Here is a 258,628-nt window from a genome sequence, read left to right as displayed (position 1 = left end):
CTCACTCTCGAAGTTTGAGTTAAATGTGAGAGGAGAGATATACAATTGAGAAATATACAATATTACAACAACAAACTCCAATGTTTTCATGTTATCATTTACATATCCTGTCTTTGTGTTTGCTGGGATCTTTAGGAGAAAATACATAAAACACGAAACGCATTAATAAGGTACATGAAGAAAACCCAACTCCAAACATTTCCAACAATGGATGACGAGTGAAAGAAAAGAAACGAGATCATGGGAAGGCAAGGCAACAGTGAAGAAGGAAGTGAAAGGATAAAGATGGTACGTTTGTTTGAGGAATCAGCCAAAGTATTTGCACTTTTTATAGTGGCAGTAATGGCCCAGAACAGACTAATATAAAAAATGGCCGCCCGATCTGTTAACAGTGCAAAGACAAAAGGGCCTACGATTAATCTTGATCTTGAGAGACTTATGTCAAGTTCTATTCAAGATTCATCTTTGCCAGTTAAGAATTCTGGACGACTTGGTTTTCAACATCAGTGTGGAATCTAAGGCAATGTGTTTAACAGAATTGTGGAAGGAGACGTCGGAACGTTGTGAAGACGATCATTCTGATCCTGGAACTCCATGCACGCAAAACGTATCTTACTACAGTTCCAGTACATATGTTTATATACAGTACAACCACATCTATATGTGCTTTCTGGACTGTGACAAAGTGGTGTTTTATAGCCTGTTGTATAGATGACCACGCAAACTATATCTGCTCCTCCTCCAACCATTTTTGGAATAAAAAAATAAGAAAATGACAAAAATACAAAATTAAATGTTATTAAGTGTTGCTAGATATAGAAGATTTTACGATGACATCGATCCGCAATGCCATTTTTGGGGGGGGATTATTTAATTATTCATTCCGCCTTTATACATGTGTTCCTGTTGAGTTTTTATACAAATGCCAACCTGATCTAATAGATATATTAACCCGGCCCAGTAGTAACCTGACTTGGTCCTCAAACTCTACCATTCAATGATAATAGTGTACAGCAGAGGCATGGCATGATGATGACATGCAGGATGAGGTAACGTCTCCAGGGTTTCACTGCCTTTCTCCCCATTCCCGCCCCCTCCCAATTGCTGGGGCAATAACAGTAACAGACTGCCTTCCTCCCGATACCTGCCCGCCAAACTAAACCTAGCTACTTGAGAATGAAGACCTATATTCCGAATGATGATGATAATGATGTATGTGTTTCCAAGTGGTCCTATAATATGATTGTCCAGTGTACGCTTGGGCTGACGGAAACAATCTGAAGAAGAAATAAGACAAAGAAGCAACCATTTCAACCGTTTGTGTGTTTGTCCTGTCACTCTAATGTCAATTCTGTTCTGCTTTCCTGACGACCTGATGTACTCGGAATGAGAATGAGGAGAACTACTATGACCTATAAATAATGATGATTATGAATTCTTCTTTGTTTGTTTGTTTCTTCTGTTTATTTCTACCTGTGGTATTTTTTTCTACCGTATTTTATGTTCAAATTGTGACTATTTCTTTATTATTGAAATCAAAGTAAAATTTATTATGGAAAAAAAATAGTTTTGAAAAATTAAATGAACAAATGAAATAAAATATTACCTAAGTGAACTTCGGTTGAGGAAATTCATTAAACCAATGTGTGGGTGCTACGGTAAGATCATTGTGAAGTGAGAAATGTGTATTGTTAATTACTAAATGGGTTAATTGGTTTACTTTTCTGTTTCTTTTTCTGTGTTATGTGTATTGTATTCATGTCAATTCTCTTCATTTCCTAGAATTATCTGTACATTTGATCCTAGATATAACTACTTAGCTAAATTATACACTACTTTATTAATCCATGCATTCAATAACTAGCAACAAAAAAAAAGCTGTACACGGCGTGCCAACTACCAAGTTTAGATCACATTTGTAGTTGACATACTTGTCGTTATTCATGGCCAATAAAACCAATGGGAGCTATAGCATGTCTGTGTCCCAAATGGCACCCGATTCCCTTTATAGGGCTCCTCACTATAAATGGAATTAGGGTCCCATTTGAGAAGACCAGAACATATCTCTCCTGCATAGAGAACACAAAGGGAATGCACTTCAAGGTTAAGGAGACAACACCTCTATGCTGGCCTCGCCACCTTCTGCCCCCTGGGAAGTAAATAGATGAGGCTTGTTATGGAGAGAGGAGAAGGGGAATGTCACATGTAACTCTTAGCAGAAGTACAGCACATGACAGCAACACATGGAGTATAGAGCCTTCGGTTACACTTTCTGACCAATACATTGTCTGACCTGACACAGCACCCCTATCTGTTGGACTGTACACATTGTATTCATATTCTGGAATGCATGGTCCTTCCAGTGTGTCTGACCTGACACAGCACCCCTATCTGTTGGACTGTACACATTGTATTCATATTCTGTAATGCATGGTCCTTCCAGTGTGTCTGACCTGACACAGCACCCCTATCTATTGGACTGTACACATTGTATTCATATTCTGTAATGCATGGTCCTTCCAGTGTGTCTGACCTGACACAGCACCCCTATCTGTTGGACTGTACACATTGTATTCATATTCTGTAATGCATGGTCCTTCCAGTGTGTCTGACCTGACACAGTGTGTCTGACTGTTATGTTATTTGAAAACAACCTCACAGAATTGTTCATTGATCAGTCACCAGTGTAACTCAGAAATCCTCCACTCCTTCCCTCCTCACAGATAGGCTAGCTAAATTAGCAATTTCATACACTGTTATATGATTACAGAATGCATTAGGAGCACATACAGTACAACACATAATATGTATGTGTGAAATTGTTGTGCATGCTAAAACGTAAGTACATTATACACCCTCTGGCTGGAAGATGGAAAGATTACTTCAACAGATAACGTGACGTGACCAAATATATTTGAATCTACTGCTATGAAGAAGCTAAAAAAACGCCAGAGGGAATCCGATTCTCTGCAGATCCTGAATCAGATACGGAACCCTGTGAGTCCTTGCTGTCTCAGTGTCTCCGAACATGCAACCCATGAAGAGGCCTCCATCTTAACCTGGCAGGGATCAATAAAGTTATCATCAAATTGACTTACTGATGTGAGGAAACAGAGATACTGTAATGACGAGATAGTCTTGTATCCGCACTAACAATAGGAGTCGTTGTTGCAAAGGCGGAAAGGCAAGCGAGAGAATTTGAGATCAGGTGGGGACATTCTAGCCAATGAGAGGGCAGATATGAAACTTCAATATAAAATAGTTTTTCTCAAAGTTACCAAGATGCGTAGCAACCTAAACCTTATGAAACTTATATTTGTTCAAATAAGCCTCACTTATCAAATTAGCATTACAATTTTTTTGTTCACCAAATCTGACACTCTCATAGACATCCGTACAAAAAAATACACACTTAGTCTGCTTATCTCTGTATTCTCACATGGACAGATTTGAACAGATTTCTTCACTTCAATCCTCTCTGGGAAGCTTCATGGAGAGGTAGGAAAGGAGGACAGAGGGGGTAGTGAGTGACAGATGCTGACAAGGTCATGAAAGATGATAGGGGCAGCAAAGGACTGACAATGTGACGTGGACCCAAGATGCCTCTGTAATAAGACTGAGAGAGTAACTGAAGAAGGGTATTTCGAATAACAAATGAAATGGGTGAAAGGGAAAGATTTAAACTAGGGTTTTATTATTTACCAGAGGATGAGGAGCGAGGGAGGAAGTCATTTTAGTAACTTGTTTATCCATGCTTCACTCTTCTGTCCTCCGTTTTCCTCTCTCTCTTCTCTGTCGTTGTCACTCCCATGCTCTGTCATTTTCTTTCACTCAGGCTCTCTTGTCCTTCCCTCCTTCGTTATCTGTGCTCTACATACTGTACCAGACGCCTTTCTCTCTCCCCCTCTCTCTCTCTCTCCCTCTCACTCTCTCTCTTTCTCTCCCTCTCCTCTTCCCTGTATCTCTGCCCCTCCTCCTCCCTGTATCTCTCTCTCCTCTTCCCTGTATCTCTGCCCCTCCCCTTCCCTGTATCTCTCCCTCTCCTCCTCCCTGTATCTTTCTCTCCTCCTCCCTGTATCTCTGCCCCTCCCCTTCCCTGTATATTTCTCTACTCCTCCCTGTATCTTTCTCTCCTCCTCCCTGTATCTCTCTGTCCTCCTCCCTGTATCTCTGCCCCTCCCCTTCCCTGTATCTTTCTCTACTCCTTCCTGTATCTTTCTCTCCTCCTCCCTGTATCTCTCTCTCCTCCCTGTATCTTTCTCTCCTCCTCCCTGTATCTCTCTCTCCTCCTCCCTGTATCTCTCTCTCCTCCTCCCTGTATCTCTCCCTCTCCCCTTCCCTGTATCTTTCTCTACTCCTCCCTGCATCTTTCTCTCCTCCTCCCTGTATCTCTCTCTCCTCCTCCCTGTATCTCTGCCCCTCCCCTTCCCTGTATCTTTCTCTACTCCTCCCTGTATCTCTCTCTCCTCCTCCCTGTATCTCTCTCTCCTCCTCCCTGTATCTTTCTCTACTCCTCCCTGTATCTCTCTCTCCTCCTCCCTGTATCTCTCTCTCCTCCTCCCTGTATCTCTCTCTCCTCCTACCTATATCTCTCTCTCCTCCTCCCCGTATCTCTCTCTCCTCCTCCCTGTATCTTTCTCTCCTCCTCCCTGTATCTTTCTCTCATTCTCCCTGTATCTCTCTCTCCTCCTCCCTGTATCTTTCTCTCCTCCTCCCTGTATCTTTCCCCTTCCCTGATTCTCTCTCTCCTCCTCCCTGTATCTTTCTCTCCTCCTCCCTGTATCTCTCCCTCTCCCCCTCCCTGTATCTCTCTCCCCTCCTACCTGTATGCCCCCCTCTCCTCCTCCCTGTATCTCTCCCTCTCACCCTCCCTGTATCTCCCTCTCCTCCTCCCTGTATCTCTCTCTCCCCCTACCTGTATCTCTCTCTCCCCCTACCTGTATCTCTCCCTCTCCCCTTCCTTGTATCTCTCCCTCTCACCCTCCCTGTATCTCTCTCTCCCCCTCACTGTATCACTCTCCCCTCCTACCTGTATGCCTCCCTCTCCTCCTCCCTGTATCTCTCCCTCTCCCCTTCCCTGTATCTCTCCCTCTCACCCTCCTTGTATCTCTCTCTCCCCCTCCCTGTATCTCTCTCTCCCCCTCACTGTATCACTCTCCCCTCCTACCTGTATGTCTCCCTCTTCTCCTCCCTGTATCTCTCCCTCTCCCCTTCCCGGTATCTCTCCCTCTCACCCTCCCTGTATCTCTCTCTCCTCCTCCCTGTATCTCTCTCTCCTCCTCCCTGTATCTTTCTCTCCTCCTCCCTGTATCTTTCCCCTTCCCTGTATCTCTCTCTCCTCCTCCCTGTATCTTTCTCTCCTCCTCCCTGTATCTTTCTCTCCTCCTCCCTGTATCTTTCTCTCCTTCTCCCTGTATCTCTCTCTCCTCCTCCCTGTATCTTTCTCTCCTCCTCCCTGTATCTTTCCCCTTCCCTGATTCTCTCTCTCCTCCTCCCTGTATCTTTCTCTCCTCCTCCCTGTATCTCTCCCTCTCCCCCTCCCTGTATCTCTCTCCCCTCCTACCTGTATGCCCCCCTCTCCTCCTCCATGTATCTCTCCCTCTCACCCTCCCTGTATCTCCCTCTCCTCCTCCCTGTATCTCTCTCTCCCCCTACCTGTATCTCTCTCTCCCCCTACCTGTATCTCTCCCTCTCACCCTCCTTGTATCTCTCTCTCCCCCTCCCTGTATCTCTCTCTCCCCCTCACTGTATCACTCTCCCCTCCTACCTGTATGTCTCCCTCTTCTCCTCCCTGTATCTCTCCCTCTCCCCTTCCCTGTATCTCTCCCTCTCACCCTCCCTGTATCTCTCTCTCCTCCTCCCTGTATCTCTCTCTCCTCCTCCCTGTATCTTTCTCTCCTCCTCCCTGTATCTTTCCCCTTCCCTGTATCTCTCTCTCCTCCTCCCTGTATCTCTCCCTCTCCTCCTCCCTGTATCTCTCTCTCCTCCTCCCTGTATCTCTCTCTCCCCCTACCTGTATCTCTCTCTCTCCCTCCCTGTATCTCTCTCTCACCTTCGCTGTATCTCTCCCCCTCCCTGTATCTCTCCCTCTCCCCTTCCCTGTATCTCTCCCGCTCCTCCTCCCTGTATCTCTCTCTCCCCCTCCCTGTATCTCTCTCCCCTCCTACCTGTATGCCCCCCTCTCCTCCTCCCTGTATCTCTCCCTCTCACCCTCCCTGTATCTCCCTCTCCTCCTCCCTGTATCTCTCTCTCCCCCTACCTGTATCTCTCTCTCTCCCTCCCTGTATCTCTCCCTCTCCCCTTCCTTGTATCTCTCCCTCTTACCCTCCCTGTATCTCTCTCTCCTTGTATCTCCTCACTTGTATCTCCTCCCTGTATCTCTCTCTCCCCCTCCTTGTATCTCCTCACTGTACCTCCTCACTGTATCACTCTCCCCTCCTACCTGTATGTCTCCCTCTCCTCCTCCCTGTATCTCTCCCTCTCCCCTTCCCTGTATCTCTCCCTCTCAACCTCCCTGTAAAGCAGACTCTCAACCAGTCCCTGACTAGACCTCCCTGTCTCTTGCCTCTCTATCTGAGCTGGCTGTACCACATGTCCCTTAAATTCGGCACACTCATGTAATTCTCCTTCTCTGCACTAACCACAATTTCTCCTCTTTCACGCCCCCGTCCCGAAGGCTCGTAGAGCCATGTCCCGGGGATCCTGCTACTGTTTCTCCTTCAGTGCGGCTACCCACTCTTGCAGACATTATTCTATATACATGGATCAATGTACAGTATGGTAATGTTCACATAATCTTAACAAAAATGTATGAAACTGTTTTGGCCAATTATTGATAATACTGGATGATTAGTAGTCTTTGTTTTGGGCGATGTTTTGGCCAATTTTGTAGAAAGTGGGACACGACATAGAATTTTATGTATGGTTAATAATGCACTAAATCACCCCAGTGTGATTTTACTGTTTAGTCAGGGACTGGCTGAGAGTCTGCTTTAGTACTTAATTTGGAGTCAGACAGAAGATACTGTAGACAACCATAAGGAATGCTGAGGAAGACCCAAAGGAAGCATCCTGTTGGGAAGTACTGTATGTAGGTATCAGATGAGTTTGAAAGAAAGTAAGTTACTAAGTAAGTAGTGATCGATCATTTATTCATCTGTCTCTGGCTGAACCTGGACCATTGTAAACAATTCAATTTAGATGGCCCCTCTGTTCTTCACTTCCTGTGAACTGAGTTCCTCCTTCTAAGACATGGAGGATAAAATATGGTGGATGTCTGAAAAATAAAACTGGATGACGGTAGGCTACAGTAGGATTCAGGTGCACAACTTTCACTGGTGACAGGAGGGACATGTCACCCCCTACATTCTGAAATTGCATTTTTGTCCCCCTTAGTTTTATCATTGGAATGTCATACAAAACGATGCAGTGGTGTGCTTTAGGACCATGCGGACCCTCCGAGTGGTCGGGTAGGCTGTTTGGAGTGTTTATCAGACTGAGTAAAAATAAAAAGTTATGTCCCCCCCACTTCTAAAACCAAAGTTGCGCCCCTGGTAGGATTCATATTTACAGAAATCCCATGAGTACCTGGAGGCATGCAAAGCTCCTATAGCCTCTCAAAGGTAAAAGTCTGTACAGAAATCATCAATCGTTATTTTACCACCCACAGTGTTATTGATTACCTAACCTTTATTTAACTACAATTTCATAACCTTTTATTGATACTTACAGTATGTGCTTGCATCCATGGGATCGTAAACCTTTGTTATAATAATAGTACAGTGTATTCGGAAAGTATTCAGACCCCTTGACCTTTTCCACATTTTGTTATGTTACAGCCTTATTCTACAACGGATTGAATATATTTTCACCTATCTACACACAATCTACACACACACAATACCCAATAATGACAAAGTAAAACATGTTTTTAGAAATGTTTGCTAATTTATTGAAAATGAAGAAAAAAAACTCATTTACATAAGTATCCACACTCCTGAGTCAATAGATGTTAGAATCACCTTTGGCACAGATTACAGCTGTGAGTATTTCTGGGTAAATTGCTACAAGTTTTTGCAAACCTGGATTGTACAATATTTGTACAATATTTGCGAGGTTATGAAAGATGACAAGTTGGTTGTTCATCATTGCGAGACAGCAATGTTCAATTCTGGCTGTAGATTTGATTTAGATTTTTCATCTTGGTAGGCAACTCCAATGTATATTTGGCCTTGTATTTTAGGTTATTGTCCTGCTGAAAGATGAATATGTCTCCCAGTATCTGTTGGAAAGCAGGCTGGACCAGGTTTTCCTCTCGGACTTTTCCAGTGCTTAGCTCTATTCCGTTTATTTTTATCATCAACAACTAACCAGTCCTTGCCAATGACAAGCATACCCATAACATGATGCCGCCACCACCAAGCTTGAAAATGTGAAGGGTGGCACTCAAACATAACACTTTGTATTCATGATATAGTCCCTTTCTTTGCCACACGTTATGCAGTTTACTTTGGTGCCTTATTGTAAAACAGGATGCATGTTTTGGAATATTTGTTATTCTGTAGAAGCTTCCCTTTTTTAAAAACTTTTTTTTTAATGAAATCTTTTACTTTGGGGGGTGGATCAGCTTTAATATTGTGGATAGATTGTTGCTTCCACCAATGTAATTGTCTGCATCATTTCCAAACCCAACATATTTTGGGGGTAAGTATATATATCTCTACACATCCATACACATATACAGTTGAAGTCGAAAGTTTACATAAATTCGTTTTAATGACTCCAACAGTGGTGTTTCAACCACTCCAAAGATTTCTTGTTAACAAACTATAGTTTTGGCAAGTCGGTTAGGACATCTACTTTGTGCATGACACAAGTAATTTTTCCAACAATTGAATTCCAGTGGGTCAAAAATTCACATACACTTAGTTGACTGTGCCTTTAAGCAGCTTGGACAATTCCAGAAAATGGTGTCATGGCGTTAGAAGCTTCTGATAGGGTAATTGACATCATGTGAGTCAATTGGAGGTGTACTTGTTTGTGAATGTATTTAAAGGCCTACCTTCAAACTCAGTGCCTCTTTGCTTGACATCATGGCAAAATCAAAAGAAATAAGCCAAGACCTCAGAAAAAACCTCCACTAGTTTGGTTCATCCTTGGGCGCTATTTCCAAACGCCTGAATGTCAGTAAAACGAGTCCTATATCGACATAACCTGAAAGGCCGCTCAGCAAGAAAGAGGCCACTGCTCCAAAACTGCCATAAAACCGCCAGACTACAGTTTGCAACTGCACATGGGGACAAATATCATACTTTTTGGATAAATGTTCTCTGGTCTGATGAAACAAAAATATAACTGTTTGGCCATAATGACCATCATAACGATCATCATAACGATTTATGTTTGGAGGAAAAAGGGGAAGGCTTCCAAGCCAAAGAACACCATCCCAACCGTGAAGCACGGGGATGGCAGCATCATGTTGTAGGGGTGCTTTGCTGCAGGAGGGACTGGTGAACTTCACAAAATAAATGGCATCATAAAGAAGGAAAATTATGTGGATATATTGAAGCTACAACTCAAGACATCAGTCGGGAGGTTAAAGCTTGGTCGCAAATGGGTCTTCCAAATGGACAATGACCCCAAGCATACTTCCAAAGTTGTGACAAAATGGCTTAAGGACAACAAAGTCAAAGTATTGGAGTGGCCATCACAAAGCCCTGACCTCAATCCTATAAAAAAATTGTCGGCAGGACTGAAAAAGCATGTGCGAGCAAGGAGGCCTACAAACCTGACTCAGTTACACTAGCTCTGTCAGGAGGAATGGGCCAAAATTAGGTTAGGGCCAGTTTGCTCTGTTCTGTGAAGGGAGCAGTACACAGCGTTGTATGAGATCGTCAGTTTCTTGGCAATTTCTCGAGTGGAAATACAAAATTGATAATGCCTGCTATATGGACCTTTTTAGGATATGAAAAATCCTCGATTTTATCTAACAAAACGACACTTCATGTTATCTCTGGAACCCTTTGGATGATGAATCAGAGCAAGATTTCAGAATGTAAGTTCACATTTCACCTTCAGAGGTGAATTTATGAAACCTATCGCGTTGAAAAAAAGTGTTTGTTGTTAAGACCTCTCCTCAATCAATTGCATGGCATGTTTTCGCAGTAATAGCTACTGTAAATTGGACAGTGTAGTTATATTAACAAGAATTCAATCTTTCAGCTGATATAAGACTATGTACCAACATTTGTTGTTACTCTAAATCTGTGATCTTGATATAACGCGCTGCATGATTTTCAACTGTCCCATTGATGCAACGCCGATCCTTAATTAATTATCCTCTTGAAGCTAGGGGGCAGGCACTATTTTTATGTTTGGAAAAATAACGTTCCCAAAGTAAACAGCCTATTTCTCAGGACCAGATGCTAGAATATGCGTATAATTGACAGCTTGGGATAGAAAACACTCTAAAGTTTCCAAAACTGTAAAAATATTGTATGTGAGTATAACAGAACTGATATTGCAGGCGAAAGCCTGAGAAAAATCCAATCAGGAAGTGACTCTTATTTTGAAACCTCTGTGTTCCAATAAATCCCTATTGACCATTGAAAGGGATCTCAACCAGATTCCTTTTTCTATGGCTTCCCTAAGCTTTTAGACATAGTTTCAGGCCTTTATTTTGAAGAATGAGCGTGAACGACCACATTACGTAAGTGGTCAGGTGGGGGCTCTCAGAGTGATTTTTGCGCAAAAGAGAGAGGTGGCCATTGTTCCTCCCGGTCCTAGTGAAAAGCCAACTGTCCCTGTTGATATATTATCGAATAGATATTTCAAAACACCTTGAGGATTGATTATAAAAAATGTTTGCCATGTTTCTGTCGACATTATGGATATAATTTGAATTTTTTTCTGCGTTGTCGTGACCGCTATCTCCGGTGGATTCCTGGGCATAACGCACCAAACTAACAGAGGTATTTGGATATAAAACATATCTTTATGGAACAAAAGGAACATTTGCTGTCTAACTTGGAGTCTCGTGAGTGAAAACATCCGAAGATCATCAAAGGTAAAATTTTCATTTGATTGCTTTTCAGATTTTCGTGATCAAGCTTCCTGATGCTAAGTGTACATAATGCTATGCTAGGCTATCGATAAACTTACACAAACGCTTGTATTGCTTTCGCTGTAAAGCATAATTTCAAAATCTGAGACGACAGGGTGATTAACAAAAGGCTAAGCAGTGTTTCGCTATTTTTAACTTGTGATTTCATGAATATTCATATTTTCTAGTAATATTTTGTTGACTGTTGCGCTATGCTATTCAGCGGTTGCTGATGACAAATATACCGGATCCGGGATGGGTAGTTCTAAGAGGTTTTAACAAACGTTACTGTAAGGAATGACGCTAAGAGAAGAGAAGCAGGTACGAGGAGTCAACACTTAATCGGAACAGACATGAAATCAGGACAGGAACAGCGTCAGAACCGGGTAATACACAGACGTAAAAGGAACTGACAAATATAGGGGAGGTAATAAACAGGTGATTGAGTCCAGGTGATTCCATTATTTTGCTGATGCCCGTGAAGAGGGAAGGGAGGTGTTCGTAATAATGGTAGCAGGACTGGGTAATGCAAGGCAGCCTGGCGCCTTCAAGCGCCAGGGTGGGAACAGGGGGAGCAGGTGTAAAAGTACCCCCCCTCTAGGGGCACCACCCGGCATCCCACCTGGGCGAGCTTGACGGGCCGGCTGAGGCACAGGCTCTGGAAAGCCGGCTGGGCGTAAAATCCCGGCGAAACGTGGCAGCCCGATGATCCGGCTGAGGCGTAGCAGCCTGACGAGCCGGCTGGGCATAAAAACCTGCAGATCCAGCTGAGGCCTGACGTGGGTTGGGAACCTTCCGAGCCAACCGGAGCAAGGAAACCTCTCAAGCCGGCTAGGGCATGGAAGCCCGACAATCCAGCTAAGGCACCCCCAGTCCCATTGTCTGCAGCCCCCAGACCTGACGTCACCACCAACCGAACCACTAGCACTCCCTGATGCTTCATTTGATGGCTGCTGCATTCTGTAAGGAATGTCGTTGTAGGAGAGAAGGAAGTACAGGGAGTCAACATTTAATCGGAACAGACATGAGAACAGGACAGGAACATCATCCGAACCGGGTAATACACAGACGTAAGACAATTAATGCAGCAGCAGGGAACAGAGCTAGGGAACTGACAAATATAGGGGAGGTAATAAACAGGTGATTGAGTCCAGGTGAGTCCAACAATTCACTGATATGCGTGACGGGGGAAGGGAGGTGTGTGTAATGATGGTGGCAGGAGTGCGTAATGCAGGGCAGCCTGGTGCCCTCAAGCGCCAGGACGGAAGAGCGGGAGCAGGCGTGACAGTTACTGTGACTAGCTACCAAGCAGTTGATATTGAATAATGTGCCGAGCAAGCTAAGATGTTAGGTAAAGGTTAGACACCATTAATTGAATGTTCCATCTATACATCCAATCTGCTCACTGTTATAAATGTACTCAACATTATCAACGATCCCTTATTTCCATTGCAGACATGGAGCGGCCCATCTTCAAAAAGTTGTCAGATATGAGCTTTGTCCTGAAAGACACCAGCTTCTATAGATGCACCATTGAGATCATCCTGTCTGGCTGCATCACAGCTTGTAAATGCAGTTGCATTGTCCCCAGGAAGATCACCAAGGACTTCAAATATAACTAATGTTGGTAGAGCATGGCGCTTGCAATGCCAGGGTTGTGGTTTCGGTTCCCACGGGGACCAGTAGGAAAAAATAATAAAAGTGTATGCACTCACTATGGTAAGTTACCACTGGATAAGAGCGTCTGTAAACTCTGTAAATGTCATTGTCTATTTATTATTACTTTTCTATTTCTCTGTTCTCTCTTGCTTGGGAAGGGCCCGTAAATTAGCATTTTTACTGTTAATCTACAGCTGTTGTTTACGAAGCATGTGAGAAATACAATTTTATTTGATATGAAATAGAAGTAAACTAACAAATGCAAGCTAAAAGGTTGTAACTAGTTAGAAATATCATCCATGTTACCAGAAAGAGTTGGTGAAGACCAGAAAATACCGTTTGTCCTGAAATAGCACAATAGAACAATGTCTGTCCCACAGGACTCTAGGCTGTCTCTCTTTTGCTCATTTTCTCTCTCTCATATCTGTAATGAACAATCAGGGAGAATAAAGAGTAGTTTCAAGCGCAGAGCATGGCAGGTGTTTATTTCGCTTCGCAGAAACAGGAATCATGGTCACAGGCAGGCAATGGTCATACACAGGTAGGCAAACCAAAACTAGGACTGAAGGCTACAACTGGTACTCACAAACAAGCTTGGAAAAGGCTTAGAGTCAAAACGAAACAATACCTCACACAGGCACAAACAGAATGAACTGAACTAAATAAGGAGCTGATGAGACCAGGTAAGTAACTAACACAGGTGAAACCAATGAACAATAAAATGAAATACAGGGCTACGTTCAAGAACATAAAGGAACGGGGCTACGTTCAAGAACACAATGAAACAGAACACAAGGTCGACTAAGAAAATAAATACAGAACCTTACAATATCACTTATTCTGGTCTTCCACTTCCTCCTCCAAGGATTTGGTGGTGAAGGGATATTAAGAAACATTGTTTAAACTTTTAATTAAAAAATAGAAAAAATAACACCAGTATTGTTTTCACTGTAGTGTTTTTTGTGGACTTTACTGTAGTATTTATAGTTTACTATAGTATAAATACAACAAAAAATAGTAGTATATACTATAGTAAATGCTCTAGTGTTCTGAACAGAGAGTTCAGAGCTTCTGCTCCTGTCTAAAACCATAGGGAACACAATATATGGCATGTAGGTACTTGGTACTCTATACTTGACATGCAGGTTTCTCATTACGGGATGCACAACACAACTATAGTGTTTCATATAGTGGTATTCTACAGTTTACTACAGAATTCTATAGTAAGGACTGTAGTATTCTATAGTAAACTGTAGTATTTTTTTATATGGGTCACTACATGTTAATTGAATGTCTTTTGATGGAGGGATCCATGATGAAAATTGATATGGATTGGCTGATGATACAATTATGTATCAATAGGCTCAAAACTGCAAACACTATCAATCTGTCTTGGCAAACTAAAGCATCGCTCAAATTATTTGAAAAATGTGCTCATCTCCTCCCTGAGCCCAGAGTAGAGTTACTAAGGTCTGGAGCTCGCAGCCAAACCCAGCGGGTGACTGTGACCCTCAGGAGAGGGAGTCAACATGGCAAGAGCACCAAGGGCACCAAACACATTCAGGATGCACGGGTGCCATTTATCATGGCTGACAACCTGTGCCTCTCAGCGCCGTTTGGGTTTATTACCGGCACATTTCTGCCAACATAATGATGTTTTCTTTAGCATTTCCTGGTTCTCCCGAGACCAACCTCGATGAGAGACTGCAACGGCAACATCAAGGTGACAGGGTCGATTTGGGTTTGGTTTTATTTTTGGCAGCCATTTTAGATTAAGTTTTGGTCCCAGTTTCATATGACTTCTAAGTGTTTGGGAAATATGGGAGTAAGACGATGTAAGAAGTAGATATAAGAAGCAGTGAAAGGGCATTCATGTCACCTTCTGCTACACAATGTTAACTGTCATCATGTGTGTCTATAAAACATACAAGATGTGGGTCATTCCAAAAAACGAGAGCCTTTGACTTACCTTTGATATTTTAAGTAGAAATTGTGCATCAATATCAAATTAAAAGCCTGTTATAGTAAATGAAATTCCCTTTAATACAGACCACATGGAGAATTCAAAAATCGGATATTTTATATTAATAAAGACTTGATAAATTGCCCCATGTTCCTCCGTCAACCCTGTGTCACTTCTAGGAAGAGTTTAACCCACAGTTTCACCATAATTTTAAAGCCCTGGCTATTTTGTTGTTTTGACAAAGTTATTACTGAAGATTATTATTGATATTTTTGGCCATTTTCTGGTGTTTTGTGGAGGAGCACTGAGCGGGTCAAGCATAACACGTAAACGCTGTTAAAAATAGATAGACAGGTAAGAATGTTTTTAACAATTCATTATTTTTTTTGTGAAGCTTGCATTGAATTGCCACTCCCTGTTGCACGCAACAAGCTTCCATTCCCCCGGTCATAAGGGGATTTCTGGGTGATTTAAGAAGAAATTGTCAACCCTGTTACTTTATCTGGCACTTACTATAGTCTTTTTTTTCTTATGAGATGGGAACACTAGTTTTTATTAAGTTGAATGTTATTCTATGCCATTTAGCAGACACTTGGAAATGCATGCATACTGTATGTAGCAAGTTAATCTTGTTTCCCTAATAGCATACATGGGTCGTTCCACCAATCCGGTGCCTTTTGAGAAGTGTTGAGAAGACTTGGTCTCAAAAAAGGTTTGATTTCACCAAATGTGTATATTCTATCATAAAGAGCACATACAATATTAACAATATGTATAGACCTGTGTCTGTGTATTATCTAATAATCTCAGTCTGATTATCAGTTCAAGAACGTTCAACATTTTCATTATCCCTAGCTAGGTGATGCTGGTTATGAGGTTTTGATCATAATGATGATGACGATAACCATTGATAGATTTTTGCCAGAGGGTAGTATCACTGTTTACCACATTAAATATGCCCATTTTGCTTAATGTAATTCACTCTCTGCCTTCAGGACCCACATCAGAAATGCTATAATCTATATTTAATATCTAACAGATCAATGTTTTCTGTCTTTTTTATTCCACATCGCCCCTGTCAGCATTTCAGGGTATTATTGTGAATGTACAGTATCTCTCTGTGAATCTCTGACTGTTTTAGAAATGAATTGCCCAATTTAGTGAATGGAGGCCAGGTGCTTGGAGAGATTGCTACCCTGTTCTAACCCTGCAGGTGGTGACGGGGTTAGAGACTGAGAACCAGACCACATCACATTGTATTCAGTCCTCCTTCACAGTTTTAAATACTTCCACAATGTGGAAATAAAATGGATGGAATACAAAAATGGCGTTAGCTCAATCTATTGAAATAAATTATTGAATACTGTCTATATGAAAAATATATATTATGAATAAAGTTGATGTAAAATTAGTTGCAAATGGGCTTGTCTAAACTCATGGCATGGGAAAGAGGATAACCCCTATTTGCGGACTGTCCTCGTCGTAACATGTCCCCTAAGCCTCAGCCCTATTTTCCATCAACAGTTTGGGATTTGGTGACACTTTATTTAGCAGCACCCAGGTCGCACACCGACCTGAATGTGGTCCTGACCTGAACCATATCATTTTTCAGGACAAGGTTATATTCATAATGTGTCTTGTATCTGGGAAACATGGCAGACCACTGCTTGGTTGCTCACTGCTCGCTGCTTTATTTAATTAATTATTTATTTTGAGTTAGATATGCAAGGCCACATCTCTGATCTGTATGTGGACTGACTGGTGGTTCAGCCCTCATAAGTAATCAGACAGCAACGGGCAAGGATGCCCTCTCAACCTCTCACTGATTCACTCCAATTCAGGTAGGAATTTTTAAAGCATATGATAAGGGCAATTCCATGGTAACAGAATGATGTTGAGACTCCGATTTTTCACTTTTACATTTAAGTCAAACAAAAACCAATGATTGCAAAGTTAAACAAACCATACAACTGTATGCACAATGACTACTGTTCACTGATGTTACAAAAACACATTTACTTGAAGAACAGTGCAGATTCAAAAGTGTTGTGCTGTTTGTGTCGTCATTCTGTTATCAAACTTTGTATCTGCACTGTTCTTCAAGTAAATGTGTTTTTGTAACATTTTCAGAGAGGGGAATGCCAGAATGCCTTGAGCTCGTGACGCTCGTTCACGTGAGAGCGAGCTCTGTTCCACCGCAATTCTACAGACAGAGGAATTCTCCGGTTGGAACATTATTGAAGATTTATGTTAACCAGTTAGAGCTCTAGGGGCGCTATTTCATTTTTGGATAAAAAACGTTCCCGTTTTAAGCGCGATATTTTGTCACGAAAAGATGCTCGACTATGCATATTCTTGACAGTTTTGGAAAGAAAACACTCTGAAGTTTCAGAATCTGCAAAGATTTTGTCTGTAAGTGCCCCAGAACTCATTCTACAGGCGAAACCAAGATGATGCATCACCCAGGAATTAGCAGAATTTCTGAAGCTCTGTTTTCCATTCTCTCCTTATATGGCTGTGATTGCGCAAGGAATGAGCCTACACTTTCTGTCGTTCGCCCAAGGTCTTAGCAGCATTGTGACGTATTTGTAGGCATATCATTGGAAGATTGGCCATAAGAGACTACATTTTCCAGAGGTCCGCCCGGTGTCCTTTGTCTAAATTTGTGCGTAATCTTCAGGTGCGGGCATTTTCTCCTGGGATTCAGGAGAGAAAGCATGTGTCCAAGAACGATGTATCAATGAAGAGATATGTGAAAAACACCTTGAGGATTGATTCTAAACAACGTTTGCCATGTTTTCAGTCGATATTATGGAGTTAATTTGGAAAAAAGTTTGCGTTTTGAGGACTGAATTTATGGATTTTTTTTGGTAGCCAAATGTGATGTATAAAACGGAGCTATTTCTAATACACAAATAATCTTTTTGGAAAAACTGAGCATCTGCTATCTAACTGAGAGTATCCTCATTGAAAACATCAGAAGTTCTTCAAAGGTAAATGATTTTATTTGAAGGCTTTTATGTTTTTGTTAATGTTGCGTGCTGGATGCTAACGCTAATGCTAACGCTAAATGCTAACGCGAAATGCTAACTCTAGCTAGCTACTTTTACACAAATGATTGTTTTCCTATGGTTGAGAAGCATATTTTGAAAATCTGAGATGACAGTGTTGTTTACAAAAGGCTAAGCTTGAGAGATGGCATATTTATTTCATTTCATTTGCGATTTTCATAAATAGTTAACGTTGTGTTATGCTAATGAGCTTGCTGATAGATTTACACAATCCTGGATACAGGGGTTTTTTCATAGCTAAACGTGACGCAGAAAACGGAGCGATTTGTCCTAAACAAATAATCTTTCAGGAAAAACTGAGCATTTGCTATCTGAGAGTCTCCTCATTGAAAACATCTGAAGTTCTTCAAAGGTAAATGATTTTTTTGAATGCTTTTCTGTTTTTTTGTGTAAATGTTGCCAGCTGAATGCTAATGCTAAATGCTACGTTAGCCATCAATACTGTTACACAAATGCATGTTTTGCAATGGTTGAGAAGCATATTTTGAAAATCTGAGATGACAGTGTTGTTAACAAAAGGCTAAGCTTGAGAGCTAGCATATTTATTTCATTTCATTTGCGATTTTCATGAATAGTTAACGTTGCGTTATGGTAATGAGCTTGAGTCTGTATTCACGAACCCGGATCCGGGATGGGGAGATCAGAAAGGTTAAAAACATCCTAAAGATTGATTCTATACATCATTTGCTATGTTTCTACGGACTGTAACAGAACTTTTTGACACTTCGTCAGCTCCTAGTGAATGCGCTTCATGAGTTTGGATTTGTTTACAAAACGCGCTAACAAAAGTAGCTATTTGGACATAAATGATGGACATTATCGAACAAAACAAACATTTATTGTGGAACTGGGATTCCTGGAAGTGCATTCCGATGAAGATCATCAAATGTAAGGGAATATTTATAATGTTATTTCTGACTTCTGTTGACTGCACAATATGGCGGATATCTTTTTGGTCTCTGAGCGCCGTACTCAGATTTTTGCATGGTTTGCTTTCTCCGTAAAGCTTTTTGAAATCTGACTCAGATTTCATTAAGGAGAAGTGTATCTAAAGTTCCATGTATAACACTTGTAATTTCATCAACATTTATTATGAGTATTTCTGTAAATTGATGTGGCTCTCTGCAAAATCACCGGATGTTTCGGAACTACTGAACATAACGCGCCAATGTATACTGAGATTTTTTGATATAAATATGAACTTTATCGAACAAAACATACATGTATTGTGTAACATGAAGTCCTATGAGTGTCATCTGATGAAGATCATCAAAGGTTAGTGATTCATTGTATCTCTATTTCTGATTTTTGTGACTCCTCTCTTTGGCTGGAAAATCGCTGTGTTTTTCTGTGGCTTGGTTCTGACATAACATAATTGTTTGTGGTGCTTTCGCAGTAAAGCCTATTTGAAATCGGACACTGTGGTGGGATTAACAAGAAGTGTATCTTTAAAATGGTTTGAAATACTTCTATGTTTGATGAATTTTAATTATGGGATTTCTGTTGTTTTGAATTTGGTGCCCTGCACTTTCACTGGCTGTTGTCATATCGATCCCGTTAACGGGATTGCAGCCCTAAGAAATTTTAAATTGTTCTTCCTCAGCGCTTAAGCTTCGTTGGAGAACTCTTGCCTGATAAATAACATTTGAGCTAAGTGTGGGGTTCTTGACTTGGCATCTACAGTTCTTCAGACTTGAAAACGGTTCTTGAAATGTATGGAGTCCCTTTTTATAGCACACAGCAAATTGTTAACTGGAGTTGATTTTTCAGTGTAACATTTCAAGTGTTGATTGAAGAGTTGAATTAACACTGTAAAGAGGTCAATTAACACTGTAAAATAACCCCAGTGTTGGTGCTAAAAGTGTAAAGTGCATCTAGGAAAAGTTATGGGAATGGAATAGCAAGGTATCAGCTGGCGATGGTCCACTGAGAAATGTGTGATGAAACATTGGTTCACTTAACTGGGGACAACATAGAGTGACATAGAGTGTTGGACCTTCTGTATTTACCATCTATCAGAGTAGACTAATATATTACATAATCAATTGAATTAAAACTATTGAAAAAACTGGTGATGATGGGTGATAGAATGGTTTTCACAGTTTCTGCTTTGCTTTTTGCTTTTTCTGCTTTGTTAGACAGAACTGCTACCTGAACTCATGTTAGATCAAACACACACACACACACACACACACACACACACACACACACACACACACACACACACACACACACACACACACACACACACACACACACACACACACACACACACACACACACACACACACACACAGTCTTACTCCATATCTAATAATAAATAATAATGCCTTCCCCTGCCTGTGTCTCAGTCTGAGAGCTGTGATCAGCACTATCTCCTTAGAACAGAGATGATAACACTACTTTCAGAGATGTACGATCTCAGACGAGAGGGCGGGAGGGAGAGATGGGGGAAAGAGAGGGAGTTGGGGATGGGGTGAGAGATGGGGGAGAGAGAGCGGGTGAGGGGAGATAGAGAGGAGGTGGAGAGAGAGACTAACCAGTACACAAAGTCCTTTCTCTCAATTTAATTTTGAAGCACCTACATTGAGGCGAGGGTGTGTTTGGGTTTGTTGTCTCAATAAGACAAAGGGGGTTTGCTTTGACCCCACCATCAGCAGGTGACAACCGTGAAGGCTACCTCAGTGAGGTATCACAACAAACACATTTCTTATTCATTATTCACCTTTGTGTCTTACATCAAACTTGACTCGATGTGGTTGTTACTTGGGCTGACTGTTGAGCTAGTCAGGGAACTGGATCACAATTAAATATTATGTGACTGTGTCCTTCATGAAAGTCTCATTTGAGACTGACATTTTATTCAGCCACAGCCTGTGCCAACCACAAAGGACTATCCTGCTGTTTGGACGATGTGCCAGCCATTGTTTTCCAACCTTTATTTTATTTATGTAATCAAAAAAACATTTTTAATTAAACATATCATTGATCCTAAAAGCTACTGATCCATCTCCTCCTACTCCACTTCCACCTCCTTTTATTTTTCCTCCCTTCCTCCTCCTCATCTTCCTCCTCCTCTTTCTCTTCCTCCCCTTCCAACAGTCTGCCACCATCATGTTATCTCCACCTTCGACTTTTTTAGCCTGCAGTCCTCCTCCTCCCTCCCTCTCCAGCCTTCCCCCAGTGCTAGCTGTGGTGGCAGGCTGGGTGGCTGGGCGGGAGGCAAGGCTGCACCTTTTGTTGTCAGAGTTTCATCCCTGTCAAGGTCGTCTGCCACGTGACTGGAGTAGTGACAAGAGAGCTCGCTGTGGCAAGTGATTATAGAGCAGTGTGTGCGTGTGTGTGTGTGTGCTTGTGAGTGTGTGAGTGTGTGCTTGTGAGTGTGTGAGTGTGTGCTTGTGGGTGTGTGAGTGTGTGCTTGTGAGTGTGTGAGTGTGTGCTTGTGAGTGTGTGAGTGTGTGCTTGTGGGTGCATGCGCACGTGCGCAAGGCCTCTGCAACATGAAATGCTAGCAGAGATGCTGATAACTCAGGAAATTAAGATCTCTCTTCTTTTTCTCCCTCTGTTTATTTTCTTTATTTTCTTTTTATCATGGGAAAATCAGGCTGTGCCTGCTGGTAGAACGGTAGTTCTAGTTATAACTCATAGGCCCAATATGTAGCTTTATAGTGAACATTTTACAGGAGAGTATTCTGGCTTGGGTGTGTTAAATAATGTATAAAAGTGTTATAGTACAGCCCGCATTGAATTAGCTGACCAGACATTGACATGCAGCAATTTGGGTTGAGACATGGTGTGGACATGAAGCTAGGGTTTGGGTTAGAGTTGGGGCTAGGGTCAGGGTTGAGCCAGCATATGGACATGGAGCTAGGGTTTGGGTTAGACTTAGTGCTAGGATTATGGTTGAGCCAGCATGTGGACATCATGCTAGGTATTGGGTTAGGGTTGATGCTAGGGTTTGAGTTAGGGTTGAGGCTAGGGTTAGGGTTTAGCCAGCATGTGGACATGAAGCTAGGGTTTGGGTTAGACTTAGCGCTAGGGTTAGGGTTGAGCCAGCATGTGGACATGGAGCTAGGGTTTGGGTTAGGGATAGGCAAAGACCATCAGGATCCAGCTCTTGTATCATGGACTGTGTGGTCTGGTTTTAACACCCGTGGGAAGACAAAGACCTGAAGATACGCACCTATCTCTGTGACAACCAAACCAGCCTCACTCTCACATGTCTGTTTGTACACAAATATTTGAACATTGGTTTGTATCTTTTCCGCAAAAGAATGTGACTCATCCATACCAAGGGGAAGGAGAATCTGCTGTAGGCTGTGAAGCTCTAAAGCTGCATTTTACATAACCACACACCCCCCCACACACACACTCTCACTCACTCACTCACTCACTCACTCACTCACTCACTCACTCACTCACTCACTCACTCACTCACTACACACACACACACACACACACACACACACACACACACACACACACACACACACACACACACACTCACTCACTCACTCACTCACTCACTCACTCACTCACTCACTCACTCACTCACTCACTACACCACACACACACACACACACACACACACACACACACACACACACACACACACACACACACACACTCACTCACTCACTCACTCACTCACTCACTCACTCACTACACCACACACACACACACACACACACACACACACACTCTCACTCACTCACTCACTCACTCACTCACTCACTCATTCACTACACCACACACACACACACACACACACACACACACACACACACACACACACTCACTCACTCACTCACTCACTCACTCACTCACTCACTCACTCACTCACTCACTCACTCACTCACTCACTCACTCACTACACCACACCACACCACACCACACCACACACACACACACACACACACACACACACACACACACACACACACACACACACACACACACATCTCCAGTGTGACTCACCCATTCCAAGGGGAGAGGAGAAGGTGCTGAAGGCTGTAATGCTGTGATCCTGCATTTGACATGAAACAAGCCTCTGCTGAACATGCTGTGACACACACAAACACACACACTTCTGTCTCCTGTGCCCTGTTGTGAGTAACCAGATGCATCCCTCTGCTGAGTGACTAACCCTACAGTGGCAGAAACTGCCACACACACACACATACACACATACATGTACACAGACACATACATACACACATGCCAAACTTTAAGGAGGCTGGGAGAGGGAAGGAAGAAAGAAAAAAGCCCTCATTCAAATTGAAAACCTTTAACCTGCAAACAGCAAGCTTAGCCCCACCAGAGATAACAACACAATCACACTGTCATTACATGTGAAAGTCTCTGCCCTCTGCAAATACAGTACCAGTCAAACGTTTGGACACACCTACTCATTCTTTATTTTGACTATTTTCTACATTGCAGAATAATAGTGAAGACATCACAACTATAAAATAGCACATATGGAATCATATAGTAACCAAAAAAGTGTTGAACAAATCTAAATATATTTATATTTGAGATTCTTCAAGCCACCATTTGGCTTGAGGACATATTTGCACATTCTTACACTCCAGGTGAAGCTGGTTGAGAGAATGCCAAGAGTGTGCAAAGCTGTCATTAAGGCAAAGGGTGACTACTTGGAAGAATCTCAAATATAAAATATACAGTATTTTGATTTGTTCAACACTTTTTTGGTTACTACATGATTTCATATGTGCTATTTTATAGTTTTGATTTCTTCACTATTATTCTACAATGTAGAAAATAGTCCAAATAAAGAAAACCCTTGAATGAGTAGGTGTGTTCAAACTTTTTACTGGTACTGTGTATTACCGTCAAAACTCCTCTTCTCTACCCTCTGCTCCAGACAGTGTTTACAATAATGACACCTTCTACTGTCTAAATCATTATGAAGAGGGATTGAAAAAGTGGTCACACTTGATTTGGATACTCCGGATGCTCTACAGATGGCCATACTATTAACAAACTATCTGTTGATAAGCAACTGCTTGCTACGGTTACAGTTAAGGCTAGGTTTAGAATAAGGGTTAGGGTTAAGATTAGGGTTAGGGTAAGGGATAAGGTTAGGGTTAGGGTAAGCGTTAGAACTAGGGTTAGGGTTAGTAGATAGTTAGTTGAAATGTTACTGGTAGTCTGTAAATAGTCTGTAGAGCATCTACAGATAGACTACTCAAATAAAGTGTTCCTTAAAACTGTAAAATGTAAAACCTTCTGTTCATTGTCCAATGTCCGCTGAGTATTGTGAATCGATAGTAATGACTACAGTATATTAAGGATCCCCAATGAGAGGGGATGGTTATATAAGGAAAAACAATCTGACACTAAAAGGGATTCCTCTCATGTTTTCATCTGTAAGACATCTAGGGCAGAGGTATGTGTGTGTGTGTGTGTGTGTGAATAATCTAAATGAATGCTCAGACCTTCAACTGAGGGACCTCCACATCTTACAAACATGTTTGGCTTATCTGAGACCAAGAATGTAGTGGAATAAAATAAGCAATATTCAATATAGCTAAGGCAAAATAAACCAGGTTCAAGGTCTTGTGGAATGCTGTATGCCATTGTTATATAGCATTTTCTATGCCAATGTCAACCAACCTGGAGATGGCCAACATGATTGATGGCTTTGAAATACACATTTTCTTTTAAACCTTGGGTTTCTCTTCTCAGAATGTGTGTGTCCTATGTAGCTGTGTGTGTGTGTGTGTGTGTGTGTGTGTGTGTGTGTGTGTGTGTGTGTGTGTGTGTGTGTGTGTGTGTGTGTGTGTGTGTGTGTGTGTGTGTGTGTGTGTGTGTGTGTGTGTGTGTGTGTACTGTACATATGGTGAAAGTAAATAACAAATAAACAAGCGAGCAGCGAATCAAAATATGACAACGTGGGTGGATGCTGCTGGATGGTGTTTCACTAATCCTATTTATTTATGACTCCGCTTGGCATGTAGCTTCTGCGTACAATTTGGTTACATTCCAGTTTCATTTAAACGCCTGCAATTGACTCGCCGTCTGGCAAACTCTTATGGAGTAAACATTTAAAGCCATACGGGAAAGAAAGTTGGGTCTGTATACCGGTGCATTGAGTTTGGATATACTAAAACATATTAAAACATACAAATGTACTGGCGAAGCTAATAACGGTACGCTATTTACCAGGTATCTGTCTTATTAAAAACAAAAACAATGTTTTAAGTCAGTGGTAGGCATTGGTCTGAAGACAAAAAGGAAAGAATATTCACGACGAGCACCACAATGCCTATTCCACCCATGCTCTACCAAGGTAATACCAAGGTATTCACAATAACAGCACTTACAGTTTCCCGGGGCAGCTATAGCAGGGCAGAAATTTTACAAAAATACTTATTGGAAAGTTGGCATCCTATGATGGTGACACATTGAATGTCACTGAGCTCTTCAGTAAGGCCATTCTACTGCCAGTGTTTGTCTATGGATATTGCATGGCTTTGTGCTCAATTTTATACACAATTTATACAACAACAACTGGTGTGGCCACATACTTTTGTACATGTAGTGTATGTGTGGGCAGGTTGCTTAGGATTCAAACCTTCTCAAACAGCCTAATTCATACTCTTGGAGGAGGTGCTTCCACAATAATGTGATTTGTACAGCATACAAGGTAAAGTATTGGATTTTTCACACACCACAGTAAGACATTATCCCATTATGCTATCTTTTCATGTTTCTTTTTTCAATTAAATAAAAGCAAGCTTTTATACTTACAAGACCATCAGGCTTGAGATGTTTTGTCTTGTAGTAATGTGGTGCATGCCTGTATTTCCTTAAACCTTTATTTTAGCGATGCATGTTATAATCATAATAACTTCCTTTATTGGTCAGCAGGTGCCCAACATAACAACAGTAGCTCAGATAGATAGAGCCTGCCTGCATTCCTGATTTCTCTAACTGTTAGCTTACCTGTGTAATAATGACGTAAGCTCAGAACCACATGTGTTTCAAACATGGTGCTGTTTTATCAATTGCTGTGCTGGTCGATGGACAGCTCATTACCTCTGTCAAAATAATTTATAGTTTAAAGATATGTTTGTACTTGTATGTCTTTGCTATAAAGATGGTGACACAACAATATACACATTTACTATAGGCCTATACAATAAAATATTGCAAAATTATACCAGACAAAAGTTTTTTTAAACTATTTTCTACATTGTAGAATAATAGTGAAGACATCAAATCTATGAAATAACACATATGGAATCATGTAGTAACCAAAAAAGAGTCAAACAAAGTAGCCACCCTTTGCCTTGATGATAGCTTTGCACACTCTTGGCATTTTCTCAACCAGCAGCATGAGGTAGTCACTTGGAATGCATTCAATTCAGGTGTGCCTTGTTAGAAATTTGAGAAATGTCTTTCCTTCTCAATGCGTTTGAGCCAATCAATTGTGTTCTGCCCTCACAATGTGTAAGATACAAATCTTAGCAGACAGCTTACACTCTTCCAATAAATGATCAGGAGGCTTGGTCCCGTTAAGAATCTTTAGTAGACATTTTTTGTTTGTAACTGCAACTGATACAGAAAGTATAACATGGATGAGAAAAAGTCACCATATACTGTATATTGAAACAAATGGATACAAATAAAGAACAGCATCTCTATCACAAGTTAGCAACAAGAAAACGAGCCTAACTAGCCAACATGACTGTGCAGAAATAATGACAATTTACATCACAGGAAAGGTGCCATTTAAATATATTCACACAATATAAGTGTCCATATAGTTTAACAACTATGCTTTAGCTTTGTCACAATAGCTATCTGAACACTTAAAATAGCTAGATACATCCAAAACCCAAATAAGCTCAATTCTGTCACAAAACGATAGCTAGCATGCTAACACACAATGTTAAGTGAATGGGCGATAGTTAGCACAATTAGCTTAGCATCATCGGAAATTAGAAAACCAGAATAAACAAATAAAAAACATAAATATTCTAGAAACACAATTTGAATTAGCAAAAGTATGTCCTAATAACTTGAAAGTACTTATATTTAACCAAGGCCTAGTAAGATGGAAAAATAGAGCTTGTCTGTCTGTTGTTGTCTTCCAGATTGTTCTGACAGGAAATAGCTCTGAAACGAAAGTTAGCAAATTAAAAGCTACAGTACCCAAATTTGCCTGTAGATGACAATATAGGGCAATATAATACATTGTACAGAAGTATACTCCCGCTTGGCATAATGACCTTTAATGTCACTATGTTTACTTTTGGAGGAGTAGGACGACTTCAGAAACAGGTCTGAAGAACACCTTAGATGTGCCCTGTCTCATGACTTTCTCTTCCACTTTCCTGATTTTGTTGTCACCTCTTGGTAAAGTTTTGATGACGAGTCCAACAGGCCATTCGTTTTGGTGGACTTGCGTGTCTTTTAGTATGACTATATCTCCAACTTGCAGGTTAGGTTTGTCCACTTGCCATTTTCTGCATGTCAACAGGTATTCTTGTCTCTATCTTTTCCAGAATGTGTCTGTGAGGCTCTGAACTTGTTTACATTGCTTGCTGTAGAGATCTTTGAGGTTGAAGTCTCCTGGTGTTGCTGTTGTAGTTTCAATATTTTGTGTCAGAAGCATTGCAGTTGTAAGAACTGCTGGCATCTCCGGATCTATGGGACTATGGGTTGAGCGTTGACTTCAGCCATGAGTGTGGTGAGGACTTCATGTGTGAGACAAGTAGAACTAACTTCCAGAAGCATGGCATATAGAATGCAACGAGTGATCCAATCATCCTCTCCCAAGCTCCTCCCATATGTGACGCATTTTATTTATTTATTTATCCGTTATTTTACCAGTTAAGTTGACTGAGAACACGTTCTCATTTGCATGAGGGGGATTGAAAGTCCACGTGCATCCATGGTCTTGAAGGCAAGTACTCAAATCAAATAAAATCAAATTCATTTATATAGACCTTCGTACATCAGCTGATATCTCAAAGTGCTGTACAGAAACAGTACTCATCTCAGAGTCATCTGTTTTGATCTTCAGCTCTTTGCAGGCTCTGATGAAGTTTGTGCCATTATCTAAGCGTTGTTGCTTTGCAGGTCCTCCGATAGAGAAGAATCGTCTGAAAGCATTGATGAAGCTTGGGGTAGACATAGATTCTATCACTTCAATGTGTACCGCTCTTGTACTCATGCAGGAGAACAGGTCGACCCAGCGTTTTCTTTCAGCGCTGCCTCGTCTGGTCAGACGAGAGATGATGTTCCAGGGTCCAAAGATGTTCAGTCCAGCATGATTGAACGGAGGATCAGAGGCAAGTCTGTCTTCAGGTAAGTCTGACATCTTTTGCTCTTCTAGTTTTCCTCTACGTTTTCTGCAGATCACACACTTATGGATTATGCTGGATACCAGTCTTTTACTTCCAATGATCAACAATCCAGCTGACCGGACTGCACATTTAGACTGCGTGAATCAGGCCTTCATGGTCAAATTGCTGCAAAGAAACCACTACTAAAGGACACCAATAAGAAGAAGAGACTTGCTGGGCCAAGAAACACAAGCAATGGACATTAGAGCGGTTGAAATCTGTCCTTTGGTCTGATGAGGTCCAAAAGGATTCTACCCCCAAGCCATAAGACTCCTGAACAGCTAATCAAAGGGCTACCCAGACCCCTCTTTTACGCTGCTGCTACTCTCTGTTTATAATCTATGTATAGTCACTTTAACTCTCCCTACATGTACATATAACATATGTACATATAGCCTCACTTGTTATTTTATTGCTGCTGTTTAAATATTTGTTACTTTTATTTTCTATTCATTTTTTTTTTACTTAACACTTATTTTTAATTGTATTCTTTACTTCTTAAAGCATTGTTGGTTAAGGGCTTGTAAGTAAGCATTTCACTGTTCACTGTTGTATTGGGTTCATGTGACAAATACCATTTAATTTGATTTGATGAGTCCAAATTTGAGATTTTTGGTTCCAACCGCCATGTCTTTGTGAGACGCGGAGTAAGGATTATCTGTATGTGTAACAGTATAACTTTAGTCCGTCCCTTCGCCCCTACCCGAACCAGGGACCCTCTGCACACAGACAACAGTCACCCATGAAGCATTGTTACCCATCGCTCCACAAAAGCCGCGGCTCTTGCAGAGCAAGGGGAACCACTTAAAGGTCTCAGAGCGAGTGACGTCACCGATTGAAACGCTATTAGCCGCTAACTAGTTAGCTATTTCACATCGGTTACATATGGTTCCCAGTGTGAAGCATGGAGGAGGAGGTGTGATGGTGTGGATGTGCTTTGCTGGTGACACTGTCTGTGATTTATTTAGAATTCAAGGCAGACTTAACCAGCATGGCCACCACAGCATTATGCAGCGATATGCCATCCCATCTGGTTTGCGCTTAGTGGGAATATCATTTGTTTTCAGCAGGACAATGACCCAACACACCTCCAGGCTGTGTAAGGGATATTTGGCCAAGAAGGAGAGTGATGGAATGCTGCATCAGATGACCTGGCCTCCACAATCACCCAAACTCAACCCAGCTGATTTGGTTTGGGATGAGTTGGATCACAGAGTGAAGGTAAGCAGCCAACAAGTGATCAGTATATGTGGAACTCCTTCAAGACTGTTGGAAAAGCATTCCTCTTGAAGCTGGTTGAGAGAATGCCAAGAGTGTGCAAAGCTGTCATCAAGGCAAAGGGTGGCTACTTTGAAGAATCTCAAATATAAATATATTTAGATTTTTTTTAACGCTTGTTTGGTTACTAAATTATTCCACATGTATTATTTCATAGTTTTGAAGTCATCACAATGTAGAAAATAATTTTAAAAAATAAAGAAAAACCCTTGAATAAGTAGGTGTGTCCAAACTTTTGACTGCTACTGTATATACCGGTATATATCATTTTAATAGCAGGACACTGTATCGTCCATTATCCCTCTGAAAGGTATGAATTAGGCTATTTCTGGATGTTTGAATACTAAGCAACCTGCCTGCACATAGTTTGAAGTACAATGCCAGCATGGCTACGGTAGTAGGTCAAAGCTGTTTGTTGGAAAACCTTGGTAGAGCATGGGTGGAATAGGCATTGTGGTGCTCATGTGAATGTCTTTTCTTTTTCGGGTTCAGACCAATGCCAACTTTCACTTAAAGTGTATTTATTCAACATTATTATACAACATTATAATACAGCATAAAACAGCAATAAAAGTTAAGTAACAGTAAACAATAATGACAAATGGCTACAGACAAAAATGTACTTGTTATCTTAAAACAACCGAGCAAGCTCCTCAAAAATACACAAATAATCAACATGTACACATTAACTATTTACATAAAAATGAATCTTAAAGTTTACTGAAGAAAGGCCTAGTACTACATTGTCTGTGAACAAAAGTGAGTTTTAACACTAATTGCCATTGACAGTTTTTTATATCGTCTCTTTTTGGTCCATTTAGATTGTTAATGTAGATTATATACAAAAAAAAGTAAAAAATGTAATGGTTAAAAATGTTCATCTTTTACAGTGACTTGTTGTAGGCTCCTAAGTGGACCATAAGGTTAAAAACCAAAGCAAATTAAGAAACTAAACTAAAAAAAACAAAAAACAAAATAAAATCAAAATTAAGTAACTCTGCCAAAGTGTCTCTTTTGGGTCACTTTTGCCGGTCCCAAACCCGGATAAAGGAGGAGGGTTGGAATTGTGACATTAAAAAAAACAAGAATTGACAGAAGAAAGTTCATTTGTAGTTCTAAACATATTTAGGGTGTTTTTTACTCACTTTTTGTCTCTCCCACGACGTTATTCCTCTCTCCAACAGCGTCCATCACAATTACATGCACATTGCAAATTATGCAAATTAGGTGATGACGTCATTTAGTGTCTTTTAGGGCAGCCAATAGCTACTTTCCTTACTGAGGAGTTGGCAACACTGATTTGCACACTTGCAGTGCACAACTGAATTGAGGCTCTATTTAACGTTACATGTGGGGTTATTTATATATTTATTCATTCCATTATTTTACTTTTAGAATTGTGTGTATTGTTGTGAATTGTTAGACACTACTGCACTGTTGGAGCTAGGAACAAAAGCATTTCGCTACACCCCCAAAAACATCTGCTAACAATGTGTATGTGACCAATACAATTTGATTTGATTTGAACCGTTGCCTATATGCGGTTCATACCTAGCTTAATGTATCTTAACAAAGCAATTTATTTTCTCGGCTGTGGTTTGTGAGTGATAAATTATACATTTAATCAAAACTGTTGCCCCTGCAAACGTATTCAGTCCAAAAGGTGGCAAGTCTAATGGTCTTATGGACGCTGTATTCTCGTTCTTGATTACCCTAATGCTAACGACCCTATTAAGTATGTGGTTCTAGGTAACGGATGGATGGCTCATGATGAGAACGTGTTTATTTGCAAATTTTCATTGAGATTGGTGTCATATTGGGATAGATATGATAGTATGGAGATCTGAATTTTAACATTGACCTTCAATCAAATCATATTGCCCCCACAATTGTAATTAGTCCTTTCAGTTTCGTTGGGATTAATTTAATCCAATTCTGTTTATTGTTAATTTTAATGGCACAATTCATTATCAGATAAATACAGTAAATGCCAATAGACATTCTGTAAAATAAAGCATTAAATGACTTACAACTATTTAGAACTCCTTTCTATTTCTGACGCAGATCACGCTGAAAGTCCTGCCTCTCCCATCTCCTCATTAGTTTATAGAAGCAGGTACCCACGTACCATCTCCTCATTGGTTAAACCCACGTGGGTTATTGAAAGACAAACTGTTTTGCCGGTCGTCGTGGTAATACTGACTAGAAACGATTCGGTTGGCCGTTTTATGTGCGGATTAATTGTCGGAGTAGAGGACCTTGTGCATTTCAGGTAAAATAACAACTCAATGTTTAAATCCCAGGACAAATTAGCTAGCAACAGCAAGCTAACTAAATAGGACAAATTAGCTAGCAAGTGCAAGCTAACTAGCTAAATTACCATGCATGTTTAATGCTTTTCGACCTGTCCCCAAATTAATGTCATTGGTTCAGTTTGTGTAACGGTTGTCTTCGGTGGAAGGAGAGGAGGACCAAGGTGCAGCGTGGTAAGTGTTCATGATCATATTTATTTAAACTCAGAACACTAAACAAAATGACAAAGAGAACGAAACTAAACTGAAACAGTTCTGTAAGGTGACGGAAAAACACTAAACAGAAAATAATCACCCACAAAACACAGGTGGGAAAAGGCTACCTAAGTATGATTCTCAATCAGAGACATGCTACTTTTTATGGAAACGTTATCTATTTGTACACAGAAGAAAAATATGAACGTAACATGAAAAGTATTGGTCCCATGTTTCATGAGCTGAAATAAAAGATCCCAGAAAGGTTCCATACTCACAAAAAGCTTATTTCTCTAAAATGTTGTGCACAAATTTGTTTACATCCCTGATAGTGAGCATTTCTCATTTGTCAAGATAATCCATCCACCTGACAGGTGTGGCATATCAAGAAGCTGATTAAACAGCATGATCATTACACAGATGCACCTTGTGCTGGGGACAATAAAAGACTACTCAGTTTTGTCACACACCACAATGCCACAGATGTCTAAAGTTTTGAGGGAGCGTGCAATTGGCATGCTGACTGCAGGAATATCTACCCGAGCTGTTGCTAATTTCTCTAACATAAGCTTCGTTTTAGAGAATTTGGCAGTACATCCAACAGGCCTTAAAAGCGCAACCCACGTGTAACCACGCCAGCCCAGGACCTACACATCCGGCTTCTTCACCTGCAGGGTCGTCTTAGACCAGCCACACAGACAGCTGTTGAAACCTTTCTGAAACCATCTCAGGGAAGGAGATATCGACAGTGAGTTCCAGTTCCCACCAATATCAACCAACTTCACATGGCCATTGAAGAAGAGTGGGACAACATTCCACAGGCCACAATCAACAGCCTCATCAACTCTATGCGAAGGAGATGTGTCGCGCTGCTTGAGGCAAATGGTGGTCACACCAGATACGGACTGGTTTTCTGATACATGCCCCTACCTGCTTTTTAAGGTATCTGTGACCAACAGACGCATATCTGTATTCCCAGTCATGTGAAGTACATAGATTAGGGTCTAATGAATTTATTTAAATTGACTGATTTCCTTTAAGTGAACTGTAACTCAGAAAAATCTTTGAAATTGTTGCATGTTGCGTCTGTTTTTATTTAGTTTATATTGTATGGTTCAATATTTAAAAAAAATAAAGAGTGGACATAAATACAGCATGTTGAACAAATTATGTATGTTACCTACTCAAGAGAGGCATTTCATCATAACATTTTAGACACCTGATATAATATGAATGCCTATATGAACATTTTTCCCAAAGACATTTCCCGATTTTCAGTCATACTTGTGAAACTCAAATGATGATTTCATGTAAAAGGCAGGGAATAATATCACTCACATTTCACATAGGCCTCAGCAATTGATTACACCTTGGAGGTCAATATCAATGCAAATCTTAACGCCAACCATAATGTATGTAACGATTACAGTACAACTGTAGGATACCTATTTCAAAAAGGAAACAGAAGAATTCCTCACAAAAGAATATGTACTGATGCTATCTATGACTGTACTAACGCCTTTGGAAACCATTGACGTTTCTTAGTGATGAACATCAATTTTAAACCTGTTCTTGTAGGCGAGTGGATGCAATGTTAGGGTCTTCTGATTTGATAAGGCTTACAGAGAAGCTATAATATAAACTGAAGCTGTACGTTTTTTTCCCCAGATACACCTACTTTCACTGTGGCATTTCACATTTGTGATGATACCTAGATAAGAGGAAATGGAAAAGGATAATCTCCACAGTATGTATCTGTTGTCCAAGTCTGTGAGCTGAAGCTAACATCTGTGACCCTGTGTCTGGACACGCTGCACCAGACTGTAGAGTGTTAAGATGAATTCATTTGTACTCTCAGCAAGCTGAATACAAATGGAAATAAAATGTATTGACAAAATGGAAATAACATGTTCTAATATTGTAGACACTTGCTTGCCTATGAGTAAAATCACATGAAGAACACTCGTTGCGATAAAACCAAAGACAAAAACTCCATAGAAATACAAATTATTTTAAAATGTAATGAATATTGAATTTCTTATAACTCTATTAAAGGGTGATCAAGGAATTATTTCAAGTCGTGTTAGTGATGGATACCTCAACCCTTCAATGAGTACCTCAACCCCCATGTCAGAAGGCTTGATATTAAAATACACAGAAGATGAACAGAGAAGTGAATGTATTAGAGAATCATCCTGCCCATTAAGAGGTAGTCTAATTGCATAATTATATCTTCCATTAGAAAGGATGAGCGCTAAATGACACAATGTCACTTTGATGAGTAAGTCTGGGTGAATGTGCCATCTTCCTTGCACATTAGCGAGTAACTCCCAACTTAGAATGTGCAAATCAGGAATCAATGTCAAATAGTGATGCCGGCCTTGAAAAAGAATAACAACAACCACAACTAAATTCCACTAATACTGTAAGAATGAGAACGTTTCCTAGCTCCTTTCCCTCCCCTATGATCACAGAGACCTTTCAACCAAAAGAGTTATTAATTGAGATCACAACACAGACTAATTTAATCCCAATTAGAGCATTTCACATTTTTGATAGTATTTTTTCCTCTTTTATTAACGAATCAGCCAGCGGGTGTAGAGCCTTTTCAGGTCTGACTTGGTGTCGTGTCTGGGATAATAATAATAATAATAATAATAATAATAATAACAACAACATTCTGGAGTTTGACATGTTGCTCCTGCATCTCAGCGTCTTTCAAACAGTCTAATTAGAATCACATCTGCAAAATGTTCAACCTTCAGATGTCTACAGTAATAAACCCTTTGTTTTCTGTACTCCTTTGTAGTCCGTGATTAAGTTTCAACCGATAATTCAGTATAAAATGTGCTGTGGGAGGAGACTTCGAACTGTGGAACCTATTTTACAAAGCTCAGCATTACCGTTTTGACATCTGCACAAACAAAACAGAATAATTGTTACTCAAAACTTTGATGAAGGGCATAGCAAACACAATCGATTCCAGGAATTTCAATAACCTTGGTGCAATGTTCACATGTGTGTGGTACATTTTCACAACAAAAATCTAAACAGATCCTCAAAATGGCTCATGTTTCAAAACTAAGCATTTTTTCAATTGATCCACCCAATTGACAAACAAATTCACAAAGTCACTTGTTGACTGCACCAAATCACTCTTTCAATTTGGATGCATATTCAATCTATTCAAAAATGCAAAATTCACTTTTACAATTAACTATCACTTAATCAAACTACTGAACCAAAATGATGTAGCGCCTAGTTAAATATATATATATATATATATATATATACACTGTATATATATATATATAGTTTGATAATGGCTGAACACTGGACATTTCTATATTTTTAGCTTATACAGTAACTGTATCAATGTAATATCAATTTATGTATGAATGTAAAACCAAATCCTTTATGCATGTGGCTGTAAATACTAAATCATCATTCTCCATCAGCCAGTGTGCTTCAATAGGCCAGAGTGGAAAGAGTCACACTATTTGCTACCATTTGGAATTACAGTGTAGTAAACAATACACTGCTGAAATACCTGGTTTGAACAATGAATACAAATATTAACGCAACATGCTACTATTTCAAAGATGTTACTAATTTACAGCTCATATAAAGAAATCAGTCAATTTCAATAAATAAATTAGACCCTAATCTATGAATTTCACATGGGAATACAGATATGCGTCTGTTGGGTAAAGATACCTTTAAAAAAAATGGTAGGGGCATGAATCAGTAAACCAGTCAGTAACTGGTGTGACCACTATTTGTCTCATGCAGCGTAACACATCTCCTTCGCATAGAGTTGATGAGGCTGTTGATTGTGGCCTGTGGAATGTTGTCCCACTCTTCTTCAATGGCCATGTGAAGTTGGTTGATATTGGTGGTGTCATGACTGCCCTGACCAGGTCAGGTTACAGGAGACCACAACCCTACAGATTATCTCTCAACCCCAACAGAGGAGGAGAGATCTAGGGGTCTGAAGATGTTGGGGTTTTATGGCCCCTCACGCCCCTGGTAAATCTCAAACCACAGACAAATTCCTTTGTCCTGTTACTATGGAGAATCAGCCTCAGAACATTAAACATGAAATAAAGGGACTTTGGAAAAATGGTTTTCGTCAGCCACAATGGTGGCCATGACAATAGATGGAATATGAAAATGTATGTCATTTTTGTTCTGTTATTAAAGGTTAATAATTGATGACGTCATTACGAAAACATTGTCATGTGAAGGGTATTCCTATATGTTTGATGTTCATTATACATTGTACGTTGTATGGAAAATAGCCAAATCAAAGAGAATGTTTTGGGGAAGATGAAATGTTAAGTTAGTTGTCTAAAATTAGATTTGAGTCAAATCTGGACCTTGCCTCATTAACTTGGTACGCCCAGAGAATTGCCCCAAAGGCGGCTACGCTGTTACGATTTTCTTCCGTCGAAAGAGAGGAGGACCAAAATGCAGCGTGGTTATTTGTATACATCTTTAATAAAGATGAAAACGAACAATACAAAAACAATAAACGTAACGTGAAAACCTAAACAGCCTATACTGGTGCAAACTAACACAGAGACAGGAACAATCACCCACGAAACACTCAAAGAATATGGCTGCCTAAATATGGTTCCCAATCAGAGACAACGATAAACACCTGCCTCTGATTGAGAACCACTTAAGGCAACCATAGACTTTTCTAGATAACCCCACTATACCACAATCCCAATACCTAAAAAAAAAAACAAGACAAAACACACCACATAATTAACCCATGTCACACCCTGGCCTGACCAAAATAAATAAAGAAAACACAAAATACTAAGACCAGGGCGTGACAGAACCCCCCCCCAAGGACTCCCGGCCGCACACCTAAACCCATAGGGGAGGGTCCGGGTGGGCGTCTGTCCACGGTGGCGGCTCCGGCTCCGGCGCGGGACGTGGACCCCACTCCAACAAAGTCTTAGTCCACTTGCATCGCGTCCTTTGATTGGCGACCCTCGCCGCCGACCTTGGCCTAGTGACCCTCACCAAGGGCCCCACTGGACTGAGGGGCAGCTCGGGACTGAGGGGAAGCTCGGGACTGCGGGGAAGCTCGGGACTGCGGGGAAGCTCGGGACTGCGGGGAAGCTCGGGACTGAGGGGAAGCTCGGGACTGAGAGGAAGCTCAGGACTGAGAGGAAGCTCAAGCAGGTAGATGGCTCTGGCAGATCCTAGCTGGCTGGTGGTTCTGGCAGATCCTGACTGACTGGCGGTTCCGGCAGATCCTGGCTGACTGGCGGATCCTGGCTGAATGGTGGATCCTGGCTGAATGGCGGATCCTGGCTGACTGGCGGATCCTGGCTGACTGGCGGATATGGAAGATCCTGGCTGACTGGCGGATCCTGGCAGACTGGCGGATCCTGGCTGACTGGCAGATCCTGGCTGACTGGCGGATCCTGGCGGATCCTGGCGGATCCTGGCTGACTGGCGGCTCTGGCTGCTCCATGCAGACTGGCAGCTCTGGCTGCTCCATGCAGACTGGCAGCTCTGGCTGCTCCATGCAGACTGGCAGCTCTGGCTGGTTCCGTGCAGACTGGCAGCTCTGGCTGGTTCCGTGCAGACTGGCAGCTCTGGCTGGTTCCATGCAGACTGGCGGCTCTGGCTGCTCCATGCAGACTGGCGGCTCTGGCTGCTCCATGCAGACTGGCAGCTCTGGCAGCTCCTTGCAGACTGGCAGCTCCTTGCAGACTGGCAGCTCCTTGCAGACTGGCAGCTCTGGCTGCTCCTTGCAGACTGGCAGCTCTGGCTGCTCCTTGCAGACTGGCAGCTCTGGCCGCTCCATGCAGACTGGCAGCTCTGGCTGCTCCTTGCAGACTGGCAGCTCTGGCTGCTCCATGCAGACTGGCAGCTCTGGCTGCCCCATGCAGACTGGCAGCTCTGGCAGCTCCTTGCAGACTGGCTGCTCCTTGCAGACGGGCTGCTCCTTGCAGACGGGCTGCTCCTTGCAGACTGGCAGTTCTGGCTGCTCCTTGCAGACTGGCAGCTCTGGCTGCTCCTTGCAGACTGGCAGCTCTGGCTGCTCCTTGCGACTGGCAGCTCTGGCAGCGCTGAACAGGCAGGAGACTCCAGCAGCGCTGTAGAGGAGGAAGGCTCTGGCAGCGCTAAACAGGCGGGAGACTCCGGCAGCGCTGGAGAGGGAGAAGGCTCCGGCAGCGCTGGACAGGCGGGAGTCTCCGGCAATGCAGAACAGGCGGGAGACTCAGGCAACGCTGTAGAGGAGGAAGGCTATGGCAGCGCTGGACAGGCGAGGCGCACTGTAGGCCTGATGCGTGGTGCTGGCACTGGTGGTACTGGGCCGAGGACACGCACAGGAAGCCTGGTGCGGGGAGCTGCCACCGAAGGGCTGGTGCGTGGAGGTGGCACTGGATAGACCGGACCGTGCAGGCGCACTGGAGCTCTTGAGCACCGAGCCTGCCCAACCTTACCTGGTTGAATGCTCCCGGTCGCCCTGCCAGTGCGGCGAGGTGGAATAGCCCGCACTGGGTTATGCAGACGAACCGGGAACACCATACGCAAGGCTGGTGCCATGTAAGCTGGCCCAAGGAGACGCACTGGAGACCAGATGCGTAGAGCCGGCTTCATGACACTTGGCTCGATGCTTACTCTAGCCCGGCCGATACGCGGAGCTGGTATGTACCGCACCGGGCTATGCACCCGCACTGGGGACACCGTGCGCTCCACAGCATAACACGGTGCCTGCCCGGTCTCTCTAGCCCCCCGGTAAACACAGGAAGTTGGTGCAGGTCTCCTACCTGGCTTCGCCATACTCCCTGTGTGCCTCCCCCAATACATTTTTGGGGCTGACTCTCGGGCTTCCATCCGCGTCGCCGTGCTGCCTCCTCATACCAGCGCCTCTCCGCCTTCGCCGCCTCCAGCTCTTCTTTGGGCGGCGATATTCTCCAGGCTGAGCCCAGGGTCCTTTACCATCCAATATCTCCTCCCATGTCCAGAAATCTGGATTTCGCTGCTCCTGCTGCCATTGCCTGTCACCACGCCGCTTGGTCCTGTTGTGGTGGGTGATTCTGTTACGGTTTTCTTCCGTCGAAAGAGAGGAGGACCAAAATGCAGCGTGGTTATTTGTATACATCTTTAACCTGTTGATCCTACTTGAGACGCAGACGTCTCAACTAGGCACCTGGAAATGCAAATGCGCTACGCTAAATGCTAAATGTACTCGTTAAAACTCAAACGTTCATTAAAACACACATGCAGGGTATTGAATTAAAGCTACACTCGTTGTGAATCTAGCCAACAAGTCAGATTTTTAAAATGCTTTTCGGCGAAAGCATGAGAAGCTATTATCTGATAGCATGCAACACCCCAACATACCTGAAGGGGACGTAAACAAAATAATTAGCGTAGCCGGCGCTACACAAAACGCAGAAATAAAATATAAAACATTCATTACCTTTGATGATATTCTTTGTTGGCACTCCTCTATGTTCCATAAACACTGGATGAGCAAACTCCGTTAACAAGAAAGAAACAAAAATTGCGTCCAGCTTAAGGGGGAGATGTGGTACCCCCCTACCTCCCTCCCCGATGGGACAGAGCATGCGTGCCCTGGCGACCCACTCGTACCTGCCACCCCACATGAACTGAAACACAAGCCTCACTAGAGGCCTCCTCAGACAAGCCGGCAATGGGTAGAGGTACGCCAAATACAAAAGAGACGGCAACACATCCACCTTTAGGACCAAGACCTTGCCCATAAAAGACAAATACCTAGCCTTCCACATCGCTAGCTTCCTCTGTACCACTGCGATACCCATGTTCCAGTTTAGCGTCGCTGAGCCGGAGGTCTCAAAATGGACCCCGAGAATCCTCAGGGCCCCCTCACAGAGAGATAACCCCCCGGGCACATCCGATCTACCGCGCCATCTTCCGAAAAACTTAACGGAAGACTTTGCATGGTTCAGAACCGTTCCCGACGCTCGGGTGAAATCCCCAATGATGGCAAGGGACCTTGTCAGGCACGAGTCCTTGCACAGCAGCAAGGAAGTGTCGTCGGCGTACTGCGTCATCTTAACACGCAGCCCACCACTTCCAGGGATCAACAAGCCTTCCACCCCTGTGTCTGCCCTAATGGCAGCCCCCAGAGGCTCCATGTACAGAACGAAGAGGAGAGCCGAGAGTGGGCACCCTTGCCTGACCCCAGACGAGAGGTCAAAAACGTCACCCAAGTGACTATTTACACTATCTCGGCACTCCGCTCCGACATATAATGTACGAATCCATCCTATGAACTTCTCCCCAAATCCTAATCGACCTAACACTCTGAATAGAAAATATCTATTCACGCGATCAAAGGCTTTCGCCTGATCTAGCGCTGCTACCATTAAAGGCAGGCCTCTATCTTCAACCCAAGCGATGGAGTCCCTGATTAACTGTAGGTTCCATCTAATAGAGCGGCCCTCTACCCCGCACGTCTGATCCTCATGGACGACGTAGGGAAGGGCTGTGCGCAACCGGTCTGCTAAAACCTTTGCAAGTAGCTTGTAATCTACGCACAGCATGGTCAACGGCCGCCAGTCTGTTACTTCCCCCAAGGTCTGTTACTTCCCCCTTCTTATATAAAAGTGACAGCACACCAACAGCCATTGATCCCCCCGGGACCCCCGTCTCAAGGATGGCCTTCAAGACTTCGAGGACCACTGGGTCCAAGTATACCCCAAAACTTGAGATAAAACTCAGCCGGCAGCCCATCCACCTTCCCTTTTCCCATCCTCCTAAGAGCGCTCTCAACTTCTTCTAGTGAGATCTGGGTCTCCATCACTTCTCTAATGTCCTCCGGCAACCGCCTGGACAAGTGTTCTAAAAACACATTTCTCTGCTCTACATCGATTTCCCTTTCCTAAAATAAACCTTGGAAATGATCAGTTGTCACACTGACCATTTCCTCTGGTTTTCTAACTGTACTACCATTTTCTTCCCTAACGCCATGCATGTCTGGCCCTAACCGACTTAAAGAACATAGCAGAACAAGTCTCATTGTGTTCTAGAAAGCCACTATGCGCACGCTCCAGGAAAGCTCGAGCCTTCCGCTCCTGCAACTCCCTGAGCTGCGCCTTTAGGGTTGCGGATCTCTCCCAGTCAAACGACCCGCCGAGGTTGCCTGCCTCGTACTCGAGTTCAATTAACCTTTGAATACGATCCACCTCCCTCCTCTCCTCCCTTTTTTTCCTCTTGCAATACCCTATTATAAAAGCCCTAATCCTCACCTTCCCACCACTCTAACACCCCCTCGCACATGGCCCTGAGGCCTTCAAGCCTCCAAAAGAAACGCCAAAAAAGGTCAACAAAAGCCTGCTCCTCCAGCACATCCCGGTCTAACTTCCAGTACCCCCTACCAAAGAGGCAGACTGGCGACCCCACCTGAAGGAGCACCCCGTTGTGATCCGAAAAGAAAACAGGCAACAGCCGCCCAGACAACTTACCCAAAGACCTGGGTACAAAAATATAGTCGAGCCTCCGCGCAATCCTCCTGGAGTTGCGCCATGTAGGACCGGCCATTTTCAGAGTAGTGTGCAGACCATGGCAAGCCATTAGCCCAGTGATGGCGCCTGCACTGCTATCCCCCCCTATTCCTAAATCTGTATTAAAATCCCCCCCTATCACTAATTTCCTATTTGTGACACACAGGGGCGCCAGACAGTCCACCATCTCCCTCCTGTCTGCCACCACCTGTGGCCCATACACCACCACTAATCTAAATTTACAATCCCTTATCGTGACATCCACCCCCATAACCCTCCCCTGCATCACCACAAAAGAATCCTCCACTTTTACCTCCCTGTGCCCACACAAAATCCCTACCCCCGATGAGTGCACCCCCCCAATACCACAAACCGACTCCCCCTTGTCCCACTCCTTCTTAAACCCACTAACATCCCCTCCATCCCTCAGGTGAACCTCCTGTAAAAAACAAAAATCAAACCCCACACCCTCCAAATAACTAAATACTGCCCTCCTCTTAACAAAATCCCTTAAACCCCTTACATTTAAACTAACAAAAGTAAAATTAGACCCCATGAAAGAATAAAATAAAAACATGTAATACACTCAAATACTAAACCCAGACAGAAAAAAAAACAAAAATAGGAGACTCACCCGATGCTCCCCTGCTCCATATCTATCGGTGATAACACCATCCGTACTCCCAACGTCCCCCCCTCTTCCTCCATCTCACCAACCCAGGATGCAGGAATAGTGTTTGGCTCCGGGGTGTCCTGCACCCTGGGTCTACCCCCACACTCCACCCCCTCCCCAGCGCTGCAGCTGGTTTGGAAAAAAATAGGGGAGGCTGAGTCCCCAAACAAAAAACTCCCCACCTCCTCCTGTACCCAGTCCTGGGTCTTGTTAGGTGTGTCCCCACCCAACAGAAGTTGAGGGCCTGGGGAAACCAGCAGCAACCCAGAGGTTTCTCCCACCCCCATCGCTCTCTTGGCCATCCCCTCCCTCTCACTGTCGGCCAATCGCACCCTCCTCTTCATTCTCTTCTTTGGTGATGGCGGCAGTGGAGAGATACCACCCTCCCCACCGCCAGCTCCTCCACCATACCCCTCATCTCTTCCACCAGGGCACTTTCCCCCCACTCCACTTGCTCTTCCACTGTCTCCTTCTCCATCACCCCTCCCTCGCTTTCTTCTCTCTCATGCTCCTCCACTCGCTTGCTTTCTTCCGCCTCTTTTCCTGGTTCTCCTACTCCCGTGCCTTCCGTTTCCTTCTCTCTTCCATCCACCGCTTCTTGCTCCTCCTTCCTTGCGACCTTCCCCTCTGGGCCTGTACTCTGGTCATGAGGTGTGCTTCCTTCCCCTCCTCTTCTTCCCCCATCCCCCGCTCCTGCTCCCCCCCCTAGCCACAGACGCGTATGACCTCTGACGAGCCGGGCACCCCCGCCACAGGTGTGCTGACGAGCCACACCCGTGACACGCCTTAGGCTCATCACAATCCTTCGCCTCATGCTCCCCAGATCCACAAAATCTGTATTTTCTGGCGCTGCACGAGGCGAATATGTGGCCATAGGCCATTGAGCGTCTGCAAAATGGAGGCTGACGTGCATAAAACAACGTCCCCCTGTCAGCCCCCAGGGAGAACATAGCAGGAGGATGGAGTTAGCCACCATGTCCCTTTGGGTCCTCCCTGAGGAGGGCCTGGAAGCCTCTCCTCCCATTCCAAACCCCAAGGGAGTCTTTGAGGTGCCTTGCTGAGGAGACGTTATCCATGTATCTCCCCAGAAAGGCCCTCACCTCTTCGTCCTTAACGTCCTCCCACTGCTCTTGCCCTTCTCAGGATATCATCGTGTTTCTCCTCTGTATATAGTGCCACGTCGTATTCTCCCTCCAACGAGTTGCCTTGGAAGCAAAACACGTCCTTCACCGTCAGTTTTAGAATCCCCATCAAGATTGTCCTTCCAAAAGTTTCCCGTCCTAAAGGCTCCAACTCCTTTTCCTTCCAAGCAAACCGAATCGTGTTGGCCAGCCCAATCCCAGGGACCGACCGTGTTGATGGATTTTGCACCATCTCCACAAGGAGAATGGCACACCCGGCTCACGTTCTCTTCCAAAACAAGGAAAAAAGAAAATCCAAAGTGACTGAGCCTATACTGGTGCAAACTAACACAGAGACAGGAACAATCACCCACGAAACACTCAAAGAATATGGCTGCCTAAATATGGTTCCCAATCAGAGACAACGATAAACACCTGCCTCTGATTGAGAACCACTTAAGGCAACCATAGACTTTTCTAGATAACCCCACTATACCACAATCCCAATACCTACAAAAAAAACAAGACAAAACACACCACATAATTAACCCATGTCACACCCTGGCCTGACCAAAATAAATAAAGAAAACACAAAATACTAAGACCAGGGCGTGACATACACCCACTTCTGACCCAAGGGTATAAAACCTGTGAGTATAGAATTTCCAGCAGGACTAAGTGACACCAGCTGCAGCGAGGTCTAAAAAGTCAACGAACCCAGAACGCAACGCAAGTTTGAGGACAAAGAAATCCTTTTCTACCCAAGCTACGGATGAGTAGCTGTGTCTAAGCTGGTGAATTCAAGTCGAACCACCTAGCCTCCATGTCGAATCGTGGTATCTAAAGGGTTTCATTCCTATGCTGTGAGCTCTGAGCTACATACCTGTCTGTCCTCAGAAGACCCCTTCCAGAGAAAAGGGTGGGGGAACAGACTCTTAAGCCAAAAAGGACACTGACACCAGGAGGACAGCAGGGAGGTGCGCAGGAGAAGTGCATCATCGAACAGCGGAACGGTCCACACAGAGAATCCTCAGAGATCATCCCCACGTAATTACATCATTATATTCTGACCCATAAGAGTGGGAGTTTGGGGCAAGGCTAGGGTTAGAATAGCATAGCTGACAAATTCACCCATATGTATATTTCTCTTGTGTACTTTCTTTTTTTCTCTCTCTTTTGAAATGCTCATTGTGGGTAACACGCTCCATAGTGTGTTGGCCCGTTATACTAAGTTCTAATCAATAGCTTATAATGTGTTTTGTCTATGTGTATCTTTTATCATCATTTTAGCCTTTTAGTAAATAAATATTCAACTAAGATTGGTGTGGTACGAATTCATTGTTGGGACCCGGGTCACCGGCAGATTCACGGGCTATACGACGTTCAGAACGAGATTGTTAGAGGCAACTGGTTAATTAGCGTCTGTTGTAAAATCGATACTCTGATATTCTTTGAGTTAATTTGGGAAATAGAAACTCAATAAAAACTCGTTTTCCCATGGTGCCCCAGGTTAATTAGTTAATAATTGCTTGATTCAGTTAATCACGTAATTAGAAACTTGTAATCATTCGATGAGCAACAGTCGTCACATTAGCTAATACAACGTCACAACAGTGGGAACTGGAACACACTGTTGTACACGTCGATCCAGAGCATCCCAAGCGTGCTCAATGTGTGAAATGTCTGGTGAGTATACAGGCCATGGAAAAACTGGGACATTTTCAACTTCCAGGAATAGTGTACAGATCCTTGCGACATGCGACCAAGTATTATCATGCTGAAACATGAGGTGATAGCACGACAATGGGCCTCAGGATCTTGTCACGGTATCTCTGTGCATTCAGATTGTCATCAATAAAATGCAATTGTGTTCATTGTCCGTAGCTTATGCCTGCCCATACCATAACCCCACCGCCCCCATGGGGCACTCTGTTCACAGCGTTGACATCAGCAAACCGCTCGCCCTCATGACACCATCTGCCCGGTACAGTTGAAACCGGGATTCATCTGTGAAGAGCACACTTCTCCAGCGTGCCACTGGTCATTGAAGGTGTAACCTCTGAACTTGGCCAGATAGGCCTATCACAAACATGCCCTTTAATTTATGTTCTGCACCTGAAATCTGCTCCTGCATTCATCCCAGTCATCAGCAACAGAGCATTGGGTAGGTGCATGTCGGACGTCAATATGTGTGCAATTACTATGCTTATTTATTAGGGTCAACTTAAAAAAATGATATATAAACATAAACATGGTGTTATGGAATGTTTTTCCTGGTGTTGTAGGTTTTGTGGGTTTTGACGCTCTTATCATAACCATAACCGTATCATAACCAGCCATAAAATAATGCAACATATGTCACAACAGGTCTAAATATATGTGTCAGGACAGTGTTATGACCATATTGTAATGGGATATGACAAGTTAGGTCAGCTGTTATGACATATTATGACCATGTCATAACGTGTTATGCTTCTGGGTGTCAAAAAAAGTGTTATCGAAATGTGTGTCTTGCATTTTTTTGCTATTGGATTCAATGGTAGTCAAAATTACTAAACGGAGAGCCTATCATTATATTGGTGACTAAACAAAATATTCTCATGGTATTTCACAGACAACTTTGATTTTACATGATGGACTCAGGGGTGAAAGAAATCCCAATGAATGCACAATCAAAGGTTCTGAACATAAGATAGGGGTCATTACAAGTGTTATCAGTTGACCGTTTTGAAACTATATCACTTACATCTGAAAAATGTGCCAAAGTGATTTAAAAAAAAAGCTGTAACTCACAATGCAACTAGTTATCCCAATAATTTCAGTAGAACACATTTTGTAACCAAGCAAGTGACTGAAATTACTCGACAATCTGGCTGCATAAACTATATATTACTTCTGGGAAGCCCTTGGAACCCTATGGACCCTGGTCAAAAGTTGTGCACTACATATGGAATAGGGTGCCTAGAGGGATGCCCATGGTCTCACAGTTACCTACAGGTAGTTACTGAGGGAACATGGGGCTTTATTTCCGGACCCAGCTATTCCTCTCTCCCTTCTCCCACTTCTATGTCCCGACTGGTAACCAGGCAACTCAAAGCCTTGGTTGGCTGGGGAACCAGTTCTGAGAGCTCACAATGGCAACTTCACAACTTCAGTCAAACTTTTGTTATCAGTACTACCCTCCCTTCCTCCCCCTTTCCATCCCTATTTCTAAAACCTACTTTACTCTGTCTCTCTTTTTTCTCCTCTCCCTAGCTAATAGATTTTTATTCATACTAATTAGATATGTTTTGCTTTTAGCTGTAGCAGTGGAGTTAATTTCTGTTAATCTTCAGACTATTTCACAAATGCCCATATGCTCCTGGCAGAAGCTTCTGCCACAGCAATACTATTATAGTACAGTAGGTCTCTTGTTGTTTTCTTACCTCCCTTGTTGTTTGGGTTAAGGTTTCTAACAGTTTACCTTACATGTTCATTTCATACTGTTTATTGTCCACTGCAATACCTTATAGACAATTGCACACTGCAATAACTTCAACAATATACTAAAAATATTAATCTAATAATCCTTCAGAAATGTTTCAAGGACTGCTATGCTCGTGCTGGCTCAAACATCTTGGGGCGGAATACAGTGTTGTGACTGTATGTCTGAGTCTATGATCCACTTTGTTTTATGGCATCAGCATTGGTTCCGGAGCCAGAACTGAATTAGTTCCAAACCATAAAGTTCTGGACACATTGACAAAGGAAATTAAATGCTTCTCCTCTCCATCTCTCTCCCTCCAATCAGCTTGGATCTAGTAGTTCTTGGCTCTGCGTTTTATTGGTCCTTACTACTGATCTGCAGGGTAGTCAATTGGGGTAAAACAATTAAAACACTGACCCTGGTGGAAGCACAACGTGAGGAGGTACAGGGATGAAGGGAGGTGCTGATGTGGCTTCCCCCTAAGCCAAAGGTTAACTGGAGAGAATAAACCTTCTGACTGGTTCAGTAGAGGCAGGGGTTAACTGGTAGTTTTCCAGGATGCCGCTATGGCTTATGAGAAGTATAGTATAGTCATTTGAGATATCCAGGGTAGTGAACTGAGACCATTGATACTAAGTGTTTGTGCTTGTGCGTGTGTGTGAGAGTGCATGCGTGCTTGCTTGGCGGGGGTCCCTTCTGAGGACTAAGCATTTTAATCCAGCATTCACAAGGTCACTGGACCATGATATTATCATAAGCAACATATTTTTTAAAGATTGCAACATGATATTGTTATCACATTTAAGGTATGACCCAGACAGTGTTGAAGAAACAAAAGTTTATTCCTTAAACTGGGGCGGCAGGGTAGCCTAGTGGTTAGAGCGTTGGACTAGTAACCGGAAGGTTGTGAGTTCAAACCCCCGAGCTGACAAGGTACAAATCTGTCGTTCTGCCCCTGAACAGGCAGTTAACCCACTGTTCCCAGGCCGTCATTGAAAATAAGAATTTGTTCTTAACTGACTTGCTTAAATAAAGGTAAAATAAAAATAAAAAAATAAAAAACAGTGGCAGGCAAACGACAGGTCAAGGCAGGGCAGGGGTCAATAATCCAGAGAGGGTGTAAGGGTCCAGAACGGCAGGCAGTCTCAGGGTCAGGGCAGGCAGGGGTCAAACTGTGAAAGACTAGAAAACAGGAGCAAGAAACAGGCAGGAGCGGGGAAGCAAATGCTGGTAGGTCCTATGAACAAAACAAACTGGCAACAGACAAACAGAGAACACAGGTATAAATACACAGGGGAGAATGGGGAAGATGGGCCACACCTGGAGGAGGGTGGAGACAAACACAGACAGGTGAAACAGATCAGGGCATGACTATTGTAAAATGATTCGTTTTGATTGCATTGATTGAATTCTGCTATCGGTTTATTTACTGAAGGAAATGTCTGTTTCCAAGGACGTCATGCACCAATACCTTTGAGAAGCATGGGTCCATCCATCAGTGTTGGGTTTTCATTACTTGGAAAATAAATAAATTACATATTACTTGTTACAATAAAATAAATGCATTGCTTTAAAATAATTACTTTGCATGGAAATAAACACATTATATTACTCTGTTACACATAAAAGTAATGTTATTACTGTAAAAAAAAGTTATGCATTATCCCTAACACTTACTTTTGTAATGCGTTACAACCAACACTGGTGTCCATAAAACACCATGAACAAAAAGGTAAACCTAGGTAGATCAGTTTGAGAGGTGAGGGCCAGAGGCTATACAGGATTAATTTTATATTCACCACAGCGAGTATCACATCAAACATGGATCAATACACAGACTGGACAGAGGCAATCAAAAGGAATTGAGAGATCCCCCAGGGTGCATCTCAGGAGCCCTTTTGTCTTAATAGGATGTATCTCTCCTCACACTCCATGCTCCAGCCACAAGCTGCTCAGAACGTCTGAACGGGTCAGTGCCTTAATAACCCGTACCGTGTGTGTTCTGTTAAAGACAGAGACAAATTAAGCTGACTTTAAACAGCTTTTAAGCCTCTCGTTCTTTACATTTTCACAGACTTTTTTCCTCTATGCATAATTATAGACCAAAGCTGTAGTTATATCCTCTCCTCTTTCATAAAAATAACCTACATCCTGGACTGTGGCACTCTGTTCCTTATATAGTGCACTACTTTAGACCAGAGCCCTGGTCAACTGTAGTGCACTATATACAGAATGAGTAGGTTTTCATTTAGGATGTACGGATCTGGGACATACGTCTTCAGTATTGATTCTGGGACATAAAGAGAAGGTTCATTAAACTACATTTTCAGATTTTAGATCACATTCCCTTTATAAGTTTCTGAGCAGGGAAGTGGAAAACGTGATCTGATGGACACGTTTGTTTTAGAACACCGAAAAAAATGAATGTGTTGGAGAAAATGACAGATAAAACGGAAAGATTGTACTTTCAACAACTGCTTTCTGGTAACATTATTACACCTGAATATGAGATAGCGATGCATCCCAAATGTCACCCTATTCTCTATATAGTGCACTACTTTTGACCAGAGCCCTATCATTAGGGAAGCAGCTCTCGTTTCCATATTCCACTGGATCCAATGTATCATTTTTTTATGCACATGTTCCAGCCTTTTCAATAGACATTCATCTTTACCCCCATGCTTTTAAAGTGTAAAAATAGGGCAGGAGGCGAGACTGGAAGTTGGCTGAGCTTGATGGTTCCTTTGCTGAGATGTGTGATCCTCACTCTGGAAATACATCTTAATATTTTTTACTTCATTGATATATAAAATATGTCTATTAAATATCACACATGTAGGCTATATACAGCAATATGGAGAACCTGTTGTCTTTACCTTAATGCTCTTTTGTATGTGAATGAAATGCAGACGTTTAAAATGGAAGTAAAAATGCTTGTAACAAAAGCTATAAAAAATGTATAGGATTAGACATGGAATGATGTTCTCACAAAACCTGATGACCCGAGTTAAGCACATGTAAACGGACCATAATTCCCTTTTTATGCGCTTTTCTGTGTGTATTCTGACCTTGAATTTAAGCGTGAGAATAGCATGCTAATCACCCACTATTCATTTGAGGTGGAGCTTGAGCTTGTGAAGGTGTGGCAGAGGTGTGTCTACAGATACACCATATTCTGAATTTGACTTAATTCCCTATTCCGTATCAATAAGGTTGAGTGAACCTGACGGTTCCAAGAGGAAAAAGTATCTACTTGTACTTCTTTTTCCCGATAGAAATAACAGCATTCTCCATGCACTGCAATTTAGAAATTGATAATCGCTATTGATAAGAGCTAAGTCAATAAATATTACATTTGGAAAGGGGATTGTTAATACCGATAATAATTGTTTTAGATTATGTTTCCTTATGAGACGAATATGAAAGAAGCCATATGGAAGCAAACTGAAAATCATATCAACATGACATGCTGAAATAGGATATAAATAGCTGTGAGGTTGTTCAGAATGTTAGTTGTTTGCCTTCATAATTTGCGTGGATGAAATATGTAGACCCAAGCTATAGGCTTCTGTAGGGCTGAACCTGCCGAGTTGATGTATGCGCTGTAGGATGTTGTGATCACATGCCCGGGATTTTCTCCATTTTATTTTACAATTTGTAGCATGTTAAATATTAGCCACTATTTGGAGCCATCGTCAGTAATACCTCCATTCATGTTTTTTGCATCATTTCATTCCATTCTGATTACCTTTCCTCTGTCACGTCCTTGTATATTGTACATGAGTTTCGCTAGCATTTGGTGGATCATATTAGGCTAATGTTGTGCAATAATTTTGGGACATGTAGCCTATTTGAATCATTTTGAAACTCAGACCAAATATAGTAGGTTAAACCTGGAGCCTCGCGCATGGTTCACGACGTCTGGACCGTTGTCATACAGTTCCATGATTAGTGAGAATTAGGGTGGATTTATATGATTACTGTTAAACCCCTATCGTACATGTTTTTCCACCTTCAAATTTGTTATGGCTTGAACTTTCAGGACGAATCAAACCACTGTATTTTTTATTCATACATACTTTCGTAACCCAAAAATTTGCCAGAGGACAGTATTTTTAAATCTACCAGTTGGTGTTAAAATGGAAACTAATATGCAAAGTTGGCTTTCTTTCATTGTTCCCTATATTCTGACCCCGTTTTCTAGATGTATTCTATTGAGTCTGTCAACAAAATTCTAATTAAAAGTACACCATATTTAAAGGGATGGCTTAAGATACTGTAAATGTACTGAAAACCCCATTGAATGAAAAGTCCAAGAGAAAATCTGTTGGCCAGGAAGTGGGAGGGTTTTCAGCAGTTGAATGACGTTTATACAGAGCACACAAGGTAGCCACACCTGCAGAGCGCATTACGTGACTTAATAAGATAAGTCTGAATGCTGAAATGTGCGTTGAAAAGGCATACATTCCTGTGTCGGCATCGGGGCCATAGGCTATAGAAGCAACCAAAGGTTGAAACCTATCTGCTGTTCAGAGGAATTCACAGGGTATTAAACAATAATCAGTTGATACAATGGCATTCACTCTTAGATAGATATATAATTAAAATTCTTAATGGATGAACTCGACAAGGATGACCTGTTTCCACTCATGTCTTTCTATTCCACACACTTATAGCTTCACACAATGGGTACTTTTTTTTTAGCACAGATTGGTTCATCCTCACAGACAAACCAGACACCTCTGTGACAGCCAGTGTACCTGTACAAGTCCTTTTCTAATTCCTTCACCATAAACCCATGGACAGTTTACAGGTTCACTGCACAGGGGGAATGCTGTATTGATCGAGCTGGCTGTCTCAATCTCTCTTGTTTAGTCAGGGGATGATGACTTTTTGACTGATGGCCTCATATACCCCAGCCTATAACTTAATCCACACACAGGTGTTGGCGTACACGGGCACACACACAATCACACACATACATAGAATCATAGCATTAAAATAGCATTGACAACCTAACCACTTCCATCAGGGGCTTCATTAGGAAATGCATCGCCAACGTTGTCCCAACAGTGAAGGTTCGCTGCTTCCCCAATCAAAAGCCTTGGATTAAAACTGAGGTTGGCCTTAAACTAAAGGACAGGGCTGCCACACACAGGGCTATCGCAGACAACCCCGAGGCTATGGCTGAGGACACAAACAAGTACAAGAAGTCCCGCTACAATTGCCGCAGAGCCATCAAACAAGCAAAAGGACAATATAGGAACAAAGTGGAATTCTATTACACAGGCTCTGATGCCCAATGCATGTGGCAGGATGCAGTCCATTAAAGCTCCAGATACTCAACTAGTCTAAAGAAGGACAGTTTTATTGCTTCTTTAATCAGGACAACAGTTTTCAGCTGTGCTAACATAATTGAAAACGTGTTTTTCATGATCAATTAGCCTTTTAAGATGATAAACTTGGATCAGCTAACCCAACGTGCTATTGGAACAAAGGAGTGATGGTTGCTGATAATGGGCCTCTGTACGCCTGTGTAGATATTCCATAAAAAATTAGCCGTTTCCAGCTACAATAGTCATTTACAACATTAACAATGTCTACACTGTATTTCTGTGCAATTATTTTTATTACAATCACAAATAGCCGATGCCAATGGTGACAGCTAGTTTTCCTGGGGTCCAACACTTGACTAAAAACACACAAAGCACACACACACACACATACAGATGGACTGTAATTTACACCAACCTTGCACTTCCACATCAGTCATGTGCACTGTGCACATGTGCACTGACTATGAACATAGATTTATCTGGGGAAGAACTGTCCAAAGTTTTGGTCTTCAGGTCTCTAGGGAGGATCTGAAAAGTAAACACAGTGACAAATAATCAAATGAAAATTAGTAACCTCCAACAGCTCCACCTAGGGTTGAAAAATTCCAGGAACTTTTAATACATTTCGTGGTTTTCCAGAAATCCTGGTTGAAGGATTCCAGATTTCCTGCTTATCCCCTCCTGATTCCAGATGTCCTGCTTATCCCCTCCTGATTCCAGATGTCCTGCTTATCCCCTCCTGATTCCAGATGTCCTGCTTATCCCCTCCTGATTCCAGATGTCCTGCTTATCCCCACCTGATTCCAGATTTCCTGCTCATCCCCTCCTGATTCCAGATGTCCTGCTTATCCCCTCCTGATTCCAGATTTCCTGCTTATCCCCTCCTGATTCCAGATTTCCTGCTTATCCCCTCCTGATTCCAGATGTGCTGCTTATCCACTCCTGATTCCAGATTTCCTGCTTATCCCATCCTGATTCCAGATTTCCTGCTTATCCCCTCCTGATTCCAGATTTCCTGCTTATCCCCTCCTGATTCCAGATGTCCTGCTTATCCCCTCCTGATTCCAGATTTCCTGCTTATCCCATCCTGATTCCAGATTTCCTGCTTATCCCCTCCTGATTCCAGATGTCCTGCTTATCCCCTCCTGATTCCAGATTTCCTGCTTATCCCCTCCTGATTCTGGGCATCCTCCAACTGGGATTTCGGGGAAAACCAGAGAATTTATTGAAAGTTTCTATAATTTTTTCTACCGAGTGGCACAGCTGTCTAAGGCACTGCATCTCGGTGCAAGAGGCATCACTACAGTCTCTGGTTTGTATCCAGGCTGTATCACATCCGGCCGTGATTGGGAGTCCCATAGGGCGGCGCACAATTGGCCCAGCGTCGTTTCCAGGTTTGGCCGGGGTAGGCTGTCATTGTAAATAAGAATTTGTTCTTAATGGACCCGCCTGGTTAAATAAAGGTTAAATAAATGTTAATAAATAAATGCAACCCTAGCTCCACCACAGCAGCTTGTGCCCTTGGACCAAACATGGAAAAGCCTGATTGAAACCCCCCGTCCTCTGTAAATCATTGGAGATTGAGAATACACGTTTCAGGGCAAGATTGTCTCAGTTAGTATACCTAAACTTTCAGTGCCAATGAAGCTGAGAATTTGTCAGGGTTCACATTCAAAATTCAAAAAAATTTGTATGACTTTTCACTTCCCTGATGAAGTTAATTTTAGTTTCTCCATCATAGTGATGACTTTTGAAGTCCTCAAACAGATGTATAAGTGAGACAAAAGTGTAGAATCAGGGGGTTGCTATAGGCTCTTTGTAAAACTGCTCACCATGAGATTCTCCTGCGGTTTTACAATATAGTCATTTGAATAATTACACGCTAAAGTGAAAGAGCCAGCCTGGGAACAAGCCAATTACAGCACTGTTACACTACTCTAGTATTAAAGTAAATGTATATTTTCATAACCAACATGTAGCCTATGTTATGTCTGCTCAGTCATTTATCTATATAATTAAAGGCTTTTAAATAGACTCCATGGACAGTCCAGAGGTCAAAAGATGGAAGTCGAATGAGTACTTACCCTATCAAGCAATGTTGGCCGCTCAGATTACTGGTGACAGCTAGAGAAAACTCCAGCTGAAAGACATACTCTTGGTTAGGATAATAACCATCAGAAAGACTTTGAGAGAAACACCTCTTTCCTCTAATAAATTCTGTTTGCGGTAGCTAAAAGACAAAAGACATATAAAACAAATGATCTTGATATGATGTGTTCAATTAATCACTGATATGGCGGATAGCAGGGCGGCTCAGGTTCTCTCTCGGAGGGCTTGGCTCCACTTGGCTCATGTCTTAGCTGAGAGTTCATTTGAGTCCTCTAATAATGTAGGATCAAACAGTTCCACAGTACCCTTGGGCCATCATCCAAGTCCACTAGTAAAACCTGTCAGAAACTTTGTGGGGATTTTCTCTTTTGATTTTCTAAGATGATAAGCTTCTTAGAAAAATGCATTTGCTAATTATTTATTTTATTTATTTATTTAACCTTTATTTTATCAGGGAGTCATACTGAGACCAATGTCTCTTCTACAGATGAGCTCTGAATTACATAATTTTTTTTTTAAAGCTATAAATACAAAATGCAAGTAGAAAGAAAAATACGGTCATAAAAACAAACACATTCATCGTTAATAAGGTCCTCAATCAGCCTTCTGAATTGCCCTAGAGGCCCCAAAACGTCAAATTAAAGAACATTTTGAAGATTGTTCCACAAATAAGGTGCAAGAAAACTAATATACACACACGTATATATACATACACACACATATACATATATATATACATATATATATACATGTATACATATATATATATACATATACATACATATATGTATACATATATATATATATATATATATATATATATATATATATATATATATATGTATACATACATATATGTATACATATATATATATATATATATATATATATATACATATATATATATATATATATATATATATATATATATATATATATATATATATTGGTCATGGCTCCCGAGTGTCGTAGCAGTCTAAGGCAAGTGCAAGAGGCTTTACTACAGTCCCTGGTTCGAATTCAGGCTGTATCACATCCGACCGTGATTGGGAGTGCCATAGGGCAGCGCAGCGTCATCCGGGTTTGGCTGAGGTAGGCCTTCATTGTAAATTAGAAAGCGTTCTTACCTGACTTGCCAAGTTAAATAAAGGTTCAATTTAAAAGACAACTGGCGGAAACCGCTACGCAATCAATAGGTGAACCTGGCTGGTGCTGAAAATATAGCTAACTTGTTATGCAAGTGTTGCACACCAACAGATGGAGAAAACACCAGTCAAGCAAAAACAATCTTCATTTTAATGTGACTTTACAAACATCAAGAGTGCTTAATTGGAGTCTATTTCTTCGGTGCCTAGACCTATATAAAATAACTTAACTGGCTGAGGTAGGCTATGAGGCTTAGCCTAATAGAAGTAGTTTTTTTATTAGACCTACTTACAATTGCAACCGGTCTCCCATCGGCACGACACAGGGATTATTTAGCTAAATAGCCAAGTACTGTACTGCCAACCGTCACGTTGTACAGTGCCATATTTTTCGTTCCATCTTAACAGAACCCCAGGTTTTTTTTTCTTCATTTTTCATGGAATAGAAAAACCAATATATTAATCAAATTAATTAAGCAAGTACCAGTCAAAAGTTTGGACACATCAACTCATTCCAGGATTTTTCTATATTTGTACTATTTTCTGTAGAATAATAGTGAAGACATCACAACTATAGCAGGAGTAGCCCATCATGCAAATGTTTCCTATTAGCAGGACAAAATACTTTTATAACCCGGCTACTGTTGTGAAAATCCCTCAATATGCAATGTATTCAATGTTTAAGTACTCTAAAGTGTTACATTTCTAACTAAAAAAAAGCAGTACAGTATTTCTTCATCAACATATTTCTTCTTTTGTTAATAAAATAAAATAACAAGAAAAAAGACGTTCAAATGCGGACCACAGGTAAAATCTTGGTGAGATGATCAATGTAATTGTTGCATTGTTGTATCGTCAACTTCTCTAGCCAAAACATCTTGATGGCCTTGACCAGTTCATCTTTGCCTGTCGGCTTGGCAGAGTTACGGATGAATGTTTTCAGTTGATGCCAAACAATTTTGATTGGGTTTAAATCAGGAGACCTACAGTTGAAGTCAGAAGTTTACATACACTTAGGTTGTAGTCATTAAAATGTGTTTTTCAACCACTCCACACATTTCTTTTTAAAAAACTTTAGTTTTGGCAAGTCGTTTAGGACATCTACTTCCGACTTCAAGTGTATATAAAACATGTCTTACCGAGCCTTTCCATAAGTCCACACAAGTTTTTTAAACGATCACCGACTGTAATTAGAGCGATGTTGATGTTGTGCCGTGATGCTAGCAGATTACAGATTGTTCATGAATATAAGCAAGTGATGTCTGCTAAATAATCAAGTTATGTTTCTCCAGAAATGAATAATTCTAAATAACAAACTGGCTTTATTTACAATTAGTGCAAATGTCTCACCCCATGTTCAATAATCGCTCACTCTAGGTTAAATGAAAACGAAATCTCCAAAAATATTGTTACTTTTTAAACAAAGTGATTATTATTATTAATTATATAAAAGCCCCTTAGATATTCTCCGATATTCTCACAGATCCTAATTGAAAATGCCCCTTAGATATTCATTCGGAGTTCTCCAATTCTCTAAATGTAATTATTGGCGGAGAGTCACATCATTGAAAACATTGTTTCATATATATACTGTAGGCTTATCATAGGCAAAATGAGTCTCACTAGTGTTGAGTAATGTGCTGTTAAAAATGTTGTAGGTCTTATTTGTTTAAAGAGCATATTGAAGTTAGAAGCAAAAGCCTACAACTATTTTAGCACCATTTCACGCTGCTCTGAGGCAAGCATGGGGACTGGTCTTGATAAATCAATGAGATTTTTTATTTTCACTTAATCTCCATTTGGGTATTGGTTAGACAAGAATTAGACAATTAGGGTGTCAAAAATCTTATGCTCTTAGTGTAACCTTTATTTAACTCTGGAAGTCAGTTAAGGACAGCCTACTCCTTCCTCCCGTTGTACTGTGCCATATTTTCCATTCCATCCTAACGGAAATCCTGAGGGTTTTGTTTTTAGCTTTTCTCTGAATAGAAACACCATAATATTAATCAAATTAATTAAGCCACATTTTTTCAAATCAATCCCATATACTGTGTTATTACAAAAAAAGGTTTTAAATTCTCTGTTAATGCCAACACGGAAGACTATGAAATGCTTCTCAAAGATGCCCTCTGGTGGTCAAACTAGCAATAACTTGCATTAACAGAAAAAATGGCTGACAAATAGATAACGTGCCACAGAATGCTGCAGCAGCCCGCAAGATGTGCCGCAGTATGACGCAACTTTTAACTTCTTGATACTACCCATCCCGCGTAATCATAGCCTCAAACTAATTTGCATAACGCAGCGGACATAAATCTTCCTAGAAAATCTTCCTATTCATGAAAATCACAAATGAAATATATTGAGACACAGCTTAGCCATTTGTTAATCACACTGTCATCTCAGATTTTATAAATGTGCTTTACAGCCAATGCTAGACAAGCATTTGTGTAAGTTTATCATGGCATAATGCTATGGCTAGGCTCTGCTAGCATCAAGCAACATTTTCACCTAAATAAGAAAAGCAATCAAATTAAATCATTTACCTTTGAAGAACTTCGGATGTTTTCACTCAGGAGACTCCCAGTTAGATAGCAAATGTTCCTTTTTTCCAAAACGATTATTTTTGTAGGCGAAATAGCTCCGTTTGTTCTTCACGTTTGGCTGAGAAATCGACCGGAAAATGCAGTCACTACAACGCCAAACTTTTTTCCAAATTAGCTCCATAATATCGACAGAAACATGGCAAACGTTGTTTAGAATCAATCCTCAGTCATCATTTAGAATCAATCCTCAGTCATCATATTAATCAAACAATGTTACGACAATAGTAAGCAGATGCCTGTAAGTAGATAGACAATCCCACTGGGCACAGACGTCAATTCAACATCTTTTCCAACGACGTTGATTCAACAAGTGTGTGCCCAGTTGGATGTAGACAATTATGAGGAATTGAAAATAGGGCAACAAGCCTTCAAGGAAACTTGTATCATGTTGTGTTAGATGTGTAGTCTTGACAGAGGTTGAAATGCATCTTGTACCTTTCTATGAAAAAAACAGACAAGAGACATCATTGATACAACGTCGGTTTAACTATTGCAGATCTGAGACATTTTGAAAAAAAAATCAAGCACAGCTACAAATGGAGGAAGGTTCTCAATTGTGGACCTACAGTGAGTGAACACAAATTGAATTCACCAACCCTCTGGCTTTTCAATAAAATAAACAATACAGTGTGTTTTGTTTTGTAAAGATTCCTTGTCATTTCCATTGTGTAGATTGTTAACTTTCCATGAGATTTCATTTCCAGTCTTTCATTCTTATCTCTCCCCCCCCCCCCCCCCCCCCCCCCAATGATTTAGTGGTGCTATTTCTGTCAGAGGACTTACTTCTCCAGCTTGTTTTTTTTAAACAATGCATTCTTCCCAATCCTTTTATACCATTTACATAGCTGTCTCTGTCCCCCTCCACATGCAGTGCCGGATAGTCTTGTTTGTGACTCATGCATATTTCAAATCCCATCACAAAGAAGTGAAATCTGACTCCCTGGTCACACAAATAGCTAGTTTGCATCCCAAATGGAACCCTTATCCCTATATAGTGCCCTACCTTTGTCCAGGGCCCATAGGTCAAAGGTAGTGCACTGTGTAGGGAATAAGGTGCTATTTCTGACGCAGCGCTAGAGGTTCATATTGTGGAAGGGGCTGAGGGAAAACAAAGGTGGCAAGACCTTATCGCGTGATTCATAGGGTTCATAGGGTTCTGTTGACACCACACATGCTTTTCTCAGATAAGGAGATTCTAGAATGACGGGGGATTCTAGGGGAGAAGGGATGAAAGACTCCATTCTGTAGGTACAATAGAATCAGGACAAGGTAGCATTGTAGCCCACTGATAATATACAAATATGAAGTTTAATTTTAAGATAAATCTTTGAATAGGAGACTGAGACATTTTGTGAATTTGTGTTCATCATTGTCTCATCTTTATATGGGACCCTACACATACCTCTGCACATCTACTCGGTACCGGCACACTGTATATATGGCCAGGTTATGGTATCTTTACTCATTGTGCATTTAGTCCTTGTGTTATTATCTTTTATTTTATATCATTTCTATTTTATTTTCTCTCTGCACTGTTGGGAAGGGCCTGTAAGTAAGCATTGCACTGTTAATCTACTACACCTGTTGTTTACAAAGCATGTGACAAATAACATTTGATTTGAACATGATTGTGGTATATGTGTTATTGTAAATGTGGCTGTAGCAAAAGGAGTAGCTCAGTTGGTCAAGCATGGCTTGTGCAACACCAGAATAGTGGGTTCGATTCCTGGGACCACCCGTAAATAAAATGTATACACATGACTCTAATTTGTTTTGGATAAAACATCTGCTTAATGGTATATATTTTTTAAAATTATATTAGAGGAAAATCCACTCAAAAACTATGTTTTGGTATTTTTTTAATTAGTCCACTTTTGATACAGTCCACTGTGACACTGTGCCTCTTGAAAGTCCAATATCTTGAAAACATTTTGGGATTGTATTAACAGCGGACTAATTAAAACAATACCAAAATATAGATATTAGCGTATGTTTCCATTAAGCAATGAATAAGGGATGAAGGAGGTAGGAACTAAGTGAAGGAAGTGATAAAAGCGCACACAATAGGTGAAGAGAAGCTACAGGAGAGCACCAAATATATTTACAGACCAAATCAATACATTTTCATTTTCAGGTATGAAGTATATGAATCAGAAATGAGATTGTAACAACAATAATAGGATAAGGTTATGCTAAAAGTCAATGGAAATATTCAGTACAGGAGACTGCACACAACAGCATACACAAAACTCACACAAAAAAACATGTTATTTATTTAATAAATAAAGGAGAATTTATGCAGGACACTACAAGGTGGTTTCCTAGCATCAGCACTTTGTATGTAATAGAGATTAACGCATTTGGCAGTAAAGTGCACAGCAATATTTAGAGAGATGGACCCAACAATCCCACATCAGCCATTTGAACAAGGCCATAGAAGTGCTTACACACACACATGCGCACACAGACACACACACACACAGCCGTTTAAACATGGAGCCATGGAAGCAGTGTCCTTGGGGTTTTGTATTGTTCACTTCGGAAGTCTTAACATTTCCCCCCTGGTGAAATTCTTTGTAAAACAAGAACTGCACTGTGCCATAATACAGTCCTGTCCTGGTCTCTCTCTCACTTTAATTTGTTGCCATAGGCTTTTTGTTGATCATGAAATGGTTGCATTTTCCATAAACCCACTACTACTTTATGTGACCAGAAAATAGAACTGGTAAGTAATTTGACATGCCACTTCCATTTTTTGCTTTGGTAGCTTGAGTGTAAATGGATTGGCCTGATGTGACACTTTCAAAGAACACAAAACATCCGTCTCAAAATACTCCTTACATTTTCTAAATATTCTGTTTTTCTCTGGCCCTCCATCAAATCAGACACAGAAAACTGCTTCCACTAGTCAAATTAATAAAATGCTGTCAATCCTTTCAAAGCTCTTCATGAAGACTTTAGGCTTCTTTGATAGGTTAGGGATAACACTGACTGAGACGTATGTGTTAATATTCTGTTTTATCACTTCATACTGGTAGATGTAGAAAAACAAACACACACATGCATGCATTTTTTACACCCTTTGAGATGAGACTGGCACACGAATCTATGAAAGGGAGTGAGGGGAGAGAGAGAGAGAAAGGGTGAGAAAGGGATGGAGGTAGTGAGAGAGATATAGCGAGAGGTAGAGAGAGTGAGAGAGAGAGGGAGTGAGAATGATTAGCACAAAGAGACACAGTCAGAGAGAGGCCACTGCTATCTGAGAACATCTGACACATTCTTAGCTGGGTCTAGATCCCGCTCCTCAGGGCCCTCGCTGTCTCCTCCACAACCTAATAACAGGAAAGTTCAAGCTGAGATAGAGAACAGAATAACGCCCCTCAGGGGTGCGTGCTTAGTCCCCTCCTGCAGTCCCCTCCTGTAGACCCTGATTACCCACGAATGCGTGGCCAAGCACGACTCCAACCTCATCATTAAGTTTGCTGATGACACAACGGTGGTAGGCCTGATCACCGACAATGATGAGAGCCTATAGAGAGGAGGTCAGAGAACTGGCAGTGTGGTGCCAGGACAAACAACAACCTTTCCCAGACAAAGGAGATGATCGTGGACTACAGTAAAAGAGGGCCGAACACTCCCCCATTCACATCGACGGGGCTGTGGTGGAGCGGGTTTCAAGTTCCTTGGTGCCCACATCACCAACAAACTATCATGGTCCAAACACACCAAGAAAGTAATTCACGTAGTGCACGACAACGCCTTTTCCCTCTCAGGAGACTGAAAAGATTTGGCATGGGACCCCGAATCCTCAAAAAGTTATACAGCTGCACCATTGAGAGCATCCTGACCGGTTGCATCACCGCCTGATATGGCAACTGCTCGGCATCCGACCGTAAGGCGCGACAGAGGGATTTGCGTACAGCCCAGTACATCACTGGGGCCAGCTTCCTGAACCTATATACTAGGCGGTGTCAGAGGAAGGCCCAAAAAGTTGTCAAAGACTCCAGTCACCCAAGTCATAGACTGTTCTCTCTACTGTCGCATGGCAAGCGGTACCGGAGCGCCAAGTGTAGGTCCAAAAGGCTCCTTAACAGCTTCTACCCCCAAGCCATAAGACTGCTGAACGATTAATTAAATGTCCACCCGAACTATTAGCATTGACACCCGTTTGTTTTTACACTGCTGCTACTCGCTGTTTATCATCTATGCATAGTCACTTTACCCCTATCTACCTACTAACCTGTACCCCTGCACTTTGACTTAGTACTGGTACCTCCTATAGCCTCATTATTGTTATTGTATTGAGTTCATTTTGATACGTTTTTATGCTTTTACTTCAGTTTATTTTGTATATATTTTCTTAACTCTATTTTTCTAAAACTGCATTGTTGGTTAAGGGCTCGTCAGTAAGCATTTCACAGTAAGGTCTACACATGTTTTATTCGGCGCGTGTGACAATTTTGATTGATATGATTTGTAGTAAAACTCATTTCACACTTCCTTTGTTCCTCTCGGTCTCTAAGGTCATCAGACATATTGAAAATTATGATTTTTTTTGAACCAGATCTCATTTACAATTAAGCTTTTTCTAAGGCCTTGCTGCAGTGAGAGTCAGTTTAATTCTGTCACACGTTTGTGTATTGCTTTAACATAGTTATACATTAATGTTATTAACCCTAACACTAACCATAACCCTCATACACATTCCACACTCGTCTGAATATCGTCTGAACTCGTCTGAATATAACCAAAAACAAAACAGGAAAGATGTGTTATTTGTTTCACAGAAGAGGACGTTGCCTTTAGTACGTGGATAACCTTACACATTTATAACATGGATATTCCTAGATTTAAAAAATGGGGGCTTGTCCCCTCCGGCCAGCCAACCAGCAACCACCTGGAGAGGGAATACTAACCTGGCATGCTAAAGATGCTCCAGCAGCCATATTTTCCTCATACCGTGGCACTCGTCCAGGTGTTGTTCACACACACACACACACACACACACACACACACACACATGCACGTCCATACACATGCACGTACACACACGCATGCACACACACACACAAACACACTCACTCGTGGTGTTCCCCTGGAGTAATACTCTCTATGATGAATAATGAGACTGGGCCCCATGCATTAATGTAGCAGCGCTGTGGCCCCTGAGGGTGTTTGTGTGAGTGAGTGTGTGTGTGCGATATGTCATGCATTAATGTAACAGCACTGTGGCCCCTAAGGGTGTGTGTGTGTGTGTGTGTGTGTGTGTGTGTGTGTGTGTGTGTGTGTGTGTGTGTGTTTATGACCCCAGAAGGCCCCTAAAGATGCCTGTTAATGTAGCAGTACTGGGGCCCCCGAAGGAGCCTGTGGTCTCTGTTGCAGCGGGAGATTGTTCCTGCCTTGGCGGGACTGTCAGTAAACATGTGCCCCCTGCAGTGTGAGGGGACATTTACCATGTCTCTCTCACACACACACACACACACACACACACACACACACACACGTTCCCCTTCTACACCATAGGCAGTGGTGGAAAAAGTTCCTGATTGTCATATTTGAGTAAAAGTAAAGATACTTTAATAGAAAATGACTCAAGAAAAAGTGGTCACCATGTAAAATACTACTAGAGTAAAAGTCTAAAAGTATTTTGTTTTAAATATACGTAAGTACCAAAAGCAATTGGAATTGCTAAAATATACTTAAGTGTCAAAAGTGAAAGTACAAATCGTTTGTTTAAATCCTTATATTAAGCAAACCAGCATTTATTATTATTTTTGGACGAATAGTCAGGGGCCAACACTCGAAGAATTTGTGTTTCGTGAGTTGGCCAGGTCAAAGGCAGTAGGGATGACCAGGGATGATCTCTTGATAAGTGTGTAAATTGAACCATTTTCGCGTCCTGCTAAGCATTCAAAACGTTTGGGTGTCAGGGAAAATGTATTTGCTTAAAAAGTACATTATTTTCAATTAGGAATGCAGTGAAGTAAAAGTAAAAGTTGTAAAAAATATAAATAGTAAATTAAAATACAGATACAAAAAAAGACTTAAGTAGTACTTCAAAATATTTTACTTAAGTACTTTACACCACAGGAAATATATGAATGAGTCCCTTCTCCTCTCTCCTTTCATCCGTGAGCAGCATGTTAGCTTTAGAACATCCTGCAGCAAAAGTGATTTACGTATAAAATGATAATGTAATGTCGGGAAATGAACCGTATGTACTTTCCTTCTTCTTCGTTTACTGCTTATAAGAAATTAAATATGATGTACAGTAAATGATATAAGATATACAACCCATGCATACCATGCATACCATACTGTATATACCATATATGCCCAATATATACTCCATACATAATGGTGGTGTGCTCATGTGATACAGTTTACCAAGTTGATTGTTACAAAGTATATAATGATGAACCAAAGCGACCTAGCAAACATAGAATAGACCTAGCCTTTCCCTATAAACCTCAACTCTTAACTCTCCATCTATTGCTAAGAGGCTCAAAACGTTTAAAAAGATTGACAGATGTAGCTTTGACTGCCTCAATCACAGAGAAACAACATGGCCATAAAGGCCACTCTGGAACAACAGTAAAGCACCCTATAGAGCTGTTTCAGCACTAGTCTCCAGCCTCCTGTCAATGGGCCTGAACATAACCTTACATCGGTCGCAGCCCATAAAAACTTGAATGGCCACAGACATGTAATTGCGTAAGGATTTTCCAGAGGCTTTTGATCTGCCTGTTATCACAGTGTTAAAGTTGTCATAAATGTCCATTTATATAAATAACAGTGTGTTTCATTCATTTTCTCTGGGCGAGTTGGGTATACTTCAGAAATGTTCAAGCTTTTTCATATAATTTCACTCTTTACTCTAAAATAGAGTTATCTGTCTGTCTGTCTGTCTGTCTGGATGTATGGCTGAGTAGTATGTTAATATTTGTTGCTTACTGGATATGTTTGTTCTAATCAGTGTGTTCTAAATGGTATGTTGTTTTAGTAAGTAGCAGGTAGGACAGATTTCGGACATGGCCATTGACGCCTAAAGTCAACAAGTCAACACATTACATTCAATGAAAAAATATATAATCAGCTGCACCAAAATGAAGGAATAACGGTGAACAAGCGCAACTGTGCATTAGATGACGCCTTCTCAGTATGGATGAGCCTAATAGATTGGTATTTGCTGTTGTCATGACGTTGGCCTGGGGATAGGTTAATGACAGTCATAAATACCTCTTCCCCCCTTTTTCCTCTCTCTACCCTACTGATGTGAAATTTGAAAACCCCTTGGTTAACATAGAGATTCTGGGAACATGAGAAGGTGGGGGGAAATGAACTATATTCTGGTACCTGACCAATTGAACATATGCGGTGGTACTTAATGAATATGATGTCAGTTCGGTTGTCATCTGAGACATTCTCATCAATGATAAGATGACATAAACTCTACAGTGGAATGTCTGCACATTGTAGTTATCAGATTCACATGGAATTGTTGTTCAATTTAAATGTTTGAATATAAAATTATTGGTGAAGAGATTAAATGTAATTTTAGCTTCCAAGAGAGATTTGGGTTTTCATAAGGTTAGGGCTCTGCTCAATCAGTGGCCCGCCCCTGTGAAGGGACATGGGTTATACAACTTTTCAATCACGCCCTCCTCTCCCTTCCTATATAAAGCCTTGACGACAATATAACCTTCTGTTCCAAGTATGTGAGGTCTGCAGCCTCTCCGTTAAAAGGACTAACATGTCAACTACAGAACTAAGCCAACCTCAGCGTGAGCTTTGGTTGCGAATGGTATGAACTGAACTCTTATTCACTACAGAAGTGATACCTCCTAGCCGTTGAGTTAGCAACAGACGCTGCAAACGCGGGCTAGGAAAGAACAGACAGAGTATCCCATCTATCACACAACAACGATACTACAATGTATCCAATTGACCACCAGAGACATTCTTCAAAGGACAAAGGACTCGGTTTGGCAACACGGCCTCCCATCTACGACCAACCTACCGAAGCGCAGCTCAGAGTAAATATTTATTGCATTTTCTTTTTCCAAATGGGCGGTAATTTAGAATGCATAAGATACTGTATTTACAATAGCACAGCTTCTCCCTTTGTCCCTCAGTCTTCCCGCTCTTTCACTCAAACCCAGCCCCTTTTTCTTTTGAGTAACCAGCTGTCTTATCTGTTCCGCCCGCTAGGGACGTTTACCTTTATGACGTAATTTGTAATTAAGGTATGATTCATTCTTTGTATATGTAATTCTGTGTGATTAGTTAGGTATTTAGTAAATAAATAATTAAACCCAATTTTGTATTGCTGATTCAACTTGTTACCCAAGGTTCATGAAGATAACCAAGAATTTACAACTTTCAGATGAGACTGAATTTTAAGGTGACGATTAATATTGACTGCTATTGATGTAAAATATTACTAGGTCTTTAAGAGTTTATACGGAAGATAACAGCTCTATAAATATTATTTTGTGGTGCCCCGACTCTCTAGTTAATTACATTTACATGATTAGCTCAATCAGATAATATTAATTACGGAGAAAGGATTTTGTAGAATAGCATGTCATATCACTTAATCCGGCATAGCCAAAGACACAACACTGTTTACTACATACATTTTGACTTAATGGTATGTTCTAAATAGTATGTAGTATGATTAGGACACAGTATGTTGATTTAGTGAGTAGTAGCGAAGTCAAATTTCAGACACGACTAATGTGCTTCAACAAAGTACTGCGTAATGGATCTGAATACTTATGTAAATGTGATGTGTTTTTTTTATATACATTTGCAAAAATGTCTAAAAAACGTTTTTTGCTTTGCTATTATGGGGTATTGTGTGTAGATTGATGAGCGGAATTTCTTTTTTTTTAATACATTTTAGAATAAGGTTGTAATGTAACAAAATGTGGACAGTCAACGGGTCTGAATACTTTCCGAAGGCACTGTATATGTCTGTCTGTTCGTCCGTCCATTCATCTGTCTGTCTTTACTTTAATTGACCTGCAATGAAATAGTTAAAGCTGGAATCCTTAGTTTTGAAACTGCCATGTCCGTTTCGGATATTACAGCAAAGTCAAAGTTTCCCCCCTCGGACATCCTTGCATGGGCAACAGAACAGCAGAATGTGTACTGAAATACAGTGGCGCTGTTTTCCTTCATTTGGATTCCAACTTTAAAGACTTAGACCTTTAAGTCTTTACTGAAGACTCATAACAATTGCTCCTATGATTGTGTGTAGTCTGGCCCAGGGTTGCGAAGGTGAAGGGCAAAGCACTGGAATGACGAACCACCCTTGCTGTCTCTATTACTGGGACATAGTCACTGGCTTACTAGTGGTCTTCCATGTCATCTCTAGAAGGGGTGTGTCACGTCGTGCTGGGCTTTTTTGCGCTATACTTAACTTGAGTTGTTTGAGTCACTGACATGATCTTCCTGTCCGGTCTTGCGCCCCCTCGGGTTCGTGCGGTGGAGATCGTCCTGCGCTATACTCAGCCTTGTCTCAGAGTAGGAATTTGTTGGTCTGTTGATATCCCTCTAGCCGTATGGGGGCTGTGCTTTGGCAAAGTGGGTGGTGTTATATCCTGCCTGGTTGGCCTTATCTGGGGGTATCGTCGGACGGGACTACCACCTGTCTCAGCCTCCAGTATCTATGCTGCAATAGTCTATGTGCCTGGGGACTAGGGTCAGTCTGTCCTATCTGGTGAAATCGTCCTATCTTATCTGGTGTCCTGTGTGAAGTATTCTCCCTCTAATTCTCTCTCTCTTGCTCTCCCCTTCCAGAGAACCTGAGACCTGGGACTCAGGACTACCTACCCCGATGATTCCTGGCTGTCCCCAGTCCATCTGATCGTGCTGCTGCTCCAGTTTCAACTGTTCTGCCTGCGGCTATGGAACCCTGACCTGTTCAACGGACATGCTACCCTGTCCCAGACCCGCAGTTTTCGAGTCTCCCTCGCTCTCTCTCTCTGTACCGCGCCTGCTGTCTCGACCTCTGAATGCTCGGCTATGAAACGCCAACTGACATTTACTCCTGAGTGCTGACCTGTTGCACCCTCTACAACCACAGTGATTATTATTTGACCCTGATGGTCATCTATGAACATTTGAACATCTTGAAGAATGATCTGGCCTTAATGGCCAAGTAATCTTATAATCTCCACCCGGCACAGCGAGAAGCGGAATGACCACCCCACATAGCCTGGTTCCTCTCTAGGTTTCTTCCTAGGTTCCTGCCTTTCTAGGGAGTTTTTCCTAGCCACCATGCTTCTACATCTGCATTGCTTGCTGTTTGGGGTTTTAGGCTGGGTTTCTGTATAAGCACGTTGTGACGTCTGCTGATGTAAAAAGGGCTGTATAAATACATTTGATTGATTCATTTGATTGATTATAGTATTCAGTGCTAAACTTGGCCTGAACATGCTATTCTTTTGATTAAAGATTATAATCAGTGGTGTAGTGGTGTAAAGCCGTTCACATTTTTGTTTTGCGCTGGTGTTTACCTGTACATAAAAAAAATGAATTGAAAATATGGATTGTTATTTATTCACTGCAAATGGCCAAAAGCGTTTACCCACCTATATTTTTTTTTACCACTACATCACACATTATAATCAAGTAACAAGCTGTCTGAATGACTAATCTAATAATACATTTCATATAATCACATTTAGTGAGTTTGGAGAGTTTGCATGCCACTTTTGGTGATTATTGAAGTATTTTTTCTGATTCAAGTATGTTGTTCGCCATTGCAGAATATACTTCCAAGAAAATAAAACCAGGAGTTTACTTACAACAAATAAAATATTATTTGAATGCTTAAAATGTATTCAAAATGTAAACCTAATTATTTAAAAGGTTGGTTCACCCAAATTACAAAATGCCACTTTGGTTTCCTTACCCTGTGGACAAGGCATGACATCAATCCAACCATTGGTTTAGTTTCCCTGGCACATACTAACGTTTGAGCATTTGAGGCACAAATTCAAGTCATGGGACTGCTCATAGGGTAAGGAAACCAGTAACTAATTTTGTAATTTGGGTGAACTACCCATTCAACAGAGAAATTTAAGATTTTATAGTTTTGTTCGGAAATAATCTCAATCTCTCTCCCTCTCTCTTTACATTTTTTAGACCAAGGCTGGGTACTTTGCACCACAATCTTAAACATTCTGTGAAAATGTTTTGCCTCATCATCCTGCCAGGCATTTTTGTGTGTGTATGCACAATAAAGCACATAAAGAGCTATCAATTCCCTATATTATTATTTTTTGTTTTACCTTTATTTGAACATGGAAGACATTTTGAGATCTAGGTGTCTTTTTAAAATGTGCCCTGCACAATTCAACACAAATAAATTAAATTAAATTAAACACATTAAATCAAATCAAATTGTATTTGTCACATACACATGGTTAGCAGATGTTAATGCGAGTGTAACAAAATGCTTGTGCTTCTAGTTCCGACAATGCAGTAATAACCAATGAGTAATCTAACCTAACAATTCCACAACAGCTACCTTATACACACAAGTGTAAAGGGATGAAGAATATGTACATAAAGATATATGAATGAGTGATGGTACAAAATGGCATAGGCAATATGCAGTAGATGGTATTGAGTACAGTTTATTCATATGAGATGAGAAATGTAGGGCATGTAAACATTATATTAAGTGGCATTGTTTAAAGCGGCTAGTGATACATTTATTACATGTATGGCAGCAGCCACTCAATGTTAGTGGTGGCTGTTTAACAGTCTGATGGCCTTGAGATAGAAACTGTTTTTCAATCTCTCGGTCCCTGCTTTGATGCATCTGTACTGACCTCGCCTTCTGGATGATAGCGGGGTGAACAGGCAGTGGCTCGGGTGGTTGATGTCCTTGATGATCTTTTTGGCCTTCCTGTGACATCGGATGGTGTAGGTGTCCTGGAGGGCAGGTAGTTTGCCCCCGGTGATGCGTTGTGCAGACCTCACTACCCTCTGGAGAGCCTTACGGTTGTGGGCGGAGCAGTTGCCGTACCAGGCGGTGATACAGCCCGACAGGATGCTCTCGATTGGGCATCTGTAAAAGTTTGTGAGTGCTTTTGGTGACAAGCCACATTTCTTCAGCCTCCTGAGGTTGAAGAGCGCTGCGCCTTCTTCACCATGCTGTCTGTGTGAGTGGACCAATTCAGTTTGTCCGTGATGTGTAAGCCGAGGAACATAAAACGTTCTACCCTCTCCACTACTGTCCCATCGATATGGATAGGGGGGTGCTCCCTCTGCTGTTTCCTGAAGTCCACGATCATCTCCTTTGTTTTGTTTTGTTGACGTTGAGTGTGAGGTTATTTTCCTGACACCACACTCCGAGGGCCCTCATCTCCTCCCTGTAGGCCGTCTCGTTGTTGTTGGTAATCAAGCCTACCACTGTAGTGTCGTCTGCAAACTTGATGATTGAGTTGGAGGCGTGCATGGCCACGCAGTCGTGGGTGAACAGGGAGTACAGGAGAGGGCTCAGAACGCACCCTTGTGGGGCCCCAGTGTTGAGGATCAGCGGGGTGGAGATGTTGTTACCTACCCTCACCACCTGGGGGCGGCCCGTCAGGAAGTCAAGTTCCTCTTGTCCAGATGGGTTAGGGCAGTGTGCAGTGTGGTTGCGATTGCGTCATCTGTGGACCTATTGGGGCGGAAAGCAAATTGGAGTGGGTGTAGGGTGTCAGGTAGGGTGGAGGTGATATGGTCCTTGACTAGTCGCTCAAGCGACTGGGGATGCCGCTTGGGCCTGCAGCCTTGTGAGGGTTATCACGTTTAAATGTTTTACTCACGTAGTCTGCAGTGAAGGAGAGTCCGCAGGTTTTGGTAGCGGGCCGTGTCAATGGCACTGTATTGTCCTCAAAGCGAGCAAAGAAGTTGTTTAGTCTGTCTGGGAGCAAGACATCCTGGTCCGCGATGGGGATGGTTTTCTTTTTGTAATCCGTGATTGACTGTAGACCCTGCCACATACCTCTTGTGTCTGAGCCATTGAATTGCGACTCTATTTTGTCTCTAAACTGACGCTTAGCTTGTTTGATTGCCATGCGGAGGGAATAGCTACACTGTTTGTATTCGGTCATGTTTCCGGTCACCTTGACCTGGTTAAAAGCAGTGGTTCGCGCTTTCAGTTTCGCACGACTGCTGCCATCAATTCACGGTTTCTGGTTGGGGAATGTTTTAATAGTTGCTGTGGGTACGTCATCGCCAATGCACTTGCTAATGAACTCGCTCAACGAATCAGCGTATTCGTCAATGTTGTTGTTTGACGCAATGCGGAACATATCCCAATCCAAGTGATCGAAGCAATCTTGAAGCGTGGAATCAGATTGGTCGGACCAGCGTTGAACAGACCTGAGAGCGGGAGCTTCCTGTTTTAGTTTCTGTCTATAGGCTGGAAGCAACAAAATGGAGTCGTGGTCAGCTTTTCCTAAAGGGGGACGGGGGAGGGCCTTATAAGCGTCGTGGAAGTTAGAATAACAATGATACAGGGTTTTACCAGCCCTGGTAGCACAATCGATATGCTGATAGAATTTAAGGAGTCTTGTTTTCAGATTTCAGTTTTTATCTGTAAATTGCCCACCCAATCTATCTACCTCATCCCCATACTGTTTTTATTTTATTTACTTTTCTGCTCTTTTGCACACCAGTATCTCTACTTGCACATCATCATCTGCTCATTTATCACTCTAGTGTTAATCTGCTAAATTGTAACTATTCGCTCATATGGCCTATTTATTGCCTACCTCCTCATGCCTTTTGCACACACTGTATATAGACTTTCTTTTTTCTACTGTGTCATTGATTTGTTTATTGTGATATTGGCTTGTTTATGGTTTACTCCATGTGTTCTTGTCTGTGTCACACTGCTTTGCTTTATCTTGGCCAGGTCGCAGTTGCAAATGAGAACTTGTTCTCAGCTAGCCTACCTGGTTAACTAAAGGTGAAAAAAAAGGAAAAAAAAAATTTGCCTTGTTAAAATCCCAGCTACATTGAATGCAGCCTCAGGATATGTGGTTTCCAGATGACATAGAGTCAAATAAAGTTTGTTCAGGGGCATCGATGTGTCTGCTTGGGGGGGAATATATGCGGCTGTGATTATAAACTAAGATAAATCTCTTGGTAGATAATGCGGTCGACATTTGATTGTGAGGAATTCTAAGTCAGGTGAACAGAAGGACTTGAGTTCCTGTGTGTTGTTATGTTCACACCACGTCTCATTAATCATGAGGCATACACCCCGCCCCTCTTCTTACCAGAAATATGCTTGTTTCTGTCTCCGCGATGCGTGAAGAAACCAGCTGGCTGCACCGACTCCGATAGCGTATCTCGAGTGAGCCATGTTTCCGTGAAGCAAAGAACGTTACAGTCTCTTATGTCTCTCTGGAATGCTACCCTTGCTCGGATTTCATCAACCTTGTTCGTAATGGTCGTAATGATGGTGAGTTGACGTTGCTCCTATATCCAGTAGTTCCTCCCGACTGTATGTAATAAAACCTAAGATTACCTGGGGTACCAATGTAATAAATAACACCCGAAAATTCCTCCACAAATGAGTTCCCAATCAATACTCCAAACTGCCCGAACGGCACCAACACTTTAAGATGAAATGTCTTTACAATTGTGTTCCAGCAATACAGTGCATTAAAACTAAAAGCTGATTTACATAGCTCGGTGGAGACCCTAGGAACCTCAAGAGTTAACCAATCCTGTGAAAAAGTTGGGCAACTCAGGTGTCTATACTTCAACATAAAAGTTACATAAGACTGTTGAAGTATAGTTTATGAAGTAGGGCCTTGTAAACAAAACGGGAGTAATGTAGAGATCTACGGGTCTTGAATGATGTCCAGCCAACCTTTTGATATAGGATCATAATATAATATCACCATAATTAAGAACTGATAAAAAGGTTAATAATAATAATAATAATAATCTGCATTCTACTGAGAAAGGCACAATCTGTTTCCGTGGAAAAAGCCAACTTTAAATCTTAGCCTCTTAACCAGCTCATCTATATGTTTTTAAAACGTCAAATCCATATCAATCCAAATGCCTAAGTATTTATATGCGGGAACACGTTCAATTGGAGAACCATCTAATGAGTGAACATGTAGTTCATCTGTGTCAGAGTCGTGTGTATAGGTGGCAGGGAAGTCAGGCGCAGGAGAGTCAAACTGAGTGTAAAATGGAGTCTTTTAATGAATGTCCACGTAACATGCTCCATAACATGTATAAGAACAGACTGTAAACAAACATGGGTACGAGGACCCGTTGCGCACCTATACAACAAACACAACACTGACAATAAACAATCTCTTACAAAGACATGAGGGGAAACAGAGGGTTAAATACACAACAGGTAATGAATGGGATTGAAAACAGGTGTGTGGGAAGACAAGACAAAACCAATGGATGGCTAGAAGACCGGTGACGTAGACCGCCAAGCACCGCCCGAACAAGGAGAGACATCGACTTCGGTAGAAGTCGTGACAATCTGAAACATTCTTACGAGAGTTTAAAAACATGCATTTTGTTTTGCCCGTTTTAAATCAACATAGCTATAAAATCTGACTGTAGTTTTGACACAGCCAGATGAACAGTCTGGGCAATAATATACATAATAGTATCATCCGCATATAGATGAAGTTAACAATCGTTTACAGATTGACTAATGATGTTTAAATAAACAGTGAAGAGAACAGTTCGACCCGTTGTACACCTTATGCACTTCAAAGAAATTCAGACTCAACCCCATCAATCACGATGGTCTGAGTTCTATCACTAAGATAACCATGAAACCATGAACAGGTGTCAGAGCTCAGGCCAATTGAAGACAACTTATTCAATAAAATAGCATGATCAACAGACAGGTCCACAAACAAAGTAGCACATTCATTGTAGTGTCTAAAGCATTGACAAGATCATTAACAACTAAAGTGGTTGATGTAATACTGCTATGTCCAGGCCTGAACCCTGATTGGTTTACATTCAAAATGCATTTCTAAGATAAAAAAAGAGCAAAGGTGTACATTTACAAATGTTTGTGATTTGAGGTTAAACGCTCTACAACGATGCTTTCTTGGTGTCCAACAAGATTTATCTGCCCTTAATTAACCTTGTTCTGAACACATCCAAAACAAAGGTCATGTGGTTCAGTAAGAAGAATGTACCTCTCCCAACCAGTGTGATTACTACCTCTGACGGTTTAGTACGTGGGAGTACGGCTAGACTGTACACTGTCCTTCTCTCAGCACATATCCAAGCCGCAGGCTAAGGTTACAACTAGTCTTGGTTTCCTCTATCGTAATCAATCAATCAAATGTATTATAAAGCCCTTTTTACATCAGCCAATGTCACAACGTGCTATACAGAAACACAGCCTAAAACCCAAAACCGCAAGCAATGCCGATGAAGAAAGGCAGGAACCTAGGAAGAAACCTAGAGAGGAACCAGGCTCTGAGGTGTGGCCAGTCCTCTTCTGGCTGTGCCGGGTTGAGATTGTAACAGTACATGGCCAAGATGTTCAAATGTTCATAGATGACCAGCAGGGTCAAATAATTATAATAATAATAATATAACAATCACAGTGGTTGTAGAGGGTGCAACAGGTCAGGAACTCAGGAGTAAATGTGAGTTGGCTTTTCATAGCCGAGCATTCAGAGTTAGAGACAGCAAGTGCGGTAGAGAGATGAAAACAGAAGGTCCGAGACAAGGTAGCACGTCCGGTGAACTGGTCAGGATTCCATAGCCACAGGCAGAACAGTTGAAACTGGAACAGCAGCACGACCAGGTGGGCTGGGGACAGCAAGGAGTCATCAGGCCAGCTAGTCCTGATATATGGTCCCAGGGCTCAGGTCCTCCGGGAGGGGAGAGAGAGAGAGAGAATTAGAGGGAGCTTACTTAAATTCACAAAGGACACCAGATAAGACAAGAGAAATTCTCCAGACATAACAGACTGACCCTAGCCCCCCGACACATAATATATTGCAGCATAAATACTGGAGGCTGAGACGGGAGGGGTCAGGAGACACTGTGGCACCGTCCGACGATACCCCCGGACAGGGCCAACCAGGCAGGATATAACCCCACCCACTTTACACTCAATTATAGGACCTGCTGAAGATCAAATTCAATTTTATTAGTCACATGCGCTGAATACAACAGTTGTAGACCTTAAAACCTCTTCAGTCTACCCCCTCCTTTTTCGAACATTCTGTTAAAAATCGCGCAACATTTCAGCGTCCTGCTACTCATGCCAGGAATATAGTATATGCATATGATTAGTATGTGTGGATAGAAAACACTCTGAAGTTTCTAAAACTGGTTAAATCACGGCTGTGACTATAACAGAGCGTGTGTTTCATCGAAAAGCGCAAGAAAAACTGATCACTGAAAACTGAAAAAAATATCCATGCGCCACTTGCATGTATTGTTGAAGGGACACCAAATTAAATAGGGCCGAGATTGCAATTCCTACAGCTTCCACACGATGTAGCCAAAAACGTAATTTTCATTGACAAAAATCCTTTGTGTCATGACAAATAGATCCTTCATTCCGTCCAGCATACAGCAATCGATTTTGGAAGAGAGAAAAAGGGACATTGTTTTCTTGAGTAGATGCTATTGAATACAGATCGCCCAGTGATCAATTTGATCGCTTATTAACGTTTACAAATACCTAAAGTTGGGTTACAAAAGTAGGTTGAAGTGTTTTGTCAAAGAATATAGGCAACTTATATCATTTTAAAAAATGACGTTGCGTGTTGGAAGAGAGCTTTTTTCCTGAACCAGACAGGCTATACAAATTGATATTTTGGGCATACATGGACGGATTTAATCGGGAAAAAGACCCAATTGTGATGTTTATGGAACATATAGGAGTGCCAACAAAGAATATCATCAAAGGTAATGAATGTTTTATATTTTATTTCTGCGTTTTGTGTAGCGCCGGCCACGCTAATTATTTTGTTTACGGGGGTGTTGCATGCTATTAGATAATAGCTTCTCATGCTTTCGCCGAAAAGCATTTTAAAAATCTGACTTGTTGGCTAGATTCACAACGAGTGTTGCTTTAATTCAATACCCTGCATGTGTGTTTTAATGAACGTTTGAGTTTTAACGAGTACATTTAGCATTTAGCGTAGCGCATTTGCATTTCCAGGTGCCTAGTTGAGACGTCTGCGTCTCAAGTAGGATCAAGAGGTTAAACGGAAATGCTTACTTACGAGCCCCTAACCAACAATGTAGTTAAAAAAAAACAGGAATAAGGAATAAGGAATACAGGAAGACAGGAATAAGATATAAAAGTAACAAGTAATTAAAGAGCAGCAGTGAAATAACAATAGCGAGACTATCAATGTGCTATCAATCAACTATCACCGGTTAGCTACATGTAGTATGTACATGTAGGTAGAGTTTTTAAAGTGACTATGCATAGATGACAGAGAGTAGCAGTGGTGTAAAGAGGGGTGAGAGGGGGAGCACTGCAAACAGTCTGGGTAGCCATTTGACTAGATGTTCAGGAGTCTTATGGCTTGGGGGAAGAAGCTGTTTAGAAGCCTCTTGGACCTAGACTTGATGCTCCGGACCCGCTTGCCGTTCGGTAGAAAAAAAGAGAAGTCTATGACTATGGATGCTGGAATCTTTGACAATTTTTAGGGCCTCCTCTGACACCGCCTGGTATAGGATGGATGGCAGGAAGCTTGGCCCCAGTGATGTACTGGGCCGTTCGCACTACCCTCTGTATTGACTTGCGGTCGGAGGACGAGCAGTTGCCATAACAGGCAGTGATGCAACCAGTCAAGATGCGCTCAATGGTGCAGCTGTAGACCCTTTTGAGGATCTGAGGACCCATGCCAAATATTTTCAGTCTCCTGAGGGGGAATAGGTTTTGTTGTGCCCTCTTCACCACTGTCTTGGTGTGCTTGGATCATGTGCGTTTGTTGGGGTTGTGGACACCAAGGAACTTGAAGCTCTCAACCTTCTCCACTGCAGCCACGTCGATGAGAATGGGGGTGTGCTCGGTCCTCTTTTTCCTGTAGTCCACAATCATCTCGTTGTCGGTGATTAGGCCTACCACCATTGTGTAAGGCAAATGTAATGATGGTGTTGGAGTCGTGCCTGGCCGTGCAGTCATGAGTGAACAGAGAGTACAGGAGGGGACTGAGCGTGGCGGATGTACAGTATTGTTACCTACCCTTACCACCTGGGGACGGCCCGTCAGGAAGTCCAGGATCCAGTTGCAGAGGGAGGTGCTTAGTCCCAGGGTCCTTAGCTTATTGATGAGCTTTGAGGGCACTATGGTGCTGAATGCTGAGCTGTAGTCAATGAATAGCATTCTCACATAGGTGTTCCTTTTGTCCAGGTGGGAAAGGGCACTATGGAGTGCAATAGAGATTGCATCATTTGTGGATCTGTTGGGGCGGTATGCAAACTGTATTGGGTCTATGGTTTCAGGGATGATTGTGTTGATGTGAGCCATGACCAGCGTTTCAAAGCACTTCATGGCTACAGACGTCGGTAGTCATTTAGGCAGGTTACCTTAGTGTTCTTGGGCACAGGGACTACGGTGGTCTGCTTAATGCTGTATGTTGATGTTGTCGTCGTTCAGCCACGACTCCGTGGAGCATAAGATGTTCCCGTTTTTAATATCCCGTTGGTAGTTTAATCTTCTGCCGAAATTGTCGATTTTATTATTTTATTTTATTCTAGCAGAATGGAGGGAAGTGGGGGTTTATTCGATTGCCTACGAATTCTCAGAAGGCAGCCCGACCTTCGGCCCCTCTTTCTCCGCCTCCTCTTCACGCAGATCACGGGGATCGGTGCCTGTTCCCGAGGAAGCAGTGTGTCCTTTGCGTCGGGCTCAGCAGAGTCGTGAAAGGAAAAAGAGGATTCTGCTAGTCAGTAGTGAGTAATCACAGTCCTGATGTCTAGAATATATTTTCCGTCATAAGAGACAGTAACGGCAACATCATGTACAAAATAAACAAAAAATATGTTACAAACGCAAATAAACAAGCAAAAAAACACAATCGTCTGGGGGCACATAAAATGTCTGCCATCTTCTCTGACACCATCTTAGCTGTGAGATGAGATGAGTCTTCAATAAAGACTTAAAGGTCAAGACAGTCTGAGTCTCTCACATGGGTAGGCAGACCATTCCATAAAAATAGAGATCTATAGGAGAAAGCCCTTCCTCCGGCTGTTTGCTTAAAAATTCTAGGAACAATAAGGAGGCCTGCGTCTTGTTACCGTAGTGTACGTGTAGGTATGTACGGCAGGACCAAATCGGAGAGATGGGTAGGAGCAAGCCCATGTAAGGCTCTGTAGGTTAGCAGTAAAACCTTGATATCAGCCCTAGCCTTTACAAGAAGCCAGTGTAGATAGGCTAGCCCTGGAGTAATATGCTATTTTTTTTTGTTCTAATCAAGAAGCTAGCAGCCGTGTTTAGCACTAACTGAAGTTTATTTAGTGCTTTATCCAGGTAGCCGGAAAGTAGAGCATTCCAGTAGTCTAATCTAGAAGTGACAAAAGCATGGATGAACTTTTCTGCATAATTTTTGGACAGAAGGTTTCTGAGTTTTGCAATGATTTTTGCAATAGTCTTGATATGTTCGTCAAAAGAGAGATCAGGGTCCAGAGTAACGATGTTGGTCCTTCACAGTTTAATTTGAGACGACTGTATAACCATCAATATTAATTGAACTTGTCTGTGTAGACCAATTTAAGTTTCCAATCTCTCCAAAATAATGTCATGATCGATGGTGTCAAAAGCAGCATTAAGGTCTAGGAGGACAGATGCAGAGCCTTGGTCTGACGCCATGAAAAGGTCATTTACCACCTTCACGAGTGCAGTCTCAGTGCTATGATGGGGTCCAGACTGAAGCATTCCATATACATTATTTGTCTTCAGGAAGGCAGTGAGTTGATGTGCAACAGCTTTATCAAAATGTTTTGAGAGAAATGATTCGATATAGGCCGATTTTCTGGCTCACAGTTTGGCTTTTTCAAGAGAGGCTTTATTACTGCCACTTTTAGTGAATTTGGTACACATCCGGTGGATAGGGAGCCGTTTATCATGTTCAACATAGGAGGGCCAAGCACAGGAAGCAGCTCTTTCAGTAGTTTAGTTGGAATAGGGTCCAGTATGCAGATTGAAGGTTTCTGAGGCCATTACTATTTTCATGAGTGTATCAAAAGATATAGGATTAATAAACTTGAGTGTCTCCCGTAATCCTAGGTCCTGGCAGTGTTGTGCAGACTCAGGACAACTGAGCTTTGAAATACACAGATTTTAAGAGTCCGTAATTTGCTCTCTAATGATAATGATCTTTTCATCAAAGAGGTTCATGAATTTATCACTGCTGTAGTGTAAGCCATCCTCTCTTGGGGAATGCTTTTTAGTTAGCTTTGCGACAGTATCAAAAATACATTTTGGATTGTTATTCTCTTCAATTAAGTTGGAAAAAGTAGGATGATCGAGCAGCAGTGAGGGCTCTTCAATATTGTACAGTACTGTCTTTCCAAGCTAGTCGCAAGGCTTCCAGTTTGGTGTAGCGCCATTTCCGTTCCAATTTTCTGGAAGCTTGCTTCAGGGCTTGGGTATTTTCTGTATACCAGGGAGATAGTTTCTTATGACAAATGTTTTTTGTTTTCAGGGGTGCAACCACATTTAAGGTATTACGTAAAGTTAAATTTAGTTCCTCAGTTAGGTGGTTAACCGATTTTTGTACTATGACATCCTTGGGTAGGTGGAGGGAGTCTGGAAGGGCGTCTAGGAATCTTTGGGTTGTCCGGGAATTTATAGCATGGCTTTTGATGATCCTTGGTTGGGGTCTAAGCAGATTATTTGTTGCGAATGCAAACATAATACATTCAGGATTATAAGGAAAAACATTAAGATCCACAATATTTATTCCACAGGACAAAACTAGGTCCAGAGTATGACTGTGGTAGTGAGTAGGTACGGAGACATGTTGAACAAAACCCACTGAGTTGATGATGGCTCCGAAAGCCTTTTGGAGTGGGTCTGTGGACTTCTCCTTGTGAATATTATCTGCAATGACTACAAGGTCCGATAGGAATTCAGGGAACTCAGTGAGGAACGCTGTATATGGCCCAGGAGGCCTGTAAACAGTAGCTATAAAGTGATATAAAGTGATTGAGTAAGCTGCATAGATTTCATGACTAGAAGCTCAAAATACAAAAGTGCAGACATTTTTATTTGTAAATTGAAATTTGCTGTCGTAAATGTCAGCAACACCTCCGCCTTTGCGGGATGCGCGGGAGATATGGTCACTAGTGTAACCAGGAGACGCCTTATTTAACACAGTAAATTCATCAGGCTTAAGGCATGTTACAGTCAGGCCAATCACATCAAGATTATGATCAGTGATTCGTTCATTGACTCTAACTGCCTTGGAAGTGAGGGATCTAACATGAAGTATCCCTATTTTGAGATGTGAGATATCAATCTCTTTCAATAGTGACAGGAATGTTTGAGGTTTTTATTCCAGTGAGATGTCTAAAGCGAATACCGCCATGTTTGGTTTTGCCCAACCTAGATCGAGGCACAAACACGGCCTCAATGGGGATAGCTGAGGTGACTACACTAACTGTGCTAGTGGCAGGCTCCACTAAGCTGGCAGGCTGGCTAACAGCCTGCTGCCTGGCCTGCACACTCTCTCATTGTGGAGCTAAAGGAGTTAGAGCACTGTCTATGTTCATAGATAAGATGAGAGCACCCCTGCAGCTAGGATGGAGTCCGTCACTCCTCAGCAGGCCAGGCTTGGTCCTGTTTGTGGGTGAGTCCCAGAAAGAAGGTCAATTATCTACAAATTCTATCTTTTGGGAGAGGCAGAAAATAGTTTTCAACCAGCGATTGAGTTGTGAGACTGCCATCACTCCCACTAACTGGGAGGGGGCCAGAGACAATTACTCGATGCCGAGACATCTTTCTAGCTGATTTACACACTGAAGCTATGTTGTGCTTGGTGACCTCTGATTGTTTCATCCTGATATCGTTGATGCCGACGTGGATAATAGTATCCCTATACTCTCTACACTCGCCAGTTTTAGCCTCAGCCAGCACCATCTTCAGATGATCCTTTACATTGGTAGCCCTGCCCCCTGGTAAACAGTGTATTATCGCTGGATGATTATTTTCTAAGTCTAATACCGCGGGTAATGGAGTCACCAATGACTAGGGTTTTCAATTTGTCAGAGCTAATGGTGGGAGTAACGGGTGGAGGAGAGACATGAGAAGGCTTGGCCTCTGACTCCGACTCGTTCCTTAATGGGGAGAACGGGTTGAAAGTTTCTGTCGGCTGAATGAGCGAAACCGATTGAGCATTCCGACAGCATTTCCTTTCAGAAGCCATGAGAAAATTGTCTGGCTGCGGAGGCTGTGCGAGGGGATTTATGCTACTATCTGTACTTATTGGTGGCATAGACGCTGTATAATCCTTTCCTACTGTTGATGCCAGGAGTTCCTCTGGAGGAACACCCTCCCCCCCGTTCAGCTCAAACGGTGGCGCATGGAACGCAAAAATATTCTTAAAAATATTTAACCTCCACACATTAACAAGTCAAATAGCTCAAATGAAAGATAAACACCTTGTTCATCTACCCAGCATGTCAGATTTTTAAAATGTTTTACGGCGAAAACACACCACACATTTATATTAGACCACCACCGAAACAAAGACATTTTGTCCCAGAAAATATAAAATTATAAAAGCAGGATTAAAAAATAAATCGCTCACTAACCTTTTGAAAATCTTCATCAGATGACAGTGATAGGACATGTTACACAGTACATTTTTTTTTTTTCAATAATATGCCATATATATCCATAAATGTCCATTTACAGTGTACTCATGTTCAGAAATTACTCAAAAATGCCCGCAGGAAACCTAGGTAGCTCGGCAAGATAACGTAAATAGACATCATAAACTTTGGCTAAATATACATGTTCTACATATAGTTAGAAAGATACACTGCTTCTTTATGCAACCGCTGTGTTAGATTTATTTTTAACGTTACAGAAATCGCACACTATTTCATATGCTGAGGCAGCGCTCAGTTCCAAGCTACATTTCCACGTAATGTTGGAGTCAACAGAAACACAGATTTAAGCATAAATATTCCCTTACCTTCGATGGTCTTCGTTCAGAATGTTCTGGAAGGGTTCATACTTACCCAATACATCGTTTGGTTTCAAGTCTTGCGTCTTTGTATTAGCTACTGCTAATAACATCAGCTGAAATGCACCCAAAACGTCCTCCGGTCCGGATAAGTTGCGCATCAAAACTTCAAAATTACACATTATATGTCGACTAAACAGGTCAAACTAAGTGCAGAAGCAAGCTTTATGATGTTTTAGACGTGCAAAACAAACTTCAATTCAACCGGGCATCGTTTGCTCTTCCCAGGAGTGCTGGAACAAAGGAATGGCTGTGACCAATTCGCGCCCTAACGCACAGGTTTTTTTATCGCGACACTTACTCCAATCACTCCTATAGGGCCAATTCTCGCGCGATTTGAACGATTGAACGCTCCAAAGAAAGAGGACATCTAGTGGAAGAGATGGAAAGTGTCCCCAGATCCATAAGTGGTCGGGAAGGGTGGGGGCATGACGTCAAAGTTGCTCCAACTTTCATGGCCACAAAAACTAGTTTGGAAGAATGCATGCCCTGTGAGTTCTGCTATACTTACAGACATAATTCCAACGGTTTTAGAAGCTTTAGAGTGTTTTCTATCCAATAATAATTATTATATGCATATATTAGAAATTTTTTATATATTTTTTTTCAGTTTACTAGGGGTACCCAATTTCTCCAAAGGGGGCGTAAATCTGCCATGCCCTCAAAAGGTATTAAATTATTCTTGTCCAACGATTGCGTCTGAAGCTGGGCTTGCAGCACGGTTATCATCACTATAAGGAGATAGTTTTCCTGTATATTATGAATACAGTGACTGCAATTAAATGGCATAATGTTAATTTTTTATTTTTTTATTTCACCTTTATTTAACCAGGTAGGCTAGTTGAGAACAAGTTCTCATTTACAACTGCGACCTGGCCAAGATAAAGCATAGCAGTGTGAACAGACAACAACACAGTTACACATGGAGTAAACAATAAACAAGTCAATAACACAGTAGAAAAAAAATAAAAATAAAAGAGTCTATATACATTGTGTGCAAAAGGCATGAGGAGGTAGGCGAATAATTACAATTTAGCAGATTAACACTGGAGTGATAAATGATCAGATGGTCATGTGCAGGTAGAGATACTGGTGTGCAAAAGAGCAGAAAAGTAAATAAATAAAACAGTATGGGGATGAGGTAGGTAAATTGGGTGGGCTATTTATCAATGGACTATGTACAGCTGCAGCGATCGGTTAGCTGCTCAGATAGCAGATGTTTAAAGTTGGTGAGGGAGATAAAAGTCTCCAACTTCAACGATTTTTGCAATTCGTTCCAGTCACAGGCAGCAGAGAACTGGAAGGAAAGGCGGCCAAATGAGGTGTTAGCTTTAGGGATGATCAGTGAAATACACATTGCTGGAGAACGTGCTACGGTTGGGTGTTGCCATCGTGACCAGTGAACTGAGATAAGGCGGAGCTTTACCTAGCATGGACTTGTAGATGACCTGGAGCCAGTGGGTCTGGCGACGAATATGTAGCGAGGGCCAGCCGACTAGAGCATACAGGTCGCAGTGGTGGGTGGTATACGGTGCTTTAGTAACAAAACGGAAGGCACTGTGATAAACTGCATCCAGTTTGCTGAGTAGAGTATTGGAAGCTATTTTGTAGATGACATCGCCGAAGTCGAGGATCGGTAGGATAGTCAGTTTTACTAGGGTAAGTTTGGCGGCGTGAGTGAAGGAGGCTTTGATGCGAAATAGAAAGCCGACTTTAGATTTGATTTTAGATTGGAGATGTTTGATATGAGTCTGGAAGGAGAGTTTACAGTCTAGTCATTTCCACATATTCTAGGTCGGAACCTAGGCAGAGAGGGTCGGATTAATTACACACAGAGTCTGAGTTCGCGGCTGGGGCCGCCAGATAAAAAATAAATACACAGAATGGAGTACCATGATTAATGGACAGTCCAGCAGGCATCAGCTATATAGCCAAGTGATCATAGTTTCCAGGGGGCAGCAGTAGATGGAACAGGGAAGCCACCACTACGCTAGCGACACAGCGTTTAAAGTTAGTAGCAAGGGGCTAGTAGGAGCGTTTGCTCCGACGGAGGCTGGTTGAAGGCACAGCGGATGGAGTATTCGTCGGCAGACCGGTCGTGGTGGTGCGGCGGGGCGTCGTGTCGACAGAGAATCCAAGCCAGATGGCGAAAGAGGTATTATGGAATTTAGTTTGCTAGCCGGGAGATGCGCCTAGCTCACGGCTAACTGGTGCTAGCTTCGTGGCAGTGGCATTAGCGTTAATGTTACTACTTAGCGTCGGCTGGTGGAGGTTGTGTAGAACCATGTCTAGATAAAGCGTCCGAGGTGAAAAAGTCAAATGAAAAAGGTAGAGCGAGGGAAAAATAAAAATATAAAATGGTTATTAAAATGTAGGAAGTAAAAAACGTAAAGAAAGTTGGCAGGTAGCAAAGTAACGTTAGCAACAAACCGCACAGCAGCATGTAAACAAGTCCACATGTCCACATGTAATCACTCCTCTTTCACCCCAGCTGCCAATGTAACCGGTGCTATACTGCACCGCTGTAACTCTGCGTTGTGTGTGGTTGATTGAGACTATAGACGTGGACTTTGGAGATCAGGTAGTTTTAATCAAGCAGAACTCACTCTCTGCATCCTGCATCTGCATCCAAAAGGAAATAAAACATTTGTAGAGCACATATGTTCTAAGAATTGTCGCCTCTTTCTCTCTCAGTGCATCAAAATTATTTTCGAATACAAAAATTAATACACTCTCTCCTTCTTATACATAACATATTTTACATAGATAAAACCACATACCTGCATCCAAAAGGAAATAAAACATTTGTAGAGCACATATGTTCTGAGAATCGTCACCTCTTTCTACAACAGATGCACAATAGGAGGGACTGGGATCATTCGAGGAGCTAACCATCGTTCACACATACAATAGCCTGCTAATACCTTAGTTAGCTATTAACCACATGTTGAATTCAGAATCTTGATATCATCCTAAAAAGTACAATTACGTAACAATTATTGTTAAGTGCATCTTAACAATACCATCCACTTATGAGTAACCTCTAAATATACATCATTATTCATGAACAAAACACTGTGTGTATGACTTTGTACTTAAAAGAATCAAACTTTTCTGAAGACAGAAAAAGCGTGCCTACCTCTCTGTGCATCAAAATGATTTGAGCACGAGCACGCTGGGCAAAACGTAAGTACACACTCCCCTTCTCCCAGGATGCAGGCATGCATAACAAATCAACACAACATATTACTATATGAACCTGGTGAAATTCACATAGTACTTTAACAACTGTTACACCAAACTAACACTGATTCAGATGACCTTCCTACTCATGCTAGATTACAGAGACATCATTTAGAGATTGGCAGCTAAGGGTGCTCTTGAGCGGCTAGATTTTTACACACATCCCTGGGTCGCTCCTCTTTCAGTTAGCTGCTGCTGGCAACTGGAATGAACTGCAAAAAACACTCAAACTGGACAGTTTTTATCTCTACAGTCAAAGACTCAATCATGGACACTCTTACTGACATTTGTGCCTGCTCTGTGTGATGTATTGTTGTCTCTACCATTTTGCCCTTTGTGCTGTTGTCTGTGCCTAACAAAGTTTGTACCATATTTGTGCTGCTACCATGTTGTTCTGCTGCCATGTTGTGTCGCTACCGTGTTGTTGTCATGTTGCTACCATGCTGTGTTGTTATCTTAGGTCTCTCTTTATGTAGTGTTGTGATGTCTGTCTTGTCGTGATGTGTGTTCTGTCCTACATTTACATTGTTTATCCCAGCCCCAGTACCATGCAGGAGGCCTTTTGCCTCTTGGTAGATAAATAAATAAGAATTTGTTCTTTCTCTGATCATTCAGCAAGTTTCCCCTATCAGCATTCAGCCCAGTATCATTGTGTATAGGCTTAGAAGTTCTTTCAAAGAGATAGCCCGCTGAAATAAAATGGTGATTGAATGCATCAATAATGGCATTATCTTCCGCAATGACGCCAGTGTCTGAATTCATGATATTCTGATAATTCCGGAGTGTACCAGGCATTCGATCTACCTTTAACCCTTAGTTTTTTAAGGGAGCATGATGAACCAACAGTAGCAGTATGCCACACTGAATTGCACTGCTGGCTTGCCTCTGAAGCTAAGCAGAGCTTGTCCTGGCCGGTCCCTGAATGGGAGACCAGATGCTGCTGGAAGTTGTGTTGGAGAGCCAGATAGAGGCACTCTTTTCTTTGGTCTAAAAAAAAAAACAATACCCCAGGGTAGTGATTCATTGCCCCTTTGCAGGGTGCCTTCTTTTGGATGGGACGGTAAAGGGGTGTCCTGACTCTCTGTAGTCACTAAATATTCCATGGTACTTATCGAAAGAGTAGGGGTGTTAAACCTGGTGTACTGGCTAAATTCCCAATCTGACCCTCATACCACCATGGCCAACTAATCATCCCCAGCTTCCAATTGGCTCATTCCTCTCCCCTGTAACTATTCCCCAGGTCATTGCTGCAAATGAGAATGTGTTCTCAGTCAACTTACCTGGTGCAATAAATATAAATAAATTATCCACAATAGTATTGAAGACGTCTGCAAAAAGACTGAATGCTAAACCAGGTTCAGGGATAGCTGAAAAAACAATCAAGGTCACTAAAATAAAGACCATGTAAAAATGTATTGTTGTCTCTACCATTTTGCCCTTTGTGCTGTTGTCTGTGCCTAACAAAGTTTGTACCATGTTTGTGCTGCTACCATGTTGTTCTGCTGCCATGTTGTGTCGCTACCGTGTTGTTGTCATGTTGCTACCATGCTGTGTTGTCATGTGTTGATGCCATGCTGTGTTGTTATCTTAGGTCTCACTTTATGTAGTGTTGTGATGTCTGTCTTGTCGTGACGTGTGTTTTGTCCTACATTTACATTTTTATCCCAGCCCCAGTACCATGCAGGAGGCCTTTTGCCTCTTGGTAGGCAATCATTGTAAATAAGAATTTGTTCTTTCTCTGATCATTCAGCAAGTTTCCCCTATCAGCATTCATCCCGGTATCATTGTGTATAGGCTTAGAAGTTCTTTCAAAGAGATAGCCCGCTGAAATAAAATGGTGATTGAATGCATCAATAATGGCATTTTCTTCCGCAATGAGGCCAGTGTCTGAATTCATTTGTTGTGGCAGAGAGGAGAGGTAAAACCCTACAGCGATTTGACAGTTTTCCCAATTTTAGCCTGGTTCCGAAAGAGCGATTACATGGTGATCAGATTTAGCCTTTCTGATTTTTCTTACACAATGATTCCTAAGTTGTTTTTAAGTTTGCTAGTCTGGGCCTAAGCCTGACTGGCTTAAAAAATATATATATATATTAACCCATCATCCACCCCTCCTCGTCTGAGGACACCTATCTTGTTTTTGTTTTTTTACAGCTTTTCTGCTACATATACATACATTTTACATACACATTTTGCATGGTCATTTTATATAAAGCAGTCACATAACAATAATACATTACAAAACGTAAACTCTTTAATCCCGCCCCTCAGCATCATCTATTTGATGATTGACTTCTGATAATTCTGACATACGGGGAAACAGACTTTTCCTGATTGGAGGCTACAACCTTCAGAGACAATGGTGAACGTTTCATCCCATGTTGGAGCTCTACCTATTTTGCACAGAACCGGGATAATATTGACCGACAAAATTTCCAATGTGAAAAGATTGAACAGAGAATGTGTTACCAGTATGATAGCCAGGAGAGAAGCACCTTGGAGGGGATGTAGTTTCCAGTACAGGCCGGCAGAAAGCCAGGAGGGAGGCGAGTGCTACACCGAGCCGCCGGAGGGTCAAAAAGAGTCAATCCAAGTGGAGTTCAAGTTTGGCAGTAATCGGAAAAACATCCAAGGCACAATGTCAAGTGGAAGGATGAAAACAGCAGTAGGCAGGTGTCTGCTCAGATAATACAGTGCAGTGCAGGCCCCAGTGCAGAGTAGAGTGCCCAGTTATATCAAAGTAGGCCTCAAAAGTTTCAACAGATGTCTCCTTAAAAACTTTGCATGCAATATTGCACTATTGTCCAATGTGTTCACAGCCAGATGAAACAAAGTAAAAAATATGGAGAGTCCTGGGGGACACAGGGTCCTTCATGGTGTATGAGGGACTAACCATCACATTTGACCTTGGCCATCTCCTAGCGGACATCTCAGAAGTGCCTATATTTTGGGTCAGCTTTTTCAAGAAACTTGATTGGAGGACATCATGCAGAAGCTCACAAAAGAGAGGTGAGGACACAAACACCTCTACGTAAAGTATCGTCTGATAGATAGCACTCTTTGTGGAGTGAAGATACACAGCCAATCCTTCCACTATGTCCTACTAAGAACCACATGGATAGGTTTAGAGCTTTCGCAAGGTAGTTTGTGCGTTCAAGACTAAACATTCCATAGCTCTATTCAACAAAATAATGGAGCAATTAACTCAATAAGTTCATTTCAATAATACGTTTCACAAAGGTTTACCCATTGTGCTCAGGGACACTATTTATCTTCTTTCTCACCCTTTGACTTCAAGACATAAATAATGGAAGAGTCTAAATCTCCTTTTGTTTCCCCACGCCCATCAGAGTTTGGGGACCTGTATGTGTTTTAATACTTATTAAAAATCCCTTTTCTGTCTGTATTTCATGTGCAAGACTATAAGAAACAGTATATGATATTCAAAATAGATACTTCCATCCCTTTAGAGAGTTAGGTTCATGTCATTTTCAGTAAAAAGGGCTAAACATGGACAATGAGCTTTGAATCTATAAAAGCACCATGGCAGCATCCTGCAAACCCATTCGAAGCCCATTGCCCCTTAGACATAGAAAGTAACTTAGGGTTCTTGTATTATATCTGTCCTCCCTCCTATCAGCTGGCTATACCCCACAGTATTCTGGCCTAATCTGAAAATTATGTCTGATGAAAAATAGATGCTGTATTACATTCATAATTCATTGAGCATTAGGTCCCAGGAGCCTCTGTTTCACACCAACTGTTCCCAGTTTTTTTCTTCCATGTTCCAAATGATATGGGAAGTCCGTCTAAGGTTGTGTGTGTTTGTGTGTGTGTCTGCAAATGATATGTGAGGGCCATCTAAGGTGAGTAGAATTGATCAGTTGGTACTCTAAGAATGTAACCTAATTGAAGTAAAGGTCCCCTAAGTATTATGTCCAGGGACCTTTAGTTTCTGCACTTGTTGTGTGTGTGTTTGTCTGCTCCATATGTGGTGGATAGAGGGCTAGCTGTATGTCTTGTCATCTTTTGTGTGCTTGGCATCAAGTCAGAGCCCTCTGTAAAGGCTTATAGAGCCGAGAGGGAGAGAGGAGAAATAGAGTCTGGTAGAGAATAGTACATTGGAGAGGAAATTATCCTGCAAGGGATTGTAGCAATTAGATAGATAAATTACCATGGCTTTTAATTAGAACGCTGGCTACACATTCCCCTTCATCATTCAATAGAAACCCAGCTCATCTGCAGGCCAACAGCAGTGGAAAGACTGGATAGCTGCTCAATAAGCACATTGCTTTAGTTAGGGGAGGATATAGTGCTGCTGCTATTTGAAAATATGAATGAGTCAAAGGTCAAAATAATGCTAAGCCAAAAAAACTAGCATAATACAACATCAGGGATGCAAACTGGTGAGGACCCAAAAAGGTGACACGTTTTTTGTTGTTGTACTGAAACATGCAAAAAATCCCTGCTTGGGGGGAATGCAGGTTAACTAATTAAACAACAAAAAATATGATCTACATGATCCGTCTCTGTGTGTAAAATAAAAAGAGGTTAATGCGAACCTAACTGACAGCTTATGCTAACATGTAAAGAAAGCAATCCAATGTTATTTGTTGCCTAGACTTTACTGCAAATGAGAAAGAACAATACACTAATATTGCAGTTAGCCAAGACAGCCTTTATAATGAAATGCTTGTGACCACACACATCTAAATATTGCACTTGGGAAAAAAAACATCTTAAAGTAGAAATAGAATGAAACAAACATGCATTCTATTTTTGCTCTATTATAGTAGCCACTATAGACATTGATCAAGTGCACAAGGCTCCATGTGTGCAAAAATAACGTTCACTGAGTAAGAAATGTAACAATCCCCCCTCACTCACACACAAGTGTTACTATCAAGTTCAACACAACAAAAGCAATATCTTTGGGCTACACTGCACATTATTACATTGAACACTTTCTGCCTGTGGACATCTGTTCTACAATGTGCCAGCAGAGCACGATACCCTTTGTTGGCATAATTGATCTCTTTCAGGCAGAGAGTACACCTGGCATACCCCTTTTTATCCACTGTATTGAAAAAGTGAGTAAGAGGGTCTCTTCAGTCGCATGCTGCATTCTCTTGTTATGTGAACGATTGGCTGAGCCTTGGATACAGCCAGTATTGCTCCAAACGAGCCTCACTCGTTTGCATACAACCAGTAGACATCTAACTTTTCTCTTCGGATCTACACGAATCACGTAGGTCACCCATTTTCAAAAAGATTCAAAACAGCGAATTTCACCGAAAGGTGACTAGTTTGCATCCCTGCAACATACAAGCACAGCGCATAGCAAAAAACATACTGAAAAACAAGAACTGGTCAAAAGAAAGACAGTGACTATGTCCAAATACCCACGCTTGCATCCTAAATAGTTTGTCACGCCCTGACCTTAGTATTCTTTGTTTTCTTTATTATTTTGGTTAGGTCAGGGTGTGACATGGGTGATATGTGTGTTTTTGTCTCATCTAGGGTGTTTGCACTGTCTAAGGTTTTTTGTAGATTTATGGGGTTGTTTCCATCTAGGTGTTTATGTAGGTCTATGGTTGCCTAGATGGGTTCTCAATTAGAGGCAGGTGTTTATCGTTGTCTCTGATTGGGAACCATATTTAGGCAGCCATATTCTTTGAGTATTTTGTGGGTGATTGTTTCCTGTGTCAGTGTTTGTGCCACACGGGACTGTTTCGTTTCCATTTCACTTTGTTGTTTTGTATTTGTGTCATGTTCAGTCTATTCTATTAAAACATGGACACTTCCCACGCTGCGTGTTGGTCCGATCCTTGCTACACCTCTTCAGACGAAGAGGAGGAAATCCGTTACACCGTTTGAATATGGGGAAAAACAATGTTTTCTAGTATGTGAAATATTGAAACTCAAGTATACTTTAAATGCCCGGATGAATTCACTGCACACTATTGATGAAGATAATCGTCTTTTCACACTCCCAGGGTGTTCTTCTACAGCTGATAATCAGAATAGTGGACGTGTTCTACAGAAATTATGAATGTTGGGGAACAAGCACGATTTCTCATTTGACGATGGTTTCTCAGTATGCTTACTGCCTATTATTGAACCTAACAGTATGTTCTAAATATAAATGTAGCATGATTGGTACTAGCGGTCCACCGATTTTAATTTGTCAACGCGGTATCGCTTATTGGAGGACCAAAAAAAGCTGATACCGAGTAAATTGTGCATTTAATAAAAAAATATATATTTAATGTCTTACAGCAATACTGAATGAACAATTTTGTTTAACTTAATATAATGCATAAATAAAATCAATTTACATTGGGGCAAAAAAGTATTTAGTCAGCCACCAATTGTGCAAGTTCTCCCACTTAAGATGAGAGGCCTGTAATTTTCATAGGTACACTTCAACTATGACAGACAAAATGAGAAAAAAAATCCAGAAAATCATATTGTAGGATTTTTAATGAATTTATTTGCAAATTATGGTGGAAAATAAATATTTGGTCACCTACAAGCAAGATGTCTGGCTTTCACAGACCTGTAACTTCTTTAAGAGGCTCCTCTGTCCTCCACTCGTATTAATGGCACCTGTTTGAACTTGTTATCAGTATAAAAGACACCTGTCCACAACCTCAAACAGTAACACTCCAGACTCCACTATGGCCAAGACCAAATAGCTGTCAAAGGACACCAGAAACAAATTGTAGACCTGCACCAGGCTGGGAAGACTGAATCTGCAATAGGTAAGCAGCTTGGTTTGAAGAAATCAACTGTGGGAGCAATTATTAGGAAATGGAAGACATACAAGACCACTGATAATCTCCCTCGATCTGGGGCTCCACGCAAGATCTCAAAATGATCACAAGAAAAAATCCCAGAACCACACGGGGGGACCTAGTGAATGACCTGCAGAGAGCTGGGACCAAAGTAACAAAGCCTACCATCAGTAACACACTACGCCGCCAGGGACTCAAATCCTGCAGTGCCAGACGTGTCCCCCTGCTTAAGCCAGTACATGTCCAGGCCCGTCTGAAGTTTGCTAGAGAGCATTTGGATGATCCAGAAGAAGATTGGGAGAATGTCATATCGTCAGATGAAACCAAAATATAACTTTTTGGTATAAACTCAACTCGTCGTGTTTGGAGGACAAAGTTGAGTTGCATCCAAAGAACACCATACCTACTGTTAAGCATGGGGGTGGAAACATCATGGTTTGGGGCTGTTTTTCTGCATAGAGACCAGGACGACTGATCAAATCAAATCAAATTTTATTTGTCACATACACATGGTTAGCAGATGTTAATGCGAGTGTAGCGAAATGCTTGTGCTTCTAGTTCCGACAATGCAGTAATAACCAACAAGTAATCTAACTAACAATTCCAAAACTACTGTCTTGTACACAGTGTAAGGGGATAAAGAATATGTACATAAGGATATATGAATGAGTGATGGTACAGAGCAGCATAGGCAAGATACAGTAGATGGTATCGAGTACAGTATATACATATGAGATGAGTATGTAAACAAAGTGGCATAGTTAAAGTGGCTAGTGATACATGTATTACATAAGGATACAGTCGATGATATAGAGTACAGTATATACGTATGCCTATGAGATGAATAATGTAGGGTAAGTAACATTATATAAGGTAGCATTGTTTAAAGTGGCTAGTGATATATTTACATCATTTCCCATCAATTCCCATTATTAAAGTGGCTGGAGTTGAGTCAGTGTCAGTGTGTTGGCAGCAGCCACTCAATGTTAGTGGTGGCTGTTTAACAGTCTGATGGCCTTGAGATAGAAGCTGTTTTTCAGTCTCTCGGTCCCAGCTTTGATGCACCTGTACTGACCTCGCCTTCTGGATGATAGCGGGGTGAACAGGCAGTGGCTCGGGTGGTTGATGTCCTTGATGATCTTTATGGCCTTCCTGTGACATCGGGTGGTGTAGGTGTCCTGGAGGGCAGGTAGTTTGCCCCCGGTGATGCGTTGTGCAGACCTCACCACCCTCTGGAGAGCCTTACGGTTGAGGGCGGAGCAGTTGCCGTACCAGGCGGTGATACAGCCCGCCAGGATGCTCTCGATTGTGCATCTGTAGAAGTTTGTGAGTGCTTTTGGTGACAAGCCGAATTTCTTCAGCCTCCTGAGGTTGAAGAGGCGCTGCTGCGCCTTCTTCACAATGCTGTCTGTGTGAGTGGACCAATTCAGTTTGTCTGTGATGTGTATGCCGAGGAACTTAAAACTTGCTACCCTCTCCACTACTGTTCCATCGATGTGGATAGGGGGGTGTTCCCTCTGCTGTTTCCTGAAGTCCACAATCATCTCCTTAGTTTTGTTGACGTTGAGTGTGAGGTTATTTTCCTGACACCACACTCCGAGGGCCCTCACCTCCTCCCTGTAGGCCGTCTCGTCGTTGTTGGTAATCAAGCCTACCACTGTTGTGTCGTCCGCAAACTTGATGATTGAGTTGGAGGCGTGCGTGGCCACGCAGTCGTGGGTGAACAGGGAGTACAGGAGAGGGCTCAGAACGCACCCTTGTGGGGCCCCAGTGTTGAGGATCAGCGGGGAGGAGATGTTGTTGCCTACCCTCACCACCTGGGGGCGGCCCGTCAGGAAGTCCAGTACCCAGTTGCACAGGGCGGGGTCGAGACCCAGGGTCTCAAGCTTGATGACGAGCTTGGAGGGTACTATGGTGTTGAATGCCGAGCTGTAGTCAATGAACAGCATTCTCACATAGGTATTCCATAGGATCCGTGTAAAGGAAAGAATGAATGGGGACGTGTATCATGAGATTTTGAGTGAAAACCTCCTTCCATCAGCAAGGGCATTGAAGATAAAACGTGGCTGTGTCTTTCAGCATGACAATGATCCCAAACACATCGCCCGGGCAACGAAGGAGTGGCTTCGTAAAAAGCATTTCAAGGTCCTGAAGTGGCCTAGCCAGTCTCCAGATCTCAACCCCATAGAAAATCTTTGGAGGGAGTTGAAAGTCCGTGTTGCCCAGCAACAGCCCCAAAACATCACTGCTCTAGAGGAGATCTGCATGGAGGAATGGGCCAAAATACCAGCAACAGTGTGTGAAAACCTTGTGAAGACTTACAGAAATCGTTTGATCTCTGTCATTGCCAACAAAGGGTATATAACAAAGTATTGAGATAAACTTTTGTTATTGACCAAATACTTATTTTCCACCATAATTTGCAAATAAATTCATTAAAAATCCTACAATGTGATTTTCTGGATTTTTCCCCCTCATTTCTTCTGTCATAGTTGAAGTGTACCTATGATGAAAATTACAGGCCTCTCTCATCTTTTTAAGTGGGAGAACTTGCACAATTGGTGGCTGACTAAATACTTTTTTGACCCACTGTACATACATACATACATACTGGATAACTTATTTGTATTGCTTTTAATCCTTTTAAATGAATTTATTATTAACACTTTGTTCTTGCTAGCTATTTGTGTAGGTAGCTATCAAGTAAACCCAATGACATACATACACATACATACATGTAGTTCACTATGCAGTGCTTAAGACCTGTCCCTGTGGTGCTCCCTGATGGATAAAACTATAGTGGTAGAGAACACATTTTCCATTGATGTTGTTTTAATCTGTAGGGGTTCTGGAACAATGTGTTCCAACCCTTCCATTCTGTTGTTTTGAGAATGCATTTGTTACGTGGTAATTGGGGGACAAAGTAATGAAGGGTAGCATATGGCTGGAGCTCAAATAGCACCATTAAATATGCTGAGGATTGGCTTCTGCATTGTTCACCTCATTTTCTACAGACAACTACTTTATTTAATATCAACAACAACATTAAGCTACAACACTGCTGGTAATTAGGTGGGAGTCAATTGATGGCTTTTTAATCACTCTCTGGCTAAGGCAACACAGTGATGAGTACAGGAGCAGTAAAAGAGGAGGAGCCCTCATTCTGTCCCTTTTCTTTTCAAACACAGCACTAGTAGACTCTGGACCTAAAATACCTTCCCTTTAAATGTTACCCTATACCCTTATATAGTGCACTACATAGGTTAAAGCACACAGTGATGAGTACAGGAGAGAGGAGGACCATGTGTTCTGTTCCCGAACACAGCACTTCATTGTTGTTACAGTAGACTCAGGACCTTCTCTATATAATATGTGACATGGCTGTGTCTGAAATGGCACCCTATAAAATGTTATTTGTCACATGCACCGAATACAATACAGTGAAATGCTTACTTACAAGCCCTTAACCAACAATGCTGTTGTAAGAAAATACCTTAAAGAAAGGGAAAAAAGTAAGAGATAAGAATAACAAATAATTAAAGAGCAGCAGTTAATAACAATAGCAGGGCTATACACAGGGGGTAATGTGCGGTGGCACCGGTGTCAAGGTAATTGAGGTAATATGTACATGTAGGTAGAGTTATTAAAGTGACTATGCATAGGTAATAACAGAGAGTAGCAGCAGCGTGGAAGAGGGTGGGGTGGGGGGGGGGGGGCAATGCATATAGTTTGGGTAGCCATTTGAGTAGCTGTTCAGGAGTCTTATGGCTTGGGGGTAGAAGCTGTTTAGAAGCCTCTTGGACCTAGACTTGGTGCTCCAGCACTGCTTGTCGTGCGGTAGCAGAGAAAACAGTCTATGACTAGGGTGGCTGGAGTCTCTGACGATTTTTAGGGCCTTCCTCTGACACAGTCTGATATAGAGAAGTTTTATGACGGTATCAGCAACAATATGTACAAAACAAGTTACGAACAAGGCGAAAAAAACAAACAGAATGGCATGGTTGGTTAAGAGCAAATAAGACGGCAGCCATCCCCTCAGGCGCCATCATGGTTTAGTGAACTCCTTTTGCTTAGTGGTGCTGCATCCAAAATGGCACCCTATTCCCTACATAGAGCACATAGTGCACGCCCTGGTCAAAAGTAGTGAGTGCGTTACATAGGGAAAAGGGTGCATTTTCACATGCACAACCAGTCACTGTTCACTGTGTCAGATATACAGTACATGCTGTATTTCAACACACTTTCATTCCAATTTCTCCACTTCTGACTCATGTTCCCCACACACTGTCTTGTCAGTGTTGTGTTGAAATCTTCTGCTTTCTGTGTTTCCATCACACACACAAAAAAAACTTAACAACAAAGAACAAATGCTGAGTCTGCACTTCTCACCTTGGATTTTCTTCTTCTTGTTTTTTACCAAGGACCAGGGGCACCAGTCGGTGTTGCGCTACAGTAAATTGTCTTCCCAGTACAACGCGTCAATTGAATCCCCAGTTCCCACATCGCCCAAATCGGAAGAGGGCCCAAAAAGGTTAGTGTTTCACTGGGGAGCCAATTTATTGCAGTATGGCTACAGTTCTCTCCATCTATAGGTTGGATATCCCCCTCTAAAGGTCAAGATAGGGGCCTTCTAGATTACCTGCAGAGGACCAAGGGTGAGGAAGGTGAGGACTATGTTACAGTGGTGCAGGTGAAGGGCAGACAGAAAATGATGGGGAGAATTAGGAGAAACCGTGCCACTGCTCGCCCCAGCCCCTGTGTTACTGTTTTTGTTTTGTTGTTCAAATGCAGTAGAGGAGCCTTTGGCAGTGTGGTAAAACAATTGCAGAATATATTCTGCTGTTCTATTGTACATGCAATGGTGTCAGAGGTAAAAAACTAAGTGTTTGTTGTTTGCAGTAACTTCTTTGTTGTCGTAAAATGACATGGCAGTTTGACATGTGTTAGTGTTCAAATACTGGAGAGTTGAGACCAAATCACGGACGCTGGACAGAGTGGATTTCAGTTGTAACAAAAGACAGTTTTAATGAGTCAGAGATATCTTGTCCCGCAGTTTTACGTGCACGGACCTAGTTCACATAACTCGGCAAGGAGCCAGGTGAAAAAGAGGCCTATACAATGGTTACATACATTTTCATACATAGAATAAAGTAGGTGGAGTCTTGTCGTTTCGGTCTTCTTGACTGGTCGGAGGGTTGGAGGCGGGCCTTGCTCTAGCCAGAGCGGGCCCCATTGGTGCACAGCAAAAGTTCTTTGCTCTTGGGACCGGCCAGTTAGAGGGAGATGAGATGTGTGTTTATATAAGGAAGAGGGGGTCAGTCTTATGGCTGGGTGTATGTGTTCTTACGACGGAATGTCTTTGTTTATATGAGCTATGTGTATGAATATTTATATAACAAATGGCAGTTTCAGCAATTAAGGATTCCAGCTTTATTTTTTTATTTAAAAAAATGTATTTCACCTTTATTTAACCAGGTAGGCCAGTTGAGAACAAGTTCTCATTTACAACTGCAACCTGGCAAAGATAAAGCAAAGCAGTGCGACACAAACAACAACACAGAGTTACACATAAACAAATGTACAGTCCATAACACAATAGAAAAATCTATGTACAGTGTGTGCAAATGTGGAAGAGTAGGGGGTAAGGCAATAAGTAAGACATAGAGGCGAAATAATTACAATTTAGCATTAACACTAGAGTGATAGATGTGCAGATGATGATGTGCAGGTAGAGATACTGGGGTGCAAAAGAGCAAGAGGGTAAGTAATAATATGGGGATGAGGTACAGTAAGGTGGGTGGGTGTGCTATTTACAGATTGGCTGTGTACAGTGCAGTAAGGTACAGTAAGCTGCTCTGACAGCTGATGCTTAAAGATAGAGAGGGAGATATATAAGACTCCAGTTTCAGTGATTTTTGCAATTCGTTCCAGTCATTGGCAGCAGAGAACTGGAAGGAAAGGTGGCCAAAGGTAGTGTTGGCTTTGGGGATGACCAGTGAAATATACCTGCTGGAGGGCGTGCTACAGGTGGGTGCTGCTATGGTAACCAATGAGCTGAGATAAGGCGGTGCTTTACCTAGCAAAGACTTATAGGCGACCTGGAGCCAGTGGGTTTGTGGAGCCGACGATTTTGTGGTGAGGGCCAGCCAACGAGAGCATACAGGTCGCAGTGGTGGGTAGTATATGGAGCTTTGGTGAAGAAACTATGATAGACAACATCCAGTTTGCTGAGTAGAGTGTTGGAGGCTATTTTGTAAATGACATTGCCAAAGTCAAGGATAGGTAGGATAGTCTAGTTTTTTTGTATATCTATGGGGTTTTAGTATGTCTAGGTATAGGTAGGTCTATGGTGGCCTGAATTGGTTCCCAATCAGAGACAGCTGTTTATCGTTGTCGCTGATTGGGGATCCTATTTAGGTTGCCATTTTCAATTATGGTTTTGTGGGTTATTGTCTATGTGTAGTTGCATGGCAGCACTCGTGTTTATAGCTTCACATTCGTTTTATTATTTTGTTAGTTTGTGTAGTGTTCTTCGTCTCCTCGTTATGACGAACGTGACAATGACACAAGTAATTTTTCCAACAATTGTTTACAGACAGATTATTTAACTTATAATTCACTGTATCACAATCCCAGTAGGTCAGAAGTTTACATACACTAAGTTGACTGTGCCTTTAAACAGCTTGGAAAATTTAAGAAGCTTCTGATAGAATAATTTACATCATTTGAGTCAATTGGAGGTGTACCTGTGGATGTATTTCAAGGCCTACCTTCAAACTCAGTGCCTCTTTGCTTGACATCATGGGAAAATCAAAAGAAATCAGCCAAGACCTCAGAATATTTTTTTTTAGAAATCCACAAGTCTGGTTCATCCTTGGAAGCAATTTCCAAATGCCTGAAGGTAACACGTTCAGCTGTACAAACAATAGTATGCAAGTATAAACACCATGGGACCACGCAGCCATCATGTGACTTGTGGAGATGCTGGAGGAAACAGGTACAAAAGTATCTATATCCACAGTAAAACAAGACCGATATCGACATAACCTGAATGGCCGCTCAGCAAGGAAGTAGCCACTGCTCCAAAACCGCCATAAAAATGTGGTTTTCAACTGCAGATAGGGACAAAGATTGAAGTTTTTGTTGAAATGTCCTCTGGTCTGATGAAACAAAAATATAACTGTTTGGCCATAATGACCATCGTTATGTTTGGAGGAAAAAGGGGGAGGCTTGCAAAACGAAGTACACCATCCCAACCGTGAAGCATGGGGGTGGCAGCATCATGTTGTGGGGGTGCTTTGCTGCAGGAGGGACTGGTGCACTTCACAAAATAGATGGCATCATGAGGTAGGAAAAATATGTGGATATATTGGAGCAACATCTCAAGACATCAGTCAGGAAGTTAACGCTTGGTCCAAATGGGTCTTCCAAATGGACAATGACCCCAAGCATACTTCCAAAGTTGTGGCAAAATGGCTTAAGGATAACAAAGTCAAGGTATTGGAAACACAAACCCCTGACCTCAATCCTATAGAACTTTTGTGGTTAGAACTGAAAAAGCGTGTGTGAGCAAGAGGCCTTCAAATCTGACTCAGTTACACTAGCTCTGTCAGGAGGAATGAGACTAAATTCACCCAACTTATTGTGGGAAGCTTGTGGAAGGCTACCCGAAACGTTTGACCGAAGTTAAACAATTTTAAGGCAATGATACCAAATACTAATTGAGTGTATGTAAACTTCTGACCCACTGAGAATTTGATGAAAGAAATACAAGCTGAAATAAATCATTCTCTCTACTATTATTCTGACATTTCACATTCTTAAAATAAAGTAGTGATCCTAACTGACCTAAGACAGGGAATTTTTACTAGGATTAAATGTCAGGAATTGTGAAAAACTGAGTTTAAATGTATTTGGCTAAGGTGTATGTAAACTTCCGACTTCAACTGTATATTTCATGCGCATGCTCATCAAAGTCCATGTTAAATCAATGGAACAAACTGTCTAAATTGGCTAGCTAACTAGCCACAAATAAGTGTTATCTATGTTGGAGTCATTATAGGTAGTTTTTTTGCATGTTTAACTAACTGCCTTAATAGATTAATACCATTCACATTTAGCTAGCTGGTCAATTTTATGTTTGCAAAATGTAGTTATATTGTTGTTTCTGCAATTCCATTGGTTTGGCTTGCAGCAGGTTTGAGTTTATGGGTAAAGCAGGGGCAACAACTTGCCCCTGTATTATGGCCTTAATTTTCCACTTTCTTACAGAAATCCAGATTGCACCCATCAAAATCACACCAGCTAGAGGTTGAACTGTAGGTCTGCGATGAATAGGAAGGAATACCAGGAGAGCATTAAGTGTGTAATCGCGATTAGCTTTATTTAACTAAATGAGAAAGCTGCAGAGAAAGATATTCCCTTGGCCCAGAAGACTATACCAAATACACATTTTAATAGCTATTTCAGTGCATTCTCAGAGTAGACATCCTGTATGCAGAAAAATACACCCCTGTAATACTGCCAACAACCACCCCAATAGTTGAGGTGGAAAGCTGTTCATTGCTCTATTTGCCTTTCATTGCAATATTTTTGCTGGAGTTTGATCGCAGTGAAGGGTTTTATTTGGGGTCCGATTTCTTCTTCAAATTAAACAGCAGTTTGTGGTCGCTGTAGGCTGGCAGAGAGACCGAGAAGGAGAGGGAGAGGGAGCGAGAGAGAGACAAGGGATGATGAGATTGTGCTGTGATTTAGTGGGGGAACACTGTAAACCTATCCCAGCCAAACTGCTGCACCACTTTTATTGTACCATGTGTCTTTTCATAGAATAAGTACTGCAAAGCACCAGTGTATTTCTCCAACCTTTGCAAATACTTAACTGCAACTGTGGTGTTTCTTGCTTACAAAAGCATGAGCACTCGATGAATCAATCAAAATCAAATCTAATTTCATTAAAAACATATACAATAAAAAAAGTCTGCTAACACTACAGTTGAGCTATAGAGCAAAATCGAATACAACTGGATGAATCATTACGAAATACATTTTTTTTTGAAAGCCTGGCTAGTGCAGGCAATGGCAAATCTTCTAATATTCCTTTCTGGTGGAGGAGCAGAACAGGTTTGTGTTTGTGTGTCTGTCTGCAACCTCGTCTCAGATCATTTCGTATTATTCTGTACATAAATCCGAGACACTCCATTTAGTATGATATTTTACATTTCGTATGGTATGTGTCTACCAGTCTACCATTTTCTGTTATAATCTCCACCCGGCACAGCCAGAAGAGGACTGGCCATCCCACATATGCTCTCTCTAATTCTCTCTTTCTTTCTCTCTCTCGGAGGACCTGAGCCCTAGGACCATGCCCCAGGAATACCTGACATGATGACTCCTTGCTGTCCCCAGCCCACCTGACCGTGCTGCTGCTCCAGTTTAAACTGTTCTGCCTTATTATTATTCGACCATGCTGGTCATTATGAATATTTGAACATCTTGGCCATGTTCTGTTATAATCTCCACCCGGCACAGCCAGAAGAGGACTGGCCATCCCACATATGCTCTCTCTAATTCTCTCTTTCTTTCTCTCTCTCGGAGGACCTGAGCCCTAGGACCATGCCCCAGGAATACCTGACATGATGACTCCTTGCTGTCCCCAGTCCAACTACCTGTGCTGCTGCTCCAGTTTCAACTGTTCTGCCTTATTATTATTCGACCATGCTGGTCATTTATGAACATTTGAACATCTTGGCCATGTTCTGTTATAATCTCCACCCGGCACAGCCAGAAGAGGACTGGCCACCCCACATAGCCTGGTTCCTCTCTAGGTTTCTTCCTAGGTTTTGGCCTTTCTAGGGAGTTTTTCCTAGCCACCGTGCTTCTACACCTGCATTGCTTGCTGTTTGGGGTTTTAGGCTGGGTTTCTGTACAGCACTTTGAGATATCAGCTGATGTACGAAGGGCTATATAAATAAATTTGATTTGATTTGATGTGTAAACTTGTGGATGTCCATCAACCATTTCGTATGATTTGTTATGAATTACAATTCGTATTATATGTTACGAGTTTGCAAAATGTACTATATTTTACAAATTTGCAAAACGTATGATACAGTATGTTATGAATTCTAACTAGGTGGCTAACGTTAGCTAGGCTAGGGATTAGGGTTAAGGTTAGGGTTATGGGAAAGGTTAGCTAACATGCTAAGTAGTTGTAAAGTAGCTAAAGTAGTACGTAGTTGAAAACATTTTATTTAGCTAAAGTTGGTTGTGATGAGCTTCGAACTTGCCTTCAGTAACCATACCAAATATAACATAACATACTAATTTGAGTTTCCCAGTTTCACATTTACTATGTTATGTCTAGTCGATGAGACCTGGCTGCTGTCTGTGTGGAGCGCACATGATGGAGCAGTGACTTTCTGATGAGGAATGGGCTGTAGTGAGCTAGGTTATATAACCAGCCTACATAATGGGCTGGATAGAAGCATTCTACCATTTTTTTCATTTAACCTTTCTTTATCTAGGCAAGTAAGTTAATGACGGCCTAGGAACAGTGCGTTAACTGCCTTGTTCAGGTGCAGAAAGACAGATTTTTTTGGTTAATGGTCCAACGCACTAACCACTAGGCTACCTGCCGCCCCATCTTCAGAACTGGAAAATAATTACATTATTTGCCTCGTAAAATTAAAATAAATAATATTATTTGCTCTATCACTTATAAAGCTGTGATTGAGAATAGCCTATGCCTAGACTTATTCTATAGCAGGCGTTCCCAAACATGACCCCATTTTGATATCTGAAGATTCTCGTGACTCCAACAATGTGAAGAAAAGTATGTAATTAACATCCAATGTTAACTTTTTTATTTGGGGCTATTTCAGTCAATTGCAAAACATTCTAACAGTATTTCTGATTGTCCTCTCAACTCACGATCACATACTTTTAATGTGGGACTATGACAGTCAACTGCAAATTAGTCTGACATAATGTCTGTTATCTCACCACCACTAATGAGATGGGTTTCCTTGATGTATGTCACATCAGAGCTTCTCAAAGTCAGACGGCGTGGTCAACAATGCACACCTCATCTCTGCTGTTACATCCAACCTGGATGGATATTTGGTTTTAATGCAGGCCAGAGCACTGCTGAATCCAGCTTCACCCAGGGTAAAAGGGTCTCATGAGTTTTGCTCTGAGGGAGACGGCAGGAACCAAAACTCCTCCATAGTGACCCTTTTTCTTTATTTTTACTATTTTCTACATTGTAGAATAATAGTGAAGACATCAAAACTATGAAAAACACATATGGAATCATGTAGTAACCAAAAAAGTGTTAAACAAATCAAAATATATGTTATATTAGATATTCTTCAGAGTAACCACCATTTGCCTTGATGACAGCTTTGCACATTCTTGGCAATTTCTCAACCAGCTTCATGAGCTAGTCACCTGGAATGCTTTACTATTAACAGATGTGCCTTGTTAAAAGCTAATGTGTGTCATTTCTTTCATCTTACTGTAATATGTTTGATCCAATCAGTTGTGTTGTGACAAGGTAGGGGTAGTATACAGAAGATAGACCTATTTGGTAACACTCTTGGCATTCCATCAAACAGCTTCATGATCAGCTTCACCTGCTGGGGATCAGCTTCACCTGCTGGGGATCAGCTTCACCTGCTGGGGATCAGCTTCAACTGCTGGGGATCAGCTTCACCTGCTGGGGATCAGCTTCAACTGCTGGAGGATGCTGATCCACAAATTCATTTCAATTCGTCCAGGTGTTTAAATCCAGTCAGAAATGCAGAAATGTGTAGTAAAAATGGTTTAAAAAATAATTTTGTGTAAAAATGTACTGTTAATTTAAAAAAAATATGCACCCAATATAATTCCTACTTTCAGACACATGACATGGTCCCCCCTGTCTTATCTTTCATGATCATCCTAGATCAGCACTCATAGTTCTGGATAAATTGTAAATATGGGCCCATAAGTACGCAGCATATAAAGAGAATGGGTGAAGTGCGGGTGAAGAACCCAGTTACCAGTATATAATCGACACAAAGTATACAGACCCCTTGACTTTTTCCACGTTCTGTTACATTACAGCCTTATTCTAAAATGACTTAAATTGTCATTTTCCATCATAAATCTACACATAATACCTAATAATAACAAAGCAAAAAGAGGTTTTTGGACATTTTTGCAAATGTATTTAAAATACAAACCTGAAATATCACATTTACATAAGTATTCAGACCTTTTGCTCAGTACTTTGTTAAAGCATCTTCGACAGCAATTACAACCTTGAGTCTTCTTGGGTATGACGCTAGAAGTTTGGCACACCAGTATTTGGTGAGTTTCTCCCATTCTTCTCTGCAGATCCTCTCAAGCTCTGTCAGGTTGGATGGTGAGCGTTGCTGCACAGCTATTAACAAGTCTCTGCAGAGATGTTCAAATCGGGTTCAAGTCCGGGCTCTGGCTGGGCCACTCAAGGACTCTCAGAGACTTGTCCCAAAGCAGGGCGACAGGTAGCCTAGTGGTTAGAGCATTGGACAACGTAAAAGAAATCTGCCATTCTGCCCCTGAACAAGGCAGTTAACGCACTGTTCCTAGGCCATCATTGAAAATAACAATTTGTTCTTAACTGACTTGCCTAGTTAAATAAAGGTAAAATAATAATGAAAAACCTGTTGTTGTGGCTGTTTGCTTAGGGTCGTTGTCCTGTTGTAAGGTGAACCTTCGCCCCAGTCTGAGGCTCTGGAGCAGGTTTTCATCAAGGATCTCTCTGTATTTTGCTCTGGTCAACTTTCTCTCGATCCCGAGTAATCTCCCAGTCCCTGCCGTTGAAAAACATCCCCACAGCATGATGCTGCCACCACCATGCTTCACTGTAGAGATGGTAGCAGGTTTCCTCCAGATGTGACTCTTGGCATTCAGGCCAGAGAGTTCAATCTTGGTTTCATCAGACCAGAGAATCTTGTTTCACATGGTCTGAGAGTCCTTTAGGTGCCTTTTGGCAAACTCCAAGCGGGCTGTCATGTGCCTTTTACTGAGGAGTGGCTTCCGTCTGGCCATTCTACCATAAAGTCCTGATTAGTGGAGTGCTGCAGAGATGGTTGTCCTTCTGGAAGGTTCTCCTATCTTCACAGAGGAGCTCTGGAGCTCTGTCAGAGTGACCATCAGGTTCTTGGTCACTTCTCTGACCAAGGTCCTTCTTCCCCTGATTGCTCAGTTTGGCCGGGCGGCCAGCTCTAGGAAGAGTATTGGTGGTTCCAAACTTCTTCCATTTAAGAATGATGGAGGCCACTGTGTTCTTGGGGACCGTCAATGCTGCAGAATTTTTTTGGTACCTTTCCCCAGATCTGTGCCTCGACACAATCCTGACTCTGAGCTCTACAGACAATTTCTTCGACCTCACGGCTTGATTTTTGCTCTGACATGCACTTTCAAATGTGGGACCTTATGTTGACAGGTGTGTGCCTTTCCAAATCATGTCCAATCAATTGAATTTACCACAGGTAGACTCCAATCAAGTTGTAGAAACATCTCAAGGATGATCAATGGAATCAGGATGCACCTGAGCTCAATTTCGAGTCTCATAGCAAGGGTCTGAATACTTATGCAAATAAGGTAGTTGTTTTTTATATTTTTTATATACATTTGCAAACATCTCTAAAAACCTGTTTTCGCTTTGTCATTATGGGGTATTGTGTGTAGATTGATGAGGAAAAAATAATTGTAATCAATTTTACAATACTGTAATGTAACAAAATGTGGAAAAAAGGAAGGGGTCTGAATACTTTCCAAATGCCCTGTATCCCTGGGATATTTATGTCAAAGAAGGGTAACAAGGAAGCATGGAATTCCTGATTGACCGTACTGCCATGGCTATATACTAAAAAAAATCCAATGAAAGAGAGCCTCTCTGGTGGTGCAGAGGCTTGAAGACCTAGCTTGGGAACTTAACATTGTGTTTACAGTATTTGATAAAATGCTGTTCAGATGAATTAAATTAAAATGCTTTGTGTCTATATCACTTTGTAGTGGGTCTACAATGCACTGCCCAAATGTGATTTGCCATAAATTCCGCAGAGAAACAAAATGGGGATGTATACATTTGCATGCTGAGAATGTTGTGGTAACATTAAGTGACACATATAACATAATATAACATTTTCAAATGTTTTTTAAATTGCATGAAAATCAGTGGAATATTAAATGAATCCTAAAACAAATATGCTATGAACGTCATAAAAATGGAATTATTTGGAAATTGTGCTATTCTGTGTATTGGGAACATATCTCTTGTAATTTATCCACACTGTACTTGTTTGGATGAATAGCTTTGCAACTCTGCAGGATACCTGTGGAGAGATGAAAATGGCCATTCTATGTGTCATGTCATGTTTTGTTGATGTCCAATTCTCAGGAGTTTATTTAGATTTTATCATTAAGAAATTAAGCATCGGAGAGGAATAGAAGGCGCTCAACCAATGTGAGACGAGGTACAACCCAAACGTTATATGAGCATTTGGAAGGAAAAGGCACAACTCTCGCTAGTATTACTTTTTTAATTGTGAACGAGGGTTGCGCCTTTTCCCTCCAAAAGGATGCATTGGGTCACTTGTATCAAAAGCAAGTCAAAGTCAGCGTAGGGTAGGGTCTTGAGGCCGTTTGCATATGTAATGTCTCATCACTGTGTATGTACAGTATCTCTCCTATTTAATGTGAATGTATGACAAGGCCTGTCTCTATGTGAGAGATTTCTCAGTCTAGTCTCCTCGAGTATAATTTCTATCTCTACAGAAGAAAGTGACCCTCTCCTCTCCTCATTACTACTCTCTCTCTCTCTCGCTCTCTCTCTCTCTCACACACACACACGTACAAGCATGCACACACGACTCTCTCCCCCTCTTGTAACATATTCTCATAATGCTCATTAAAAGGATGGATCCATCGCCAAGTCTCACTTTCCTTTATATTGGGAAGGCGTCTCAGTGGGCTTTCTACAGAGTACTGGGCCCATACTCAGGAAGTAATGAGTACAGTTTGGTTAAATACTCATATTTGCAGAGCTGCTTTACTGAGGAAAGTTTTTACTTGCAAAGACTCTGAAATGTGGTTGTTTTATCAACCTTACTTGATTACACTGAGTGTAAGTCACTGGATAAGATGACCTAAACGTAAATACAGCAGAAACTGATCGCTCTCCATACCAACGTACTGAAACCCTAAATAAGGCAGCTGCTTGCTTGTTGCAACCATAGTTGACAATTAAATGTAGACTTCTTTTCCATTCTAACTGATTAAAGATACAGACATATTTTGTGGGGATTGGCTAGGGGATGAAAATGTCTTTGGAGTGTGTGCAGCTCTGTAGCGCTAAATGAGGCTGCAGCATAACCTCCCCTAAGGCTTTGAGAGACCACACGTCTCCTCTGACAATACAACAATGCAGTGATTATAGCCAGCACTGTAACAATTTACAGTAAGGAAACGTACTCTTCTTACTAGAAATTGCTATAGGAATATATACTGAACAACAATTTCAACGATTTTACTGAGTTACAGTTCATATAAAGAAATCAATAACTTGAGAGAAATTCACAAGGCCTATATCTATGGATTTCACATAACTGGGCAGGGGCACATCAGATGGGTGGGCCTGGGAGGGCATACCTATTTGGGTGCAAGGCCCACTCAATGGGGAGCCAGGCCCAGCCAATCAGAATAAGGTTTTCCCCATGAAAGGGCTTTATTACAAACAGAAATACTCCTCAGTTTCATCAGCTGTCCGGGTGGCTGTTCTCAGACGATCACGCAGCTGAAGAAGCCGGATGTGGAGGACCTGGGCTGGCGTGGTTACACAGGGTCTGCGGTTGTGAGGATGGTTGGGCGTACTGCCATATTCTCTAAAATGACGTTGGAGGCGGCTTATGGTAGAGAAATTAACATTCAATTATCTGCCAACAGCTCTTGTGGACATTTTTGCAGTCAGTATGCCAATTACATGCTCCCACAATACATGAGATATCTCTGGCATTGTGTTGTGTTACAAAACTGCACATTTTAGAGTGGCCTTTTATTGACCCCAGTACAAGGTGCGCCTATGTAATGATCATGCTGTTTAATCAGCTTCTTGATATGCGACAGTGGAGGCAGGGTTGAATCCTTCCTACATGTGGAAAACACACACACACACACACACACACATATTGACATACACACGCACGCACATACTCACACACAAACGCACACACAAACATGAGTTAATTTACTGTGAAGTGTTGTCCCTTGAACAGCCCCTGTGGGTGGGAAGACATGGCCAATCTCTGTTTAAGAGGCATCTTCAATGCAGGATGTCATTATGAATAAGGATTCAGGTGAAGGGAGAGAAGGGAACTCTACCTCTAATACTCTGATAAATGTCTGCTGCCTAACCAGAGGGTCTGATCACTGCACTAGGTCTACTTCAATCCGACAGAGGGACTCTATACTCACTGAGAACCATGATCGGATTAAAGATTATACATTCTAATATTCTTCAATTCTTCAATTCTATATTCCATTCAATAATATACACTGTACATATTTTACATAAATGCATGAGCATGGGGCAGGAACGGTTTGATGTATCAATCCCATATATCTAGACGGGGACAGAGTGGTAGAGTGTGGTAGAGAGTGAGTCAATGTTGTATGATGTCTTCTGCTTCAGAGACCCAGCAAAGCCCCTCAAGAATTTATACTTTTGAAGAATAAACACAAAAAAGAATTGCTAACAACCTCGGGGATGGATTGTGTGAGAGAAAAAGAGAGAGTCAAAGAAGAGTGAGTGCGTACGTGCCCATGCGTGCCCATGCATGTGCGGGGGCTTGTGTGTGTGATTTCTGTGCGTCCTAGAAACCGTATCTTGATTAAGAGTATTATCTTTTTACTTGGTGATAGAAGTGTCAGCATTGAGTGTCATGCTAATCATATATTTAGTGAAAGAGAAATATCTCCAAGAAAGGAATTATGAAATAGATGGTACTTCACTGATCATATAATCACCAAGGCATTCACTTTACCATTCTAGAAGAGAGAGAGAGAGAGAAAGAGAGATGGAGGGTTAGAGAGAGAGAGAGGGAGAAAGATAGAGAGAGAGAGAGAGAGAAAGAGATTTGGCAATGTAAACACATTTCCCATGCCAAAAAAGCCCCTTATAATTGAATTGAATTGAGAGAGAGAGAGAGGGGGGGAGAGAGATGGGGTACGGAATTAAGAGCTAGAGAGATATTCAACAGAGATTAAATAAGTTCAACTGATTAAAACATGATTTTTTTTCAACACAGTCATACTGCAGATGGTCATCTCCAACGGCACAGATGTAATTTCAATGTCTAGTTTTGATTTCCTTCTAAAGTGAATTAAATGTGAAATCAATACAAAATGTCACCATGTCATTGGATTTAGATTAAAAGATAGACATCCTTCACCTTGAAGACTGCAAATCCAATCAGTTTTCCACGTTGATTCAATGTCATCACGTTGAGGTTTTTGGTTGAAATGATGTGGAAACAACGTTGATTCAACCAGTTTATGCCCAGTGGGCTATAACACACGCTCAGAAACCAGCTCCTTGTTTTCAGCTCCTTGTGTGTGTGCGTGCGTGTTTGTGTGTGTATGCATGCGTGCATCTGCGTGTGTGTGCAGAGAAAGCAAAGTGCATGACACAATGATGTTGCCTTAAGGGGGCACTGGGGTTGCTCCGTCACATCATATAATCATGAACCCTATAGGCTCGCTTTATGACACTGTGATGTCATGACCTGAGGAGAAAGACTGCTACTGGTCTCCACTGAGCCTCTCTAACCTGAAGAGGAGGAACCCTGCTACTGGCCTGCTCTGAGCCTCTCTAACCTGATCAGGAGGAACCGTGCAACTGGCCTCCACTGAGCCTCTCTAACCTGAAGAGGAGGAACCTTGCTACTGGCCTGCTGAGCCTCTCTAACCTGAAGAGGAGGAACCCTGCTACTGGCCTCCTCTGAGCCTCTCTAACCTGAAGAGGAGGAACCCTGCTACTGGCCTCCACTGAGCCTCTTTAACCTGAAGAGGAGGAACCCTGCTACTGGCCTCCACTGAGCCTCTTTAACCTGAAGAGGAGGAACCCTGCTACTGGCCTCCACTGAGCCTATCTAACCTGAAGAGGAGGAACCCTGCTTACTGGCCTCCTCCGAGCCTCTCTAACCTGAAGAGGAGGAACCCTGCTACTGGCCTCCACTGAGCCTTTCTAACCTGAACAGGAGGAACCCTGCTTCTGGCCTCCACTGAGTCTCTCTAACCTGAAGAGGAGGAACCCTGCTACTCGCCTGCTCTGAGCCTCTTGAGCCCTGAAGGAAGAGTAGTTTGCGTCCCAAATGGCACCATATTCCCTAAATAGTGCAAAACTTTTACACAGAGCTCGAAATGGTCAAAAGTATTGCACTATGAAGGGAATAGGGTTCAATTTAGGATGCAAACACTGGTATGCACTGATGCTCTTTACCCTGGAATGAGAGGAAGGGGGCATCAGTGGGAGACTGTATGACAATATAGATGTGTGTGGGAGTTAGATGTATAAGACCTAATGCAACTCACACTCCTGTCAGATACTCAGGATATAAGGTGATGTATTTAATCGATATGTCAGACACACATACAACAGACACACACAAACGTACAAAAATGCACACACACATGTACAGACAAACACATAAATTGTTTTCCTTCACTATTTGTGTCTCTCACTGACCGGTACGCTGCCTTGCTTTCTTCCTCTAAGGCTCTCTCCCTCTCCACTGTTTCTCTGCATGCTGTGTTTCTTTTGAGAGGGGGCTGGATGCACAGTGACAATGTTCTGTACTCTACTTGGTGGCTGTCACTGTGAGCCAGGCCTGATGAGGAGAGAGGGAGATGTGGAGAAGGGGGAGGGGAAGAGAGGCGAGGCGAGGAAAAAAGTTGGAGGGAGTCCCCTGATGCACTCACCCTTACTTTACCACTACAACACTCACACACACACACTCTTTACCCTCACTTTCACTACTACAACCAGCCTCTCAACAGAACCGTCAGATCCTCTCTCTCTCCACCCTCTCTTTCTCTCTCTCTCTCTCTCTCTCTACCTCTCTCCCCCCTCTCTCTCCACTGCTCTTCCTCTCTCCCCGTCTCTCTCACTCTCTCCCCCTCTCTCTCTCTCGTGCGCTCTCTCTTTTTGTTTTCCTCCTTTATGTAACCAAGGCTTACAGGCATCTGCTTAATGCACTGACAATTACAAAATAAACGGGGGAGAAGACAAAACTGGGCAAAACTGGTTGAAATGACATCATCACAAAATGACATAATCTCAACCAGTTTTGGGATGTCCTTTGAGTAAGAGTGTACCAGGAGTTATTAGGGAATACACGGTGAAATAACGAATGAGATGACAAAAAAACATCAAGAACAGGGATGAGAGGAGTGATACTTTACGTCAGAGACTTGATGACGACAATTACTTAGGCTTTCAAGGCAGGCGCTGACGAGGAAATGTGGGTCACTTTGTTACTCAGGAACACATTTCTTCATCATTTCTGTTAGATTATTAGTCACAATAACAACAAAAGCAATGGATCCTTTGACAGAATGGCAGAGTTTATTTCTGGAGATGTCAATATTTTAGAGGCCTCGGGTAGCTGAAGGACACATAGAACCATGAGAATGGATGCATCACTAAAGGCACACAATTCTCTACATAGTGCACAACTTCTGGCCAGGGCCCGGGTCAAAAGTAGGGCACTGCATAGGGAATAGGGTGACATTTGGGATGTAGACAATGTCTAGTCAACAGAGGCATTGGAATCTATGATAGATCACTAGCTTCCATCTATTAGCATTCAAGCCTATTGATTCTTAGTGACAGAGATGGTCGATGCCATTCTCAGGACATTTGATCTGACAGTGATATCCATAATGAGTGAAGGTGTAAGAGCATTGGATAATAGATTATGTTAATTATGTTACTCTAAGTGTTATAATGATCTATATATCCATACAGATCATGTATTTTTTTATGTTATAATACAAAAGTTTTAAAAAAGGCATATTCACACCCGAGGCCAGCGGGTTTTTAGCTCTGCCATTGTTACAAAGAGACCCTGATGATAAGGTCAAGGTATGTATAGTTTTTTGTGTGGTCCTGGCAACTGGACTATTTTTAGGACAGATCATCAGTAAACAGTAGACATTTGACTTCAGAGGCCAGTTGCTGCAGACTGTTCTAGTGCCCTCTCCAATTCGTTGATATGCATGTTGAAGAGGGTGGGGTTCAAGCTGCATCCCTGTCTCAACCCACAGCCCTGTGGAAAGAAAATGTGTGTGTTTTTTGCACATTTTTACTGCACACTTGCTGTTTGTGTACATGGATTTTATAATGTGATATGTTCCCCCCCCCCCCCCCCCCCCCCCTCCTCCAACACCACTTTCCATAAATTTATATAGCTGACCTTAATGCCAAATTGAGTCAAAAGCTTTTTTGAAATCAACAAAGCATGAGAAGACATTGCCGTTGTCTCTCTCTCTCTCTCTCTCTCTCTCTAATTACCCTACAAGAGGCTCTCCCTGCTAGCCCCTGTCTCTCTACTAGTCTGTCTCTTCTAGCCTGTCTCTCTACTATCCTCTGTCTCCCTACTAGCCTGTCTCTCTACTATCCCCTGTCTCTCTACTAGCATCTCACTACTAGCATGTCTCTCCACTAGACTGTTTCACTACTATCATCTATCTCCCTACTAGCCTCTACCTATTTACTAGCTTGTCTCCCTACAAGCCTCTGTCTCTCTCCCAACCAATGTCTCTATAGTAGCTAGTCTCTATATTAGCATGTTTCTCTTCTCTACTGTCTCCCTAGTAGTCTGTCTCCCTACCAACCTCAGTTTCCCTACTAACCTCTGTCTTCCTACAAACCTCTGTCTCCCTACGAAACTCTGTCTCCCTATGAACCTATTATGTCTCCCTACCAACCTCTGTATCCCCACTATTATGTCTCTCTACTAACCTCCGACTCCCTACTAACCTCCGACTCCCTACTAACCTCTGTCTCCCTACCAACCTATGTCTCCCTACCAACCTCTGTCTCCCTACCAACCGCTATCTCCCTACTAACCTCTGTCTCCCTACCAACCTCTGCCTCCCCACTATTATGTCTCTCTACCAACCTCTGCCTCCCTACTAACCTCTGTCTCCCAAACCTCCCTCTGTCTCCCTACCAACTTCTGTCTCCCTACAAACGTCTGCGTCCCTACCAACCTCTGTCTCCCTACCAACCTCTGTCTCCCTACCAACCTCTGTCTCCCTACCAACCTCTGTCTCCCTACAAACTTCTGTCTCCATACTAACCTCTGTCTCCCTACAAACCTCTGCGCCCCTACTAACCTCTGCCTCCCCACTATTATGTCTCCCTACCAACCTCTGCCTCCCCACTATTATGTCTCCCTATCAACCTCTGTCTCCATACTAACCTCTGCGCCCCTACTAACCTCTGCCTCCCCACTATTATGTCTCCCTACCAACCTCTGTCTCCTTACAAACCTCTGTCTCCCTACAAACCTCTGCGCCCCTACTAACCTCTGCCTCCCCACTATTATGTCTCCCTACCAACCTCTGCCTCCCCACTATTATGTCTCCCTATCAACCTCTGTCTCCCTACAAACCTCTGCGCCCCTACAAACCTCGGTCTCCCTACAAACCTCTGCGCCCCTACAAACCTCTGCGCCCCTACAAACCTCTGTCTCCCTACTAACCTCTGCCTCCCTACTAACCTCTGTCTCCATACTAACCTCTGTCTCCCTACTAACCTCTGCCTCCCTACTAACCTCTGCCTCCCTACTAACCTCTGTCTCCCTACTAACCTCTGTCTCCATACTAACTTCTGTCTCCCCACTAGCCTGTCTCCCTACTAGCATCTGCCTCCTTTACTAGCCTCTGTGTCCCTGGCCTCTCTGTTCCCAGATAGCCCAGTCCCACCAGGTGAGAGATGGTGTCAAACTGGTTCACCCCTGTCTACTGCATTTAGCTCAGTCTCAGTGCCTTGCCACTAGGGAGAATGAGACTCTCACACACACACGCACACACAAACACACCCTGGCTACCCTATCTGTCAGCAGTGATAACAGTCTCAGATATACCTGCATGGCTGCAACAGCTGGAGCCATCTTTCTCTTTCTCTCTCTCTCTCTCTCTCTCTCTCTGTCTCTCTGTGTGTGTGTGTGTGTGTGTGTGTGTGTAACAGAACAGGAAGTGTGAAGGTCATACACACCAAAGTAAGGAGGACAGAAATGTGTCCCTTTAGAGAAATAACCATGGTTCGGTTAGTTAGAAGACTGAATGTTTCCATGGAAGTTAATTTTTTAGAGGCTTTTATCCTCATTTTTTTTACATGCATTTTTCCTGCTTAACACAATTATCATCATTGCACTTGAAGGCATTTGTCTGTCATAACAAGTAAGAAGTTATCACCATTATTCATTGCTTTGAATTTAATCAGGAATAGTGATCATTTAACATGCAAATAATGGATTGACAATTTTAATTATAATTTCCATTCATTTTCAACTTCACAAACTATGTTCTGCCGAACAGTTTGTTCCATGCTTGACATCGCTATTATATAGTGAAATAATCAGTAACACTTTACTTGAACTGTGAAAATATAACTTATTAACAATACTTTATAACTTGTTATAAGCATGTCTGAGTCTTCATAATGTCTTATTATAAAATGAAACAATATGAGTGTCTAAAATAACTGAGTAGAGTTTAACTTCCTCAAAATCAGGTTTAAAATGAGTCCTTTTTTGACAACAGCCACGGAGAAAATCCAGGTAAGTGAACACGAAGAGACACTGACAATCTCAGACAGTGCTCACCAACTTTCCTCTCTCTCGGTCTGGCCTGGTTCAGAACGAAACCATTATGTTGTCTTCATCTTTTGGATGACAAACACTTGTCATCGATTTCTACTTCTGTGACTGATTCCAGATAGAAATCAATCTGCTTTAGCTCCTCTCTCTCCAGAGTGAAAGAGAGCTGAGCAGTCCTTGAATGCATTCCAAATGGCACCCTATTCCCTATATAGTGCATTACTTCTAAGTTCTGACCAGAGTGAGCCCTATGAGCCCTGGTCAAAGGAAGTGCACTGTATAGGGAATGGTGTGGCCTTTGGGACGTAGACCTCTATTCCTTGGAGACATAACAAAGATTGATGACAGGGACAGTTTTTTTGTAGTAAGTGAAACAAAGCCTCATACACATAAATATTTAATATTTTCTTTCTGAGTCCTTCGTTCTGATGAATCTGAATTGAAGAGCCAATATCTTCTTTCTTGTTCTGTTTCTCCCATTTTACAATGCAGACACATTGCATACACAATGGCCAGCAGCAAAGTGAGTGACCCCAGTGATATCCCGCTCTTTAAGATGACACCAAGCCCAAGGGGTCTATTTTAACAAACCTAAAGCAATCGTAAATATTAGTGCTGGTGGTAGGTCTGGGGATGTGTCAGAAATATGTTTGCTATATTCACAGAAGGAATTATGGGAGCAATAGCTGTCGGTGGCGTGAAAGGGAAGGGTTTTGGTGAATAAATAAGTTGTAGGTGTGATGAGGGCTTGACCATTCACTGGCAAATCAACATTGGTCATGGCTTAGTATTGTATGCAGTTGTCTCAAGTTGTGTGTTATTGATATTCTTTGAATTATCATCTATTCCAATTCGTCTGGGGGCACAGAATATTCTCATCCTAGTCCATTGTATATTTGCTAGAGGTAGTTTAACTAGTATTAGCATAATACCTGGAAGTCTACCATACTTAAATGCATGCTAACAGTTTCCATAGACTTCCAGTCATTGTGCTAACGCTAGTTAGCAATTGCGCTAACGCTTCCGTCAAATTGCACGAAGAGACATAAAAATAGTATCCACTAGTGCATGGGGAAATACATCAAATCCTGAGTATCCCATTGGATAGCATAAATCAAACATTTAAATGCAATGTGTTGTGTGTGAGGCACATTCGCAATAAGCAAGATACAGGCCTATCCATCGTTGACATGGCATTATAGGACTGAATCATTTGAATATGTTTAATAACTTAAATGTTTCTAAGTACCAGGGTCACCGGCATCATCTCATCTCTCGTTCCATGATGGGCATATAGACATAGCCTATATGGAGGGGCTTTTACACTCACTGTTTTGCTGCTCCCAAACTTGATCTTTTAATAAAGCTTAGGCGATTAAGAGTTATTTTAAAGAGGTCTGACGAGCCAAACCCTTTATTTATATTCTTGGCTAATTGGCGAATGAATGCATTGTACAGGACAAAAACACAATTCCTCATTGAGGGGAGGGTAGGCTATGCTTGGTTTTGAATCAAATGAAATATAAGGTTCACTAGCATGAAAAGCATATCCCTCTTGTTCCATGTGCATATGTGCACTGTGCGTCATGGCTGTATGCTGTCAAAATCCATGCCCTAACCAACCGTACTAAGATCTGCTTTTCGTGAGTCTTAAATCTCCCTATTTTCTCTGAATGAAATTGTTACTTTTACACTAGTTTTTAAAGGACAACACCTCAAATATTTCCACCCCTCCAACCTCAGCGCAAGCGAGTTGATGTTAGACAGGTAAATTGCCAAACCTGGCGCAAGGGGTAGAAAAAAATGCCAGAGCACCAGATTTGACATGCCGAAATTACCAACTAATGTGCGTTTGACGCAAGTGTCGCCTTAGCGCCAGCCGGAAATAGAGTCCCTAGAGTGTCTTTCCTTTACCCTAACCCCTACTTTGTCTGAAAATTGAAAAGCAGTAGCAGGTGTGAATGAATTGTACTGCACAGTCCAATCTAAATAATTTACTGTCTGCAGTACACTTTATTCATACTAGCTACTGCTTTTCAATTTTCAGACACCCCAGACACATATTGTGGATTTTCTGTCCCCCACTCAATGTCCGGAACATTCAGTTAGTCTAGGGCCCAACTCTCAGGGTCTGCTGGTGCTACTGCTCAGTATATTAACACTGGCCTCTCTCTTTATCTCACTCCCCTCCTGTTGGCAGAGTTACGACTCTGAACTGGCTGTCAGACACACTCGCACACAAGTGCACATACACACAAAGACACACATGCACACGAGTATGCACGCACGCACACATACACACACACAGAACCACGCACGCACGCACACACACACGCACGCACACATACACACGCACACACACATACACACACACACACGCACGCACACACAGAACCACGCACGCACACACAGAACCACACACACACACACACACACACACACACACACACACACACACACACACAGCTCCACTGTAAATTAAACAGAGCTCCATACTGACCTGCCAGTAGGGTCAAACATCAGCCGACATCATAGGCGCTGCGATAACAAACAAACAAGCATTTAATGCAGATTCATGCTACTTGTGTGCTTTTCTCATCTATATTTTCCAGAAGATGTTTATGGTATGATACAGTGTAAGTCCAACACGTGCAGTAAAGGGCACAGAGCATTCAGCATCTGTTTTGATTTAGCCTCTGCATTACACTGTCATGATGTAATAACTTACACAACAAACCACTGGAGTGGTACTAAATGAATTTGGTGGTTGAATACAAACACGCTCATGCTGTAGAGTTGATTAATAACATCACTAATGACTTTCTGCCCACATACTGTATACGTCATCTTTCTGTTGTTGTTTCTGTTGTTATTTTCCTGTGCTTTGGTACATTGCCAGGTTATTTTAAGGCATTGTTTACCGACAGATTTTAGCATCGCAACAATGTCATTTTTTTTACCGCAACAGTGCAGATCAACAGAGCTTCTGCTACGCGTATTACAGAAAGAATACACAATAACGTTTTCTCAGATTATGCATCAGAATTTATATCTACAAAAATGTAAGTTTACAGTTAAACATACAGTTTGCTTGTTTCTGTGTTTTTAAAGTTAACTGAGGAAAAGGATATGTACAAAACAACATGTACCATATTCCACATTGATAAAGAGATCGTTTTCACAGATAGCCAAAGGCGCCAGACCTGCCAGTCAATGATGATCACAAAAGACCTTGGAGAAGTACACATTTAGTTTTTTGACATGCGTGCAGGTCAGTTATTTTATATGAAAGGCTTCCAAAGCATAAAATAAGAATCACACTGATTTTATATTTTTAGACAGAAACCTTTTGGAGCAAGGCATTTTCCTCAAATCATTTATTTTGCAAGCCTGTTTATTTTGTAGATATTAACATGTTGACTTTTACAGTACATTAATCTTGAAATGCCATTGCCACCTACTAAGCATGACACTTGCCTCAAATCATAAAATTTCCATGTATTCCTTCTATCCAAGCCAGTTGTTGAGTGTGGATGATGTCAAATAGCAGCATGTTAAGCTGATGAATGATAAGGGTAAAAAGCTATCAAAGGGTTCTAGATGAAAGGCTAAGGGCAGGGAGGCTGTTCTGGGTGTTCAGGCCACTGCGTTTGATGATGCTCATTCTGAATGGTGTTAGATAGCAGGGGGTAACTTAGTACACACACAAAATAAATTGTTCTAAATAGTGCCAAATAAGGGTTCTTAGGCTTCAAACCATAGTGGATCCCTTTTTGGTGCTATATAGACACTTTTTTTGAAGGGTCGATAAAGAACCATGCTCATAAGGTTCTAAATGGACACATTATGGTGCTATAAAGAACCCTTTCATAAGGCTCTATAAATAACTATTAATAAAAGGTTCTATATAGTTCCAAAAAAAGGTTCCGCTATGGTTACAACTGTTTTTATAGTTCTTTATAGAACCTTTACGGAGAATGTTTGTTAATCTCAAAGGTTATTTGTAGATACATTTAAAAAATCATACATTTTAATTTCATTTAATTGACAAGTTTAATTAGGTGTGGTAGTTCTGGAATAGCTGGGAGTCCCTGGGGAGAGAATTGAGAACCACCGATTTAATTAACTGTTGACATCAGTTATTCACAAGAAACTATCACTGGGTACGCTCATATTTCACATAAAACGACAGATTAGATCAACTGGAAAGACACTTTCACTCACGGTGAAAAAAGAGCACAAGAAGAGCTGAGCACAAACCACACCCCAACCACACCCCTACCTTTTAATAAATAATTAAAAGAGTAAAGAAAACCTTTTCTGAACTGCAAAGAAACATTGAAGGGCTACACAGGGTTGAGGAACCTAATAAGGTTCTTGAGAGAGATGCCATAGGGAATACGTTTTACAGTCTCTGAAGAACCATAAATGGAATGGTTCTTTGAAGAACCAAGAAAAATCCAAGGCCAGAGATGTTTCCGCACTCCAGGACGGGAACTGATTAGCCTTGCTGTAGGGTTTTAAGCATTATTTGCATATTTCACAGGGTGCTTTTCAAGTGAATTCCTAAGGTGCCATTCATACACTTTCAGTCCTGTGGCTCTCACCAAGTGATATCCTAAGTGAATATGTTGTCATTCAAATTAAATTCGGACAACACGCATTTCATTAGGCCTTCATTTGAGGGTCTAGATTTACCCTAATACAGTGGCTTGAACAGCCCTTTCTCACCCGGACAAAAGGAACACCTACAGTTGAAGTCGGAAGTTTACATACACCTCAGCCAAATACATGTAAACTCAGTTTTAACAATTCCTGACAATTAATCCTAGTAAAAATTCCCTGTCTTAGGTCAGTTAAGATAACCACTTTATTTTAAAAATGTGAAATGTCAGAATAATAGCAGAGAGAATGACTTATTTCATATTTTATTTCTTTCATCACATTCCCCGTGGGTCAGAAGTTTACATACACTCAATTAATATTTGGTAGCATTGCCTTTAAATTGTTTACCTTTGGTCAAATGTTTCGGGCAGCCTTCCACAAGCTTCCAACAATAAGTTTGGTGAATTTTGGCACATTCCTCTTGACAGAGCTGGTGTAACTGAGTCAGGTTTGTAGGCCTCCTTGTTCGCACACACTTTTTCAGTTGTGCACACACATTTTCTATAGGATTGAGGTCAGGGCTTTGTGATGGCCACTCCAATACCTTGACTTTGTTGTCCTTAAGCCATTTTGCCACAACTTTGGAAGTATGCTAGGGGTCATTGTCTATTTGGAAGACCCATTTGCGACCAAGCTTTAACTTCCTGATTGATGTCTTGAGATGTTGCTTCAATATATCCACATAATTTTCCTACCTCATGATGCCATCTATTCTGTGAAGTACACCAGTCCCTCCTGCAGCAAAGCACCCCGACAACATGATGCTTCCACCCCCATGCTACACGGTTGAGATGGTGTTCTTCGGCTTGCAAGCCTCCCTCTTTTCCTCCAAACATAACTATGGTCATTATGGCCAAACAGTTCTATTTTTGTTTCATCAGACCAGAGGACATTTCTCCAAAAAGTACGATCTTTGTCCCCATATGCAGTTGCAAACCATAGTCTGGCTTTTTTTATGACGGTTTTTGAAGCAGTGACATCTTCTTTGCTAAGGGCCTTTCAGGTTTTTCTCGATATACGACTCGTTTTACTGTGGATATAGATACTTTGTACATGTTTCCTCCAGCATCTTCACAATGTCCTTTGCTGTTGTTCTGGGATTGATTTGCACTTTTCGCATCAAAGTATGTTCATCTCTAGGATACAGAACGCATCTCCTTCCTGAGCGGTTTGATGGCTGCGTGGTCCCATGGTGTTTATATTTGCGTTTTATTGTTTGTACAGATGAACCTGGTACCTTCAGACGTTTGGAAATTGCTCCCAAAAATGAACCTGACTTGTGAAGGTCTACAAATTTTTTCTGAGGTTTTGGCTGATTTCTTTTGATTTTCCCATGATGTCAAGCAAAGATGCACTGAGTTCGAAGGTAGGCCTTGAAATACATCCACAGGTACACCTCCAATTGACTCAAATTATGTCACTTAGCCTATCAGAAGCTTCTAAAGCCATGACATCATTTTCTGGAATTTTCCAAGCTATTTGAAGGCACAGTCATCTTAGTGTATGTAAACTTCTGTCCCACTAGAATTGTGATACAGTGAATTCTAAGTTAAATAATCTGTCTGTAAACAATTGTTGTGTCAGTAGTGAAGTAGATGTCCTAACCGACTTGCCAAAACTATAGTTTTTTAACAAGAAATTTGTGGAGTGGTTGAAAAATAAATTTTAATGACTCCAACCTAAGTGTATGTAAACTTCCGACTTCAACTGTATGTGAGAATGCTGTTAATTGACTACAGCTCAGCGTTCATCAACATAGTGTCCACGAAGCTCATCACTAAGCTAAGGACTCTGGGACAAAACACCTCCCTCTGCAACTGGATCCTCGACTTCCTGACATGCTGCCCCCAGGTGGTAAGAGTAGGCAACAACCCGTCTGCCATGCTGACCCTTAACGCTGGGGCCCCTCAGGGGTGTGTAAATAGTCCCCTGCTGTATTCCCTGTTCACCCATGACTGCGTGGCCAAACACGACTCCAACACCATCATTAAGTTTGCTGACGACACAACGGAAGTAGGTCTGACCACCGACAATGATGAGATGGCCTATAGGGAGGAGGTCAGAGAACTGGCTGTGTGGTGCCAGGACAACAACCTCTTCCTCAATGTGAGCAAGACAAAGGAGCTTATCATGGACTACAGGAAAAGGCTGGCTGAACAGGCCCCCATTAACATCGAAGGGGCTGTAGTGGAGCAGGTTGAGAGTTTCAAGGTACTTGGTGTCCACATCACCAACAAACTATCATCCAAACATACCAAGGCAGTCGTGAAGAGGACATGACAAAACCTTTTCCCCCTCAGGAGACATTTGTCATGGATCCCCAGATCCTCAAAAGGTTCTATAGCTGCACCATCGAGAGCATCCTGACCGGTTGCATCACTGCCTGGTATGGCAACTGCTCGGCATCTGACCGTAAGGAGCTACAGGTGGTAGTACGAACGGCCCAGTACATCACTGGAGCCAAGCTTCCTGCCATTCAGGACCTATATAATCGGCGGTGTCAGAGGAAAGCCCATAAAATTGTCAGAGACTGCAGTCACCCAAGTTATAGACTGTTTTCTCTGCTACCGCACGGCAAGCGGTACCGGAGCGCCAAGTACCGGAGCTCCTCAACAGCTTCTACCTCCAAGCCATAAGACTACTGACCAATTCATAAAATCACCACCGTACAATTTACATTGACCCCCCCCCCTCCCTTTTGTACACTGCTGCTACTCGCTGTTTGTTTGTTACCTATGCATAGTCACTTCGCCCCCACGTACATGTACATATTACCTCAACTAGCCTGTACCCCTGCACACTGACTCGGTACTAGTGCCCCCCTGTATATAGCCTCGTTATTGTTATTCTTGTTGTGTTACTTTTTATTATTACTTTTTATTTTAGTCTACTTGGTAAATATTTTCTTCTTCTTAAACTGCACTGTTGGTTAAGGGCTTGTAAGTAAGCATTTCACGTTAAAGTCTACACTTATGGTATTTGGCGCCGCATGTGACAAATAAAGTTTGATTTGATTTGAAACTCATAGTTTACAGCTCACATCGGCCCTGCAAGTCACATTACACTGGCTGAAAAAGTAACCTGTAACCTGGATTCAGATTGGCTGCCATACATGTCAAGAACCTTTTAGATTTCTGAAGAACCATAGATGCCACGTCAAGAAGCCCACACTTTACTCTTTATCAGGAAAGGTTTCTCCAAGGAACCTTTTAAAAGCTGAGGAACCACTTAAGAACCTTTGTTTTTTCAGTGTAGATGGCTCGTTTCAGCTGATTTTATCTTCTTCTTGATACTCTGTTGTGTTTTGACTGATGTCATGTCTATGCTAATATGGCTAAATTTCGCTAGCTAGCTAACAAACAATTGCAACATTTGTGTTTGAGAAACAACAACTGCTCATTGTGCAAATGTATTTATGTTTTCAAAAAACATTGGAGAAGAAACATAGTTGAATTGTTGTCAAAAATAGTTTACATGTAAGCCAATCCTGTCTGTTTGGCCCCATTGTTGTGCAATCAGTTTTGTTGCTGAACAACCAAAGCGTCTATAAAAGGGACACATTTTTAGGCTTCCATACAGTTCAAGATCCTTTTAGAATTCTGATGAACCGTAAATGCCACGTTAAGAACCCCACACTTAACTCAAAGGTTATTTATTGGGCAAGAGTTCTCCAAGGAACCTTATGAGTTTAGGGAGAACCATTTAAGAACCTTCATTTTTTATCAGTGTACTTTACCTACATGTAGGTATTAGTAATTGACTTATCTGATATTGTCCGCTTCCCTTAGAAAACATGACATTCAGTTGGAAACAAGGAATTGAGACTCCCTTGGCTACCGATGTGAATAATTCTAACATGTAATTGGGTTGTGACATAGTTACTGAGCAAACAGGTTAAAGGAATGAACATAGGGTATAGTTTGTCAATGATGGAATAATCTGGTCAGATGGCCCAGCGAAATGCTGTGGTTGTATCCTAAATGGCACCTGGTCGAAAGTAGTCAACTATATAGGGAATAGGTTGCTATTTGGGACACAGAGTGTGGATGTCTCCCTGGCCACCTGCTGCCTTCGCTACTGTGTGTGTGTGTGAGTGTGTGTGTGTATGTGTGTGAGAGAGAGAGAGAGTGTGTATGTGTGTGTGCACTGCTGTGAGGTGTCCAGAGACTTGAGTACCTAATGAAATCTGATGGGTGGAAAATGACAGGTGCATTGACATCTCTGTGACAGGGATCTAGAGGAGAGGGGGATGACAGGGAGGAGAGGATTCATAAGTTATCACACCTGTGAACCCCTGCCCCTTTGTTTCAAGGTGAGATGGAGAGACTGGGGAGGTAGATAGAAAGAGGGTGAGGGAAAGGAGAGAGGGGGAGGGGTGGGGAATAGAAAGGCAGAGAAAGAGAGAAAAGGTCTGAGCGAGAAGGAAAAGGAAGACAGGAGAGAGGAGGGAGATAGTTTGGTTTTCGCCAGACATAATAGGACCCATCTCGTCCAAAGAGTTGACTCAAATTTGCCATAAAAGCACCTGGAGGCAGCTGGATGATCATCAAGACTCTTTGAAGAATGTTCTATGGACAGATGAGTCGAAAGTATAACTTTATGGACGACATGGGTCACATTATGCCTGGAAAAAAAATAAACACTGCATTTCACAGTAAGAACGTCATACCAACGGTCAAGCTAGGTGGTGGTGGTGGTAGTGCGATAGTTTGGGGATGCTTTGCTGCCTCATGACCTGGACGACTTGCCTTAATAGAAGGAACCATGAATTCTGCTTTGTATCAGAGAATCATACAGGACAATGTCAGGCCATCCGTCTGTGAGCTGAAGCTGACGTGCAGCTGGGTCATGCAGCAAGACAATGATCCACCTCACACAATCAAGTCTACATGAAAATGGTTCAAATTAATATATGAAACATTTTGGAATGACTTAGTCAGTCCAAACCTAATCCCAATTGAGATATTGTGGCAGGACTTGAAACAAGCAGTTCATACTTGAAAAGCCACAAATTGCTGAATTAAAGCAGTTCTACATGGAAGAGTGGGCCAGAATTCCTCCACAGAGACGTGAGAGACTGATCATCAACTACAGGAAGCTTTGGAGTCATTGTAGCTAGTGGCGCAGCGGTCTAAGGCACTGCATCTCAGTGCTAGAGGTGTCATTACAGACCCTGGTTTGATTCAAGGCTGTGTCACAACCGGCGGTGATTGGGAGTCCCATAGGGAGGTACACAATAGGCCTAGCATCATCTGGGTTAGGATTTGGCCGGGGTAGGCGTCATTGTAAATAAGAATTTGTTCTTAAACTGACTTGCCTAGTTAAATAAAGATTAAATATAGGTGGCACAACGAGTTATCGTGTAAGGGGGCAATTACTTTTTCACACAGGGGCGTTTAGTGTTGCATAACTTTCCTTATGAAATAAATGACATAAGTAAATAATTGTTGTATTTGTTCAGGTTCCACTTATCTAATATTAGGTTTGTGTTGAAGATCTGACAACATTCCATATAAAAAATATACAAATTACAAAGGGGGAAATATTTGTCACAGCCCTATAGAGAGTACCAGAGGAAAGGCTAATTAGCTTGCACAGTGTGCATCGGAATTGTCAGTGTGTGTGTGTGTGTGTGTGTGCATAGTTGTTTGTTTTTTGCACAATAACAATATCCAAAGGCTCATCTTTCTTTCTTCATCATTGATCCTACTCATCCCTGTCTCCCTTCTCCTCTGAACAAGGTGTCACTCACAGATAACTACTGTAACAAGGCCACGATTACCTGGCTAACAATCAATACAGGGAAGAGAAAAAAAAACAATGCCCGAGTCCTTTCCAGCTCAGTCAAGGCTGATAGATTTCTCTTGGTAATTCTTCAAGAGAAGGTTGTTGTTATCTTTTAGAATTGTTTTCCTGCATCTTCATAAATATAATCACATAAGCTCTTATTACCAGAGGGGGAAGAAAGTACTTCTTGAAGATCGTTTTCTCTCTGCTATTACTTCCTATACACGTAAATAAATTAGTTCATATTTTCTTCTGGTCTGCAGATAAATGTTTGGAACAGAAACTAGATCAGTGTTCTAGTTCAATGTGCTTTTCAACACAATAGAGAATCATCATAAAACTGTCCTATAGAGGGGACTTCACCATCAGTTTTACAGACAGAAAAGAGAATTGCATACATAACAAAGATTTGAATATATAGCATCTCTATAGTCTCTTCTATCTTGATAACACTCAGGGTATGATCAAGTTTCAAGATGTGTAACGGCTGTAGGTGGAAGAAGGTGAGGACCAAGGTGCAGCGTGGTACGTGTTTATTTTAACTGAACACTGAATAACAAAACAACAAAGAGAATGAACGAAACCGAAACAGTTGTCTGGTGCAGACACAAAAACCACAAAACCTAGGTGGGAAAAGGCTACCTAAGTATGGTTCTCAATCAGAGACAACGATAGACAGCTGCCTCTGATTGAGAACCACACCCGGCCAAACAAAGTAATCCAAAACATAGAAAATGAACATAGAATGCCCACCCTAGTCACACCCTGGCCTAACCAAAATAGAGAATAAAAGCCTCTCTATGGCCAGGGCGTGACAGTACCCCCCTCCCACAGGTGGGCCTTCTTTACGGCGGCGGCTCTGGTGCGGGACGGGGACCCTCGCCTCTGACCCCCGGACTGGGGACTCTGGCAGCGGGCGCCGGGCAGGCGGGAGACCCTGGCAGCGGGCGCCGGGCAGGCGGGAGACCCTGGCAGCGGGCGCCGGGCAGGCGGGAGACCCTGGCAGCGGGCGCCGGGCAGGCGGGAGACCCTGGCAGCGGGCGCCGGACAGGCGGGAGACCCTGGCAGCGGGCGCCGGACAGGCGGGAGACCCTGGCAGCGGGCGCCGGACAGGCGGGAGACCCTGGCAGCGGGCGCCGGACAGGCGGGAGACCCTGGCAGCGGGCGCCGGACAGGCGGGAGACCCTGGCAGCGGGCGCCAGACAGGCGGGAGACCCTGGCAGCGGGCGCCGGACAGGCGGGAGACCCTGGCAGCGGGCGCCGGACAGGCGGGAGACATAGGACTCACCAGGCTGGGGAGACCTACTGTAGGCCTGGTCCGTGGAGGAGGCACAGGATAGACCGGGCCGTGGAGGCGCACTGGAGGTCTCGAACTAAGGGCCTGCACAACCCGTCCTGGCTGGATGGTGACTTTAGCCCGGCACGTGCGGGGTGCAGGCACAGGACGCACTGGGCTGTGCAGACGCACTGGAGACACAGTGTGCAGAGCCGACGCAGGATATCCTGGCCCGAGGAGATGCACTGAAGGTCTGGAGAGCAGGGCTGGCACCATCCGTCCTGGCTGGATCCTCACCCTAGACCGGAAGATGCAGGGAGCTGGAATGTAGTGCGCCGGGCTCAGAGCACGTATTGGAGATCTGTAGCGCCAAGCTGGCACAGGACGTGCAGGGCTGGGGAGGCACACAGGAGGCCTGGTGCGTGGGGCTGGCACAGTCTTCACCAGACGGCTAGCACGCACCTCAGGACGAATATGGAGAGCTGACTCAGGTGACATCAAATCGCAGACACGCTCCATCAGGCGGATGTCGTGCCTCATGCACCAACACAGCAGCTCTCATTGCTCTCTCCTCCAATCTCCCCATCAGCTCCTTCACAGTCTCGGCTTCGCTTCCTTCGCTCACCTCAAATTTCACCCCATAGCCCGGGGCCTGACCAGTCCCATGATCGCCACGGTAAGCACGGGGAGTTGGCTCAGGTCTCCAACCTGACTCTGCCACACTCCCCGTGTGCCCCCCCCAAAAAAATATTTTGGGGGGGGGGGGGGGCTGCCTCTCGGGCTTCCTTGCCAGTCGTGTTCCCTCGTATCGCCGGTTCCCTTTTCCTGCTGCCTCCGATCTCCTGGCTGCCTGCACCTGTTCCCATGGGAGGCGATCGCGTCCAGCCAGGATCTCCTCCCATGTATAGGATCCCTTGCCATCTAGAATGTCCTCCCATGTCCAGTCCTCTTTTCCATGCTGCTTGGTCCTTTGGTGGTGGGTAGTTCTGTACCGGCTGTTGGTGGAAGAAGGTGAGGACCAAGGTGCAGAGGTGCATCTTTTTTATTTGAACTGAACACTGAACAACAAAGATAATGAACGAAACAGTTCTGTCTGGTGCAGACACAAAAACCACAAAACCCAGGTGGGAAAAGGCTACCTAAGTATGGTTCTCAATCAGAGACAATGATAGACAGCTGCCTCTGATTGAGAACCACACCCGGCCAAACAAAGTAATCCAAAACATAGAAAATGAACATAGAATGCCCACCCTAGTCACACCCTGGCCTAACCAAAATAGAGAATAAAAGCCTATCTATGGCCAGATGTATTGTCACGCACACAAGTACAGTGAAATGCCTTTCTTAATAGCTTTTTCCCAACAATGCAGTCATTAATATCAGTAGGACAAATATTACACTATAAAATAAATTAAAGTAGGACAAAAACTCACAGGAAATTGAAATATGATGAACACGAGAAAGTAAGTAAGCTATATACAGGGTCAGTTCTATTACCATATTTACAATGTGCAGGGATACTGGAGTGGTAGAGGTATATTTGTATATGGGTAAGGTGACTAGGCATCAGAATAAATGATAAACAGAGTAGCGACAGCGTATATGATGATTGTATGTGAGTGTCTGTAGAATGTATGTGCATGGTCTATGAATTTCTAAAACGTACAAAAGCAGATGGTAAAATGTTTAGATGAGGTACATTTGTATGAATACTTAATGAGGGTTCAGTGACTTTACACAAGGCCACCATGCAAAACAGCATACAAATGAGTAAACCCAGCAAATCATAATTGGTTTTCTTCACTTCCAAGCTCTATCCTGCTCTAAGGACCAGGTTCAGGGGGTTTCGTGCATCATCTAGGCATATGCCTTAGTTAGGAGTTTCTCTGGGCTGTCCCGGCAGTTGTCCCTTTCCCAACAGTCAGTAGGCCTACAGATCAGACTGGCCGGTCCAATTCTGCTATCTGGAAGGAGACAGACATCCCTTACTTACTTGACTTACCAACCATTAGGTCAGTGTCTTAGAATGAACATCATCACTCCCCACTCTTATTGGTGTTTATACACAACACACTGCACTTCTGTTGGAGAGGTAAGTGCTCAGGTAGTGCACTCGGTCCCACCAAAGAAGGAAAGAGTAGAGAGAGATAGCGAGAGAAAGATCGAGAGAGTGAGTGAGTGAGTGAGTGAGTGAGTGAGTGAGTGAGTGAGTGAGTGAGTGAGTGAGTGAGTGAGTGAGTGAGAGAGAGAGAGAGAGACAGAGAATGAGTAAAGTAGAGAAAGAGTGGTTAAATCATTCTATTTAGTTTCCATAGCAAGCCAAATGAAAGAAAAAGACGCCTAGCTGTGCTCCCTAATGAGCTAAGCACTTTTAACATTATAGTTTGGTGCAATTATCCTGGGGTTAAATGTGATGTTGTTCACCACTGGTTAGAAACCCTTTAAGGCTTGAATAATTTATTATGTTTGTGTTTGTTGCTTAAAGATTGCACATCATGAAAGTGATCCACAGGGACTGACTGCATTCGAACAATACACTCAGAAAAAAGGTGCTATCTAGAAATTAAAAGTTGTTTTTTTCGGCTGTCCCCATAGAAGATCTCTTTGAAGAACCCTTTTTGGTTCCAGGTAGAACACTTTTGGGTTCAATGTACGCAAAATAGTTCTACCTGGAACCAAAAAGGGTTCTCCTATGGGGACAGCCGAAGAACCCTTTAGGAAATATTTTTTTCTGAGAGCGTATAAAGAGGGAGACTGTAGGGATTACTGAAGAACGCCTACAGTATTTATTATGTTTTTATGGCTACGGTTTCTTGTCAAGCATGAAAAGCTGAAAGTCCTCAATGTTTGTCTAGCTTCATCCTTCAGCTGTTTACCAAAACAGTGGTGGGTGGATGCCTTGTTCTTGCAACTGCAGATTGCCCCTTTAAGTGTTTACGATCTTACATACCAGCACATGTTCATCAAACATGAAACCAATTAATGTTTCATGTCCCTTCTCCAAACTGATGATATGTTTATTGTTAACTCCAATGCCAGAAATAAACCCTCTGCTGCCAGTATATAAACACTGTAGACATATAGGCTAACGTGAATGCATAAAATGTAAGTCATCACCCATAGAAGAGTGATACTCGTCCTGAGACAGTCAGGCCTTTACCACACAATCTGGACACAGCATGCATACTAGACAGTAGTCATTGAACAGACCTTGGGCAGCACAGCACTGTGGCGCTACAGCAGAACACTGTGTCATGTTATTTCCAACCACAATCCACCTCAAGATGCAAGGAATGCACAGTGTTAGGATGCATCCCAAATGGAAACCTATTCCCTACAGTTTTATAGTGCAGTACATTTGACCAGAGCCTTATGGGCCCTGGTTGAAAGTAGTGCACTATAAAGAGAATAGGGTGCCATTTGGGATGGAGTGTTAGATGGCGCAGGTGGCAACGAAAACTAAAAGAGGACGAGAGGGATAATTTATTACTCTCACAGGGCAAAACTTTTTTTCTTAAGATCAGTTCAGAGGATGAAACGAGGCTATAGCTGCCGGAGGAAGTTATTCCAGGGACATTTTATTAAAAGTAGCTCTGCTGAACACTGCTCTGGCACTGACAATATCTCCCTAACATGAAATCATTTTGGGAGGCCTAAGACCAATTTGCTTTTAGGTTGCATCCGAAAGGGCACCCTATCAGGGGCAACTTATCAGAGGGCACCCTATCAGGGGCAACTTATCAGAGGGCACCCTATCAGGGGCAACTTATCAGAGGGCACCCTATCAGGGGCAACTTATCAGAGGGCACCCTATCAGGGGCAACTTATCAGAGGGCACCCTATCAGGGGCAACTTATCAGAGGGCACCCTATCAGGGGCAACTTATCAGAGGGCACCCTATCAGGGGCAACTTATCAGAGGGCACCCTATCAGGGGCAACTTATCAAAGGGCACCCTATCAAGGGCAACTTATCAGAGGGCACCCTATCAGGGGCAACTTATCAGAGGGCACCCTATCAGGGGCAACTTATCAGAGGGCACCCTATCAGGGGCAACTTATCAGAGGGCACCCTATCAGGGGCAACTTATCAGAGGGCACCCTATCAAGGGCAACTTATCAGAGGGCACCCTATCAGGGGCAACTTATCAGAGGGCACCCTATCAGGGGCAACTTATCAGAGGGCACCCTATCAGGGGCAACTTATCAGAGGGCACCCTATCAGGGGCAACTTATCAGAGGGCACCCTATCAGGGGCAACTTATCAGAGGGCACCCTATCAAGGGCAACTTATCAGAGGGCACCCTATCAAGGGCAACTTATCAGAGGGCACCCTATCAGGGGCAACTTATCTATGCAGCTGAACTGTCCTTGAAAAGAACATATAAACACTCTATGGGGTGAACTCAGTGAGATGTCAGCTGAAAACATGGGATTTTGACTGACAGCTTAATACTATACTATTATCTCATACTATTGTATATACAAACAGTAAAGTTAGCCACATGTAGACACATGAGATCAAAATAGAAGACTCTGAAAACAACTGCATTCAGAAACTATGTTATGGTCGTAGGAACAGTATAGCTGAACATGCATATAGACATCATGACAAAAGTCCCTTACTGCAATGGTTCTCAACCAGAGAAGTCTGGTGGGAGGAGCTTCAGGAGGACGGGATCTTTGGAATGGCTGGAATGGAATAAATGGAACGGCATCAAACATGTGGTTTCACGGTGTTTGATACCGTTCCATGTGCAGTGCTGTGAAAAAGTCATTGCCCGCTTTGTGATTTTTTCTATTTTTGCATATTTTTCATAGTGAATGTTATCAGATCTTCAACCAAAACCTAATATTAGGTAAAGGGAATCTGAGTTTACAAATAACAAAAAAATGTGTGCTTTATTTATTTAATGAACAAAGTCATGCAACACCCAATTCCCCTGTTTGAAAAAGTAATTGCCAACTTACACTAAATAACTGGTTGTGCCACCTTTAGCTGCAATGACTCCAACCAAACACTTCCTGTAGTTGTTGATCAGTCTCTCATATCGCTTTGGAGGAATTTTGGCCCACTCTTCCATGCAGAACTGCTTTAACTCAGTGACATTTGTGGGTTTTCAAATATGAACTGCTTGTTTGAAGTCCTGCCACAACATCTCAATTGGGATTAGGTCTGGACTGACTAAGTTATTCCAAAATGTTTAATATATTGCTTTTGAACCATTTTCATGTAGACTTGATTGTGTGTTGTGGATCATTCGTTGTCTTGCTGCATGACCCAGATGCACGTAAGCTTCAGCTCACAGACGGATGGCCTGACATTGTCCTGTATAATTCTCTGATACAGAGCAGAATTCGTGGTTCCTTCTATTAAGACAAGTCGTCCAGGTCATGAGTAACATTCTTCCACAGTAAGAACTTCATACCAAAGCATGGAGGTGAAAGTGTTATGGTTTGGGATGCTTTGCTGCCTCAGGACCAAGATGATTAGAGTTGAAGTCGGAAGTTTACATACACATTAGCCAAATACATTTAAACACAGTTTTTCACATTTCCTGACATTTAATCCTGGTAAAAATTCTCTGTCTTAGGTGAGTTAGGATCACCACTTGATTTTAAGAATGTATAATGTCAGAATATTAGTAGAGAGAATGATTTATTTCAGCTTTTATTTCTTTCATCACATTCCCAGTAGGTCAGAAGTTTACATACACTCAATTAGTATTTGGTAACATTGCCTTTAAATTGTTTAACTTGGGTCAAGCTTTTCAGGTTGCCTTCCACAATAAGTTAGGTGAATTTTGGCCCATTCCTCCTGACAGAGCTGGTGTAAATAATTTTGCACGCCCAATTTTTCAGTTTTTGATTTGTTAAAAAAGTGTGAAATATCCAATAAATGTCGTTCCACTTCACGATTGTGTCCCACTTGTTGTTGATTCTTCACAAAAAAATACAGTTTTATATCTTTATGTTTGAAGCCTGAAATGTGGCAAAAGGTCGCAAAGTTCAAGGGGGCCGAATACTTTCGCAAGGCACTGTATGTTTAGGTGTACAGTAACCAGAACATGTTGAGAACCTTTGTGGAGTAACTCAAAAATGTTGAGAACCACTGGTTTACTGAACTGAAAGACTGAATTCAGATTCAGAAACGTCATTATGTTTTTCTGACCATATGTTATACCCTTCTCCTTTGCCAGATTGTATTCTCAGTCCCTGCAGAGAGGTAATTGGAGTAAGCCTACTACAGATAGGAAATCATTTCAGGGTAGGGTAGCCTAGTGGTTAGAGCGTTGGACTAGTAACCGAAAGGTTGCCAGTTCGAATCCCTGAGCTGACAAGGTACAAATCTGTCGTTCTGCCCCTGAACAGGCAGTTGTTCCTAGGCCGTCGTTCCTAGGCCGTCATTGAAAATAAGAATTTGTTCTTAACTGACTTGCCTAGTTAAATAAAGGTAAAATAAATATATTTCCAGATATATATATGGTGTTTGCCCGCTTATGTTTTCTGCAGGAGGTTCCATTGTTAAGTCGCTCCGGACGGATCTACATGGTTGAACATGGTTGAACCTTGATGAGCTACACCTCAGATGAAAATCTCAAGATGACTGTAAACAAAGAGGGAGAGACAAGCCATGTTATACAGTATATATACACAGTATATGGATCCTAGATGAGCTGAGTTGTCGCAACGAGTCTAGGCAAAAGGTAGCCTGGTCCCAGATGTGTTTGTGCTTTTGCCTACTCCATTGTCAAGCCAACTTTGTTTGGCATGACAATTACATTAGGAGTTTGCAAGAGAGCAGAAACAGACTGGCACCTACACAAGGTGGAATTATGTACTCTCACCTAGGCACGAGTCATAGTGCAAATCACCCAAGCATTGTCAAAAGAAGTGGACCAAAGTGTAGCGTGGTGAGCGTACATTTCCCTTTATTATGGAATGACGCCAACAAAACAAGATAAACAACCGTGAAGCTTACAAGGGCTAAGTGCCACTAACACAAGTCAACTTCCCACACCGACAAAAAGGGGAAAAGGCTGCCTAAGTATGATTCCCAATCAGAGACAACGGATGACAGCTGTCCCTGATTGAGAACCATACCCAGGCCAAAAAAAAAGAAATTCAAAAACATAGAAACTAGAACATAGAATGCTCACCCAAATCACACCCAAATCACACGTGACAAGCATTTCTATTTAGTTTGGCAATTAGGATTAGGATTAATTAGGATCAATTAGGATATAAACAGGAAACTGAGATGTATTAATGTTTATGTAGTAGAGAGCAACATAAACAAATATATCTTTAGTAGAGACAGAGTAGAATCAGTCAATGGGCTAATATGTCTGTCTCCTAAATGGCACTCTATTCCTTATCTAATGCAGTACTTTTGACCAGGGCTATGGACCCTGGTCAAAAGTAGAACACTATAGGGAATAGGGTGGCATTTAAGACGCCAACTATGTCTGTTTTATTATTGAAAGATAAACGGTTAGTTCCTCGATACATGAAACAGCCATTCATCATAAAGGAATTGGGAAACAGGTTCTGCTTTAAAGTGAGGTTATGTCGAAGCAGGAAGCTTACATTTTCATTTCCTTTACTGTTTCTTTTCTCCACTATTTCTAGATTCTACCAAGTATTCCGGGATACTGTTAATTCTCTCTGTTTTATGAAAGAAATATGCAGGTTCTATATATGAGTTTCTCTTTTCTTCCTTACCTTTTTTTTTAAAACATTTTAATTATTTAGAGGGTCATGAAACAAAAGCACAATTGTATCTGACAGAGCGGTGATGAAATATGTGCTGGAGGTTGTACATGTTATGGCTTTCACAACTCTGTGTTGTTGGAAGTGAAAGTGAGGAGATGGGAGATGGGGAGAGAGGATGTACAGGTACAGAAGGTGGAGTTATTAACTATAACTGTACAATTTACTGGCATTAGTGAGAGGCTGAAAGTAGCAGAAGAAAAGATATAGCCCAGCAGGCAAAACTCTTTGCAATGACATCGTAATGAGTGTAAAGCTGAAAGATGTGAAGTCTAAACTGGCAGGCATGTTTCTAAATTAAGTGGTTTATCTACTACAGATTTTGAGAACAAAAAATAATTCAAATGTATGCCTCTAAAATACAAACACAAAGTATAATACTGTAAAGTACTATATGATGGGTCTTATGAAGTAAAAACAAAACATCAGACATTGACAAGATTGGAGATGCACTGAATGTAACACAGCTTTACAAAAATGACATTGGCAAGACAGTGATATCATAACATATGCCATTTAGGTAGCAGGAGCTTTTATCCAAAGTGACAACCATTAGTCCACACATTTTTGAATGTGACCCCAGTGGGAATCAAACCCGCAACTCAGATGTTACTAGTCCCATGCTCTTGCTAACTGAGCCACACAGGCCCACTACAATGCATAAGTAAAAAACAATACTGTAAAATACATTACATAATTACATTACAGTTGTAAGGTGTATGATTGCCATCCCCATGAGTGTGCCACTCGCCTTCAGGCCATGAATGAGGCATGCAATGACATCAATCTAGATCTATGTCAGGCTTGGATTCTCCTTGCCAAAAGGATTTCCCCAGGTGCATGAACAATGAGGACATTTACTGTGATGTCGATGAGAGCCTATGACCAAATGTTCACGACAGGCTTGATTCAAACTAGTACCTTCTAAACGTTATGAAACGTTTGTTTCATTAATTTCATTTGCTTACAGTTTCATTTGTTTCATTTGATTACAGTACACCTACAATGTAATTATATCTGAACAATATATTTATTTGTCACTCCCTGACCTTAGTTATCTCTATTTTCTTTGTATTTTGGTTAGGTCAGGGTGTGACTAGGGTGGGTACGCTAGTTCTTGTATTGTCTAGGGTTTTTGTATGTCTAGGGTTTTTGTATGTCTAGGGTTGTTGTAGATCTAGGGTTTTTTGTATTTATGTTGGCCTGATATGGTTCTCAATCAGAGACAGCTGTTTATCGTTGTTTCTGATTGGGGATCATATTTAGGTAGCCACTTCCTTTTTGTGTTTCGTGGGATCTTGTCTATGTGTAGTTGCCTGTCAGCACTCATTTGTATAGCTTCACGTGTCGTTTTGTTGTTTTTGGGTAGTTTGTTCAGTGTTCATTCTTTAAATAAAGAAGAATGTACGCGTACCATGCTGCACCTTGGTCCGATTCATATGACGAACGTGACATTATTTTATATTTAAAAAAAAAGTTGCATCAACGATAGTGAAAATTTCACACCTTTGCTCACACATGGGATATAAATTATGGAAATTAGAATTTCAGTCAATGTTGATGGGTAGTGCAAGTGTATTGCCTGATGTAAAAACAGTGTAATGTACAGTACTGTAGCGTATTACATTCAAAAGGCAATTTTGACCATTTTTTTGCTTTTGGATTAACTGGTTGTTCAAATAAAATTGAAGATATCATTATGTGATTAGATTCAATGTTCCCCTGGTATTTCACAGTAAACTTAGATTTTGGATCAATGGATGTGTGGTGAAACATGTTTCCATACAAAAGTAATGCAGACTAAAAGGTTTTGAATATAAAAAAACTTACCAGTTTTACCAGTTCGAAGTTTTGTACAAAGAGTTTTGAAAATTCCCCACATAATTGTAAATATAGAACAAAAAGCGATGAAATATATCAAATATAACACAGCAGGAGAAACTGGTTGATATGAGGTGGCTTTGGGTAGAACAAAGTATTCACAGGAGGTGTGTGTGTGTGTGTGCACACACCCCTGTCTGTGTCATTGCCACTAAGCGAGCAGTGATCCATATAGCTCACTATCAAAAGTGCAATCAAGTGTACAGGGGCTGTTGAGTGTGAAATTAAGCATTATTAATTGCCAATAGAAATCAGACAGACAAGCTGTAATCTATTGTAACAGCGGTCGGTGGTGGCATCTGCAATTGCCTCTGTGAGGGTAAACAGTAATCAACTTGTAGAGGAGTCGGGACTCAAACATGGGTTCAAAAACTACTTGAAATCTTTCAGATTCTTAGCCTGCCTAGAGTCCCAAATGGCTGGAGTTTGCAGTTTTAGGAATATTCTATTAGTCCATTAAGCCAGACAAGCATAAAGAAGCACAGAAATTATTTCAAAAAGTATTTGGACCCGGTTTTGGGAGAGCGATGAGGATCACCTACTCTGCCATCTCGCCACAGGTTTTATTCTAACACCTATCATTGATGGACTAATTAGATCACCGGAATGTTCTTCATTTAGTTCATGAAGGGTCCACATGGATCCACTGTTTAATACGGACCCCCGACACAGTAAAGCAGTTAGATAAAGTACATCCCAACTGTTTCAATTAACTAGGAACTTACTGATTTCAGAGAAAGATCACTGTAGCCTATCATTGATGTCTGAATAAATAGAGAGATATGAACTGTCAACAGATGGGTACTCATTGTAAAGAATAGCCAATGGCAAAACGCGTTTGTCTCCCAGAAGGAGTTGATTGGTCAGTTAAAGATGGCATAACATTAGGATGACATAAAGGGGTTCAGGAAAAGTGGTTGCAATGTTATGTATAGATTCTTACAGCAAGATGGCAGCAAGATGGTGCTGACAGATTTGTTATTTCTTACATTATTTGCTCAGAACGGCTCTTCAATTATTACCTACAGCCGAAAAAAAACCTTTGGATAATAGAGTATATATCCAAGTATATTATTCGCTGATGTTCAGTCCCTGGACAATAAAGTAGAGGGAGGCGCCATATAAAATATAATCAAATCAACAACAACAAAAATTGTCACATGCACCAAATACGACAGGTGTAGGTAGACCTGAAATGACCTGAAATGGTTACTTACCAGCCCTTGAACAACAATGCAGTTTTTTTTTTAAGACTTCAGAAAATATTTACTAAATAAACTAAAGTACAAAAAGCTAACACAATAAAACAACAATAATGATATAATATATATACAGAGGGTATCGGTACCGAGTCAATGTGCGGGGGTACAGGTTAGTTGAGGTAATTGAGGTAATATGTACATGTAGGTAAGGGTCAGTGACTATGCATTGATAATAAACAGTGAGTAGCAGCAGCATAAAACAAGGGGGGGGGGGGTCAATGCATATAGTCTGAGTAGCCACTTGATTAGCTGTTCAGCAGTCTCATGGCTTGGGGGTAGAAGCTGTTAAGAAGCTTTTTGGATCTAGACTTGGCGCTAATGTACCGCTTACAAAGCGGTAGCAGAGAGAAGTAGGGTGGCTGGACTCCATGAGTAGGGTGGCTGGAGTCCTTGGCAATTTTTAGGGCCTTCCTCTGACACCGCCTGGCATAGAGGTCTTGGATGGCAGGATGCTTGGCCCCACTGGACCGTACGCACTACCCTCTGCAGCGTCTTGCAGTCGGATGCTGAGTAGTTGCCATACCAGGCAGTGATGCAATCAGTCAGGAAGTTCTCAATGGTGCAGCTATAGAATATTTTGAGGATCTGAGGACACATGCCAAAACTTTTTAGTGTCCTGAGGGGGAATAGGAGTTGTCGTGCCCTCTTCATGACTGAATTGGTGTGTTTGGACCATGATAGTTTGTTGATGATGTGGACACCAACGAACTTGAATGTCTCGACCTGCTCCACTACAGCCCCATCGATGAGAATGGGGGCGTGCTTGGCCCTCCTTTTCCTGTAGTCTTATATCAGCTCCTTGAGGGGGAGGTTGCCATCCTGGAACCACACTGCCAGTTCTCTGACCTCCTCCCTATAGCCTGCGTCATCGTTGTCGGTGATCAGGCCAACCACTGTTGTGTCATTAGCAAACTTAATCAAAGAGCCACCCTTTTTTTCAATTTTCGACTAAAATGACATACCCAAATCTAACTGCCTTTAACTCAGGCCCTGAAGCAAGGATATGCATATTCTTTGTACCATTTGAAAGAAACAAATTGAAGTTTGTGGAAATGTTAAAGGAATGTAGGAGAATATTACACAATAGATCTGGTAAAAGATAATACAATGAAAAAAACTACCGTTCTTTTGTATTTTTTTTGTACCATCATCTTTGAAATGCAAAAGAAAGACCATAATGTAATATTCCAGCCCAGGCGCAATTTAGAAGTTTACATACACTTAGGTTGGCGTCATTAAAACCGGTTTTTCAACCACTCCACAAATTTCTTGTTAAAAAACTGTAGTTTTGCCTAGTCGGTTAGGACATTTACTTTATGCATGAAACAAGTTATTTTACCAACAATTGTTTACAGACAGATTATTTCACTTATAATTCACTGTATCACAATTCTAGTGGGTCAGATGATTACATATACTAAGTTGACTGTGCATTTAAACAGCTTTGAAATTCAAGAAAATGATGTTATGGCTTTAGAAGCTTCTGATAAATCAAATCAACGTTTATTTGTCACGTGCGCCGAATACAACATGTAGACCTTACAGTGAAATGCTTACTTACAGGCTCTAACCATTTCGAAGACCCATTTGCAACCAAGCTTTAACTTCCTGACTGATGTCTTGAGATGTTGCTTTAATATATCCACATAATTTTCCTCCCTCATGATGCCATTTATTTTGTAAAGTGCACCAGTCCCTCCTACAGCAAAGCACCCCCACAACATGATGCTGCTACGCCTGTGCTTCACAGCTGGGATGGTGGTCTTCGGCTTGCAAGCGTCTCCCTTTTTCCTCCAAAAATAACGGTGGTCATTATGGCCAAACAGTTATATTTTTGTTTCATCAGACCAGAGGACATTTCTCCAAAAAGTACAATCTGACTTTACAGACCCAAAACTATGGTGTATCGACATTAGCTAGCTAGCTATCTTTAGAATGCTAGTAATGCTAGTCAGCATAGGCTGCTATATGATAATCAGCCTTTGTTAGCTAGCTAGTGTTAGCTACCTAACTAGTCAGCCAAGCAAGCTTTAGTCCAATACAACCCTGCTGACTAACGGCTAGCTAGATGACCAGTGGTGAAAGTGAAGTCCCTATGAGATTCTAGGCTTCAATAAGTGCCATCGGACTCCAAACATCAAGCTTGTGAAGGGGGGATTAGGGCTGTTGCGGAGACCATATAACTGCCACACCGGCAGTCATGAGTCATGACCACAGTACAATTCTACGTGACCGTTGAGTCACGGTAATCTCCTCTTATGCACTCTGGACATGAGTTGGTAGTACCCAACTTGCTAACGAACATCAGGTCACTAATGGCCTGGTACTCAGGGCTCTATTGTCCCTCTAACCACTCTGACATCAATGCAAATAACATTAAAAATCACATCAAACACATTTTCATAAAAACAGTATGTGCTTTTAAAATTCACCTCACAGAGATTTATCAATTTGAAGAAAGAAGTTCAACAACACGTTGCAACTGAGTGAAAAACATGGTTGTTGTGGATGTTGTTTCAAAGCCTAACACAACAAAATGGACAACACTTTCTAAGGTGATGATTCATTCAAAACTCCCATGAGCTTATTAGAGTTTATGCATAAGTATAGGCCTATATATGAGCCAAAGCCCCGAAAAAATACCTGATTTTAAATATTGATTGTGCCATTATACAATACATAGCCTACTGCATTTTATGCATGGCAGAAAAAAAGATTTAAGATGTCTGGTACATAATTGGTCTGGCTTATACTAAGAAATTAAACAGATTCTAGTAATTGCCTCTGAGTGTGGACTGAATTATTATGCATACTGGATGGACTGGTTACCTTATAAACTTTCTATCCATGAGTCTGGGAGAGAATGTATAGGTCTAGGCGATGCTATTGGTTCATTGGTTGTACAGTGTGGCTTTGTATTTGATTTTGAATAGCCTAGTAATAGGCTGACATTAAATGTAGCTACAGAATATCTCACCACTGTGCATTTCCATCTCATCCCCTCATCCTTCATGACTTTCTCAAGCGCAAAAAGAGAGGGCCTGTCAATAGTTTAATGAAATAGGTTTTGTTGTGAAAAAAAAAAAATGCTTTTGTTGTGAAAACATGTTACTATCAATGTTCCCGAACAGATTTCCCTTGATTTCACAAATTATGCACTGGGTAGCAGCAGGAACAGGGTTGGAGAGCCCACGGCATACAGAGTTCGTGTGGAAAATCACCTTTCGCACAAGGAGAGGCTGCATGCTCCTCAAACAGTGGTTGATGTGTGGAGTGAAATAAGTGGCCTCCATTTGCTATTCCAGTGCATACAGATGACATGTCTTATTTCCCCTGCCCCTGTTCCTGCCCATTTGATAATGGTCATTCTAAATCTAAACTAAATTGACATATTAGTAAGGACAAGATCAAATTGAGAATAGTCTGATGGGTGAAAATATGATCACTTGATGAGGGAACAGCAAGCTTTTTTTGCGACTTTCTCAAATCATCAATTAGCCGATAGTCGCATCATGCAGCCCATATATGTTTTGCTTTCTAAGTCATTCTAGGGTTTGTATCATTCACAACTAAAGTTTCCAAATAATTGTAAATCTAGCATATAGGACCTGTTTCAAATGATCACTTTTATGCTCAATATAGTCACTTCATGTGGGCACTCACTCCGGAATAGGAAAAATGTTATTTATATTTTATTCAGGAAAGTTCAATTATATTGTTCTTAATATAAAATAATATAATATAAAAAAATGGCAAGGGACATATAAGCATATATTGTCTGCTAAATGAACAAGCCTACAGCCTATGGAATGGTGCATAGCCAGATAGCATACAATAGGCCAAATCTTGTGTTCTACATAAATACATACACCAGTTGCTGACAGGTGTATAAAATCTACAGTGCCTTGCGAAAGTATTCGGCCCCCTTGAACTTTGCGACCTTTTGCCACATTTCAGGCTTCAAACATAAAGATATAAAACTGTATTTTTTTGTGAAGAATCAACAACAAGTGGGACACAATCATGAAGTGGAACGACATTTATTGAATATTTCAAACTTTTTTAACATTTCAAAAAATGAAAAATTGGGTGTGCAAAATTATTCAGCCCCTTTACTTTCAGTGCAGCAAACTCTCTCCAGAAGTTCAGTGAGGATCTCTGAATGATCCAATGTTGACCTAAATGACTAATGATGATAAATACAATCCACCTGTGTGTAATCAAGTCTCCGTATAAATGCACCTGCACTGTGATAGTCTCAGAGGTCCGTTAAAAGCGCAGAGAGCATCATGAAGAACAAGGAACACACCAGGCAGGTCCGAGATACTGTTGTGAAGAAGTTTAAAGCCGGATTTGGATACTAAAATATTTCCCAAGCTTTAAACATCCCAAGGAGCACTGTGCAAGCGATAATATTGAAATGGAAGGAGTATCAGACTACTGCAAATCTACCAAGACCTCGCCGTCCCTCTAAACTTTCAGCTCATACAAGGAGAAGACTGATCAGAGATGCAGCCAAGAGGCCCATGATCACTCTGGATGAACTGCAGAGATCTACAGCTGAGGTGGGAGACTCTGTCCATAGGACAACAATCAGTCGTATATTGCACAAATCTGGCCTTTATGGAAGAGTGGCAAGAAGAAAGCCATTTCTTAAAGATATCCATAAAAAGTGTCATTTAAAGTTTGCCACAAGCCACCTGGGAGACACAGCAAACATGTGGAAAAAGGTGCTCTGGTCAGATGAAACCAAAATTGAACTTTTTGGCAACAATGCAAAACGTTATGTTTGGCATAAAAGCAACACAGCTCATCACCCTGAACACACTGTAAAACATGGTGGTGGCAGCATCATGGTTTGGGCCTGCTTTTCTTCAGCAGGGACAGGGAAGATGGTTAAAATTGATGGGAAGATGGATGGAGCCAAATACAGGACCATTCTGGAAGAAAACCTGATGGAGTCTGCAAAATACCTGAGACTGGGACGGAGATTTGTCTTCCAACAAGACAATGATCCAAAACATAAAGCAAAATCTACAATGGAATGGTTCAAAAATAAACATATCCAGGTGTTAGAATGGCCAAGTCAAAGTCCAGACCTGAATCCAATTGAGAATCTGTGGAAAGAACTGAAAACTGCTGTTTACAAATGCTCTCCATCCAACCTCACTTACAGCTGTAATCGCAGCAAAAGGTGGCGCTACAAAGTATTAACTTAAGGGGGCTGAATAATTTTGCACGCCCAATTTTTCAGTTTTTGATTTGTTAAAAAAGTTTGAAATATCCAATAAATGTCGTTCCACTTCATGATTGTGTCCCACTTGTTGTTGATTCTTCACAAAAAATACAGTTTTATATCTTTATGTTTGAAGCCTGAAATGTGGCAAAAGGTCGCAAAGTTCAAGGGGGCCGAATACTTTCGCAAGGCACTGTACCATGCAGCCATGCAATCTCATTGGACAAACATTGGCAGTAGAATGGTCTGTACTGAAGAGCTCATTGACGTTCAACGTTGCACCGTCATAGGATGCCACCTTTCCAACAAGTCAGTTCGTCAAATTTCTACACTGCTAGAGCTGCCCCGGTCAACTGTAAGTGCTGTTTTTGTGAAGTGGAAACATATAGGAGCAACAATTACTCAGCCACAAAGTGGTAGGCCACACAAGCTCACAGAACGGGACCGAAAAATCTTCTGTCCTCGGTTGCAACACTCACCACCGAGTTCCAAACAGCCACGGGAAGCAACATCAGCACAAGAACTGTTCGTCAGGAGCTTCATGAAATGGGTTTCCATGGCCAAGCAGCCACACATAAGCCTAAGATCGCCATGCGCAATGCCAAGCGTTAGCTGGAGAGTTGTAAAGCTCGCCGCCATTGGACTCTGGAGCAGGGAAACACGTTTCTGGAGTGATGAATCACGCTTCACCATCTGGCAGTCCGGCGAATAAATTTGGGTTTGCCAGGAGAACGCTACCTGCTCGATTGCATAGTGCCAACTGTAAAGTCTGGTGGTGAAATAATGGTCTGGTGCTGTTTTCATGGTTTGAACTAGGCTCCTTAGTTCCAGTAAAGGGGAATCTTAACTCAACAGCATACAATGACATTCTAGACGATTATGTGCTTCCAACTTTGTGGCAAGAGGTTGGGGAAGGCCCTTTCCTGTTTCAGCATAACAATGCCCCCGTGCACAAAGTGAGGTCCATACAGAAAATGGTGTGTCAATATCGGTGTGGAAGAACTTGACTTGCCTGTACAGAGTCCTGACCTCAACCCCATCAAACACCTTTGGGATGAATTGGAACGCCGACTGTGAGCCAGGCCTAATTGTTCAACATCAGTGGCGACCTCACTATTGCTCTTGTGGATGAATGGAAGCTTGTCCCCACAGCAATGTTCCAAAAACTAAGCCTTCCCAGAAGAGTGGAAGCTGGTATAGCAGCAAAGGGGGTCCAAATCCATATTAATGCCCATGATTTTGGAATGAGATGTTCAACAAGCAGGTGTCCACATACCTTTGGTCATGTAGTGTATATAAGTGATTAATTGTGATGGTGTATATTAAATTGATTAATTAGAAATGTTTAAATGTAGATATTCAGTGTCTTGTTTGCATGGAGGCCTGGAGATGCTAAACATGTTAATGTTAATTAACGGTCAATTACTGTGTGACTGGCAGGCTTTTGCATGTCAATAACCAGCTGACAAAATGTAATGACTGCCACAGCCCTAGGGGGAAAGTTTTAAGTTCATCGGCGTACACATCACGGACAAACTGAAATGGTCCACCCACACAGACAGTGTAGTGAAGAAGGCGCAACAGTGCCTAAAACCTCACAAACCTTTACAAATGCACAATTGATAGCATCCTGTTGGGCTGTATCACCGCCTAGTATGGCAACTGCACCGCCCACAAACGCAAGGCTCTCCAGAGGGTGGTGGCGTCTGCACAACGCATCACTGGAGGCAAACTACCTGCCCTCCAGGACACCTACAGAACCTGATGTCACAGGAAGGCCAAAAAGATAATCAACGACAACGACCATCTGAGCCACTGCCTGTTCACCCCACTACCATCCGGAAGGCGAGGTCAGTACAGGTGCATCAAAGCTGGGACATAGAAGCTGTTTTTCAGTCTCTATCTCAAAGCCATCAGACTTTTAAATAGCTATCACTAGCACAGAGAGGCTGCTGCCTACATACAGACTTGAAATTATTGGCCAATTCAATAATGTTTACATATCTTGCATTACTCATCTCATATGTACACTACCGTTCAAAAATTGGGGTCACTTAGAAATGTCCTTGTTTTTGAAAGAAAAGCAAAAAAATGTGTCCATTAAAATAAAAGCAAATTGATCAGAAATGCAGTGGAGACATTCTTAATGTTGTAAATGACTATTGTAGCTGGAAACGGCAGATTTTTTAATGGAATATCTACGTAGGAGTACAGAGGCCCATTATCAGCAACCATCACTCTGTGTTCCAATGGCACATTGTGTTAGCTAATCCAAGTTTATCATTTTAAAAGGCTAATTGATCATTAGAAAACCCTTTTGCAATTCTGTTAGCACAGCTGGAAACTGTTGTGCTGATTAAAGAAGAAATAAAACTGGCCTTCTTTAGACTAGTTGAGTATCTGGAGCATTCGGAGAGAGTCAGAAAGTAAAGTAGACGAGCTCAGGGAGAAGATCTGCTTTCAGAGAGACATTAGGGACTGTAACATAATCTGTTTTAAGGAATGATGTCTCTCTCCAGATATACCCTGAGTGTAGAAAACATTAAAAACTTCTTAGGGCTATGCTCCTTTATTCTCAATTTTCGCCTGAATGACGTGCCCAAAGTAAACTGCCTGTTCCTCAGGCTCTGAAGCTAGGATATGCATATAATTGGTACCATTGAAAAGAAAACACTTTGAAGTTTTTAGAAATGTTAAAATAATGTAGGAGAATATTACACAATATATATGGTAGGAGAAAATCCAAAGAAAAACCAAACAGATTTTTTTTTTTGAGAGACCATCCTCTTAGAATGGCCAGTATAAGGGCATACAGAAAATTTGCTCCCTGTCACGGCCGTTGAATGAACTTGACCAAGTTGCAGCATGGTGAGCGTCCATATTCCCTCTTTATTTAGGATGACGCCGACAAAACCAATAAACACTACAAACGCAACCGTGAAGCTTAAGGCAATAGTGCCAACAAACAAAGTTAATTTCCCACAAAGAAAGGAGAGAAAGGGCTACCTAAGTATGGTTCCCGATCAGAGACAACGATAGACAGCTGTCCCTGATTGGGAGCCATACCCGGCCAAAACATAGAAATACAAAACATAGAATGCCCACCCCACATCACACGCATGACACTCCTTTCCTATGATTTCCACAAGGTGTCAGCAGTCTAAAAAATAATAAGAAATATCAGTTTTATTACAGGGACACAGTCTTAGAAATGTGTGTTTGCACGCGCCATGAAGACAGGACGCACCTGCTAAAAGTTTCCTATTGAACATACTTCTTTCCGTAAGTAATATTATAGTTTGATTACATTTTAGGGTATCTGAAGAGTAGATAAAAAATATATTTTGACATGTTGAAACAAAGTTTAGGGGTAGATTTTTGGAATCCCTTCTCTGCACGTTGAACAAGTGGATTACTCAAATTGTTTACGATATAAAGAATGATTTTATCTAACAAAACGACACTACATGTTATAGCTGGGACCCTTTGAATTAAAAATCAAAGGAAGATTTTCAAAAAGTAAGTGAATATTTAAAAATCGGCATTTGCGAATTTATGAAACCTGTGCCGGTGGAAAAACATTTTGATGTGAGGCGCCGTCCTCAATCGCATGGCATGTTTCGTTGTAATAGCTACTGTAAATAGGACAGTGCAGTTAGATTAACAAGAATTTAAGCTTTCAACCGATATAAGACACTTATATGTACCTAAATGTTGAATATCCCTTAATTTGTATGATTATTTATTTAATTGCGTGACCCCCAGTTTCACCGGAAGTTGTCCCGCTAGCAGGATGCCTAGGCTTAAGAAAAAGAACACCTGCTCTTTCCATGACAGACTGACCAGGTGAAACCAGGTAAAAACTATGATCCCTTAATGATTTCACATGTTAATAAAATCCTCTTCAATCAGTGTAGATGAAGGGGAGGAGAAAGTTTAACGAAGGATTTTTAAGCCTGGATACAATTGGGACATTTGTGTATGTGTCACATTCAGAGGGTGAATGGGCAAGACTAAAGATTTAAGTGCCTTTGAACGGGGCATGATAGTAGGTACCAGGCGCACCGGTTTGAGTGTGTCAAGAACTGCTACGCTGCTGGGTTTTTCACTCTCAACAGTTTCCCGTGTGTATCAAGGATGGTCCACCACCCTAAGGACATCCAGCCAACTTGACACAACTTTGGGAAGCATACATTTTGGATTATGTGTATATTGTTAGGTATTAATGCACTGTTGGAGCTAGAAACACAAGCATTTCGCTGCACCTGTGTTAATGTGCACACCTGTCACCATCGTTATGCGCATTAGCGCAATATGTCATTCACCTGGACTCCATCATCTCCTCCATTACCTGCCCTATATATGTCACTCCCCTTGGTTCCTTCCCCAGGCGTCATTGTTTCAGTTTCATGTCTGTGCATTGTTTGTGTTTCTTGTTTTGGATTATGTTACGTTTTTCCTTAAAACACTGACTCCCTGAACTTGCTTCCCTCACAACGTTACAATATTAAAATCTACCCCTAAACTTTGTTTCAACAAGTCAAAATGCATTTGTAATTACTCCTCAGACACCCTAAAATGTAATCAAACTATAATATTTATTCCGGAAAGAAGTATGTTCAATAGGAAACCGATTTTTAGCAGGTGGCAACTTCATCATGGCATGCAATGACACAGATTTCCAAGACTGTGTCCGCATACAAAAACTGTTATTTCTTATTTGTTTTTGAAGTTACAAGCCTGAAACCCTGAAAATAGACTGCTGACACCATGTGGAAGCCATAGGAATTGGGAGCTATTTTATAATATGAGCTTTCTCTTGCATTTCTAAGAGGATGGTCTCTCAAAATAAATACATTTCCGGTTGGTTTTTCTTTGGATTTTCTCCTACCATATCTATTGTGTTACATTCTCCTACATTATTTTAACATTTCTACAAACTTCAACGCGTTTTCTTTCCAATGGTACCAATTATATGCATATCCTGACTTCAGGGCCTGAGCTACAGGCAGTTTACTTTGGGCACGTCATTCAGACAGGAAGGGGAGAAAAAAGGGGCCTAGCCCTAAAAAAACTTTAACATAATAATGAGTGTGAGTTTTTTTCACAACCCGGCTCATGGGAAGTGACAAAGAGGTCTTATAGGACCAGGGCAAAAATAATAATATAATAATAATCAATACTTTAGTTCTTTATTTAGCCAAGACAGGACACTCTGAGCGCAGCCCAATCCAGAAATCTGGCAGTGGCTTCTGATAAAATTTGATTTTCACATAACTCCTTGTTGCAATTTTGATGAGGCTCTTTTGTTCAGATATAGGTAAGTGGATTGGAGGCAGGGCATGAAGGAGATAACGAATCCAGTTGTTTGCGTCGTCCGTTTTGGGCAAGTACCTGCGTAATTGCGCACCCAGTTCACTCAGGTGTTTCGCTATATCACATTTGACGTTGTCCGTAAGCTTGAGTTAATTTGCACACAAAAAAATTGTGCAATGATGGGAAGACCTGTGTGTTGTCCTTGTTAACACAGACAGAGGAGAGCTCCAATTTCTTAATCATAGCCTTAATTGTGTCCTGCACTTTGAATATAGTTGCAGAGAGTCCCTGTACCAAGTATGTTGAGTTCAAATCAAATGTATTTATATAGCCCTTTGTACATCAGCTGATATCTCAAAGTGCTGTACAGAAACCCAGCCTAAAACCCCAAACAGCAAGCAATGCAGGTGTAGAAGCACGGTGGCTAGGAAAAACTCCCTAGAAAGGCCAAAACCTAGTAAGAAACCTAGAGAGGAACCAGGCTATGTGGGGTGGCCAGTCCTCTTCTGGCTGTGCCGGGTGGAGATTATAACAGAACATGGCCAAGATGTTCAAATGTTCATAAATGACCAGCATGGTCAAATAATAATAAGGCCGAACAGTTGAAACTGGAGCAGCAGCACGGCCAGTTGGACTGGGGACAGCAATGAGTCATCATGTCAGGTAGTCCTGAGGCATGATCCTAGGGCTCAGGTCCTCCGAGAGAGAGAAAGAGAGAATTAGAGAGAGCACACTTACATTCACACAGGACACCGAATAGGACAGGAGAAGTACTCCAGATATAACAAACTGACCCTAGCCCCCCGACACATAAATTACTGCAGCATAAATACTGGAGGCTGAGACAGGAGGGGTCAGGAGACACTGTGGCCCCATCCGAGGACACCCCCGGACATATTTTAATGAAAGTGAAACTTTAAGCAAATACCAAATAAAGAATAAACTAACCGTGACGACAATGCAGTGCTAACCAGCAACTAAACATAAACAATATCCCATCACTCACAGGTGGAAAAAATGGGAATCATACACAAACACCAACATAGAAAAATAAACCTAGAACCCCACATAGAAATAATAAACTAGACTAAACACCCCTAGTCACGCCCTGACCTACTCTACCATAGAAAATACAGGCATTCTATGGTCAGGACGTGACAGATTCAGATCTTTCAGGCGAGAAAAAACATCACCCAGATAGGCCAGTTGTGTGAGAAACTCGACATCATGCAAGCGGTCAGAAAAGTGAAAATTATTGTCAGTAAAGAAAACTTTAAGCTTGTCTCTCAATTTAAAAAAAAATGTGTCAATACTTTGCCCCTTGATAACCATCGCACTTCTGTATGTTGTAAAAATGTTACATGGTCGTGGCCCATATCATTGCATAATGCAGAAAATACTTGAGAGTTCAGGGGCCTTGCTTTAACAAAGTATTCCCTTGGCAGAAAGAGCCTTTTGGTGGATGCTGCAGTGTACCCAAGTGGCAACGGGAGCAACTGCTTGTTACCACTCCACTATGTCTCCCTGCCATGGCTTTCGCGCCATCAGTACAGACACAAACACATCTTGGCCACCAAAGTCCATTTGATGTCACAAATCTGTCCAGTGCTTTAAAAATATCCTCTCCTGTTGTTCTGGTTTCCAGTCGTTTGCAGAAGAGGATGTCTTCCTTAATTGACCCCCCATAAACATAACGGACATATACCAGGAGCTGTGCCAGGCCGGCCACATCTGTTGACTCATCCAGCTGTAACGCATAGAGATCACTTGCTTGTATGCGAAGCGGTAATTGCTTCAAAAAGTCTCCTGCCATGTCACTGATGCATCATGAAACAGTGCAGGTGTAGTACTGCTGGTAGTAGCAGTACTACCAGTAGAGCCGGTATGTGTCTATGGAAGAGGGCCTTAATTTTTTTTAACCATTTATCCATTTTCGAGCAAACAGAATTAGCAGCAGCTACGTTTGGCTACATACGGACCATTAGAGGAATTACTGTAGAGAGTAACATTTAATGTGATTGGATGTTAATTATTTGACTAGGCTATTTGTATTTGACATTGTGTTGTTATTTCGCAGAACACTAGATGGTTGAATTTTATTTTTGGCAGTGAAACGAGGCCACTCAGGTAAGAAAAAAACATCACCAAAATGTGTAGCCCTGTTGGAAAATCTAAATGGACTGTTTGAAAATGTGAATCACAATTTTCTTTGGCGTAACTCGGAAGGCATTGTGCGTACCCCCATACGCCAGTTTAGGAATAGCCAATCTACACTACAGGTTAAAGTGGATTTAACAAGTTACATCAATAAGGGATCATAGCTTTCACCTGGATTCACCTGCGCATGGAAAGAGCAGGTGTTCCTAATGTTTTGTATACTCAGTGTAAACTGACAAAAAAATTGTCTTGTGTGTGGGGTTTGACAACTCCATGCGAAGTAGATGTGTACATAAGTAAGCAAACAGATTGTGAAGTGTAATCCATCGTGGGAGCGTTTGGTGTCAGAGTTGTCAGACATACTTAAAACAGGCTTTATCCCTAAGGCAAACATAACGCTAAGACAAACCACTAAACACACTCTCCTCTAACTACCACGGGATCTACCATACCCCACTCACCCCTACCTCCTCCACTTCCACGCTTTCCACATTACCCACTCTCCCTTACTTACACCTCCCTCACCCACTCTTCCCCGCCTCTCCTCTCTCCCCCACTCCCCATACACACACCCTCCCCAGCATATTCACTGTGGGCCTCTGGGCCCTGGCTAAAAGTAATACACTACATAGAGAATAGTGTGTCATTTGGGATGCATTCTGGGACTCCAGCCAGGCTAGTGAATGAAAAATGACAAAGTCTTCCATGACTCTGCATCAAGCAAAGTGTCAGTGGTGAAAGTAAAAGACAAGGATTAAAAGAAAGGGGGAGCAGAAAAGAGGAGATGAATGTGTTGATGACAGACACGGTCAGACTTTGTATGTATACCTGCTGTCAAGTCTGCTATCTGAGATAGGCCATCCTCAGATATCCTTTCAAACGGATGGTGATGCAAAGCTCTGAGTAAAATCGTTTGTTAAAGGGTTTTAGCAAACATAATAGATGATCAAAAGAGTTAGTACATATTTTATTGACCAATTTCAGTGAATAGAGCAGGAGTCTTCAACCTTTTCTTGCCTAGGGACCCAGGGAAAACTGCAACTCAGGGACACCCATCATAAGTTTAACAACAAAAAATCACATGCCATTGTCTTATCATCAAGGGAATGATAATGGCAAGGAGAAGTAATCAACATTTTAAAATTAGTAGATTTGTTTTATAGTTTATTATTTTGACCTCCCCACATTATAATTAGAAACGAAAGCGTAAACTCTAACATAGTATATTAGCTAGAAAGTTAACTCCCAAGGTTATTATAGTAAATTAAAACTGAACATGAAAAAAATGTAACATTTAACAACTATTTAGTCAATTGAAATAAAATAATTAAGGAAAACATTAGAAAAATTAAAACTATACTGAAACTATTGTCATTGTCAACGTAGGGCAAAAATGTAATGGGTTTTTCAAGCTTTTTTTCTAATGCGGTTTTCGTGCTTCTGGGTTGGCGCCCCCCCCCTTGGGTTGTGCCGAGGCAGAGATCTTTGTGGGCTATACTCGGCCTTGTCTCAGGATGGTAAGTTGATGGTTGAAGAAATCCCTCTAGTGGTGTGGTGGCTGTGCTTTGGCAAAGTGGGTGGGGTTATATCCTGTCTGTTTGGCCCTGTCCAGGGTATCATCGGATGGGGCCACAGTGTCTCCTGACCCCTCCTGTCTCAGCCTCCAGTATTTATGTTGCAGTAGTTTGTGTCGGGGGGCTACAGTCAGTCTGTTATATCTGGAGTATTTCTCCTGTCTTATCCGGTGTTCTGTGTGAATTTAACTATGCCCTCTAATTTTCTTTCTTTCTTTCTCTCTCTCTCTCGGAGGACCTGAGCCCTAGGAACATGCCTCAGGACTACCTGGCATGATGACTCCTTGCTGTCCCCAGTTCACCTGGCCGTGCTGCTGCTCCAGTTTCAACTGTTCTGCCTGTGGCTATGGAACCCTGACCTGTTCACCTAATGTGCTACCTGTCCCAGACCTGCTGTTTTCAACTCTCTGGAGACAGCAGGAGCGGTAGAGATACTCTCAATGATCGCTTATGAAAAGCCAACTGACATTTACTCCTGAGGTGCTGACTTGTTGCACCCTCGACAACTACTGTGATTATTATTATTTGACCATGCTTGTCATTTATGAACATTTGAACATCTTGGCATGTTCTGTTATAATCGACACCCGGCACAGCCAGAAGAGGACTGGCCACCCTTCATAGACTGGTTCCTCTCTAGGTTTCTCCCTAGGTTTTGGCCTTTCTAGGGAGTTTTTCCTAGCCACTGTGCTTCTACACCTGCATTGCTTGCTGTTTGGGGTTTTACGCTGGGTTTCTGTACAGCACTTTGATATATCAGCTGATGTAAGAAGGGCTATATCAATACATTTGATTTGATTCTGATTCTGGTGGGAAAATGCTGCCAGTAGATGGCGATGTTTCATATAGACCTAGCTTGTGCATCACTATCACTTGCTACCAGTAACTAAAGGGGAGAAATCTGAGGGCGAGCGCGGTGCCCCTCCTCCAACAAGGCACAGCATGCTTTGCTGAACCTCCATTATAAGCTTAGCAAAAAATTAAACGTCCTCTCACTGTCAACTGCGTTTATCTTCAGCTAACTTAACATCTATAAATTATTGTGTGAACATAACATTCAACAACTGAGACATAAACTGAACAAGTTCCACAGTGGCTAACCAAAATGGAATAATGTGTCCCTGAAGAAAGGGGCGGTCAAAATCAAAAGTAACAGTCAGTATCTTGTGTGGCCACCAGCTGCATTAAGTACTGCAGTGCATCTCCTCCTCATGGACTGCACCAGATTTGCCAGTTCTTGCTGTGAGATGTTACCCCACTCTTCAACCAAGGCACCTGCAAGTTCCCGGACATTTCTGGGGGGAATGGCCCTAGCCCTCACCCTCCGATCCAACTGGTCTCAGACGTGCTCAATGGGATTGAGATCCGGGCTCTTCGCTGACCATGGCAGAACACTGACATTCCTGACTTGCAGGAAATCACGCACAGAACGAGCAGTATGGCTGGTGGCATTGTCATGCTGGAGGGTCATGTAAGGATGAGCCTGCAGGAAGGGTACCACATGAGGAAAGAGGGTGTCTTCCTTCTAACACACATCGTTGAGACTGCCTGCAATGACAACAAGCTCAGTGCAATGATGCTGTGACACACCGCCCCAGACCATGACGGAGCCTCCACCTCCAAATCGATCTCGCTCCAGAGTACAGGCCTCGGTGTAAAAATCGTTCCTCCGACAATAAACACGAACCCGACCATCACCCCTGGTGAGACAAAACTGTGACTCGTCAGTGAAGAGCACTTTTTGCCAGTCCTGTCTGGTAAAGCGACGGTGGGTTTGTGCCCATAGGCGACGTTGTTGCAGGTGATGTCTGGTGAGGACCTGCCTTATAACAGGCCTACAAGCCCTCAGTCCAGCCTCTCTCAGCCTATTGCGGACAGTCTGAGCACTGATGGAGGGATTGTGCATTCCTGGTGTAACTCGGGCAGTTGTTGTTACCAACCTGTACCTGTCCCGCGGGTGTAATGTTCAGATGTACCGATCCTGTGCAGGGTTTGTTACACGTGGTCTGCCACTGCGAGGACAATCAGCTGTCTGTCCTGTCTCCCTGTAGCGCTGTCTTAAGCATCTCACAGTACGGACATTACAGACAGGTTTGCTGGATTCAGAGCAGATCCCCACCAGCTGCAACCTCTTCCATAATCAAGAACTCTACAAATACTCAGCCCTGCAACTTCCACGCTGCCAGATCGTAATCTCTGCTCATTCTGCCCGATCTGACTCTGGTCCCTGTCTCCAGTCCCACATCTCATCATCCTGCTACTCTGTCCTGGATTCCCCACTCTACTACTTCCCTAGATTCCCCTCTGGACCTGCTTACCCTGTCTCAACCCCTCTCACTCCAGCCTCAGCCTCCGCACCTGGTTTCCAGCAACCCGCCCGAGCTTCCCCTGACCTGCACTCCATCTCCCCCCTGTGTTTCAATAAATACCTTGGTTACTTCATCCCAGCCTCCTCGTCTGAGTCTGCTCTTGGGTTCCCCTGTTCCACTCCGCGTAACAACTGTAGTAACTTGTTTGGAGTTACTAACCTTAGTAACTCCAAACACATTTCGGTAACACTTTACTTGACAACCATAATATGTCATAACAGCTGACATAACTTGATCACAACACTATCATGACGGATATATTTACACCTGTTGTGACATATATTGCATTATTTTATAGCTGGTAATGACACCTACATAAGAGTGTCAAAACTAATTTATTCAAATTAGTTTTTTCCTTGCCAAGAAGTTTCCTTTCATTTTAAATCCTTTGTTGCTGTAATGTATTCTGTAAAGTTTGTCTACATGCTTTAAATAACTTGTAGAATATACACTGTCACTGTCATGATGCATTATGACCATCCTGTGTCACTTTACTTGGACTAAGAAAATACACTTTCTGACACTGTCAAGAAACATTATGACCATCGTAATCATATAAGCTAGAAAGGCCTATCACACTCTAAACTGTGGAGTTTTGCCGCACAACACAATGCCACAGACATCTCAAGTTGAGGGAACATGCAACTGGCATACCAAAGCTGTTGCCATAGCCTCTAACGTTGTTTTTTATAATTTTGCAGTAAGTCCATCCGGCCTTACAACCGCAGACCACGTCAGCCCCAGTACCTCCACATCCGGCTTCTTCACCTGGGAGATTTTCTAAGACAAGCCACCCGGACAGCTGATGAAACTGTGGGTTTGGACAACTGAAGGATTTCTGCACAGATTGTCAGAAACCATCTCAGAGAAGATCATCTGCGTGCTCGTCGTCCTCACCAGGGTCTTGACCTAACTACAGGTCAGCATACTTACCGACTTCAGTGGGCAAATGTTCACCTTCGATGGCCACTGGCACACTGGAGAAGTGTGCTCTTCAAGGATGAATCCCAGTTTCTATTGTACCAGGCAGATGGCAGACAGCATATATTGCATTGTGTGGGCAAGCGGTTTGCTGATGTTGTGAACAGAGTGCCCCAAGGTGGCGGTGGGGTTTATTGTATGGGCAGGCATTAGCTACGGACAACAAACACAATTGCAGGGAGTTTTTTGCTTTTGTGTTGGAAGTGATGTCGGGTCCAGGTGTCAGGACCGAGGCAACCGGGGAGGTCTCAGTCAGCTCATCAGGCTCTCACTTCACAGCCTCTTCATCAGATTTCTGTGCCTCAGTGGAGGCGACCGGTCCGCTCCTGATCCCCAGGATCGTCCCTGTGGTTGGCGTCCTGGGGCTGGAGATAAACGCGCTGGGGAGGGGGTACTGTCACGTATGCTCTCACTCCGGGACTCTAGGTCGCCATGCTCCTGCACCTCAGCTGGATCGACAGGTTCCCGCGCTTTAGCAGAGGTGACAGATCCACTCCTGATCCCCGGGATCGTCATCTTGGTTGGCATCCTGCGGCTGGAGACGCGCGTCGGGGAGGGGGTACTGTCACGTGTGCTCCCTCTCCGGCTTCTAGGTCACCAGACTGCTCGTTAACCTCTTGGAACCACCCATCCCGGATCCACTGGAAATAGCAGTCACGACAACGCAGACAAAAATTCCAAATTATATCCATAATATCGACAGAAACATGGCAAATGTTTTTTATAATCAATCCTCAAAGTATTTTTCATATTCAATAATACATCAACCGGGACTGTTGGCTTTTCACTAGGACCGAGAGGAAAAATGGCTACCTCTCTGTTTTGCGCAAAAATCACACTGAGAGCCAATAACAGACCACTTACGCAATTTGGACGTTTACGCTCATTCTTCAAAATAAAGGCCTGAATCTACGTCTAACGGCTGTAGACACCTTAGGGAAGCCACAGAAAAAGGAATCTGGTCGATATCCCTTTCAATGGGCAATAGGGATGCATAGAAAGACAGGGGTTTCAAAATAAGAGTCACTTCCTGATTGGATTTTTCTCAGGCTTTCGCCTGCAATATCAGTTCTGTTATACTCACAGACAATATTTTTACAGTTTTGGAAACTTGAGTGTTTTCTATCCTAAGCTGTCAATTATATGCATATTCTAGCATCTGGTCCTGAGAAATAGGCAGTTTACTTTGGGATCGTTATTTTTCCAAAAATAAAAAAAGAGTGCCCCCTAGCTTCAAGAAGTTTTAAATGGACCCATGAGGAAACCTGGTGGAAACGTTATGCTGAAGTGTTGAAATTCCCACAGGAGAACGTTTTTTCTTGACATTCTCTGAACTATTTGAGAACATTCCCAATGTCAAACCAGTTGGAGAGCGTACCTAGAACATTATAAATATTTTAATCAAATTTAACCATGTTTGAACTTTTGGAAAAAATTCTGTTAAAGTAATAAAATACCAAGAAAATAACTGCAGATGTTATTGCAGATGTAGCAAAATGTTTGCATTCCAAGCTCTAACAGTGCAGTAGTATCTAACAATATGCAGCAATACACACAAATCTAAAAGTAAAATAATAGAATTAAGAGGTATATAAAAATATTAGTATGAGCAATGTCAGAGTCTGGAGTGTATATATATGTGATGGGATTCATGGGTTCTCAGAACGTTATGTGCTAGCTGGGAGTCAATTGATCGTTTGTTGAGCATCTGTGGATGGACGATACCACAACGTGAAGTATTTTGACAAAGCAAGGCAGACTGAATAATTTTGCACGCCCAATTTTTCAGTTTTTGATTTGTTAAAAAAGTTTGAAATATCCAATAAATGTCGTTCCACTTCATGATTGTGTCCCACTTGTTGTTGATTCTTTACAAAAAATACAGTTTTATATCTTTATGTTTGAAGCCTGAAATGTGGCAAAAGGTCGCAAAGTTCAAGGGGCCCGAATACTTTCGCAAGGCACTGTGTACCTTAGTTGCACAGTAGCAAATAATTTTGGACTGTAGAAAAACGTTTTGCAACGGACACTGTTTACTCCAAACAGAAAATATTTTGAAATAAATTTTCTTTTGGACAAAATTGGTTAGGTCATTCCCTGTTTGGTTCCTAGTGAATACACCCCTGGTATTCACTGAGTATACCAAACATTAGGAACACCTTCCTAATATTGAGTTGCACCTCCACCTTTTGCCTTCAGAACAGCCTTAATTTGTTGTGGCGTGGACTCTACAAGGTGTTGAAAGCGTTCCACAAGGATTTTGACCCATGTTAATTCCAATGCTTCCTACAGTTTCTACACACGTGAAACTGTTGAGCATGAAAAACCCAGCAGTGTTGCAGTTCTTGACATAAACCGGTGAGCCTGACATCATGTTACACAATACATGTATGTTTTGTTCGATAATGTGCATATTTATATCCAAAAATCTCAGTTTACATTGACGCGTTAAGTAATGTTTTGATTCGAAAACATTCGGTGGTTTTGTAGAAATACTCATAATAAACATTGAGAAAAGATACAAGTGTAATTCACAGAATTAAAATAGACTTTTCCTTAATGCAACCGCTGTGTCAGGTTTTTTTTTTAACTTTACGGAAAAAGCATAATCTGAGTACGGCACTCAGAGCCCAATCCAGCCAAAGAAATATCTGCCATGTTGGAGTCAACAGAAGTTAGAAATAACATTATAAATATTCCCTTACCTTTGATGATCTTCATCAGAATGCACTCTCAGGAATCCCAGTTCGACAATAAATGACTGATTTGTTCCATAAAGTTCCATAAAGTCCATCATTTATGTCCAAATAGCCACTTGTTGTTAGCGTGTTCAGCCCAGTAATCCATATTCATGAGGCGCGAGCACTTCGTCCAGACAAACTCGAAAAGTTCCGTTACAGGTCGTAGAAACAAGTCAAACGATGTATGGAATCAATCTTTAGGATGTTTTTAACATAAATTCACAATAAGGTAGCCAGGCCAGTGCGGCGAGGTGGAATGGCCCGCACTGGGCTGTGCTGGCGAACCGGGGACACCATGCGTAAAGCTGGTGCCATGTACGGCCGAGGAGACGCACTGGAGACCAGATGCGCTGAGCTGGCCGAGGAGACGCACTGGAGACCAGATGCGCTGAGCCGGCTTCATGGCACCTGGCTTGATGCCCACTCTAGCCCGGCCGATACGAGGCGCTGCAATGTACCGCACCGGACTAAGCACGCATTCTGGGGACACCGTGCGCTCCACCGCATAACACGGTGCCTGCCCGGTCCCTCTCGCTCTCTGGTAAGCACGGGAAGTTGGCGCAGGTCTCCTACCTGACTTCGCCATACTCCCCGTGTGCCCCCCCCAATACATTTTGTTGGGCTTCCTCTCGGGCTTCCAGCCGCACTGCCATGCTGCCTCCTCATAACGCCGCCTCTCGACTTTCGCTGCCTCTAGCTCTGCCCTGGGGCGGCAATATTCTCCCGGCTGTGCCCATGGTCCCTTGCCGTCCAGAATCTCCTCCCATGTCCAGAAGTCCAGAGATCGCTGCTGCCCAATACCACGCTGCTTGGTCCTTGGTTGGTGTGTGTTTCTGTAACGGATCTCGTCCTCCTCTTCTGAGGAGGAGTAGCGAGAAGGATCGGAGGACCAATGCGCAGCGCGGTAAGTGTCCATAATGTTTAATCAAAACACAAAAACAGAACACTGGAACAAAACAATAAACGTGAATTAACGAAACAGTCCTGTGTGGCAACAAGCACTGACACGGAAGACAAACACCCACAACTCAAAAGTGAAACCAGGCTACCTAAATATGGCTCTCAATCAGGGACAATGATTGACAGCTGCCTCTGATTGAGAACCATACTAGGCTGAACACAGAAATCCCAAATTATAGAAATACGAACATAGACAACCCACCCAACTGGCCATACCACAACAAAGACATAACAAAGGAACTAAGATCAGAACGTGACACCAATACTAATAATACTATGCATATATTAGCATCTGGGACAGAGTAGGAGGCAGTTCATTCTGGGCATGCTATTCATCCAAAAGTGAAAAATGCTGCCCCCTATCCCAAAAAGGTTAAAGTAATGTTCTCAAATTGTTCTGAGAATATTAAGAAACAACTTTCTTTACTGGGAATTTCTGTATTTCATCAAAAGGTTTTCTGCAGGTTTCCCCATTGTTCTATTTAAAGTCATGTACTCAGACCAAACTTGTTAGGGCTAGGGTCCTTTTTTCAGAATTTCCGCCTGACTGACGTGCCCAAAGTAAACTGCCTGTTACTCAGGCCCAGAAGCCAGGATATACATATAATTGGTACCATTGGATAGAAAACACTTTGAAGTTGGTAGAAATGTTAAAATAATGTATGGGACTATAACACAATTGATATGATAGGACAAAATCCAAAGAAAAACCAACCAGAATATATATTTTTTGAGATCCTGTGCTCTTACAATGGAAAGGTATGGGTCCTATGCAATTCCAGATCCCAGATTGCAATTCCTATGGCTTCCACTAGATGTCAACAGTCTTTGTTCAAGGTTTCAGGCTTGTTTCTTCCAAAACGAGGAAGAAGTTTGAGTTTTGGTACTGGGAGTCACAATTGGAAATATAAAGAAGGATTTTATCTAACAAAACAAAAATTTTAATTGTATTTTTATTTCACCTTTATTTAACCAGGTATGCAAGTTGAGAACAAGTTCTCATTTACAATTGCGAACTGGCCAAGATAAAGCATAGCAGTGTGAACAAACAACACAGAGTTACACATGGAGTAAAAAATAAACAAGTCAATAACACAGTAGAAAAAAAGAAAAAAAGAGACAATATACATTGTGTGCAAAAGGCATGAGGAGGTAGGCAAATAATTACAATTTAGCAGATTAACACCGGAGTGATAAATGATCAGATGGTAATGTGCAGGTAGAGATACTGGTGTGCAAAAGAGCAGAAAAGTAAATAAATAAAAACAGTATGGGGATGAGGTAGGTAAATTGGGTGGGCTATTTACCGATGGACTATGTACAGCTGCAGCAATCGGTTAGCTGCTCAGATAGCAGATGTTTATAGTTGGTGAGGGAGATAAAAGTCTCCAACTTCAGCGATTTTTGCAATTCGTTCCAGTCACAGGCAGCAGAGAACTGGAAGGAAAGGCGGCCAAATGAGGTGTTGGCTTTAGGGATGATCAGTGAGATACACCTGCTGGAGCGCGTGCTACGGGTGGGTGTTGCCATCGTGACCAGTGAACTGAGATAAGGCGGAGCTTTACCTAGCATGGACTTGTAGATGACCTGGAGCCAGTGGGTCTGGCGACGAATATGTAGCGAGGACCAGCCGACTAGAGCATACAGGTCGCAGTGGTGGGTGGTATAAGGTGCTTTAGTAACAAAACAGATGGCACTGTGATAAACTGCATCCAGTTTGCTGAGTAGAGTATTGGAAGCTATTTTGTAGATGACATCGCCAAAGTCCTCATTGAGCAGCCTGAATGGTCCACGCGGAGAATCCACAGAGAACTTCCCCACGTAATTACATCATTATATTCGGACCCATAAGAGCAGCAGTTTGGCGCAAGGCTAGGGTTAGAATAAGCATAGCTGACAAATTCACCCAAATGTATATTTCTCTCGTGTACTTTTTATTTTTCTCTCTCTTTTAAATGCCCATATTGGGTAATACGCGCCATCGTGTGTTGGCCCGTTATACTTAGTTCTAGTCAATAGCCTAGAATGTGATTTTGTGTATGTATATCTTTTATCATCATTTTAGCTTTCTAGTAAATACATTTTCAACTAAGATTGGTGTGGTACGAACTCATTGGTGAGACCCGGGTCCGTGCAGATTCTCGGATTATACGACGTTCAGAACGAGATTGTAGAGGTAACTGGTAAATTAGTGGCTGTTGTAAAATCGATATTCTGATATTCTTTGAGGTAATTTGGGAAATAGATCCTCAATAAAATGAATTTTCCCATGGTGCCCCAGGTTAATGAGTTAATAATTGCTTGATTCAGTTAATCACGCAATTAGAAGCCTTTTATCATTCGTTGAGCAACAGTCGTCACATTAACTAATACAACGGCACGACATCAGTGTCAACAAAACTCTGTTTATCAGGTGTGTTGGCCGCTCCAACTAATTGGCCACACCTGATCTTAATGAGTGTTTTTTTTCCATTGAAATTGAGTGCTGAATAGACTCAAATGAACAGCTTCGTATGAGTAAAAAAAACAAGCAAGGCATGCTATCCATCCTTTTCGTACAGTGGAATAATTCCATGGATAGGAAATAGAAAATCATTCATTTGAGTTTGACTGAAGCTGTGCCACAATAAAAATGAAATGTGTTTACAAGAATCCAAGATGAAAGAATACATTAATTTCCATGTGTCCTATCTGTGCTTAGAGTTCAAAACAGTTAACCTAAGATAGAAATGTTATTAAAAGTCTAATTGAAACATTCAGTGAACGTTTTAAGGAAGTTATTTAAAAAGCTCCAATTAACCTATAATTTCAGTTCTCAGAATTTTTCTAAAATCTCCCAGGAAAACTTTCAGGGAACTGTAGTAAAATGCTCTCAAACTCCCGAAACCTAAAAAATGGATGTTCCCAGAACAGGCTAAATATTCACTTATGTTCTGAGAACGTTGAAACATTTTCAGTTCTACCGGTCAGGAAATGTATGGCTTTGTTTCCAGAACCAATGGGAAACCAAAAACATACATTCTCACCCCATCCAAGAAATTAAATGTGATAGCTGACTATCAGTAACATGTCAACTGCATGTCTGTGGACAAGGAAGCATCTCAAAAAGTTGAAATGTCAGTCTCCCTTGCTTTGTCAAAAATACTTGATGCTTTGGCACTTGGCACCACAATCCTCTCCCTGGTGCCTGGCTGCTTGTTATCTCCATAGTCCTCCTCTTCTGGTTGCTGGCCTGCTTGCTATCTCCACAAGCAGGGATCAAAGGTGAGTGTTGATGGGATGGACAATTTATTCTCCCCCTGACCGGTAGCGTACAGTCCAGGATGACTATCCATCACAAACCCATCAAACACACACGCACACACACTCTGCACGCACGCACACACTCACACATATAAAAAGACACACACACACACACACACACACATCCATCACATTTTCCATCAAACTGTCAAAAACACTCCTTGATCAATCGTTGGAGGAGACTGAAAGAAGTCCCTTGACTATCCATAAGGTAAAGACTGATACTAGCTTGGGCTGAGTCACAAAGGGCACCCTATTCCCTATATACAGTAGCCCACTACTTTTGACCAGGGCCCATAGGGGTCTAGTCAAAAGTAGTGCACTAAAAAGGGGAATAGGGTACCATTTGGGAGGGGCCCCACAAAAATTGCTGCCACTTCAAAAAGCCACTTCCAGTATTTTTTTGTACTTTCCCACAAGTCATTTCTAGTGAAAGGATTTATTTTCATACAGTAATGGAAGTTTATAATCTTGTATTGCAAGATAATTTTGTAGGAGAGATAATTATCCCTCAGATAACAAACATTAAAAATATGTTTCTCATTTGTTTGATGTTTTTATTTATATTTGTATTTATAATGTCCCTTGTCCACCCACTGACACAGTTTCTGTAAACCTCGTAATGAGGTTGTTGCTTCGTTATCTAAGATACAGCAATAATATCTAAAAAGGTTACACGAGTCATCCACCTACAATCTATGCGTTGGAGAAGACTTACTCAACTTGTAAATACAGCTATTAAAGCTACAGTCTGTTTGGTATACATTTTTCAGCAATACAGCATGCCCACCACCTGTTTTGCTGTAAAGCTGCGGGGTGGGACTGGAGAAATGGAAACAAATTCATATCTGTAGCTATGGAGACAAGGAATGGCAGTCCATGAGTACTACATGATGGCGTTAACCATGTATTGAGGCTCTGTTTTACTTCATTGTTAGCTGTAGAAATCACAGAGCAGGACTTTAAATATGAAAACAGCTCTTCAAAAGCTCATTCATAATCCCCTATGATTTTCTTTTGTTTCATTGCATTTTTTTTCACTCTCCCTCTTCCCCCCCATTACAACAGTGAGTTGAATTCACAAACTGAACATGGGTGGCTACAAATACTGTCCAATTTGTAGGCAGGTCCTTATTCATTGTAAAATGGCAATACCAGCAACACAAATACAATACACAGCCATCGTTTTAGGCCTGCTTATTAAATAGTCACTAACATTTTGAAATTAAAGGATCCAAATTGTGCTTTGAAAAACACAAAAAAACTATTGCAGCTTAGCCGGCTATTAGGAGTGTTATGAACAAATAGCAGATTACTGAGTCATTGTGTATAAAGTACCTTCGGAAAGTATTCAGACCCCTTGACATTTTCTACATTTCGTTACGTTACAGCCTTATTCTAAAAATGATTGATAAAAAAATTCTCAGCATTCTAAACAAAATACCTCATAATGACAGAACGAAAACAGGTTTTTAGAAATGTTTGCAAATGTATTGAAAATTATAATCAGCATACCTTATTTACATATATATTCAGACCCTCTGCTATGAGACTCAAAATTGAGCACAGGTGCGTCCTGTTTCCATTGATCATCCTTGAGATGTTTCTACAACTTGATTGGAGTCCACCTGTGGTAAATTCAATTGATTGGACATGATTTGGAAAGGCACACACCTGTCTATATAACATCCCACAGTTGACAGTGCATGTCAGAGCAAAAACCAAGCTATGAGGTTCAGGGAATTGTCCATAGTGCTCCGAGACAGGACTGTGTCGAGGCACAGATCTGGGGAAGGGCACCAAAACATTTCTGCAGCATTGAAGGTCCCCAAGAACACAGTGGCCTCCATCATTCTTAAATGGAAGAAGTTTGGAACCACCAAGACTCTTCCTTGAGCTGGCTGCCCGGCCAAACTGTGCAATCGGGGGAGAAGGGCCTTGGTCAGGGAGGTGACCAAGAACCCGATGGTCACTCTGACAGAGCTCTAGAGTTCCTCTGTGGAGATGGGAGAACCTTCCAGAAGGACAACTATCTCTGCAGCACTCCACCAATCAGGCCGTTTATGGTAGAGTGGCAGACGGAAGCCACTCCTCAGTAAAAGGCACATGACAGCCTGCTTGGAGTTTGCCAAAAGGCACCTAAAGACTCTCAGACAATGAGAAACAAATTTCTTTGGTCATATTAAATCAATATTGAATTCTTTAGCCTGAATGCCAAGGGTCATGTCTGGAGGAAACCTGGCACCTACGGTGAAGCATGATGGTGGGAGCATCATGCTGTGGGGATGTTTTTCTGGGACTGGGAGATGAAAGATGAATGGTGAGATCCTTGATAAAAAATATGCTCCAGAGCTGTCCGGACCTCAGACTGGGGCAAAGGTTTACCTTCCAACAGGACAACGACCCTAAGCACACAGCCAAGACAACGCAGGAGTGGCTTCGGGACAAGTCTCTGGATATCATTGAGTGGCCCAGCCAGAGCCCGGGCTTAAACGAGATCGAACATCTCTGGAGAGACCTGAAAATAGCTGTGCAGCAACACTCCCCATCCAACATGACGGAGCTTGAGAGGATCTGCAGAGAAGAATGGGAGAAACTTCCCAAATACAGGTGTGTCAAGCTTGTAGCATCATACCCAAGAAGACTTGAGGCTGCAATCGCTGCCAAAGGTGCTTCAACAAAGCACTGAGTAAAGGGTCTGAATACTTAATACGTAATATTTCAGTTTCTGGTTTTTAATAAATTTATTATTTGTTTTATTTTTTTATTATGGTGTGTAGATTACTGACGGGGGAAAAAACAATTTAAAACATTTTTAAATTAGGCTGTAACCTAACAAAATTTTGAAAAAGTCAAGGGGTCTGAATACTTTCTGAAGGCACTGTATATTTGGCATGACATAATATGAACACACACTCACTCACTCAGGCACACACATACATACGAACACACACACACATTTACAAGTGCTTGAATGATTTGTCATTCATATTTTATTTGCTGAAAGGCCTCTATTCTTGATGTGACGTGGGTGGTGGTAGTGAGGAGTTCCCTGCTTCATTTGGCTCCACTAAGGACATTCAATTGCGCCATTGGCCTCTGGTCAAAAGTAGTGCACTATGTACTGAATAGGTTGTCATTTGGGGAGCACACAACTATCCCCAGCCAGAACCACTGACCTGAAAAAAAATGCATCTGCTCCAAGAATGACATATCACTGCAAAATGCATGGGAATAAGAGGTGGAAAATAGATTACTAAAAGCAGACCAGAAAAACATATTGGAAAAGTATGCATTTCAGTTTGAGCCTTTTTGACTCACCAATCCTAAAAATGCACTTCAGTCTTGTTTGAGCTTACCATGCAGCAGTGTGTCAAATACAGTATGTTCCCCATCTAATTCATACATTTTCTGTTTAATCCCAGATCCTCGTTTGCCCATTTTCCCAATTTATCAATGGCTCATCCCCTGAATAGACTCCTTAATAGGAAAGTTATCCAGGAAAGTACTATCATAATGTCACTCTCAATTCAGATCAAATCCAATTGTATTTATCATATGCTTCTTAAACAACAACTGTAGACTAACAGTGAAATGCTTACTTACGGACCTTCCCAACAATGCAGAGAGAAAGAAAATAGAGAAATTATAGAAAGTAAAACACATAATAATAAAAGTAATAATAAATGTAGAATGAGTAACAATAACTTGGCTATATACACAGGGTACCAGTACAGGGGTCGATGTGCAAGGGTACAAGGTAATTGAGGTAGATATGAACAAATAACTAGAAATAAAATGACAGATAATGAACAGTAGCAGCAGTGTGTGATGAGACAAAAATGTTAGTCAAAAAGGGTCAATGCAGAAAGTTCTGGTAGTTATTGGTTAACTATTTAACTAACTACTTCGCAGTCTTATGGCTTGGGGGTAGAAGCTGCAACTACCCTCACCCCACCCCTCTAGCCTCTCTCTCTTTTTCACTATCCTCCATAGAGAGGTGAGTGGTCCATGACAGGGGAAGGCTGCTGGAGGCCCAACCCTTCCCTGCCTCCCCCTGCCTCCTCTCTGCCACTCTATGCCTCCCCCTGCCTCCTCTCTGCTTGTCCCAGCCTGCCAGAGGCCCCACTCCCTGCCTGCCTCCCCCTGCCTCCCCCGGCCTCCTCTCTGCCACTCTATGCCTCCCCCTGCCTCCCCCTGCCTCCTCTCTGCCACTCTATGCCTCCCCCTGCCTCCTCTCTGCCACTCTATGAATCCCCCTGCCTCCTCTCTGCCACTCTATGCCTCCTCTCTGCCACTCTATGCCTCCCCCTGCCTCCTCTCTGCTTGTCCCAGTCTGCCAGAGGCCCCACTCCCTGCCTGCCTACCCCTGGTTACCGCTGGGCTCATACCCTTGTTCCCATCCCTCAGGACTGTCAACAGAGGGGAGTCTGTAGTGACAAGAATACATGGGGAGACAGGACTATAGTTGACAGCGGGGAGGCCTTATCCATGTGACTATGACCTTTTTTTCCTGATATCATTAACATAGATTATTCTACAACCTTATATGATAGAACTACAAAATATATAATTCATTTTCCTGAATAAAAATTGCGTGCCTTGCTTCAGCTGTCTTAGTGTTTTTATGGTAGTGTAAGAAGTTCAACAAGTTTGAGTTTTAGATTCTATGTTCATTTCAGAGTATTCAATGTTCTAGGAAGTTGCTTTCTTTACCAACAGGAACAGGATGATGTAACGTGTGGTTAGATGTACTGTATGTACATCTATTGACAGGGGAAAAAAACTACTGGACATACAATAGGTCATCAACTACTGTAGATTCAGCCACAGGACGATCATATACTTGAGAGGATGGTGTAACGATTCTCTTCTTGTGAAGTAGAGGCGGACCAAAGCGCAGCGTGGTGGTTGTTCATTGTATTTATTGACGACACTATACATGAACAAACTAACGGAAAAAAACAAGAAACGTGAGAACTCAAAACAGCCCTGTCTGGTGCAAACACAAAAACAGGAACAATCACCCACAAACACACAGTGAAACCCAGGCTACCTAAATATGGTTCCCAATCAGAGACAATGACGAACACCTGCCTCTGATTGAGAACCATATCAGGCCGAACATAGAACTAGACCAAAACATAGAAAAACAAACATAGACTGCCCACCCAACTCACGCCCTGACCATACTAAATAAATACAAAAACAAAGGAAATAGAGGTCAGAACGTGACAGTACCCCCCCCCAAAGGTGCGGACTCCGGCCGCAAAACCTTGACCTATAGGGGAGGGTCTGGGTGGGCGTCTGTCCGCGGTGGCGGCTCTGGCGCGGGACGCGGACCCCACTTCGCCATTGTCTCAGTCCGCCTTATTGTCCGCCTCCGTGGCTTACTCACCATGCCCACCCCTCTCAATGACCCCACTGGACAGAGGGGCTGCTTGGGACAGAGGGGCAGCTTCTCGGGACAGAGGGACAGCTGCTCGGGACAGAGGGACAGCTGCTCGGGACAGAGGGACAGCTGCTCGGGACAGAGGGACAGCTGCTCGGGACAGAGGGACAGCTGCTCGGGACAGAGGGACAGCTGCTCCGGGCGGAGGGGCTCTAGCGGCCCCTGGCTGACTGGCGGCACTGGCGGCCCCTGGCTGACTGGCGGCCCCTGGCTGACTGGCGGCACTGGCGGCCCCTGGTTGACTGGCGGCGCTGGCGCTGGGCTGACTGGCGGCACTGGCGGCCCCTGGCTGACTGGCGGCACTGGCGGCCCCTGGCTGACTGGCGGCACTGGCGGCCCCTGGCTGACTGGCGGCACTGGCGGCCCCTGGCAGACGGGCGGCATTGGCGGCTCCTGGCAGACGGGCGGCACTGGCGGCGCTGGGCAGACGGGCGGCACTGGCGGCGCTGGGCAGACGGGCGGCACTGGCGGCGCTGGGCAGACGGGCGGCACTGGCGGCGCTGGGCAGACGGGCGGCGCTGGCGGCGCTGGGCAGACGGGCGGCGCTGGCGGCGCTGGGCAGACGGGAAGCTCCGATGGCGCCGGGCAGACGCGAAGCTCTGGCAGAGGCGCCGGGCAGACGGGAAGCTCCGGCAGAGGCGCCGGACAGGCGGGAGGCTCCGGCAGAGGCGCCGGACAGGCGGGAGGCTCCGGCAGAGGCGCCGGACAGGCGGGAGGCTCCGGCAGAGGCGCCGGACAGGCGGGAGGCTCCGGCAGCGGCGCCGGACAGGCGGGAGGCTCCGGCAGCGGCGCCGGACAGGCGGGAGGCTCCGGCAGCGGCGCCGGACAGGCGGGAGGCTCCGGCAGAGGCGCCGGACAGGCGGGAGGCTCCGGCAGAGGCGCCGGACAGGCGGGAGGCTCCGGCAGAGGCGCCGGACAGGCGGGAGGCTCCGGCAGAGGCGCCGGACAGGCGGGAGGCTCCGGCAGAGCTGGAGAGGAGGAAGGCTCTGGACGGATGGGCCGGAGAGACAGCCTGGTACGGGGAGCTGCCACCGGAGGGCTGGGGTGTGGAGGTGGTGACGGATAGACCGGGCCGTGCAGGCGCACTGGAGCTCTTGAGCACCGAGCCTGCCCAACCTTACCCGGTTGAATGGTCCCGGTCGCCCTGCCAGTGCGGCGAGGTGGAATAGCCCGCACTGGGCTATGCAGGCGAACCGGGGACACCGTGCGCAAGGCTGGTGCCATGTAAGCCGGCCCAAGGAGACGCACTGGAGACCAGATGCGTAGAGCCGGCTTCATGGCACTTGGCTCGATGCCCACTCTAGCCCGGCCGATACGCGGAGCTGGAATGTACCGCACCGGGCTGTGCACCCGCACTGGGGACACCGTGCGCTCCACAGCATAACACGGTGCCTGCCCGGTCTCTCTAGCCCCCCGGTAACCACAGGAAGTTGGCTCAGGTCTCCTACCTGGCGTAGCCATACTCCCTGTTAGCCCCCCCCCCAAGAAATTTTTGGGGCTGACTCCCGGGCTTCCATCCACGACGCCGCGCTGCCTCCTCGTACCAGCGCCTCTCCGCTTTCGCCGCCTCCCGTTCTTCCTTGGGGCGGCGATATTCTCCTGGCTGAGCCCAAGGTCCTTTACCGTCTAATTCGTCCTCCCATGTCCATACCTCCTCGCGCTGCTCCTGCTGCTGCTTTCTCCTTTGCCCATTACCACACCGCTTGGTCCTGTTGTGGTGGGTGATTCTGTAACGATTCTCTTCTTGTGAAGTAGAGGCGGACCAAAGCGCAGCGTGGTGGTTGTTCATTGTATTTATTGACGACACTATACATGAACAAACTAACGGAAAAAAACAAGAAACGTGAGAACTCAAAACAGCCCTGTCTGGTGCAAACACAAAAACAGGAACAATCACCCACAAACACACAGTGAAACCCAGGCTACCTAAATATGGTTCCCAATCAGAGACAATGACGAACACCTGCCTCTGATTGAGAACCATATCAGGCCGAACATAGAACTAGACCAAAACATAGAAAAACAAACATAGACTGCCCACCCAACTCACGCCCTGACCATACTAAATAAATACAAAAACAAAGGAAATAGAGGTCAGAACGTGACAGTACCCCCCCCCAAAGGTGCGGACTCCGGCCGCAAAACCTTGACCTATAGGGGAGGGTCTGGGTGGGCGTCTGTCCGCGGTGGCGGCTCTGGCGCGGGACGCGGACCCCACTTCGCCATTGTCTCAGTCCGCCTTATTGTCCGCCTCCGTGGCTTACTCACCATGCCCACCCCTCTCAATGACCCCACTGGACAGAGGGGCTGCTTGGGACAGAGGGGCAGCTTCTCGGGACAGAGGGACAGCTGCTCGGGACAGAGGGACAGCTGCTCGGGACAGAGGGACAGCTGCTCGGGACAGAGGGACAGCTGCTCGGGACAGAGGGACAGCTGCTCCGGGCGGAGGGGCTCTAGCGGCCCCTGGCTGACTGGCGGCACTGGCGGCCCCTGGCTGACTGGCGGCCCCTGGCTGACTGGCGGCACTGGCGGCCCCTGGTTGACTGGCGGCGCTGGCGCTGGGCTGACTGGCGGCACTGGCGGCCCCTGGCTGACTGGCGGCACTGGCGGCCCCTGGCTGACTGGCGGCACTGGCGGCCCCTGGCTGACTGGCGGCACTGGCGGCCCCTGGCAGACGGGCGGCATTGGCGGCTCCTGGCAGACGGGCGGCACTGGCGGCGCTGGGCAGACGGGCGGCACTGGCGGCGCTGGGCAGACGGGCGGCACTGGCGGCGCTGGGCAGACGGGCGGCACTGGCGGCGCTGGGCAGACGGGCGGCGCTGGCGGCGCTGGGCAGACGGGCGGCGCTGGCGGCGCTGGGCAGACGGGAAGCTCCGATGGCGCCGGGCAGACGCGAAGCTCTGGCAGAGGCGCCGGGCAGACGGGAAGCTCCGGCAGAGGCGCCGGACAGGCGGGAGGCTCCGGCAGAGGCGCCGGACAGGCGGGAGGCTCCGGCAGAGGCGCCGGACAGGCGGGAGGCTCCGGCAGAGGCGCCGGACAGGCGGGAGGCTCCGGCAGCGGCGCCGGACAGGCGGGAGGCTCCGGCAGCGGCGCCGGACAGGCGGGAGGCTCCGGCAGCGGCGCCGGACAGGCGGGAGGCTCCGGCAGAGGCGCCGGACAGGCGGGAGGCTCCGGCAGAGGCGCCGGACAGGCGGGAGGCTCCGGCAGAGGCGCCGGACAGGCGGGAGGCTCCGGCAGAGGCGCCGGACAGGCGGGAGGCTCCGGCAGAGCTGGAGAGGAGGAAGGCTCTGGACGGATGGGCCGGAGAGACAGCCTGGTACGGGGAGCTGCCACCGGAGGGCTGGGGTGTGGAGGTGGTGACGGATAGACCGGGCCGTGCAGGCGCACTGGAGCTCTTGAGCACCGAGCCTGCCCAACCTTACCCGGTTGAATGGTCCCGGTCGCCCTGCCAGTGCGGCGAGGTGGAATAGCCCGCACTGGGCTATGCAGGCGAACCGGGGACACCGTGCGCAAGGCTGGTGCCATGTAAGCCGGCCCAAGGAGACGCACTGGAGACCAGATGCGTAGAGCCGGCTTCATGGCACTTGGCTCGATGCCCACTCTAGCCCGGCCGATACGCGGAGCTGGAATGTACCGCACCGGGCTGTGCACCCGCACTGGGGACACCGTGCGCTCCACAGCATAACACGGTGCCTGCCCGGTCTCTCTAGCCCCCCGGTAACCACAGGAAGTTGGCTCAGGTCTCCTACCTGGCGTAGCCATACTCCCTGTTAGCCCCCCCCCCAAGAAATTTTTGGGGCTGACTCCCGGGCTTCCATCCACGACGCCGCGCTGCCTCCTCGTACCAGCGCCTCTCCGCTTTCGCCGCCTCCCGTTCTTCCTTGGGGCGGCGATATTCTCCTGGCTGAGCCCAAGGTCCTTTACCGTCTAATTCGTCCTCCCATGTCCATACCTCCTCGCGCTGCTCCTGCTGCTGCTTTCTCCTTTGCCCATTACCACACCGCTTGGTCCTGTTGTGGTGGGTGATTCTGTAACGATTCTCTTCTTGTGAAGTAGAGGCGGACCAAAGCGCAGCGTGGTGGTTGTTCATTGTATTTATTGACGACACTATACATGAACAAACTAACGGAAAAAAACAAGAAACGTGAGAACTCAAAACAGCCCTGTCTGGTGCAAACACAAAAACAGGAACAATCACCCACAAACACACAGTGAAACCCAGGCTACCTAAATATGGTTCCCAATCAGAGACAATGACGAACACCTGCCTCTGATTGAGAACCATATCAGGCCGAACATAGAACTAGACCAAAACATAGAAAAACAAACATAGACTGCCCACCCAACTCACGCCCTGACCATACTAAATAAATACAAAAACAAAGGAAATAGAGGTCAGAACGTGACAGATGGTCGGGGGCCGGAATATAATTACAAATCAGTTGTTGACTGCAACTTGACCGCAAGAAGCCCAAACAGATATAACATTTGACTGAAACATAATACATTCAAACCTTGATTACATTTGTATGTGTCTTTCTATTATGTGTAGGAACACTTGTGAACAGATGTCCAAAATGAAATTCCCTTGGAACCGATTTCTAGGGGTTTTTACAATCTTTTATGTCCAACAATGAAAATTCGAAATCGTTGGGGAACCCTGCAATAGGTGTTCATGCATCAAGGCATATCTCTCACATTCTGTGTTCTCTCTCATTCCATTCCCTGAGGATACAAGGGGGTGCAAGACAGAGCCATTCTCAGGCATCCTGTATGGGCTAGACCTGGGATGTTTTGGGCTACCAGACTCACTATCCAAACATCATACAATATTCTACATTTGTAACAATGAAAATAGTGTCCAGCTATGAGAAAATACATGAAATAAGTACACAAATTAGGTGACTATCGAATCAAACTAATTCCCCTTTCCTTATTCCCCCTTGCCTTTTCTCCCTCTTTTTTTTTTTAAAGTGTATTGTGATAAAGTAGTTTAAGAAATTGCACTTTGAATAAATATTAATATTGAAATACATATCTCCTGAAACCTTCCCTACAACGGTTAGTAAATACAATAAAGATAGACAGTATTGCATTGTGTTGGTTTAAGAATGTTATCTCACAATTTGAATGAGGCCAGCTCTAAATAAATTGTCATGCAAAGCAGCATCCCTTAACTTTCCCTAAACCAATAGAATACACTGGACAAAGCCTGGAAGTACAAATACTACAGACTAGAATGCAAAGTCTCCCCCTTGTCATGTATTACATCTCATATTATTTAACTAAAGGATTGATGCTCCTAACAGTCCAAGCTCACGGAGCCCCTTTAGACAGTCCTAATTGTTTGCACTGTAGGGGAACATTGTGCCACAATAACAGTGTTGTTGTGAAGAGCAGTATTAGACATTTTTCAGAAAAGAACATGTCAGCCCATTCAGTGTGTGTTAAATGAAATTGTAAAACCGCACGTCTGTTTAAACTGCATCCCAAATGGCACCCTATTCCCTACATGGTGCATTACTTTTGAGCAGAGCCCCATTGACCATTGTCAAAACTAGGGCACTATAAAGGGAATAGAGAGCCATTTGGGATGTAACCTTGATGTCTGTTTTCTTGCGTTTCCAGCTGAATAAAATAAAATTGACAGACTTCATTTGAGTTCACATTCAGTTGTTATGTACGGCACGATAAACAGTCTCTGCTGCAATCAGTATAATTAGTTACGCATTCTGCATCCTTATATACAATACTGAGGTTACCGTTAACTGTGTCTCCATCCCTAAAGGCAGTGCACACATACAGTGCTCACATTTATACCAGGGCACATACAGTACAGAGGTAGGAGAGGTTGAAGCTGAGAGGGTCACTTGTTTTCAGTTCAATGTGTTGAGATCATTTGGTAAATTAAACAGGATTGAGAAAAGCAACACTCATTTCAAATGAGGTTTCTCGGTATTGTTATGTAATGAGAATTGTACAATACGGTGGATGGAACATACATGCTACTGGAACACAGGCAAAATGTAATGTTCATCATTCAAGACAATGATAAAGAGGAGGTTGGTAAAGAAACAGGAAACCGGGTATATTCAGCAGAAAGAACGGGACTTGATCTCTCAAGTCAACCAGATAAACCGCAAACTCGCTGGCAGGAGAGAGGAGAGAGAAAGAGAGAGAGAGAGAGAGAGAGAGAGAGAGAGAAAAGGAATGAAAGAGAAAGAGAGTCAGAGAGAGAGGGAGAGGGAGCAATAGAGATAGAGACAGAAAACGAGAAATGCATAAAAAGTCTATATCTGTAAAGATGCCAACAGTCGTAATAAATAAATAAGTAGAAATAAATGCATTATTTATGCAGAGGGTGATTTCTGCAGTGGGAGTGAAAAGAGGTTTAGAATGGATGGAAAAGTTGTCTGGCTGCGGTTTGGTAGGTTTACCGCAGTTTATACTGCTCCTTTCCTATCCTACTCCACTGGAGAAGACACGGAGACGAGGGAACACGGAGACGAAGGGACACGGAGACGAAGGGACACGGAGACGAAGGGACACGGAGAGGACACAGCGAGGACAGTAGACAGATAGTAGGGGACACAGAGAGTAAGAGAGGACAGAGAGAGGAAGAAAGGACAGAGAGAGGAGGAGAGGACACAGCGAGGAAGTAGACAGATAGTTGAGGACACAGAGGAGATGAGACAGATAGTAGAGGACACAGAGGAGATGACAGATAGTAGAGGACACAGAGGAGTGGACACAGAGAGGAAATAACAGAGAGAGGAAAAGAGGACACGGGGGAAAAGAGGACACAGGGGAATAGAGGACACAGAGGTGAGGGCACAGAGAGGAGGGGACACAGAGAGGAAGAGAGGACAGAGAGAGGAAGAGAGGACACAGCGAGGAGAGGACACAGAGGGGACAGAGAGAGGAAGAGAGGACACAGCGAGGAGAGGACACAGTGAGGAGAATAGACCGATAGTAGAGGACACAGAGGTGTGGATACAGAGAGGAGAGGACAGAGAGGAGTGGGCACAGAAAAGATGAGACAGATAGATAGTAGAGGACACAGAGAGGAGTGGACACAGAGAGGAGATGACACAAAGAGATGGGGACACAGAGAGGAGTGGACACAAAGGAGATGAGACAGATAAATAGTAGAGGACACAGAAAGGAGGGGACACAGAAGATGGACACAGAGAGGAGAGGACACAGAGGAAATAACAGAGGACACAGAGGACACAGAGAGGTGAGGACAGAGAGAGGAAGAGAGGACACAGAGGAGGACACAGAGAGAGGAAAAGAGGACACAGAGAGGAGAGGACACAGAGAGGTGGGGACAGACAGGAGGGGACACAGACAGGAGGGGACACAGACAGGCGGGGACACAGAGAGAGGAGAGGAGACAGAGAGGATGGTACACAGATGCCCCAAATACACCTGACTAGGAATCCTGCATAGTTTTATCTGGGCATGCGTCCTTATATAGTGCACTCATGTTCTGCAATAATCATTCTTGTTACTATAATTATTGCTATGATATCGAGTGCTTGGATTTATTCTCTCTCTCTCTCCCACACACCACGCACATAATGTATATTACACATAGGCAAACAAGCACACACACACACACACACAGACACACACTGAGCACACAAACTCTCTGTGATTTGACATTTATATGACATTTGCTAATTATAGTTAGCACTTAAGGAGTTCATTATCTTTTAGATTAAATAATTTTGTTTATATTACAGTTAATTTCCGTGGATTTCATACACGTTTATTAGCTTTAGATGGTTTGGCTTATTGGGTGACTTTCAAGTATTCTCCAGACTTATTCTCCAGAATGTCAGGCTTTGCCTTGGTTGAGATCAATACTATGCCAGTCTATCTGGTGTAATGTGATTACTGATAATCGTAGCTTGTCACTGAAATTACGCCCCTAAATCTTCTAATGTCATTTTTATTGACTGATCATACCTATTGATTAGTGCTGTTTAAATCTAGATTCAAACAGAGAGAAAGATTGGTTTTGAATTGTAATTGATGGGAACTGTGAAGTGTATTAACTGAGGAATATTGATTGACAATTCAAATGATGATAAAATAATAATATTCCATTAAATAATGTCAACATTGACCTTTTGCACTGTAGGGACGTGTTGTTAGACCTCTACTCTACCTCATCATGTCAGTGGGATGGGTTGGAGAGCAGGCTCTGACATCTCTGTCCGTGTTACTATGGTTACCTAATCCACAGGGCTCCTCCACTCAGGTCGCACCATCCTCCTCATCCTAAAAAGTACTGAGAAGAGGAGAGGAGGGTGGGAGCTGTGTGTCAGAGTGGGAGCTAGTCAGAGTGTGAGCTAGTTTGAAGGTGGATTGGTGCGGAGACAACAGAGAGAGCAGCAATCTTTCAGACAGTCCCCTCAGTCAGTCAGTCAGTCAGTCAGTCAGTCAGTCAGTGTCTCTCTCTCTCTCTCTTGATATTGCAAGTATGTGTTTTAATCTAGTGTGTGTGTGTGTGTGTGTGTGTGTGTGTGTGTGTGTGTGTGTGTGTGTGTGTTTTAATCTAATCTGTTTTAGTCTTCTATTACATAAAAAAGTCACTGCGGTCTTTTAGTCTAAAATCAATGTGAGCAAGTCTGCCTGGACGTGATCCTGTGAAACCAGGGCATGGGATTGAGAGTGAGCTGTTCCCGACCTCCCACCACTCTAGAGCCCTTCAGAGTGGAGACAAAGTGAATAGAATGTGATGTCACAAAGTAAGAGTTTAGTGGGAATTCTGATGCTCTGAGAGGCCGAAACAAAATAGGAGGCCATCAGCAGTCTAATCAGGAGAAGGAAATGGAGATGGATTGGACACACACTCAGGAAACAGACATCAACCAGAACAAGACAAGCCACTGGACTACAACCCACAAGGAAAAACTAAGCAGGGAAGGCCAAACGATTAGAGATGCGCCACGCTGAGCAAAGAGGGGATCTCCTGGCTAGAGGCAAAAGCCCTTGCCCAGAAGAGAGCGAGGTGGTATTTGGTATTTTATTAGGAACCTCATTAACGGTTGCAAAAGCAGCAGCTAATCTTCCAAGGCTCTATATAATACTGTAAGGTTTCTTGAATTTATTCTGGATTTTGGAACTTTGAAAAGACCCTGGTGGCATGTCTGGTAGGGTAACTGTGTGTAACTAGGTCTTTCCTTGCTGCACTTGGCTACATGGTGCCATGGTGGACACCCTATGTTCCTAAGGGGACAGAGAGGTTAAAGTCACGTAAGTCAAGTAAGATTGTGTGAATAGGAACAACAGAATGTATCAATTAAGGCGACAATGCTTATGATTATTAACTAACCAGCACTTACGTCACGCGTTATAAGAAGTGCTTCACACTTTCAAAGTTTTCTGACAGCCGAGACATTGACTTTCTCTAAGACTCAAATATCAAAATACTCTTCCCTTCTGTTCTCTCTTTCTCTAAATTAAATTTCATTTTAAGGGCTTTATTGGCACGGGAAACATTTGTTAACATTGTTCATTATCTACTTCATTTGCTTTGGCAAACGTGAAATAAACAATAAAAAATGTACAGCAAACATTACACTCACAAAAGTTCCAAAAGAATAAAGACATTTCAAATTTCTTATTATCTGCAAATAGTTCAAGTAAAATAGGGGAAATAAGTAAACACAAATATGGGTTGTGTTTACAAAGGTTTTTGTTTTTCACTGGTTTGGGAATCGGCACTTTTCTGGATTTAAATAATGTGCAGGTTTTGGCCTAATTCTGCTCTGAATGCATTATTTGATGTTTTACATTGTACACAGACAATATTTTTGCAGAATTCTGCATGCAGAGTTTGAATTTGGTGTTTGTCCCATTTTGTAAATTATTGGTTGGTGAGCGGACCCCAGACCTCACAACCGTAAAGGGCAATAGGTTCTATAACTGATTCAAGTATTTTTAGGCACATCCTAATTGGTATGTCGAATTTTATGTTCCTTATGATGGCATAGAAGACCCTTCTTGCCTTGTCGCTCAGATCGTTCACAACTTTGTGGAAGTTACCTGTGATGTTTAGGTCGAGGTGTGTATAGTTTTTTTGTGAACTCTATGGCAACGGAGTCTAGATGGAATATGTATTTGTGGTCCTGGCAACTGGACATTTTTTGGAACACCATTATTTTTGTCTTACTGAGATTTACAGCCAGGGACCAGGTCTGACAGAATCTGTGTCAAAGTTCTAGGTGCTGCTTTTGGCCCTCCTTAGCCGGGGACAGAAGCACCAGATCATCAGCAAACAGTAGACATTTGACTTAAGATTATAGTAGGGTGAGACCTGGTGCTCTCTCTCTCCTAATCGGTCTGGTTGCAAAATTTCTCTGCAAAGTCAGAGCTTGTGTCCCAAATGGCACCATATATTCCTTATAAAGTGCACTTTTGATCAAGGCCTGTAAGGTTCTGGTCAAAAGTAGTGCACTATGTAGGAAATAAGGTGCCATTTGGGATGACCTCAGTTAAGAAGCATGTTGTGTTTTCTATCCTCTCCTGGATAATCTCTGTGTTCTTCTCTGAGCATCTTTGTTTTGTCCCCCCCCCACCCCACCCCACCCCGCGTACACACACACACACAGGCACACACAAACAGACACACACATTCACCCCTCTTCAACCGAGTGCAGGGGTATTAATCAAAGAGACTGCGTTGTCTCTCCATTCCTGTCCCTAATAAGCACAGTGAATGCATGGCTGCCTCTGTCAGAAATAGCAATGAGACCTTGGGATCCATTACCAACGAACAGAGATTGTTAATTCATGAAGTGATTTTCTCTGCCCCTTTCCTTTCCTCTCCTTCGAGGTCTAAGTCTTCAATTCTTTTTTTCTACCTACTGCATTACTTTTATATGTTCTATGGCCTCACTCTTTTAGCCCTCTGTCAGTTCACTTATGTATTAGAAGCTAAACGAAGGACCTCCCTCCATCCCTCCATCCCTCCCTCAATGTGGGACTAGTTATTTCACCATAACATGTCCCCATTCATAATTCATCATTACAGAGGGCCTGGTCGTTCCAGTTGGCCAAACATCAACCAGCCTGAACAGAATTTCTACTGGCCCGGAAATGGTGTAATTAAAACGCATTGGGGTCATGCAGGGCCTATAGGTTGGCATGCTTTCTCTCTGTATTCAGCTAGTAATAGGCTACATTTGGTTATTATATATTATAGTACATATTAAAAAGCGGTGAAGTATAATCTAGCACAGTAAGTCATTACTCTATTCTTTAGAATTGCATTAATATTAATTGCATTCACTTTTGTTTCTAAAGTACAGTATGTTATTTTGAGACTTTTGTCTCAAAATAGGACGCTGACGCTGCGTTTCAAAATAAATATTGATTTAGCTAGCCAAGACGAATGCTAGGTGTCTTTTTGTAGCTTTCTTTATGTAGACTATCAACCGTAGCCAGCATATTGTTAGTATATTTACTATTGAAAGTTTACTTTTGTAAATCAATATCCCAAAAATAAATATGCTCAGCAAGTGGATTGATGAGCCCTTGTTTTTATTCAGGAAAGCTGCCGTGTGAACACATTAACTCATGTACTGTAGGAGAAGTTGTGACTCCAGAGGAGCGTGGTTGAATGAAAGGCCAATCATATTGCTTAAATACAAATAGCATGACTTTTCAGAGTGTAGTCTTCAATGGTTTTCAATGGCAGACTGCAACAGAGCAGATAAATGTCAAACTGGAACAATGAAAATGCACAGAGAAGTTAATGGCCCGGTCAGGCCAGTGACTGACGACATCTACCAGTCCGACACATGTTTTTACTGGCCCCAGGCCAGCAGGGCATCATTAATGACGGACCCTGCCACCTGGGCCAATACAGAAATACATCCTTCCATCCCTGCTTCCCTCCATACCTTCATTTCTCCATTCATCCATCCCACATACAGGGAACCTGTCACGGTTGTGTGGAGAGACGGACCAAGGCTCAGCGTGAATAAAGTTCCACATATTTATTTACGCAAAACTTCCAAACAAAAAAGAAACAAACAACGAACCGTAACATCAGAGGTGCTACAGTACATGCACTAAATCAAAACAAGATCCCACAAAAAAAGGGTGGGGGAATGGCTGCCTAAATATATATATCCCCAATCAGAGACAACGCTAAACAGCTGCCTCTGATTGAGAACCATACCAATCCAACGTAGAAATAAAATAACCTAGATTACCCACCCTAGTCACACCCCGACCTAACCAAAATAGAGAATAAAAAAGGCTCTCTATGGTCAGGGCTTGACAGAACCTAGTGGCATGGTAGGCCAGCATTGAAAATAAGAATTTGTTCTTAACTGACTTGCCTAGTTATATAAAGGTTAAATAAAAACTAAATAAAATGGCCACCTAGACAGAGAGAAATAATAGAAATGCATCCCTCCACAACCAAATCCTTCCTTCCATCTATCCCTCCATCCCTCCGTCATGTAATGGGAGAGACCCTAGTGGCATGTCAACCATAGAAAAAGGAAATTAGCTTTACAATGCAGAATTTGTCACGCGGGACTAGGTGGGTGAAGGAATCAGACACAGAGAGTTCCACTGGGGAAAAGTGCTCTTTACTTCGGCACACAAAATGATAAGCCCAACAATACAGGGAGCGGACATACAACATGACAACCCAAAAAACACAGGGTGCCAAGTTCTGAAAATAAATCCACCTCTACCTTAAATGCACACACGTAACATAAAGACAATCCCGCACAAAACAAGGGCAGGTCTACCTACTAAATATAGGGAAGCTCATTAAGCCAAACAGAAACACAGGTGAAACTAATAAGACAAAACAAACTAAAAAGGGATCGGTGGCGGCTAGTAGGACGGTGACGACGACCACCGAGCACCGCCCGAACAGGCAGGGGAGCCAACTTCGGCGGAAGTCGTGACACAATTATCTTAGCCTCATTTAAAAATGTGTATAATAGCATGAGATTAGCTATACAACTGCAAACAGATATAATGGCCCGATGTCAAAATGTGTATAATTGTAGGAAGTTAGCTGTTTTTAAATCAGATTTTTCACATGGATAAAGATAGCTAAAAAAGTCTCAGTATGTCACTCTCTGCACCCTTTGTGAATTCTAGTAAGATTTTAACTCACTTAAACTTAACATTTTTCCAAGTTTTCATCATAATTGTAATGTAAAGCCCTACAGTGCATTGCAAAAGTATTCACCCCTTTGGTGTTTTTCCCAATTTGTTTTTACATGAAATTTGGATTTCATGTAATGGACATACAAAGTAGTGCAAATTGGTGAAGTGAAATGAAAAAAATAACTTATTTAAAAAATAAAAATTAATTTAAAAAAACAGAAAAGGGGTGCATGCATATGTATTCACCCCCTTTGCAATGAAGCCCCTAAATAAGATCTGGTGCAACCAATTACCTTCAGATGTCACATAATTAAATAAAGAAAGTGCACACAGGTGGAATCTAAGTGTCACATGCTCTGTCACATGATCTCAGTACACCTGTTCTGAAAGGCCCCAGAGTCTGCAACACCACTAAGCAAGGGGCAGCACCAATCAAGCGACACTGTGAAGACCAAGAAGCTCTCCAAACAGGTCAGGGACAAAGTTGTGAAGAAGTACAGATCAACGTTGGGTTCAAAAAAACAAAACAAAAAAACAAGAAAGGCGTGCTCTCGGTCGTGCGCAGTAAACAGGTCTGGGGACATTCCACTATCTACCCACTTAGAGTAGCTTACTCTCTCATTTTTCAGAATACAAGCCTGAAACAATTTCTAAAGGCTGTTGACATCTAGTGGAAGCCATATGAAGTGCAATCTGAGTCCTAAGTAATGTAAATGGCAGTCAATGGAAATATCAGCCATATCAGTTCTGTTATACTCACAGACATTTTTGGAAACTTTAGAGTGTTTTCTATCCAAATCTACCAATTATATGCATATCATAGCTTCTGGGCATGAGTAACAGGCAGTTTACTTTGGGCACGCTTTTCATCCGGAGGTGAAAATAGTGCCCCCTACCCTTGTGAGGTTAAAGATTGCAGTACACCAGCAGAACCCATCCAACTTGAAGGAGCTGGAGCATTTTAACTTGAAGAAAGGCAAAATCCCAGTGGCTAGATGTGCCAAGCTTATAGAGACATACCCCAAGAGACTTGCAACTGTAATTGCTGCAAAAGGTGGCCCTACAAAGTATTGAATTTGGAGGGGTGAATAGTTATGCAAGCTCAAGTTCCGTTTTTTCATCTTATTTATTGTTTATTTCACAATAAAAATATTTTGCATTTTCAAAGTGGTAGGAATTTTGTGTAAATCAGATGATACCAACCCCCCCAAAATAAATTTTAATTCCAGGTTGTAAGGCAACAAAATAGAAAAAATGCCAAGGGGGATGAATACTTTTGCAAGCCACTGTAGTTGATTTGACAAAGTCATTTCTGAAGATTATTATTTATTTAATGCTTGGTGATTCATTTACATCTGTCCCTCATTTTAAGGTAAACCCAGTTACGTGAATTGAACTCTAACCTAACAATAAAAAATACCCATCAAAATCCGTACATTTCCACTAGAGATATCTGTTTTTTTAGCATGGGTTGCGTCTTAATTCAACGCATTCCTCCTATGTCAACGTTCAGCATCTGCAGTGGACGGTGGCCAAGATACAGCAGTGCTTGTCAGACCATGAGACATCCAGAAAATCGGTCTTCTCACGAAAACATCTATAACGTCCGAACGGTTTGGCCTACAAACTATTACCACTCTAAGGAAAGGGGAGACTCTCACAAACACAATGGTGTTCTCTATTTTGCTCTACGGCCTCCACAAGACCCCCACAAGTGGCACCGGACTTGTCTGAAGGTAATGCAGACAAACAAATGGAAGTATGGAGGTAGTTTGGGCCAACAGTAAGAAAACAGTCTCCTAAATATGGGACAAACACTTCGAAACTGTATTTTTTTCTCATTTATGAATGTACTATTCAATGCATTTCTATGGGCTATAAGTGGTAGGAATTTTGTGTAAATCAAATGATACAAACCCCCCACATGACTCCCAAGTGGCGCAGCTGTCTAAGGCACAGCGTCTCAGACCCAGACTGCGTTTCTATCAAAGTAAGTGCCTTATAACGTTATAACAGTTTCTGTATGTCGTGTTCTACTGTAGCTCACTGTGTGTATGGAGCATAATATATTTGTGTATATTCCTTATAACCGCGGACACGCAAGGTAACATTACTAATTTCATAACCTTTATGGTGTTATATTCAATCGTGCTTATGTAGCTAGTTACATTCTTCTATTAGCTCTGTAAAACAACGCTAATTGCGTCAGAGAATTATTGGCTTGTTGTATTTTGAAGCTACCCTGGAGAAATTAAAAAATATCTTCTGATACCACTTGGTCGTTTTCTGAGTGCATTCCAAAAAGCTGTTTATCATGTCCGCCTTATCCACTGCCCCCATTTTGATGTGATAGTCAAGCACGCAGTCTGGTTTGATTTCTCTCTCCCATCAGGTGGTCCACCTTCCCTGTGGCTGACATGGTTGCTGTATGGACAGTGGAGAGGACATGGATGTCTTGTTTGTCATGCCACTTTACTGCCAGCTGTTGACATTTCTTATTTTGTACAACGGGTCATTTAGGATGGCAGTAGCATTGTTGATGAAATGCAGTCTTGGGAAAAGAGGGTGGCAAAGAAGGGAGTTGCAAACATAAAATATGTGCTCCAGCATTCTCTTAGAGAGTTCCTCTTTACTATCCCCATGAGTAGGACTGTCACCAGGAAGGTATACATTTCACGAATTGTGGTTGTCCCCCCCCCCCCCCCCCCCCGCCGCACTCCTGGCTCTCTCTTCTCCTGTAGCTCCAAGGCATAGCGATTGGTCTCTGCTATGTCTTCCACCAGCTCTCTGTCAGAAACAACTTGAAGCACTCTGCCTCAGATGGAAATGGCAAGGGGCGTTGCACTCCAGACTGGGACTCATCAAAGCAAACACCAAGGCCAGGAGGGGTGAAATGGCTGGCGGCCTTCCAGATACCACAGAACTCCTGTACTTCATCCATTGTCAGTCTGCCTCCGTCACCACCAGCATCTTCAAAGGGCCAGTCAAGGGGTCCTCAGATTCAGGGTTCTCAATGGCTGGGGGGCAGCTCCTCACTGTCAGAATCTGATTCCTGACTTTCAGACTCATTGTCAGAATTTTTAAAATCTCCAGAATGTCCGCATTTGTGAGTTGTCTCCTTTTGAAAGACATTGCTAATGCTACAGCTAAGCTCACTAGCAACATACATAAACAATGACACAGAATGGCTCAGAGTGGAAGTGAGAGGTTACTTCCTGCACGTGCCATTTGTATCAAATCAATATCAGAAAATGTTTTGTTTTGTAATTATTGATATATTTACTGTATTCTCATGTTTTTCAATTACCAGTGATAAATCATGCATTCCAATTCTTGCATATATTGTAATGGGCAATTAGTGTGCGTGTAAAATACTTTTTTGAAGGTTGTACTGATTAGGATGAGCTAAGCTAATTCCAGCTATGTGTGTGGAGCCATGTTTGTTGACATACAATGCATTCTGGGTTTTACGTAATCGGACCAAAGATTCTATAACAAAATGAAGTAAGGGTTCACTCATTTTTTTTGATAACTTCAGGAAGTGAATGGTGAGATGTGAAAGATGGTAGATGACACACCCCTTGAACATGCATACTATAAACAGACCAAACTCATCTGGTCTTCTCTTATCTTTGGTTTCTGTGAGAGAGAAAAAAGCATGTCTGCGGCTGAAACTAGTCATCGTTGGATTACTTTTGATTTCTAGAAAGTGTTTTACTCAGTTATTTTGATCAACTGTGAGTTCACCCGTGATGTGATTAATTATACATAGTCATTTATATTTGCTAATTCATATTGTAGTTTATGTCATCTGAGAGTTAGAAAATATGAAATATGACGCTTGTGTTGTGTCAATCTTTCCTCAATTAGCGCTAGGACAAATGTAGCCTACATTTTTCCGGTTAGGATGATTGTGTTATGCTATGGATACTTCTGTGAATATCTGAACATTGCATCCAAAAATAAACTGCTCATATTCTGGACATAACTGTTTGTGTAAATAGTTTCTGAAAAAGTGTGGCCAGCCCAAATGCTGATTGTTGCATCATTCGAAACTGGACGTTCTAAATAAACATTCTAAATAAGCGTTCTAATCACACGGGTGTGATCTTAAGCTTCAGGGACCACTGTAGAACGATCACACCCGTGTCAGTCTTTGCGATGCATTGGAAAACCTTCCTAGTCTTTGTAGTTGAATCTGTATTTGAAAATCACTTCTCGACTGAGAGGCCTTACAGAAATGTTTCTGTGTGTGGTAAAGAGATGAGGTAGTACTTCAAAAATGATGTTAAACACTATTATACACAAAGTCCATGCAACAAAAGTAGACAAAGTATTTTTCACACCTAGTTGATTCATGAGGGAGGCGGGACTTCTGCCTAAGATTTGAAAATCACACCTAGGTGTGACTTCACACCAGTGCAGAAAGCATTCAGAACCCTAGACATTTTCCACATTTTGTTACGTTACAGCCTTATTCTAAAATGGATTACATTTTTTTTAAATCCTCAAATCTACACGCAACACCTCATAATGACAAAGCAAAAACATTTTTTTTAAACATTTCACCTTCCAAAAGTACAATGACCCTAAGCACACATCTAAGACAACACAGGAGTGGCTTCAGGGACAAGTCTCTGGATCCTTGAGTAGCCCAGCCAGAGCCCGGACTTGAACCCAATTGAACATCTCTGGAGAGACCTGAAAAAAGCTGTGCAGCAACGCTCCCCATCCAACCTGACAGAGTTTGAGAGGATCTGCAGAGAAGATTGGAAGGAACTCCCATGGGAAATTTGCCCCTTAATCAACACAATAGTCTGTCACCCCACCAACAACTTTCACAACATTTCTGCAGAAAGGTAATAGGACCCCTGCTCACATTAGAACAGTGTGGTGTGATGTTTACATACAACATGTTGCAATGCGCCGGCCACTCAGAACAATGGTATGATGTTTACATACAACAATGTAGTCATGCCCCAGCCGAAATTCAAATCCTATTCACTCAGAACAATGGGTGTGATACACATTGATACATTGCCAAAATTATGTATACACTTGCTCGTCGAACATCTCATTCCAAAATCATACGAATTAATATGGTCCCCCCTTTGCTGCTATAAATGCCTCCACTATTCTGGGAAGGCTTTCCACTAGATGATGGAACATTGCTGCGGGGACTTGCTTCGATTCAGCCACAACCATTAGTGAGGTCTGGCACTGATGTTGGGAGATTAGGCTTGGCTCGCAGTCGGCGTTCAAATTCAACCCAAAGGTGTTCAATTGGGTTGAGGTCAGGGCTCTGTGTAGGCCAGTCAAGTTCTTCCACACCAATCTCAACAAACCATATCTGTATGGACCTCACTTTGTGCACGGGGGAATTGTCATGCTGAAACAGGAAAGGGCCTTCCCCAAGCTGTTGCCACAACGTTGGAAGCACAGAATCATCTAGAATGTCATTGTATGCTGTAGCGTAAAGATTTCCATTCACTGTAACTAAGGGGCCTATCCCGAACCATGAAAAACAGCCCCAGACCATTATTCCTCCTTTAGTGTTCCCCTGGCATCTGCCAAATCCAGATTAGTCTGTTGGACTGCTAGGTGGTGAAGTATGATTTATCACTCCAGAGAACACGTTTCCACTGCTCCAGAGTCCAATGGCGGCGAACTTTACACCACTCCAGCCAACGCTTGTCATTGCGCATGGCGATCTTAGGCTTGTATGCGGTTGCCCAAATCAACTTCATGAACCTCCCAACGTACAGTTCTTGTGCTGAAGTTATTCTAGAGGCAGTTTGGAACTCAGTAGTGAGTGTTGCAATGGAAGAAAGATGATTTTTACGCACTACGTGCTTCAGCACTCGGCGGCCCCGTTCTGTGAGCTTGTGTGACGTACCACTTTGCTGCTGAGCCGTTGTTGCTCCAAGACGTTTCCACTTAACAAAAACAGCACTTACAGTTGACCGGGGCAGCTTTAGAGGGAGGAAATCTGACCAACTGACCTTTTGGGAAGGTGGCATCCTATTACGGTGCCATGTTGAAAGTCACTGAGCTCTAAAGTACCGGCCATTCTACTGCCAATGTTTCTTATGGCGATTGCATGGCTGTGTGCTCGATTTTATACACCTGTCAGCAATGGGAATGGCTGAAATGGCCAAATCCACTAATTTGAACGGGTGTCCACATACTTCTTGCAATGTAGTGTATTTATATCCTAGGTGTGATATTCAAATCCTGGGCAGATGTCCCACCCCCTCATAGATCAGCAAGATGAGAACTATAATTTGACAGAAAACACGCTACAATAACTATTAACTTATTATTTGAATTGTTAAGTACATTTTTACTTGTTTGTGCTTGCCATAACATAGGGGTTGAATACTTATTGACTAAATACATTTCAGCTTTTCATTTTTTATTAATGCATAGAAAATTTTAAATATCAATTCCACTGTGAGAATGGGGTATTGTGTGTAGGCCAGTGACACAACATTTCAGTTGTATCCACTTAAAATTCAAGCTGTAACACAACAACAAAAAGTCAATGGGTGTGAATACTTTCTTAAGACACTGTACATAAAATGATGTTGTAATCATTACTCAAACCTATTAAAGCCACTGTGATCCTGTAGGGGATCTGGATATATGAAAGAGAATAATTGTACTTTTGAATTCCATTAAGTCACTGTGGAAGAGGTGAAAAAATTATTGTTGTCTATCAACAATGCAAGCCACCGGGGTCTGACAATCTGGATGGAAAATTACTGAGGATAATAGCGGATGATATTGCCACTCATATTTGTCACATCTTCAATTTAAGCCTACTAGAAAGTGTGTGCCCTTAGGCCTGGAGGGAAGCTAAAGTCATTCCGCTACCCAAGAATAGAAAAGCCCCTTTTACTGGCTCAAATAGCTGACCAATCAGCTTGTTACCAACCTTTAGTAAACTTCTGGAAAAAATTGTGTTTGACCAGATACAATGCTATTTCACAGTAAAAATTGACAACAGACTTTCAGCACGCATATAGGGCAGGACACTTAAAAAACACAGAGGGTGTTCTTTAATGGAAGCCTCTCAACAGGTAGAAACAGGAATTCCCCAGGGTAGCTGTTTAGGCCCCTTGCTTTTTTCAATCTTTACTAACAACTAGCACCTGGCTTTGAGTAAGGCTGCGGATGACTCAACACTATACATGTCAGCTACTACAGCGACTGAAATGACTGCAACACTAAACAAAGAGCTGCAGTTCGTTTCGGAATGGGTAGCAAGGAACAGTTAGTCAACAAATTCTAGTGCTGCCTTGAGCTACATGTGAAACAATATTTTGTGCAATATAGAGGAATTCAAAAGGCACTCGCACATCTGAGCTATCTTTTTTGCAAATGCATGGTAACACTTGAATAATATGAGAAAAAAAGAAGAAATCTGCACACTGCTCTTGCTAGAATCACGGCTCTTTAATAAGCTTTACGTATCGGCCTCAAGGCCTTCGTCAAGAGCTTTTTTCTTTTTTTTTAAGCTCTGACGAAGGCCGTGAGGCTGATAGGTAAAGCTTATTAAAGAGCAGTGATACTATCAAGAGCAATGAGCAGGCTTCTTTTTTTCTCATCTTGTCCAATAAAGAGGAAAACAATATCAGCATTTAACTGGAATGGTTCTGGGCACCACTTTTCTGTTATAATGGGCAGCTTGTAGTGTAGTTATAAGGCTTTAGTGGCCAACCATGTTTATGTTTTTATGATATATAAAAAAACAATATGTAAGTATATGGTGTTAACAAGTGTGGTACGTCGTGCCTTAGCCTCCCTGTTGGCCTATCATTCACCTACTGGGATTGGGGGTCCTTACAAATGGATGATCCTCACTTGCACTTTGTAGCCCATAAAGGCTGCATCTCAAATGGCAACCCTATTCCCTAGAAATTTGACTAGTTTTGCCCAGGGCCCATAGAGTTCTGGTCAGAAGTAGTGCAATATAAAGAGAAAGGTTTTGCAATTAGAACACAGGCAAAATGTACGTTGACTGCAATATTTCACTGCTCTCTCAGTGGCCTCCCTCCACCGGCAGTGCTTGTTGAAGTAGAACCATGTCCACATCCCAAATGGTACTCTGGTCCCCACTATGTGGGGAATATGGGGTAATTTCAGACGTGGGGCATGAGTAAGTCCTGGGATAGATAGGGACACATGCCTCAGGGAAGAGGAAAGATGGCTAACAAGCTCACATTATAATGCACGTTGTTTACACACACAGACAGGCACACACACACAGACAGGCACACACACGTGCACAGATGCAGGCATGGAACGCATCTGCACACACACATATACAGTACATGCTCAAACATGCGCACACACAGTTAGACACAATTAGATACACACACACATGCACACATACACTCTGGGCGTTGGCATGCAAACAAGAGACTAAAATGGAGAAGGTGTTAGACAGGGAACTGGTACTGAAAGTGGAATCAGTTTACGTAAGGTATATCTTTGGCACTGATACAGCCTCTCATATTACTTGAATGAGACAATGAGCTCAAAATCAAATCAAATGTTATTGTTCATACACATACACATGGTTAGCAGATGTTAATGCGAGTCTAGCGAAATGCTTGTGCTTCTAGTTCTCAACTAGCCTACCAAGATAAAGCAAAGCTGTGCAACACAAACAACAACACAGAGTTACACATGGAATAAAGAAACATACAGTCAATAATACAATGTAAAAAAAAGTATATATACAGTGTGTGCAAATGAGGTAAGATAAGGGAGGTAAGGCAATAAAGAGGCCATAGTGGCGAAATAATTACAATATAGCAATTAAACACTGGAGTGATAGACGTGCAGAAGATGAGTGTGCAGTGCAGTAACATCTAACAATTCCCCAACAACTACCTAATACACACAGCTCTGAAACACAGGCTGCGTTCCAAATGGCACATTGTTCCCTTAATAGTACAATACTTTTGATCAGGGCCCATAATATAATGTTTAAGGAATAGGGTGACATTTGGGACACAATCCCATTATGATGAGTCATAATCTAAATATAATCATTCTGACAGGTGTGGCATATAAAGAAGCTGATTAAAACACATGATCATTACACAGTTGCACCTTGTGCCGGGGACAATAAAAGGCCACTAAAATGTGCAGTTTTGTCATACAACACAACGACACATATGTCTCAAGTTGAGGGAGTGTGCAATTGGCATGCTGACTGCAGGAATGTCTACCAGAGCTGTTGCCAGAGAATTGAATGTTAATTTCTCTACCATAAGCCTCCTCCAAAGTCATTTTAGAGAATTTGGCAATACATCCAACCGGACTAAAAACCACAGACCACATGTACACTGTCCTCATTGAACTTCCACATCCTGCTTCTTCCCCTGTGGGATCATCTGAGACCAGCCACCCTTAAATCTGATGAATCTGAGGAGTATTTCTGTCTGTAATAAAGCCCTTTAGTAGGGGAAAACTCATTCTGATTGGCTGGGCCTGGCTCCCAAGTGGGTGGGCCTATGCCCTCCCAGGCCCACCCATGGCTGCGCCCCTGCCCAGTCATGTGAAATCCATAAATTAGGGCTTAATTAACTTATTTCAATTGACTGATTTCCTTATATAAACTGTATCTCAGGAAAATCTTCAAATTGTTGCATGTTGCATTTATATTTTTGTTCAGTATACATGTACTGTATATCTGCCACCAAAGACTACTGATCAGGGGAACAGGGGACAGCTTATTTCTGTCTGCAAAAGAAGTGGGAGTCTACTGTACAGTATCTGTGTTCCTCTTTTGCTGATTACCGTTGAAGTCTACATGAGCTCTTTAATTGCCAAAATCTCTCTAACCCTTTAATATCCTGCAACTATACATTGCAGAATCCTCCTCCTGGGTCATCCTCAGAAACGGGTCCCTCTTTCTTTCTTCTGTAAAAGAAGTGGATGGCTAACTATATCTGCACTCCTTCTTTCCTTCCTCCACCTACTACACCATACTCACTGAACCCACTTTCTGAAACAGGATACCTACTGGAGGGTTCAGTGAGGACAGTGTACAGTAGGCATTCTGTTTCAGAAGGAGGGTTCAGTGAGGACAGTGTACAGTAGGCATCCTGTTTCAGAAGGGGTTTCAGTGAGGACAGTGTACAGTAGGCATCCTGTTTCAGAAGGAGGATTCAGTGAGGACAGTGTACAGTAGGCATCCTGTTTCAGAAGGGGGGTTCAGTGAGGACAGTGTACAGTGGGCATCCCGTTTCAGAAGGAGGGTTCAGTGAGAACAGTGTACAGTAGGCATCCTGTTTCAGAAGGGGTTTCAGTGAGGACAGTGTACAGTAGGCATCCTGTTTCAGAAGGAGGATTCAGTGAGGACAGTGTACAGTAGGCATCCTGTTTCAGAAGGAGGATTCAGTGAGGACAGTGTACAGTAGGCATCCTGTTTCAGAAGGGGGGTTCAGTGAGGACAGTGTACAGTAGGCATCCTGTTTCAGAAGGAGGATTCAGTGAGGACAGTGTACAGTAGGCATCCTGTTTCAGAAGGAGGATTCAGTGAGGACAGTTCTCACTGAATCTTTTATGTTTTATGTTAAAAACATCCTAACGATTGATTCCATACATCGTTTGACATGCTTCTAAAGGACTGTAATGGAACTTTTTTAGTTTGTGTCTGGATGAAATGCTCACGCCTCATGAAGATATAGATAAATGATGGAACTTTATGGAACAAATCAGTCATTTATTGTCGAACTGGGATTCCTGGGAGTGCCTTCTGATGAAGATCATCAAAGGTAAGTGAATATTTATGGTGTTGTTTCTAACTTTGTTGATTCCAAAATGGCGGCTATTACTCTGGCTGCTTTGGGTTCTAAGCACCGTTCTCAGATTCTGCTTTTTCCGTAAAGTTTTTTTAAAATCTGACACAGCGGTTGCATTAAGGAGAAGTCTATCTTTAATTATGTGAATAACACTAGTATCTTTTATCAATGTTTATTATGAGTATTTCTGCAAAATCACCAGATGTTTTGGAATCAAAACATTACTGCATGTAAGGCGCCAATGTAAACTGAGATTTTTGGATATAAATATGCACATTATTGAACAATGTGAGTGTCATCTGATGAAGATCATCAAAGGTTAGTGATTCATTTTATCTATATTTCTGCTTTTTGTGACTACCATCTTTGGCTGGAAAAATGGCTGTGTGTTTTTTCGACTTGGCGGTGATCTAACATAATCATATGTTGTGCTTTAGCTGGAAAGTATTTTTGAAATCGGACACGAAGGGTAGATTAACAAGATGTTTATCTTTCATTTACTGTATTGGACTTGTTAATGTATGAAAGTTACATATTTCAAAAATATATATTTGAATTCCGCTCGCTGCCTTTTCAGCGGAATGTTGTCGAGGTGTTCAACTAGCGGAACCCCTGCGCTAGAAAGGTTAACTATATTTTAAAAAATATATAGATATATATAAAAAAGATACACCAACACAACAGATACACAGCTTAATATCAACAGGGCAAAAAAAGGACTTGAAGTTAATTTAATTTTTCATTTGTAGATTCATCCGGAGCATTATCATCTGACCTCTTGTGTTAAAGAAATAAACCACAAAGCTTATTGCACTAAAAAGACAATGAAAGATGATTCACACACAGGTGCAGAGTTCCGTTGTGAGTGTGGTTGTGAAGCAACCTGTATTTGCATCAATTAACATATATTAACATGCATTACCATTTCTCTAGACAGTGGAATAAGTGCTCTCTATCTCTCTTTCTCTTTCTCTCTCTCTCGCTTCCTGTCTCTCTCTCTTCCTGTCTCTCTCTCTCTCTCGCTCCCCTTTCACTGCTTCTCCTGTGAATGAGTGTGAAGCTGACAATCAATACAGTGTTGTCTCTTCTCCTGATGGGCTTCTCTAAGGGATCACACAGGGTTAGAGGATGCTGCTGCTAACACTGACACACTGACAGTCACACACACACAAATAATCGATCTGATGGATAAATAGTTCCTTGGACCAGTACATGGGTTATATACTAAGGTTGAGTTCCAAATGGCACCCTATTCCTTGTATAGTGCAGTACTTTTGACCAGGGCTGTGTGAAAAGTACTGCACTATATAGGGAATGTGGGAAAAAATTGGGACATACCCTGAGTCATACTAACATTATGTTCAAGTGAAAGGACAGGAAAACATTGTTCCTTCTACATTCCTCTCAGACACATGTCAGAATGAAATTCTGAAATTAATAAAGTCTGAAAGTCACCTCAAACCATGTAAGCTCCTCACACTAGAATAGCCAGCCTCGACGAATACAAATAGCCGTCTAGGCCGCGCCCTTGGAAGATCTACATTTTAAATGGCACTAGATGTTGACTCATTTTTTAATAATACCTCCAAACTCTTCATGATGATGTTTAAAGTCACGTCCACCCACTATAGCTCTTCAATGGCATTTGCTGTTGACTCAGTCTTGGCGTGCGTCTGAACTGGCAACCTATTCCCTACATAGTGCACTGCTTTTGACTGAAGCCCAGTTCCAAGGCACTGGGGAAAAAAAGAGTGCAATATTAAGGGAATAGGATGCCATTTCAGTCCCACCTCAAAAATGAGTCACTGTCTAGCGCAATTTAAGAGCTGTAGTGGATGGAACTGACTTAAAACGTCATAATGAAAAGTTTGGAGGTGTCACAAAAAATATATATTCTGGAAACCCAGAACTAAAATGTTGTGTAGTTGTGTCAGATGGTCTAATGTCTGTGTTCTTTTGCCCATCTAAATCTATTATTTTTATTGGCCAGTCTGAGATATGGATTTTTCTATGCAACTTTGCCCAGAAGGCCAGCATCCCGTTGTCGCCTCTTCACTGTTGATGTTGAGACTAGTGTTTTGCGAGTACTATTTAATGAAGCTGCCAGTTGAGGACTTGTGAGGCGTCTGTTTCTCAAACTAGACAATCTAATGTACTTGTCGTCTTGCTCAGTTGTGCACCGGGGCCTCTCACTCCTCTTCTGGTTAGAGCCAGTTTGCACTGTTCTGTGAAAGAGAATAGTACACAGCGTTGTATGAGATCTTCAGTTTCTTGGCAATTTCTCATATGGAATAGCCTTCATTTCTTAATAGACTGATGAGTTTCAGAAGAAAGTTCTGTTTTTGGCCATTTTGAGCCTGGAATTGAACCCACAAATGCTGATGCTCCAGATACTCAACTAGTCTAAAGAAGGCCAGTTTTTTTGGTTCTTTAAATCAGGACAACAGTTTTCAGCTGTGCTAACAATTGCAAAAAGGTTTTCTAATGATAAACTTGGATTAGCTAACACAACGTGCCATTGGAACACGAGTGATGGTTGCTGATAATGGGCCTCTGTATGCTTATGTAGATATTTCATTATATTGTATGCTTATGTAGATATTCCAGCTACAATAGTAAATTACGACATTAACAACGTCTACACTGTATTTCTAATCAATTTGATGTTATTTTAATGGACAAAAAAATTATTTTCTTTCAAAAACAAGGACATTTCTCAGTGACCCCAAACTTTTGAACAATAGTGTAGTCAGAATACAAATGATTGATTTCATTAGCAGTGTTTCTTAAGCAACATATGTTAACGTGGGCAAAAAATAAAATAATCCCAGACCCCCGTCCCTGCAGGAGGCCTTTTTTCCTTTTGGTGGGCCGTCATCGTAAATAAGAATTTATTCTTAATTGACGTGCCTACTTAAAAATATTTTGAGCACTTTCTGGGATGCTTACTTGTTTTCATTGCTTTACAAGGAAGCTTAGCAGAAGTAGATATGCTCATGTTATTTATATTAGAGCAGTCCACATGGTGGACTTCCTCCTAGGGCACACAACCTCAGTGCTAACAGTATAAATATGGTTCATAGGCACATGATTAATGCATACAATAGCTGTGGGATCAGCAGAGGCATTTAGGACAGTTATAGGGACATAAATAAGGTTACTTACATTACGTCTACCAAAAGCCCCTGGTATAATGTACATTTTCTGAAACAATATGACAACTCTGCGTCACAATGGTTGGGATTAGCTGAGCTGGGCTTGGGTCACTGATAAGTCATTGTCTCGACACAGCCTTAATAATGATGTGAAAGGATGGGCCAAAATCCCTTCGAAATTCAAAAGATGCGAACTCCTGCGAAATTGTGATTTGTCCAAATGACAGGGAAAACATCCTTTTTCTAGCTCTGTCAAATTGGTTGTTGATCATTGCTAGATAAGCATTTTCAGGTCTTTTCAGGCCACAGATTTTCAAGTAGATTTAAGTCATTATTCTTGTGTTTCAGGTTATTGTCCTGGTGAATGGTGAGTTAATCTTGTGGAAAGCAGACTGAACTAGGTTTTCCTAGTCTATACTAAGCTCCATTCCGTTTATTTATATATATATTTATTTTATTCTGATAAACTACCCAGTCCTTAACGATTAAAAAGCATATCCATAACATGATGCAACCAGCACTATGCTTGAAAATATGGACAGTGGTACTCAGTAATGTGTTGTATTGGATCTGCCCCCAAAATAATACTTTGTAATTGCTTTGCCACATTTTTTATGCAGTATTACTCTAGAGCATTGTTACAAAAAGGATAGATGTTTTGGAATATTTTATTTTGCACAGGCTGTGGAGTAACAGTGTTGTGGAGTAACTACAATGTTGTTGAACCATCCTTAGTTCTCCCTTCACAGCGATTTAACTCTGTTTAAAGTCACCATTGGCCTCATTGTGAAATGTATTGATACACCAATGTGTAATTAATAACTTCACCATGCTTAAAGGGATATTCAATGTGTTCTTTTTTTATTTTGACCCATCTACCAATAGGTGCCCTTCTTGAAAAACCTTCCCGTTCTTTGTGGTTGAATCTGTGTTTGGACATTACAGATAAGAGGTAGACATTCTAAACTAAAACACTAAACACTATTATTTCACACAGAATGAGTCCACGCAACTTTTTACATGACATGTAAAGCACATTTTTACTTCTGAACTTATTTAGGCATGCCATAACAAAGGGGTTCAATACTTATTGACTCAAGACATTTCAGCTTTTAATTTTAAATTCATTTGTAAAAAAAAATACATGTAAAACTTAATTGCACTTTGACATTATGGGGTATTGTGTGTGTAGACCAGTGACAAAATGTTTGAAATTGTATGAACTTAAAATTCAGGCTTTAACACCACAAAATGTGGAAAGGGTGTGAATACTTTTTTTTTTTTTCTGTAGCTATTGGCTATTTCACTTTTTTATTTCTGTAGCTATTGGCTATTTAACTAATAATTTAGCAATCTTATTGCTTGGGGTAGAAGCTGTTCAGGGTCCTGTTGGTTCCGGACTAGGTGCATCGGTACCACTTGCTGTGCGGTAGCAGAGAGAAAAGTCTATGATTTGGGTGGCTGGAGTTCTTGACAATTTTTAGGGCTGTTCTGACAGCTTCTGGTATAGAGGTCCTGGGTGGCAGGGAGCTCAGCCCCAGTGATGTATTGGGCCATACGTACTACCGTCTGTAGCATCTAGTGGTCGAATGCCGAACAGTTGCCATACCAAGTGGGGATGCAGCCAGTCAAGATGCTCTCAATGGTGCATCTTTACAGTTTTTTGAGGATGAGGGCCCATGCCACATCTTTTCAGTTTCCTGAAGGAGAAGAGGCGTTGTCATGCCCTCTTCACGACTGTGTTGATGTATGTGGACCATACATAGATCCTTAGTGATGTGGACACAGAGGAATCTCTTGACCTTTTCCACAACAGCTCCGTCGATGTGGATGGGGGTATGCTCGGTTTCTTGTAGTCGACGATCAGCTTCTTTGTCTTGCTGATGTTGAGGGAGAGGTTGTTGTCCTGGCACCATACAGCCAGGTCTCTGACCTCCTCCCTGTAGACTGTCTCATCATATTCGGTGATCAGGCCCAGAGCTTGAGATGATCTGCAGAAAATAATTGTAAAGACCCGACACTGGAGATGAGAAGCAACTACAGGAAGTGAACATTTAACGGAAAATGGATATCAAACAAAACAAGAACAGCGTCTGGACGGGGGGAACAAAACAACATGACGACAATAATGCTGACACGGGGAACAAAACTGAGGAACAAACAGATATGGAGGGGGCAATCAACAACGTGAAGGAGTCCAGGTGAGTCCAATGAGTGCTGATGCGCGTAATGATGGTGACAGGTGTGCGTATTGAAATGCAGAGCAGGAGAAGGCGTGACAGTACCCCACCCAGCATCTCACCTGGGCGAGGCTGACGGGCCGGCCGAGGCATGGGCACTATCTGGCTGAGGCATGGGAGCCCGACAATCCAGCTGAGGTATGAGAGCCCAACGATCCGGCTGAGGAGTGGTAACCCGACGGGCCGGCTGAGGCATCGTTACCCAACGAGCCAGCTGAGGCATGATGTGGGATGAGAGCCTGCCGATCCAACCTTGGCAGGAAACCTCTCAAGCCAGCTAAGGCGTGGAAGCCCGACGAGGCAGCTGAGGCACCCCAGGTTCTATCGGCGGCGGTGCTCGGACGTCATCCCCCAAACCAAAAAATTAATTCCCTGACAGCTTCAAATAGTGGTGTCAGCATTCTGTAAGGACCAACCCTGGAGACGAGACGCAAGTACAGGAAGTGAACATAATGTAAAACGGACAGCAAACAAAACAAGAACACCGTCTTGACAGGGGGAGCAAAATGATATGACGACAATAATGCTGACACAGGGAACAAAACGGAGGAACAAACAGATACAGTGCCTTGCGAAAGTATTCGGCCCCCTTGAACTTTGCGACCTTTTGCCACATTTCAGGCTTCAAACATAAAGATATAAAACTGTATTTTTTTGTGAAGAATCAACAACAAGTGGGACACAATCATGAAGTGGAACGACATTTATTGGATATTTCAAACTTTTTTAACAAATCAAAAACTGAAAAATTGGGCGTGCAAAATTATTCAGCCCCCTTAAGTTAATACTTTGTAGCGCCACCTTTTGCTGCGATTACAGCTGTATGTCGCTTGGGGTATGTCTCTATCAGTTTTGCACATCAAGAGACTGAAATGTTTTCCCATTCCTCCTTGCAAAACAGCTCGAGCTCAGTGAGGTTGGATGGAGAGCATTTGTGAACAGCAGTTTTCAGTTCTTTCCACAGATTCTCGATTGGATTCAGGTCTGGACTTTGACTTGGCCATTCTAACACCTGGATATGTTTATTTTTGAACCATTCCATTGTAGATTTTGCTTTATGTTTTGGATCATTGTCTTGTTGGAAGACAAATCTCCGTCCCAGTCTCTCAATACACACAATCTAAAGTAAAGGTATGGAATTAGAATATATAAATATTTAAACAAGCTGTTTAAACAAAACTGTTATCCTGCTGGCCTTCTTCTGGAGCATCAGCATTTGTGGGTTGTATTACAGGCTCAAAATGGCTAGAAACAGAACTTTCTTCTGAGACTTGTCTGTCTATTATTTTTCGGAGAAATGAAGGCTATTCCATGCAAGAAATTGCCAAGAAATTGAAGATCTCGCCCTTCACAGAACAGAGCAAACTGGCTATAACCAGAATAGAAAGAAGAGTGGGATGCCCCGGTGCACAACTGAGCAAGACGACAAGTACATGAGTGTCTAGTTTGAGAAACAGATGCCTCACACGTCCTCAACTGTCAGCTTCATTAAATAGTACTCACAAAACACCCGTCTCAAAGTCAACAGTGAAGCGGCGACTGCGGGATGTTGGCCTTCTAGGCAGAGATGCAAAGAAAAATTAATTTCTCAGACTGGCCAGTAAAAAGGAAAGATTAGGGTGTTATGCAAATTGTAGTGGGTCTAGGGTGTTGGGTTAAGGTGGAGGTGATATGATCATTAACTAGCCTCTAAGAACTTCATGATGACAGAAGTGAGTGCTACGTTGCGATAGTCATTTATTTCAGTTAACTTTGCTTTCTTGGGTGCAGGAATATTGGTGGTCATCGTGAAGCAAGTGGGGACAGTAGACTGGGATAGGGAGAGATTGAAACTGTCCGTGTCTGATCTGTGTAATTATCAGATCAAACCCCCTGGTTGCCACAAGTGGTGGAGAATGAGGGCATTGAGACCTACCTCTGCATGTTCGAACAGACAGCACTCCGGGGAGAATGGCACAAGGTGAAGTGTGCGAGTCTGCTGGCCCCGTTCCTGTCCGGAGACGTCTAAAGGGCATATTATTAACTCAAAACTGAACAGGCAATTAACAACAACAGTCTCAAGAGGGAGGTACTCAGCCACTACGGGTAGAGCCTGGCCTGTCAGGCCCAACTGGTCCAACTGGCTGAAGCTTCCCCCCGAGACCAGGCATGGCTCTTAACTGACGTAGCCACCCTCCCTGTTCTTGACAAAGTGGTCATGGATCGCTTCTCACAGGCACTACCTCACGACATGAAGAGGGCGGTGAGTCTACGTGCACCCCAGACCTTGGAGGACCTCTTGGGAGCTGTGGAGACGCACCACAATACCAAGACCCTGCTGAAAGAGATGCAGACCGAGTCCGGGAGCCGTCAGAGGGGACGGAAGGACGATCCCACCACTGTACTCCCCAATCCGACAGTCAGCCGAGCTAAAGGACTGCAGACCTGCGGAGAGTTAGGCGAGTTAACCCCAGTTGGATGAAGACCAAAGGAGGTGTTTTTAGTGTGGCGCCCGGTGACACCTCGCATGGAATTGCCCGGGTCGAGAGGAGTCAATGCCATCAGTGGGCCTGTAATGCCAAATAGTGTCACCCGGCAAAATAGTTTCCCCCTCTGTGTCACAATGGGATTCAATTAGTTATAGCTTCTGTTTCTAGCATTGTTGCTGGAACTTGCAAACTCTGACCATATTACGTAATGAACCAAAGTGTCCATTGCTATGCTGGTTGCTTGCCTCTATTTTCCTTCATCTTCCTTCATAAGGAAGGAGGATGCAGGCAGATCAATTGCATTTATTCCTGTTATCAATCAAGGTGAGACTGAACATGGACAAGGTACAGGAGAAACAGAAGGATAACTACCGGAGCAGAATCAAAAAGGGGACCAAGTGCTAAGTGAATTACTTGGTATGGAAGAAGATCGAAAGGAAGGCGAGACCTGGGAAACCTCGCTGCTCTTTAGCTCTTAGCTGTGGGCACCATCTCTTAAAGTTAATCTAAAAACAGATAATCAGATAACTGTTTGCATTTGCGCACAAAATACCTGCAGGTTTTAAACTTCGAGAGGTGCTGTTGCTGCCCCGTCGATACTTTGAAACCGTTCTTTAGCTGGCCTACACCCTTTTGTTGGGGGCACATGTGGGAATGGAGAAGACTCGGGAATAGATCGGTCATGGAAGATTATTGCCGCTGCTCACCAGAGTGTCAAATCACCGCCCCAAAAACACCCTTCCGTAACCCGCTGGTTCCCCTACCGATCATTGGAGTGCCATTTGAACGCTTCACCGTGGACATAGTGGGCCCCCTGGTAAAAATGTCCAGAGGACACTGGTACATCCTTGTAATGGTAGATTATCCCAATATCCCGAGGCCATTCCCCTATGGGCGGCCATCTCCAATGGAATCGCCCGGGAGCTATTCCACCTCTTCAGCCGGGTGGGCATCCCAAATGAGATCCTGTCCGACCAAGGTATCGAGTTCATGTCCAGACTAATGAAAGATTTGTGTGCTCTCCTACAGATAAAGCAGATCTGGACCTCTGTCTTTCATCCCCAGATGGATTGGCACGTTGAATGGTTCAATAAGTTGCTCAAATAAATGCTGCGGAAGGTCATCGAGGGGGACGGGAATAACTGGGACCAGTTACTACTTCCCCTAATGTTCTCAAACCGAGAAGTGCCCCAGGCCTCTCTTTTTGAACTGCTCTACGGGAAGAGACCACACAACCTACTGGATCTCATCAAGGAGGTGTGGAAAGCCCAGCCAGCCCCATTACGATGCGTGGTGGAACACAGAGACGATGAGGGAGCGGATGACAGCGATATGGCCAGTGGTAAGGGAACATATGAAGAAGCCCCAGTATTCCCAAGCCAAGGTCTACAATCGGGGTACCCAGCCCAGAGAGTTCCATGTGGGTAAAAAGGTGTTAGTTTTAACCCCCTACAACAGAATGTAAGTTCCTGGCAACATGGCACGTGCCATACGAGGTGACAGAGAAGCTGGGACCCGTAAACGTGTACGGCAGTTGGGGAGACTGCCTTTGCTGTGGTCAAAACCCGGGACGTTGACAGGACCAGTGGTTGTCCCGAGCAATGAGGACCTAAGACAGGCCAAGAAACAAGTGCTCTGGTAGCTCATTGATCCCTGAGGCGCGAAGGAAGGCTGTGAAGCAGGATGTGGAGGCTATGCTGAGGATGGGAGTCATTGAGGAGTCCCACAGCGCATGGTGCAGCCCCATCGCGTAGGTGCCTAAACCAGATGATAGTCTGCGTTCTGTAATGAATTTCGGGGGGTGAACGACATCAGTTTGTTTGACGCCTACCTCATGCCGAGGGTGGATGAGCTCATCAACCGGTTGGGAAAGGCCCGGTACATCAGCACCCTGGACCTGACCAAGGAATATTGGCAGGTACCCTTGGCAGCCTCCTCCCGGGAGAAGATTCTCGACACCGGACGTCTTATACCAATACCGGGTCCTCCTGTTCGGTCTCCATGGAGTAGCATCCACGTAACAGCCCATCATGTACATGAGCCGGAACTTTATACCCAGAGAAAAGATGTACTCGATTGTCGAGAAAGGGTGTCTAGCGGTGAAGTAGGCGCTCAACAGTCTTAAGTATTACCTGTTGGGCACCCACTTCACCCTGGTCACAGACCATGCTCCCCTGGCCTGGATGGCCAGCGGAAAGGACACGAACGATCGAGTCACCAGGTGGTTTTGTCCCTTCAACGAGAAGGGAGATGCACATCGCACTGACGACCACCCCCTCCACGACAAGGCGAAGGGGAGGGGGGAAGACAAGACACCAGGGGGAGACTCAATGAGGCCTGGTGACAGACGGAGTCTACATCATGCGGCGGTGGCTCCCTCTGCTGGACGTGCCAGGTTTTGACAGGTACGGCCAGGAATAATTGTGGCTTTTTGAGGTTGGTGAGTAATCAAGGGGCTGATTGCTCTCTAACCATACGGGGCCCATAAAGCTGCCAGGAGGGCAGCACACAGGAGGGTTGGAGTGAGAGGTTGTTACCGGATAGACATCCTCACAGTCTACTAGAGCCAAGGGGCTTGGTGTTCTACCCTAGAGGAGACAGCATTCCTCGGAGCCCAGGAGGCCTGGAAGAAAGCCCTGTTTCTTTTCTTTTCCTTTATTGTTTTAAATTAACACCCTTGAAGTTGTCCGTGTCTGATTTGTGTAAACGTCAAGATCAAACCACCTGGTCTGCCACAAGCTTTGAGGACGCGGCTAGAGATTCAGTCTAGGCCATGAGGAGTTCTGGTCGCCACAAGTATAGTTAAACATGTCCACACACACACACACACACGGCAGATAGCCTAGCTGTTAGAGCGTTGGGCCAGCAACCAAAGGTTGCTAGTTGAAGCTGACTAGGTGAAGTCTCTGTCAATCTGTCCTTGAGTCCAGGGTTACTGTCCATAATGGCTGATCCCTGGTTGTGTCCCCATTTTATATTTTTTATTTAACTTTTATTTAACCAGGCAAGTCAGTTAAGAACCCCAGTCAACCCTAACTCGGACGAGGGTGTCTGCAAAAGAAAAAATTATTTCACACTTGTACATGTGTGAAACAGGACAAATAGAAGTACCCCCTAATTGACCTTTTGACACACATTCCACAACTGTCATTTATCCATTGTTGTTTCAATCAGTTTAATGTTTTCAGAGAGCAGGTTTTTCAGTTTGACAAGGATGATTGGTTGTTGTTTCCGATTCCTCTCATATTTTCTTGTTTCAAAATCCAGATTTTGTGGCTAGACCTTAAAATAAACACCAGCAACATACCCGTGATGCCCACACCTCACCTCTGAGTTGTCATGGAAACACCTTGACTCTTAAAATAGAGGTGGAAGAGTATTGAAGCGTATTGGAGGGTAGGCTGTTGCTTAATAAATATGGCTGGCTGAGGGGTGTCTGAGGGAGTCTGACACTGCTGCTGCATATGGAAAAGTTACCAGTGACAGATGGGTGCATTACAGTCAGTGGCCACTGTTAGGGAGGTATGAAGGGGTGAGGGATCCCAAAACAGAAAACACCGTACTGGTAAAGGAAGTTAGAAAGAGCACATTTTCTGTTGACTATCTAATAGCAACCACACACATATTGTCTCGTTGTGTGTGTGTGTGCCTGCTTACTTTGATATCCCATAGGATCTTATTTTTATTTTAAATTATTAATAAATTGTCCATGTTTTTCTGTTGCTTATCCAATTATAAGTGATTGGCAGGAGAAGAATGTTAGGCTCAAGTAGGAGGGAGGCCCTGAGGTTGTTTTACAATCTGCATAAGGTTTGGTATATCACGCTTAACAGAGAGCGAGAGAAATAAAAAGAGAGAGAGAGAGAGAGAGAGAGAACACAAGAGAGAGATGAAGATAAAGAGATGGAGAGCAAAAGAGGGAGAAAAGGAGAGACAAAGACCTTAATGTCACTGATTCCAGTCTTTTTTAGTTTACTTACAGGTGTTACCTGAACTTAACATTTTTAGTTGGCCCAAACTTCACTAGAGAAAACTTAGGCAAAAGTTTCAGCCAACTTAAAATGATGCGTTTTCTCAGCGTATCTCATAAGTTCATTCAATCAGGAATTATTATTTATGAAACGTAACTACAAAAGCCTGTGCAACTGGTTACACAAACACACAAACAGGGCTTTTAACAATGTTTTCAACTTACATCAGGGGCCGACTGGGACAAGATTATGGCCCTGAATTTTATCCACACCAGCCCACATCACTGGGGGCGTCACTCCCTATACACACAACCCGATTCAGGCAGTAGTGCTGACACATAACAAAGAGATGGGTTTTCCCGCATTTGAAATGTTATATGATCAGAATGCATTTCTCTCGAGCACGTGTGAGGACAGCAGTGGCTCGCTCATCACAGCAACAGGCCCCAGAAAGGGCACAGGGCAGACACTTTCATTACATAAATCATGAGGATAATGCAGTTTACTGTTTAACCAAATCATGGTTTTAGCCTCCCAAAGTAATAGGATGTTTTGATTGAGGTGACAATGTAGAATATGCTCTTTCTACATTTATAGGCACACTTTGTTTTTTACTACCCTTGATCTTGGCTGTCTAACTGATGACAGAGTCAGATCTGGTCTCTTTGCTAATGCTGCATTTTACTTTTATGTATTTACATTTATTTATTTAACTAGGCAAGTCAGTTAAGAACAAATTCTTATTTACTCCACCATGGCCTATTTATTGCCATACCTCCCTTTTCTTACCTCATTTGCACACACTGTATATAGACTTGCTTCGACTGTATGTTTTGTTTATTCCATGTGTAACTCTGTGTTGTTGTATTGTCCAACTGCTTTTCTTTATCTTGGCCAGGTCGCAGTTGTAAATGAGAACTTGTTCTCAACTTGCCTACCTGGCTTAATCAGTGACGCCCGATCCCTTTGAATGAGTTTGCGTGACCTCATCTCAGTCTATCAGAAAACCGGGCCAGCTTATCTTGGCATGGGGGCCGGCCATTGCAGACTGATCAGCCAAAGGCTCATTATAGATTGGTATAACAATTGCGAAATTGCGGGGGGAAAAAAAATGACAAAACATCTTAACACCAGGCATGATACCTTTTTCATGGTTTTATTTTTATATAAAAAACATGTTTTTGTGTGTGTCAGCCCACCCAACAACAAAAAATGTCCAGCCCATCTGGCATTTGACAGAATTGTCAGATGGCCAATCTGCCCCTGAGGGGGACCATGTAGGAATAAGAGAGGCAGCTTGGAGACCAAGTGGGAGTAAGTCAGACTGCAGGGCCAGACCGAGGCTAGGCTGCTACTCCCCAGGGGAGCTAAAAGGGGAAGTGGTGTCTTCCACGGTAAACACATTAGCAGACTGTGACAAATGGCTTGGTCTACTCTGAGCTCTACAGTACCTGGCCTCTGAACAGCATGATGCTTCTCTTCCCTTGAGACTCACAGCTTTACAACAAGATAATCAAAGTCTCATATCGTTGCGGTCTGATTTTTATTACATTTTTTATTTCACCAGGTAGGCTAGTTGAGAACAAGTTCTCATTTACAACTGCGACCTAGCCAAGATAAAGCAAAGCGACACAAACACAGTTAAACATGGAATAAACAAGCGTACAGTCAATAAAACATTAGAAAAAAAGAAAGTCTATATACACAGTGTGTGCAAATGGCATGAGAAGGTAAGGCAATAAATAGGCCATAATAGCGAATGTATTACAATTTAGCAAATTAACACTGGAGTGATAGATGTGCAGATGATGTGCAAGTAGAAATACTTATGTGCAAAAGAGCAGAAAAGTAAATAAAAACAATATGGGGATGAGGAAGGTAGATTGAATGGGCTATGTACAGCTGCAGCGATCGGTTAGCTGCTCAGATAGCTGATGTTTAAAGTTACGTTTTTGCAATTCGTTCCAGTCATTGGCAGCAGAGAACTAGAAGGAAAGGTGGCCAAAAGAGGTGGTCTTTGGGGATGACCAGTGAGATATACAGTTGAAGTCGGAAGTTTACATACACCTTAGCCAAATACATTTAAACTCAGTTTCACAAATCCTGACATTTAATCAGAGTAAAACGTCCCTGTCTTAGGTCAGTTAGGATCACCACTTTATTTTAAGAATGTGAAATGTAATAATAATAGTAGAGAGAATGATTTCAGCTTTTATTTCTTTCATCACATTCCCAGTGGGTCAGACGTTTACATACACTCAATTATTATTTGGTAGCATTGCATTAAAAATGTTTAACTTGGGTCAAACGTTTCGGGTAGCCTTTCACAAGCTTCCCACAATAATGAATTGTGAATTTTGGCCCATTCCTCTTGACAGAGCTGGAATAACGGAATCAGGTTTGTAGGCCTCCTTGCTCGCACACACTTTTTCAGTTCTGCCAACAAATTTTCTATAGGATTGAGGTCAGAGCTTTGTGATGGCTACTCCAATACCTTGACTGTGTTGTCCTTAAGCCATTTTGCCATAACTTTTGAAGTATGCTAGTGGTCATTGTCCATTTGGAAGACCCATTTGAGACCAAGCTTTAACTTCCTGACTGATGTCTTGAGATGTAGCTTCAATATATCAACATCATTTTCCATCCTCATGGTGCCATCAATTTTGTGAAGTGCACCAGTCCCTCCTGCAGCAAAGCACCCCCACAACATGATGCTGCTACACCCTTGCTTCCGGGTAGGGATGGTGTTCTTCAGCTTGCAAGCATCCCCCTTTTTCCTCCAAACATGACGATGGTCATTATGGCCAAACATTTCTATTTTTGTTTCATCAGACCAGAGGACATTTCTCAAAAAAGTACGATCTTTGTCCCCATGTGTTGCAAACTGTAGTCTGGCTTTTGTATGGTGGTTTTGGAGCGGTGGCTTCTTCCTTGCTTCTATCCTGGCTTCTAACCTTTCAGGTTATGTCGATATAGGACTCGTTTTTGCGGTTGGATATAGATACCTTTGTATCCGTTTCTTCCAGCACATTCACAAGGTCCTTTGCTGTTGTTCTGGGATTGATTTGCACTTTTCGCACCAAAATACGTTAATCTCTAGGAGACTGAACACGTCTTCTTCCTGAGCGGTATGATGGCTGTGTGGTCCCATGGTGTTTATAATTGCGTACTATTGTTTGTACAGATGAACGTGGTACCTTCAGGCCTTTGGAAATTGGTCCCAAGGATGAAACAGACTTGGAGGTCTAGAATTGTTTTATTGAGGTCTTGGCTGATTTATTTTGATTTGGGAACTGTGGGAACAGTCTGCTGTATATATCACAATACCTATGTGAGAATGCTGTTCAGTGACTACAGCTCTGCATTCAACACCATAGTACCCTCCAAGCTCGAGACCCTGGGTCTCGACCCCGCCCTGTGCAACTGGGTACTGGACTTCCTGACGGGCCGCCCCCAGGTGGTGAGGGTAGGCAACAACATCTCCTCCCCGCTGATCCTCAACACTGGGGCCCCACAAGGGTGCGTTCTGAGCCCTCTCCTGTACTCCCTGTTCACCCACGACTGCGTGGCCACGCACGCCTCCAACTCAATCATCAAGTTTGCGGACGACACAACAGTGGTAGGCTTGATTACCAACAACGACGAGACGGCCTACAGGGAGGAGGTGAGGGCCCTCGGAGTGTGGTGTCAGGGAAATAACCTCACACTCAACGTCAACAAAACTAAGGAGATGATTGTGGACTTCAGGAAACAGCAGAGGGAACACCCCCCTATCCACATCGATGGAACAGTAGTGGAGAGGGTAGCAAGTTTTAAGTTCCTCGGCATACACATCACAGACAAACTGAATTGGTCCACTCACACAGACAGCATTGTGAAGAAGGCGCAGCAGCGCCTCTTCAACCTCAGGAGGCTGAAGAAATTCGGCTTGTCACCAAAAGCACTCACAAACTTCTACAGATGCACAATCGAGAGCATCCTGGCGGGCTGTATCACCGCCTGGTACGGCAACTGCTCCGCCCTCAACCGTAAGGCTCTCCAGAGGGTAGTGAGGTCTGCACAACACATCACCGGGGGCAAACTACCTGCCCTCCAGGACACCTACACCACCCGATGTCACAGGAAGGCCATAAAGATCATCAAGGACATCAACCACCCGAGCCACTGCCTGTTCACCCCGCTATCATCCAGAAGACGAGGTCAGTACAGGTGCATCAAAGCTGGGACCGAGAGACTGAAAAACAGCTTCTATCTCAAGGCCATCAGACTGTTAAACAGCCACCACTAACACTGAGTGGCTGCTGCCAACACACTGACACTGACTCAACTCCAGCCACTTTAATAATGGGAATTGATGGGAAATGATGTAAATATATCACTAGCCACTTTAAACAATGCTACCTTATATAATGTTACTTACCTTACTCAACTTAGGGTATGTGAACTTTTGATCCACGAATTGTGATACAGTGAATTATAAGTGAAATAATCCGTCTGTAAACAATTGTTGGAAAAATGTCATGCACAAAGTAGATGTCCTAAACCGACTTGCCAAAACTATAAATTTGTTAACAAGAAATATGTGGAGTGGTTGAAAAACGAGTTAATGACTCCAAACTAAGCGTATGTAAACTTCCAACTTCAACTGTACCTGCTGGAGCGTGTTGTTATCATGACCAGTGATCTGAGATAAGGCGGAGCTTAACCTAGCAAAGACTTAGATGACCTGGAGCCAGTGGGTCTGGCGACGAATATGTAGTGAGGGCAAGCCGACGAGAGCATACAGGTCGCAGTGGTGGTTGGTATATGGGCTTTGGTGACAACATGGATGGCACTGTGGTAGACTGCGTCCAGTTTGCTGAGTAGTGTTGGAGGCTATTTTGTAAATGACATCGTCAAAGGATTGATAGCATGGTCAGTTTTACGAGGGTATGTTTGGTGGCTTGAGTGAAGAAGGCTTTGTTGCGAAATAGGAAGCGGATTCTAGATTTCATTTTGGATTGGAGATGTTTAATATAAGTCTGGAATTAGAGTTCACAGTCTAGCCAGACACCTAGGTATTTGTAGTTGTCCACATATTCTAAGTCAGAACCGTCCAGAGTATTGATGCTAGTTGAGCGGGCGGGGGTGGGCCGCGAACGGTTGAAAAACATGAATTTAGATTTACTAGCGTTAAAGAGCAGTTGGAGGCCACGGAAGGAGTGTTGTATGGCATTGAAGCTCATTTGTAGGCTTGTTAACATTGTCGAAAGAAGGGCCAGCTGTATACAGAATGGTGTTGTCTGCGAGGTGGAACAGGGAATCACCCGCAGCAAGAGCGACATTAAAGATATATACAGAGAAAAGAGTCGGCCCGAGAATTGAACCCTGTGGTACCCCCATATAGACTGCCAGAGGTCCGGACAACAGGCCCTCTGATTTGACACACTGAACTCTGTCTGAGAAGTAGTTGGTGAACCAGGCGAGGTAGTCATTTGGCCAGGTCGATGAAGACGGCTGCACAGTACTGTCTTTTATCGATGGCGGTTATGATATAGTTTAGTACCTTGAGCGTGGCCAGCTCGGAAACCGGATTGCACAACGGAGAAGGTACGGTGGGATTGTAAATGGTCAGTGATCTGTTTATTAACTTGGCTTTCAAAGACTTTAGGAAGGCAGGGCCGGGTGGATATAGGTCTTTAACAGTTTGGGTCTAGTGTCACCCCATTTGAAGAGGGGGATGACTGCAGCAGCTTTCCAATCTTTAGGGATCTCGGACGATACGAAAGAGGTTGAACAGACTGGAAATAGGGGTTGCAACAATGGCGGCGGATAATTTTAGAAAGAGAGGGTTCAGATTGTCTAGCCCAGCTGATTTGCACGGGTCCAGGTTTTGCAGCTCTTTCAGAACTTCTGCTATCTGGATTTGGGTGAAGGAGAAATGGGGAGGCTTGGGAAAGTAGCTGCGGGGGGTGCAGAGCTGTTGGCCCGTGTTGGGGTAACCAGAAGGAAAGCATGGCCAGGAGAGGAGAAAGGTTTATTGAAATTCTCGATTATCGTGGATTTATCAGTGGTGACAGTGTTACCTAGCCTCAGTGCAGTGGGCAGCTGGGAGGTGGTGTTCTTTTGCTCCATGGACTTTAGTGTCCCAAAACTTTTGAGTTAGGGCTACAGGATGCAAATTTGTTTGAAAAAGATAGCATTTGCTTTCCTGACTGACTGAGTGTATTAGAGGTCGACTGATTAGGATTTTTCAACACCGATACCGATTATTGGAGGACCAAAAAAGTCGATACCGATTAAAATCGTCTGATTTAAAAATATATATTTGTAATAATGACAATGACAATACTAAATGAACACTTATTTTAACTTAATATAATACATCAATAAAATCAATTTAGCCTCAAGTAAATAATGAAACATGTTCAATTTGGTTTAAATAATGCAAAAACAAAGTGTTGGAGAAGAAAGTACGTAAGAAAGCTAACGTTTCAGTTCCTTGCTCAGAACATGAGAACATATGAAAGTTGGTGGTTCCTTTTAACATGAGTCTTCAATATTCCCAGGTAAGACGTTTTTAGGTTGTAGTTACAGGACTATTTCCCTCTATACCATTTGTATTGCATTAACCTTTGACTATTGGATGTTCATATAGGCACTTTAGTATTGCCAGTGTAACAGTATAGCTTCTGTCCCGCTACTCCCTCCTCCCTGGGCTCGAACTAGCAACACAACGACAACAGCCACCATCGAAGCAGCGCTACCCATGCAGAGCAAGGGAAACAACCACCAATGCTCAGAGCCAGTGAAGTTTGAAACACTATTAGCGCACGCTAACTAGCTAGCCATTTCACTTCGGTTACACCAGCCTCATCTCGGGAGTTGATAGGCTTGAAGTCATAAACAGCGCAATGCTTGACGCACAACAAAGAGCTGCTGGGAAAACACATGAAAGTGCTGTTTGAATGAATGTTTATGTGCCTGCTTCTGCCCACCACCGCTCAGTCAGATACTTAGATACTTGTATGCTCAGTCAGATTATATGCAACGCAGGACACGCTAGATAATATCTAGTAATATCAACCATGTGTAGTTAACTAGTGATTATGATTGATTGTTTTTTATAAGATAAGTTTAACTAGCTAGCAACTTACCTTGGCTTACTGCATTCGCGTAATAGGCAGTCAGTCTCCTTGTGGAGTGCAACAAGAGAGAGGCAGGTCGTTATTGCGTTGGACTAGTTAACTGTAAGGTTGCAAGATTGTATCCCCCGAGCTGACAAGGTGAAAATCTGTCGTTCTGCCCCTGAATGAGACAGTTAACCCACCGTTCCTAGGCCGTCATTGAATTTAAGAACGTGTTAACTGACTTGATAGATAAAAGGTATAACATTTTTTTAAAAATGGCAAATCGGCGCCCAAAAAGAACGATTGTTAAGAAAACGGCCCTAATTAATCGGCCATCCCGATTAAGCGGTCGACCTCTAGCGTGTATATTGGTTCCTGACTTCCCTGAAAAGTTGCATATCACGGGGACTATTCAAAGCTAGTTCAGTCGGCCACAGGATGTTTTTGTGCTGGTCGAGGGCAGTCAGGTCTGGAGTAAAGCAAGGTCTAGCTCAGTTCTTAGTTCTACATTTTTTGAAAGGGGTGTGCTTATTTAAGATGGTGAGGAAATTACTTTTAAAGAACGACCAGACATCCTCGACTGATGGGATGTCGTCAATATCCTTCCAGGACACCCGGGCCAGGTCGATTAGAAAGGCCTGCTCGCAGAAGTGTTTTAGGGTGCGTTTGACGATGATGAGAGGTGGTCGTTTGACCGCGGACCCATAGAGGATGCAGGCAATGAGGCAGTGATAGCTGAGATCCTGATTGAAAACAGCAGAGGTGTATTTGGAAGGCAAGTTGGTCAGGGTAATATCTATGAGGGTGCCCATGTTTACAGATTTAGGGTTATACCTGGTGGGTTCCTAGATAATTTGTGTGAGATTGAGGGCATCTAGCTTAGATTGTGGACATTGGCAAACATTTTGTTACAAGGTTTCATCACTGTTGTTGCCTCTTATAGACCCGCCCAGCTCCCAGCTGTGCTCTGGAATCCATATGTGAATTGATTGCCCCCCCCCCCATCTATCTTCAGAGTTCGTTCTGTTAGGTGACCTAAACTGGGATATGCTTAACACCCCGGCAGTATTTATTGAAATCAGCAACTCTCCTTAATGCACCCTGAACATTATGACTCTAGGACCAATATATTGTATACAAAATAGCTTCTAAAGTGTCATAATTGTATGTTTGTTAATTGGCATCATTTACTTATGGTCATTTTTCAATTTCCTGAAAAAAAATGATCTTCAGTTTAAAGTTAAACAAGAACTGTTCAATCAACCAACAAAACACATTCCGATGTGACAGGCTTAAAAAAAATGTTTTTTAAATAGTAATACATTTGAAAAAAAAATACAATTAAAATAAAGAAATATGTTTTTTATTTATTTTTTTCCCTTGGTGCATATATATACACACATAAATACATACCACACACAGTTTTGAAAATAAGAGGTAGGCAGGATGCTTGCGTCCCACATGGCCAATAGCCAGGGAAAATGCAGAGAGCCAAATTCAAATACATTTCTATAAAAATAACTTTCATTAAATTACACATGCAAGATAGCAAATTAAAGCTACACTCGTTGTGAATCCAGCCAACAACAGACTTCAAAAAGGCTTTTCGGCGAAAGCATAAGATGCTATTATCTGATGATAGCACAACAGTAAACAATAAGAGAGTAGCATATTTCAACTCTGCAGACTCGACACAAAACGCAGAAATAAAATATAATTCATGCCTTACCTTTGACGAGCTTCTTTTCTTGGCACTCCTAGATGTCCCATACACATCACAAATTGTCCTTTTGTTCAATTAATTCCGTCGATATCCAAAATTTCCATTTATTTGGAGAGTTTGATCCAGAAAAACAACGCTTCCAACTTACGCAACGTCGCTACAAAACATTTCAAAAGTTACCTGTAAACTTTGCCAAAACATTTCAAACTACTTTTGTAATACAACTTTAGGTATTTCTAAACATGTATATAAATCAATCAAATTGAAGATCTGTGTGCAATACAGGAGCAAAACAAACTGACGCAACTTTTCTGGTTAAGCGTCTATCGTTCTGAGCAATGGTACTTCTTCATTAGACAAAGGAAAAATCTTCACCAATTTCTACAAACTGGTGACATCCAGTGGAAGTGGTAGGAACTGCAGGAAAGTCAATTAGAATTCTGCATTCCCCATGAAAACATATTGAAAAGACAGTGACTTAAAAAAAAAAAAATCTGAATGGTTTGTCCTCGGGGTTCGTCTGCTAAATAAGTTCCGTTATACTCAGACATGATTCAAACTGTTTTAGAAACTTCAGTGTTGTCTATCCAATACTAATAATATGCATATATTAGGATCTGGGACAGAGTAGGAGGCAGTTCAGTTTGGGCACACTATTTATCCAAAAGTGAAAATGCTGCCCCCTACCCCAAACAGGTTATCAGACAGTGACAATATGCTCAACATTGCGAAAGGGGCCATCTGGGTCACTGTCAGGCAGAGCAGCACAGTGGAACCCAAGAGCAGACTCAGACCAGGAAACAGGGATGAATGAAACAAGATTTATTGTACACAGGGAGAGATGAAGTGCAGATGCAGGGAAGCTCGGAAGAGTTGTAGGAAAGCAGAAGTGGAGGATGAGGTTGGAGTGAGCTGGGTTTGGACAGAGGAAACAGGTCTGAATCGGAATCCAAGGGAGTGGTGGGTCCAGAACAAGGTAGCAGGGTGATAAGGTGTGGAACAGGAGACAGGAGCCAGAGTGGAAAAACTGCAGTGAGAGGATAAACAGCGTCAGGCAGGGAAACCCGGTACAGCAGGCTAACAGGATCTTGAATAATTATGGCTAGAAGCATAAACTGACTGAGCAGAGATTACGATTTGGCAGAATGGAAGTGGCAGGACTGAGTTTGTAGAGGTCTTGATAATGGAATGAGTTGCAGCTGGTAGGGATCTGCTCCAACTCCAGCACACCTGTCTCCAACCACACAATCAGAAAGGGAGGGGGAGAGAGAGAGAGAGAAAGAGTACTGGGGAATGGCTGCAGGTCAAGCAGACACCGTATGATCACTATGGGGTGTGGCAGGAGCAGATGTGATACAGCCATTAATTTGCTTTATTTTTTGAATTTTAGATCACTCCTTTTAATTAACAGAGATTACTGTAGTCTAAGGTAGCCATAGCGTCTTGTTGTCAAATGGCTGACAAGATTACAGCACAGCCAAAGCAGGGGCCATCTCTGCTACATTTATAACATAGTTGTGAAAGTAAAGACCCAAACTGACATTCCTGCCGATCTAAGCCTTCTCTGCAGGACTATACCAGTACAAAGGGTTGCATAAATGTGACGCGCACTGATAAGCTTCCACATTTTTTATGTACTTATGTCAACCTTGAGCACAGTAAGAGTTTGTCTGTGTTAGGAAATAAAATGTATCTTTATCTCTTGGCCCTTTAAAGAGAGTTGTGTCTCACTAGGTAGCAAGATAAGGTGTATTGTCTGAACCAGATTGATAATAGCCTACTTGTGATGCCATATGTCTACACTACTGGAGCACCTCTTGGAACTGTTGCAACTGGAACCTCTGGCTGGAAATGGAACATTATCTATCATACATCACTATCATCAGGACGCTTGTATTGCATATTACCATAGAGTAATGGGTTGACTTACTATACAATGCAGGCATATGTTCAGGAAAACAGCCACAGTTTTGCTCTGTGGTCAGATGCCACTAGATACTGTAGCCATGTCAATGCTTTAGGAATAGATCTATGGGGAATGCCAAGAGTAATGCTATAATTATGTATGCCAGTTTGCATATGCTCTTATCTAAAGACACAGTACAGTGAGTGCATTTCTCTTTAGCATGTACATGATCCTGCGGGAATTGAACCCATGTCTTTGGCATCGCTCTGACCCACACAGGATTTATGAAGAGATTCATTGCCGATACCAAAAGTCTACTAGTGTTCCATGTGTTCCAACACAGTTATCTAGTAAGTGAAGTACAGGAACAGGAAATTAGGAAGCATGGTATGATTGATGTAAAGGACTCAATGGTAATGTTTGTGTGTGTGTGACGAATCCCTTTGGCCCGGCAGTCTAGGGAGGGGGGGGGGGGAGCGGGAAAGGGGGCTGAGCTGGACCCAAGGAAAGAAATCATAAGCACCCCTAAGCTAGTCTACTTGCTTCAACAACAGCTAGCAGTTCTAAGTAGTGTATTTAGACAAAGTTTACCTACCAGTAGTGTATGCCCATGGGCAACTTGTCTTGGTATCCCCTTTCCCCACCATCAAACAAACACCATAACAAAACTCACAGGATATCAGACAAAGTGAATTGTAGTTGCAAAAAACAAGAGAGATCTCTGCATACAAATAGAGATGGAGAGAGACAGATTGAGCTCCAGAGAAAACTGAATGGGTTTTTAAACCAAGGGAAAGGGGATGTGATTGCTTAATGGAAACAGGTCTCTTCTGATTGATGATTGCCACCTGTGAGGGGAGAAGGAGAGAAAAGAAACAGGACACACAGGATACCTGTACCCATAACACTCCCACCCTTAAAAGAGCGACCCTAGGGGGGAATTGAGACCACAGTATTTACAAAACATACCAAAAATCATATATATATACACACACACACGAGACAAAGCATCTGCTAATACATTATCAGAACCATTTGTGACGGATCTCCAAATTATAATTTTGAACAGTGAGAGCCCAACGCATAAGGCACTGGTTCTGGTTGTACATCCGGTGGAGAAACACTAAGGGGTTAAAACCTCTTAGAGCTACCCCCCTACTTTTTTCAATTTCCGCCTGAAGACGTACAAATCTAACAGCCTGTAGCTCTGGCACAGAACCAAGGATATGCATATTCTTGGTACCATTTGAAAGAAAACACTCTGAAGTTTGTGTAAAGGTAGGAGAATATAACACAATAGATCTGGTTTAGATAATACAATGAAAAAAAATGTTGTTTTTTTTATATCATCGTTAAAATGAACAAGATAAAACAAATATTCAGATAGGATGATGGGGACAATTTCAGTGAAAAACAGGAGGGCAACAGTACTTGTGCAAATTTTCAGAATGATAACTTCCAAAATGTGTGCTACATGGCATTTATCATGAAGTCACCCAGGTGTCCCACACAAGTAGCCCAAATGTACCCAAGTGGCCAAATTGGTGAAGGTATACATTTTGAAACAAATAACTATATACAAAATACCAAAATGGTATTCTAACACACCCTCCCAAAAAATAAGAAAAAAAGATATACATTTACAAAATAACATGGGTAACTATTTACACACTTTCAATATTTGGACCCTCAGTCCTCTATCAAATCAAATGTATTTATATAGCCCTTCGTACATCAGCTAATATCTCAAAGTGCTGTACAGAAACCCAGCCTAAAACCCCAAACAGCAAGCAATGCAGGTGTAGAAGCACGGTGGCTAGGAAAAACTCCCTAGAAAGGCCAAAACTTAGAAAGAAACCTAGAGAGAAACCAGGCTATGAGGCGTTGCCAGTCCTCTTCTGGCTGTGCCGGGTGGAGATTATAACAGAACATGGCCAAGATTTTCAAACGTTCATAGATGACCAGCAGGGTCAAATAATAATCACAGTAGTTGTAGAGGATGCAACAGGACAGCACCTCAAGAGTAAATATGAACAGTTTAGGGTTCCATAGCTGCAGGCAGAACAGTTGAAACTGGAACAGCAGCAAGGACAGGTGGACTGGGGACAGCAAGGAGTCATCAGGCTAGGTAGTCCTGACGCATGGTCCTAGGGCTCAGGTCCTCCGAGAGAGAGAATTAGAGGAAGCATACTTGAATTCACACAGGACACCGGATAAGACAGAAGTACTCCAGATATAACAAACTAAATTTGGGCAGATGAATACCACTTGTGGCAGGAGCTGGATGAACCAGCTTCCGTGGGGGATGGACACCTTGACCCTGGGGGCTGCCATTCGGAGTCAGTGTCACTGTGAAAGAAAATGTTCAGTTAGAATAGTTTCACATATGTGCTCTGTATCAACAGGTTTAATATATTATGACAGACCAGCTAGATCTACTGTCTTTATAATATTACAACAGACCAGCTGTATCTACTGTCTCCATTTCACTTTGGCCATTGTTGTGGGCCTGCCCTCCCCTCAACAGCCTCAAATAGGCTATTTCATGTGGGTTGGGGTGGGGCGGCAGACACACGTATCTCACATTTCATGACATTACATGTTTACATATTGCTTCTAAAAAATAAAATTAAAATCAAATAATATTTTAGATTATTAATTTCCAACAACTGCATTAGCATGAGAAGAACTTACCAGTCCAAAACGATGTCCTCTCCCGTTCAAAAAATATTCCTCCACAATCGCTAAATGAATCGTCCTACAACAATCTCTGTCTCACTTTCCCAATCAATTTATTCTAAAATTGTGTGTACATCTGTATATCTAGACTTAGATTTAGCTAGCCCTGACTTAGTCGCCATAATGATTGATATATAAAAAGCTGAATATGCGAAACAACGCTGTGCGTAAAATGTGTTTCTCCTCTGAGCACCGTTCCAAGATTATGCTTTTTCTGTAAAGTTTTTGAAATCTGACACAGCGGTTGCATTAACCTTTCTAGCGAAGGGGTTCTGCGCGACCACATTCCGCTGAAAAGGCAGTGCGCGAAATTCAATTTTAGAAATATGTAAACTTCACATTAACAAGTCCTATACAGCAAATGAAAGATATACATCTTGTTAATCTACCCATCGTGTCCGATTTCAAAAATGCTTTACAGCAAAACATATGATTATGTTATGTCATAGCCAAGTCAAAATAGCCATTTTCCCAGCCAAAGATAGGAGTCACAAAAAGCAGAAATATAGATAAAATGATTCACCAACCTTTGATGATCTTCATCAGATGACTTATAGGACATCATGTTACACAATACATGTATGTTTTGTTCGATAATGTGCATATCTATATCCCAAAATCTCAGTTTACATTGGCGCGTTACGTGCAGTAATATTATGATTACAAAAGATCCGGTGGTTTTGCAGAAATTCTCATAATAAAGATACAAGTCTTATTCACAGAATTAAAGAGACTTAATGTGGCACACACAAGATTGGCGTTTTCTATCAGGAGTTTGAAGCACGTAATAATAAAGGACCAGAGAAACAAGCTGACAGTGAAGATCCTGGAATAGGCAATAACACCAGTACTTGGTCACCTGGCTGTAGTGGACGAGAAAGAGCCTGTTTATCAAAGTGTCTTTTCATACTCCTCTGTGAGGAGCTTCCTTTGCGAGAGCACAGGCTTGGTGTAGGCGCTCACGAAAGCGACTAACGTTGTCCAACACATTCTCATCTCTCCCACACAACTCCTGGGACAAAAACTGTTCTTTGAGGACTTTCATTGGTCCTCTCACTGTGTGACCAAACACTAGTTTAGCCGGGCTGAACCCTAGGGACTCCTGTACAGTTTCACGAGCAGCAAACAAAACTAGAGGAACTCCATCATCCCAATCTTTCTCAGATTCCAAACAATATTTTAGTAGCATAGACTTCAGTGTCTGATGCCATTGTTCAAGCGCACCTTGAGACTCTGGGTGATAGGCGCTTGCCACACGGTGCGTAATTGACAAGGATTTTAACACCTGCTTGAAGAGCTTTGATAGGAAATTAGTACCTTGGTCACTGTATACCACCTTAGGTAACCCGAATGTCATGAAGAATTTAATTAAGGCTTTTACTCACTACCGGAGCTGTAATCCTTCGCAGAGGAATGGCCTCGGGGTATCTTGTTGCCATACACAACCGTTAACAGAAACTGATTGCCCGATTTTGTCTTCGGTAACGGTCCAACACAATCAACCACTACTTGATCGAATGGTTCACCTATGACAGGTATTGGACAAAGAGGAGCGGGAGGAATAACCTGATTTGGTTTTCCTGTTATCTGACATGTGGCATGTCCGACAGAACTGAGCCACATCTTGTTTTAAACCTGGCCAAAAGAAATGTCGAAGGATCCGATCATAAGTCTTGGTGATTCCTAAATGACCAGACCACTGGTGATCATGAGCAAGGGATACATTTTGTCAAAAGGCTGTAGGAATCACTATTTGGTAAACAGCATTCCAATCTCCGTCCGTGTCAACATGGGATGTCCATTTACGCATGAGGAGATTACCATCAATGAAGTAAGCCACGTTCTTCTTCTTTACCTCTTCCAATGAGACAACCTTAGAAAAACATTTAGCAAGCTTGTTGTCAACCTTTTGGTTAACAATCAGCAGCTCACAAGTGACTGGTAAATGTATTGCATCAGCAATAAGTTCAACATTCTTCGATTCTTCCCTGGGCTGTTTGTCAGAAGTGATCAGCTTCCCAGAGGTAGCACACAACCCATCCTCTTGAGCAACCTCTTTGAAAAGAACAGTGTTCGACAAATCTATTACGTCACCCTCGTCGTGCCTGAGCACGAGTGACAGCACAAGCGGGGAACACGTGGATAACTCTGTGCCAGTTCATTAGAGAGAGAGTGGTCACTTTTATCCATTACGGGTACTACCTTTCCTCCGGAAATATCGTTTCCCATTATAAAGGTCACACTTTTTACTGGCAAAATAGGACGTACCCCCACTCTAAATATTCCACTGATTAACTCAGTGTACACTCACAAAGTGCAATGGCACTGGGACAAAACCCATTTCAAAACCCTGAACTAACACACTGGAACCACAGTATGTATAATCGGATAAGGGCAACACAGACAATATAAACGACTGTGCCGCACCAGTATCGCTAAGGATTTTAACCGGACGCTGAGTCATTCGGTAGGGACACAAACTCCTCCAAAATGAACGGTTCATAACTGCGGCCGGGGTCTGGGACTTTCAAATTACAGTTACTCTGAGACACCGGTTTCGTTTCAGACCTCACAACCGTACGAATTAGCCCAACACCTGTTGGCGGCTTGGCACGAAGAGGAAGCCCTTGTTTGCGTTTTAGCAGGAAGCAATCATTAATCATATGTCCCACGTTATGGCAATAGAAACAGGGACGCTCATTTTTCTGGCGTGCTTGATATACTGCTGGCCGACTAGGGCTAAAAGTAGGCAACTCAGTGGCTCTACTCAGTATGAGTCGAAAACACGCTCTTGTGCGTCACAAACTCGTCTGCTTCTGACAGGGAAGATACTTTGTTTTTTAAAGTAAACTACAATGTGTTCAGGTAAGCAATTTTTAATCTCTTCCAACAAGATTTACTCCCAGAGAGAGTTGAAATCAGTTACCTTGCTAGCAGCATGCCATTTATCAAACAGATTTCCCTAGTCTCTAGCTAATTCCACATAAGTCTTACTAAAAGACTTTCTATGAGACCTAAATCTCTGTCGGTATGCCTCAGGCACAAGCTCATAGGCGCGAAGAACAGTAGCTTTGACCACTTCATAATTCAAACTGTCTTCAAGCGGTAGCTCTGACAAAACCTCTTGGGCTTTACCAGTTAATTTACACTGAAGTAATAGGCACCATATCTCTTCAGGCCATTTCAATGCTACATGTTCAAAAACAAAAATAGGAGTCAACCTCTGACTCTGAACAAAGGTACTAAGGCAATCTGCCTACTAATGTCAAAAGTGTTGGAAGCTACAGCTGGTGAGGATGCCTCACTAACAGGCACAGCAGGAACGGAGGCTAGCCTCGCTGTCTGCCTCCAGTTCCATCTGGCGCATTTTGAACTCCATCTGACGTTCTTTTTCTGCCTCAATTTTACACATTTCCAAATGCCGCTGTTCTTTCTGCCTCAATTTGACACATCTCCAACTGGAGATTCTCTCGCCTAATTTGGGCTCTCTTCCGCCTCCAGTTGGAACTGTATTGAACGGAAATCCCTCTTGGCATCACCGGTTGAGAGTGGGGAGTGGGGATAAAACGGGGCAATGTGGCTGGAGCTTTAGCCTCGCATTCTCAGACACCAACGGGCTTACAGGAGCAGCAACATCCCCTACATGGGTAGAAGGCTCAGGCAGCGGTAACACAAGCCCCTGCTCTTCCAACAAAACATTTAACACCAGCTGTTTAACCTCCACCTTAACTAAACACTGCAAAATAGATACTGAATAATGGTCAGCCAAGGTCAGTAAATTAACTCTATGAAATACGTCAAAAACCTCCCACGTAAGGTTATCCAAAAAAATATTTCAAATCAAAAGTAGACATTTTGAATAACCACCAAAACACAAGAGCCAACAAATTGCAAACACTAATATTACATCAGCTATGACGCTCAACACTGAACTAGACCACTAACAATCTGCACGAGCGTCATGGGTGTCAGTAATGACAAATCCCAGATGAGCCCCCACTTATGTTACGAATCCCTTTCGCCCGGCAGTCTAGGGAGGATGGTAACGAGACCCGGAACATAACTCATGCAAAGTATATTAGTGAAAAAGTAACCGTGAGAACATAAACCACAGAGAACTAAATTACCGTCAAAAACGCATGGTTTATTTTTAAACACACGGTAAAGAGGAGCTGGAAAAGGGTCTGAGCTAGTCTACCTGCTTCAACAGCTAGCTAACTAACCAAAAATACAGTGGGTGGTCCGACCAGTTCTAACTAGTGTATTTAGACTAAGTTTACCTACGGGTAGTGTATGCCCATGGGCAACTTGTCTTGGTACCCCCTTTCCCACCATCAAACAAACAGTCAAACACCATAACAAAACAATACTCACAGGATAATGGACAAAGTGAAATGTAGTTGCAAAAAACAAAAGCGAGATCTCTCTCTCTCTGGAGAGAGAGACACAGAGAGATTGAGCTCAAGAAAACAACTGAATGGGTTTTTAAACCAAGGGAAAGGGAATGTGATTGGGTAATGGAAACAGGAGGAGGTGTGTCTTCTGATTGATGACTGTTGGGGAAATAATCCCAAATACTACTGTGTGTGTGTGTGTGTGTGTATGTGTGTGTGTGTGTGTGTGTGTGTGTGTGTGTGAATGCGTGTACGCCTTCTTGCTTTCATGCATGCATGCATGCGTGTGTGATTGATGTAAAGAAAACAATTGAATGTTTCCTCAGGTAAATGATGGGTTTCCCCCAGGCTCTGCTCTGTATCCCGTACTGTCATGATGAAGCTGCCATGAACACATACCACACTGGTAAAACAATCCTCTGGGGAGGCGCTTGGTTTTAATTCAGATGTCCATGACAGAATTGTATGGTGAGGATTGCGGAGTGGTCAATGTTCATTCTGGGAATGCAGTATGAGAGAAAGCTTTGAGAAGTCTGTTAGCAAATGTAAACTAAAGCAAAAAAAGCTAATTTTAAGGATAAAGAATGTATTTCATTTGATCATTACACATTGATTAATTTGGTTGCCAATTAGTATAAGGTTGACAATTAGCATGCAATCACAGAGTGACTGTAGAATGCTCGCTAAAGTGAGACATCACCAAATGAAGATTCTGTTAGCAAATGGTCAGATAAAGCAGGCAATTCTAATTATACTGATAGATCATGTATTTCAGTTCATCAATACGCATTCAGGTTGACAATTAGCATGTGTGTAGTCACAGAAGCAGTGCATATTCGTTAGTACGCAAGCTTGCTAAAATTAGTCGTCAACCACATTACTATACAATCTGTAGTAAGCCGTAGTAACAGCTTTGACACAAAACATGAATTTGCATGAAAATACATCTTCGGCCTATCTGAAATTTGTTGGGCCGGGATTCAGTCCAATCGTGAGTTGTACACAATGCAGCTTTTAAACGCTATGCTCCCGCATTCGCTGAGATTGCATTCACAGTAAAACGCTGTATACGTCAACTCAATTAGAAATTACCTTTAAAAACTGCAGTGTCGGCTGTCTAGCGTGTTGTGCTATGGATAGAATACTGGCCTTAATTTGGCTTAAAATAAGATATAATAAACAAAAGTCCAGTCAAGTGCTGCACAACGTTTTTATAAGTAGCCTCGATGACCAGGGATATTTAAGCAGATCATGGCGCTACTGGACAGACTCCAACTGAACAACAGGACGTAATTGTTGACATGTGGTGTCCACTCTGGCCTGTAAACCCCCCCAAAAATGTCAAATTAAAAATAAAATAAAAGGAAGAAAGAAAGAGGGACAGAGGGAGAGAGAGAGAATGGAAGAAACACTTAGAAAGAGAGAGAAATTGAGACAGAGAAAGAATGAGAGAACAATAGACAGACAGAACGAGAGTCTTCTTCACTGAGCCTTCCTTTAATGCTGTTATTAAAGTGTAAATATCGACCGGAACGTTAGCCTCCTTCACAGTCCAGTGGGTTTGGCCCTGCTGCTCCCCTCCACTCTGTCCCAGGCTCCCAGCCCACCCTGCCACCGTCATCAAATCAATCAGCCTGGCTAATTAAGTGCATCCAAATGAGACGTCCTCTCCTCTCTTCTTCTCTCTTCTCATCTCCTCTCTCCAACCCTCCTCTCTTCTCCTCTCTTCTCATCTCATCTCCCCAACCCTCCTCTCTTCTCCTCTCTTCTCATCTCCCCTCTCCAACCCTCCCCTCTTCTCCTCTCTTCTCCTCTCTTCTCCTCTCTGCAACCCTCCTCTCTTCTCCTCTTGTCTCATCTCCTCTCTCCAACCCTCCCCTCTTCTCCTCTCTTCAACCCTCCTCTCTTCTCATCTCCTCTCTCCAACCCTCCCCTCTTCTCCTCTCTTCTCCTCTCTTCTCTCCAACCCTCCTCTCTTCTCATCTCCCCTCTCCAACCCTCCCCTCTTCTCCTCTCTTCTCCTCTCTCCAACCCTCCTCTCTTCTCCTCTTGTCTCATCTCCTCTCTCCAACCCTCCCCTCTTCTCCTCTCTTCAACCCTCCTCTCTTCTCATCTCCTCTCTCCAACCCTCCTCTCTTCTCCTCTCTTCTCCTCTCTTTTCCTCTCTTCTCTCCAACCCTCCTCTCTTCTCATCTCCCCTCTCCAACCCTCCCCTCTTCTCCTCTCTTCTCCTCTCTCCAACCCTCCTCTCTTCTCCTCTTGTCTCATCTCCTCTCTCCAACCCTCCCCTCTTCTCCTCTCTTCAACCCTCCTCTCTTCTCCCCTTTTCTCATCTCCTCTCTCCAACCCTCCCCTCTTCTCCTCTCCTCTCTTCTGCCTCCCAAAAGGTCCCAGTTGTCTTTCCACATCGGCTCTTGTACACGCGAGGCGTGTTATGCTCCTTATGCTTCCTTATCTTCCAGGCTACAGGATCAGTCTTCTGTTCTTGCTTCTCCCCAAACCATTCTAGTCCACCTCACAAGGCAAGCTGTAAGGACCCGGTTATCTGAAGGAGGAAGAAGCCGTAACATCAAATCTCTCACTGAAATGTAAATAGTGTAACAGGAGAACTACTGGTTGTTTTGTTTGCCTGTCTGTGGTGTAAGGAAGGAAGGGATGTTGTTATTCAATGTCTGACTATGAAGGCAACGCAATCATACACAAAAAACAGCTCACACAACAACATCTTTCCATCGAATAGCAAAAGTAGATAGTGAATGATTGAAACTCAGGATTTTAATATCCAGGCAACAGGAGTCAATTCTGTATGTCCCAGCAATGCTTTAAACTCCACGTCAGGTGGTCTACATGCTGAAGACTCATCTCGTGCAGTAATTAGATATTGTTGCATCATGATACACTGTTCTCTCCATCCTGATAACGTTCCAAGCTCCCTCTTCCTCTCTCTCTCTCTCTCTCTCATTGTGTGCTCATCGTGTCACTACTGTGGCTGTACTGTAGCCTGCACACATGTGTATCTGTCACAGTAAGCGATCGTACATAAAAAATGGATGCTTCAGAAAGTATCCCTTTGAGGGCTCTGGAGCGAACAGCTGCTTAGCTGTGCGCATCTCTTTCTTTCTCTCTCTCTATCCTCTCTCTCTTTATGTGCTGTATAGCTGTGATGGGGTTGAGGCAGAGAGAGGAAGGGAGCTGGGGCTGTGATGGGGTTGAGGCAGAGAGAGGAAGGTAGCTGGGGCTGTGATGGGGTTGAGGCAGGGAGAGGAAGGGAGCTGGGGCTGTGATGGGGTTGAGGCAGGGAGAGGAGAGGAAGGGAGGTGGAGCTGTGAAGGGGTGAGGCAGGAAGGGGAAGGGAGGTGGGGCTCTGATGGGGTTGAGGCAGAGAGGGGAGGGGAGGTGGGGCTCTGATGGGTGTTGAGGCAGGAAGGGGAGGGGAGGTGGGGCTGTGATGGGGTTGAGGCATGGTGAGGAAGGGAGCTGGGGCTGTGATGGGGTTGAGGCATGGTGAGGAAGGGAGCTGGGGCTGTGATGGGGTTGAGGCAGAGAGAGGAAGGTAGCTGGGGCTGTGATGGGGTTGAGGCAGGGAGAGGAGAGGAAGGGAGCTAGGGCTGTGATGGGGTTGAGGCAGGGAGAGGAAGGGAGCTGAGGCTGTGATGGGGTTGAGGCAGAGAGGGGAGGGGAGGTGGGGCTCTGATGGGTGTTGAGGCAGGAAGGGGAGGGGAGGTGGGGCTCTGATGGGGTTGAGGCAGAGAGGGGAGGGGAGGTGGGGCTCTGATGGGGTTGATGCAGAGAGGGTAGGGGAGGTGGGGCTCTGATGGGGTTGAAGCAGGAAGGGGAGGGGGAGTTGGGATGGGGTTGAGGCAGGGAGGGGAGGGGGAGTTGTGATGGGGTTGAGGCAGGGAGGGGAGGGGGAGTTGTGATGGGGTTGAGACAGGAAGGGGAGGGGAAGGGGAGTTGTGATGGGGTTGAGACAGAAAGGGGAGGGGAAGGGGAGTTGTGATGGGGTTGAGGCAGGAAGGGGAAGGGGAGTTGTGATGGGGTTGAGGCAGGGAGGGGAGGGGAGGGGGAGTTGTGATGGGGTTGAGGCAGGGAGGGGAGGGGAGGGGGAGTTGTGATGGGGTTGAGGCAGGGAGGGGAGGGGAGGGAGAGTTGTGATGGGGTTGAGGCAGGGAGGGGAGGGGAGGGGGAGTTGTGATGGGGTTGAGGCAGGAAGGGGAGGGGAGGGGGAGTTGTGATGGGGTTAAGGCAGGGAGGGGAGTGGAGGGTAGGGGGAGTTGTGATGGGGTTGAGACAGGAAGGGGAGGGGAAGGGGAGTTGTGATGGGGTTGAGGCAGGAAGGGGAGGGGAGGGGAAGGGGAGTTGTGATGGGGTTGAGGCAGGAAGGGGAGGGGAAGGGGAGTTGTGATGGGGTTGAGGCAGGAAGGGGAGGGGAGGGGGAGTTGTGATGGGGTTGAGGCAGGAAGGGGAGGGGGAGTTGTGATGGGGTTGAGGCAGGAAGGGGAGGGGAGGGGGAGTTGTGATGGGGTTGATGCAGGAAGGAGAGGGGAGGGGGAGTTGTGATGGGGTTGAGGCAGGAAGGGGAGGGGAAGGGGAGTTGTGATGGGGTTGAGGCAGGAAGGGGGGGGAGGGGGAGTTGTGATGGGGTTGAGGCAGGGAGGGAGGGGAGGGGGAGTTGTGATGGGGTTGAGGCAGGGAGGGGAGGGGGAGTTGTGATGGGGTTGAGGCAGGGAGGGAGGGGAGGGGGAGTTGTGATGGGGTTGAGGCAGGGAGGGAGGGGAGGGGGAGTTGTGATGGGGTTGAGGCAGGGAGGGAGGGGAGGGGGAGTTGTGATGGGGTTGAGGCAGGAAGGGGAGGGGAAGGGGAGTTGTGATGGGGTTGAGGCAAGGAGGGAGGGGAGGGGGAGTTGTGATGGGGTTGAGGCAGGGAGGGAGGGGAGGGGGAGTTGTGATGGGGTTGAGGCAGGGAGGGAGGGGAGGGGAGTTGTGATGGGGTTGAGGCAGGGAGGGAGGGGAGGGGGAGTTGTGATGGGGTTGAGGCAGGGAGGGAGGGGAGGGGGAGTTGTGATGGGGTTGAGGCAGGGAGGGAAGGGAGGGGGAGTTATGATGGGGTTGAGGCAGGGAGGGAGGGGAGGGGGAGTTGTGATGGGGTTGAGGCAGAGAGGGAGGGGAGGGGGAGTTGTGATGGGGTTGAGGCAGAGAGGGGAGGGGAAGGGGAGTTGTGATGGGGTTGAGGCAGAGAGGGGAGGGGAAGGGGACTTGTGACTGGGTTGAGGCAGGGAGGGGATCTATTAAGTTCTTCCCCCAGGGTACATGGAGAAGCTCCAGATGTGCAGCAGCTCCAATAGCCACAGTCCCGGGAAGATAGCATATTCTAGAATTACATCACTGATTCACCTCCTCTTCCCCTCTTATCCTCCTCCCCTCATTGCTCGTTCATTCATTTTATCAGGTATTAGAGGACAATTCGAAGTGCATTCAAATCACATTGAATACAAATGAAAAGTCCAACAGCCTGGGAACAGAGTCTTCAGTTAACATTCCACCACAGATCTCACACCTGCATGCTCTTTCTCCTCATTCACATAAAACTCCAGCCTTGTTTCAAGGATTATCAAAAGTCTCTTTTGGAGGGGGGAGGGTGTAGTTGTCTCCGTCTTAACAGATATTAGAAGGTCCTCAGATCCTCAAAACATTCTACAGCTACACCATTGAGAGCATCTTGACTGGCTGCATCACCACTTGCTATGGCTACTTCTCGGCATCCGACCGCCAGGCGCTACAGTGGGTAGTGCATACGGCCCAGTACATCACTGGGGCCAAGCTCCCTTTCACACGACCCTGAACAGCTTCTACCCCCAAGCCATAAGACTGCAAAGTAGTTAGTTAAATAGTTAACCAATAACTACCAGGACTTTCTGCATTGACCCTTTTTGACTAACATTTTTGACTCATCACATACACTGCTGCTACTGTTCATTATCTGTCATTTTATTTCTAGTTATTTGTTCATATCTACCTCAATTACCTTGTACCCTTGCACATCGACCCCGGTACTGGTACCCTGTGTATATAGCCAAGTTATTGTTACTCGTTGTGTATTTCACAGGGGGTTGGTGGCACCTTAATTGGGGAGGACGGGCTCATGGTAATGGCTGGAGCGGAATCAGTAGAATGGTATCAAATATTTCAAACACATAGTTCCCATGTGTTTAATGCCATTCCATTCTCTCCGTTCCAGACATTATTGTTAGGGTATCTGTCTCTGTCACTAGCAGCAGTTGTCTCAATGATCAAGTTTCTATGAATATTCAAATGCATCTCCAGAGAAAACCACTGGTTATTAATTAGCACAGTGTTCTGGTCTCACACGCTGCACCGACACACACACACATTCACACACACACACACAAACAGCAGCTGGCTATATATAACACTACTGGGGGGGGGCATGCTCCCATGTTTTATACCCATAACTCTCACCTTCAAGTATAGACAACTACTTGGTCTACCTCTGCATTTGACGGCAGGCTGCCCTCTCCTAAGACACCATTTACACACCTTTTTATCATTTGAAAAAACATTTACCCAACTTTTGCTTAAAAAAAAAAATGCATTGAACGGATAGAGACATTGTCAACAGCAATGACATTACAAGAACTACTACACTCGTGACATTTACTGTCATTTCAAGGTCCAGGCAGTCAATCCAAGGTCAGAAACATTCAGATGAAACATTGAAGACCTTTGTGAGCTTTGAACGCATGGCAATGACCAGTGAAACAAGATAACAGCTCAAAATGGCTGCTATGTTATTGTCATTCTGTTAGATGTACAGGTTGTGCTGTGTGCTGATAGTTTTTTCATGCCTGATGGGTCAGTATGTGACCTTTTAGAGTCAACTGGGGGGGGGGGGGGGGGCAAGCAAGTCCTACACACACACACAAACACACACAAGCACACATGGACACACACAAACACACACAGCAAGTCCTACACGTAGCTTAGGGACGTATTGACTGCGTCCACCAGATGGTAAGGGTGGGAGAAAATCCCAATGGTCCTAAAAAGACCCTGGAACACACAAACTCCTACACATGCCTGTGCACAGACTGACACACACGCACACACACACACACAAACAGACATTTACATAACTACACAAACAAACTGTGCGTACCCATTCATGCACACATACAGACACACACGCGCACACACATACACAGACACACACACTGACTGGATCAGATCAATCTTGTGGCGACAGGCACTCCCTCAGAAGCTAAGGTCCTAAATATATGGGTCTAAATTAGGACCTGACACAACACAAACACACACTTTATCCGCTGAGGAGCATGCTGCTTTGGTACATTCTGGAAAGCCAGAGAAGCTAGGCAGCCATGTCTGCATAAAACGTCTGTTTTCCAATGTGACCCAGTCAGTAATACACTGTGTGTGTGTGCGTGCGTGTGTGCGTGCGTGCAGTAATGAGTTTGTCCTGGTAGCTGCTGAGGTGTCCTGTCCTCCTGGAGTAGTAGATTTATGAGTTGTGACCAAATCAAACCTCACCTTTAGATTGGTTTCATGTTTTACAAGGACTCTGTGGCCCGACAGACCCACAGGCCACCACATTGGTTTTAACGCAGCACTGTATAATGTAACTGTAACTGACTGCTTATCTTAGTCCGAGGTGGGCAATTCCCAGGTAACCCAGTGATGCTGAGATCCAGTTTCCATTTTAAACAAAAAAAAAACAATAATTTGAAAGTTAAACAAATCATACAGTACAACCCTATGTGTTCTATGCACAAGGACCACTTTTAACAATTTCCACAGAAAATTGTACAAAATACATTAACTTGAAGAACAGTGCAGATGCAACATTTGGGAAGAGAATGACTGTTTGTGCTGTCATTCTGTTACCAAAGGTTGCATCTGCATTACTAGTCAATCATTGGTTGTTGGTTGACATACAGTACATTTTAACGTAAATAATCACCCTGTTATCGTGGAATTGCCCAGTTACTTTGAAAATGGAAGAATCTTGACAGTATAAAGGCTATGCAAATTCAATTCAATAGAAATATACTTTTAGTGCTGACATTGAGACAGTTGAGAAGTCAGCTGTACACGCGCACCATATAGCTACACACCAGTAGCAGAAATAGCCTTGTGACTCCCATCGATCTAGCCCATACCCTCAACAACTTGGCCTCACCAGTGTGTGTGTGTGTGTCTGATTCCTCTATAAGCATGTCTCTGATTCCTCTGTAAGCATGTCTCTGATTCCTCTGTAAGCATGTCTCTGATTCCTCTGTATGCATGTCTCTGATTCCTCTATAACCATGTCTCTGATTCCTCTGTATGCATGTCTCTGATTCCTCTATATGCATGTCTCTGATACCTCTATAAGCATGTCTCTGATTCCTCTGTATGCATGTCTCTGATTCCTCTATAAGCATGTCTCTGATTCCTCTGTATGCATGTCTCTGATTCCTCTGTATGCATGTCTCTGATTCCTCTGTATGCATGTCTCTGATACCTCTATAAGCATGTCTCTGCCTCTGATTCCATAGGTTGCAAGTTTGAATCAGAAGTCAGTAGTATGGTTCAGACTTGTGAGACACACAAACACACCTAATTATTTAGGGTTAGGCTCAATTTGAATTGAAGGCAGTCAATTCAGAAAGTAAACAGAAATTCAAATTCAGTGATTGAAAAAGGGACGTCCATTTTGAATGACTTCTCAATTAACTGAAAAGGAGAAGATATGTCATACATTTTTCAATTTTGAGTTTTCAAATTCTTATCACTTCTTTAATTGACTGCCTTCAATTCTATTTGAGACCAACCCTGATGCACCCACACACACACACACACACACACACACACACACACACACAGTATTATTTGGGATATACAGTGCCTTGCGAAAGTATTCGGCCCCCTTGAACTTTGCGACCTTTTGCCACATTTCAGGCTTCAAACATAAAGATATAAAACCATATTTTTTTGTGAATAATCAACAACAAGTGGGACACAATCATGAAGTGGAACGACATTTATTGGATATTTCAAACTTTTTTAACAAATCAAAAACAAAAAAATTGGGCGTGCAAAATTATTCAGCCCCCTTTACTTTCAGTGCAGCAAACTCTCTCCAGAAGTTCAGTGAGGATCTCTGAATGATCCAATGTTGACCTAAATGACTAATGATGATAAATACAATCCACCTGTGTGTAATCAAGTCTCCGTATAAATGCACCTGCACTGTGATAGTCTCAGAGGTCCGTTAAAGCGCAGAGAGCATCATGAAGAACAAGGAACACACCAGGCAGGTCCAAGATACTGTTGTGAAGAAGTTTAAAGCCAGATTTGGATACAAAAATATTTCCCAAGCTTTTAACATCCCAAGGAGCACTGTGCAAGCGTTAATATTGAAATGGAAGGAGTATCAGACCACTGCAAATCTACCAAGACCTGGCCGTCCCTCTAAACTTTCAGCTCATACAAGGAGAAGACTGATCAGAGATGCAGCCAAGAGGCCCATGATCACTCTGGATGAACTGCAGAGATCTACAGCTGAGGTGGGAGACTCTGTCCATAGGACAACAATCAGTCGTATATTGCACAAATCTGTCCTTTATGGAAGAGTGGCAAGAAGAAAGCAATTTCTTAAAGATATCCATAAAAAGTATTGTTTAAAGTTTGCCACAAGCCACCTGGGAGACACACCAAACATGTGGAAGAAGGTGCTCTGGTCAGATGAAACCAAAATTGAACCTTTTGGCAACATTGCAAAACGTTATGTTTGGCGTAAAAGCAACACAGCTCTGAACCCTGAACACACCATCCCCACTGTCAAACATGGTGGTGGCAGCATCATGGTTTGGGCCTGCTTTTCTTCAGCAGGGACAGGGAAGATGGTTAAAATTGATGGGAAGATGGATTGGAGCCAAATACAGGATCATTCTGGAAGAAAACCTGATGGAGTCTGCAAAAGACCTGAGACTGGGATGGAGATTTGTCTTCCAACAAGACAATGATCCAAAACATAAAGCAAAATCTACAATGGAATGGTTCAAAAATAAACATATCCAGGTGTTAGAATGGCCAAGTCAAAGTCCAGACCTGAATCCAATCGAGAATCTGTGGAAAGAACTGAAAACTGCTGTTCACAAATGCTCTCCATCCAACCTCACTGAGCTCGAGCTGTTTTGCAAGGAGGAATGGGAAAAAATGTCAGTCTCTCGATGTGCAAAACTGATAGAGACATACCCCAAGCGACTTACAGCTGTAATCGCAGCAAAAGGTGGCGCTACAAAGTATTAACTTAAGGGGGCTGAATAATTTTGCACGCCCAATTTTTCAGTTTTTGATTTATTAAAAAAGTTTGAAATATCCAATAAATGTCGTTCCACTTCATGATTGTGTCCCACTTGTTGTTGATTCTTCACAAAAAAATAGTTTTATATCTTTATGTTTGAAGCCTGAAATGTGGCAAAAGGTCGCAAAGTTCAAGGGGGCCGAATACTTTCGCAAGGCACTGTATATACAGAATGGCTAACATATTCTCTCAAGCTGGAAAGATAAGTGATACAATTTTAAACAGAATACAATCCTAATGGATAAAGAGCATTTCCATGTAAATGATTACATGCACAAATACAACAAATAATGAAATATGATAGAAATACTCATTTCAGCCAAGAGTACCTGAGACCAAACAATTGTATTTCAGAAGGAACACAGTAAATAAACTCTCAGAGATTGCACAAGGAAATGTTAATGATGAGGGAGAAATGCTCTGTATTTGCAGAGAATGAGTGAAACGTTTTATACAGCACCTGATATAGGTTCACTCTGACCAGTCCCTCTATTGTACACTCTTCCTGATGAAACCTTGATACTCCTTGCTCCTTAGATTCAGCAGCAACTGTATATCAAAGAATTCAGAACCTCTAACAACCTCCGACCTTTCAATGTTCAATATAATACGGGAGGAATCCTCTATTATTTGTTAGTGTATGTATGAATCACTCTGCTTCCTGTACTCTATTCCCTGTATTGTATATATTTCCCATAAAACCTTGACATTGCTTGTGTTAGACCATGAGCTCTGCTATCCACCGTATCAACTGTATCAAAGAATCTGTAACCTCTACCAAACTCTTACCACAGCGTTGAATACTACAACAGGGTGTTTTGTTCAATCTTTCCCATAAAACCTTGACACTGCTTGTGGAAGACCATGAGCCTTGCTATCCTACAAATAACTTCAATCTGAATGTTCTGTTAGTTTTGCCCCTGCTGAAATTCTTCCACCAGATGTTCCAACAGCGTTTGCAGGTTTTGTGCAGGTGTGTAATCGTTCTAAATTGGCCCGCTCACACCTGTGTCTCTCCATCCTAACACTGGCTGATCATTCTATTACGCATCCCTGCAGGTGCAATTATCCCAATAAGGCTGAATCTGCTCTGTGGGAGAAATGGCACCATCATCTCAGGGCTTCTTTTGGCATCTGTCTGTTGCAATGAGGGATAGGGGGTGAGAGAGAGCTTTCTCATCAGCAGCCATATTGGACATAGTCACAAGGAGTTTGTGTGATTCCTCATCAACACCATGTTCCTTAGATTGTCCTAATATGGACACCATGCAGAGTAGGAAGTGTACAGGAACTGTGTGTGGTTTAGAGGTAGGCATCAGACAGTCTGTGGTGTGAGGAATGAGAGAACACAGAAATATGATGAGTTGATGATGAGACAAGATAAATTCCCTGTGGCTATTTGGACAGGTGTCGGTTATGTCTCACTCACATCCTCCTCTATTGCTCTCTGTCTCCCTCTCTTTCTCTCTGCCGGTCTTTCTCTCACTTTCTCTTAAGTTAGAGATAAGCTTAGAAATAATTATGAATGGAAAAACTATTTGGAATACCATTAACGTTATTATGAGTCAGCTTTGTATCCTGAAATAACTGTATATGTATTCAGTTCATCACATTACACCTTCCTGTCTCTCTCTCTGTCCTCTCTCTCTCTCCCAAGGATCTGGGATCTGTCTTTAGATGTCATGAAATATAAAACAGTCCTTATCATTTACAACTGCCACTGTCCTTCATGTCTGTTAAAATATGTATCAGCACTTATTGGTAAGACAACTCTCTCATTCTCTGTTTCTCTGTTTCAACTTCTTTCTCTCCCTTTTCAGGAAATCTCAGATCTCTTCAACATTGACTGCATCCCAAATGGCAACCTATTCCCTACATAGTGCACTACTTTTGACTAGGGTCACTAGGGCAAAATGAGTGCACTATATAGGGATTAGGGTGCAGCAGGGTGCCATTTGGAATGCAGCCATTGACATTTCAAGGGGAGACAGACAAGGTATCTTTCGCGTTCGTCATGTGATACAATTGGAGCCGTTGTCCAACAGGAAAAGCACTGTGTGTGTGTGTGTGTCATGAATACCCCGCTAGAGCTAAGGGTAGGCAGGCTGCATCCTGTTAGACAGACCATTGTGACCGCTCTACACAAGTATGGAGAGGGTAGGATGTTGACAAATCACTGGGCACAAATGGTTGAATGAACGTTGTTTCAATGTCATTTGTCAACGTTTTGTAACGTGGAATCTATGTGGAAAATACATTGGATTTGAAAAAACGTCATCAACGTCAATTGTTGTTTTGAGGGTAACATTTCAACCACAGGATTTTGTCATCATGGTAACCAATTTTCAACATAGACAACCCTTATATAAAATATGTTGGATTTGTACCATGTCAGATGTCAGATCTTCAACAGTATATACACTATCAGAAAAATAAACTATGGCCTGGGCAGCACCTCCTACTGGAGATGTCTATCCTCATCCATTTGATCTCCCATCCAGAGTTTCAACCAAGCCCAGCTTTTATATTTGTCACTGACTATTACCAATGTGCTATCATGAGAATGATTATTGAAAGATCGCATAATAACTAAATATATTCACTGTTTCTATCGAAGTAATTCCAAAGGAAAGTTTTAACAGAGCAATGAAATGTAAGCATACTTTATAAATCATTTATCATTAATATATATAGTATTTGAGGAGTCATCAACAGCCATGGGTTTAAATTAGACCCGGTTCAACTAAAAATAGACAATACATATAGGCCCAGGGTTTTCAGCTTTGGTTGATTTCAAATTCAATCTTCAAGTTAATAACTAATATGTTGGATTGACATCTCCTTCTCAACCAAAAAAGTAAGTTAAAGAATAGGATTTAACAAGTCAAACTTGATTTATAGTGCATTTATCAAGACAGCAATGTCGCCTCTCCCCCTCCTGTTTGCACTGGCACTTGAACCCCTTGGAGAAAGAATTAGACAGGACCCAAACATAACAGGTATCAGTATTAGTAAACATGAATATAAACTAAACTTATTTGCACGCAATCTCCTGATACAGTATACATGACCAATATTGAAAACTCAATTCCCCCCTTTCTAAAAAATATTTTCAGAATACTGTAAAATCTCAGGATATGAAATTAATGTTGGAAAAAATGAAATAATGGCAATAATGAAAAGAAAAAGAACTCACAATCTACATCAATCCTTAAGTGGACCACAAAAAATACAAAATACTTAGTGACTATAAACAACAAATATATAAAGATAACTTTATTCCATTACTCAACCTTATGAAAACAGATCTAATTAAATGGAACAATATTCAAATAAATCTTAGAATAAACCTCTTCAGAATGGCCTGGCTCCCAAAGTTTTTGTATTTATTTTCGGTATTACCAATCAGGGGCGCAACTTTGGTTTTAGAAGTTGGGGTGGGGCATAATTATTATAATTATTTTTAATCCAGTCGGATAAACACTCCAAACAGTCTACCCGACGGTTCTGAGGTGTCTGCATGGTCCTAAAGCACACCGCTGCCTCGTTTTGTATTACATTCCGATGATAAAACTGGGGGGTACAAAAATTACTTCAGAATGTGGCAGAATTAAAAGCAATTTTGGACTGACTAATGTAAATACTTTCCAAAATATGACATTTAAAAGTTACATATTACAAAATCTATATTTGAAATATTTTGGGCATCAGAGTAATCTTGAGGGAATCGTATTTGAGTCAGATAAGGATGTTCATATGATAGGGAAGATATGCAAAGCCTTGCAGACAGCATATCCAACTGACAATCTCTGACAAAAAAAAACAATTAGAACCAAGATGTAAAAGACTAATTAAATATTATTTTGAAGTTTTATTTGATTTAGTCCTATTCTTTAACTTAGATTTTCAGTTGAGATGGAGAAGTAAATCCAACATATCAAATCAAAACTTGAAATGCATTTTAAATAAGTTTGATTTAGTCCTATTCTTTAACTTAGATTTTTGGTTGAGAAGGAGACACGAATCCAACATAGAAATGATTAATTTGTAGACAAACTGGAATTAAAGCCAGACTAAGTCAGTGGCTCAAAAGATACATCTCCTTCAAATGTTGATATTTGGTTGTGTCGAAAACCAAACACAATTCAATATAATTTTGCAAACAGTAAATAGCCTAAAGTTCAGAAAATCCTAAATGGAACAGTATTCATTCAACTTTAAAATAACACAAAGCATATTGCCACATTTTGAAGTTACTGTAACTGTAAATGTCTTGTAATGTAATCATAGAAAGTCTGCATGTTCAAGATAGCATGCTAAGGTCGCAGGTCTGTGGAGATCTTCACAATTGCTATTATAATCTGCACAGAATCTCAAAAAGCATTGATCCCTTGCACTATGTACTTTTAATGTAATCGCAACTGCAATCCAGGTTATTTGGTTGTGCTATTAGATGAAGCACGGTGATAAAACATTGTTGTTTAAATACTAAATATCTGACATTGTATTCCCATTTGTACTTGGTTGTGCTTTCAGATGGCTGAAATCATAGATAATGACAACACATTGGGAATTCCAGAAACTTCTCGCTGTCTTTTTGAGTGTGTGATTAAAGGTTGAACGTAGGTGTCACAATAAGTGCCGTATGCAGCAACCTGTAACTTAACTCAAGTTCTTCCCCCTACCGGTGACCCTACTGTGTCTTAAAAGAGCCGTTTTGGTAATAGGATGATGGAAATGGCTGAGGCAGTGTCTAAGAGAAGGCGTGTGGAGTGTCTGTGTGATGTACTGGCTTCACGAACAGATGCTAGGTGGGTTTCAGGCTTACATCATCAGAGCCATCAATTAGTACAACTGATTACATCTCCCTGCATTGTGCTTGATATAATGAAGAAGTGAACAGAAGAGAATGAGGAAGTTCTATGTAAATGTTTAACACACTGAAAAGACAGGAATATAGATGATAAATGATGACTTCATGACATACAATATACACATGACATACAATATAAGCCGTCAAGACAAAGTAAATGGAATAAATTCTACTTAAGGGGAGAGCAGGAGTAAACAGAAGGAGTGAAGAACAATATGGGGGAAAATACAGAAATATGGAGGACATATGTTGTCTGTACAATCCATAAGTTTCCTGTCAGATACATTATAATTATTATAATACACCTGTCAATACACCTGTCCGTGTGCAGGACACACACACTGCATGATGACACTTACTGTGCACTTGCCTACCTGCAGCCCCTTCCCCCTCTAGCCAAGACCCTTCCCCCTCTAGCCAAGACCCTTCCCCCTCTAGCCAAACCCCTTCCCCCTCTAGCCAAACCCCTTCCCCATCTAGCCAAACCCCTTCCCCATCTAGCCAAACCCCTTCCCCATCTAGTCAAACCCCTTTCCCCTCTAGCTAAACCCCTTTCCCCTCTAGCTAAACCCCTCTCCCCTCTAGCTAAACCCCTTTCCCCTCTAGCTAAACCCCTTTCCCCTCTAGCTAAACCCCTTCCCCCTCTAGCTAAACCCCTTCCCCCTCTAGCTAAACCCCTTCCCCCTCTAGCTAAACCCCTTCCCCCTCTAGCTAAACCCCTTCCCCCTCTAGCTAAACCCCTTCCCCCTCTAGCTAAGCCACAGCTAAATGGACCTTTAATAAAGAAAGAGAAACTGCACGGCAGATTTAAGGCATGGCAAATTAAAACCCAGACTGCGCCTATCGGTTGAAAGCTAAATTGTAATTACTCAATTCAGGTTAGTCAATGTCAGGGCCCAGGCATAGTAAAGATAATTTGGCTGGGCTGTTCATCTTGTAGGGGGTGGAGGGGTAGTGGTGTGTGTGTGTGTGCTGAGAGCTAGCTGGCGATTCCGTAACAATCAAGCCAGTAATTACCAGCGGGGATCCAGCCAAGCGAGGATGGAGAGACCCAATGTCATTAACTTGCCTACCGTTCACCTCGGGAAACATGGAGGGGGGATGGTTGTCATTATTTTCTATTATTCAGGAGAACAGCAGCACAATTTGCTACTGAATGAGCAAGATATACGCATTACACACACACGCACAAACACACCTTTGTCTGACAGCCCAGCCACTCGGCTGAAGCACCCAGTGTCGCCGCAGGAGTGTGGGTAAGACAGCTGCACCTTGGTGTGGTAAAAGGGACCAGGGCAAGAGACTAATATGGCTTGAAGAATCACACTAAATTCATTATGGTCGCTAATGCCTCCATGACATTAATAATACATCCTCAGTGGTTTGCTAAAGGAAAGGGATGTAAAGGATAGAAATGGATGAAAGGATAAAAGAACTGAATGGTTGAATGTGTTGGAGTACATTTACGTCGGTTGGTAGAAAATCCTACCAGCTCTCACAGTCTCACCTCAGAATTACACGTTCATCCATGTTTCTCAAACTTCAAATGTCAAAGTTGTTCGTAATGTCAAATTTGAAAGTGTTTAAGGTTCAGTTTGGACATTAACTCTGAATTTTAAGGTGAGGGTTAAGTTCAGGCATATGCTTTCAAGGTAAGGAAACAAACATTTAAATATGTGAAATTCCCAACAATCCTTGGGGTGTCCCCTAGAAGTTGTGCTAAACATCCTTCCTTCCTGTTGTGTCTCCAGTGCATTACACAGGTGTCTGATGCAGAGCCAGGGGGTGCCTTGGCAGGCAGTGGTGCATCATGGGTATACCTGGACCCACTCTGGGTGTAGGTAATCCAAGTTCACCCATATCAAAGAGAATGATTTATTTGTAGAGCAGCACTGGGAGACAGACAGACAGACAGACGAAAAGAGAGAGAGAGGGGTTGGCTGGCTGGTATAGCCTGGAGAGATGATACAGAGAGAAGGATAGAGTGAGCCAGAGGTTTAAATAAATAAAGATCTTTCCAGAAACAGTATCAACCACCATGCACCAAGTAATTAAATCCCTGGACAAGTTTCCCAGCGTCCCAAAATCATCCTTCAAATGGCACCATATTCCCTACAAAGTGCACTACTTTTGACCAGCCCTATAGAATTAGAGACGCAGACTTTGTGATTGTTTTTTTTTGACTCGCAGACAAACCTCCTTCTATCTTTAAAATCCTTCAAAAGGAATACTCCCAATGGGCCTCTCAGAACAGAGCTGTGCCTTCCGGTCCGCTCTGTCTCTAAAATAGTCAACTGATTCTAGATGATAACTATGTGTGTGTGTGTGTGGCTTGTCTGGTCCCATCTACGTCCCGCCTCTTTGGGACCAGACCACTCCTGCGACTAACTTACCCCTGTGTTCCAGAGCCTAGCTTGTTGTCATGGCAACTGAGGACTGAGAGGGTAGGCAATTGTTTCTACCTTTAAAAAACCTGTCATCAACTCGATTGTACTAGCACAGACACACAGACAGGCAGACTCAAAGCTTTGCGCCCATATGACTGTCCATCTGTCTGTCTGGGTGGCTGGCCTTCCTGTTCTGCAATATCTACCACTGATACTTGTCAACTGGGAACAAACAGGTACTTCTAGTTTTATTTGTTGCTTTTCAACCTTCTCTGACTGCTTGTTTAAAGAGGGTTTACATTATTAATTACATCTAAAAATGATCAATGAACACATATCCTAGATAGGAGTGGGGGGTTTGGGAGGTGTATGTTTTTGCATTTGTGGAGATCCTTGTGAATGTGCTTGTCATTCAGGTTTCCCAATGGTCCTATTCATTAAATCTGAGCGATTGGGAAATTATGGAGGAGTTTTAGCAGAGCCCTACTGACACCTGGTGGTCATTTTGACCATATTTGCAGGGTTACCTCAAAGCAAAGACAAAGACACAATCTCAATGACTATGGTCAGATCAATCAAATCAAATTGTATTGGTCACATACACATGGTTAGCAGATCTTGTTTTGAATGCAGCGATATGCTTGTGTTTCTAATCCCGACAATCCAGCAATATCTAACATGTAATCTAACAATTCCTCACAACTATTTAATACACACAAATCTAAGTAAAGGAATGGAATAAGAGTATACTGTGTATATATATATATACATATATATATATATATATATATACACATATACATATACATATACATATATATACAGTGCCTTGCGAAAGTATTCGGCCCCCTTGAACTTTGCGACCTTTTGCCACATTTCAGGCTTCAAACATAAAGATATAAAACTGTATTTTTTTGTGAAGAATCAACAACAAGTAGGACACAATCATGAAGTGGAACGACATTTATTGGATATTTCAAACTTTTTTAACAAATCAAAAACTGAAAAATTGGGCGTGCAAAATTATTCAGCCCCCTTAAGTTAATACTTTGTAGTGCCACCTTTTGCTGCGATTACAGCTGTAAGTCGCTTGGGGTATGTCTCTATCAGTTTTGCACATCGAGAGACTGACATTTTTTCCCATTCCTCCTTGCAAAACAGCTCGAGCTCAGTGAGGTTGGATGGAGAGCATTTGTGAACAGCAGTTTTCAGTTCTTTCCACAGATTCTCGATTGGATTCAGGTCTGGACTTTGACTTGGCCATTCTAACACCTGGATATGTTTATTTTTGAGCCATTCCATTGTAGATTTTGCTTTATGTTTTGGATCATTGTCTTGTTGGAAGACAAATCTCCGTCCCAGTCTCAGGTATTTTGCAGACTACATCAGGTTTTCTTCCAGAATGGTCCTGTATTTGGCTCCATCCATCTTCCCATCAATTTTAACCATCTTCCCTGTCCCTGCTGAAGAAAAGCAGGCCCAAACCATGATGCTGCCACCACCATGTTTGACAGTGGGGATGGTGTGTTCAGCTGTGTTGCTTTTACGCTAAACATAACGTCTTGCAATGTTGCCAAAAAGTTCAATTTTGGTTTCATCTGACCAGAGCACCTTCTTCCACATGTTTGGTGTGTCTCCCAGGTGGCTTGTGGCAAACTTTAAACGACACTTTTTATGGATATCTTTAAGAAATGGCTTTCTTCTTGCCACTCTTCCATAAAGGCCAGATTTGTGCAATATACGACTGATTGTTGTCCTATGGACAGAGTCTCCCACCTCAGCTGTAGATCTCTGCAGTTCATCCAGAGTGATCATGGGCCTCTTGGCTGCATCTCTGATCAGTCTTCTCCTTGTATGAGCTGAAAGTTTAGAGGGACGGCCAGGTCTTGGTAGATTTGCAGTGGTCTGATACTCCTTTCATTTCAATATTATCGCTTGCACAGTGCTACTTGGGATGTTTAAAGCTTGGGAAATCTTTTTGTATCCAAATCCGACTTTAAACTTCTTCACAGCAGTATCTCGGACCTGCCTGGTGTGTTCCTTGTTCTTCATGATGCTCTCTGCGCTTTTAACGGACCTCTGAGACTATCACAGTGCAGGTGCATTTATAAGGAGACTTGATTACACACAGGTGGATTGTTTATTATCATCATTAGTCATTTGGGTCAACATTGGATCATTCAGAGATCCTCACTGAACTTCTGGAGAGAGTTTGCTGCACTGAAAGTAAAGGGGCTGAATAATTTTGCACGCCCAATTTTTCAGTTTTTGATTTGTTAAAAAAGTTTGAAATATCCAATAAATGTCGTTCCACTTCATGATTGTGTCCCACTTGTTGTTGATTCTTCACAAAAAAATACAGTTTTATATCTTTATGTTTGAAGCCTGAAATGTGGCAAAAGGTCGCAAAGTTCAAGGGGGCCGAATACTTTCGCAAGGCACTGTATATATATATATATATATATATATATATATATATATATATATGGATGGGTAATGACAGAGTGGCATAGGCAAGATGCAATAGATGGCATAAAACACAGTATATACATATGAGAAGAGTAATTAAAGATGTGTAAACATCATTATTAGTGGCATTATTAAAATTACTAGTGATCCATTTATTAAAATCTGTATGAGGGGAGCAGCCTCTCTGTGTTAGTGATGGCTGTTTATCATTCTGATGGCCTTGAGATAGAAGCTGTTTTTCAGTCTCTCAGTCCCAGCTTTGAAGCACTTGTACTGACCTCGCCTTCTGGATGGTAACGGGGTGAACAGGCAGTGGCTCGGGTGGTTGTTGTCCTTGATCTTTTTGGCCTTCTAGTGACATCAGGTGGTGTAGGTGTCCTGGAGGGCAGGTAGTTTGCCTCCGGTGATGCGTTGTGCAGACCGCACCACCCTCTGGAGAGCCTTGCGGTTGAGGGGGGTGCAGTTGCCGTACTAAGCAGTGAAACAGCCCAACAGGAGGCTCTCATCTGTAAAAGTTTGTGAGGGTTTCTTCAGCCTCCTGAGGTTGAAGAGGGACCATTGCGCCTTCTTCACCACTCTGTCTGTGTGGGTGGACCATTTCAGTTGGTCCGTGATGTGTACACCAAGGAACTTAAAACGTTTACCTTCTCCCCTGCTGTCCCGTCGATGTGGTTAGGTGGGTGCTCCCTCTGCTGTTTCCTAAAGTCCACAATCATCTCCTTTGTTATGTTGACGTTGAGTGAGAGGTTGTTTTCCTGACACCACACTCCGAGTGCCCTCATTTCCCCCCTGTAGGCTGTCTCGTCATTGTTGGTAATCAAGCCTGGAGGCGTGCATGGTCACGTAGTCATGGGTGAACAAGGGGTATAGGAGGGGAATGAGCACGCACCCTTGTGGGGCCCCAGTGTTGAGGATCAGTGGAGTGGAGATGTTGTTTCCTACCTTCACCACCTGGGGGCGGCCCATCAGGAAGTCCAGGACCCAATTGTACAGGGGGTCTTGGTGGTGAAGCCATGCAATGATGTGGTGTTATACTCAATTCCTGGAGGGCTGTGTGTCTGCTGTTTTTTCGTTTTTTCTTTCAATGTGTTCAATTAAGATACAGTTTAATCAACCAGGTGAGGGGAATTCCTAACTACCCAACAAGCACATAACGTTCTGAGAACCATATGTTTCTTAAAGTTTGGTGAGAGCGTGGTTGTCCTTTGGTTATCATGCATACAACCTTCCCACAACTTTCCTTGAATGGTGCAGGATAGTTGCTTGGCTTTTATTTATATTTTGCACATTTAAGAAACTTTACAAAAAAAAAAAAAAAAAAAAACTTGCCATTTCATTACTTTAACAGAATGTTTCCTAAATGTTCAAACATGGTAACATTTTATTTCACTTTTGGTAATGTTCTAGGAACAATCTCCAACTGGTTTGACATTGTGAATCTTTTCAAAAGATCAGAGAATATTAAAAACGACTTTCTTTAGTGGGAATTTCAGTACTTCAGCATTACGTTTCCTACAAGTTTCCTCATGGTTCTATTTAAAGTAGTTCTCAAATTGTTCTAAGAAAGTTAAGAAAACTTTCCATAAAAAACACAAGAAATATATACATTCAGATCTCAGAATCAACAAAACTCTCTATCCTCCATCTTGTTACAGTCTGAAGTTTACATACACCTTAGGTTAGTTAGCATCACATTTTCAGAATGCGAAATGTCAGAATAATAGTAGAGAGAATGGTTTATTTCAGCTTTTATTTCTTTAATCACATTCCCAGTGGGTCAGAAGTTTACATACATGAAATTAATATTTGGCAGCATTGCTTTTAAATTGTTTAACTTGGGTCAAACATTTCAGGTAGCCTTCCACAAGCTTCACACGATAAGTTGGGTGAATTTTGGCCCATTCCTCCTGAAAGAGATGGTGTAACAGTCAGGTTTGTAGGCCTCCTTGCTCATACACTTTTTCAGTTCTGCCCACACATTTTCTATGGGATTGAGGTCAGGGCTTTGTGATGGCCACTCCAATACCTTGACGTTGTTGTCCTTAAGCCATTTTGCCACAACTTTGGAAGTACGCTTGGGGTCATTGTCCATTTGGAAGACCCATTTGCGACCAAGCTTTAGCTGATGTCTTGAGATGTTGCTTCAATATATCCACATAATTTTCCATCCTCATGGTGCCATCTATTTTGTGAAGCACACCAGTCCCTCCTGCAGCAAAGCAACCCCACAACATGAAACAAAAATAGAACTGTTTGGCCATCATTAGACCAGAGGACATTTCTCCAAAGACTACGATCTTTGTCCCCATGTGCAGTTGCAAACCATAGTCTGGCTTTTATGGCGGTTTTGGAGCAGTGGCTTCTTCCTTGCTGAGCGGCCTTTCAGGTTATGTTGATATAGGACTCGTTTTACTGTGGATATAGATACTTTTGTACCCGTTTCCTCCAGCATCTTCACAAGGTCCTTTGCTGTTGTTCTGGGATTGATTTGCACTTTTCGGTTTCTTTTGCTTGACCTCATGAGGAAATCAAAAGATACACTGAGTTTGAAGGTAGGCCTTGAAATACATCCACACCTCCAATAGACTCGAATGATGTCAATTAGCCTATCAGAAGCTTCTAAAGCCATGACAATATTATGGAATTTTCAAAGCTTTAAAGGCACAGTGCTTGTTTCATTTGAAATGGGGTCTGTTTGAATAGACTAAAAGTAACAGCTTTGTATGAGTAAAAATACATCTCTTCTGTGAGGGTGCTGTGGGTGGTGAGCTGGTTTGGCGGTCCCTTTTTTAGGTCATTTCTTTCTTATTTCTTTGTCACCTGCTTGATTTAGGGTAAGTGCTTTATTTTAGTGGTTACATAGTCTACGTTGTAGGGTGAGTTAGTTGCTTGGGTGGTATTTGTTTGGTGGGAGTGGGTATGGGATCTCACATGGAGAAGCTGTCCCTGTCTCTCCGCCACAGTTTAAGGTGTTATGCCTGAGCCAAATGTGATGGTGGAGGATTTTCCTCCAGGTTGACTAAAAATCTTTCATCTGCTTCGTAAATGAATAAAGCAGTGGTTGTGTTCATGAAACAGGAGCACCTTGTCAACTGGCTGGTTGAGACAAGTGTTACTCTAAATTAATGTTTTTTTTTTCTACCAGCTCAGTCTTACGTCAGAATTAGATGTTCATCCATGTTTCTCAAACGTCAAATTCCTAAATTGTTCCAAATGTCAAATTTCAAGGTGTTTAAGGTTAAGTTCAGGCATTAACTCCAAATGGTTAAGGTAATGGTTAGGGAAAAGCTTAAAACATTGAACGTTGGGTGAACGTTTGAGTTTTTTCCCCCTAGCACTACACAGCTGATTCAAATAATCAACGCTGGATGATTAGTTGATTATTTGTATCCACTGTGTAGTGCTAGGGCAAGAAACTAAATGTGCAGGAAATGCTAACTTAAAACAAAACCATCCCCACTGACACTGCCTTAGCAAAACCGAAACCTACTTGAAGGTAACAGCGCTCACTCTTGACATCCTCAGACATGAATGGATGTCGAATACTGTCTTTTATCACAGCTGACCTGGCTGGGATTTTTTGCAACTCATGCCACTTTTCTCCACAGCTACTATATCCAACGTTCATTCCCGATGGTGACCTGATGCGGTAGCTTGCACGTTACAAAAAAATGTGCCAGTCCCTCAGAGGTATTACTTGGATGTAAAAACCCACTGTTACAGCTTTTAGAAAGCAGGATTTCATGTGTTTAGACCCACCAACAAAAACTTTAGACATTTAGTATCAGGTGAGGTATGAGGGGAAAGCCTACATGGTTTATGTGACCACAAGTAGTCTGAAGTGTTTTGATTGTGGGGAGATTGGATATGAGCGGCATGCACGCTCGCACAGAGAGCGGGGCACTGATGGATTCTTTGCCTCGTCTGGCTCCAGATCTGAGAGTGGGCCGTTGACTCCTAGGCTGATACACCCGTCTCAGAAACAACAGAGAATGATGAGCCCAGTGTAATTACAGACATGCAGGCTGATGGAGGGGAGGAGTTGTAGGCAGTGGGGAGGAGCCAGGGGACTCCAGATTCTATGGAGCTGCTCGATTAGGATGGCGCAATGTAGTAAGAGATTGATACGCTGTCAGACATCCCCATCAATGTAAGGGGGGAGACTGGAACTTTACACACTACAGTAGATAGGAACTGGGAGGAAGCTCATTCACAGTCGGACATGGCCTTAACCAATATGTTGAAACAGCATGGGCTAGTAGATGTGTGGAGGGACAGAAATCAGGGATGCCGGAGCTATGCATGTGTGGATTGGATCTGTCATTAAGGGGAGCTTTAACAGGGTTTTGGCCTACCAGATCTGTCATAGCGGCTTCTCAGGCCATCACATGATAACAGTTGAGTATAGCTTGTCAGTTGTACCTCATCTGAGGTCTTACTGGCACTTTAGTGCAAAATTATTGCATGATGCCTCTTTTTGTGAGGGGTTCTGTGTTTTTTTAGAAAAGTTGGAAAGGGAGGAAAGTTAAGATTGGGAACCTTAGACAATGGTGGGAGGTGGGGAAAACACAAGGGAGTTTTTCCATCCATGCCCATTGGACAGCTAGGATAAGGTCTACTTTTCAGACGTGCAGGATATTAGGAACATTTAGAACAGCCTTATTGGGCAGCACGACTCAGTCTTTTTTACAGGTGCGCTCATTAGAGCACGGATGACTACCCTGACGGACATGGATGCCCTGAGTGTGTTCTTCAACATGGAGAGTAAAGGTGTGCCGAGTAGTCGAACAAAACGAGTATCGTAACAGATATAGGCAATTTTCTGGATGCATAGTATTTTTTGATCAGAGTATTTTTGGTAATTATCCATGATCAGAAAAAAAAAATGTTTGAGTGTCAACATGCATCTTTCTCATGTCAAGTGAGGGGCTACGTGATCTAAGTAACACAACTGGTTAGTTTGCCTGTCTGTAAAGGGAAGGGTGGGCTGTACGTTGATCCTGCTACTCTGATTGGATAGAGTGAAGCTGTATTTCTCTGTCCTCTCCATAATTTCACCTGATCACTTTCACGTCTGTTTTTCGGGTCTGATCATTCAGACTGCTGCATCCTCCTGCTAGCCTGCTACTATGATAAATCAAAATGTCAAGGATGTTAATTAAGCTATCAAGCTATCAATGTGCATAATATCTAACAAGCGGGGCGAGGAAAAAGATGAAACGCCGACATGCATTATAACTGAAGCAAACTTGTCTACCCATTGCAAGTTGAGGAGACAACTAATTTGCAGCTTGTTCGGCATATAAATGTACAAGGAGATATTTTGCCAACATCTACTTAACCATATAAAGAAAATGTCAGATCATGAGTATCATCCAATCCGACTATCAACTGTCAATTTCAAATCAAAGTTTATTTGCTACGTGCGCCGAATACAACAGGTGTAGACCTACAGTGAAATGCTTACTTACAGGCTCTAACCAATAGTGCAAAAAAGGTATTAGGTGAACAATAGGTAAGTAAAGAAATAAAACAGTAAAAAGACATAACAGTAGCAAGGCTACATACAGACAGGTTAGTCAGGCTGATTGAGGTAGTATGTACAGTACATGTAGATATGGTTAAAGTGACTATGCATATATGATGAACAGAGATTAGCAGAAGAGTAAAAGAGGGGTTGGTGGGTGGCGGGACACAATGTAGATTGCCCCGGTTAGCCAATGTGCAGGAGGTTGGTCGGCCCAATTGAGGTAGTACGTACATGAACGTATAGTCAAAGTGACTATGCATACATGATAAACAGAGTAGCAGCAGCGTAAAAGAGGGGGTGGGGAGGGGAGGCACACAAAGCAAATAGTCTGGGTAGCCATTTGATTACCTGTTCAGGAGTCTTATGGCTTGGGGGTAAAAACTGTTGAGAAGCCTTTTTGTCCTAGACTTGGCACTTCACTACCGCTTGCGGTGGACAATTTGACAATTTGTAGGGCCTTCCTCTGACACCGCCTGGTGTAGAGGTCCTGGATGGCAGCCATCTTAGCCCCAGTGACGTACTGGGCCATACGCACTACCCTCTATTGTCTTGCGGTCGGAGGCCGAGCAATTGTCGTACCGGGCAGTGATGCAACCGGTCAGGATGCTCTCGATGTTGCAGCTGTAGAACTTTGAGGATCTCAGGGCCCATGCCAAATCTTTTCAGTCAAGTCGGCACACCCCTAATGGAGAGGAAGTCGTTGCAGCAGAAGCTCCATCTACGGCGTCCTTCAGAGTCTCACACATCGAACCAGCAGAGAAGAGGATTTCTATGGTTTCCTACACAGACCTCTATGATCCTACACTGATCCTCAGGGTGCTCAGGAGATTCTACAGGGGCTGCCTAAGCTCGGGCTTGAGAAGAGTGCTGGGCTGGATGGTGATCTTTTGTTTCAAGAACTAACAGGGGCTGTGCAGCAGCTCTCCCAAGGCCGTGCGCCGTGGGTCAATGGACTGACAGCCGAGTTATAAACGTTTCTGGGGTCTATTGGGGAGGGACCTTTGAGGTCTTCGTGAGTCCTTTGAGAACTCTATACTACCAATCAGCTGCCAGCAGGCAGTGCTGTCACTACTGCCAAAGAAGGGGGACTTAGCTCTATTGTTAATCAGGAGGCCGTTGTCCTTGCTCTGCTTGGATTACAAAATACTGTCCAAGTGTTAGACAAATCAGCTGAAAGGTTGTTTGGACACAATAGTTCACAGGGACCAGGCATACCGTGTGCTTCTGCGGACAATAATGGACAACTTGTTTCTTCTGAGAGAAGTGATAGACATTACTAGGATGTATGATCAGGATCGGGGACTCATTTTGATAGGTCAAGAAAAAGCTTTTGATAGTGTGTCATGCATATCTGTTTAGGACCATGGAAGTATTTCGCCTGGGTAGTCGGTTTAGATCATGGTTCAAGTGATTGTACTGTGGGACTTCTGTTATGGTAAAAGTGGAAGGTGGGCTGAGCCGGCAAGTCCCAGTTAGGTGAGCGACTAGGCAGAAGTGTCCACTCTCAGATCAGCTCTACTGTTTAGCCATAGAACCCCTGCTGTGTAGGCTGATGGAGAGGCTGCAAGGGTTGTCAGTTCCAGGGGCAGTAGGTGGGGAGTCGGTTTCAATGTCAGCTTATGCTGATGATGTAACAGTGTTTGTTAGAGGGGAGGGAGATGTAGAATAGGTTAGCAGGACTTTAGTGTTGTTTGAGGGGGCAGCATCAACTAAGGTGAACTGGGAGAAGAGTGAGGGTCTGATTATGGGGAGATGTGTCAGAGCTGGACCATCTAACCACAAATGACACTGACCTACCGCTGCTGCAGGGGAACATCAGGAGGGTGAGGGAATGATCCTATCATTTAAGATTCCAGAGCTGGGGGCCTTTTGCACAGTACAGCTCTGTACGCAGTGGCTGTGAAGGTGGCTCAGAAAGACCATCTGCATGGGCTGAGGGAAACGGCGTGGCCGGGGTGGTTGGGCCCAGGCTCTTCTCTGAGAGGATTTTGGCGCTCCCTATATAAGCCTGCCATATAGAAGTGTATTGCTGATCTATTGTGGACGATTATTCACGGGAAGTTGCCGTCTGTTCTGTGGGGAGGAGGAAACAGTGCAGTATCTGTTTTTTTGTTGTTTTTTTTCTCCATGCTGGTAGGGTTGTTTTCTGTCCTGGGTGGGTGGTGTACAGGCCTAGTGTTGGGTCTGAATCTGCATCTATACCAGTGGAGGTTGGTGACTTAAAAATTGAGGATGGGAGACTCACGGTATAGGCGCGTAACGCACAGAGGCGACAAAGTGTCTTTCAAAAATAGACAAAAATAGACAAATTATTTTAACCTAAGCATTTAATAAAGACATTTATAATACAAAATTATGGGGAATGGGAATGAGAGGGCTACTTACACCGTGTGGGAAAGGGATCACAGCAGTGACTGAATGAGGGTATGAGGCATGAATTGAGGTGTTCAGAGGCTTGACCAGTGCAGGACAGGATTTGACTGGAAAGACAAAACAATACCACAACACACTACACAGTCAGACAAAACAAAAGAGCTAAGAAATAGTTAGTCCAAGCAAGGAGTAAAATCATTGATGTGTAATAATGTGACTGTATATGTGGCTGACTCCACATACAGGAATGAGAGAATGTATAGGGATACTCAGTGCTTGGAAGGGAAACATTCAATGTGCCAGTGGATGAGAAGTGGCTTCAGTTCAGGTCAGGAGAAAGTTAAAAGGTAGGTGGAGTGGTCATCACAATCAAGGAACAGGAGGGGACTTAGCTGTAAATACAAATAGCAGACACATTCCATTACTGCTGTGCCATTGTAGGTTTGGATAACGAGTTTCTATGAAGTTAAACTCAGACATGTCAACATTCACGAAGTCAAACAGACTGCGCATCTCACCCACTTGACACATCAAAGCAGCCCAAAAAACATTCCTGAATAAAGCCCTGATCATTCACATACAGTTGAAGTCTGAAGTCTACATACACCTTAGCCAAATACATTTAAACTCAGTGCTTCACAATTCCTGACTTTTAATCCTAGTAAAAATTCCCTGTCTTAGGTCAGTTAGGATCACCACTTTATTTTAAGAATGTGAAATGTCAGAATAATAGCAGGCGGGGATTTATTTCAGCTTTTATTTCTTTCATCACATTCCTAGTGGGTCAGAAATGCACCTACACTCAATTAGTATTTGGTAGCATTGCCTTTAAATTGTTTAACTTGGGTCAAACATTTCAGGTAGCCTTCCACAAGCTTCCCACAATAAGTTGGGTGAATTTTGGCCCATTCCTCCTGACAGAGCTGGTGTAACAGTCAGGTTTGTAGGCCTCCTTGCTCGCACAAGCTTTTTCAGTTCTGCCAACAGATTTTCTACAGGATTGAAGTCAGGGCTTTGTGATTGCCACTCCAATACCTTGACTCTGTCCTTCTTAAGCCATTTTGCCACAACTTTGGAAGTTTGCTTGGAGTCATTGTCCATTTGGAAGACCCATTTGCGACCAAGCTTTAACTTCCTGATTGATGTCTTGAGATGTTATGTTATATTATATTATATTATATATATATATATATATATATATATATATATATATATATATATATATATATATATATATATATATATAATATAACATATCCACAATTTTCCTGCCTCATGATGCCATCTATTTTGTGAAGTGCACCCGCCCTCCTGCAGCAAAGCACCCCCACAACATGATGCTGCCACCCCCGTGCTTCACGGTTGGGATGGTGATCTGCAGCTTGCAAGCATCCCCCTTTTTCCTCCAAACATAACAATGGTCATTATTGCCAAACAGTTCTATTTTTGTTTCATCAGACCAGAGTATACAAAATATACAACCTTTGTCCCCATGTGCAGTTGCAAACTGTAGTCTGGCTTTTTTATGGCGGTCTTAGAGAGGTGGCTCCTTCCTTGCTGAGCGGCCTTTCAGGTTATGTCAATATAAGACTCGTTTTACTGTGGATATAGATACTTTTGTACCTGTTTCCTCCAACATTGCACTTTTTGAAACCAAAGTACATTCATCTCTAGGAGACAGAACGCGTCTCCTTCCTGAGCGGTATGAAGGCTGCGTGGTCCCATGGTGTTTATACTTGCGTACTATTGTTTGTACAGATGAACGTGGTACCTTCAGGCATTTGGAAATTGCTCCCAAGGATGAACCAGACTTGGAGGTCTACAAAAATAAAATTCTGAGGTCTTGGCTGATTTATTTTGATTTTCCCATGATGTCAAGCAAAGAGGCACTGAGTTTGAAGGCAGGCCCTGAAATGCATCCACAGGTACACACACCCCCAATTGACTCAAATTATGTCAATTAGCCTATCAGAAGCTTCTAAAGCCATGATAATTTTCTGGAATTTTCCAAGCTGTTTAAAAGGCACAGTCAGCTTAATGTATGTAAACGTCTGACCCACTGGAATTCTGATACAGTGAATTATAAGTGAAATAATCTGTCTAAACAATTATTGGGAAAATGTATTGTGTCATGCACAAAGTAGATGTTCTAACCAACTTGCCAAAACTACAGTTTGTTAACAAGAAATTTGTGGAGTGGTTGAAAAACGAGTTTTAATGACTCCAACCTAAGTGTATGTAAACTTCCGACTTCAACTGTACCTGATGATAACTGACAACTGCAAGCAGACTGGGGGCACCATAGGTTCCAGAGTGATGGGGCAATTTTTACTCCCTGGAGCTTTTCCTTATATGTTAACCTAACTAGGAAAACTCTGGACCCTATAAAAAGGTATGACAGTGATTCATTAATTTTAAAAAGGTTTTATATGGGCTATGATGGGACGAGTTTTTCCTAATCAGGTCACATGATTTATTTTAAATCCTGAAAAATACTCCTGGCCCTGGGGGGAATGAAAACTCTGTCAAACTGCAGCAACCTTATATTTGTTCATATAAATTATATTTATACTAGATTAGGAGGGGGATTTCCTCTACCCAGACACATAGACAACAAACTGATAGACAATAGAACTCACAGGGCTGAGCTTGCTTTATGCAGGTTTGCATCACATCCGTCATTACTTTTGTTGATTCATTAATTACAGTTAATCATTATGGATTAAAAACGTATAGGCAGCCTAGCCAGCCCAATTTGGAATATAAACTCAATTTGATCACATTCACATGTTCTCCTGACACCAATGGGGTATTTACATAACGTTACCAATTAGTTTACCCTGACCAGCTGGACAGGGTGCATAAACTGTATGCAGCTGCTCTTATTAGTAGCCTATAGTTGATCAGACTGAAAAAAAATAGTATTGTTTTCATTCCATACAGCATGTCAGATTTCTAATGTTTGGGTGTAGCCTGGGCTGCTGCAACAGTTTTTGCTTGTGTCTGTCCGGAGTGATTGTGTTATCTATCATCTTTGCTAAATAAATACTGGAGGAAAATGGAAAGCCTACTTGAGCGCACGCGTCAAACTCTCTCTTTAATCTTTTAATGGATGATGCGATGGAAGCTATCAAATCATTTGGAATTGTTTTTCGACATCCCAGAAAAGACAGTCGAAAGTTCGATATATTCAGCAAGTAAAGCATCGTAATGTGCAATTAGCTCTGCAAGCTCCTTGTAGTTGCCCTTGTCGGCGGAACTTCCCATCTCGTAGTGTCCGCTAAAAGCACATTCTTGCAAGCACAAGAACGCAGGCAAGGCCAGCAATACAGGCGGCTTGATGAAAGGCTCCCTGTTAACCAGCTCTACTTTTGATCCCAGGTGGTATTGACCGCCCCCACCTTTTCATCCTTCTTCATGAAACTGATCTCAAGCAGAGGTCGAACCTCGCTTTTAAATTTTCACCCTTTCCGTGTACCCCAGAGAATGAAAGGGGTTCTACAACAAAACGTCCACAACATTTTCGGCAGTGAGGCCATTCTACCATTCTGGCGCAGAAAACTTCACATTCGCGCTGTTAGCTAACTACTGAAGTTAGCAAGGCAAATTTAAATAAATTGCACTAACTGGACACAAATAAAGTTCTAAAACCAAGAAAACAATTTATAATACACACCTCAATCTCCTGTAATTTGAAAAAAAAAAAAACATTTAAATTGAATAAAACTTTTTTTTAAATGCTCATCACTTTTCACTCATAATCTCTATCCAACAATGTCACCAATCTTCTAAACACATAGATTAGAACCCCCATAATCCCATCTGTTTCTAATTTTAAAAGGCTAATTGATCATTTGAAAACCCTTTTTGCATTTATGTTAGCACAGCTGAAAACTGTTGTCTGATTAAAGAAGCAATAAAACTGGCCTTCTTTAGACTAGTTAAGTATCTGGAGCATCAGCATTTGTGGGTTTGGTTACAGGCTCAAAATGGCCAGAAACAAAGCACTTTTTTCTGAAACTCGTCAGTCTAACCTTTAACGTTTCACTATTTTTATGAAATTTCACTGAAGATGGTCCTCCCCTTCCTCCTCTGATGAGCCTCTACTGATCTATGTATTGGAGGGCCTAGGTATAGCCTAGCCAACAGGTGAAGGGACTGCACAGTAAATTACCTGTTGGAGCAGGCAAAAATGTCAATGTGGAAGACCGGAGAACATGAGATTCAGGGGGTGGGGTGTACGGACCCCAGAGCTGTGCTGCTGGTACTGGTGTGGGCTCAGCTGACACTGAAGCATGTTGTACAGTGGACTAGGAGGGGAGCTTGTTTTGAACTTTATTGGTTGTTTGAAATGAAGTTTGTGCTTTTAATTATGTAATTATTGGTGCCAATAAAGGTATTTTGTTAATAAAAATCAAGTCTCTTTCTCGTCCATTGCTACCGTTCTCTGTCCCTCACACACTCAAAGACAAACACACGTGCACACACACAGGCCCTGATCCTCTTACTGAACGTAATCAGAAATCAGATCCATTGATAATTTGCTCTTTGATTCGTTGAGGGAGGCCCATGGTGATTATACTGCAGAATGCACAGCAAAGCCTATGAACACAGAGAGAATCATTGCTCTTTAAAGTATTGTAAAGCCTGTCCGCCAGATCCCTGATGCTTGACTAATTGGAGGGATTTATAAGCATTTCCATTTTATCCTCCTCCTCCGCCACTTCTTCCTCACTCATGGAAAGAGGCCTTCCCCTATTCAATATCTACCCTACCATATCACACAATTAATTTTAGGTAGTATGCTACCATAGATATTGGAACAAATATATGTTGAGGCAGATAGCAAATAATCCCTCAGATTGGTGTGTGTGTGTGTGTGTGTTGTCCTTTAGGCTACTCTCACTAATCATTCCACAGGATCAGCTTGAGCCGCCTTAATGTAAATAGTGATTAACCTGTCAATCACTGATCTTCAGCATACGTACATTTTAAGGATATATGTGCTATCCTATTTCAAGAGTTTAATTTCCAAAATGTTATTCCAATTTTTTTTTACATAATGATTGGTTATAGGTAACTTCATTTGTGTGTAAAATATTACTGTTTTCAGATAATTTTTTTAATTTATAGATTTTAGTTGTGTATTCATTTTCTTTGCAAAACGCTATATTTTCATTGTTTAGCTGGAATGGAAAGTTCATAAACTGTTAATTTGACTGATACGTGGTTCTCACCTAGCTATCTTAAGATGAATGCACTAACTGTAAGTCGCATTTGATAAGGGCATATGCTAAATGACTAAAATGTCAATCTAAATGTTTTACATAGAGATCTTATATTACTGTTTTTATTTTATTTTTACATTTGTACAATTATTTTTTTAAATGTAGTTATTTGTTACATTTGACTGTAATTCCTAGCAGTAATACTTATTTCTCTGAGAGGGAGGTGGATATATAGCGTTTTGCAAAAAAATAATTAATTTAAAATAAAATAAAAATTGCTTTCATAAAGAACTTAAATAATAAAAGCTAATATAACATTTCTGAAAATGGATAACGTTTTCATAAGAAACGCTTCATTTACTCTGGTGTATGTTTGTGTCAACCATAGACATTCATAAGTTTATCTATATTTTATATATGTACATCTGCACATGATTATACACATCCCTGGTCTCAACTGGCATGATTAAAAGAAAGCACTGCTTCCAAATAATGTACGAGGAATCTTGTTGGGCCTAGTATTTTATTAAAAATATGAGACCTATATGAGAGGGGAGGTGAGAACTGAGAAGACAGAGGGAGACACACACTAACACAGGCACACAATCACACACATACAGAAGGAGAAGACGGAGAGAAGCAACCTCCGCCAGAGTGTGTGGTGTTTTTCTCCTGCTCATTTGGATCATCACACACTTCTCACAGAGTGATGATAAACAGCTGGGAGCTTCATTCACACACATCCAGGCACTCTGTGGCGCTCTGCATGCACACGCATAGGTCAAACATGCACACACACACATAAAATCGAACACTAGTTTCAAGACTTTGAGACACACACACACTTTCATGAACAGGGCTAACAAGACCACTACTGTTCAGGGTAGGCTCATGAACAACAGGGCTAATAAGACCACTACTGTTCAGGGTAGGCTCATGAACAACAGGGCTAATAAGACCACTTACTGTTCAGGGTAGGCTCATGAACAACAGGGCTAATAAGACCACTACTGTTCAGGGTAGAATCATGAACAACCGGGCTAATAAGACCACTAGTGTTCAGGGTAGGATCGTGAACAACAGGGCTAATAAGACCACTTACTGTTCAGGGTAGGCTCATGAACAACAGGGCTAATAAGACCACTACTGTTCAGGGTAGAATCATGAACAACCAGGCTAATAAGACCACTAGTGTTCAGGGTAGGCTCATGAACAACAGGGCTAATAAGACCACTACTGTTCAGGGTAGGCTCATGAACAACAGGGCTAATAAGACCACTTACTGTTCAGGGTAGGCTCATGAACAACAGGGCTAATAAGACCACTACTGTTCAGGGTAGAATCATGAACAACCAGGCTAATAAGACCACTAGTGTTCAGGGTAGGATCGTGAACAACAGGGCTAACAAGACCACTAGTGTTCAGGGCAGGATCGTGAACAACAGGGCTAACAAGACCACTAGTGTTCAGGGTAGGATCGTGAACAACAGGGCTAACAAGACCAATACTGTTCAGGGTAGGATCGTGAACAACAGGACTAACAAAACCAATACTGTTCAGGGTAGGATAATGAACAGGGATGAAGGTGAATTGACACAGGAAAAGTCTACACTGTTAAAGTGCTATCGACAACCTTAAAGGGGGCTGTCCCCATAAGAGAACCCTTTGAATCTTACAAAGAGAGTCAACTAGCTGAATGAGCAATCTATACCCAGGCATCATTTTTGTTTGTACATTTTCTAATCCAAATCACAGCACCTAATTCATAATTCATGCACTGAAGTCTAATTAATTCATGCACTGGTAGTTATCACACTGACAGCATGGCTGCCAACAATTTGCAATATGAATGGCCATCTGACTATTTCATATGATGACTCATCATTTTTACATCACTGTCCAAGAATGACAGCAGGACAGAAAATAGACCAGACAGCCAGAAGCAACTATAAGGATGAGTTGATGGTCCGGAGGGGGACTAGGCACCCCATCTGGAAGTTGGAGAATTTTGCATTTTCAAACAGCCGAAACAGCTTTTTCCTACAATGTAGAGCCATAATCACTTTGGTTAATTCTATGTAAAAAAAATACATGTATTTAAGCATACACCTTGAGCTGTTTTTAAAGAAACCAAATATGCTTCTCTGCATCTCTGCTTAAATCTGGGTAAAAATTGGAAAGAATGTGAGTCTTATTCAGAACATGTATCTATTGCTTGCTTTTCTAAAAGTTTACCAACCAGTGGAGGCTCCTCAGAGGAGGAAGGGGAGGACCATCCTCAGTGAATTTCATAAACATTAACATTTTAAACATTTAAAAAGTTAGACTTTTTAGATAAAACTATACTAAATATAATCACATCAAATAATTGATTAAAACACACTATCTTGCAAAGAAGGTTTACAGTAGCTTCAACTGCACTCTGTAGGGTAGCACCATGGTGTAGCCGGAGGACAGCCAGCTTCCATCCTCCTCTGGGTACAGTGACTTCAATACAAAACCCTAGGAGGCTCATTGTTCTCACCCCCTTCCATAGACTTACACAGTAATTATGACAACTTCCGGAGGACGTCCTCCAGCCTATCAGAATTCTTGCAGCATGAACTGACATGTTGTCCACCTAATCAAAGGATCAAAGAATTAATCTAGTACTGAAAGCATAAGCTTACAGCTAGCTAGCACTGCAGTGTATAACATATGGTGAGTAGTTGACTCAAAGAGAAAGGCAATTGTTGAACAGTTTTGAACAAATTATTATCTTCCAAAATGAAGGAGAAGCAAGAGATAATTTTTTTCTCTCACTTACTTAGCTAGCAAATGCAGCTAGCTAGTTTAGCCTACTGAAACACCCTGCTCAAACAGAGGGATGCTATGTTAACTAGCTGGCTATGTCAATCCAACAACATTGGAACTCTTTCAAGTCAAGGTAAGATTTTGGTATTACTAATTTATTGTCACCGGGGCTCGCCGGTGTAACTGCTTACTGACTCTACACTGCAATGTTACTGCATGATTGTAGCAGGTTTTCTAACTCTAGTAGCTATAATGACTATGATGTTACTTTAGCTAACATGGTGACAACGATGTAGGCTGTGTGCAGTGGTTTGGCTTGGAAAGGTTTCTTTGCCTGGTCACAAGGGCTGATGTGTTGTGCATTGAAGTCCACAAGTGAAGGGAAGAGATGAAAGGAGGAGAGCGCATAGATAAGAGAAGGAATACAACATGGCTTCTATGAATGTTAACTGTGTTTCAAATAAAATAAAATTGTCACATGTGCCAAATACAATGAAATGCTTACTTACATGCTCCTAACCAACAATGCAGTTTAAAATATATATGAATAAGAAATAAAAGTAACAAGTAATTAAAGAGCAGCATTAAAATAACAATAGCGAGACTATATACAGAGGGGTACCGGTACAGATTCAATGTGCAGGGACACAGGTTAGTTGAGTTAATATGTACATGTAGGTAGAGTTATTAAAGTGACTGTGCATAGATGATAACAACACAGCGGTGTAAAAGAGGGGGGAGCAATGCAAATAGTCTGGGTAGCCATTTGATTAGCTATTCAGGAGTCTTATGGCTTGGGGGTTAGAAGCTGTTTAGAAGCCTCTTGGACCTAGACTTGGCTCTCCGGTTCCGCTTGCTATGTGGTAGCAGAAAAAAACAGTCTATGACTAGGGTGGCTGTAGTCTGACAATTTTTAGGGCCTTCCTCTGACAGCGCCTGGTATAGAGGTCCTGGATGGCAGGAAGCTTGGCCCCAGTGATGTACTGGGCCATACACACTACCCTCTGTAGTGCCTTGCGGTCAGAGGCCGAGCAGTTGCCATACCAGGTAGTGA

At 42.7% G+C, this 258,628-nt stretch overlaps 1 protein-coding gene and 3 long non-coding RNA genes across 35 annotated transcripts in view; 2 read left to right on the top strand and 2 right to left on the bottom strand.

Moving 5' to 3' along the window:
• Window positions 1-1,615, top strand: part of LOC110498787 (neurexin-1a) — a 560,879-nt gene extending 559,264 nt beyond the window's left edge. For all 32 annotated transcript variants that reach the window (XM_036956170.2, XM_090212981.1, XM_090212979.1 and 29 more), the window contains one exon: window positions 1-1,615. This exon is cut by the window's left edge and continues 781 nt beyond it. The gene's annotated coding sequence lies outside the window, so the exon portion shown is untranslated.
• A 15,459-nt stretch (window positions 1,616-17,074) lies between these two features.
• On the top strand, window positions 17,075-157,247 carry LOC149974580 (uncharacterized). Its single transcript, XR_016489488.1, has 3 exons — window positions 17,075-17,716; window positions 18,085-18,146; window positions 152,291-157,247. It is a non-coding gene; the product is annotated as an uncharacterized LOC149974580 (long non-coding RNA).
• LOC149974581 (uncharacterized) lies at window positions 50,491-57,996 on the bottom strand. Its single transcript, XR_016489245.1, has 3 exons — window positions 57,879-57,996; window positions 54,163-54,218; window positions 50,491-52,606 (listed from the first exon to the last, which is right to left on the bottom strand). It is a non-coding gene; the product is annotated as an uncharacterized LOC149974581 (long non-coding RNA).
• Window positions 157,248-215,720: 58,473 nt separating the features above from the next.
• On the bottom strand, window positions 215,721-221,571 carry LOC149974579 (uncharacterized). Its single transcript, XR_016489541.1, has 2 exons — window positions 221,519-221,571; window positions 215,721-216,754 (listed from the first exon to the last, which is right to left on the bottom strand). It is a non-coding gene; the product is annotated as an uncharacterized LOC149974579 (long non-coding RNA).
• Window positions 221,572-258,628: the final 37,057 nt, after the last annotated feature.

This window comes from Oncorhynchus mykiss, chromosome 20 (genome assembly GCF_057628025.1).
Source record: "Oncorhynchus mykiss isolate SJ-2025 chromosome 20, ASM5762802v1, whole genome shotgun sequence".
In the NCBI taxonomy this organism is placed as follows: Eukaryota; Metazoa; Chordata; class Actinopteri; order Salmoniformes; family Salmonidae; genus Oncorhynchus; species Oncorhynchus mykiss.
Note: the sequence above shows the minus strand (reverse complement) of the source record. Positions and strands in the feature narration are given on the sequence as shown.